General features: G+C 38.4%; 7 protein-coding genes across 25 annotated transcripts; 4 read left to right on the top strand and 3 right to left on the bottom strand.

Annotated features, from left to right (window-relative positions):
• Window positions 1-59,884: 59,884 nt before the first annotated feature.
• PRDM13 (PR/SET domain 13) lies at window positions 59,885-67,426 on the bottom strand. The gene is made up of 4 exons (XM_045865427.2): window positions 67,283-67,426; window positions 65,640-65,771; window positions 65,221-65,341; window positions 59,885-61,641 (listed from the first exon to the last, which is right to left on the bottom strand). Exons 1-4 carry the CDS (start codon window positions 67,424-67,426, stop codon window positions 59,885-59,887), a joined length of 2,154 nt encoding a protein of 717 aa, XP_045721383.2.
• A 33,297-nt stretch (window positions 67,427-100,723) lies between these two features.
• CCNC (cyclin C) lies at window positions 100,724-129,636 on the top strand. Of its 4 annotated transcripts, XM_064597916.1 has the most exons (13): window positions 100,724-101,014; window positions 109,013-109,119; window positions 109,989-110,073; window positions 110,238-110,307; window positions 113,429-113,480; window positions 120,858-120,913; window positions 121,823-121,858; window positions 122,539-122,630; window positions 123,256-123,323; window positions 125,478-125,557; window positions 126,829-126,947; window positions 127,768-127,862; window positions 128,401-129,636. In XM_064597916.1, the coding sequence occupies exons 1-12, from the start codon at window positions 100,983-100,985 to the stop codon at window positions 127,817-127,819; spliced, it is 849 nt and encodes a 282-aa protein (XP_064453986.1). In that variant the 5' UTR covers window positions 100,724-100,982; the 3' UTR covers window positions 127,820-127,862; window positions 128,401-129,636. The 4 variants fall into 4 exon arrangements, with proteins under 4 accessions (XP_064453986.1, XP_064453985.1, XP_064453984.1 ...); XM_064597915.1 differs by lacking the exon at window positions 128,401-129,636 and having other exon boundaries at window positions 127,768-128,229; XM_064597914.1 differs by lacking the exon at window positions 127,768-127,862 and having other exon boundaries at window positions 100,959-101,014.
• Window positions 129,637-133,815: 4,179 nt separating this feature from the next.
• Window positions 133,816-150,240, bottom strand: TSTD3 (thiosulfate sulfurtransferase like domain containing 3). Its single transcript, XM_045870349.3, has 4 exons — window positions 150,083-150,240; window positions 138,337-138,510; window positions 138,078-138,237; window positions 133,816-137,794 (listed from the first exon to the last, which is right to left on the bottom strand). The coding sequence occupies exons 1-4, from the start codon at window positions 150,153-150,155 to the stop codon at window positions 137,722-137,724; spliced, it is 480 nt and encodes a 159-aa protein (XP_045726305.1). The 5' UTR covers window positions 150,156-150,240; the 3' UTR covers window positions 133,816-137,721.
• Window positions 150,241-154,660: 4,420 nt separating this feature from the next.
• On the top strand, window positions 154,661-225,811 carry USP45 (ubiquitin specific peptidase 45). Of its 12 annotated transcripts, none has more exons than XM_064597903.1 (19): window positions 154,661-154,739; window positions 159,721-159,830; window positions 164,225-164,397; window positions 165,588-165,691; window positions 167,943-168,043; window positions 182,178-182,320; window positions 182,713-182,808; window positions 186,473-186,603; window positions 191,288-191,375; window positions 199,544-199,564; window positions 207,278-207,359; window positions 209,543-209,634; window positions 210,858-210,914; window positions 211,258-211,401; window positions 213,094-213,766; window positions 215,155-215,249; window positions 217,479-217,565; window positions 220,871-221,024; window positions 221,648-225,811. In XM_064597903.1, the coding sequence occupies exons 2-19, from the start codon at window positions 159,731-159,733 to the stop codon at window positions 221,776-221,778; spliced, it is 2,472 nt and encodes an 823-aa protein (XP_064453973.1). In that variant the 5' UTR covers window positions 154,661-154,739; window positions 159,721-159,730; the 3' UTR covers window positions 221,779-225,811. The 12 variants fall into 12 exon arrangements, 10 of the variants coding, with proteins under 10 accessions (XP_064453973.1, XP_064453976.1, XP_064453977.1 ...); XM_064597904.1 differs by lacking the exon at window positions 154,661-154,739 and adding an exon at window positions 154,749-154,893; XM_064597905.1 differs by lacking the exon at window positions 154,661-154,739 and adding an exon at window positions 155,021-156,004.
• A 4,008-nt stretch (window positions 225,812-229,819) lies between these two features.
• Window positions 229,820-254,587, top strand: PNISR (PNN interacting serine and arginine rich protein). Of its 5 annotated transcripts, none has more exons than XM_045867259.3 (13): window positions 229,826-229,969; window positions 239,662-239,741; window positions 241,401-241,519; window positions 242,933-243,121; window positions 244,491-244,714; window positions 246,180-246,351; window positions 247,464-247,654; window positions 249,167-249,304; window positions 249,739-249,838; window positions 250,571-250,624; window positions 251,690-251,860; window positions 252,916-254,002; window positions 254,245-254,587. In XM_045867259.3, exons 3-13 carry the CDS (start codon window positions 241,432-241,434, stop codon window positions 254,273-254,275), a joined length of 2,445 nt encoding a protein of 814 aa, XP_045723215.1. In that variant the 5' UTR covers window positions 229,826-229,969; window positions 239,662-239,741; window positions 241,401-241,431; the 3' UTR covers window positions 254,276-254,587. The 5 variants fall into 5 exon arrangements, with proteins under 5 accessions (XP_045723216.1, XP_064453982.1, XP_045723219.1 ...); XM_054505475.2 differs by having other exon boundaries at window positions 229,875-230,132; XM_045867260.3 differs by lacking the exon at window positions 239,662-239,741 and having other exon boundaries at window positions 229,820-229,969.
• On the bottom strand, window positions 235,298-235,894 carry LOC123837962 (transcription factor BTF3-like). The gene has a single exon (XM_064597913.1). The coding sequence runs from the start codon at window positions 235,853-235,855 to the stop codon at window positions 235,337-235,339; it is 519 nt and encodes a 172-aa protein (XP_064453983.1). The 5' UTR covers window positions 235,856-235,894; the 3' UTR covers window positions 235,298-235,336.
• Window positions 254,588-258,574: 3,987 nt separating the features above from the next.
• On the top strand, window positions 258,575-280,540 carry COQ3 (coenzyme Q3, methyltransferase). Its single transcript, XM_045867264.3, has 7 exons — window positions 258,575-258,733; window positions 264,501-264,618; window positions 266,813-266,962; window positions 268,662-268,761; window positions 269,609-269,851; window positions 277,687-277,846; window positions 279,759-280,540. The coding sequence occupies exons 1-7, from the start codon at window positions 258,625-258,627 to the stop codon at window positions 279,974-279,976; spliced, it is 1,098 nt and encodes a 365-aa protein (XP_045723220.2). The 5' UTR covers window positions 258,575-258,624; the 3' UTR covers window positions 279,977-280,540.
• The last annotated feature ends 7,818 nt before the right edge of the window (window positions 280,541-288,358 follow it).

Genomic DNA, 288,358 nt, shown 5'->3' with positions numbered 1-288,358 from the left:
AGAAATGAAAAAAACTAAACATAAGGGCAAATTGATTGTGCTAATGATCACTCAGGTAACTAGAATCACTTTTTCAATGGGATTTTGTCTGGAACAACAGACAAAAAAGAGAGAGCATCCATCATCCCAGGCTTTACCCAAGGAGCAGGGCTTTCAGAGCTTCAGAATGTGGACTGCATGACCCTCAAAATGCCTGGGTTCAAATACAGCTTCTGTTTCTGATGTCTTGGAGATGGAATATTAAACACTTTGAGAGCCCTAAAAATGATGACCAGCCCAGGAGCACAAGGAATCCAGGACCTGGAATCTCTTGTCCTCCCAGATAGAATAGAAGCTATTAAAGACTAATAGGTTCAGATGAATGGATAAAGAAGATGCAATAGAATATTACTCAGCCATCAAAAAGAATGAAATCTTGCCATGTGCAATGACATGGATGGCACCAGAGGGTTTTATGCTAAGCTAAATAAGTCAGAGAAAGACAAATACCATATGCTTTCACTCATATGTGGAATTTAAGAAACAAAACAGATGAACATAGGAGAAGGGTAGGAAAAATAAAATAAGATGAAAACAGAGAGGGAGGCAAACCATAAGAGACACTTAACTCTAGGAAACAAACAGGGTTGCTGGAGGGGAGGTGGGTGGGGGGATGGGGTAATTGGGTGATGAACATTAAGGATGGCACTTGATATAATAAGCACTGGGTGTTATATGCAACTGATGAATCACTAAATTCTACCCCTGAAACTAATAATACAGTATATGTTAACTAAATTTAATATAAATAAAAAATTTTTTTAAAAAAGACTTACAGGGTCATGTCAAGAGAACTCAGGACCCAACCTGAAATGACTCACTGGCCAAAGATGGGACAATTTGAACATCAATAAGAATAATAATTGTAGGGGCGCCTGAGTGGCTCAGTCGTTAAGCGTCTGCTTTCGGCTCAGGTCATGATCTCAGGGTCCTGGGATCGAGCCCCGCATCGGGCTCCCTGCTCAGCGGGAAGCCTGCTTCTCCTTCTCCCACTCCCCCGCTTGTGTTCCTGCTCTTGCTATCTCTCTGTCAAATAAATAAAATCTTAAAAAAAAAAAAAAGAAGAATTGTAATGGATTAAAACCTATCAAATGTATTTAGAATCACAAATTCCTAATGATACTTTAAATCAGTCATCTTTAGAAGATACTAGGATATGACTTTATTACTGTGAAAATTGATTGGAAAAGAATCAAACATTTATTCTCCCTTTCTTACACTAACTCCTTTACCACTGAGTACCAAATAGTAGATGAGGGGAAGTTCCTCTTTATAGAAACATTCCAGTTAATTCATTAAAAAGGACTCATAGGATTAGAATGTCCTACTTTGCAATCCCAATGAATTAATGATCTAGGCACTAATCATCCACAGCTGTTAACATTAAAAAAAAGAAAGATAACCAAACATCATGTACATCCTAATGGAAGACCAATTCTATGAAGTAATCTTGTCAAAAAGAAAAAGAATTGAAATGAAATCTGATCAAGCTACTAGGTTTAACTACAAAATTTACAAGAAATATGGAGGAAAAGAACATCCTATTACACTTAGAGACACAATCAGCAAAATATAGACCATGGGAAACTGTGCAGGACAAACATCCCAGATTCTTTAACCAACAAATTACAGGAAGGAAACATGTATATTAAAAATGACTTAAGAGATATATCCAATAATTGCAATGTGCAGATCTTATTTGTATTCTGATTCAACTAAACAAACTTTTTAAAAAATTGTTACATTCATGAGACAATTGAAATACATTTAAATGCTAATTAGATGTTTATAATATTAACTAATTGTTGTTTTAAAATGTTAGATGTTGATAATGATATCAGGGTTCTTTTTTTAAGTTCTTGTCTTTTGCAGACACATACTGAGATACCTGCAGAAGAAGAGGTACCATGTTTGGGATTTGCTTTAGGGTAGATTTAAAAAGGAAGAATGTGGGGGTGGATGGAGTAGATTGGCTGAGATTTGTGGGTTGTTGCATCTGCATAGTGAGTACATGGGGATTAATTATAATATTCTATCTACTTTTGTATATGGAATTTTCTACAATAAAACATTTTTAAGTGTTTTCCTAATTCAAAATATTAGTAAACTAAAAAACAAATTAGCTGTTCTGGTTCACTAAGGTAATAGAAACAAGACAAGACTGGGTAAGACAAGGCATTAAATGGAATTTGGCCAGCAGCCTATAAGGATACGACTCCTTTTCAAAGGTGGGTAAAAATCAACATAAGCTGTTCTATTCATTCGTTACGGCTGCCATAACAAAGTACCAAACTACATGGCTTAAACAACAGAAATTTATTTCATTACAATTCTAGAGGCAAGAAGACCAACATCAAGGCATCGGTCAGTTTGGTTTCCCCTTAGGTCTCTCTCCCTGGCTTGCAGATGACTTACTTCTTGCTTTGTCTTCACATGGTCTTACCTCTGTGCATGGTGTAACCCTGGTGTCTCTCCACGTGTCCAGATTTTTTTCTTCTAAGGACACCAATCAGATTGAATTAGAGCTCACCCTAACAACCTCATTTTAACTTAATCACCTCTTTAAAGGCCTTATCTCCAAATACTGTCACATTCTGAGATACTAGGGGTTAGGACTTCAACATATGAATTTGAAGGGGATACAGTTCAACTCAGAAGAGCTGCCATACTTAGCAATCCTACATCATGAGCTAACATTGTGAGAATTTGTCTGACAAGCCAAGCTTCCTCCACAGACCTGAAGAAAAGCCAGGAATTAGGTCAAGGTTGGTAGGGTGCTTCACTTCAGTTAGCTCCCAACAGATTCTAGGCCTCCAAGAAGTCAAACCAAGTCTAAAAGATATTCTGACTAGAAGAAAATAAGGATTTTCTATGGAGAAGGATTAAAAAGAAAAGTCCCACAAATTAGGGCATACAGTTTCCCATCCAAACCCAATGAACCTGTCAAAACTTGGATAACCAATGTCTTTCTGACTTTGCTTGAGGCACCTTATCCCATGCAGAGAAAGGATGTGTGCAGAGATAACATGTCTTTGCCTGCATACAAGGCTGCAAATAGACAACACGAACCCCTCTGTGTACCATCTGCATTAACAGAGAGAAAGACAGGAAACTTCCTGCCATAAGCAACAACAGAGCTTACCCTCTGGCGCCCCACAACCCCCAAAGAGCCACCACACATGTTCTCTCTACCTGGATTCCCTGCCAACATCTTGTTCAAGGGTTTGGCCAAAACAAGCAGGGCATTCTGTTCACAGGTGGCTTGGTTTATCCTGTTCCAAATATTCTAGGCACCTGAACAAATCACAGCACTCTTTCCTCTCGTTCTCTCTTCCATCAGTTTGCCAAATAGATACAAAATTGTGGTGGCTTAATTGGGTATTGTTTTGCCACCTTAAATTAGGTTACATTTCCAGGGATACACACACACCCCACACCTCCCCGCTTCCTTTTCCATTATGAGAGCTTACTTTACTCCAAGGTCTTATCTAATCAAATATATTGGCTAAGCTGGCACCATCATCAGCTCTAAACCAACCACTGAAGTCTGTCAGGCCCACCTGCGTTGTGCTTCACCTTCTCACAGCAGCTGAAATACAGAAGGATTTTTTTCTAAAACAGTTCTGCACAAGTTTGTACATTTATGTAAGGACTTGTGCAAGCTTGTACCAACCCTGCTTTCAGATACAAAAATTCCTTGATTTCTCCTTATTATCACTTACTGATACAAAGAGATCCTTGGTCCTTAATTCATCAGACTGACATAATAAATTACGTAAGTTACATATTCCCCTTTCATAAGACCCCTGGCATTCCTGCAGCTAACAACCCCCAATCATTCTGTATTCACCAAGTTCCCCCAAACTCCTAGTCCAAAATAATCCCACTAAGTAATATCTTGGGAAGGCCTATGTGTGATGGAAATATGCAAAATGCACTGGAAAAGGGATAGGGCAGGGCATAGCTGACAAAGCCATGGGAAAAGGGAAAAGACCTCAAGATTGCAGTATTGGAGAGAGCTATAGCCCAGTAGTATCAATGGAGGAAGCAGAAAAATGGTTGTGCAGGAGAGAACTAGGGGTGATGAACCTGAGGACCACCCCCAACAGAGGTGTGGCAGCAAGTCTCCTTGTCCCCAGTTTCCCCAACCACACTCTGCTAGAGACTTTCTCTCCAGAGAAAGTCCAGGTTGTGAGCCCACAGTCTTGGAAATCAGGAATCTGGGCTTTGATTTGGGCATCTGCCTGCTTGAGCAAAGGACACTATGAATAACTGTTACAAACCTGCCTCCTGGGTCAACAGAAGCATAGAAAGGACCTGCATTTTGGAGTCAGGCAAGCTTGGTTTCCAATCCAGACTCTTCTACAAGCTCTCTTTCTAGATTTGGGCAAATTACTTAACTTCCCTGAACCTCCATGTTCTTATATGTAAAATGGGAATAAGGCCATCCAAAGGTTATTTAGAGGATTCAATAAGATACTATAGGGTAGAGTGCCTCCCACGTTATATGGCTTGATAAATGTTTTCCCTTCCAGAAAAATTTCTGAGAGCCAAGACAAAAAGGGAATCATAATCATGACATCACTTTCATTCTCTAGTTAGAAGAACATATCAACACCTCGGAAAAGACAAACTTTTCCTTAGTATTAAAGTAATGTGTATTTGAAAGTTGCTAAGAGAGTAGATCTTAAAAGTTCTCATCACAAGAAAGGATTGGGGGAAATATAGCCATTTATCTTTTGCAGGCTTCATTAGGTTCTAAGTAGCAACACCATCAGAGTAATGTAATGCACAGGAGCTAAGATACAGCCAACTGTCCTATTTTCTTGCAGTAAGACCCTGGGTGACTCTCACAATAATCATCCATGGTTCTGAACCATGGCTGCACAGGCCACACCCCAGATCAAATAAGTCAGAATCTCTGGGGGTGGGACCTAGGCATCAGTCTATTTTAAATCTCCCTAAATAACTCTAATGTGCTGGCAGATTTGAGACCCTCTGGTCTACAATACCAGCAGGAAGATGATCATGGAGGTCCCTGGGAGGCAAAGAAGAATGTGCTGCCATCTGACATGGGAACTGCCAATTAAATGGGTTCTAAAACTGAAACCAAGTTCACAACAGAAAAAGTCTCAGAGGGACTTGAACAAAAAGAGATTTACTGAGAACTTAACTGATCTGCAAAAACACCTTTCTAATTTGATAACACTCTGCTTAATGCTAAAAGGCAAGATAAAGTAGCTAATGAAAAAATGGAAACAACCTAAATATCTTTCAATAAAAAATGGATAAATTACAGTGCTTTATAGCAGTTAAAAATGAATGAATTAGACCTGCATATGTTAACATGGATAGATCTTGAAAATATATGTTGAGTTAAAAGAAAACTGCTGAATGATACATACAGGACAATACCTCTTAAGTAAAATTGTAAACACAAAGTAATACATCTTATTTTAGATATAAAACATACATACCAAAAGTATAAAAATATAGACCTGACAGGTTAAAAAAGTAGGATAATGGTTACTTCTGGGGTGGAAAGGGACTGGAAAGATATAACAATTAATTAGAATGTATAAACTTTATTTGGACTCTTGTTTAGGGGGGAGGAAATAGCCTTAAAAGTCATTCTTGGAATAACTGGGGTAATTTTAACATGGACTCAGTACTATAATTTCATCAAGTTACTGTTCATTTTTTTAGAGATAATGTTAGTATGATTTATGTAGAAGTAAACTTTATTCTTAGGAGATACATACTAAAGTCTAATAATATCTACAACTTACTTTCAAATGATATAGCAAAATGCATGTTGTGTACACACACACACACACACGAAACAGATAAAATCACCATGGGGCTTGGTAAAGAGCAAGATCCCTAAGTGACCACCTGAGATACTATCACAGTGGTTGTTTCTAGGAGAATTGCAGATGAAGGTTGATGTTTCCAGGCCTAAAATCCCCAGTAGGAGAGTGAAGGCCAGAAACCACAGGCTTGTTTCTCTAGTCTAGCCTATGCATGGATGATTTCTACTACCTGCAGGACCAATCTGTCCTCTCAGCACACTCTGCTCTCTGCCATCATAGCTCCAATTAACACACAGAGCAATTTTCTGTTTATCTGTCTCTATCCCCCACCAGCCCATGAGCTTCATGAGGACATAAAGTGTCTGTCTTTTTGCTCTTGCCCTTCCAGCACCTAATACAATGCCTGGCACATACTAAGCACTTAATAAATATTTTTTTAGTTAGCAATTATGGCCATCTTCCAGGAAGAGGATGAACCATTTCCTCTCCCCGACCACCCATCCATGCCACAAGACACAACAGACCTCAAAAACATGCCCCTTGGAGTTGATTTCTGATCCACAAACATTTGTTAAAGCACTGTGTACATTGGAGTCACAGTTGAAGCTGTCATAATACCTGTGCCTGTCCAACAGTTACTTTAAAAAGTGTTTATTTGCACCCATAGAAAATGTTTGCGTGGTACAATTTGATGAACTTAAATATTCTTTACTTTCCTTCTCATCCAAAAGCATTTATACTCTCTCTGAAGCCCTAGAAACAGTGCTAGGCAGATAAAAAATCCCTGCTCATTTACACATTCAAATTAACTAGATTCAGGAACTCTTCATTCCCTAAGTCAGTTATAGATTCAATAACCAGAAATCTCCCCCCCCAAAAAAAAATCTCCCCCATGTTATAACATAATGCTTAGTGCTTGCATCCTCATTAAGTTTTCATAGACAAATAGACTTACTATATATATATATATATATGCACAACTTAAATACACATATTTCATTCAAAACATTACCTGGAATACTCACAGATGGGTAGCCAGGGGCATTCTCATTCCCTTATAGTGGCTAAGAGAGTGGCCAGAAAGATCAGTCTGGCTGACCAGAAAGGTGTTGCCAGGGAAGAAATGGTAGCATGAGGTGAAATCTGAGAGAAGAGGTTGATGAACTATAATGAATATACCAATATACCAATAATGAAACCACCCTTAAAAATTAACAGGTAAGGAAATATAAGAGGTATTTGCAACAAGCAAATATGATTCTCAAGAAATACGGAAAGACAAAGGACAAAGAGAAGAAACAAGAGAAAGAAGTAGAGAATGAAGGAGCAATAATAAGAAATTCTGTGAAAGATATGTCAACAGGTACAGGAGGTTGATAAGAGGTCTTCCTACCTAACTCAGACCTTCCTACTTAATGCAATCAATATGCAAATAGAATTTCTATTAATTGAATTATTTTTGAATGCATGAGAGGCGTTTGCCACTTTAAGTAGTCCTTTTGGTAAACTGTAGCTTTTTTAATGAATTACTCGGTAATTTATCTTTTGTGCTGACACAGAATTTCATCAATTCATTTTGTTGGAAATCTGGAACATCTGTAATTTTACTATTATTTCTGAATTTGTAACCAAAATTTCAAAATTCTTTTCTCCAGAAGTCCAAAAATTTCCTGAAATTTTATTTTGGTCATTGAGCATAAGGAAATCGACACTATCTAATCCATTTCTTAAACCACTAAATTGCAAACAAATCCTCTTAAAAGTTAGAAAGATGTAATGATCTCATTTAAAAATATAAATACTGTCTAATTAATATAAAACTGGATACAACCAATGATTTCCAATAAATCTTCATGGAAATACTTTTCCAGAACATTTACTAGCCCTGTCCTCTGAAAATACTTTAAATCTTTCATGTCAAATGTTTTTAATTAATATTGTGTTCTAGTTCCCTTAGGAAATAACTTTTGAAATACGAAATCAATTATATCACCTAGATTAAAGCAAGAACACATTTTTGTTTTATTTTAAAAACAGGCTTTTGAATATAAGCTACAGCTGCAGTAATCTTTTGCTTCCCCCTCACCAAAAAAAATCCTCATAGATATCAGCCTTCAGGAAAGTTCCTCTATAGCAACCTGTGGCCTGCCCACAAACCTTAATTAGTTTGAGAGATCATGACATAGACCCTCTTCAAACTGGATAGGAGTGGTAGCTCTCTGTGGAGAAATAGAGCTAGCTTTTGTACCAAGTAATTTAAGGAGCAGCAACAGGCTAATATGTAGACAAGAGAGGGTAGAGCATGTGGTGTGGTTCTCAGCAGAGCGGCAGGCCTCTAATGAGGCCTAGTAGTGGATAGCAGCTGGTAAACTTGGGGCTCAAAATAGGAGGATTTGAGGGCCTTTATTTGCTAACAAAAGACTGCAAATTGCTCAAAGGCCTGAGTAGGCAATGAGAACATGTTCATATGGTGAGCCAGTATATAAAATTTTCAAAACAAATATTACAATATATGAATTTACATTGCAATAAGAATCAGAAGGGTTCTATGATTGTAGACATTTTGGTAAGAATAGGTACAAAAGTTCACTATTAAATTTTGTGTAAGAAAATCACCACCTGCTCTCTGTCTGTTCTGGAATACCCAGACTGAAATGCACGCAGTGCGTGTTATAACCATTTGTTTAGCCATGTTATGCACTCTGTCTGCAAGCCCAGACAAATGGCAGTGAAAGCATGATATGTCTTATAGAGTATTACAAAATTAATGGAATTCATGCATCATGGAATTAATTCCTAGGTACCCAATAATAAATTAATAATATAACAATTGTATAAACCAGAAGAAAAAGCTCAAATCTCTTGGGGGTTTTTTTGGTTTGTTTTTTTTTTAAAGATTTTATTTATTTACTTGAGACAGAGAGAATGAGAGAGAGCGAGCACATGAGAGGGGGGAGGGTCAGAGGGAGAAGCAGGCTCCCCGCCAAGCAGGGAGCCCGATGCGGGATTCGATCCCGGGACTCCAGGATCATGACCTGAGCCGAAGGCAGTCGCCCAACCAATTGAGCCACCCAGGCGCCCTAAAAAGCTCAAATCTCTTGTGATAGGAGCTGGAAACAAAGACTGACCCAGATCTTAGGGATTGATCTAAATAGGTTCTTGTAGATCCTTTGCACAGTTTGTTTTTGAATAGCAAGCATTAATTTCAGTAGTTCTACTGGCCAGGAGGCACAACCAGGGATCCCCAAAGGACAACCATCCATATGAATACTAAATATACTATTTGGTTAAACAATGAACTTGTTCACTTGTCATTTCCTAGCACTGCTCTGAGAAATCTCAGAAGTTTGTTTCTACAATTCTCTATCTCTTGAGAAAAAATTTTTCAATTATAAGAAAAAGCACCCATATAAGTAGTAATCATTCTGTGTGTGATCTTTTAAGTAAAAGGAGGTTCTTCTTGCATCCATTACAGATCCAAAGTCAAAGAAAAACCCAGACTTGAAAACATATGTCACAGGCAATGCTTCTTCCATTCTCTTTTGATACTCTGAACCACTGGCTAATTGCAGAGAAACCCCCTAAGCAATTCCTAACATAGCTCGTAATTGCAGGACTTTATTATTCTGTTGACATTTCTGGACCATTCTAATTGTGACCCCATGGTTGCTAACTGGAGGTTATTTTTGACTCACATTTTTCCCCACATCTTCATCACCACGTTTTTCCAATCCTTCATCTGAAACATGTCTCACTTTATAGACATACTCCAGTTCAGACCACATCATCTCTGCTGTGGATCAGTGCTGAAAAGACAAACTCCTACCCGCCTGGAGTCCCCATCTTGTCGATGCTGTTCAGCCCTTGAGTGCCTCAAGCTCTATACTCTCTTGTCCAAGAGCCTACAGTAGCTCCTTATTTCCTGAAGAGCTGTCTAATGTTGAAGGCTTCCACCAACCATTCTCAAGTCCACACTTGGTATTTCCTGGCAAGCCCTACTCCCCCAGCAGCCCTCCACTCCCTAGGCCGTGCCTCATCCCTGCTCCATCTATCTCCATACCTTGCTCATGCCATCTCCCGGGCAATTGGTTTTCTCATGTTGCACATGTATCTTGGTAGACTGAAGGCAGGAAATTAATTTTCTGCTGACACTCAAGTAATTTAAAAAACATGTATTGAGGGCACCGAATGAATCAAATACGGTGTTTTTAATTCCTGGTAATCCAGATAATGCACATTGGAAATGCAGGTTACAACCCACGTCATATATCAGGTCTAATTTTTAAAGTTTCTTCCTCTGTTTGGGATGATTCATGCTACAGCCTCTGTCCATCAGAGAAGATAACTACATTATCCAAATAATGACAGAGTCTTTCACCTTACCCAATACACACACATTCACTCAACCACTCTCTGTCTCCCTTCCCCATCAACTATGCAATTCATTGAACCGTATTCATTGTTCACAATATTGCCTATAACAGCCTCACTAGAAATTGTCTCATCAGCCATTGGTGAATAGGGTAAGTATTCAATCAGCAGAAAATGTGAGCAATAATTAACTTAGGGGAAGAGGACAAAGACATGTAGGTTCACTTTTGCCTGTCCACACCATGTACTCCTTCCCTAGGCAGAGACTGTCTTCATTCCTGTTAAATCTTAGTGTCCATGACAGACAATGAAGAAGAATCCTGAGATCTAAAGACAGTTTACTTCAATAAAGGGTGTACACAGCAAGCTGATCTTTCCAGCTAGAATTTTTTTTTCCTGTTTTCATTCATCATTATTACTACAAACACAAATTTTTATTTATAATTCATGCCACAGTAAACTGATAAGACCCTTTGTTTCTGATTCGTTTCAGCAAATGGCTGCAGAAGCAGAGCATACAAGCCAGCAAGTGTGTCCTTTGGCTGCCATTTCAAACCCAGCCCCCCACCACCCACTCTCCCTCAACACAGCCCTCTTCAAATCCTGATGAGCTGAGCCCATCAAAATTCTCCAGTGTATGATGCTCATTCAATTACAAAGTCCATTCGATGTTATTATGGATCATAATGAAAATACCCGCCTCGGGCTAGAGGAGTGGTCTGGTCAGAAGTGAGAGAATAGGAGCCACTCGGCAGGGGCCAACCAGAGCACCAGGCAGCCAGGGTTGGTGGCCCTAGGGGTCAGTCATTTGTCACAACCTGCAGTCAGTGAGCTTCTGGCGACATTACCTAACCACCTACATGCCACACTACAGTTCCCCAACTGACAGATGGAGCCCTTGGTTAAAATATTCCTGGGCCTTTGGTAAAATAGCTGTGCTTCATTTTCATATCAGCAACTTGCTTTAACCCATAAAATGATCATTTCTAAGACTGATTTTGTTCAGTGACAATCTCCCTTTATATGCCAAATTTTACTAGGAAATCCCAAAACTAAGGAGTGTGACCAGAGTTACTAGCTTTTACTCCAGTGGTAAGGATAACACTCTTTGCAGACATCTTCTTATGTGTATGAATGCTTGGACAACCATTTATATTTGGAAATAAGATTACTAAGCATACTCTCTTTTTTTAAGATGTATTTATTTATTTATGGGGGAGGGGCAGAGGGAGAGGAAGAGAAAGAATCTCAAGCAGACTCCCTGCTGAATGTGGAGCCCAACACAGGGCCTATCTCACAACCTTGAGACCATGACCTGAACCAAAATCGAGAGTCGGATGCTTAACTGACTGAGCCACTCAGGCATACTCTTACTCACATGCTAGTTAGAATCCCCCATTGTGCACAACACAATTTTAATTACTTTTTCAATTTCTTTCTTCCCAACTGGATAAGAAACTCTGAGGAAGGGGACAGGAATCACCTCTGTTTTGTTCATCAACATATGCCCAGCCCCTAAGACAATGCCTGCCCATGAAAAAGAATATTTGTTGAATGAATAAACTGTGTAAGTGACATATTAACTTCGCTCCTCATTGCTTATCATCAGGACATATATGTCCAGCGTTTGAATATAGAATAATGACTTCCAGGTGTTGCTTAGCTTAGTATCTAGTAGGACCGATCATCACTAAAAACTATACCTTCTTCAAATAGAGAGTAGATAAAAACCAGGAAAATCCCAAGGGAATAAAGAAGCTCACCAATACCACCTTAGCCTTCTGTATTATGATCTTTTTAAATAACAGGATTGTTTTCCTCCATGCTGCCTTTGGGTCTTAGCAAAGGTAAATTGTTCCTGCCATCCTTTAGGAAGCTATCCAGCCTGAGTTGCGTCTATGTATGGACAGGATACAGAGGCATACCTCTGGCCTTTTTGGGCTTCAAAGTTCACACTTCAGCAATACTGAAGGTATTTGTAGTTCAGACCTCCATGCCTTTGTCCATAATCTTTCCTCTGCCTGGAAAACCCACCCTTAATACCATGCCCCTCTTCATTTGTTACTTCCCTCTTGTCCTTCAAGTCTCAGTTCAAGTCACTTCCTCCAGGAAGCCTTCTCTGACTACCCTATGCTGGGTATGGCAACCCTCCTTGTATTTCCCATAGAACACTGTGCTACCTTTATCATCACATACCACATTATATTGAAATTATCCATTTATTTCTCTGCATCCCCCTAGATCATTAACTCTGAAAGTGCAGAGATTGTGTCTTATTCTTCTAATTTCCTGAGCTCCTAACACAATGCTGGACAAAGAGTAAGCTCTTGATAAATGTGTAATGAATTGATCAGACCAACAGCCCTTGCTTAGGAAGGGCAAAGATAGGAAGGCAGGGGCACATCCGTGGACAATACGCTCACCTGGAGAAGCAGCAGGGCATGAGTTTAACAGTGAAACTGTGGTAAATCAGGGCAAGGCCAAAAAGTTTCTGAAGGCCCCATATGGGTCATGAGATTCTGAAGAGAGCAAGGAAGGGTGACAGAGGACAATGGTCCTGACCCTTTTATCCACTGAAGGTATGCATTCAGTCCAGCACATTAAGAAATTAAACAGACTAAAAATATAACAAGTTCAGAGAAACTCATGAATAATAATAAAATGTTAGTATGGGATAAAATGGTCACTCAGATTCCGTAAATAACTTGTCAAAAAGAACACATGTTCTTGCCAAGGAAGACCCCTGGGGTGGATGGACCACAATAAAACACTGTGAGACCTGAATCTTGAGGCACATTTTGCTGGCAACAGCACTTTCTGTTACTAACTGGGCAGCTTCCCTTTTGAAAGGTCTGGTTTATCAGGAGAGGTAAATTGTATCTCATTTTCAGCTTATCCACTACTACCTTTACTCACTGCCATAGTCACATTCTTGCTTCTGTATAACAAGGGCACAATAAAGTTTCAAAAGGGCTCAATGAATGGAGTATCAAGATCTCCATTAAGACAACGTAAATCAGATATAACATATAATTTACACTTCCCTAAACCTCCATGATCATGAGCAACTTTTGCTGACTAATTAGTACCCAGTACATGAGGCTCACCATAAAATAGAAAATCTGCTTTGCAAAATATATTTTAGATAGTCATTTTTATTTTTTTAAAGATTTTATTTACTTTTTATTTATTTATTTATTTATTTATTTGGGTGGTGGGGAGCCGAGGGGCAGGCACCCCTAAAGTCATTTTTAAATGTCATGGAAAGAAATAGCCTAAGCCAGAATTCCCAAAAAAGTATTCTTTTAAATACAAATCCCAGAAAATGTTAATAAATAAAGTGACTTGTAGGGTTCTGAAGCCAAATAACTTTCAGAAACACTGAATTAAATACAGACAAACAGCCTTCTTGGGGTCTGTAAGTTAATATACATTGTAAATCTCTAAGACAATAATGTCTTATGCAGCACTTTACGAGCATATTTGAAAACCCTTTTTCATGGCACATACTTTGGGATGCCTACACTAAATCTCTTGAAAGGTGACTGGATATTCTTGAAGCAGTTGGTCAGTAGCTCCTGGTCCATAATCGAAATAGATATTAGTTCCTTAAACTATCTGCTAGCTTCCCAGCTATCTGTCCCCATACAATACATGGTAACCCTGGGCAAGGTCTGCTCCCAGCTTCCCAGAAAGCCCACAAAGATGTGGCAGATGCCACGATGAATCAGCTGTACTTAAGCGACCTGCATCCTTGGGCAGGAGGAATGGGAAATTAAGTAATGCAAGTCGAACACACTGGCGTGTCAAAAAATCCCAAGGAAATCTTAACAAATATGTATTATCTGGTCACCCATTTTTTTGACCAGATTGAAATATCAAAGGAAGCAAGAGTGCACCAGAATTTTAAAAAGTTCATCTAGTTTTATTCCAAATGGAATTAAATTGGAATTATGGATCAAAAGTGCCCTTTGGAAAATTGAAAATTATGGGCATATAAATCAATCTGTAATGAAAAGAAGAAATAAGGAAGAGCAGCACTGGAAAAATCACAGCAAAGTTGCAGTGCAGGTTGGAAAGCCGGCCACCAGGAGCTGGAGGTAAAACTGGGAGACGCGAATTGCAGTGGACTGTCCTCGGTTTTCCAAGTCCTGCCTCATAAAGAACCCCCTTGTAAGAAAAGCAGCCACTGGTGACTGCACACAAACGGCGTCACACCATAGGGCAAGTGACACTACACACAGGCTACAGCTAACGGACTGGGATGGAGCTAAACCCAAAGACGGTCATCTACAGGCCAGACACAGAGCAGAGAGGCTAGGGGAGTAAAGGCCTCCTCCCCTTGGCTTCCTCATCTTTCAGATTGGAAATCCCATCTTCTTATGGAAATGCCTCTGACTTTGAGAGAAGCTACAGGAGCTGAAAGGATATAGGTACAAATGCAGAGATTTGCCTAATTGTTCTATTCTATTCTATCCTATTTCTCTTCAAAGTATAGAAATTCTCAAACACATTTATTTATTTCCTCCATTCAAAATGTTGGTAAAATTCAGGTAATGCTGTTTTCATAACTAAAGTCCCAGTTTACTCATTTTCCCTAATATGGGGTTTGTATCTTAAAAATGGGGGGTTTGTGGAAAGAGATATATTTAACAACTATTATCCTCAGGGGTGGAGGACATTCTTGCATCATATGGTTTCTCATTTATTCTAAAACCAAATAAAATTTTTAAACTCAGTTTCCCAAAAGTTTCAGATACAACCACTGATCTCAATCATCTATTCTTTATCAAGCTTGAAAATAGAAAGATGCTCTGCCCATTCTATGTTCAGAAGGAAGATGGATGAGCCAAAAGAAACAGAAGCCCTGGATAACCCAAAGCCATATATATATATTCCATTTTTCCTGAAACTTCCATTGTCATAAAGTTATTCTCCAGGGCCAATCTGGTCATTGATACACGAAGTAAGATGGTTACAACACTACATCAGTGGAAGCCAAACTCGATTCAGTGGAACTTAAAATAAAATGTTGTTTGTAAGACAACCTACATTTTTTCATATTCTATAAGGACCATGATAATATGCAGCCTAATATTCACCTTTTAAGTACTTCCTCCAAATTTATTAGAACTATTCATCAATTTTCAAATCACATTACATTTTTATACAGACCTGTATTAAAAAAAAATCAGTCATTTTCTCCAATGAGGCTCTTTTTTAATGCTAATACATTTTTAAAGATTACATAAAAATACCTATATTACTCAAAAAGTTATAAAATGTTGCCAATCTTCAGACAAGTGAAAGCACACACTTGCAGTTCTAATATGCCTTCTCCTGAACCAGTTTCTATTACTGGAAGTCAGCTCCAAGCAGCCTTTTGTTTGTTTGTTTGTTTGTATCTGCCAGAGGCAAGGCCAGAGGGCCCGGATGTATAAAAGTATCTCACATTCAGAAAGAAGCCCTCGGGCCTTTGTGCCTGTAGATGTGCAAAGAAGCTTAAGTAAGTGTGGGAAAACAGCAACTGTGGATCAGAATTTGCCATAAGGCAAGACCTAACACGGTTTTTTTCTGGTTTGCCACAGACAGATGGAATAACAGCATAATAGACTTGGGCAAAGGGTCTCCTGAGCTATTCTCTCCATTGTACACATACAACAGAGACAGTAAAGACACAAAGGGACTGTACTTAGGAAGGAAGTGTCTCCTTCACAGCAAAGCCCTCTATCGTTCATTATTTTCATCAAAACGTCTGAAAAGAGGATTGATGCAAAATGTTCCTACGCTTCATCCTTGAAGGTCCGTACATTTGTTTCTGAGGGTCAAATGTGCCGTATGTAGAGGTACCAGTCTTCACTCTCCGTGCATCAGGCAACTGGAGAAAGGACAGCCAAGATTTTCATAAGGCTGTGTCTTAGCTCAGCACTACCTTAAGACCTAACTCTCCCTCTTGAAAAACCAGCTGGACTTCAGCCCCTGGATATCACCAGGGCAAAGGACAACCAAAAGAGCCTCAGGCACTGAGGCAGCCACACCCACCCAGCTGAACCAAATCTTCCCAAGGCATAAAATTGAACTGCCGCTCGAAATAAATGGGAACAGCAAGGGCAGAAAAATTCCTAAATATTTTCTATCATTGTCTCACCAAGGACTTTTTTTAATCAGTTAAATTGTGACTGTTGAACAACTGAAGACAGAAAGGATAGCAGAAAAGAGACACTTTTCTCAAAATCACTTACACAGATGGAATAAGATTGGCCATGAATTTATCACTGTTGAAGCTAAGAGTGGTTGCCAGGGGCTTCATTATACAATTTTGTCTATTTTTTTGTGTATGTTTGAAATTTTCTATAATAAGTTTTTAATTATATTTGTATAATTTTTCAGTTTTTCAAACAAAATATGCATTGCTATAAAAAGTGTGATGCTCATTTTAAAGATTTTTTTTAAATCTGAAGTTAAGAAAATAGCCTGATGAAAATAAGAATCTGCTTCCAAATGCAATTTTTCCCATAAAATAAGTTGCCTGCAGACACCTAAGAGGGAAGAATGTAACTATATAATCCTTTTTTAGAGAGGTTTAAAAGTGATTTGGGGAGTTTTCCCAAAATTTTCTAAGTTTTCCTAAGGAATATGATCTTGAGTCAAAATTTGAGATATGGAAAGAAACTAAAAATCACTATATTACTACACACAAACTCTGTTCAAAATCAAATGTCCCTAAGAAAGTCACCCTGCTCTCTAGTGTCCACTAATACAGATTAATACATACCAAACACATTTCAGCATAATTTCAGTCTGTTCTCAGCATATGTTTAAATTCAAAAAGCTAAGCCTTCTCTTTTTCTCTTTTGCCAGCCTACCTCTATATGTATGTAAATACTCTGAGTGTAGCATATGTGATCCTTTTTTTAATTTAGGTTTTTTCTGGGGTGTGTGGCTCAGTCTCTTAAGCATCCGACTCTAGGTTTTGGCTCAGGTCAGGATCTCAGGGTCCTGAGATGGAGCCCCTGGTAAGGCTCCCCACTCAGTGGGGAGTCTGCTTGGGATTCTTCCTCTCCCTCTGTCCCTCCCCGCTCATGCATGCACACTCTCTCTCTAAATAAAATAAATAAATAAAATCTTAATAAATAAATAAACTACTGGAGTGGTGGGGGTGGGAGGGATGGGGTGGCTGGGTGATAGACATTGGGTAGGGTATGTGCTATGGTGAGCGCTGTGAATTGTGTAAGACTGTTGAATCACAGAACTATACCTCTGAAACAAATAATACATTATATGTTAAAAAAAAAAAAAAGATAGCAGGAAGGGAAAAATGAAGGGGGGGAAATCGTAGGAGGAGACGAACCTTGAGAGACTATGGACTCTGAGAAACAAACTGAGGGTTCTAGAGGGGAGGGGGGGTGAGGGGATGGGTTAGCCTGGTGATGGGTATTAAAGAGGGCACGTACTGAATGGAGCACTGGGTGTTATACACAAACAATGAATCATGGAACACTACATCAAAAACTAATGATGTAATGTATGGTGATTAACATAACATAATAAAATTAAAATAAATAAATAAATAAATTGGGCTTTTCCCCATCCTTATTGAGGGAAAATTGACAAAAATTGCAGGTATTTAAGGGGTACAACTTGATGTTTCAGTATAGGTGGACACTGTAAAATAATCACCACATTCAAAAGTAATTTTGAAGGTTATCCAGCAGTAATATTCATGCACAAAAGATTTATTTTAAAGACTTTGAATATTTTTTCAAGCAGGTCCCATTTATTTTATTCAATTGAAGAAAACTTCTATGATTTAATGCTACCAATATATAGTAACAATTTAGGGATAAGAATCAAAATAACATGGCTTTAAGTAAGACTAATAAGACAAGATTTCCAGTTAAGCCTAAAAGTGATATTTGGATAGAAGTACATCAAAGTTCAGAGAAATGGCTGGATTGGTTTAGCCTATATAATTGAAAGTAATTAAATAAATAAAATCTTCAAGAACAGGCTGTGGCAATTTCAGTACAACAACTTAAAATATAACAAAGAGAACACAACCTAACCTATACCTAAAGGAGCTGGCAAAAGAATAACAAATAAAGGGGTGTCTGGGTGGCTCAGTCGTTAAGCGTCTGCCTTCGGCTCGGGTCATGATCCCAGGGTCCTGGGATTGAGCCCCGCATCGGGCTCCCTGCTCAGCAGGAAGCCTGCTTCTCCCTCTCCCACTCCCCCTGCTTGTGTTCCCTCTCTCGCTGTGTCTCTCTCTGTCAAATAAATAAATAAAATATTTTAAAAAAATAACAAATAAAGCCTAAATGAAGCAGGAGAAGAGAAACAGTAATGATTAGAGGAGAAATCAATGATGATATAGAAATTAAAAAAAAAAACAGAACAGATCAACAAAACTAGGAGTTGGTTCTTTGAAAGAATTAACAAGATTGATAAACCCCTAGCCAGACTTACCGAAAAGAAAAGAGAAAGGATCCATATAAATAAAATCATGAATGAAAGAAGAGGGATCACAAATAACACCAAAGAAATATAAACAATTATAAGAGAATATTATGAGCAATTATATGCCAACAAATTAAATGCAATCTGGAAGAAATGGATAAATTCTTAGAAACATATAAACTATCAAAGCTGAAACAGGAAGAAATAGAAAACCTAAACAGACCCATAAGCAGCAAAGAAATTGAATCAGTAATCAAAAATCTCCCAACAAACAAGAGTCCAGGGCTGGATGGCTTCCCAGGGGAATTCTACCAAACATTTAAAGAAGAATTAATACTATTCTGAAACATTTTCAAAAAAAATAGAAATAGAAGGAAAACTTCCAAAAATCATTCTATGAGGCCAGCATTACGTTGACTGCAAAACCAGACAAAGACAAAACCTTTTAGTGGGCTAAAAAGGAGAATTACAGACCAATATCCCTGATGAACATGGAGGCAAAAATTTCAGCAAGAGTAGCCTGGGTGGCTCAGGCAATTGAACGTCTGCCTTTGGCTCAGTTCATGATCCCAGAGTCCCAGGACTGAGCCTAGAGTCAGGCTCTCTGCTCAGTGGGGAGTCTGCTTCTCCCTCTGCCCCTCACCCCACTCATGCTCTCTCTCTTTCACTCAAATAAATAAATAAAATCTTAAAAAAAAAAGAACTTACCAAACTCAACACCCAAACAACAAACAAATCTGTCAAGAAATGGGCAGAAGACGTGAACAGACGTTTCTCCAAAGAAGATATACAAATGGCCAACAGACACATGAAAAAATGCTCAACATCACTAGGCGTCAGGGAAATATAAATCAAAACCACAATGAGATACTACCTCAAACCAGTCAGAATGGCTATAATGAACAACTCAGGAAACAACAGTGTTGGCAAGGCTGTGGAGAAGGGGGAATCCCCTTACACTGTTGGTGGGACTGCAAGCTGATGCAGCCACTCTGGAAAACAGTATGGAGGTTCCTCAAAAAGTTAAAAATAAAAGAGCTACCCTACAACCCAGCAATTGCACTACTAGGTATTTATCCAAAGGATACAAGCATAATGATTCAAAGGGGTACATGCACCCCAATATTTATAGCAGTAATGTCCACAATGCCCAAAATATGCAAAGAACCCAGATGTCCATCAACAGATGGATAAAGAAGATGTGGTATACACACACACACACACACACACAGAATGGAACAATGGAATATTACTCAGCCATCAAAAGAATGAAACCTTGCCGTTTGCAAGGACATGGATGGAACCAGAGGGTATTATGCTAAGTAAAGTAAGTCAGTCAGAGAAAGACAAAAACCATATGATTTAACTCATATGTGGAATTTAGGAAACAAAATGAACAAAGGGGAAGGGAAGGACAAATAAAATTAGATGAAAACAGAGAGGGAGGCAAACCATAAGAAACTCTTAACTATAGGAAACAAACTGAGGGTTGCTGGAGGGTGGTAGATGGGATAAATGGGTGATAGGCATGAAGGAGGGCACTTGATGTAATGAGCACTGGGCATTACATGCAACTGATGAATCACTAAATTCTACCCCTGAAACTAATAATACAATCTGTGTTAACTAAATTGAATTTAAATTAAAGAATTTTTTAAGTAAATTTAAAAAAATAAAAGCTAATCTTTAAAGGAAAAAATGCAATAAAAAAATAACAAAGAGAGAATATCTTCTACTCTTGTAAGAGGAGATAAAAAAAAAATTACCATTGGGGGGAGGAGCAAGATGGCAGAGGAGTGGGAGACCTGGATTTCGTCTGGTCCCAGGAATTCAGCTGGATAGGGATCAAACCACTCTGTACACTTACGAACTCCACAGGAGATCGAAGAAAAGAAGAGCAGCAACTCTCTGAACAGAAAAGCGACCACTTTCTGGAAGTTAGGACATGCAGAGAAGTGAATCCAAGGCGATAATCAGGAAGATAGATGGCGGGGGCGGGGCCTCCATCGGCCGCTTCTGGCAAGTGATAGAGCAGCAGAGCACAAAATCAGAACTTGTAGAAGTGAACTCTGCTGAGGGACGTTGCTCCAGTGGCTAAGCGGGGAGTGGAATCCTCGCTGGAACAGTGTGGTCTCAGGGCTCTCGGGGTCACAGAAAGACCGGGGTGCCTGAGTGCGGCAGAGCTCCCGGGTACCAGAGCAGTGAAGCCAGTTGCGGAGACAGAGCCGAGGAGTGGGCTCTCAGCTTGGGGTTGCCATAAACACTGATCTGTGGCACAGTCGGGCCCCTGCGCTTCCAGCAGGGACCCAACAAGCGGCAGATCCGGGGAGACTCCTCTTCCTCCCCTGGGAGGAGTGGCGCGGGAGCACACTGCAGGGATCTACTGGGTTTGGAGACTCCACATGGGGTCGGGCGCCAGAGATAGAAACGCTCGGTCACAGGCCAGGTGAGCATGGAGTGTGGCCGGAGACTGGGGAGACGGGAGTGACTGACTGTTTTTCTCTGGGGGCTCACTGAGGAGTGGGGCCCCGAGTTCTCAGCTCCTCCGGGTGGAGATTGGGAAGCCGCCATTTTCACTCTCGGCCTCCAAAGCTGTATGGAAAGCTTGCAGGAAACAAAAGCTCCCGAGAGCAAACCCAAGCAGATTACTTAGCCCTACCCGGCAAGGGCCGGACAATTCCGCCTCCGGCAAAGACATTTGGGAACCATGGCAACAGGCCCCTCCCCTAGAAGATCAGCAAGAACAGCCAGCCAAGACCAAGTTTACCGATCAATGAGAATGGCAGAACTCCAGTGCTAGGGGAATACAACACATAGAATTCATGGCTTTTTCCCATGATTCTTTAGTCTTTCAAAGTTAATTTTTTTTTAACTGTCTTTTTTTTTTTTTGAATTTTTCTTTTTCCCTTTTTCAACCAACATCTTATCAATCCCTTTTTTAACAAAAATCTTTTTTATTTTTCATTTTTAGAGTCATATTCTATCCCTTCATAGTAGTTACCCTTATTTATATATATATATATAAGTTGTCCTCTCTTTAAAATTTTGGGATACAGTTTCTTTTAACAGATCAAAATATACCCTAAATCTCTAGTGTATGGCTTTGTTCTAGTCTCCTGCCTGATCACATTCTCTCCCTTTTTTTTTAATCCTCTTCTTTCTATTTTCATCCAACTTCTTATCAATTCCTTTTATAAAATCTTTTATACTTTTCATCTTTACAATCGTATTCCATCCCTTCATTGTATTAACCCTTATTTTTGTACATATATAAGTTTTTCTATCTTTAAAATTTTGGGAGGCACTTTCTTCAAACAGACCAAAATACTCCGAAAATCTAGTGTGTGGCACTGATCTATGCACCAGCCTGATCATATTTGATCATATTCTGTTTTCTTTGTTTTGTTTTTTGTTTGTTTGTTTTTATCTTTTTCTTTTTCTTTTTCTTTTTTCTTTCTTTCCCTTTCTTTTCCCCCAGTTACAGGTCTTTTCTGATTTGTTTAGTGTATATTTTCTGGGGACGTTGTTACCCTGTTAGCATTTTGTTCTCTCATTCATCTATTCTCCTCTGGACAAAATGACAAGACGGAAAAAATCACCTCAACAAAAAGAACAAGAGGCAGTACCGACTGCCAGGGACCTAATCAATATGGACATTAGTAAGATGTCAGAACTAGAGTTCAGAATGATGATTTTAAAGATACTAGCTGGGCTTGAAAAAAACATGGAAGTTATTAGAGAAACCCTTTCTGGAGAAATAAAAGAACTAAAATCTAACCAAGTCAAAATCAAAAAGGCTATTAATGAGGTGCAATCAAAAATGGAGGCTCTAACTGCTAGGATAAATGAGGCAGAAGAGAGAATTAGTGATATAGAAGACCAAATGATGGAAAATAAAGAAGCTGAGAAAAAGAGAGATAAACAACTACTGGATCACAAGGGCAGAATTCAAGAGATAAGTGATACTATAAGATGAAACAACATTAGAATAATTGGGATCCCAGAAGAAGAAGAAAGAGAGAGAGGGGCAGAAGGTATATTGGAGCAAATTATAGCAGAGAATAGGCATCAAAATCCAGGAGGCACAGAGAACCCCTCTCAAAATCAATAAAAATAGGTCAACACCCGACATCTAAAAGTAAAACTTACGAGTCTCAGAGACAAAGAGAAAATCCTGAAAGCAGCTCAGGAGAAGAGATCTGTAACCTACACAATGGTAGAAACATTAGATTGGCAACAGACCTATCCACAGAGACCTGGCAGGCCAGAAAGGACCGGCATGATATATTCAGAGCACTAAATGACAAAAATATGCAGCCAAGAATACTATATCCAGCTAGGCTGTCATTGAAAATAGAAGGAGAGATAAAAAGCTTCCAGGACAAACAAAAACTAAAGGAATTTGCAAACACAAAACCAGCCCTACAAGAAATATTGAAAGGGGTCCTGTAAGCAAAGAGAGAGCCTAAAAGTAACATAGACCAGAAAGGAACACAGACAATATACAGTAACAGTCACCTTACAGGGCTTACAATGGCACTAAATTCATATCTTTCAAGTTACCCTGAATGTAAATGGGCTAAATGCACCAATCAAAAGACACAGGCTATCAGATTGGAAAAAAAAACAAGACCCATCGATATGCTGTCTGCAAGAGACTCCTTTTAGACCCAAAGACACCCCCAGATTGAAAGTGGGGGGTGGAAAAACATTTACCATGCTAATGGACACCAAAAGAAAGCTGGGGTGGCAATCCTTATATCAGACAAATTAGATTTTAAACCAAAGACTGTACTAAGAGATGAGGAAAGACACTATATCCTTCTTAAAGGGTCTATCCAACAAGAAGATCTAACAATTGTAAATATCTATGCCCCTAACATGGGAGCAGCCCATTATATAAGCCAATTAATAACAAAAGCAAAGAAACACATTGACAACAATACAATAACAGTAGGGGACTTTAACGCCCCCCTCACTGAAGTGGACAGATGATCTAAGCAAAAGATCAACAAGGAAATAAAGACTTTAAATGACACACTGGACCAAATGGACTTCACAGATATATTCAGAACATTCATCCCAAAGCAACAGAATACACATTCTTCTCTAGTGCCCATGGAACATTCTCCAGAATAGATCACATCCTAGCTCACAAATCAGGTCTCAACTGGGACCAAAAGATTGGAATCATTCCCTGCATATTTTCAGACCACAGTGCTTTGAAACTAGAACTCAATCACAAGAGGAAAGTCGGAAAGAACTCAAATACATGGAGGCTAAAGAGCATCCTACTAAAGAATGAATGGGTCAACCAGGAAATTAAAGAAGAATTAAAAAAATTCATGGAAACAAATGAAAATGAAAGCACAACTGTTCAAAATCTTTGGGATGCAGCAAAGGTAGTCCTAAGAGGAAAGTATATCGCAATACAAGCCTTTGTCAAGAAACAAGAAAGGTCTCAAATACACAACCTAACCCTACACCTAAAGGAGCTGGACAAAGAACAGCAAATAAAGCCTAAAGCCAACAGGAGAAGAGAAATAATAAAGATCAGAGCAGAAATCAATGAAATAGAAACCAAAAGAACAGTAGAACAGATCAATGAAACTAGGAGCTGTTTCTTTGAAAGAATTAACAAGATTGATAAACCCCTGACCAGACTTATCAAAAAGAAAAATGACCCAAATAAATAAAATCATGAATGAAAGAGGAGAGATCACAACCAACACCAAAGAAATACAAACAATTATAAGAACATATTATGAGCAACTAAATGCCAGCAAATTAGATAACCTGGAAGAAATGGACACATTCTTAGAGATATATCAACTACCAAAACTGAACCAGGAAGAAATGGAAAACCTGAACAGATCTATAACCACTAAGGAAATTGAAGCAGTCATCAAAAATCTCCCAACAAACAAAAGCCCAGGGCCAGATGGCTTCCCAGGGGAATTCTACCAAACATTTAAAGAAGAATTAATACCTATTCTTCTGAAACTGTTCGAAAAAATAGAAATGGAAGGAAAACTTCCAAACTTGTTTGAGGCCACCATTACCTTGATCCCCAAACCAAAGACCCCATCAAAAAGGAAAATTACAGACCAATATCCCTGATGAACATGGATGCAAAAATTCTCACCAAAATACTAGCCAATAGGATGCAACAGTACATTAAAAGGATTATTCACCACAACCAAGTGGGATTTATCCCTGGGCTGCAAGGTTGGTTCAACAACCACAAATCAATCAATGTGATACAATACATTAATAAAAGAAAGAACAAGAACCATATGATCCTCTTGATAGATGCAGAAAAAGCATTTGACAAAGTACAGCATCCTTTCTTGATCAAAACTCTTCAGAGTATAGGGATAGATTGTACATACCTCAATACCATAAAAGCCATCTATGAAAAACCCACAGCAAATATCATTCTCAATGGGGAAAAACAGAGCTTTCCCACTAAGGTCAGGAACACGGCAGGGATGTCCACTATCACCACTGCTATTCAACATAGTATTAGAAGTCCTAGCCACAGCAATCAGACAACAAAAAGAAATCAAAGGCATCCGAATCAGCAAAGAAGAAGTCAAACTCTCACTCTGCAGATGATATGATACTTTACATGGAAAACCCAAAAGACTCCACCCCAAAACTGCTAGAACTCACACAGGAATTCAGTAAAGTGGCACAATATAAAATCAATGCACAGAAATCAGTGGCATTCCTATACACCAACAATAAGACAGAAGAGAGAGAAATTAAGGAGTCGATCCCATTTACAATTGCACCCAAAGACGATTAATTAAGGAGTCGATCCCATTTACAATTGCACCCATTTACAATTGCACCATAAGATACCTAGGAATAAATCTAACCAAAGAGGCAAAGAATCTGTACTCAGAAAACTATAAAATACTCATGAAAGAAATTGAAGAAGACACAAAGAAATGGAAAAACGTTCCATGCTCATGGATTGGAAGAACAAATATTGTGAAGATGTCAATCCTACCTAGAGCAATCTACACATTCAATGCAATCCCCATCAAAATACCATCCACTTTTTTCAAAGAAATGGAATAAATAATCCTAAAATTTGTATGGAACCAGAAAAGACCCTGAACAGCCAGAGGAATGTTGAAAAAGAAAAGCAAAGCTGGCGGCATCACAATTCCGGACTTTCAGCTCTATTACAAAGCTGTCATCATCAAGACAGTATGGTACTGCAACAAAAACAGACACATAGATCAATGGAACAGAATAGAGAGCCCAGAAATGGACCCTCAACTCTATGGCCAACTAATCTTCAACAAAGCAGGAAAGAATGTCCAATGGAAAAAAGACAGTCTCTTCAACAAATGGTGTTTGGGAAATTGGACAGCCACATGCAGAAGAATGAAACTGGACCATTTCCTTACACCACACACAAAAATAGACTCCAAATGGTTGAAAGACCTCAATGTGAGACAGGAATCCATCAAAATCCTAAAGGAGAACACAGGCAGCAACCTCTTCGACCTTAGCTGCAGCAACTTCTTCCTAGAAACATTGCCAAAGGCAAGGGAAACAAGGGCAAAAATGAACTATTGGGACTTCATCAAGATAAAAACCTTTTGCATAGCAAAAGAAACAGTCAACAAAACCAAAAGACAACCGACAGAATGGGAGAAGATATTTGCAAATGACATATCAGATAAAGGGCTAGTATCCAAAATCTATAAAGAACTTATGAAACTCAATACCCAAAGAACAAATGATCCAATCAAGAAATGGGCAGAAGACATGAACAGACATTTTTCCAAAGAAGACATCCAAATGACCAACAGACACATGAAAAAGTGCTCAACATCGCTCAGCATCAGGGAAATCCAAATCAAAACCTCAATGAGGTATCACCTCACACCAGTCAGAATGGCTAAAATTAACAAGTCAGGAAACAACAGATGTTGACGGGTATGCGGAGAAAGGGGAACCCTCCTACACTGTTGGTGGGAATGCAAGCTGGTGCAGCCACTCTGGAAAACAGTATGCAGGTTGCTCAAAAAGTTAAAAATAGAGCTACCATACAATCCAGCAATTGCACTACTGGGTATTTACCCCGAAGATACAAATGTAGGGATCCGAAGGGGTTCGTGCACCCCAATGTTTATAGCAGCAAAGTCCACAATAGCCAAACTGTGGAAAGAGCCAAGATGTCCACTGACAGATGAATGGATAAAGAAGATGTCATATACAATGGACTCTGAAAAACAAACTGAGGGTTCTAGAGGGGACGGGGGTGGGAGGATGGGTTAGCCTGGTGGTGGGTATTAAGGAGGGCACATTCTGCATGGAGCACTGGGTGTTATGCACAAACAATGAATCATGGAACACTACATCTAAAACTAATGATGTAATGTATGGGGATTAACATAAGAATAAAAAAATAAAATAAAATAAAAGCAGGATTTAAAAAAAAAAGATGTCGTATATATATATATACAATGGAATATTATGCAGCCATCAAAAGGAATGAAATCTTGCCATTTGCAATGACGTGGATGGAACTGGAGGGTGTTATGGTGAGCGAAATAAGTCAATCAGAGAAAGACATGTATCATATGACCTCACTGATATGAGGAATTCTTAATCTCAGGAAACAAACTGAGGGTTGCTGGAGTGGTAGGGGGTGGGAGGGATGGGGTGGCTGGGTGATAGACATTGGGGAGGGTATGTGCTATGGTGAGCACTGTGAATTGTGTAAGACTGTTGAATCACAGACCTATACCTCTGAAACAAATAATGCATTATACGCTAAAAAAAGAAGAAGAAGATAGCAGGAGGGGAAGAACGAAGGGGGTGGAAATCGGAGGGGGAGATGAACCATGAGAGACAATGGACTCTGAAAAACAAACTGAGGGTTCTAGAGGGGAGGATGGTGGGGGGATGGGTTAGCCTGGTGATGGGTATTAAAAGAGGGCACATTCTGCATGGAGCACTGGGTGTTATATGCAATGAATCATGGAACACCACATCAAAAACTAATGATGTAATGTATAGTGATTAACATAAAAAAAATACCATTTGAAATCTTACCAAAACATTATGAAAAAATGTTTACAATCATTGATACAATGAACACATTGTGTCCAGCAGGGTGCTAGATGTCAGACTGCCAGAAAATCTACAATGAGGGAAAGAAAATTCGCCATCTCTCAACAGAAATCAGAGAGATAAAAATGTACAGAGAGATAAAAGCCATGTTGTCTAAGCAAGTACATTTGACAGTAAGACATCTGTAACTGGCCAAAGTCTTCATTAAAAATAAAAAGTTGGGGGGTGGTGCCTGAGTGGCTCAGTCATTGGACATCTGCCTTCAGCTCAGGTCATGATCCCAGGGTCCTGGGATTGACCCCCGCATCAGGCTCCCTGCTGTCTCTTCCTCTCCCACTTCCCCTGCTTGTGTTCCCTCTCTCGCTGTGTCTCTCTCTCTGTCAAATAAATAAATAAAATCTTTAAAAAAATAAAATTAAATAAAAATTAAAAGTTGGGAGAAGATTGGAATGTGGTTTCCTTGACAAGCTCCTCATTCATTAATATGGAAATTAATATTTTAAAGTTCATATGCCAGAATTCTATGATTAATATCCAAATTCTAAGAATTAATAGAATTTTAATAGTAATATTTCTTATCTATTAATAACAATTCAAAATACATAATCTATTTGACTTCTTGATGTATTACCTATATTTCCTCATAAAACAAAACTGAAAAGTATGCACATCTGTTTTCATTATAATTGACATCCCTTATTCATATCATACTGAAAACATCTACACCTGAGTATCATTCTCAGTCTTCTTACATCTTGCAAAGAAGAAAGGAATAAAAAGTGGTCAGTCTAGTAGCTCCCTGCAAACAACAATAACGCCCCTTGGACCCAGGGGGAGTTTAAGGGAAAGAGTAATAGATGTACCACTTAGCCACACAGCATCACAAAAGTAGTAATTACCTACAAAACCTGCTGCTTCCCTCTCTTTTCTCTGTTTTCCTCTCCTGACATTCCAAGTGGTGTGGACGGTGAAATAAATAAGCCTCATGTGAGACACAGGAGAATTGAAACAGAGTCATGTACTGACATTTTAAAAAGAAAAGAAAAACAAAGTAACCTGAGAGGAAGTATTTCTGTTATTATTATAGGAAACATAAAAATAGATATAAATAAGTACATATGATTATTTAAGTTGAACATTAATTTCCATTAGTATATAGTCTGTGCTTCACTATGTTAGCCATGCTTACCAGGTCATCTGGTTCCACAGTCCCTCATTTAATGTAGTCATTTATTGCCTGCCTACTCTGTCCTCAACACTATAAAAGGCACAAAAGGGGAACCAAAGCAAATGTACAGCTCCAGAAAACTTAGAGTTTAATTAAAGAGGTGAACATTTATGAAAGACAATTTATAACCAAGTGCTAAACAGTCTCATCATCATAAATTACAAAGAGGTGAAGAGCTCGTACATAAGAAGTAAACATAAAGACAATAGAAGTTACCATAGAAATCCACTTATCTTCTGCTGGTACATCTAGTTTTATGAAAAAATTAATATGTTTCCCATATTCTATAACCCAGATTACAGGTACAGGAGAAATAAGAAAGGGGAACCAGTTTCTTTTAGTTTAGACTACAACAATAGGAAAGAGCTTTGTGAAAGGTAATATGTGACCTAAGACTTAAAGAAAGAACAGAAGACATTCCAGGAGTAGGAGACTGACAGAGCACGGCATGTGCAAGGGACATAGAAGATATTCACAGAGGTTCCATTTGGAGGATCCTGGAGACAACAATAAATGAGGCCAAATTAGGAAGAAGTGTACATAGAGGAGTGGGGGGTTGGGAATTGAGAGGCTACACAATTATAAATTCTTAATGATAAGTTCACAATCATTAAATCAGAGAACCACAGGGTTATAAAGGATCTCAGAAATCATCGAACAAAATTTTCAACTCAGTGCAAATAAGAATATCCACAAGTGATCATACAGACACTGCCAGAAAATCTACAATGAGGGAAAGAAAATTCGCCATCTCTCAAGAGAAAGAGAGCTCAAATTGTTAGCAATGTCTCCTTTATGAAGTTACCACTGTTTGCTGAAACTGATCTAGGGAGATATATAAATATTTTTAAATATGTCATCCCATTTTCACATGTGAGGCTGGAAGTGCCAAGAAAAAGTTTGTGTTTGTGGCACTGCTCAGCAGAGTACATGAGAAAGGATGGTGACTGTCAGTTCCAAGGAGGGATCTGTCCACAACCCCAGACATCCCTCTCAGTCCGAGACACCCCTAGAAATTGTCTACTTAAACAACTCTTTACTTTCATAAGATAAATTCATATCTGAACCCCTCTCCAAGTTACCATGAGTTAGACTGGGTTTGGGGTCATACAAGACCACATTTGGATTTTCCCCAAATGGAGTGTCATCTCAAGAAGGGAAAAATACAAGCAGCCTTTGACCAAAATATACCTGATTACATTCGTGAACCACATAATTTCTCCCTGCTGGTGAAAGAATGTGGTTCTATTAGGGAATTTGTTGATGACTCTGAAGTATGTCAGTTTAGCATATTGCCTCCATTACATTTCTGCAAAAGTAAAAAATAAACAAACTTCTACTTTAATTATAAGAGAGTGGGGTTTTTTTCCACTTTTATTCCTTATCTCTTGTCCATAAGGAGTCCCATAGCAGGCCATGGGAAATTCACCCTTTTTTGCATTCAGATTTTTCTATTGAATGAACTATTCCCCAAACCATATAAATAATCGGCTGTTGAGGAGGGAGAGGATCATGCCACAGTGGTCCTTTCATAATCATACGAAGCAGGGTTTCTCAACCTTGACACTATTGACATTTTGGACCAGACAATTCTTTATTGTGGAGGACTGTCCTATGCATTGTAGGATGTTTAGCAGCATCCCTGACCTCTGCTTACTAGATGCCAGTAGCATCATCCTGCTCCAATCATGAAAATCACAAATGTCACCAGATATTGCCAAATATCCCCTAAGAGTCAAAACTCTCCCTTGTTGAGAACCACTAATATAAAGATATGGTCTTGGTTAAAATCTACTCTGGGCTCTACATTCCAGGCACATCTTTAAAGTGGTGGTGGCTGCCATTTCTGGCTTACATCCACATAAAATCTGCTGTTTATTCCAATATCTTCAGAGAAAAGTGTGAACACCCCATTTCTTGACAAATGACTTTGATTATTAGATTGTACCACAATGTGCATCAAAGTACAAGGACAGAGCTTTAGCTCTGCTGTCAAGACAACCGCTGCCTCTTCAAGCAAAAGGAAAATCAAAGACTTGTAGGATGCCAGTTGAGTCAGAACCTGAAGCCAAAGACAAATGCTGTGGCCACGGCTGAGCACCTGGCACTTTCCTATGAGAGCTGAATACTCAAGAGAATTGAGACTTCAAATGAGCTTCCACCTAACAAGCTGCAATTTTGTTTCATTGCGGGGGGAGAGTAGGAGATGAGTTATGGGAAGAAACCAGAGGAAAATTCAACATGACAGTCCATTTGCTAATTCAGTGAGGAGGATTTCAAGACAATCTTCAGAATGCGGGAAGACAAAAGCATCATTATCCATAATTACTGCTTACCAGTAGCACGGATTGATAACAAGCTTCCTCCGCTAATCTTACCCCGCCATTATGAGAAGAGGCGATTAAACTAATTAACAAATCAACTTTTCTGTGCAACATTGAGCTCAGAAGCAAAAAATAATGAGAAAAAGCTAGTTATTCGATGAAATAACTAGGGACGAAATGAAAGAGAAATCTGAAGTTAACAACAATATGAATAGGGAGCTTGAATAATGGACAAATGCATACATTTTGACATTAGAAAATCTGACGGCACATTGGCAAATATTGGGCTACCACAGTTTAAGTAGAAAGTGCTTTATTGGATCATGAAAAGCATAGTAGTCCTGTATGCGTGACATCATGCGTAGTCCTGTATGTGTGACATATACAAATATAAAATAATGCCTCACTATTTTAACATCATGCGTAGTCCTGTGTGTGTGACATATATAAATATAAAATAATGCCTCACTATTGAGAAGTCAGACTGCCAGGAACCTCAGTCATCTTGGTCATGGATACTAACTCAAAAGGAATTTTTGAAAAGTCCTTTCAGCCAGGGTGCCCGGATCGCTTAGTCAGTCAAGCGTCTGCCTTCAGCTCAGGTCATAATCCTGGGGTCCTGGGATGGAGCCTCATGTCAGGCTCCCTCCCTCTCCCTCTGCCCCTCCCCCTTGCCCACCCCTCCCCAACGCCCCCACCCCCGCCCATACTCTCTCGTGCACTCTCAAATAAATAAATAAAATCTTTGGGAAAAAAAAGTCCTTTCAGCCGTAAATTCACATTCCTCTATAGGAAGAAGCAAACAACTATTCTCAGACCATTACTATACTCCTCTCAACAACCTTACTCTTGAGGAAAGGAAAGGGCACCATGTCTTGTAATCTATCTCTAGCCTAATGCCTTCATATACATCATAGGTCCTCAGTAAGCATCTTTAGCAACATTGACCAATGTGGTGGTCACAGCCACATGTGGCTACTGAGCCCCTGAAATGTGACCAGTGTGACTGAGGAACTGAATTTTTAGTTTTATTTAATTTTAATTTATTTTAATTTAAAATGGATATTCAATTTGTTTACTGGGAAACTTTTAAATATATTCGGAACAACTTGGATATGTCAATCTACATTTTCAACTGTAAACTTTATGAAATCTAAGTAAATAACAAGTATCTAATAAAAATTTAGCATTAGAATTGAGAAGTGCTAGGGCACCTGGGTGGCTCAGTCAGTTAAGCCGCTGCCTTGGGGCTCGGGTCGTGATCCCGGGGTCCTGGGATCAAGCCCCGCATCGGGCTCCCTGCTCAGGGGAGAGCCTGCTTCTCCCTTTCCCTCTGCCTGCCGCTCTGCCTACTTGTGCTCTCTGTCAAATAAATAAATTTTTTTAAAAAATTAAAGAAAAAAAAAGAATTGAGAAGTGCTATGGGGTACCTGGGTGGCTCAGTCGTTAAGCGTCTGCCTTCGGCTCAGGTCATGATCCCAGGGTCCTGGGATGGAGCCCCGCATCGGGCTCCCTGCTAGGAGGGAAGCCTGTTTCTCCCTCTCCTGCTCCCCCTGCTTGTGTTCCTTCTCTCGCTAACTCTCTCTCTGTCAAATAAATAAATAAAATCTTAAAAAAAAAAAAAAAGAATTGAGAAGTGCTGTAAGAGTAAGATATACACCAGATTCAAAGGTTTAGTATGACAAAATGAGTGTAAAATACATCATAATATTTGTATATTGATTACATGTTGACATGATATTTTCATAAATTGGATTAAATAAATTACTAAAGATCATTACACCTGACTCTTTTTGTCTTCCTTGATGTGACTATTAGAAAATTTTAAGTTACATATTCGGCTATTAGAAAGGACTGGTCTTTAAAGTGAATGATATGCAACATATAGCAGCATGTTGGAAGCAGCAGGATAAAACTGACTGATAGAAGCCAAAAACAATGTCCACAACTAGAGGGAGACCAAAAAAATCAACAATGCATAGTTACCTGAAACCATTTAAAGTATGAGTATACATTCTTACCTATTTCAGAGGCGACTAAGAGTATCAAAGTTATTTATGCATTTTAACTCTTAACCACAAAAAAAAGGAAAAAAATCTTTTCTGCCTACTGTGTTTAAAAAGACATGATAATGAATCTCATAATTTAATATTTAGCAATAACTTCCATTTGTCTCAATATTTCACTAATATTTAGCAACTCATTAATTCCTACAACTTTATGAGATAGATATTCTCATCACCTTTCCCATTTTGTAGGTAAGGAAACTGGGGCTGAGAGAAGTTCAGTAATTTGTCAAGGTTATGTATATTTACTAGGGTACTCTAGTATCTCTCCCAAAATTATTTTCCAATATTCACATATATATATATATATATATATATATATATATATATATGTGCTTGATCAAAGCACTGTTCTCCTCCATCTTTGAATACTGTCCTCTTTAACGGAGCCCTTGACCTGGAGAAATTTGGTCAAAGCCACCCTGGGGATGAAATTCTGCCAGATGTCACATGTAGACCTCCATAATTTTCTCAAACATTAGCAAATAAAATCCCGCTGATGGAGGGTCCATGAGGAGACTGATAAAGTCTTCCTCTTCATTTCTGGTTAAGAGTAGCTATAATTTCTAAAATTCTCTACAGTTCTTCTACGTGGTGAACAATATCCTAGCGAGGGCTTAACAATAATACATGAAACTGTGAACATGACAATATTTGTATTTCATTACCCATCATATACGAAAAGGAAATATAAATATTGTGATTTTTTTTTTTAGGTAAGTAGAAATTATCCTTAACCTCTGTGACTTCTGTCAATGTATAAAACGTTTCATGAGATAAAAGGTTAGGGAGAAGAGTAAGATGTGCTAGGACACCTAAAAAGATGAAAGGTTGATTGAGAGTAGAGGAAAAGGGTGAGAATTAAGAAGATTAAATAATTAAGCAAACAGATTGAATGAAGAGAATCAAGGGATCAAAAGGCAAAATGCTACCGAAAGATCAAAAGATTTAAACCCCATGTGAGATACAAGGGAAGCGAAACTGAGCAGCTTAATAAGGTATTCGTTTAGAGGACGAATAGCAGCATACATTTGAGAAAATGGAGCACTTTTTAAGCGTAAGCATTAACTAACATAGGAGAACAGAATGCTTGATGTGCAATGTATTCAGCAGCTTAGTTTCTCCATTTTTCATCCATTGCCTTGTTTTTTCCTCTCTGATGGTTGTTTAGTTTTTCTAAACAAAAACAAATTAATACACTCTAAGTCCAGGTATTACAATTTCAAGACATGGAAAAGTAAGTGTATAGAATCAGATTCTTAGTTTTCTTAAAAGGCAAATCAGAGCATCATCTCTTATTAAGCCATTATCTGCTTTTAACCTATTTGGTTAATATAAGGTGTGAGAACAGCTATTAAAAAGGCTTGTGGACTACAGAACGTCCAGGAGTCTGTAAACGGTGACCACTGTTCTGCTTTTTCTGTGAGTGCCTTGGAAAACAACAACCTATGGACTTTTAATTTCCTTCTGGTAGCTTCAGGATCACTTGTTCCTTTTAGGATCCAGGAATCAAGTTTTTCTTTAATCTCATTAGGTCCCCACAGTGCAGGCAGACTTTCCCAGAAGCTGTTCAGTGATTTTTATTTGCTGCATTTTTCCAAACAGGAAATGCAAAGGGAAGGAGTACTAGTGGCCTGTCAGTTCTGGACACTTTGCCAAAAGGTCTGGCTGTCACCACAAGGATTTACCCAGCTTGCGTGGCAGGGCACCTAACCTGACCAGAGTCACTAAAGAACTAATACCTGAGAGCCTACCAAACACAGTGGAACAAGACTGAATATGACCAACAGTGTGTTCTGTCACCAGAGACTTTGACACAAAAGGCTGGAGTCAGAAAGAATTACTTTATGGAAAATTTAATGTACAGTCTTCTTATCTTGCCATGATACCTTCCTCCAGATTCCTTTTATTAATTTTACAGATCTCCTTATGCTTTTGTCCCTTAGAAAATAACATGTATCTTTAATATGACATTATTTTTTCAAATCCATTATGTTGAAATCCCATCAAGTTATTAAAGAGTCATAATAGCAATTGCAATTCCAAACGACCTCAACAAACAAAATCCACATATAGAGATGTGTTTGCATATGACTTATTTTTTTAGTGCTTATAAATATTCTCACTCTTTTTCATCTTGCTTCTTTTAAATAAGCTTTTGGACCTTCGAAAAGAATATACTTTTTTTGCATTCATGTGAACATCTTTTCTGGTTTAGAACTTCTCTCAAGGGGAAACCTTGAAAGAAAATTAAAACTTCTTTTTTAAAGCCCACAGCAATTTATTAATATTTTACAGCTTTTCAATATAGTTGTATTCACAAATTGGATTTGCACTGTTTGATATAAAACAATTGTTTTATTCCACCTTCAAGTGCTCCACTGTTTTCAAGCTTGTTAATTAAATGTTTTATTTTTAAAAAATACTGCACAAGTTTCTCAAAACTTCATCTGCACCTGCTCCATAAATGAAAAGATGTCCTTGGAACAACTCCAGTTTATTAAGTAGAAACCCATTATTTTCACACAAGAATTCAGTCTTTTACCTGTAAGCTTTAACAGGAGTTACTGTGCATTGTATTCCTTCACCTTTTATCTGCTGTCAATTAATACAAGCATTTTTAGTGTGTAGAGTGGGGGAAAAAGACATGTCGTTTGGAATGTCACTTCCATTGCCTGATGTTCCCATGTGTGTGCTCAACTGACATCTCTGTAAAGCTATTTGGTGGTTTTATCTTTCAGCCTGGCCCTTTTGGTCTTTCCCCATCATCCTTTTTCCTAACAAGATTGTGCAGTGTGATCTGATGAGATATAGGGATTGTATAGAGCAGTAAAACAGCTACAACGTCTCAGAAATGTCCATAGCAGAGCCCAAATTAGTAAAATGCTTCCTAGCATAGAAAAGAAATTAAGACACTGAATCCTATAGGACCGCAAAGACCATATTCATCATTCCTGCCGGAAACGTCTGAAATTGGAAGATTAAACACCACAAAAAACAAGACTTCGGTGAATGAATTTTGATCACAGATCAATTTAAGATGTCCGAATGTCACAATTACAGGATCCATCTACCCTTGCTTAGGAAAAAAAGCTCATAGTTCCTGCTAAAAGAACAGCCAGGACTCAAAAATATCAATGATATTTTGTCAAGTGGAAAAAAAAAAAGGTAGATTACAAAATCATGTAAGGTAAAGTTTCATTTATATGAAAACCACATATGTCCATATACATGACAGGGCAGAGTCTGAAAGGTAATAGACCAAAGCATTGATATTGTTTTTCACCAGGTAAGTAATATTATGGGCATTTTTTTTTAAAAGATTTTATTTATTTGACAGAGAGAGACACAGCGAGAGAGGGAACACAAGCAGGGGGAGTGGGAGAGGGAGAAGCAGGCTTCCCGCTGAGCAGGGAACCCGATGCGGGGCTCGATCCCAGGACCCTGGGATCATGACCTGAGCCAAAGGCAGACGCTTAATGACTGAGCCACCCAGGCGCCCCTATTATGGGCATTTTTAAAGTGTCTTCTTTTTGCTAATTTGAACTTTCTGATATTTCTGCAATAAATAAGTACTTCTTTTCTGACTTAAAAGCGTGAGCTTTTTAGAAATATTTTTAAGGGGCACCTGGGTGGCTCAGTCGTTAGGCATCTGCCTTCGGCTCAGGTCATGGTCCCAGGGTTCTGGGATTGAGCCCCACATTGGGCTCCCTGCTCTGCAGGAAGCCTGCTTTTCCCTCCCCCACTCCCCCTGCTTGTGTTCCCACTCTCGCTGTGTCTCTCTCTGTCAAATAAATAAATAAAATCTTTAACAAAAAAAAAAAAAGAAAAGAAATATTTTTAAAAGATGTGTTAGATTGGGTTATATCAAATATAAGGAGTGAACAGCAGAAAAACAGTTCTTTAATCATCAACTGAATCAATAAAGTAAGTCAAGAAAATTCATTTTTAGAAGATATGCATATTATTTAATAAATAACTTTAAAGATATTTTGACAATCATAAGAAATTGTGTTATAAAATTTTTAAGAGTATGGGGCACCTGGGTGGCTCAGTGGGTTATGCATCTGACTTTGACCTAGGTCATGATCCCGCCCGCGGTCCTGGGATCAGAGCCCCTTCATTGTCTCGTGTAGGGCTCCCTGCTCATCAGGGAATCTGCTTCTCCCTCTCCCTCTGTGCCCCCCTCATGCTCATGCTCACATGCTCACACTGTCTCTCTCAAATAAATAAAATTTTTTTAAAAAATAAAGTTTTTAAGAGTATGACAATATCTATGTCTCATATACTTTCTTTTCTTTCTTGATGTCATAAGCAACTAATGTTGCTTTACAACTGGCTTTTTTGTTTAACCTGCTAATCCAGATATCTGAACCGACTGGACTCCCTAATATTTCTTCATTTCCTCTACCTCCATATAATCTAAACAAAATTGGGTTTTACTTCTTTTTCAATATTCCATCTCAAAGATAGATGTACCTTTAAAAAAAAAAAAAAAGACAGATGCATCTTTCCAATCAATAAAGGGAGAGATTTTCTTAAAGAAAAAGAAAAACTACACATGGTCCCCCTGAACTACAATTGATAATCTAGTATTCAAGGTGGTACTTAGTGTAAAGTGGGTCCATGTCCTAAGAACATACTGCCCACAGAGGGACAGGGGTTTTCACATTTTAAAAAATTTTTGGTGTTGTTGAAAAAAAGCCATTAAATTAAATCTATATAACCAGTTTTTAGTGAACTGTTCAGTAGGGTTAAGTATATCCTCATTGTTATGCAATAGATCCTCCAGAACCTTTCCATCATGCAAAGCAGAGCTCAAAACCCTTTAAACCACAGCTCCCTATTTTCCCTCCCCCAGCCACTGGAAACCACCACTTGTTTTTCTATGAGTTTGACTACTTTACCTACCACATATATGTGGAATCATGAAGTATTTTTCCTTTTGTGACTGGCTTATCTTACTTAACATATTGTTCTCGAGGTTCATCCATGTTGTCCCATGCGACAATATTTTATTTCCTTTAAAGACTGAATAATATTGAATAATATTCCATCATGTATATGTACCATATTTTGTTGATCCATTCACCTGAAGATCAACACTTGTTTACTCCCACCTCTTTGCTATTGTGAATAATGCTGCTATGAACGTAAGTTTGTAAATATCTCTTCGAGACACTACTTTCTATTACTTTGGCTATGTATCTAGAATTTAAATTACTAGATTAAATGGTAGTTCTATTTCCAATTTTTAGAAGAATGGCCATACTGATCCCATAATGGTTGCTCCATTTTGTAATCCCAGCAACAGTGCAACAAGGGTTTGAATTTCTGCACATCCTCACCAATGGTTGTTATTTTCTGAGGTTTCTGATAGCAGATATCTTAATGGGTACAAGACAATCACGTTATGTTGGTTCTGATTTGCATTTCTCTAAAGATTAGTAATGTCGAACATCCATTCATATGCTTGTTGGCCATTTGTATATCATCTTTAGAGAAATATCTCTGCAAGTCCTTCACTCATTTCTTAATAAATTTATTTGGGTTTTGTTATTATAAGAGTTCTTCATATATTCTAGATATCAGCAGAGATATGTGATATCATCAGATATGTGATTTGCAAATATTTTCTCCCATTCTACAGGTTATCTTTTCACACTGTTGTGTTTTTTGATGTCCAGCACTTTTTGTGTTTGACATAGTCTGATTGGTCTATTTTTGTTTTTGTTGCCCATACTTTTTGTGTCATATCTAAGAAATCATTGCCAAATCCAAAGTCAAGAAATTTTCACCTATGTTTTCCTCTAGTTTTATAGTTTTATGTCTTAAATTTAGGTCTTTAATACATTTTGAGTTAATTTCTGTATATGGTATAACGTAAGTATCCAACTTCTTTCTTTTGTATGTGGATATCCAATTGACCCAACACTATCTGTTGAAAGACAACACCATTTAACACTTGGTTGAAGAGACAGTCCTTTCACCATTCAGAGGTCTTAGCACCCTTGTTGAAAATCATTTGATCACATACACAATGGTTTATTTCTGAACTCTCTATTCTTCTCTATTGGTCTGTATGTCTGTCTTCATGCCATTCCCACACTGTTTTGATTAGTAATTTTTTGTAGTGTGTTTTGAAACCAGGAAATCTGAGACCTCCAACTTTGTTCCTTTTCAAGACTGTTTTGAGTAGTTAGGGTTCCCTTGAAGTTCCTTATGAATTTTAAAAGGCATTTTTCTATTTCTGCAAAAAATGTCATTGGGATTTGATAGGGATTTCATTGAATCTATACTTTGGGTAGTACTGACATAACATTATTAAGTCCTCCAGTCCATGAATAGAGCGGTCTTTCCATACATTTGTGTCTTTAATGTTTTTTATCAATGTTATCTAGTCTTCAGCGCACAAGTCTTTCACTTCTTTGGTTAGCTTTAATTCTCAGTGTTTGGGGGGTTTAATGGTATTGTAAATGGAATTACTTTCTTAATTTCCTTTACAGCTTGTTCATTTAACCTAAATTTTTGTTTATTTAAAAAGCTTCATTCTTAGTCCTGACATCAGCACATGCCCCAAGCTCTCCACCTCCCCTTGCCCACCAGCCCAAGGTCCCCGGAGCCCAGGGCATGGCCCCAGCAGCAGCACAGAGAGCAACCCAGTAGCAAGCAGCTCCACGGCCAGGTAGAACCGCTATATCAACACCCTCATGGGACCTGTCAGGATGGCCATCATGCGCTATAAAGACTCCCACTCCATCTGGGCCACCATCCTGGGGAAACCTTTGTCAGCATCATGCTAGCTGAGGTTGGTGTCCTGGTTGTCAAAGAGAGGTTGAGGTTTTTCATGAGTGGGTTGATGCCTGGGGGCCAGAAATGTTCTGTTATCCGGAACTTGCTGCTGCAGGATGGGAAATTTACCATGGATCTTCCTACCAAGAGCACCAGCAGAGCTCCCACTTTCAACATCACTGTTACCATGACTGCCAAGATGCTAATCCCGCTGATGGGCAAAGAAGGTGTCCACAGTGGTATGATCAACAAGAAATGTTATGAAATGGCCACCCACCTGTGGCGTTCCCAGTACTGACCTTGTCTGTCCCTTTCCTCCACCATTCCCCACTGCTTCTGCACCCCTCTCCTTCCCATACACACACATATACCATTTTTATTTGAGGAGGGACATTACCCCACATCCCTTACTGCTGCCAAAACTACATGGGCTGGTGGCTGGGGCTGGATGGGCAGACACTTCTCCCTACCCATACTTCTCCTGTGTGTGGTTGGAAACTTTTTTGTTTTTTTTTTTTTTTTTTTTTTTTCTGAATAAAAAGGATTCTACTAATAAAAAAATAAAATAAAAAATAAAAAGCTTCATTGTTTCATTAATTTATAGAATGCATCCACATTTCAGATCCTCCTATTTCATAGATAGTTCTGGAGGCTAGGAAGTCCCAGATCATGGCACCAGCAGATTTGGTGTTTGAAAGGGCTCACTTCATGGCACCATCTACACCTTCATATGGTTAAAGAAGAGAGATAGGTTTTGAGACACCTGTTTATACCACCCCACCTCCATTTTCTCCTTAGCCACAACTTACAGCAGCTGCCTCTGGAAACATCTCTCCTCTTGTTAAGAGCAGAAGCCAGAATAATACATTCTGTGGCCTTAATCCCACCACATTGCATGTGGACTCCTACCCCAGAAATACCATGAATGATAGAGATGTATGAATAGAATGAAAAAGGTCCATCTAAAGTTCTCTTTTTCCTCTTCAATGAAGGAAGTATTTTGGCATGCACAATTGATGATTGATTTGAATAAATAATAAAGTATATGCTTCTCTATCTGCCCAACAGAGCTTATTTGGATGATTTCTAGGATGTAAAATAAGGCATGTTATGTTATAAAGTTGATCATGATGATTGGTTATTGATCTGGCAATAGACAGGCAATATCATAAATTGATATTGCTCTATGATTGATTTTAATATAATTATTAAAATAGTTTTTATTTAAATGTCAATAGTTTAATAATTCTTCTTGTTTAATGTAATGTTGAAATAGTTTTCACTTTGATCACATCTTAAAATCCAGTCTGCAAATTTAAAGCATTTGTTTTATCTCTCAATTTAGAGATTTGCTTTCTCTCTCGCTGAATATAAAGAGATAGATTTTAATATAAAGAGATAAAAAGACATAGGTATTATAGATATATAGATATTGCTAAATCATTTGAGAGTCAAGTGCATACATTACAACACTTCACCCCTAAACACTTTACCATGCATCTCCTAAGGAAAAGGACATTCTCCTTTATAACCTTAATACAATGAACACATTTAGATAAATATTTATTCAATGCTATTGTCTTATATATAATCCATATTGAGATTTCCCTAGTCCTTTCAAAGTGGGTTTTAGGGATGTCTGTGGTATGTATGTTTGTTTCCAATCCAGGATCCAATCAAGGAGCACACATTGCATTTAATTGTTATCTCTTTAATGTCCTTTAATCTAAAACAGTTCTTCAGCTTTTTAGTCCTTTTTAGTCTTTCATGATATTGACATTGGGAAGAATCTAAGCCAATTATTTTGAAGAATACTCCCTCAGTTTAAATTGACTTGTTCAGGGCGCCTAAGTGGCTCAGTCAGTTAAAACGTCTGCGTTCAGCTCAGGTCCTAATCCCAGGGTCCTGGGATTGAACCCTTGGTTGGGCTCCCTGCTCAGCGGGGAGTCTGCGTCTCCCTCTGCCCCTCCCCCTGCTTGGGCTCTTGCTGTCTCTCATGCTCTCTCTCAAATAAATAAATAAAATATTTAAAAAAATAAATAAAATAAATTGACCTGTTCCTCATGATCAGATTTAGATTGAACATTTTGGGCAGGAGCACTATGTAGGTTGCTATTAGGTCATTCTAAGTGCATTTCATCAAGGAACACAAGTCAGTTTGTCCCATTACTCGTATATTAAATTGGATATATTGGTTACAATGCCCCTGATAGATTGAAAAGTTACCTAACAAGTAATCTGTGGTGTGGAATTAGGATTTTAATACTACCAAGTTGTAACAAACAAATTTGCCCCAAAGTTTTATTGTTTTATGCAGAAATTGTACAGCTCTTATTACTGCCCCAATTGCATCTCTCTAGTAATCTATCTTCTCCCCATCTTGTTCTGAACCCCTCCCTGCAGTCCTCTTCCCACTCCTCCAACCCCTAGCCCACACCTTATTCTGCTACCTTTCCTACATCTCAGTCTTTTCTATTTTTCCCTTTGAGCCCACATTCCTTCATCAGCAAGTCCTCCTGCACCTGAACCTTTCACAGAGTCCTCACTGTACCTTTAGAGTTAACTGAAACCTAGACTTCCCACCATCCTAGGACCCAGCACCCCTGCAGGCTCTCTCTAGTGAAGAACTATCCCTTCCCTTTTCCAAGGGATCCAGGGACAGTGTTCTCCCCTCTTCTTTTGCATCCAGACAACTCCACTTCTGCACAAGTCTTTAAAAGCCATGCTATGCTTCCATACTACCTTCTGTATCTCCTCATGAGTGTCATCTGCCAACCTCCAGATCTCTCCTCCCATGATCTTGGCATGTGGTTACTTTTTTTTCCTCTGTCTTGACTACTTTCATCCTTCTTTGGGATCCAATATCCCTTTTTTTTTAATTTTCCAAAAGTATCACATTTCTTTAACATTTTAAACCCTACAGATTTTACCTCCACTCTTCAGCTGTCCACATCCATGACTACATCTTGGATCTTATCATCACCCAGAAAAGTTTCACATCTAAAATCTCAAACTCCAATATCCCCTCCTCCTTCAAGCTTCTTCCCACCTGACTTGACTGTACATGCAATCTTTGACCACATCATGCTGAAGCATCTCAACTCTTTCTTCTCCTCCAAGTATAAACCTATACAAACTCCTTCCCTGTGCAATTGTAAGGCTGTCACCTCCTCAACTCCCTTTGCAACGACTAAACTAGAATGACCCACTCATTCACATTCTCTTACCTGTACTTTTGCTAAGCCCTTCAGGAAAAGTCAGAACCGTGACTGTCTCCCCATTTCCCCAACTGCTCCTCCCCAAGCCTCACCTCGGCCACAGTACTACCAGCCACCCCAGTTTGCACACCTTAAATCTGGAAAGTTAACAGTGATTCATCTCCTTCCTTAACCTCCAGCATGAAATCCATCTGCAAGTGCTTTAAGTCTTGTCTATAAAATAGATGCCAGCATCCACCCATTTGTCATCACCTTTGCTGGTAACACTAGAGTCCAAGCCACCATCATCTCTCCCTTGAAATGCCCCCATCACTTCCCAGATAGTGTACTAAATGCATTGGGAACAATTAGTACTGCAAGGAAAATCCAGGAAGTCTTCACCAAAAAGAGGACATTTGAGCTGGACCTTTCTTCCACACTGAGGAAAGAAACATCATTCTAAGCAGAGGTAACAGCAGTAGAAAACATCCATCCAGGCCTCAGTTCCCCTGTACGGCCACACCAGCCCCATTCATCTTCCCACCTGTAGACCCAGTCCTACCCATGCTCCAGTGATGAAGTGGCTCAGGGACATCCTGATGGGTCCAAGGTCACAAGAGACCAAGTGGAACTAAGGCTACTCTCTCTGGGCCACCTATTCATTTCATGCTGAATTAGGAGTATATGTGCCTTTCCTAGCTCCCAAGCACTGTCTACACAAGCATGCAAGATCTCTGGGATCCATTTGTCCTGCCACCTCACACACATGGAACAAATGGAAGCCTCCCCTATCTTACCTTGATAATAAATCAACATCATCACTGAGTTGTAAATTGGTTAGCCACTCCTTCTTTTGCACTCCCATGGGATATTTCTGAAATCCTTATTTACCTCCCTGGGTCCTCTCCCAAATTGTATACTCTTTAACAGCTCCCAGATAGCCTTTCTGATTCCACTCTTGCCTCATTCCATGATACCTTCTCCACTCAGCAGCTCATGTGATCTTTTGACCATCCACCTTTATAGCCTTCATGACTGCACAGTGCCTGGCTAATGTTATTGACATATACCAGTAATTATATAATGACTGCAGAAATCACCTTTTTAAGTAAAGGAAGAGGCTAATGTTTCAGGAATGAGTGAGTGACTAAATGAACAAAATAACCCACAAATGGATAAATGTTAAGACTTTATAATATAGGGCGCCTGGGTGGCTCAGTTGGTTAAGCAACTGCCTTCGGCTCAGGTCATGATCCTGGAGTCCCTGGATCGAGTCCCGCATCGGGCTCCCTGCTTGGCAGGGAGTCTGCTTCTCCCTCTGACCCTCCCCCCTCTCTATGTGCTCTCTCTCATTCTCTCTCTCTCTCAAATAAATAAACAAAATCTTTAAAAAAAAAAAAAGAAAAAAGAAAAAAAAGACTTTATAATATATATACACATCCCTTTTATTATAAGTAATATTGTATATAGGTTTGCAAAAATATTGCTGTCTATATATTATGCTACATATCAATATTATTTCATGTGAAACATTAGAAAATATTAGAAAGAATTTAATAGATACTATGGTATATGATATCTGAACATACTAAATACAAAAATAAAATGTTAGCTAGCTATAGATAGATAATAAATCTATGAAAGTAGAAAAAGCTAAATGTTTATTTTTAATTAAAAGAAAAAGTATTAGGGGCATCTGGGTGGCTCAGTCGTTAAGTGTCTGCCTTCCACTCAGGTCATGATCCCAGGGTCCTGGGATCGAGCCCCACATCGGGCTCCCTGCTCCGCAGGAAGCCAGCTTCTCCCTCTCCCGCTCCCCCTGCTTGTGTTCCTGCTCTCGCTGTGTCTCTCTCTGTCAAATAAATAAATAAAATTAAATTTTAAAAAATTTTTTAAAAAGGAAAAGTATTATTCTATTACTGCTCTTGCGACATATAGACAGAATGCTATCACTAAATGGGAAAGGAAGCTCTGTTTTATTTTGTTCTCTTCCATTTCCTGCCTTGTTTTTCAAAGGATGTTTCATAAAGGAGTAAATAACCACTAAAGCCAAAGTTAATGGGGAAAAAACATACATGTTTATGTATCGTGTGTTATTACCTACCAATCAGAAGAGTTGTAGGTAATGAGAAATTGTTGCCTAAAGTGACCATGTTTTTTGATCAAGGGCCACTTCTCCCTATACTGGCGGATTTCCACTTGTTTGCCTAAATTCTGTTTGCTTGCACTGGGTCTGACAGGCAAAGCACATAGCCAGCTGGTTTCCAGAGCAATTCACTCCCTGGTCTGAGGAAGGCCTGTGAGACATGTCATAAAACAGCTCTCTCTATCTCCCCAACCAGCGAGAAATAAGCCGAACAGAACAAAACCTTGAATAAAAAAAAAAAAAAAAAAACCTCGACTTTTCATGCAAGGACAAAAGGTGGTTATTAGGCATACCAGGGAGATTCTTTTATAGCTGATAATTACATATAAATTCAGGACATATAATAAGAAAAAATCATTTCCCTCTTCATTTACTTAAAAATGTGATTTCTGCAGTCATTATATAATTACTGGTATTTTTCAATAACATTATTAGGAATAAATGGGCTACTGTTTCTGAAATTATCATAAAGATAAAAATACTGAACTTCCTTGTTAGAACTGGTTGTTGAGTAGGTGGAAAAGGGAAAATGGTTTGTTTCTCTAAAATGCCAAACTGAACTTCTTCTATGGCAAAAGGGATCAATCTGCCATTTTTTACCTTTAAGAAGGTGATTCCTCCTATTTTCTCACATATTCTTTTATGCCTTTCATCTTGCTTCAATTCTGCCTTCAAACTTCTTTATTACTGCTGACCTGTAAGGAAAACTCCCCTAGAACCTAGAATCCCACTGTTTCATGCTTCCTGGCCAACATGGTACTGAGAAAAAGAACAGTAAGTAGAGTCCTGTTTTTAGTTTCTAAGCTACTTTTAGTTTCTAAGTTAAACTTTGAGGGTTTAACCAGAGTCAACCTCAATAGAAGTCTAAAGCAGTAATTTCTCACATCTTTCAACATTTTTCTTTCTCTGCCTTCTACACCCTCAACAGTCGTCCTTCTTAGAAATCCCCACATAAAAACCTGAACCAAGTCCCAAGTATGCACATTATCTGTACCAATGGAAACTTCCTTACTCATCCAAGCTAATGACCTCAAGTTCCATTCCCAGCTACAAGTTCCAGACCCAACTATAGAGTCAAGAGGTGGTAAGCAGCTAACAACAAGATAAACAAATTCCTACCAATATGATCATTCATGTGCTGGTCTTTGCTTCTGCCATTCTCATTCGCAGATAACATCATACCTTAACCTGGTTACAATTCACAAGTCTGCACAATATCCTTAAGGGAGAACACCACTGTTGGGGGTGTCATACACGATAGCCAGAAAAGAGGAAAATATTCTCATCAGGCCGACCTTTCAGCTATTCTCAAATCATACCACACAAGCATCAAAACTATGCCAGAGCATAAAACTGACACTGTTTATAATTGTCATTACCTCGAAAGTTTACAGCGGAGAAGGGACAAATCTCCCTCTGAAATCCTGGTTCCAGGCTATTTCTCAAAGCCGTGTCAGAATGAGAGCATGCAAGTTACAGTTGTACCAAGAACTTAGCCACAGCCCACTCCTAGGGAAAGTGTGAGTGAACTGGCTAATGCAACTAGCTACAGAGACCTAAAGTTTAAGAGGTAACAGAATAAATAACAAATGCAGAAGGAATGGTAGAATTAGAAAACCACCATTTTGCACCTCTAATAAAAGAATGGATTTAAGCAAGTTTTATCAATGGCTGCCAAAAGCATTTGTTGGAAAGATGATGACTATACCTGAATCCAATCATCAATCTTAGTATCTCTAAAAATGGGACACACACACATTATACACCTCCTGATGTGATACAATAAGAAGTTATGTAGCATCATCTATGAAGTATTTATTCTTGCCCCCTCCTCCACACAAAAACACTGAACCCTAATCTAATCAATTCTCTAGCTGTAACTACCAGTTTACAGAAAATAGAGAGGGTGGGGAGTAGAGGAATGTGTTAAATAACACTATGGGGAAACAATCAGGCAGAGTCAGAATGTTGGAAATTACAAAGGACAAATGACCTGGTTTCTTCAACAAATAAAAGTGGTGGTGGGTAGAGAGGGTGAAAGGAAGAGAAACACTATAAATGTGAAAGGACTTTAGAAACATAAATCAATGCAATTAGTGGACCTTGTTTAGATCTCAGTTCAAACAAATTCAACTGTAAAAAGACATTTTTTAACACAACTGGAGAAGTTCCAACAGGGGCTGGGTATTAGATGGTATTAAGGAGTAACTGTCAATTCTATCAAGTATTAAGAGAAGAACTAATAAAATGCTTGGAATTTAAAATACTGAAGCAAAAGCAAATGAAACAAGATTGGTAAAACACCAGGAGGTTCATTTTATCATTCTCTCTACCTTGGGGAACTTTAGAAAACTTCCACAGTAAAACTCTTTTGCTTGTTTTTTGTTTGTTCATTTGTTTGTTTGGGGGGTTTTGTTTTATTTTATAAAAGTTGCGGGTCAGACTTTATAACTTTATTAGGTAGTTATATCCTTCATCATCAATTTTTTTAAGGCCTGACTTAAGTCAGAAGATCCAGCTAGTCAAAAGAAAAGACAGTTCTTCGCACAAACCGTAAAGAAGGTAAACCGACGTCTCGGCCAGGTGTTTGGGAGCCGGCAGCACCAAGCAAAGTAGGGGAGGCTTGTGTGAAATCTTGGGACCTTCCACAACTGGCTTGACAAAGACAATGATCCAAAGTTCTTCACCCAAAGCGCAGACCTGCTGGCTGGTTTCCCACTCCTCTTTGCCAGCTGGCTCCAAGGGTCTAAAAGCCTATGCCCTCAGCTCCTGGCAGCAGAGCGCAGGAGAAAAGAAACAGCTCTACTTGCAGATGGCGCTGACCGTCTCTGAGCCAGCTGTCCTCCTCTAGGGCTCCATGCTGAGAGACCCAGAGGGCTGAGACTCACCGCCATGGCACCGGGGGCCTGAGATCCAGTCACTCCCAGCAGTGAACAATCCCACCAGGCTGAGCAGACTCAGCGAGCTATTTCCGTTTCGAAAGGAAAATGTAAATTGGGAAAATCTGACTGTGGACTGGGTACTAGATATTAAGGAATTGTTAACTTTGCTTGATTATATTATGGTTCTGAAGGACAATGTTCTTCACGCACACTAAATTATTAAAGGGTAATACGTCATGATAATTGTAACATACTTTAAAATACATAAGCAGTGAAAAATAACAAAATGTTAACAATCACTAAATAATGTCACAGAACTACATTTGCTAACGTAAAATCAAACAATGTAGTGCACATGAGAATATGTTTAAGCACTGCACAAGGACTTTCTTGCTCTGCATATTACTTTCCAGTCTTTACACAAATACATATTCTTCAGTAACTACAATCATAATGGACAGCCATTTTTATTCAGGTTTTCTCACTTAATATTTTCACAAAGCCTTTTTCATTGTTTTATCTTAGTAATTATTTTTAACATTGCTTCATAATATACCATAATATTGATGTTCCCTAAATAACCATGCCTTAATTGTGAGTGCTTAGGTTGCTCTGTTTTAATTTTCCTTTCTTTCTTTGCTGTAAGACTTGATACTGCAGTGAAAACCCATGTGCATATAGCTTTATGCTTTTGTTAAATTGTTTCTCTAGAATAAATCTTCAGAAATGTGAGTTCTGAGCATGAATTTATATAGATAGCCCTGGCAAATTTTGTCCACATTGCTGGACAAATGGCTTTCGTGGTATCAGCAAAATGTACTCGTACCAATTTCAGAATATTACTGGCATATTATCTTGAATTTATATCTAATTTTCTTATTTAAGGACATTTTAATGTGCTTATCTTTCATTTCTATGAGAAAGAACATGTTTGCACACCTTTGTTTACCAGCCACTTGGTTAATTCTTATTGTCTGCTACTTAGTTACTGGAATCATGAAGCCTCCCCATAAATTTTAATGAGCTACTTATTTTAATTTTATTTATTTTTTTAAGTAATCTCTACACCCAATGTGGGGCTCAAACTCACGACCATAGGATCAAGAGTCTCATGCTCTACTGACTGAGCCATCCAGGTGCCCTATGAGCTATTTATATATTGCTATTACTTTCTATTATTGGCAAAGTTAGTATTTTCCTTACATTATAATTATCTTTAGTTTTGTTTTTGTGAGGGGTTAACATAAGCTTTTGTTATTAATATACTTAAACATATCAGACTTTCTTTTATTTTTTAGGTTCTATTTCTCAACAAAACAGAACACCTCTAAGATCACCTGACCTGAAATGAAGTGCATTTGCCAATAGCCCATGGACACGGTATGATACTCCTGAACACTTTGTAACTGTCTTGTCATTAATACACTTGACTCTTTATTCTTGCTCACATTCCCCCACTCAGTCACAAAATCCTATGGATGTTACCTCATATTTAACTCTATCCTCTCCTATCCATCCCTACTACCACTGTCCCTTGCCATCTGTCATCTGAAATGTTAAATACCACTGCCTCCTAACTGGCCTCCCTGCCTCCAAAACAGTCCTCTTACCATACAAACTGCCTGTCAGTACCAGCTTAACCCTTCCAGGGGCCCTCCCTTTATGGCCTCTGCACAACTCTCCAGTCTCTCAAAAACAATTAGCCAACACACTTTGAATGTTTACCCTGTGCTATGCACTTTGCAAACATAACTTCAATTAACCCTCACAAGAACCCTTTAAATATAATGCTGTTGTTGTTCCCATTTTACAGATGAGTACATTAATGTATATAGAGGTTAAGTAATTCAGCCAAGTTTCCCTGGCTAAGAGGATGCAGAGCCAGGATGCAAACTTGGCTCTGCCTAATTCCCAAGCCCACATTCTCTCTTAACCACTGCACCACACCTCCTCACAGATGGATCCTCAACTCTCAGCCGTACTGCCTGCCTGCCACTCTGCCCACCAGCAACACTGCACGCCTAGAATTTCTCTCACTCTGCTGCTGCTCTCCTTCCGCTTGCTGCTTCTCTACTCAGTTTCGTCATTCATGCTATTCTGTCTCCTGGAAACGTCCTTCCATCTCTCTTTACCCTTGACCTAGATGATTCCTAGCCACCTTTTAAGACAGTGCAGGTATCACCTCCCTATTTAACTCCTTTAAGTCTTTCCCTATTTAACTCCTTCCCCACGCTCCCTCTCCTCTCTCTGATTCAGGAGGTGCCCTTCCTCTGTGCTTATCTCCATCATCATACCCAGCACATTATGCTATCAGTTTCTCTTTCGGTGTTTGCCTCTCTCACTGGACCATGAGCAGCTTGAGACTATTGTGATCATTTTAAAGGGGACTGAAAGATGAATAAAGCTCAGCAAGCAAAGCTACATATCAATCTTCAAGTCTAATGTGTAAGCAAATATCCAGGCTGGGGACCCACAGCTAGCAGTGGAAGGCAAAGCTGAGAAGTTGATGCTTCTTCTCTTCATCTTGAGCTCTATCAGATCAGCTGTGCCCTTATCTGAGTATAAGGTGCCAGATTCAAGTCTTATTGCAGAGCACTTAAGCTGTCAGTGATGAGCATCTCACCTTACCTCTGAGACCATTCCCAAGGACAGAAGATCATGGAAATGCTTCTAAATAAAAGCCTAAAGATGGTTAGATCATGAGATACACTAATAATGATAAAATGTCAGAAACATGTGCAACCCCATGTAATGAATTCAACAACTATCCTAAGGTCATGGAGGTCTTCCTGCAAAATACATGTCATTCTGTTTACATCAAACACAGAAAACTCATTTACAAGTGAATGTCATTTTCATCTTTGTTCCATTGCCAAGTGCATCTCATTTGCATTCGTTTGTTTCCCTACTGGAGTGCTTACCACTATTCTACAGCTGGTGTGGATTATGCTCTGTATACCATAGGCCCATACTCCAGTCATCCAGTTACAGGTCTGAATTATAATCCCAAAGATGGTTTTACAGAAAGTACTTTTAAATAATACACATCACAGGGAAATCAAAATTTGATGGTAATGTTCACAGGAGAGAACTTAAAAAGTTCAAATGCACGTGTACACAAACACACATTTTCCATGTTAACCTAACATTAGGATTTCCATGTTGTCTGACCTGGAGAAGTACAGTTCTATAGCTCAGATCTCCCAAGGATTCTCTGCCAAATTCCCAAGAGAACAAAAGAACGGATGGAGACCCCCAGTGTTTTGTCTCCCTATTGCAGAATATGGTCAAGAGCTAAGGGTGACTGAGCCTTGCAATCACAAAAAGAAAGAATTAGTTGAGCAGTCAGCCAATCATCCATTTCCCAGAGGTTGGTCTGGTTCTGACACTATGCTGGTCAGCTCAGAGTCTTCACTAACCTTCCCCACATGCACCCCACCTACAAAATACCTGCATCTCACCTACAAAATCACTTAGCACAAGCTATTCATTGAAGCATTCTTTATAGAAAATAACCCAACAGAAGAATTGGTTAAATAACCAAGTTTGTCTATATGATAGAATATTATGCAGCTGTAAAAGAAAAAAAGAATGAGGAAGCTCTTTTTTGGGCTGCTCTGCAAAGGCCTTCAGAGTATATGATTTAAAAAAAAAATGTTTTTAAAGATTTTATTTATTTATTTGACAGAGAGAGAGAGACAGTGAGAGAGGGAACACAAGCAAGGGGAGAGGGAGAAGCAGGCTCCCCGCTGAGCACAGAGCCCGATGCGGGGCTCAATCCCAGGACCCTGAGATCATGACCTGAGCCAAAGGCAGACACCCAACTGACTGAGCCACCCAGGCACCCCTATGATTTAAAAAAAAATTAAAACACAAGATACGGGAAAAAAATCTTCAGCTTAAGTATATCCATTCTTGAGTGTTTATACTTAACAAAAAGAAACTAAAATAACTGGTTACAAAGTACAGATCCAGATTTTGTAGGTTCTGAAACTCGTAGAATTTGGGAAAATCACTTTAAGAAAAACAAGACAAAATTAGGTGCAGATCCTGGAAGGAACTCATGACAGTGAGCTTCGCAATTAATCTACCCCCAGCAATTATCTCTGGGTGGACAAGAGTGTACGGAAATGAGAAATTAAGACTCCTAAACATAAACTTGTTTATAGTTACTATTTTTGAACATATGAGCATATTACCTATTAAAAAAAAACGAAATTAACTTATTAAAAAACGCCTATCTCCAGGCCCCCCTGTTGAAGGTCTCACTCCTTCTCTACCTCCTTCATTCTATCCCAAACTTCCTGTTCTAGGTTGATTTCATTCCTGCTACCTTGTAACTACTGGGATTCTGCCTCAGCCTGGCTCTTTCCGGAAGATAATGTGCCTGGCATTCTATTTTGATTTGGGTCCTGTATTTCTCTCTTTCTGATCACCCTCAGGTCCACCATCAGCAGAGCAGCTTCAGGCCAACCCAGCCCCACCCTGCACCTTGCCTGGCCCAGACTCCCAGGAATCCAGCCTGCTACATGAGAAAGGAGTTTGAAAACTGACAACTATATCACTGGTGATCAATCCCAAGGGGTGCTAGAAGCCTGGGAAATTTTTTAGGTCGTAACTGGGGAATAGTGGGCCCAGTAAGTCCTGAAGTTCTCAACAGAATCCAACTACCATACCTTTCTTCCTAGGGTCAGGAGGAACAAGGTGGACCACTCTAGACTAAGCCCTATACACACATCTTTGTGTTTTAATAAAACCAAGTCAGTTTTAATAAAACTAAGCCCTATACACACATCTTTGTGTTTTAATAAAACCAAGTCAGGCTACACTGAACTGAACCCAGCCTTACAGGAATTTACCAGAATTCAAATAATTTCAAGTACATACAAGCCGGGGCGCCTAGGTGTAGGCGTCTGCCTTCGGCTCAGGTCATGGTCCCAGGGTCCTGGGATCAAACCCCACATCGGGCTCCCTGCTCAGCAGGAAGCCTGCTTGTCCCTCTCCCACTTCCCCCTGCCTGTGTTCCCTCTCTCGCTGTGTCTCTCTCTGTCAAATAAATAAAAACCTTAAAAAAAAAAAAAAAAGTCATACAAGCCAAAGATGGTCTCTAATTTAACTCTGGTTCCAGCTGGAAGAGTCTGGGAACCCATTAATCTTTCAGCTCACCTCACCTTTGTCCTGTGAAACAGTCACTGGATCCAGTTACTGAATTTCTGGACACCGCCTATGTCAGTCAGATGACAGTGCTTTAAAGAGGACATACAGCATGTTGAGAATGAGGCTGTGAAGTCAACAGGTCTAGGGATGAATCCTGGGAATATTTCTAGCTAGCTGTGCAATACAAACCTCATTTCCCTTATCTGGAAAATAGGTTATTATAAAAATCAAGTGAGATAATGAAAGTTTAATGAAATGAGTGCTGTCCAGGAAACTTCAAGGCAAAGCTGTTTTTTTCTCACTTTATGAGGAAAATATTGGCCAATATGAATATCATGAAGTCCCAAACTACCAATTCAAGCCAAAAATACATAAATTGATTTGGGAAACAAAATGGGGCACAATATATGTACAAACACATATAAATGGCCAAAGCGGTACCTGAGACCACATTTCAGCAATTTAGCTTTAAATAATTCAGAAAGCCTATCCTATAAATCCCCTAATGGTTTTTTTTTTTTTTCCCCTCTATGTCTTCTTGGCTGCTAAGGCATTTCTTTCTCCAGCTTGCTGAAAAATCACAAACAAGCTTATAAAATGTGACATCCTACATTGACTCATTTCTTATTGGATTGACTTTCAGCATACCTGAAAGCATTTTGTTGCGCACAGATGTGTTCTGCTATGGTCCAATGCACTCAAGTGAGCTTAAACCTGACCTGGTCATGTCTCTATTTACCTTAAGGTGATAATTCAGGAATCAACTGCTCAGTGTTGCGCGTATAGAATCTTATCTTTCTGCCGGTTGTCAGGGATCTAAAAAAAAAAAAAAAATTAAAGAACTATCTTCACCCTTCACTGTGTTCTTATGTAAAGCCATCTGCTAGTGCATTTCTCTTCACTATATTTCCTGTCACATAAGACATTTCCACCTAAGGCTTTCTACACAAATTGCTGGAATTGAGTGTCTCCCATTCAAATAGAACTTGTCGTGGAACGTTGGATTTTAAATCATTCTCTACTTAAATTAACTCACAGAAACATTATGATACTGCCAACATTAAGAATAGGAAATGTGTATTTGTAGCCATTTCCTACAATACCAAAGTATGCAATGCATATGTGGATAGAAAAAAAAAAGGTAGACAATACTCATGATATTTGGATATCCAATATATTTCATTTTTAATAAAGTTTCCTCACTCTTCATGAAAATGTTCCTCAGTCTGTTTAATTCTAATTGCAAAAATCTGTCTTTTATGCTATCACGTTCATCTTTTTAATAAATTGTGCCTTAGTTTTTATCTACTTACATGAAATGCTGAAATTTAAACAATGAAAACATATTGCACTTGAAATAAAATCAGTGTCCTTAAAGGATTTACATGCATACATATAGTCCACCCAACCTCGGTCCCTTTTTTAAGGGCCCTGGGACGGTTCTCAAGCCAAAGGCTTTAACAAGTCGTCTGTCGTACAACTGGTTACACCTAATTTGAATTAAACTACAGTCGCAGATGACAGCAGCGCTCCTTTCATCTTTTGTAGGAAGGTCACCCAGCCCAGAGCGAGCGCCACGCTCCTTCTGGAACTAAACACGTTGGCCCCGCCGTCTGTTGAGTCCTCCCCTTCACAACTCACACCTGGGTGGCCAGGGGTCAAGTCTGACCTCCCGAAGGCGCCAGCGCCTATGCCCCCTTCCCTTTGGGGAGGCAGCAGATGGCGAGGGCGCCGCGGCGCTGGTGCCGCAGCTCCCCGCCACAGCAGGGCAGGGGCACTTAAACAAGGACTAGTTAGGCGCCAGGAACTCCCTCGGCCTCCTACTGGGCGCTGCAAGCGGGAGGGGGGAGGCGGGTACCGCTTTCCTCGCTCCTCCGGGGCTCCCAGATACTACACCTAAACGTAGCGAGACTCCCACACCTCTGCCCCAACCCAGAGCCCGAAACCCCCTGTTCCCAGGGAGAGCGAAGCCGTGAGCTGCAAGAGCGGCACACTCACTACCTGACGCCGCGGCACCCACTCAGGCCGCCACACCGCCAGTGGGCCGGGGCTTCCCGGGAGGCAAACCTTCGCGCGAGGCCAGCCTGCCACCAATAGCATCCCTGGCTCCAAGGAATGAGCCAATGGGAGCGTTCAGACTAAAGGAGAGCAGCCAATCACTGCCCTCACGTCCCTGGCTGCCCAGCACCGACACCACCAAACGCTCCTTCCGCTCCCCTGACGTGCAGTTCTAACCTGGAGCCCCGCGGCCACTCACCTCCTTCCCTCAGAGTCTAGACAGGAGATGAACTTTCCCCAGAGTAGAATGTTGAGGAATTGCAGCTCTTTCTGTGTGTTCCGCTCTCTGCTCGACTCAGGAGGAGAGACGTACTCGCGCTCACCTCCTCCGCAGGCTTCTGCTTAAACTCACCGCACGGACGTGCGTTTCAAAAATTAGTGAACACAGACGAAACGCATTCTTCCTGTTCACTTAACCGCTATGAGGCGCTTGAACAGGTTGATGTCTGAGCTTAAAAGGGAAAGATGACTTGATAAGGGGTCTGACGAAGTTTCTCTTTGGCAAAAGTGTGAAAGGCCTTTATTTACTGAAGTTAGGGCTAATTTGTCCGGGGCTAGAAGTGAGCCAAGGGGAGAACGAAATGCTAATGCTTATAAAAGGGCGTCAACCCTTGTCTCGTTGGTTGATGTCTTCAAAATGAAACCACAGAATTACTAAGGTTATTTTAATATTGTCTGAGAGCCTACAATGCATCAGGCTTTGTTCTAAGCAGTTTACCTGCATTAACTAATTCAATCCTCATAACCTCCTTATTGCTTATTTCAACCTGTTTAACAGATGAGGAAATTGAGGCAGTAGAGAGACTGGCCCAAAATACCAAGTAAGTAAGTGGTAGAGGCAAGCCTAGAACCCGTGTCTGATTTATTTAGGTTAGCATTTATTTAATGTCCAAATTAACTAAGGCCCAAAGAACCTAGATACTTTTACTTCTAAAATACATAAATCCTGCTACCATTTTTTTTAATCTCTTGGTACAAAATATTTAGTTAAAATCTTAGAAACTTCCAGTGGCTTTAGCATCACCCTCAAAGTTAGTTCATCTTTTTAATAAATTGTGCTTGATCCTTGAGAAGGATCAAGGATTGGAGTCTGGGAATGGGAGGCAAAAGGACTGGAGACGAAAAGAAGTCATCTGAGAAACACTAATTCAACTGACCCATTTAAATAAGTAGTGTTAATGTTACTGATTGTACATCACTGATTTAACTTCACTGTTAAAATAACCACATTCATTATATATGATAGTGTGCACATCCATGAACAAATATACAGGTTAATCGAGGCAACCTATGGAGAACTACAAATGGCCTGCTATTAAGAACCTTTTAAATCTACATTCAACTTTCATTTTTTATACTGAAATTTATTTTAATAACCTAGTCAATATCAATTTACAAAGGGGAAAAGAAGGCTAGGGGGTTGTTGTTTTATTAAATCTTTATCAATTTTAAATATATTTCCTTTGACCAAACTTTTTAATTTATTTCTTTAAAACAATAAGAGTTGTAAGACTTAATAGTGAGCTAGGTAATGAAAGAAGGAAACAAGACTTTTACAGTGGATAAAACTTTTCACGTTTTAAATCTGGGCAGACTTTCTCACTTTCCCTGAGGACTTACACAGTCTGATTGCAGGAAAGTTTTCCAATATTTATAAGGTTGGATTTTGTTTCAAGCAACAATTGCTTTGAAGGGCAGACTATGATACTATATAGGCAATGAGAAGTAAGTCCTGGGTGCTTAGAGCAAGCTGAACAGGAAGATGCTTGGGCTCACTTCCAGTTCTGTGTGTCAGGGCATCACAGAACCTAGTGGGCCAAGCCCATGGTCATCTTCTGCAGAGAGGAAAGAATTGCAAATAGCATGACGATTTGGCATAGAGTAGGCCCTCAATAAATGGTTTCACTGTCACCCATATATACATGTTAATACACACACACACACAAACCCATATATATATATATATATTTGGGCTTTCTTTCACAAAGCAAAACATTTTCTGGTCAGCTGATGCTAAAAACCTAAAATTGCCTCCATAAGTTTTCTCATAGGAAAAAGTCTTTTTGATGATCAGCCCCTATAGAAGTCAAGTGTCCTCTCCCTCCCTCCACCCATGCCTCTCGCTGTGATGGGTTAGAAAAAGTCCCTGCAGCCACCCAGTGACTGAGGCCGTGTTCCCAACTGGGAGACAGCAGGGTGGAGACTGCTGCAGTACTCAGGACTCAGAAAATAAAAGTCATTTTTAACTGAGTTAAATCATCAGGATCATATCCAGACCCTTTGGTGGCCTACAAGAATCTTCCCACCAAAAGGGCTATTCATAGAGTTTATAAATATATATGTATGGATAGAATAAAAACTTGGAATAGAAAAAAAAAAAAGAATCTTCCCACCAACCTCTGGGACAAGCACTACAGACCTGGGCTCTTAGGGTACCTGACCTTAGTGGAGGGGATAGCTAATGCTCTACTTCTAGGTAACTTCAGTGAAATCCTTCCCCAAATATGGGGTTGGGGGTGGCATAGGAAGGGGAGAGGGTGCTTTCCAATTTTAGCCCACAGAAATATATCCTTTATGAGTCTTCCATTAGCTAGCATTAATTTTTTATACCCATAAATAAAGTCATTGTTTCTAACTTTGTCCTTCTCATTATGGGCCTCCCAGTGACCTTAAAGTGTATATTTTCTTGTCCGTAAAATTGGACATTTACCAAAACCACAAGATCTTTGGAAAGAGTGCATGGAGAAAAGAAAGTTGCACAGACCAGTAGATCAGTACCTCCTTTAGCATTTGTTGAATGAATACTAAAGTGTATGAATCATAAAAAGCACTGCACAAGTTTCCCTTGTTTGCTTCCCAAGGAAAATCCTCCTGTCAAAATGGTACATAACAAGAAATAGTGATTCTACAGTTCTATAATTCTTTTTGATGAGGAATATGCATTTTTTTCTTGAAGGTCATCAGTTCTTTCCTAAACATGAAAACTCTTAGCATAATTAACAATTGTTTCAGAAAACAATTGCTTTGCCTGCTATCTGGGAGCCCGTGAATTGCACATATTGAAAATGGTATATTTCCCTATTAAAACACTACTTAACATTTATTTTATGAATAATCAAAGTTTTCAAATGTCCTAGGATTCATTTTATTATGGAGTCTCCTTGTAAATTGTTTTCAAATTAAACTCTTTTTTTTTTTTTAAGATTTTATTTATTTATTTGACAGAGAGAGAGAGAGCGAGAGCAGGAACACAAGCAGGGGGAGTGGGAGAGCGAGAAGCAGGACTCCTGCCGAGCAGGGAGCCCGATGCGGGACTCGATCCCAGGACCCTGGGACCATGACCCGAGCCGAAGGCAGACGCCTAACGACTGAGCCACCCAGGCGCCCCTAAACTCTTTCTTTAAAGGCTCTACTGAAATCGCTAAGTGAAGAAACTCATTTTTATTTTTATTTTTATTAAAGATTGCACAAACTGGAACCAAGACCAAAATACTGAATCAACTGTACATCATCCATTGTAAAACAACATACATCACATTTGTACTCTACCAAATAAGACATTTTCCTTAAAATTATATACTGCGTGCTTTTAGATTCATGCTTTAGATATTTTACATTTGTCATTACTCTCTTATAAATAATTGCAACTTGACCAATTCGTACACCTGCTACCACTATATAGCCAATGCGGGAAGGCGTAGCTTTGACCCGAGAACAGATGAAATGGAAACAAATGTATGGATGTCACATCTACCGAACTGTGACTACTGTTTTGCCTATTTCGTGAAATGCTAATGTAAAACACACACACACAAAAAACATCGTTTCAAAAGGCACAATTTCCTCCACAGAAAAGAACAATTTAAAAATACATGGCAGTTAAAATCGGCTCCCTCAAGGGCGCTGTGAAGTTCACACTAATGCAGTCTTAAACCTTGAGAGTGGACCTCCTGGGCGTTTCGTGGGAGGGCCTATCCGCGGAGTCCAAGGGCCGAGGACGCGCCGGGACCGGCCACCCTCGGGCTGCGCAGAAGGCCAGGTTTCTTTGAGCCACTTCTAAACCTTTGCTCCGAGTTTAAGCAGCGGACCTGGGACCTCTCACTCTTCCAAATCTGGCGCCCGACCAAAATACAAACGGTTTTGTCAACCGGATCCTTCTCATCTCGGGGAGCTTCTCTTCTCCCAAAACAGAACCACCCCCACCTTCTTCTCTCTGTCCACGCCCCCCAAGCCCACCCTCTCCCGGGACGACTCGTTACGAGTCGCACTCGCCACCGCCTCCAGCCTCCGGGTCGCTCTGGTCGTCCGTGAAGCAGACGTCCACATCGCTGTCGTTGTCGCTCTTGGGCTCCCCAGGCTCCGGGAGGAAGTCAGGCTCTGCGCCTGGGCCCTCGCCCGACCTGGCGAGCAGGTTTTGTCCGGGGTGGCGGGACTTGACGTGGCGTTCCAGGTCCCGGCGGCGCACCAGCACCTTGCCGCAGAACTCGCAGCGGTAGGGGGTGTTGCCCTCGGCATGCAGCCGGATGTGCTTGTTCAGATTGCTGGGGTCGCCGAAAGGCCGCAGGCACACTTTGCACTTGAGCGGCTTGTATCCCGTGTGCGTCCGCATGTGAATCTTGAGCCCGTACTTGCGCGAGTACAGCTTGCCGCAGTAGAGACACAGGTGGCCGGTCTTGGGCTTGCCGGTGCCGCCACCTCCGCTGCCGCCACCCCCAGGGCCACCCGCTGCCACGACGGCCGGTGGCAGCGTCCCTGCGTCCAGGCGGCCGCGGCTTTTCCCGGCCGCCATCTCCGACAGCTGCTGCGTGTGCATAGCGATCTCTCGGTCGATGCTAGCCAAGGAGCCCAGCTCCGCAGGGCTTAGAGCGGCCGCTGCCGCCGCTGCCGCCGCCGCCGCAGGCCCGCTGAAGTAGGAGATGGACTCTGGATACTTGAGCAGCCCGCCGAAGTGCAGTTTGAGCGGGTAATAAGCGGCGGCGGCCGGTGAGCCGTAGAGTAGCTCCCCGTTGTAGACGGTAAAAGCCGGCATGACGGCAGGCAGGTGGCTGCATTCGCCACCGGGGTAGGCTTTGAGCCCGCCCGCGTCGAGGGCCGGCAGCGCGCAGCGCTCGACGGGCAGCCCGGTCGCAGAGGGCAGCTGGGCGAAACGCGCTCCCGGCAGCGCAGCCGCGGCGGGGTGGGCGCGCTCCACCTGCTTGAAGGCTGACGCCTCTTCCGGGGGGCCAGGGAGCAGAGGGAAGCCGCGCAGGCCCCCGGAGCAGGGTAGGCCAGGCGGAGGAGGCGGCGGCGGCGGCTCCCTCGCGAGCAGGCATTTGGAGTGGTGATGGTGGTGGTGCGCGTGGTGGTGATGGTGGTGGCCCGTGCTGCCCGCTGCGGGGTTCTCCCCGCTTCCCGGGCGCCCGCCCGCCCGACCCCCGCCCAGCAGCCTGCCTAAGGCCAGGCCGGACCCCGGTTTGCCGCTGCCCTCCTCCCGGTAGGGGTCGCCGTGTGCGGCCACGGCCGCCCTGGCCAAGCCCGCAGGCTTGAAAGCCGAGCGCACTCCGGGGTAGAAGGCCAGGCCGCCGCCCCCCGCTGGGGAGCCGCCCACGATGCCGAGGAAGTGGCCGTGTCCCCGGGCGGCCCCGCTCATGTCTAGGGCGCGGTCCGGCTGCTCCTTGCCCTTCTTGGACTGCCCCCACTTGGCCTGGGGCGGCGATGCGGCGGAGCGCGCAGAGGAGGCCTCGCGCTTAATGCTCTCCCGCGCTCCGCAGGCCTGGAGGGGCGGCGGGGCCTGCGGGTGGGACCGCAGAGTGCCAGCGGGGGCGGCCGCGGCAAAGTCAGGCGCCGGGGGTTTCGGAGAGAAGTGAAGGCCATCCGCGGCCGGGGCAGCGCCTTGGCGAGCCCCGTGCTCGTGGTGCAGGTAGGCTCGGCCCCCGCCGCTGCTGAGCACGCAGTGGAAACGTAGGTGGGCCTTAAGGCTGTTGGGGTATCTAAACGTCCTCCAGCAGTACCAGCAAATGTAGCGCTCCTCCCCTGGGCGACAAAAAGTAAGAAAGCGACCCCGTGAGAGGCGAAAAAGCAAGAGAGAAAGAAAGCGCACCCAAGGCAGAGCCCAGATTTTGATAGCGGTATGAGGAGGAACAGTATTCTTGGGTCCAGCGAATAAGTGAGTTAGTTCGGTAGCCCCACTGCAGCACGGACCCTGAGAAGCCCCAAATGGCCAACTTTGTCACCATATCCATCCCTTGGGATTACTCAGAGGCCAAAGGGGTGACCTGTGCCTTTCCAACGAAGACTTCCTCCGGGCCATCCGAGCAAATCTTCGTTGGGAGGGCAGCGCTCAGGCAGACTGGCCGGGGAAGAGACCAGAACAGAGAGCAGCTGTTGCTTTAAATCAAGTGTTGAGGCTGTGCTGTGCCCAGGCCCATCTGTTGGCGTTTGCAGAATAGGTGGCGTATGTCAAGGAGTTTGGATAAACTGAACAAAGACCAATCTAATGGTCGTGAGTGCCTCATTACCAGGCGAGACAATATCTTGTATGTATGGGCCATATGTAATCATTCCTTTTCACAGAACAATGCCTTTTATGTCCACTACCCACCCTTCCCACCCCCTCCCAGCCTTAAACATTTTGCCTGAGGTTCTCCTGGAGCGTGACCAACTGAAGGACCACATAGGGACTATGATCTGCTATTCTTCAAAATTATTTGTATCTTTATTTCCTCTTTAACCCCATTTAATTTGATGAGAGGAAAGAAAAAGCCCTATGTCCTGATATTCTAAAAACTGAAGGATGATGTTGTGTTATCTTGTCAGTTGTTCTACCTGGAGTAATTAATTAACTCCTAGATAGCTACACAAATCCAGGCTTAATATAATAAAGTCCTTGGGAAAGATAGTTTATTTTTATGAAATACATGAATATATAGAGATATATGGAGATACTCAGCTTTTAATAAGTGTACAATTCTCTACCAGGAACTGTATACATGTTTTTGGTGTCAAGTCTTTTTCGTATTTAATATTATTGACATTAGTTTTTGGTTTTTTTTTTAATTTTGCCAGGGTCTGGGAACACAATCAAGAGACACATGTATGAAACAGATTTTGATCACATGGTGGAAGTTAATTTTCACTTAAAAAGGTCTTGTCATATCTGGTCACAGAACAGTGATCTTGCAGTGTGTTTCTTTTTTAATGTTACGGTTGATTGATAATACTGAAGGATGTCTGTGAGAAAGAAGTTAGTTAAGTACCCCAAATAGGTCTGTCTTATTAAATTTAGTGGAAAAGTTAAATTCCCTCCCCCCTTGTACACAAGCAGCTCAAACTTCTGAAACATCACTACAAAAACAACTGAAATAAATTCCACATCTTCTTCCCTTCATGTATTTTACTTTTGGCTTTGCATAAAGCAAGTAGTCCCCCTAGATAACTAAGATGGAAGTTCAAGTAAGTTTCTGTTTATTTCAGGTGAAGCCAAGGTAGAGAAGAAAGCAAAAAGGGGGTGGGGAAGAGGATTTGCCTCTGAGAACCTACCCTAATTGTTTATGGAAGACTTAGATAAAGTCATTTCAATATTTCTGTTACCTTGTAAAAAAAAAAAGAGAGAGAGAGAGGTTTCCTGGGTTCTCTTAGTGGGTATATTGATTTAATATCTTAAATAACCTCCTTTTCTCTGAACCTTCCTCTCATTACCCCCTTTTTAAAGGAGTTTTCAGAGGCTGCCCCAGAATGACTCTAGTCAATTGCAAAGCCAAGTAAGCTTTATCCCTAAAACAAAAGGTCCGTACTTTCCTTAAACTCATCATGGAATTTAAATCCACTGGAGTTAGTCAATATTGAAAGAATAGCAGCCATCCCTACTTCTTTCTCTTTTCAAGAGGTAAGCAAATGTGTTCTCTGTTTCAATATGCTCCTTTTTCAGTTTATCCTAACCAACTGACATGTTCTCTGGACTCTGAAATCCAGGCTATGCTACACACTTCATAAGTGACTTTGCCTCCTCTCCTTGGTGTAACCTTGAGGTTGCCAAGATTTCAAGCATATCAAAGGTGGGGAAGTCAGTGTTCGAAATAGCCCATACATTCCCAAAAGGAAAATGGTGTCTATTCTGACATCTGTTTATAAGCTCAGTTGGCTGAAATGAAAACACAAGGGCCACCACTCAAACAAGTTACTTTTGTACTATTTGAGAGTGCCTAAGGAGGGGTGTTCTGTGTAGAAATGTCTGGCCCCTAAAGGTCAGCAGCTGTTAGAAGTGTCCTGTAGTGGCAGATCTGAGAGTTCTCCACTATGGGGCTTTTATCATGTTTCTCTTTCACTGGAGGAAGTTGACAAGAGAATTTAATATAGTGTGATACAAGGAACAAACTACTTTAGGATAATGTTTTATGAATACTGTACATACAAATCTACCCACAAGATAGTGATACTTTGAAGTGAAGTGATTCATCGTTCTGAATAAACTTCATTCTGTCTTATTCATGAAGTGTTTCTTAATGCTTACATTGTATTAATTTATTTAACCCTATTTCTAAAAGGATGAGACTTGAGCAGGCAATTCAGGAGGAGAGCATGTTAAAATATTTCACAGCATTCATTGTGTTCACTTTAACTGTGTCTTTAGGAGAAATTGCAAACTAAAACAATTGTCAAGGAAAAAGTTCTTGGAAGCTTTATGAATTAAAAGGGAGGTCTCAAGATCTTAACTATTTTAGCACCTCCCAGCTTTCTTTCACAGAAAATGTTCTTCAGTGTTCTAGGGAAGGTTTGAAAATGTTCTCTTTAGTTCCTGCCCCTTAATTTGCATAAATCCACTCTTGGCTTTGGAAGAGATCAAATAAATCTGAGAAGAAACTGGGATACATCCCAGATTCAATTTAAGTAGGGAGGGGGAAATGAATAAATACCATTTAAATGGAAGGGCCTCAGTACCTGCCAACTGACCAGCTGTAAGTACCGTAATGCTTCTAAAATGCGGTAGAAATACATTAGTCTCCTTCAAACCAGTGAAGAGAAGCCCCTCCACCTTCTAAAACATTCCAGGTTTGAAGTATGCTTTTCGGAGCTCATGATATGATTAATAATATGTTAAGGCGTCTTTATTGATTCTTAATAGAGTAAATAATTGTCTCTGGGTATGTAATAGGAAAAGACCCCCATGAAATTCATAAAGAATTTTTTGGGGGCGCCTGGGTGGCTCAGTACGTTAAGCCCCAGTCTCTTGGTTTCGGCTCAGGTCAAGATCTCAAGGTGGTGAGATGGAGCCCCATGTGGGGCTCCACATTCAGCGGGGCGTCTGGTTGAGATTCTCTCTCTCCTCTCCCTCTGCCCCTCCCCCCACTTTCCCTCTCTCTCAATAAATAGATCTTTTATTTAAAAAAATGGTTTTTTTCCCCCTGCCATCACAAGGCAGGTTATTGTCGCTGTTATCCTTCACTGTTGATTTTAAGGAGGTAGTGGTGACATCGCCTCTGTGCCTACACAGACAGGGAGGGTAAATTCAGTTTTACACAGCTCGAGAGAAAGGCCCTGTCGCGTCCAAAGACCGGGGAAGGGCTGGACTCTCACCCACCCGCGCTGGCCCGGTGGCCCTCTCGGACGCGGTACCTTTCTCGTCGTGCGTCGGAGTTGCGATCGTGGGGATGTCGAACCACTGAGCTAAGGAGTTGGAATACCACACCGTCAGCTCCTCCCCTGGCTGGACATCTCGCAGCGCTCGGTAGAAAATCTGGGACACAAGGAACAGGACAGCTTGCTATCATTTCCTGGGTAATCGGTCTAAAAACAACTAAAAGGAAAGGTTGGAATGCTCGTTCTGATGCTGTGTGACCCTGGAAAATCTATTGGATCTCTCTGAACTTCATTTCCCTCATTCTTCAAATGGGGAAAATAATAGTATCTACTTTACAGGGTTTGGGGGATGTTTAAATGAGACCTCCAGCTAAAGCGCTTTGCTCTTGATATTGGTGGCCACCTCAGTAACGGTTAGGTAGGTAGAATTGGCAGTGGGGGGAGGCCCACAGTACCTGTCCTCCGGGTAAGTCTGCAATAGCTTCGAGAGTCTGTTCCTGGGGGTTCCTGGCTGCCCGGATTAACCCTATCCATTCCAGAGGAGAGCCCCCCGACTCGTCCACCAGCTCCCCTCTCACCATGCGCACCTGCAACACAAGTAGTGGTCGTTCTTCCCCGCGCCACGGCCAGGCCCACAACCCAGAGGAAAAGTTTATCCAACACCCCACCCGACTCAGGAAAATGGTTGTGTTCACTTTGGCCAGACCGCTGTGGGCTGCTGGGAGGAAGGTAATTCCTGGGACCCTTGCTTGAGGGAGGGAGAAGAGGTTGGCTGGTATAACAGTTCCCCCTCTCGCCCCACCTTGGCAATACCAAGGGCGAGAGCATCCTCCACGAGCGATTGCGGGCATCTGGTACCTAGACGTTCCCCATCCCCACCCCCACCCCAGTTCTCGCTCCTGCGGTCCTGAGAGCAGCCGGAATACTAGGGGAGAGACGTTTCGAAGTCAGCCCCAGAACCCGAGTTTCCTCCACCTCCCTCTCGTGTCTCGCGAAACTCGCTGCACAGCACCAAGGTGCGGAGGTGCAGGCAAGCCCGGCAGTGAAAGTGTGTGAACAAAGCGGCCGCAGGACTGCCGGCCATTTAAAAGCAATTAAAGCGCGTTTAAAGAAGAAGGCTCTAGACCGCGGGATGGGGGTGGGGGGGTGGGGAGGATGATTACGTGAGGAGCCAGATGCGGGTCCCACTGGCTGGCGCCTGAGCAATTTCTTACAAGAAAGCTCTCGGCAGCGACTAGGCAAAGCTCAGGTCCTCCCTCCGCCGCCCCCACCGGACTCCTGCCTTCTTTTCCCGGTCGCTGTGATTCGACCTTTGCCGGCTGGGACGCCTCAGAGCGGGCGGGGGGCCTTTAAAACCCCGCTGCGGTCAGTGGTCTGTCCGCTGTTCCGGGAGTCAGAGCTGGCGGGCTGGCCCCGACGCCTCCCAGTTGCGACCCTGGACTCTCAGAGCCAGGCTGCAGGCGCGCCGACCCGGTGCCCCACGCGGGTGGGCGCTCCTCGCCCTCGAAGCCCCAATCGGAGCCACCACCTGGCTCACCCTCTCTCCATTTACCCCAACCCTCCAGCAGACATCCGCGGGGGGCGGGGCGGGGGGACCGGGGAGGGGGTTATCTAGGAACTGAGGGTTTCCCAAGGATTGTTTTTTCCCCAACACATGAAATTAAATTAAGGTAAATGTAAGCCGTAAATTAGCGCGTTACAGGGAAGAAGGTAAGAGAAGTCTTCAACGCCCTGCGCGTTGTGTAACAGAGAAAAGGCGCGTTGGCAGAGAGGCCGGGGCCCGCCACGCCTCTGCGAACGAAACCCCAGAGCTCCAGGGAAACCGCGGGTTCCGAGTGGTCCCGGCGAGTAAAGAGTCCCATGCACCCCACCCGGGGGCTGTCCCCTCTGAGCCGCGTCCTTTCCCCTCAGCTCGGCCCCCGTCCAGCTCTCCCTTAACGCGACTTGTGGGGAATTACCGGAGTACCCCCCGGCCACCTGGCAGAATTGGCAGGTAACGACTCAATCACTCCTTTCCTCCACTTGCCCTATCTACCCCTGCCAGGGCCAGGGCAAAGGGAGGCGAAAGGCTGGAGGCGGAGGTCGGAATGGCTAATACCTTTTTCTTGGGCCCGGGTTCCCTGCGGTCTGACAGGTACTTGCCCAGCTTGAAGGTTCCGGGCACCGGCCCGAGGCGCAGGCCGGCCGGGATGCAGCAGTCGGCACTCACGCTGGTGGCCGGAGCGCGGGCTGTTGCGTGCATTGCTGCCGCCGCGGCCAGGCAGGCGCTCGGGTGCGCCGGGTCCTCCGCAGGGCGCGAGTGACAGAGCCCGAGCCGCGCGCGAGCCAGGGAGCCGCACCCCGACGTGCGTCCTCCGCCCGCGGAGTGACGCGGGCGGGCATGCACTGCGCCTTTTCAATCGGGTCCGGCGCCTTTTGGCACCGCGAGCGCAAGGGCGCGGAGTCTGGTGAGAGAGTTGCTCTGCGGAGCAGCTGCAGAGTCCCACCCGAGAGGGTCACATGGAGTGGTTCCCTCAGCCCTCTGCATAATCGAGGCCTCTGAATGGCTGGCGCACAATGGTCCAGGCGACCTTCCCATTCCTAAAAATCCAATTTGTCAAGGGCGAAGAAAAGGCGCTGGTGAATCAAAGGTCCGGCGGGACCATTAATCCTCAGCATGGGGTATTGTCCTCGAGACAGTTACGATATTTTAAGTGACAAATCCACTGTATAATTTCTCCATAAATTTTACTTCCTTTTATTGTTCGCCGACAAACCAGTTTTGGGAAATAAGTGACTACTTTAAGTCTACTTGGCTGATTCCTTTGAGCCTTGGTCTACTTCAAAGATTTTTAATTCTCTCCCCTTGGCTTTATTGTAAAGGAGATTAAACAAAGAGATGGGGACTGTTTGGAGGACTTGTTAACTTCTATTGATTTCTGGCGTGTGCCATACAGAAATTAGGCAGGTACTTGATGGGAAAACACCAGAAAATACCTACACTTTTTAAATAACGACCATATTACCATTTCAGGGGGTTAGGTCCAGGCCAGTTGTCTATTTAGAACCGCTTTTTCGGTCCTTCTGTCCAGTTTCGCCCCGAAATATGAAGCGTCTGGACTAGTTTTGGTAGACGTGGTCCGTTGTGCACCACTGCTCTCGGGTGCGCCCCGGAACCGCACCTTCTTTGGGAATGGGAAGCGGCCTCGAGGCCGCGGCTTTGCCGGCGAACCTGCGCCCTGTTCTTAGCAGAGGGTTGAAGAGGGGTGCTGCTGATTGGGTCTTTTTTTTATCAAGTCTCCCTCACTTGCCAACCGACCGACTCAAGCCCCGGTTTGCTTTTACGTTTTAAACCGAGAGGAAATCCTTGAAGCTAACTTTAAAGGCGGACTCTATCAAAGGTTACGGAAAAGAGGGTGAGGTGGGCATTAGCAACCCATACTTTCAGCCCAGTTCATGAACTATGAGAATGCGCGTACTTCGGAGTTTAAACCAGAGTGCTGCTCGTTCTCTTTTAAGGAAGACTCCGATTTGCGCGGAGACATTTCTTTTCATAAGATAGCTGAGTACTTGAGTTCATCAGATATTTGTGACAGTTCTGCCTGCACCTGCCACGCTATTCATCGTGGGCGCCGCTCCCCAAATCCTGTGGACCAGGATGCGGGCCCGACGCGGTATTCCGGGAGAGGCCTGAGAGGCTGTGGGTTTCTGGCCTGTGTTGGAGGCCCAAAGACTGTACACTTGGGCGGAGGACTCCTAGCAGCCACTACACCGAAGTCTCCACCGGACTCTGCCGCCGGAAGGTGTAGTTCTTAGGTCACGGGCAGAGGTGAATGTGATTAACAACAGTGGCCGGACGCAAGGTGGCGACACCTGTAACTCAGCAATTGGTCCCACGAGGCCCTCAAAGAAGCTCCGTAGCGCCCGTCGATGGAGACCTGCGTTCGCCATACTGGACACTGTCAGGAGAAGCGGGGTCATTTAGTCTGTGCTCTGTCATTCAAGACTCGGGGGAAACGTCTGTGAATTACTTCAGAGCCTCACTCTTCTAATCCGTAAAATGGGAACGATGATGTAAATTTAGGTTCCACTCCGCGGTTGCGAAGGTCAATAGTAATGATCTGTGTGTAGAGTGAATGGCGCTCCCAAACTCGAGGTTTGCGTAATGGGGGAATCCAGGTCAGGTCAAGGGTCTCAAGTCTAAGTGTCTCCAGTCAAACGGTGCGGTAACACAGGGATGGCGGGTCTCGGGTCTAACTCAAAGCCTGTATAGACGCGGCTGCTGAGGCGGAGAAGAGAGACACTTGTCGGTTCCGGGCGGCCACACGCTACGGCTCCTCTGACCTGGCAGCCACGCCATGCGCAGGGCTACTTTCTGAGGGAGCTGCCACTGATTTTTCCCTCCTAATCCTCCAACTGCCCCTCTTCGGGCCTCGAGAAGGCTGCGAGCGACGGAGTGGAGGAGCCTTTGATCCGTCAAACCCATGAATGGCAAAAGCCGGGGGAGGGGAGGAGGAGAGGAAGCCGCTCCGAAGAGTCGAGAGCAATAAATTTAAGCCATGAACATGTCCCTCTAACCTCTGGCCTGGCGACTCCGGGATGACACCCAGTTTAAATTACCAGCACTGCGAGCGGGAAGGGGCGAGCGCGGGGCCTGGGTTCGGGGCTCCTCCCCGACCCTCCTTAATGAGTGAAAAAGCGTGAACGACACGCGAACAATTTTATCAATAGGACCATGTAAAGGCCGACTGTGAGGAAAGTTATTTATTAATATAGCCAATTGTGGCTGGTTCCCAGCCCCTCGAGAAGAAAGGGACTGCGCCAGAGGCATTCACACCAGCTCGCCGAGTTTTATTCTGTCCTGTGGCTCCGAGTTGAAGTTCCCCAAGTGAAATAAATTGTCCACAAAGGAGGAAAGGAACACATTTTCTTTTATTTTTTCTCCCCTAAAAAGCAAGGGTGAAACCAATCTAATGTGCCCAGTGGAGCAAGATGGGCCGTGAAAGGCTGGGTGTTAAAAGTAAAAGCGGGCTGTGCAGCAAATGGGATGGAAAATTAAATGAAATTAAATAGCTTGAACGGCCGTATTGTCCCTTATTAAAAAGACACATTAATTACATGGTCTCAGCCTTATTCAAAGACAATGTTGAGACTCAATCAAAACATTCCACTCGGCTTTTTTATGGGCTTAAAATGGGCGTCCAGAGGCCCCGTTCAAGCGAAATCCCCTCTGTACGGAGGTGCGGGACGAGGCGGGTTTGGGGGCGGCCCTGCTCGCTGCCCACCGCGGCACTGCGCGGGCACCACTCCCGCCCCGTAACAGGTTGCCCCTAATGAGGCGCGGATGCTGAGAGCGGCAGCGAGCGGGAGGGGCAGGCTGCAGAGAGCTAGCTCTCCCCACTGCGTTGCTTCCAGACCCGGCTGCGTTGGCCTGGGGGGGGGGGCGGGGGGGGGCGGGGGGGGAACTGCGCGTAGCGGCCGAGAGCAGGGCTAGAAATGCTGCCTGCGCCGAGCACGTGTGACCCGGCTGGGCTCCGCCTAGAAAAGAGGCCCTACAGGACCTCAGTGCTGAGTTTAGCGGCTCCTTTCCGAACATCCTTCTGCAGAGCTGGGGGTGGCCAGGGCGCAAAGCCCTTGGGCTTCGGGTCCCCAGGGGGGCCGAGCTGGCTGCATCCTGAGGCCCACTGCCTTGAGGACCCGGGCGTTCGGAGAATCACCGCCCCCTACCCGCCCCCCCCCCCAACCCTGTCCGGCTCGCAGTCTCTAATCCCAGGATGGAGGGAGCTGCGCGGCGTCAGGGACCAATGGCGAGGACGCGGGGCAGATGGGGCCCCGGAGACTCCGCGGAGTTGGGGCCTGAGGTGACCGGGGCCGCGGCCCCCGAGGGTGTCTGCCCCGGCCGGGCTGGAGGGTCAGCGCGGACCAGCTGCGCGGCCCCCGAGGCGCGGGTGGGACATTAAAGCCGGGTCTGAATAAGGCGGCGGCGACGGGCTCTGGGAACGCCACCAGATGACACGCAGGCGACGGGGCCATTTTCCCCTTAATTGCGAGGCCGGTGGGTGCACCGCGGCGGGTAGGCTCCAAACGCACGGCCAGAACGCAGCCCGGACGCCGCTGGTGGGTTTTGTGGTGCCTTTTTTGTTGTTTTTTTAAGTCCTTCATTGGAAGCGGCTCAATAAAAGTATTCAGAGTGCCTCTCAAGTTGCCTTTTAACCGGAGTTCTCCAACTTATTTCTTGGTTCTTTCGGTTGACATGGTGCAAAGAAAAGTCAGCGAGCGTGTTGCTGAATTGCAATGTCTCAGGGCACCTCCACATTCAACGCTCCTCTGCCGGCCGCTGCCGAATGAGCCCGCACTCAATTCGATTTTCCTTGCTGTTGGGCACATTTAGGAGCGCCTCTATTTGTGAAGTTCATTTCTAGGCAAATGTATTCAAGAGCTGATGGGAATGAATAGGACCGTGTGTCAGCCGCCCCTAATTGGGATTAAAGCACTTAGGAGCATATGCAGAGAGTGACAGAAATTCTCAGATTGCATTGTGTTCAGACTTCCACCCGCTTGGACGCTCCTCCTCCAAGGGAGATTTATAAAGCTTGCAGGGAGAAACTGAGGAAAGAAAAGCGAAACGGAACAGAACCGGGCTAATGGCTCACGATGGGGCTGCCGTTCAGCAAGTGGTGGTGACAGCTTCTGAGAAAAGATGCTGGGGGATAATTGAAGGCGGGTGGGGGAGCGGGTCTGAACTCTTTAATCAGAAAGGCGGAGTGTTAAAAGGCGAAATAAAGATGTTCTTGAGATTCCCAGACGGTTTTTCCCCCCTTTCCTTTTTTTCTTCTTCCCCTTGAAGAGCTTGGCTTTCTTTCTTTTTATCTCTGCCTCCCATTCCCACCCCCAAAGAACATACCATCTCTTGGGGCAATAACAAGAACAATTTGGTATTTGAATTAGGAAAAGTCAAAAGAAACAGAAGTATGGGGGTTTTTTGTATGTTAAAGAGAATGTCACACTCAAATCAATGAAAATATTTCCTGATGTGTGGAAGTGTGTGCAAAATATACACACGCTCGGTTAAAAAACAAGCCGAATGATAAATATTCGTTAAAATTCAGACTGTGTATGTAGATACATAGTCTCTTGTACATGTTCACTCTGAAGTGGCTGCTGGCTTTCCCAGCTGAAGGTGACAAGGCCTTATCTATAAGAGATGCTAAAAATCAGCCTGGAGACAGTTGCCTAAGCAGAGAGCGGTGACCACCTCTTGGCCCCTGAGAGCAGAGGAGCCAGAAATGACAAAAGAACACTGAACAAAAGAATGGTGAGGGAGAGAGCAGATATTTCTAAAATTATCTAGATGTCCTTGTTTGTTTCTTGATTTGTTTAAATCCACCTGGAAACATTGGTTCCCCGGAGGGGTGGGAGACTCTGGGTGTCTAACCTTGAGGACAGGAGGGAGACTTCTCACTGTATCCTTTTTGGTGTCGTTTTGGATTTGGTACCATAAGAATGTATTTCCAATTAAAATTTACTTTTGAGATTTAAATTCTTTTCAAAAAATATGCATGGGGCAAAGGAAAAAGAGGGAAAGAAGAACAGGAAGGTGATGTGTGGATCTATAGAAAGGATAATAGCCAGTAGTTTTTATAATAAATCTCTACTCACAGTTAGGCACTCAAACCCAGTATCTCTAGAGACACCTGTTGACACCACCCAATCCAGCGCCCCGGCCCCTGCCTGAGCCCTAGTGGGAAGATGGGTTCTCCAACTTCTACAAAGGGGATTCTGAGCAGAGAAGATGATCATGGGACAAAGGCACAGTGATGAGCCAAACATTTTTTCTCTCTTTCAATTCCTCAAATTCCTGAAAACCTCCTTCCTCTTCAGGCTGTTCCACCTCATGAAGAAAGAACTTTTAAATCTGTATTTAGGAGGCACAGAATTTTCCTTTAACCCATGACCCAGTTTTCAACTCTTTGGAAAGTGGTGCATCATGGGAGGAAGCTGTCCTGGCAGGTACTATTACGGCTCCTAAGACAATCTGTGAGCGAAGGAAGTTCATTATATGGTTATTATGATAACAATAGGAAACAATAAAAATACCCAGCTAAGTCCCAACTAAAACCAAATTCAGGTTCATAACCAGCATCTCTGAATGACAATTAGTTAAGTTCACTAGTAGTATCCTGTGTATTCACCTAATGTCACCATTAATTATATATTCGTCTGATTTAAAATGCAATACCATCACTCGTGTTATTCCTGTTCATGTCATTCATGTCCATGACCAAATGCTGATACATTTTAGTTTCCTGAAAGTGTGTTTGGATTTTATATGTCCTTATTTTATAGTAGGGGTTCACATTCAGATAGCTTTTCAAATACGTACATAATCACAACATAAAATTAAATAAGATTACAAAAGATGAAATTTATGCACATACAAACTATTTTTCTTTGTTAAACAACTTTATTGAAATATAATTCATATACCATACAATTTACTCATTTAAAATGTACAGGGGTGCCTGGGTGGCTCAGTTGGTTAAGCATCAACTCTTGATCTCAGCTACTTTAAATAGATGATAGATAGATGATAGATGATAGATAGATGATAGATAGATAGATAGATAGATAGATAAAATATACAATTTAATTTCTTTAAGTATATTCACAGGGTTGTACAACCATCACCACAGTCTAATCTTAGAACATTTTCATCCCTCTCCCCAAAAGAAAGCCCACACTCATTAGCTATCATTCCCCATTTGTTCCCAAACTTCCCGGTTTTAGGCAAACACCAGTGTATTTTCTGTCTGCAAAGATTTGCTTTTTTTTTTTTTTTTTTTTTTTTTTTTTTTTTTTGAGGTGGGGCAGAGAGAGAATCAAGCAGGTGACACAGCCAGTGTGGAGCTGGTACAGGGCTCGATCTCACAACCCTGAGATCATGACCTGAGCCTAAATCAAGAGTCTGATGCTTAACGAACTGAGCCACCCAGGCACCCCAAGATTTGCTTATTTTGCACATTTCGTATAAATGGAATCATACAATATGTGGTCTTTTGTGACTGGATTCTTAGCATAATTTTCCAAGGTTCATGCATGTATCGGTATGTTGTTCCTTTTCATCATTGAATGATATTCCACTGCATAAATATTTCACATTTTACTTATCCACTCATCAGTTGATAGGCCTTTGGATTGTTTCTCCTTCTTTGCTATTATGTATAATGCCAATATGAACATTTGCATATAAACTTTTCTATGTATATGCCTTAGTTATTTTGTATTTTGTATGTATATGTATTAGTTCTTTTGGATATATACCCATGAGTGGAATTGCTTGGTCATATCATAACTACGTTTAATCTTTTAAATAACTGTCATACTGTTTCCAATTTTACAGTCCCACCAGGAGTGCATGGGTGTTCTAGTTTCTAGATAGATGTTCTAGATGTTCTAGATAATATGTTTTATTATCTGTCTTTTTAAATTATACCAGCCTGTTAGGGGTGAAGTGGTACCTCACTGTAGTTTTGATTTGCATTTCCCTAATGACTAACTGACTAGTGCTCAAGCATCCTTTTATGTGCTTCTTGCCATTTGTATATCTCCTATAGAGAAATGTTTATTCAAATTCCTTGCCCATTTTTTTTAATATATATTTTTTTAAGGTTTTTATTTATTTATTTGAGAGAGAGAGAATGAGAGAGAGCACATGAGAGGGGGGAGGGTCAGAGGGAGAAGCAGACTCCCCGCCGAGCAGGGAGCCCGATGCGGGACTCGATCCAGGGACTCCAGGATCATGACCTGAGCCGAAGGCAGTTGCTTAACCAACTGAGCCACCCAGGCGCCCCCTTGCCCATTTTTTAATTGGGTGATTTGTCTTCTTATTATTGAGCACCATACAATTTTTTATCATTTTTTAAATGACCAACACAAAACAGATTGTTAGGTTTAACCATCATAATGACACTAACAAGTAGATTTTATTATTTATCTTTTACCAATGAGGAAAGTTAAGAGAGGTTAAGAAGCTTGCTTAGGGTCACATGGTAAATAATAGATACATAATTCTTCTCACATTCTTCTGAGTTCAAAGCCCAGGCCATTTTTACTTGACCACACTGCATTCAGAAGGCTTAACTGACTTCACATATCTGCTGTCCTCTATGAGGATCATTGAGTTATCATGCAATGTCCCAGTGGTTGAGAGAGGTAGGCCCTGGAGTCAGACTGCCTGGATTCAAATCCTGCCTCTGAGACTTATTAGCCATATGACCTTGAGCAAGGGTAACCTTTCTATTCTTCAATATCTTCATCTGTAAAAATGAGTAATAAGAAGACCTACTTTGGGGTGCCTGGGTGGCCCTAGTTGGTTAAGCGTGGGACTTGGTTTTGGCTCATGTCATGATCTCAGGGTTGTGAGACCGAGCCCTGTGTCCAGCTCCGTACTGGATGTGAAGCCTGCTTACGCTTCTCTCTCCCCTCTCCTTCTGCCCCTCTCTCCCACCGCTTTCTCTCTCCCTCTTAAAAAAAAAAAAAAAAAAAAAAAAAAAGACCTACTTCACAGAGTTGTTGAGAAAATTATGAGATGTTGATACAAAGTGCTTGACATAGCACTCAGGACATGGGATATACTCAGTAATAATGTTAATTATTAACATTTTTATAAAGGTTTTATTTATTCATCTGAGAGAGACACACACACAGAGAGAGCACAAGCAGAGGAAGAGGCAGAGGGAGAGGGAGAAGCAGGCTCGATCCCAGGACCTGGAGATCATGACCTGAGCCGAAGGCAGATGCCTAACCATCTGAGACACCCAGGCGCCCCAGTTATTAATATTCTTATGATAATACTTATGCTTACCACTTTCCGAGCCTTATAAGGTACTGTACTCTTAGGCTGGAAATTGTACATAATAAATCAAATGCAGCAGGACTTCTTGACACCAGAAGGCACCTAGTGAGGCAGTCACATAAGATACAGGTGTGTGTACCTCAGGGCAACAAATAATTGATGAGGCAAGCCTTGCTTTATAGACATAATCCAGCTAATAAATGAAGACAGAGTTCAAAAATACAAATATTATTGTTCTGTAACACTTCATAAAATAATGGAGGAAGGTAGTGATCATCAATGATAACTAGAATCACAAAGAGCAAGTCAACTACATATTACATGCCTCTGAGTGGAAGTTGGCAACATGGGTCATGCTGAAACAAGCAAGCAAGCAAGCAAACAAACAAACAAAATTAAACCTGAATCTGATTGTTTTGATAGTAGGAAATAGAGAGACAGATGAACTTGACACAAATCCAGAGGCATACGGTCAGAAAAAAATAATAATAATTAACAGACTGTGGAACCCTCTACTGAACAAATGACCTTTTTTTATACTTTACAAATAGGTTGTGGGGAGGGGGGAGAAGAACAGGAACCAAAAGATTTAAAGATGCTTAAGGGATGTGGTGGTTTTCAAATATGTCCACAGATGCTTTAACAATCCTCTCTTCCAAAGGTGGAGCCTGTGTGGGGGTCAGATTTAGGGATTTGTTTGTAACAAATAGAATATGGCAGAAGTGACAGTGTACTATTTTTGAGACTAGACCATAAGAGGCATTGTAGATTTCTCCTTGATAGTTCTAGAACTGACTAGATGTTTAATGATATTAGGAATTAATATTAATTTTTAGTGGAATAATTATAACATGTTTATTTTTGTCCTTATTTTTCAAAGATACACACTAAAATATTAGCAGATTAAATGTAATGTCTAAGGATTTGCTTCAAATAATTCTAAGGTGAGGTGCAGTGGGTCCAGGTATAGATCAGGGTTTTTTTAACCTCAGCACTATTGACATTTTGGACTGGGTGATTCTTTGTTGTAGGAGGTGTCCTGTGCATAGCAAGATATTTTGCAGCATCCCTGGGCTCTATCCACTAGATGCCAGTAGTATCTCTCCTCTAATTATGACACCAGACATTGCCAAATGTTTCGGTGGGGGGGAGGTAAAATCATCCCCAGTTGAGAACCACTGGAAATAGATGAAACAAAATTGAGATTTGTTTAATTTAAGTGACAGGTACATGGGGGTTCATTATACTCTCCTCTCTACTTTTGTATGTGTTAGAAATTTTCCAAAATAAAATATTATTTAAAAATCCAGTAGGCGAGAAGAGATCTGGAGCAGGTGGTGAGTGTGTATACATTGTCGATATTCCACTGAAATCTGTGGGGAAAAAATAAATCCTTCAGTTCTGTGATCTTTCAGGAAGCTGCAGCAGAGATGAGCCAGAGAGAATGTGCTAAGTTGTAGAGTCTTCAACCTAAAAGGCCATCTGGAATTCTCAAAGCTACAGGGGTGCCCCACCAGACCTAAGGAACCCACAGGCACAGTGTCCAAAGCTGTCACGATCAAAAATGTTAATCCTGTGGCATTGAATAAAATTCCTCCTCCTCTTCTTAACTGGAACAGAGTCTACCAAATGTGGTCTGTGCTTAAGTCAATTTATACATGGACTAAATTCATTTTATTTATACAAATACCTTCCTTTAAAAAAATCAGTGAAGTTATTCTACATTCACCCTTGACCTTTGCAGTCTTGCATTTTTGTTTTTGAAACCAATAGGAAGGATGGAAGGCGGTGGGGAGGGAGTGAGTCCTCTGTATTACTACAGAGGGGATACAGTGCCCCTAATTTGATGTCCCAAGACATGTGTGCATCATTGGGAATTCTTATGTGTTATGAATTCCCTCCCCCAATTCATATGTTGAAATCCTAACACCCATTACCTCAGAATGTGACCTTATTTGGAGATAGAGACTTCCCTACCATAGCGATAATCAAGTTAAAATGAGGTCATTAGGATGGGCCCTAACCCAATATGACTGGTGTTCTTACACGAAGGGGAAATTTAGACATAGATACGAATGTAGGGAGAACATATGAACATGGGGATGGCCATCTACAAGCCAAAGAGAGTCCTAGAATGGATCCCTCCTTAGTCCAAGGTTGTTCAGAAGAAATCAACTCTGCCAACACATTGATTTTGACCTTCAGAACTGTGTGAGACAATACATTCTGTTGCTTAAGCCACCCAGTTTACGGTACTTTGTTATGGCACCCTAGCAAACTAATCCAGGTACAAACATCAGAAACCGTCTTTTAAAGATTGAATCAGAAAAAGATATTAGGTGGTTCTGATTCTAAGCAAATGGCAGAAAGACTGCCAAAATTAGACCACAGGTGGCTCCACTGGAAATAGCCACTGCACAGGACACAGACCCCATAAATGGCATTGCCAATTCTGAGCATGGACCTCTGCCATTACCGCCTCAGGGAATTTGATATCTCTATTACCCTCATAAAAATGGATTCCACACAAGTATTTGCTTTTTTTACATTACTTACTTCCAAATCAAAGTCCTGGATAGTAGCATCTGACTTAGAGAATAAGCCACATTGCTATGCCCTAGATGCAAAAAGAAACATGAGAAAGGGAGCTTCTAACTTACAAACAGGGGAAGGATGAAGCCACAAGGTAGGTAGTCAGTAGTTGAAGGTACAAAGCAGTTATAGTTGAAGGGTCTTCATAGATTCTCGTGGCCAAAAAAAAAAAAAGCATGATATAATTTCTCCACATTGTCTTAGTCACTGTAGCGAAGTCTTCTGTTTGCTTCCCATATATCGGTCTCCCCATCTTCTTTTTTTTTTTTTTTAAGATTTTATTTATTTATTTAACACAGAGAGAAAGAGCACAAGCAGGGGGAGCAGGAGAGGAAGAAGCAGGCTCCCCATTGAGCAGGGAGCCCCATGTGGGACTCGATCCCAGGACTCTGGAATCATGACCTGAGCTGAAGGCAGACACTTAACCGACTGAGCCACCCAGGCACCCCATTCTCCTCTTCTTCTAACAGAACCCTGACTACATTATATTATAACTGGTTACATTACTGTCTGGAACAAAGACTGTGTGTTCCAGACTCTTTGTAACTAGATGTGGTTGGGTAAGTTCTGGTTAATGTGACATAAACAGAATGTTTTCTGAGGCGAAGGAGACAACTTAGACCCCTTTTGCTTTTTCTCATGTCTGAATGCAGACGCAATGGCTGGTGCTACAGAAGCCATCTTGGTCCATGAAACACTTCCTGTATATGGAAACCACGTGCTTGGGATACACAAACAGAAAGATACAAGGAGGTAGGATACCAGATGACTTAATGGAACCACCATACCAACCCTGGATTACCTATGTCTGGACTTCTTTTAGGTGAAAATAAACCTGGTGTCTTTGGGCCATTTCTTTGAGTATGTAGGGAGAATGAGGAGGAAGGGAGAGAGTCTTATTAGTCGAAGTTAAAAGCAATTCCTAAGTGGTACTGCTAAAAAATGGAACATGTTGGTTTGTTTCCTTTTGGGCTTTGACCTTGTTTGTGTGTTATCAATAACCTGACTTTTAGATTTCCTTATAACTTGTTAGTTTTTATGTTTGGGAGGTTTATAAATAAATAAAACTTTGAAATTGAAATAACACTGGTTTTATTTTATCCAAAATACTTGGAGAATTAAAACGAAATTATAAGTTATTACTAAAACAGGAACCAGTCTCCTGAAAACTGCTATTTAATTTTTTTTTAAATAAAGACATCCTTTGAATCCAGTACAACACTGTTGTGCATTCATGGGTTTGTGGTCTGTGGTCTAAATTGTAGACATTATCAGTTGACCCAAAGTTTAAGTGTATTTTAGTAGTGTAGCTCTTAATAAAAGACATTATACTATTTGCATAGCATCTATCTTCTTCAGTATCTTATTTTTCATAACTGATTAACTTAGTCATTCCTAATATTAAACAGCTATGTGACATATTTTATTCTTCTCAGGAAAAAGTAACAAATGCAAAACTGTGTTAAGTGCAGGAAGAAAGAGCACCTGGGTGGCTCAGCCCCCCACTCACAGGTTCACACAAACACACACACACACACACACACACACGAGCCCTCTCTCCCTCTCTCTCTCAGACAAATAAACAAATAAAATATTTTGTAAAAATAAAAATTAATTAATTAAAGAAAGAAAGAAAGAAAAATACTGGGGCACCTGGGTGCCACAATCGGTTAAGTGTCTGACTCTGAAATGATAAACGGTATAAAAAAAAGATAAAAGCAAGGTAAATGGTAAAATACTGATGGAGTGGAGGAAGATGCTATTTTATATGGGATGGCTAGGAAAGGTTTCTCGGATAAGAGAACATTTGAGACTCAAAGGACGTGAAGGAGAAGGCCATATAAGATAGCTGGGGGAGGTGTGAAGGCCCTGAAGTAAAAGTGTGCCTAGTAAATTCCAGGTATAACAAGAAGGCCAATATGACTAGAAAAGATTGTGTGAGAGGAAGAGTGGTAGATGAGATTAGAGAGAAAATAATTGGGCCTATTCACGTAGGGCCTTCTGAGTCATGTTAAGAACTGTGGATTTTACTTCAGTGATATGGGAAACCATTACAGAGTTTTGAACATGTGTATAACACATTAGAATTTTAATTTAAAAGGATCACACTGGCTACAATATTGACAATAAGCTAAAAGGGACAAAAGTAGAAGCAAAGACTAATTAGGAGACTACAGCAATATCCAGGAGAGAGATGATGGTGGTTTGGATCAGGGTGGTGGTGTTGATGACAAGAGGTAAACTTCTGGAGATGTTTCTAAGGCGGAGCCTCCAATATTTCCTGATGGATTGAGTTGGAGTATGAAAGAAAGAGGAATCAAAGATGATGCCTAGGTTTTTGGAATGAACATATTGTTAGTATGGAGTTCTCATTTGCTAAGATGAAAAGCACTGAAGGAGCAGCAAACTTGGGGAGGAACACAAGAGTTCATGTTAAATTTGAACTGTTCATTCGACATTCAAGTGAAGAAGAAATAAAGTAGGAAGTTGGAATATGTAAATTTAGACTGGAGGAGTTGTCAGGCTGGAGATATAAACCAGGACATCATCAGTATAAAGTACTCAAAGTCATGATAATGGATGAGATTGTTAAAGGAATGAGTACAGATAGAGATGAAAAACCCAAAGACTGAGCCATGAGGCAATTCAACTTTTAGAAGTCAGGGGGGTGAGGAGGAACCAGCAGAGAGGACAGAAGGAACAACCAGTAAAGTAGAAGGAGAACTAAAGGAGTAGTGTCCTGGAAGTGAGGTTTCTAGGAAAAAAAAGGAATGACAATCTCTGTCAAATGCTGCTGAAAGGTCAAGTAACAGGAGGATTCAAGAGCTGATCATTAGAGGTGGTAACATGGTAGTCAATGCTGACGTTGGCAGAAGTTTCCATTGGACTAATGGGAATGAAAATCTGATAAGTGGGATTCAAAAGAGAATGGGAAAAGAGGAAGTAGGGACAGTGACCATAAGCTACCTTTTAAATGAGTTTTGCTATAAAGGAAACCAGATAATATAGGATGGTAACTTTAGAGGGATATGAGATCAAAGAGTTTTCAAAGGTTGGTTGATATTACAGCAGGCTTGTCTGATGATGGTAATGATTCACACAAGAGGAAAATATTGATGGCTCAGAGAGGAAGAGACAATTGCTGAGTTAATTGAGAGTTAAATCAGTATGGTTGATAGAAACATAGCCCTGAAAACATCTGACATTTTGGGAGACAGGCTAAACAATTCAATTCCTAGTCCTATCCGTCCTCATCTCTCATCAAATCACAAAACTGAGAAGTCCTTAACAGCCATCTAGTCTAACCCTCTCTATTTTAAAAAATATTTTAGTTTATTTTATTTAAATTCAAGTAATTAATATATAGTGTATTATTAGTTTCAGAGGTAGAGTTCAGTGATTCATTAGTTGCGTGTAACACCCAGTGCTCCTTACATCACATGTCCTCCTTAATGTCCATCACCCAGTTACTCCATCCCCCCAACCACCCCCGCCCCCAGCAACCCTCAGTTTATTTCCTACAGTTAAGAGTCTCTTTTGGTTTGTCTCCCCCTCTGGTTTCATCTTACTTTATTTTTCCCTCCCTTCCCCTATGATCCTCTATTTTATTTCTTAAATTCCACATATCAGTGAGATCTTATGATAACTGTCTTTCTCTGATTGACTTATTTCGCTTAGCCTAATACCCTCTGGTTCCATCCACATCGTTGCAAATGATAAGACTTCATTTTTTTGATGGCTGAGTAGTATTCCATTGTCTATATATAATATATATGAATATGACTGCAGGCAGGAAGGCTGACCTGCGTCACCCTCAACAGGGCCACCAGTTCTCATGTGAGCAGCAGTGGGGCCCCAGTCAATTTGAGTGAGCAGGATCTAAATGAGCTTTTAGGGACATTCATCTAAAGAGTTTTGATTCTGGGTTCTGAAACCAAGATAGTTTATAGTCTAATTTGAATTGATCACCTCCTCTGGGCAACCATTTTTTCTCCCGAGCCTGACTGAACTCCCACCTTTTAACACAGCCTTACCAAACACCACCATAACCTAGTTACTAGACAACTCTGAAAACTCATTTGTATTGCATCTCATGAAGCCAAGTATCTCAGAACCAAAGGACTATCAGGAGGCTCCAATGTGTAAGATATAGGTCAAATGAAATAAATATGACTCTTGTAAGTTGCTCAATTAAAATAAATTCCACAGGACATCTTAACTTGATACTTACTGATACTGCAACAGGTGAACATTTGAGAGATAAAGGTTCTTATTTCAGGTCTCCTCTTTACTCCTCTACTCTAGTCATATTTGAGCTTCCTTGGCCTTAACATTTTATGGTCCAATAAAGGAGAGATACTTCCTCTCTCATTATAACAAATAAATTATTCCAAAAAATGGGGGAAATCCCACAAAGTCACTTTAAAGTCATCAAAAAACAGGCATAAACTCAGGGCAAGTTATTATTTCCAACAATAGCCCTCTGTAGACACAGCCTATGGGTAAGCTCTCAAAATTTTTGGTGTGCTTAAGGACAAAACAATTTAAAGGCAACTGAGGGGTCCCTGGGTGGTGCAGTCAGCTAAGCACCCAACTCTTGGTTTTGGCTCAGGTCATGATCTCAGGGCCCTGATCTCAGGGTCCTGAGATAGAGCCCTGCATGGAGCCCTAAGTGGAGCACCCCCCCACCTCCTGCTCCACACTCAGCATGGAGTCTCCTTGAGATTCTCCCTCCCTCTCCCTCTGCCCCTCCAGCTCATGCTCCCTCTCTCTCTCTCTAAAATAAAAAATTAAATCTTAAAGGCAACTGAAATATTTAAAGAGGTGTAAAAAGTGACAAAATGTTTTTATAATAATGAGAATACTAAAGACACAGGCTCCACTTTATTGAGATTTATTCCATTTTAAGGAACCATAGCTATGCAGTCAAGGCTAAAGCTCCCAGATAGCCAATAAAGCAATTTTAAAAATTACTGATATTGTGTAAATGGTGGATAGCATTACTGATGAAGTTCTAATTTTGATTATTTTATATGATAAAGATGATGACAGTGGAGAATTAACTAGACTCCACACAATATTTACAAGGACAATAAAGTAAATTCAAAGTGTGGGTTGACCATGAAAAGCACTCCTACTTGGGGCGTCTGGGTGGCTCAGTCATTAAGCGTCTGCCTTCAGCTCGGGTCATGATCCCAGGGTCCTGAGATGGAGCCCCACATCGAGCCCCACATCGGGGCTCCCTGCTCTGTGGGAAGCCTGCTTCTCCTTCTCCCACTCCCCCTGCTGTGCTCCCCCTCTTGCTGTGTCTCTCTCTGTCAAATAAATAAATAAAATCTTTTAAAAAAAACCACTCCTACTTGTTTTCATACTGTCTATATAATGGAGAACTAATTCTCAAGCCTTCCTGTTATTAGGATGGAAGGCTGGGGCATAACACATGGAAAAGGAAAGTAAATATTGTTTGATCTCAGGAAGAAAGTTATATGCCCTTCTAAGTTGGAAAGAATTGAAGTAAGGATGGTTGTAATTTCTTCAAAGTCCTAACCTCTGGCATTTCATTCTTGGCACCCAAGGCGATAAACATGGGAGAAAGTTAAAATTAAGAATCTGTCCCTTTTCATATTACCAGATAAATCTAAGACTAAGGATATGGAAATCTGGTAAGCTGAAATATTCATTTTAAAACAAATACTTGTATAAAAATGGTATTAGTTGGAGGAGAAAAGAAGACCTTTTGCTCTCAGCAAACTTATTCCTTCCAAAACACACTCCAAATTAGGCAATACTTTCTACATTGTTTGGTAGAATTGTTCCATCTGAGAAGATCAAGGAAGGTTTAGCTTGCATATACAAATTGAAAGGAACCAGTGCTTTAACAACTGGGAAGTCCTGACCTAAAGAAAGTTTCGGCCCAACTTTTTAAGCCTAAGTAGTTAGATATCCACATCAAAGAAAAAAGAAACTTCGGGTGTTCATTTGAATAATTTGACAACAATATCTGTAATCTAAGTATAAGATGTGGGTATTTTGCTTTGCTTTTTCCTCTTGCAAAACTGGGGATTGAAATAGGAAGACAATTGCTGGAAGAGAATAAAAAAGAGGAACCAGTTTTCAATAGCTGTTTTCACTAATTTTTGTAACTACTATTTTCCCTCTTGTACTTAGAACTAATTTACTTTTCAGCATTGCTTGGCCTTTTAAAAACTGTTTGGAAATTTGTAATAATAGCATTAGAACTCTACCTCCTTTTTGGAAAATAAATTCCAACAAACTATTCTACATTCTAGAAATAACAAATGTTACAATGAATTCTGGATCTCAAAAAGATTCCTCTTTCTGGAGCAATGCAATTAGCCGAGTTTTCCAATGATTTAATGGGGTCATCTACAAAAAAATGATTGCTCAGGGCATAAGATTATACTTCCTTCCGTCAAAGTGACGATCTGGTGCAGAAAATTCCAAGCAAAGCTCCCTCTGACAAACACAGAAGTGAGAAAGGAATGAAGTGTGACTCCATCAGTTCCCCCATTTGCTTCTCCAGCCCCCTCGCAAAATTGTGTGACCTCGGACGTCGGCAGAAACGCCCAGATGCTGAGCAAGCATCGGCACTGAGAGGAACGCTGGGGATCTTTGCGTGTCTGGCCGAGACCCTCCCCTGCCGCCTAAGAGGGACGTCCCAATCCCTGGGCTAACTGGGGCGGCACCACTCCGGGAAGCCCGCTGCGGCGACCCAAGAGGCTCCATGGGACAGCCGGCCTCAGCGCTGGGCCTCGCCTCTGCGCCTACGCCCCACGCGCGGGGCGGAGGGGCGCCCAGGCCTCCTCCGGGGCTTGGAACCGACCGGGGCCGGGATCTCTCTCCCCTCCCTCCGCGGCTGGACCCCTCAGGCGGTCAGGCTGTTTTCCTAAGGAGGCGGAGAGGAAAGGGCAGCCCCAGATCTCCGCGCAAGACCTTTGCCTCTTCCCTGTGTACATTTCAGGCCGCTCCGATACCTTCTTAGTGGTCGGCTTGCGTCGCGGTGACCTTGGGACTACGCTACTCGTGGATAGCCACGCACGGCCACAGAAGCCCTCGCTGAAGTGAATGCACCCACGCGCCTCGGGGCGCGCTCCAGAAGCTGCTGGGAGGACGCAGGCGCCGCTGGGCGGCTCCTCTGTGGACCCTGTCGGTCCTCTGCCTGGCACTACTACCCGGGGTGCCGGGGTGCCGAAATCAGAGCGAGGCAGGTGCCCCCACGAGTGTACCAGGCTGCGTCAAATTGCCAAGGCAGGAAGCGTTTTAGTGATAAAGACATCAATGGAAATAAAAGAGAAGCAGGAACTCATAGTCGTCTGTTATTAAAATTTGAGTAACAGACCTCTCAGGGTGAGCACCCTGTATTAATTCATGCATCATTCATGCTTTCCATGAACACGTAATGGGCGCTTATTATGGAGCAGCTGTGCCCATGCTTGACAAGCATCATTCTAGGCCCTTCCAGGTCCTTCACATATGATCTTCCCCCACGTTTTCAGGAGCACTGCAAGGTAACTGTAAACAGTTTTCAAAAGGTCTGAGGAGCTTGTGCCCATTGCAAAGAAAGACAGGATCACCTGCAGGAAAAGTTTGTCCAGTTCATTTTCGCGGTCCCAGGCTCACATTTGGAATAGACCCAGATTTTGATGTTTGGGAGAAATTGGACCAAGGTCAAGGATTTGGTGCACGTCAGTCAGTTCCTGGAGCAAGACCAGGAAGACTCCAAAGACTATTTTCCCATCATAATTATTTACTTCTTTTAAAAAGAAAAAGGTCTGAATGTGTAAAATAATTCCCCTTAGTCAAAGGGTTAAAACCACAGCTGAATAAACCTGCAGCCAATTTAAGTATTCAATCCTAAGGATAAATACAGAAAACCAATGACTGTGACTGTAAAAGGTAGTGATTGGTTTCCTGTGTCCATGGTGGGCAATATAATTCTGTATATTATGAAACACAAACAAGAAAGCATGCTTATCGAGACGGAAGACTTTTTTCATGAGGAAACTTTTGTAGGTGGAAATGTTGAAAGTGTCAGTTGAAATATCTGGTGAAGTCTAACATTATCCTTAAGTAAGACACAAGCGACAGGAGGGTACAGAAGCAATAAACCTAGTGAGAAATTAATTTTTCCTTTGAGGTCCTAATTTTTCCTTTGCTAATCCCACCCCCACCTCCGAATTCGCCCCGCAACAATGTTAGCGTTGGTAGTGTTTGGAGATGTCAGGCAGAGTATGTAACAGGGCTTCAGAGCTCTTAACTTAAGTAAAAGATAGTATGTTCCCTGGGCTTCCGAGGCCGGGCAGGTTGGCAAAAGCTGGCCCAGAGAGGAGACACACACGCCCGGCTTGCGGCGCCCGCTGCTGCTGCTTCCCCTGGCGGCACCTACGCCGCAACCGCCGGCTCTCGCAGCTATTCGGGGTGCAAGATACGAGAACTTTAAGTTCTCCTTGGAATTCCGTCCGTGAGACTGGCCCCTGCGCACGGCCGGTTTCTCTGGCTCCAGCTAAAACCTGAGGCTTGGAGAGGAAGCACCACAGCCTGCGTTCGCCACTCCCGACCGAAGTGAAAGCACCTCCGGGAGGACGCTCCAGCACCCTGCGCGGGTATCCGCGGAAAGCAGCCCAGGGCTGCGCAGTACCCCAGCCGTCCTCTAGGCTGCGCTTCAGGCACTTCTTCGCCCTTCAAACCCGAGTCCACGCCTCATCCCCACAGCGAAGTGGGTGAGGTCGCGAGGAAGAACTTTGGGGGGGGGGTGCTATTTTTCTTTTTGTTGGGGGGATTTTTCCTTTAAGGCCCCGCTGCTATTCTGGTCCGCAGCCTGGAGGAGGCGGGGTAAGGGCATCGCTCCCTGGAGTCCTGCAGGACTGAGCCGCAGCTGGGCCGAGGCAGTCGACAGGTGTGTGTCGCCGAACCCTGGAGCACCTGGAGACGTCTGGAAGCTAGAGCGGAAGGCCGCAGGCGAGTCCGTCGGGAGGAATCATCTGGCGTTTAAGCCTCTCCCGGGTCCGCTACTGGCGCTGCAGATCGGTCCGCGCTGCGGGAGCCGGAGGAGCCTGAACCGGACCAACGGAGACCCGGCAGACGCGCACGCCACCCAGCGCCGCCCTGCTCTAGTTTCAGCCCGGAGGGAGTTCGCTCGGCTAGGCAGAGTACTTCGCGTCTGTTTTTGTTCCCTAGTGTCAGCCTCCAGAGGAAGCGCAATGTAGCCGTTACTTCCCTATTCTCAGCTCTTAGAGCTGTAAGCGGCACACAGAAACGCTCGGTAAAATAATGGTTCATTCATTTAACAAGTGTTTGTTGCGTGCTCATTATGTGCCAGGCACCAATACGGACTTGAACCACGCGGACCAGGCATCTGGCCTCAGCACGCTTATATTTACAGTTAGTTGAATGAATGAAGAAAGAATCAGGTATCAAGAACAGCTGTAGAAAAGAAGATGGCACCTCTGGGCCTTTCCACAGGTCACCTCAGAAAGGACAGGAAAGGAAAACAGGGTTAGGGAGATAGAACTAGAACCACCCCTCCCTCTTTTTGTGTTTCCAGGGAGAAGGGAATAAGGTAAAGGATGACGGGAGGGATCTCCTGCAGTGATGAGCTCTGCATTCTGTGGGCAAATTACCTACTTTCTTATGGTATTAAATGCTGTGGCCTGAATGTTTGTGTTCTCCCAAAATTAGTATTTTGAAACCTAACGTCCAGTGTGATGGTATTAGGAGGTGGGGCCTTAAGGAGGTGCTTAGGTCACGAGAATGGCCCCGTCATGAATGGGATTCGTGCTCTTTTAATAGACCCCAAAGGGATCCCTTCCCCTTCTGCCATGTGAGGACACAAGGAAAAGACAAGCTGCCCTCTGTGAACCAGGAAGTAGGATCTCACCAGACAGCTGTTCATATGTGTCAGGATCTTGGACATCCCAGCCTCCAAAACTGTGAGAAATAAATGTTTACTGTTATTAAGCCACCCCAGTGTATGGAAGTTTGTTATAACATTCTGAATGGACTAAAATGGTCAGGATATTATATATATACTAGGAAGAGAGGTCTGTCTTTAAGGTCTAAATGTAATCTGCCAGTCTACTCTCATGACATTAAGACAAAGACAATAAATAAGGGAATAAAGGAATAAATAAGGGACAATAAATAAGGGAATACGGGAATAAATAAGAAAGGGAATGAGGAGAAAGGAGTTCAATTCAAGGATTAAAAACAAAAAGAATGGTGGGGTTAACACTATGTCCCATGTTCCCTTCTTAGAAAGAAACTGTAAGTTTAAGTCATATGAATTCTTCACTGTTTTAACATAGATCAAGGACTGATAATTAAAGGAATTAGAATCACAAAATAAGTACGTCCTCACTCCGACCACCTCACCCTGAAGTGGAAGTCTTGATGATATTTGTTACTCCAAGGCACCTGGGTGGCTCAGTTGGTTAAACATCTGCTTTCAGCTCAAGTCATGACCCTGGGATTCTGGGATCCAGTCCCATATCCCTCTCCTCCCTGCTCACTATCTCTGTCTCTGTCTCTCTCAAATAAATAAATAAGATCTTTAAAAAAAAAAAGAAAGAAAAGAAAAAACACTAGTTTCTCCACTTTCTTTTAAGCTACTTTAGCCTCTGGCTTTGAAAAGATCTGCTGGGTCTGTGTTCTGTGCCTAGATCTTATTGTAAAGGTAACTAAGTAATGACACAGAGAGGTCAATGCCACTGAAAGAAAATTAATGTTCCTCACAGTTCCCCTGGAAACAAGAGGCACAGTTCACCACACAAGGCCACAGAAGAAGCACTAGGTTTTGGTCAGGAAGTAAAGGCAGGAGCAAGCAGTATGTTTAGGCGAGAATCTTTATTTGGGTTCCTGTGGGAAAGGTAAGACAGGGCAGGGTGAACAGTTTAAGATTGACTTAAACTGTTAATAATTTCCTTGGGTTTGGGGCTACATGTGGGTGGTCCCTAGTTGCCTGGCACTTGGCCCTGGGATGATGGATGCAGAGTAATATTGCCTCCTGGGGTATAAGGACCAGATAAAGGAGGTCTGGCTCTGGATTGGTTAGTTTGCATATCAAAGACATGCCGTGAGCTGGACCCTTCGCAATCTCTGTGAATTGGCTAGCCCTGATAAGGGCAGTCTCTCCCCAGTCAGAAGGATTTTTTAAGATGTCAAAACATGATAATATAGAGAAAATAAGAAATATGATTAACACAGCCTGGGGTAAGAAAAAGGGACAGAAATTTCTGTGTTCTTTGGACATAATGGCCCTGAGAGTCTAACCTCTGGGAAACATACTTTCTTCTCTTCAGCTCCAGCAAATGACTTTGGAAAAGCAGTTGATTAGTTTGGAGGGAGGGGTGATGGAATCAAGTGAAAAAGTCAGAAAAACAGGTTCAGAGAAGTAGGATCAAATGAAAGAATGAAGTCATCAGCCAGACTTGTGGTGGGATATTGAGGTAGGTTTACACCATCCCCTCAAGACTGTGTAGTAGGGTTGAGCTGGTTTTTCCAAAGGAGTGGTTCCCTAACTAATAGGCTTCTTTGAACTCAGAATTTGAGACTGTAAAGCCTTTCAGTTATTCAACAAATCACATTTTCCAAAGAACTTCTCTGTATATGGTCCCAACATTGGGAAGTAGGCCCAGCAAGTATCAGTTATTCTGGTTTTAAAACCGAGTCTCGGATAAATTAAGTAATTTGTCCAAGGCTCTGTGATTAGTTCATAGAAGAATAGGGAAGTTACCGTCTTGGCCTGATGCTTAGCTCAGTGCTCTGCATGCCATTCCTAAACAATATATTTATATTTCAGCAAGCACATTTTTAAAAAATGTAAATCAATACATATTTATTGAGGGGTTGCTAGTAATTAAGTGCCTCATACAGTGTGAGGGCCTTTGGGAGGTGATATTTACTCGTCCTTAATATGTTCAGTGCTGACACATAGCTGGTTTGTTCCTTCTTGGCAGTATTAATATGACACAGAAGTCATACACACCCTGGGCACACACACTGGTTTTCTTCTTGGCTCTGCCATATTATATATGTAGACCTGGCTCCTCACTTAACCTTTCAGTCCAAGTTTTGCCATCTATAAAAAGACCATAATATCTACTTAACAGACTTGTTAATAGGACCAAAAAAAATATGTACATGTAGCTATTGTTAACTATGATAATGTTTCAGGTGGCTGAATTTGATTTCACATAGATAGAAGGTCAAGAATTGATCCCCCAGCAACTAAATAAGGATTTCTGTAATCAATGATGTGAATTTAAAAGAGAACTCATAATAAAAGTGTTTCCAATCATTATTATATTTATCATTTGTAAGGAGAGAGAGCATCAGAGCAATAACTCACCAAAGTCAAGTATTTTCGATTATAGTTTGACTGAACTATGGCTTTCAAATTAAACTTTTTTTTTTAAGATTTTATTTATTTGTCAGAGAGTGAGAGAGAGAGCAAAGTAAGGGGCAGAGGGAGAGGCAGACTCTCCACTGAGCAGGGAGCCTGGTGCAGGACTTGACCCCAGGACCCTGGGATCATGACCTAATCTGAAGGCAGATGCTTAACTGACTGAGCCACCCAGGCATCCCTCAAATTCAACTTTTAAGTTAGTTTATCCAAGGCAATTCCCTTACTGACCATGGGTACCTGATTCTCTTGCCTCCAGTGTTGCCACTAATCACCTCTAGTTAAATAGTCCCATAAGACCATTTGAAGCCTTTCATTATGTGCTATATTCCTTGATATCTCTCCTCCTATCACATCAGAAAGAGAGAAAAGAAGAAAAGAAAAATATGATGTTTCTTAACCTTGGCACTACCGGGGCTGGATAATTCCCTGATGTGGGGGGATGTCTGTGCATTGTAGAATGTTTAGCAACATCCCCGGCCTCCACCCAATAGATGCCTACAGTGCCCTCCCCACAGCTGTGACAAGCAAAAATGTCTTCAGACAATCCCAAATGTTCCATGACAGTCAAAATAATCCCCAGTTAAGAACCGCTGACATACAGATACAATAATCAGCAGCAGCAGAAAAGGGACTGATTTTTTTTCCCTCCGAATGCTACAGTTTAAGACCAGTGAAGACCTTGCCCAGAAGCTCTCAGTGGGTTTTCCTCTGTTGCATTGGCCAGGACTGTCACATGCCCATGCCTCAACCAACCACATGCAAGGCAAACGGGAACCAGCACTGCCCTTAGATTCAGTCAAGTGAGATACTGCTCTAGTCTATGCCTCAGGGCCCTGTAATTTAGAGTATATATAATTTTTACAATAAACCTTTTTAGAATAAGTTTACAGAAAAATTGCAAAGATAGTACAGAAAATTTCTGTATATCCTTTACCTAGTTCTCTCTCACTAATATTAGCATCTCATATAACTAGGGCACATTTGTCAAAATTAAGAGGTTAATATTGGTACATTACTATTAACTAAATTCCACACTTTATTCAAATTTTTCCCACTAATACTCTTTTTCTGTTCCAGGATCCCACCCAAGATACCACATTACATTTAGTCATCGAATCTTCCTAGTTCTCTCTGGTCAATGACAGTTTATCAGTCTTTCCTTGTTTTTGAAGACCTTGACAGCTTGAAGAATGCTAGTCAAGTATTCCATAGAATGTCTCTCAATTTGGGTCTGTTGCTTTTTCTCATAACTATTTATGGGGGTAATGGGCCTTTGGAAGGAAGACCACAGAGGTAAAGTGCTCTTCTCATAACATTATGTCAGGAATATATACTATCAACATGACATGTCACTGCTCTTGTTAATTTTTATCATTTAAAGTTAAAGCAGTGTTTGCGGGGTATCTCCATTATAAAGTTACTATTTTTCTCTTCCATAATCCATTCTTTGGAAGCAAGCCACTAAGTTCTGCTCATACTCAAGGAGAGAGGGATAAGTTCCATCTTATGGTGGGGGCAATATTAACATATATTGTTTGGAATTCTTCAGTAAAAAAAGTTTTATCTCTTTTTATCCACTTATTTATTCAATTATATATCAGTATGGATTCAGATGTATGTATTTTGTTATATGGGTTATAATACTACATTATTTTGTTTTTGTTGCTCACATTGTTTTAGCTTAGGCTATTGGGGTCTCTTTCAGGTTGACTCCTGTGTTCTTCTGACATAGTCCCAATCTTTTGTTTTTGGAGTACTTCTTTCCTCCCTCATTGGTAGTATGAGTCAGGACCACCTTGTATTTTCTCTGCTCAGTCTTAGAATTAGCCATTTATCCAAGGATCCTGGGTTCCTTTTATTGGAGAGTCGTATTTATAAACCAAGATTTGGGTGTGAGTATGCTCATTACAACTGGGTATCAGTGCTTTCAACTCCTCTCAGCCAATGAAACTAAAATATATATATATGTTATATACATGCATATGAATACTACTGCATGTATACAAACTTATATATACCCTATTCCATACCTATCTATATCTATCTATCTATCTATATATATATATGAGCAGAGCTGATTCTGTAATCTCTCATTCTTTTTTTTTTTTAAGATTTTATTTATTTATTTGAGACAGAGAGAATGAGAGACAGAGAGCATGAGAGGGAGGAGGGTCAGAGGGAGAAGCAGACTCCCTGCCGAGCAGGGAGCCCGATGCAGGACTCTATCCCGGGACTCCAGGATCATGACCTGAGCCAAAAGCAGTCGCTTAACCAACTGAGCCACCCAGGCGCCCCTCTGTAATCTCTCATTCTAATCCATTACCATAGAGTTCATTCTTTCTTCCCTCAATGAATCATAACTTCCTTCTCTGACAGTGAGAAACCTGCCTCCCATTATGTACTATCCATTTACTTGTGTGTTCAACCTCAGCATGCATGTAAAACAAGTTCAGAATTATTAATCTATACTCCTGTGAGAAAGAAATTTACAAACCAGAGTACAGTGTTTATGTACAGTTCTTTTTGTTTTTAGCCTTACAGGTTCCGGTGGAGTACATTTTTTAATCAGAATGTTTATAGAGAAAGAGACCCCACAAAATTTTTTGCCCAAAGCCCCACACCCTAGCAATGGCCCTGCTCTCTTTCCCATTAATTCCATTATTATTTTAATGCCTTGATGCATATTCTCCCACATTTTTCTTCTTGATCAAATATAAATAAGCTCACAAGGATATAAATACTGTATAGATATATTTGTTCTAGAGAAGACATTTGGCCTGGGGTTAGAGTTTGAGAAATGGAATATTTTAGAAGCAACCTAAGCAATTCTTGGGGCACCTGAGTGGCTCAGTTGGTTAAGTGACTGCCTTCAGCTCAGGTCATGATCCTGGAGTCCTGGGATCGAGTCCCGCCGAGCGGGGAGTCTGCTTCTCCCTCTGACCCTCCCCCTCTCATGCTCTCTCAGTCTCATTCTTTCTCTCTCAAATAAATAAATAAAATCTTTAAGAAAAAAAAAGAAGAAACCTAAGCAATTCCAAGGTACAGTCATGGTTAAGGATCACCACTCTAAGCCAATCATGGTCATTCTAATCAAGGCTACCTCTAGACAATACTTTGTGTGTGTAACCTTTATCTATGCAGACAAACAAGCAAATAGAAGAAATAAGTAGAAAATGAAGTAAAGTAGAACTGAAGTGGAAAGTTTATGATGTAGACAAAAGCTGAAGAGCATACAGACTAAAGTTACACTGAGCAGAGATGATGAAGCAGACACAGTGGGGAGACTGTATGGGCCAGTTGGGAACAAGAAAACAGAAAACACACAGAGAGAAATAAGCCTCAATTCTGGAGTTTTCTAGGTACAATTCTAGTGTAAATCATGTTTCTTTATAGTGAACTGTAAATTTCTGGAAGTAACTTTAGCAACCAGAAGAGTCTAATTAAAATATATAGATTGAAATAAGAGTGAATGAAAAGAAGGAAGGGAATTGGCCAGTGTTGCAGGGATAAAGGATGTAACGGAAGAAGAGAACATTCAGTTCATAGCCAGATGGTAAGATCCATTCCAAGTTTGGGTTTGAAGAGAAAAGTATATTAAAGACATATTTCAATCATTTGGGACAAATGGACTTCCTCAGGGTTTGAGGATCTGACTTTCATTCTTGCAGACTTAGAAGCCTGAACTGCTAGCTTACCATATCTAGATCATCTCTTCAGTGTGGACACAATAATCTATCCCAGAAAAATCCATATATTAAAAACCCAATATAAATTTATTCATTTATATGGACAATAATAATTGCCAAATTGATCAGGTGTTTTTGTTTGCTGTTGAGAGCTTTATATTTATAAAGGCAAATCCATGTGAAAAGCCAAATTACTATTGGGAGATTGCTTGGTAAGTATACAATTTAGATCAATAGGAGTTCGTTGGAGTTAGTGCTATCAAGTTACAACACTCAGATGTATCCACGTCTATTCTAAGAACATACCTGCTAAAGAGCCTAGATACTTAAGTCTGTGAGCCAGAACCACTGAAGGTACTGCAGAATTCAGAATAATACACCCCCATCCAAATCTTTTTTTTTTTTTTTAAGATTTTATTTATTTATTCATGAGAGACAGAGACAGAGAGAGAGAGGCAGAGGGAGAAGCAGGCTCCCAAGGAGCAGGAAGCCCGATGCGGGACTCGATCCCAGGACCCTGAGATCATGACCTGAGCTGAAGGCAGACGCTTAACCATCTGAGCCACCCAGGCGCCCTACACCCCCATCCAAATCTTAATACCCAGAACCTGTGAATATGTTAGGTTAAATGGCAAAAGGGAATTAAGATTGCAGATGGAATTAAGGTTGCTAATTGTTTGAATTTAAAATAGATTATTCTAGATTATTCAGGTGGGTCCAGTGTAATAAGCACAAGCTTTAAGTATGGAAAAGAGGCAGAAGAGTCAATGTAAGAGTGATGGTTTGTGAGAGTTAATTGTCATTATTAGCTTTGAAAATGAAAGAGGCTATGAGCCAAGGAATGTGAGCAGCCTCTAGAAGTTGGAAAAGGCAAGAAAAATAGATTCTCCTCTAAAGCTTTTAGAAAGGAACACAGCCCTGCTGATGCCTTGATTTTAGCTCAGTGAGACCCACCCATTTAGGACTTCTGAGCTCTAGGATTATAAGATTAAAAAATTGTGTTGTTTTAAGCCACTATTTATAGTAATTTGTTATGGCAGCAATAGGAAACTCATACACTCTGCCAATTTGACCTTTCTGACTTCCATTTATATATTCCATAAATTTTTCTTTCTTACTTTCTTGTTTAAGCAAAATAACATAATCACTTGGTGTTAACTCTTAGTTGCCATATCCTGACAGGCTTCCCCAGGTGGATCACCTTGACCGGACTCAGGGTGTTTACCAATTATTTGGATTTTTTTTGTTCTGGGGAATCTTCTTAAAAATGGGCCATTTTTTGGTCCTGAGACTCTTCAGACAAAAGAATACTAGGCTCTGGCTCTCAGGTTTCTTCATGATATACATTGTGTTCTCTCAAAGACCATTCTAGACTACCTGAAACCAGAAAGCGAATTCTGGACTCCCTAAACTGTTTGGGGATTCCAGACCTAGAGGTATACAGAGCAGAACAAATGCCTAATGGCATAAATAAACTGGCACACTGTAAATCAACATACTTGATTATTATTCTCTGTGAAGTGCAGATGGATTCAAGTGTCAAGGACTAGAATTAAGAGGCAGAGTACATCTTTGTATCAAGGTAGCACTATTTTCCTTATCCCCAAAAACAGAGTTCTTTATAGTCCAGATTGTAGAACCTAAACTCCTTTTAAGTGTTAAATGTAAAAAAGCTAAAAGTAAAAAAAAGTAAAATGTAAGAGTTATTGAGCTCTTAACCATGTACTAGGCACTATTCCAATTTCACTTAAGGTTCATTTAAACCTCTCCAGAACTCTATGGCTTAGGAACTACGATTATCCCTATTTTACAAATGAAGACATTGAGGTTCAGTGTGATTAAGTAGTTTGACCAAGTTTACTGGTATAGACTGAATGGAATTCATATGTGGAAGTTCTGATACCCAGGGGTATTTAGAGGTGGGGCCTTTGGGAGACAATTAGGTTTAGATGAGATCATAAAGGTGAGGCCCTGATGATAGTATTAGTATCCTTATTGTCTCTCTGTCACGTGAGGACTTAATGAGATGGCACCCATCTGCAAGCCAGGAAGACAGTTCTCTCCAGGAATCAAATCTGCTGGCACCTTGATTTTGGACTTCCCAGCCTCCAGAACTGTGAGAAATAAATGTCTATTGTTTAGGCCACCCAGTGTGTGGTCTTCTGTTACAGCAGTCTGAGCTAAGACAGTTACACAACTAGTAAGTGGCAGAGCTGTTACCTGAACTTGATCAGTCTAATTTAGAGACTGAGGTCTTAACTAGTATGTTTACCATAAGTTTGAGGTTTACTCATCTTCCACAAATACATGTATCCAGAAATTAAAGGGACACATAGTGAATGACTAAATAGAGGAAAGGATATTTCCACAATAAAGACTATTAGTACCAAAGCAAATTACAATAATAATTTAATTAAAAGTGCAAAGATGGAAACACCTGGTTGGCTCAGTTGGTTAAGCGTCTGCCTTTGGCTCAGGTCATGATCCCAGGGTCCTGGGTCGAGTCCTACATGGGGCTCCTTGCGCTTCTCCCTCTGCCTGCCTCTCTCTCTGACAAAGAAATTTTTTTTTTTTAAGTGAGAAGATAGTCTCCAATAATAGTGTTTAAGAAGAGAAACTTCTACTACAAACCTGAAATAATGTGTTTATAGTTTAGTCATTATAGTTTTATAATGAAAAGCTCACTGGGGGCGCCTGGGTGGCTCAGTTGTTTAAGCGACTGCCTTCAGCTCAGGTCATGATCCCAGAGTCCTGGGATCGAGTCCCGCATCGGGCTCCCTGCTCTGCGGGGAGCCTGCTTCTCCCTCTCCCACTCCCCCTGCTTGTGTTCCCTCTCTCGCTGTGTCTCTCTCTGTCAAATAAATAAATAAAATCTTAAAAAAAAAAAAAAAGAAAAGCTCACTGTACTGGGAATCAGAAGAACTAGATTCTTGCTGTTTTGCCACTAACCAGCTAAGTAAGCTTGATAAAGCCACTACATTTCTAGGCTCTAGTTTCTGAGAATAGCATTCAGACTTCTGGAGCAGGCATCGTAGGAAAAAGATAAATATTTTTATTTTAATCACAGGAGAATCAATATTAGCATCAAGAATTTATTGATCATATCCCTATTTGAAAAGTACAAGGTAAGTAAAAAATTAGAAGGGACAAGACTGATTGATTCCAGTAAGTGATTAAGTTAAGTAGGTGACTGAGTAGTGAGGACTGAGAAACAATACTAAACTTATAAAGAAAAGTTTTAAAAAAAACTATCAGTACAAATAAGCAAACCTACATGACTCATCATCTTTTGCATCCAGATAAACTGGGATTTCTAGGCATTTTAAGAGCTTTTGTAAATTGCTCTATCCCATCAAAGATATCCTTAAATTAAGTTAGCTTTTGGTTCAAGTCAGTTCAATTCAACCTACATTTACAGGGTACCCTCAGAGATGATTTGCCCTGAAACTAATGAAGCTCAGGCTCCCTCCTTGGCATAGCCACTGGGACCACCAGAGCTTCTAGGAATGTGGAGTTCTGGTTGGGAAGCAGAAACCAGGTTGCGGACAGAAAGTATTTCTATATAACGTGTTTGGTAAATTGCCTAAAAGAGTTCACAGAAGAAAGGGACCTGATCTCCAAGGTCTTAGTCATTTGTTTGATTTCTATTTTGCAATCTAAATACTCACTTTTCCACCTAACTCTGTCCATAACATTACATTCTTTCTCTTTAAGCACCTTGCCCTCCGTTTATACATCAGTTTCAAATACCAGTATCTTCTGTGCCTACCATGTGTTATGCCTTGAACTAATAGAGATACAAAGATGAAGGAGCTCACAGTTTTGGAGGAAGAATGCAGCATTAGACATGAAACAATGGTAGTCTAGTGGTAGAAACAAAGTGTAATGGGACACATAGAACAAAACATTCAACAATACTAATTTGTTGCTGTGTCATTATCTTTTGAAAGATATCAAACTGCCAAAAACTTCTGAGTTGAAATTCTGAACCTCTGTGAAGTAGTCTATGGCCTGATGTTTCTTAAGCCACCACTTTAAAAAATTTTTTGACTGTGATCTGCATTGTAGCAGACGTAAGTGTTCATCAAACATACTACATGTTCCCCTACATTTCTCGGCCTCCCTTGCAGTTAATTTAGAGTCACATGCCTATTCTGGTCAATGGGTCATGAGAGGAAGTGATGGTATTGTTTCTGGTTCAAGTCTCTTAACACTGATCAAGAGCCAGTGAGAGTCCTTTGTGCTCTCTCTAGAAAGATTTTTAAGCCTAGAAGCAAAGAACCAAGATGCAATAGTTGAATGATGAAAATATGCTAGATCCTTGATGATCCGGAGGACAACCACCAAGGAGGTCAATCTAATCCACATCAGACTTTATGGTAGTGACATGTGACATATAAAATATTTTTATGTTAAGTCACTGACATGCATTTCACATCTGGACCTAATGCATGTGCGTGTGTATGAATCAAAATTTTAAAATAATACTTGCTGTTTCTGACATAGCTGATATTTTATTTCATTCAAGAAAATGCTTTTCGGGGCGCCTGGGTGGCTCAATCGGTTAAGCGTCTGCCTTCGGCTCAGGTCATGATCTCAGGATCCTGGGATGGAGCCCCGCATCGGGCTCCCTGCTCCGCGGGAAGCCTGCTTCTCCCTCTCCCACTCCCCCTGCTTGTGTTTCCTCTCTCGCTGTGTCTCTCTCTGTCAAATAAATAAATAAAATCTTAAAAAAAAAAAAGAAAATGCTTTTCAGATTCACAGTGTCATGACACCCTAACTGGTCTCTAACCACAATGTGAAAAATAATGTCTTTTTTAAAAAAAAAAAAGTTTTTCTCTAATTTTACCTTTGTTTTTTAATTCAAGTATAATTAACATACAGTGTTGTATTAGTTTCAGGTGTACAATAGAATGATTCAACAATTCCATACATTACTCAGTGCTGATCAGTGATCTATGTACTCTTAATCCTCTTCACTTTTTTTTTTTTAATATTTTATTAATTTATTTGACAGAGAGTGCCACAGCGAGAGAGGGAACACAAGCAGGGGGAGTGGGAGAGGGAGAAGCAGGCTTCCCGCGGAGCAGGGAGCCCGATGCGGGGCTCGATCCCAGGACCCTCGGATCGTGACCTGAGCCGAAGGCAGACGCTTAACAACTGAGCCACCCAGGCGCCCCCCTCTTCACCTTTTTAATCCATCCCCTCACTCACCTCCTCTCTGGCAACCACCAGTTCCCTATACTTAAAAGTATCTGGTTTTCTGGTCTCTTTTTTTTTTCTCCATTTGTTTTGTTTCTTAAAGTGCATATGAATGAATGAAATATGCTATTTTCTTTCTCTGACTTATTTCACTTAGCTGAAAAATAATGCAGTAAGCTGCTCAGAACATTGGTTTTCTATGAACAGCTTTCAGGTGTATCTAATTATTTAGAATAATAAGTTTTACAATAAAATGCAACATCACAATGATAATAAAAATGGGAAATACAGATTATTTCATCTTGTAAAATTAAATTATTGCATTTCTGGCTGTATCTTTCTATTTGGCACTTATGTGTGAATACACACACATCATATGTAATAAAGGAAAAATGTTTTTCACTGTTCTGCAAAACCGGTAGTCTCTGGCACGGAAAAGTATTGCTGCTCTAAAAATTTGCATTCCAGTCCAAAAGGACTCCATGAAGAACGTATTCGGCTTGGTGCAGGTAAATTTTGGTAGGTCCTTGAAGACAAAATAAGCTTTATACCTCTTTTCAATAGCAGGAGAAGGAACTGAAGTCACGAAACCTTACACTTTAACGAAGTGCCATAGTGGCGGCCTGTAAAATGAAGTAACAAAATCCAAACCTGCCCAGGTTTCCTCCCCACTCACTGAACGACGTAGCTCACAAAAAACAGCTCCCCAGCTCTAGGCCGGAACCGGTAAGAAACTCTCGCGACAGCCTCTCGACCGCCGGGAGCCTTCTGTGAGCACTAGTTCCCGCCCCCTCAGTGCGCCCACAGACTGTCTGCTCCCCGTCTGCTACCGCGGGGCTGGCCGGAACTTTTATCCATAGGAACGGGTTTACACTGTAGAGTGTTGCCGGCCGGCGTCAAGGAGACTAGAGTGCCATCCTCTTCCTCTCACCGTAGCCGCCGCGGAGCGGAGCCGAGCAGATCAGATCCAGGAGCGCGGTTACCGGGCGGGCTGGGTCTATGGTCGCTCCGCGGGCCGCTCCGCCGGCTGGTGCTTTTTTATCAGGGCAAGCTGTGTTCCATGGCAGGGAACTTTTGGCAGAGCTCCCATTAGTAAGTGATCTTCCGTCTTCTCGCCCGGGGCTTGTTCTTGGGAGTCGGTGAGGACGGGGCCTGCGACTCCCTTTGGCCTGGATCCCGGCCCCTGTCCCGAGCGCCGCGGGGTCTCCCGGGGGCGGCAGCGGCCGGAAGCGGGATGCACTTTCTCTGGCGACTCCCCTCTCCCCGCCCCCTGGCTGCGTTTCGCGGGTGGGGGGGAAAGATCTGTGAGCGGGCAAGGGCGGGGGCTAAAGAGGTTCGGTCTCCGAGGAAGGAAGGAGTTTAACTTCGGATTCCTGGATAAACTAGGCCTGGAAGCGGGGTGGGGTGGGGTGGGATGGGATGGGGTGGGATGGGATGGGCGCAGGTATGGAAAGTGTGGCACAGTTCCGGACTGTGAGGCCGGCTCTTTAGGACAGTTGGGGTTCGCTTTTGCCTGGGCTCTCTTCAGTTGTCGGCATTGTAGTCTTTTGTCATTGACCTTCTATCTTGAGTGGATTTAATACTATTCCGAGGAGAGAGTCCAGAGTCAGTCTTGTTTCTGCTGTCTGACCGCTTCCTGCCTTACCTTATGACTAGATGGAGTTGTATGTTGGTTAGGAATAGGGCAGGTGCTCTCAAAATGTATCCATTTCATTAGTCTGTGCCTTATATTTTGTTTTAAGCATGTATTTTCCAGTGACTTTGCCGATTTCTTTAACCTATTTCATGAGTAAGTTTTTGTTTTTGTTTTTGTTTTGACCGTGGAAGAACTAGAGTAATATTAAAAATATTTTTCCCTAAATACATTTGTTTAGGCCTAAAGGTGGGTGATGAGACTAATTGAACTTTGACTAGGCTTTCCGCTCTACGGTTGAAAGATGAACAGAACCTGATACTCTCTATTTTAGTGTAAATATATCTTAATGCCAAGAGACCATTAGTAATTGTAGTTTAAATTTTGATTCTGTGAAGAAGTTGGATTCCTATTCATTCTGTTTTTAGTCCTTTGTAAGAGAAGAAAAACCTATTTTCAGAAAAGCAGGCTTTCCTCTTGCTGTAAGTGATTCTGTGGAGATGAAATTCTGTAGAAGCCTTACCTCTGATTATATTTTTATTTTGCACTGTTTTGCTCAGTGTAATATTTGCTTGGGCAAAATTAAAATACAGAAAATTTAGTGGACAAGGGGTAGTATTTTAATAAAGTTTGAAAGAAGGTGAAAGAATTGACAGGTAGGGCGCCTGGGTGGCTCAGTTGGTTAAGCGACTGTCTTCGGCTCAGGTCATGATCCTGGAGTCCCGGGATCGAGTCCCGCATCGGGCTCCCTGCTCGGCGGGGGGCGGGGGGGGGGGCTCTGCTTCTCCCTCTGACCCTCTTCCCTCTTGTGCTGTCTCTCATTCTCTCTCTCAAATAAATAAATAAAATCTTAAAAAAAAAAAAAGAATTGACAGGTAGCTAGCTGTTGATTATCAGAAGTTAGAGCCATTTTTCAACTTAAAAAAAAAAAAGATACTACCTGCCTTTTGGTAAATGTTCTCATTATGCTTTCACTTATTGGCCAATAAGTGAAAGCATAATGAGAACATTTACCAAAGGGGGAGCAGGATCTATAATGTTTTTTCACTTTTGAAATATAAAATTGTTATAATGTTAAATGTACTTTTTTTGAAAGTGTCCTTCCCTCACAATTCAAATAGTCCTGGAGGAAGGGGCCACTGAGCTCTCTTCAGAATCATGAAGTGCCTTATCTGCAAAAGGTTGCAAGTGAGAAAGACAAGGCGATCAATTCTGGAAAAACAAACCAACAAAAAGATGACAAAAACCATCGTTTTAGGTGATTTTGGGAAAAGAGGAAAATTGACATGAACTATGTTTATCATGGCTTGAAGATGCACATTTTAACATTTCTGAAATGAGCATGACAGTTTTTTTCTTAGCACATGAAATAATGGTGAATTTTACAAACAATGTAATCTTAAATTTTATGAGATTTGCTATGTATAAGTGTTCTTGGTTTATCTTCCATACTATGTGCTGTGAGGAAAAACTTAAATATTTGTTTGTGAAATTTATCTTTTTAAGAACTTTAAGTGACTGTGAGGATGAAATTAATGATAATTCCAGAACATAGTGAATCACAGCATTTTCTAGAAAGTTGAAGTAGAGCACAACACATTCTTTGACCTTACTGCAGTAAAAGTAGAAGGGCACTAAATACTAGGTGGCTGACTGAATTAATGAAGAGGTAACAAATAAAAATGTACAAAATCAATTCTGGATATTTAATTGTATCAAAGAGGAAACTGAAAATACAGTTACATAATATCAAGGAAATAACCTGATGAGATCAATATATATCCATACCTATGGGATGTAGCCAAAGCCACAGTTATAAACTAACATCCAGAATAACTGAGAAAAAATAAAAATAAGTCAGAATAGTCTGAGAATATTAAAAAGGAAACAGTGAAATAAATCCGGGGGAGGGGGTAAAAAAAAGACTTAATAAAGGTAACACTGATATTAACATAGTAAAAGGAAAAATAGTCAGAAATTATAAGAGCTGGTTCTTTGGAAGGAAAAATCAAAATAGTAGACTAAACTGCTGCTAGTTGAATCAAAGAAAAGAGGGATGATACGAAGATACAAAATTAGGAATGAGAAAAGTCAATAAATCCAGATGTACTTTTGGGTTATCTCCATGGTAATAAATTTGAAAGCCAAAACAAATTAAGAAAGTTACCAAAGAGGGGCGCCTGGGTGGCTCAGTTGGTTAGGCGACTGCCTTCAGCTCAGGTCATGATCCCAGGGTGCTGGAATCGAGCCCCGCATCGGTCTCCCTGCTCCGTGGGAAGCCTGCTTCTCCCTCTCCCACTCCCCCTGCTTGTGTTCCCTCTCTCGCTGTCTCTCTCTCTCTGTCAATTAAATAAATAAACAAAATCTTTAAAAAAACAAAAAGAAAGTTACCAAAGAGCTACCCCTTAAAAAATGCTCTGGCTCACATTATTTCATGGGTAAATGTTTTCCCATTTTCAAGAGGATCTGCTACTGAAATTATTCCAGTTCACACAGAAAGAAAGCTTTCCAGTTCTCTCTTTGAAGCTACAAGAACATTGATAAAATCTAGCAAAGGTAGCACTAAAAACAGTCTGTTTTGAATATTAATACAAACATCATAAATTATTAACAAGTAGAGTCTAACATTATATTAGAAATAGAAAAAAATGATAGTGATTTTATTGTAGAAATATAGTCAGTGTTAGAAAATCTGTTAATAAACAGTGAAGGCATCAAAAGATGTCTATTAAAATTCAACATCTATTTTTGACTAAAAAGGATTCTTTCTTAACATGGTAAAAACATCAAAGCATGAATAAGAGATATTTAATGGTGAAACATTAGGAAAATTAGGGTGCCTGTTTAACATTGTTATGAATTGCTACTCAATACAGTTAATAGAATGAGATACTAAAAATGACAAAATTATCAGCCTGTGGAGATAAAATTAACTTGAAAATTCAGTTAATTGAAAAATTATTATAAATAATAAAGGTTTAATAAAGTGACCAGTTACAAAATGTAAAAATGGAAAGCTTTCTTTTTTTTTAAATTTTTTTATTCTTATGTTAATCCCCATACATTACATCATTAGTTTTAGATGTAGTGTTCCATGATTCATTTTTTGTGCATAACACCCAGTGCTCCATGCAGAATGTGCCCTCCTCAATACCCATCACCAGGCTAACCCATCCTCCCACCCCCCTCCCCTCTAGAACCCTCAGTTTGTTTTTCAGAGTCCATTGTCTCTCATGGTTCGTCTACCCCTCCAATTTCCCCCCCTTCATTCTTCCCCTCCTGTTACCTTCTTTTTTTTGTTGTTCTTAACATATATGGCATTATTTGTTTCAGAGGTACAGATCTGAGATTCAACAGTCTTGCACAATTCACAGCGCTTACCAGAGCACATACCCTCCCCAGTGTCTATCACCCAGTCACCCCATCCCTCCCACCCCACCCCCCACTCCAGCAACCCTCAGTTTGTTTCCTGCAATTAAGAATTCCTCATATCAGTGAGGTCATATGATACATGTCTTTCTCTGTTTGACTTATTTCGCTCAACATAATACCCTCCAGTTCCATCCACGTCGTTGCAAATGGCAAGATCTCATTCCTTTTGATGGCTGCATAATATTCCATTGTATATATATACACCACATCTTCTTTATCCATTCATCTGTCGATGGACATCTTGACTCTTTCCACAGTTTGTCTATTGTGGACATTGCTGCTATAAACATCAGGGTGCACGTACCCTTTCGGATCCCTACTTTTGTATCTTTGGGGTAAATACCCAGTAGTGCAATTGCTGGATCATAGGGTAGCTCTATTTTCAACTTTTTGAGGAACCTCCATACTGTTTTCCAGAGTGGCTGCACCAGCTTGCATTCCCACCAACAGTGTAGGAGGGTTCCCCTTTCTCCGCATCCCGGCCAACATCTGTCGTTTCCTGACTTGTTAATTTTAGCCATTCTGACTGGTGTGAGGTGATACCTCATTGAGGTTTTGATTTGGATTTCCCTGATGCCAAGCGATATTGAGCACTTTTTCATGTGTCTGTTGGCCATTTGGATGTCTTCTTTGGAAAAATGTCTGTTCATGTCTTCTGCCCATTTCTTGATTGGATTCTTTGTTCTTTGGGTGTTGAGTTTGATGAGTTCTTTATAGATTTTGGATACTAGCCCTTTATCTGATATGTCATTTGCAAATATCTTCTCCCATTCTGTCGGTTGTCTTTTGGTTTTGTTGACTGTTTCCTTTGCTTTGCAAAAGCTTTTTATCTTGATGAAGTCCCAATAGTTCATTTTTGCCCTTGCTTCCCTTGCCTTTGGCGATGTTTCTAGGAAGAAGTTGCTTCAGCTGAGGTTGAAGAGGTTGCTGCCTGTGTTCTCCTTTAGGATTTTGATGGACTCCTGTCTCACATTGAGGTCTTTCAACCATTTGGAGTCTATTTTTGTGTGTGGTGTAAGGAAATGGTCCAGTTTCATTCTTCTGCATGTGGCTATCCAATTTTTCCAACACCATTTGTTGAAGAGACTGTCTTTTTTCCATTGGACGTTCTTTCCTGCTTTGTCAAAGATTAGTTGACCATAGAGTTGAGGGTCCATTTCTGGGCTCTCTCTTCTGTTCCATTGATCTATGTGTCTGTTTTTGTTGCAGTACCATACTGTCTTGATGATGACAGCTTTGTAATAGAGCTGGAAGTCTGGAATTGTGATGCTGCCAGCTTTGCTTTTCTTTTTCAACATTCCTCTGGCTATGCGGGGTCTTTTCTGGTTCCATACAAATTTTAGGATTATTTGTTCCATTTCTTTGAAAAAAGTGGGTGGTATTTTGATGGGGATTGCATTGAATGTGTAGATTGCTCTAGGTAGGATTGACATCTTCACAATATTTGTTCTTCCACTCCATGAGCAGGGAACGTTTTTCCATTTCTTTGTGTCTTCCTCAATTTCTTTCATGAGTATTTTATAGTTTTCTGAGTACAGATCCTTTGCCTCTTTGGTTAGATTTATTCCTAGGTATCTTATGGTTTTGGGTGCAATTGTAAATGGGATCGACTCCTTAATTTCTCTTTCTTCTTTCTTGTTGTTGGTGTATAGGAATGCCACTGACTTCTGTGCATTCATTTTATATCCTGCCACTTTACTGAATTCCTGTATGAGTTCTAGCAGTTTTGGGGTGGAGTCTTTTGGGTTTTCCACATAAAGTATCATATCATCTGCAAAGAGTGAGAGTTTGACTTCTTCTTTACCAATTTGGATGCCTTTGATTTCTTTTTGTTGTCTGATTGCTGTGGCTAGGACTTCCAATACTATGTTGAATAGCAGTGGTGATAGTGGACATCCCTGCCGCGTTCCTGACCTTAGGGGGAAAGCTCTCAGTTTTTCCCCATTGAGAATGATATTCGCTGTAGGTTTTTCATAGATGGCTTTTATGATATTGAGGTATGTACCCTCTGTGCCTATACTCTGAAGAGTTTTGATCAAGAAAGGATGCTGTACTTTGTCAAATGTGGAAAGCTTTCTTTTAAATGAATGATGGAAAAATATAGTTACAAGTACCAATGGAAAATATGAAATACACAAGAATAAACTAAAGAAATGTGCAGGACCTATAGAAAGAAAATTTTTTAAATTCTGTGGTAGAACATAAAGATTTTAATAAATGGAGTTTGAATTCTAGCATTGTAAAGATAGCATTTCTCTCTATATTGATTTCTAAATTTAATGCAATTGGGACTTGACATAATACTTCTAAAGTTCAAGTCTTAGAATAATAATTGTAATAGAATATCGAGAAGTTTTTCTAAAGAATAGTAATTAGCAAGGGGAATATTTTCCATACCAGATTTTAATAATTTAATCTTATGTTTTAAAATAACATGGCATAGGAATAAGAAAAATTGAAAGAAAAAAGCCTTAAGTGTATTAGAAAATATAGGTGAATTTTTTTTCTTTTAATCATTTAGTGTCAGGGAAGGCCTTCCCACTTGTGACCAGCATAAAATCAAAGTAAAATATGGGTTGGTTTTAATAAGTGATTCATATTTCTGTGTTACAAATAATTGAATATTAAGAGATCATGCTAAACTCAGGAAATGTTTGCAGTTTATTTGACAAATGATTTATTATCCATAGTACACAAATTATATGAGAAGAATCTCTTAATTGTGAAAAAGACCATCCCATTAGAAAAATTGTCATTAAAATTACAGTGTACAAAAGAAGAACTGTATTTTTGGCCAGTAAGGCATGGAAAAATGTTTAATCTCAGAAGTAAACTAAAACACAAAACCCCGAAAACAGTAAGATACTACTTTGCCTTTAAGTTGTAAAGTATTTAAAAGATTGGCAGTAACCCATAGGGGGTTTAAATATTTTAAAACTCTCATGTACTGTTAATAGGAATGGAAATTGGTGTGACGAATGGAGTACAAACTGACAATGTAAAACAAAGTTATCAGCAAAACCAACCAATCACTTCTATTTCTAGGAAATTATTTTAAATATATTATTAACCAAATATGCAAGGGTGAATTACAAAGCTATTCATTAAAGCATTATTTTTAATAGTGAAAAATTATAAGCTACATGCCTATTAATAGGAATTAACTAAGTAACAATCCATCCATAATGCTGTGAAGCAGTTTAAAGGTATGCTGAATAACAAATTTGTTGACATAGAAAGACTTCCAGAACATAATGAGTGACAAAAGCAAGTTGCAGAATAGTGTTTTGGGTCATTTCGATTTCATATCTCTGGTTAAAAACAGTAGACTTGACTACTACTAGTAATAAATTCTGAAGCAGATTTTAACATGAGTGGAATTTGTAGAGAAATACTGCAGTTACTCATGAACAAATGAGAAAAGATAATTCAAATCTAAGGCATCATCATTTGATGCCAAATAACTATACCATTATTTTATGTATCACTAGGGAAAAATAAACATGCTGCAGATTAAAAGCTTAAGGCATCACTGATTGTAAGATCTTTCTTGATATCAGAGTCTTAAAACCAATGAAATAACAATATAAGGTAGTGAGAGAGAGAACAAAAAAGAGACAGAAGGGGCGCCTGGGTGGCTCAGTTGGTTAAGCGACTGCCTTGGGCTCAGGTCATGATCCTGGAGTCCCGGGATCGAGTCCCGCATCGGGCTCCCTGCTCAGCAGGGAGTCTGCTTCTCCCTCTGACCCTCCCCCCTCTCATACTCTATCTCATTCTCTCTCTCAAATAAATAAATAAAATCTTAAAAAAAAAAGAAAATTAGAGTGGAATTTTTTTTCAGGACATATTTACATTCATTAGATAATTCTCAGAGTTTCAAGAAATGTGAAAGATGCTATCTTCCAAGGTTACTTCTTGCACTTTGTATTTCTCAGAATGTTCATAACTTGTTCAGTATTAGTATATTTTTTGTGACTTTGTTAGTTGATTTTCTGTAACGTGTCTTAACATCTTCATTCTTCTAGTTTACAATGGATTTTGGATAAACAAGATCTGTTGAAGGAACGCCAGAAGGACTTAAAGTTTCTCTCAGAAGAAGAGTATTGGAAATTACAGATATTTTTTACAAATGGTAAACTTTAAAAAAAATTGACTGAAATGGTACAGTTGGTTACCTCTGAATTAAAACTTTTGTATAGTAATTTGTTATAAGCTGTTTTAGTCCCTACTTAATATTTTTATTCATGTATTCTTTTTATAACATATTCATTTATCTTTCTAAGTGATCTAAATACAGTCTTTTGTGAATCTTACATTGTAGAGACACTCAAGACAGTTTCAAAGTGTTCATTAATCTCCCTAAGCCTTTATAATGTGTTATTAAACCCAGTTTAAGATTGGCTAAAGCAAGTATTTTGAAGATGAATGGATTCTTTGGGCTGGCATCCTATTGATCATTCTTATCTTACAAGTTTGTGTAGATGATTTAGAGTCAAAAGATCCTTGCTCTCCCACATGGTAGCTTTGTTACATGATCTTTCTAACCTTCAGTTCACTCTTCTGCAAACTTACCTCTCTGTTGTTTGGAGAATTCATTATGGCCTTTTTAATAAACTTTATACAGTGGAAGTTGTAGTGCGTTTGATTACTGTCTAATATTTTCCTTTTATATTTATTCTAAAGATAATAAAAAACATTGAAAATACTTAGAAGGTAGAGGAAAATGCCTATCATTCAACCTTCTTAATATAAGAATAGTGTTTGCTATGGAACACTTTCTATTTTTCATTGCTGTTAATGCATACCTATATTTTTTTTAACAGATTTGCAAATCCTAGTCTTAGCCCAGTGTGATCCAAGTAGAGCTTTATAGCATATGTAGGTTTTTCTCTTTGTTAAAAATTAATACAGTCATGATTTAACCACATGAAAGTTATTTTTCAATGTCAATATTATAAAGATACCAGAAGAACATTTAAAACTTTATTATTTTTCTTTTAGTTATTCAAGCATTAGGTGAACATCTTAAATTAAGACAACAAGTTATTGCCACTGCTACAGTCTATTTCAAGAGATTCTATGCCAGGTAGGACTTTAATTTGGGGATTATGTTACACCTATTTGAAACTCTTACGTTATGTTGATGAACCTTAGTATAAATGAATCATGTGTTTGCCCTAGCGTTATCTTGGTTTTTTTCCCAGTGTTTTCTATATGAATGACATTTAATTTTGTTTTATCATATTTTAGGTATTCTCTCAAAAGTATAGATCCTGTATTAATGGCTCCTACATGTGTGTTTTTGGCATCCAAAGTAGAGGTATGAAATAGTTTTCTGTTCTTCATTGAAGTATAGTCAATGTACATTGATTAATCTGCCCTAGTTTTCATATTACCTATATAAAAATAATGACAGATGGTGATGTATGCAAAATTTTGAAATTCATACAAAATCAAAGATATACATGTCTTTATACATTCATTTAACAAACACTTACATAGCATTTACTATATACCAAGTGTTATTCTAAGTTCTTTTACAACTATAACTGACTCATAATATGACTTACAATCCTCATAACAAACAATGGGGTGTATGGTAGTAATATCCTCATTTCATAAAGGAGGAAACTGAGGTACACAGAGATTAAGAAACTTGCCTAAGATCATAGAGCTGGTAAGTGGCAGAGCCTGGGAGTCTGGCTACTAATTCCATGCTTTTAACTGCTTTGTTCTAGGTCCTCTAAGACATTTACTGTTTGGCACTAAGTAGTATTCCATAAGTGCCACAGCTTCGCTACTATAACCTGAGTTACAGTACCTCCTCCTGTGTCCCTCCTTCTCCATATGCATCCTATGTCCTACTGTCTTCCCTCCCTGCTTCCTGATAATGGCTGCCTGCCAGACTGTAGGGAAAGCAAGGACTGAGTGTGGCTCTAGTCAAATAGATTCTGATGAGGGTAGAGAAACTAGGTGAGGGAGAGAGAAGAGAGATGGGAACTTGGAGCTGAGACTAAATCTCTGCTCACATTTTCCTTTTCAGTATTTTTGAGAGAGTGCAGCTAAAATCCAGACAGTAATAGGAGATATTGACTGATGTTCATTATAATATATGCAGTCTTTAAAGTTCTGAACCCTTTGTATTATGTTTCTTAGATGTCTTTAGAATCGTAATTGTATTCTTAAAAATCGAATGTAATTTAAACCTAATAGGTTTATATTCCTTTTGGTACTCAATTTTGATTTAGTTTTGTTTTAGTCATTATTTAGGATTATTTAAGACATCTTTCCTAATTACTACCTAAAGTAATGAGAGTTGACCCTATTAGAAATAATATTAAGACAGACTTTCTAGAGGTTTATGGTTTTCTAATTATTTATAAGTGGTAGCTTAAAGGGACAGAACCAGCCCTGTTATTACTAAGTTCTTTAGTGGGAAAAGGAAGTGTTTATAAAAAACCCATATTATGGGGTGGTTTTTCCAAATATTACCATGTAATTTGATGTATCTGAAGCACAACCAGTATGGAAAATCTAGATAAAATCTTTATAAATTTCTACTCTTAAAGATTAATTTGGGGATTTTAATTTGTTTTGTTTGTTAAATATCTTTTGTTATGTGACGTACTGAGTGAAAGTTTTCACTCTAAGAATTTTGGATAAAGAATTCCTGGATTGGGATGCCTGGCTGGCTCCAGTTGGTAGAGCGTATGACTCTTGATCTCGGGGTCATGAGTTCAAGCCCCACATTGGGTGGAGAGGATACTTAAAAAAAAAAAGAATTATTCCTGAAAAAAAAATGTATCCCTTTATATTTGGTTATAGCGTTACTGTTTTTAATCATTAACTGTGACCAGATCTTTCTGTGTTTTGTCCAGTTGTGTGGGAATTATACAGAAATGACTTTTAAGATGTCTGAGGCATTTACTTTTTAGTTTCAGTTACTATGGTTTGAGGTTTAAATATAAATATAAATATATATACACACATACATACCTTCCCCATCCCCCAAAACAAGGATATAGGTTGAAGGTATTTATTTATTTATTTATTTATTTATTTATTTATTTATTTATTTATTTATTTATTAAGATTTTACTTATTTATTTGACAGAGAGAGACACAGCGAGAGAGGGAACACAGGCAGGGGGAGTGGGAGAGGGAGAAGCAGGCTTCCCGCCGAGCAGGCAGCCCGATGCGGGGCTCGATCCCAGGACCCTGGGATCATGACCTGAGCCGAAGGCAGACGCTTAACGACTGAGCCACCCAGGCGCCCCGGTTGAAGGTATTTATATAGATTAGGACTAGGTTTTGTTTTATTTCTTTTGTTGAATAAGGAACCGATTCTTGATTTTTCTGTTTTAAAATGAAGTGAAGGTTTTAGTAATCTTATGAGGTTAATCAAATTAAATGAGACAATATATGTAAGGTGGGTCACCTCATAAATTTTAGTTATTTTTACAATGTTGGCATATTAAATTCAAAGAGGAAATGGGAACTGACATTAAGAGTCTTGGGGCACCTGGGTGGCTCAGTCAGTTAAGGGTCGACTGTTGATTTCGGCTCAGGTCATGATGTCCGAGTCAAGGGATGGAGCCCTGCATTGAGTTTCCTGCTCATCACACAGTCTGCTTGAGATTCTGTCCCTCTCCCTCTGCCGTGCCCCTACCCCCATCCCCTCTTGCACTCTCTCTCTCTCAAAAAAGGAAAAAAAAAGCTTGCTTTATGGTAAGGCTGAAATTATTTAAAAAAATAAAAAATCTTATGGGGCACCTGGGTGGCTCAGTCAGTTAAGTGTCTGACTCTTGATCTCAGCTCAGGTCTTGCTCTCAGAGTTGTGAATTCAAGCCCTGTCTTGGGTTCCACACTGGGCATGGGTAGAGCCTACTTTAAAAAACAAAGAAAAAGAAAAGGAAGTTTTATAATATATCATTCTATCATTCTTGTCTTCCTCTTCCAAATAGAATAATAGTTTCTATGGTCTTTTAAATTCTTTTGGTGATACTAAAGTTTATCTTTAGAGATTCAACTGTTTTATTACTAAATAGCATGCAATACCTGTTCATTAGTCCAGGTTCAGTTGAATAGGAAGCATACTTAGTATTTTTATTGCAGTTAAGTATAGAATCTAAAAAATCTTTTTGGAAACTAATTGGGGTGTAGAAAACTGGCACTGTTGCTTTAGGGCTTGGTTTCTAATTTGGTATCTCTCAATGATGTTAAATGACAAAATTATTTAAACATTTGTCTTATTGCAGCCATTTTAAGGAAAAGTAATACGTTTAGAGATTTAAATACTTCATGCTTCAAGTAGGTAGAAGATGAAAACCAGACTATAAACATGGGGGGACATAGGAAATGCTTTGCTTTGAATAGACCCAGATACCCTTAGGTTCATTGGATTACTATGTACCTGATCTCATCTACTTTTATTTCTCTAGGAATTTGGAGTAGTCTCAAATACAAGATTGATTTCTGCTGCTACTTCTGTATGTAAGTGCAAAAAGTATATCCTGCTTTAAGGATGTAATTCTTTAAAAAAGCTCTATAGGACCTTAATGTTTTTCAGTTTATGAGACCTGTGAAATATTGGTTGGGTTTATTAAATCTCCTGGGGTCACATTTATGGCTAGTGTATTTGGCTAAAAATAAAGTCAAAATACTAAAAACCACTTAGAGTATTATGTCCAAGACATTACGTTTAATGCCAAAAATGACTGGTAACTATTGTCCAAAAACTTCAACTCAGTGGCTCTTAAATAATAAGGGTAAAGAAAAAACTTATTTCCCAGTTTTATTGTATTTTTTTTGCTTCATAATGACTAGCCATTGTGTCATTCTTGTGGGTAAAGTAAACTGTTTCTTTAGTAATTGTAGTGTATGTATTTGATAGGAATAATGTATTTTGCCTCCATATTGAAAAACACAGTGCAAGGAAAAAAATGCTGACGATAGTAGTCAGCCTCAGTTCTGTCTGAGCAACAGCTGTATAACCTTGAGCAAATTCCTTTATCTCTTGGCTTTAGTTCTTTTTCCAAAAAGATGGGGTTTAGCTGCCTTGGAGTCAGGACATTAAAGGAAATAACACTGTAGACTAGTGATTGTAAAATATTGTATACAAGGTATTAACATTATGCTATGCTCCATCTTCATAGGTTAAGCACAAAGCCAGCACCTAACAAAAGATGAAAGATAATGCAGAATTTTTTCTTTTTTTTACTTACCTGATCTTGCACAGAAGAGGCAGAAGGTTTTTGTGTTTTTAGGTTTGTGAACCAGACTAATTTTCATATTTTGGGGTCATTCCCTTTTCTGAGAAGAGTGTAATAATCTAATTCAGTCTTTTCCATGCCATATTTTACTCTTCTAAGAACAGCAGAGTAGTAACCAGTTTTTCCATAGAATTTAATATAGCAGATATATCACATTGATAAGTATTGGATTGCCCTCTGGAAAATTGAATTATTAAAAATTCAAAAACAACTGGAAGGAAATCCACCAGAAGGAAATCCACCAGAATGTTAGCAGTGCTCATATGTGAGTAGTGGATTCTAGGTGCCTTATTTTCTTCTTATGTTATTTTTTGTTTTCCAAATTTTTTAGAAAGTGTGTATTTTTAAAAATGTAAAATACTGGGGCACCTGGGTGGCTGAGTCAATTAAACATCCATCTCTTGATTTCAGCCCAGGGTCCTGAGATCAAGGGTCTCAGGGTCCTGAGGTTAAGCCCCGCATCGGGCTCTGTGCTGAGTGTGTAACCTGCTTGAGATTCTCTCTTTCTCTCCTCCTGCCCCTCCCCCTGCTCACATGTGTGTGTGCTCTCTCTCTCTCTCAAAAAAAAAAAAAGAAAAGAAAATGTAAAATACCTATTACTAAGGTTTATTTTTCATGCAGAGCCATAAAGGTATATTCATAACAGTATTTAGTTACCAATGAAGAAGAAATTGTTATAGTAGAATATTTTTGTTTATTTCATAAATGTTAATAGTGTATTATATAGGCTTATACAGCTTAGATTTCAAATTTCAGCTCCCTTGCCTTCTATGTGGCAAATCGAGCAAAATACAATCTCTGTGTCTCAGTTTCTCATTTTGCAGATGAGGATTAATAATATTTATGAAGAAGGGTTGTTGTGAGGATCAAATGAGTTAATATCAGTAAAACTCTTAGAACAGTGTCTTGCTCAATGTCTTAGTTTGCTAGGCCTGCCATACAAAGTGATAGAGACTAAGTGGTTTAAACAACAAAATTATTTTCTTACAGTCTGGAAGCTGAAGTCCAAGATTAAGGTGTCAACAAATTAGTTTCTCCGGGGCCTCTCTTCCTGGTTTTCAGAGGGCCACCTTTTTGCTATGTCCTCACATGGTCCTTTCTCTGTGGGTGTGTACCCTTAGTGTTTCTTCCTCTTTTAAGGACACCAGTCCTATAGAATTTGTGCCCCACCCTTATGGCCACATTTAACCATAAGTACCTCTTAATTACCTGTCTCCAAATCAGTCACATTGGGGGTTAGGTCTTCGACATTGGAATTTGGCAGGGGCAGGGGCAGAGAGCATGGTTCAGTCCATAATACTCAGTAAACTTCAGTGCCTACTCATCATCATCAATAACAGCATTGTCCTCACTGGAAACACCATATTGGTTGCAGTGGTGGATACAAAGATAAATACAAGGAATTTAAGGACAAGAACATAAGACATGCATATACAAATATAATACAAAAGAAAAAAATAAGTTGCATAAGAGAATTAGAGAATGCAGTGAATGTTTTGAGTGGTAAAAGGTTATTTGTTAGATTAATCCAGAAAGGCTTAAATTGAATTTGGTAAAGAAAGATAGACTTTGAACCTGGGAAATGTAGGGGAAAGATAGTCTAGGAACATCAAACAGTTTGGTCAAAAATAGAGAAACTAATGAGTTACATTCAGTGAATGGTTAGGAAGGAAATAGCTGGAAAAAGTCCTAGAGGGCCTTCAGTGAAGAATCTGCAGTTTGTTCTGTTGATGATGGTGGTACATTTGAAGGCTTTATTTCTCAACATGATGATAATGCTAGAATTGTGTGTTAGGAAGGTGAGTCTGGCAGAATAATGTAAGGTGAATTGGAGGAGAATGTGAGTTGAGGTAGACAGATTTTCAAGTTTTTCACATGCTACAACATGGATGAACCTGGCTGGCTCAGTCAGAGAGCATATGACTCTTGATCTCAAGGTTCTGAGTTTGATCCCCACACTGGATGTACAGATTACTTAAAAATGAAATCTTAAAAAAAAAAAAAAACCATGGATGAACCTTGAGTACATTAAAGTAAGTGAAATAGGCCAGTCAAAAAAGATGAATACTATATGATTCCATTAAATATTATGAATAATTAATAGAAATAGAAAGTAGACTAGAGGCTGTTAGGGGCTGGAGGGAGGGGAAAAAATGGGAAATTGTTGAATGAGTATGGAGTTTCAGTTTTGCAAGGTGAAAATTCAGGAGATGGATTGTGGTGATGGTTGCACAATTGTGAATGTACTTAATATTACTGAACTGCATACTTAAAAATGGCTAAAGATGATAAATTCTATATAATGTGTATTTTACCACAATTTAAAAACCACCCAAAAAATCCCTCTGAAATACATATAAAGCTGCAAATTGTAGTCAGTGCCGTCACCACAGGGTGCTGTGAGAAATAAAAGCTAACAAGTTTAAAGTAGAAAAATATTATTTGGAAGTTATTGAAGTGACCCAGGTGAGTACTAATGAAGGCTTAAAGTGATGTTTTGGCTCCCAGCAAGGAGAATAAGCAGGCTAGATTTGCATAATAGAGTCAGCAGGACTTTTGAAAAGCAAGGATTTAAGACAAGTCAAAAATGATTTTTGAGGTGTTTTTGCCTGGGCATTGGGAAGGTGAAGGTGGTACCAGACAAGGAGAATAAGTAGGTTCTGAAAAGAGTTAAATTTAATCTTGGACATTCTAAGTGTAAATGTATCAGTAGAACATCTTAGAAATGTGAGGCCAATGATGGAAATTTGGGACTTGGTAAATTTCAAGAGATAGAGTTGCCTAGTGTCATGTGCTACTTAGAAGATGAGTACCAAAGGAAAAAAAAAAAAAAACAGACCCTTTGGGTTTGTGGTCTTTGAGAGAGAATGTCTCTGTCATTGGACATTATGAGATAGGGGTTGAAGCCAGGTTTCAAAGAACTAAGAAGTGAGTAGGTGTGGAGAAAAGGAGACTCTAACTGTATTACAAATACATGAAATAACCTCAGTGAAGGGGATGAGGGGAAGTGCTGACCTAAGTAACTTTAGGAAGAAGTACAGTCTATAAGACTAAAGCCAAAAGGAACTGCATATAAGCACTATACTCTAGTTGATAGATTTGATACTTAATGTGGGTATAAGTTAATTCCAATACTACTATACTTGTATCTGGAATTGAACAGTTCCAGTAAATATATACATCCATGGTAAATGGATGGCAGATATTGAGAGCCAGGTTTCTCAATGCTGGAATGGGAATATACAAATAAGCAAGGAGGGGAGACCAGAAAGATCCATGTAGCGATCAATTAGAGTTACACATCAGTATGAGCTCATGTTTACCTTACCATAAATATACATAAATATTTATAGGTACATGAATTTGTGTGCGTGTGTGTGTGTGTGTGTGTAGGCTTTGTCAGTTAAGAGGGTCTACAAACAATGACATCGCAGTAACAATGAGTTTTCCTAGTGCCCAGATCTTTGTTTCTCATACCATTCTCCAATAATAAGGAACTGGGCCTCCTTGGAGAAATGACTGGGACAGGAAATATGCAAGACAGACCTGGAGCATAGTGCCAATAAATAAGGAAATGCTGAAAGAAAAAAAAAAAGCCAGAAAACAAAACACCTACCTTAATGGGGATATGTCAAAGGGACACATAACCCAACTGAAAGAGCTCTCAATGGCCAAAGCTAAAAGAATTTGTGTAACGGCAACAACAACAAAAAAGTAGTATTGGATTATACCCAAAGTATAAAAAAAATCCCTGAGTCCATACCAATATATATATATTATCGAATAAATGGGGGCGAAGAGACAAATCTCTAATACAGAAGAATTTCATATAATTTATGTAGCTAACTACACCCTCAAATAGGGAAAGCATAAATTTCCACTTCTTAAGTATTCATTGTGCATACTGATTTCCTTCTAATGTGTATATTATGAAAAGGGAAGGGGGAAATAATTTTACAGTAGAGAAACCCAACAAACACTACCTCAGCCAGGTGATTGAGGTCATTATCAACAGTGATAAATCACTAGTAGTGTGTACCTTTCATGTGATATGATGAAATGGTGCTTCTCTCATCCTTCCTTCCAAAATCCCACAACCCCAGTCTAAACATTAAATAAACATCAGACAAATTCCAGTAGAGGGTCAAGCAACAGAATAATACTTGAAAAAAAATTCAGTACTCTTAAAAACTGTCAGTCTTCAAAACATGGAAAGTCTGGAAAACTGTCACAGCCAAGTGGAATCTAAAGGAGACATGACAAGTAAATGTGAAGTGGTCTGGATGAGAGCCTGGAACAGAGAAAGGACATTAGGAAAAAACTAAGGAGATCTGAATAAACTATGGACTTTAGTTAATAATAATGTATTTATATTGGTTCATTAATTATAACAATGTACCATACTCATATCAGGTGTTAATAACAAGGGAAACTGGGTGGGGGGTTGTTTTAGTCTGTTCCAGCTGCTCTAACAAAATACCATAGACTGGGTGGCTTAAACAATAGGCATTTATTTCTCACAGTACTGGAAGCTGGGAAGTCCAGGATCAAACAAAGTGTCTGCCTTGATCAGTTCCATGATTGGCCATCTGTTTCCTGGCAAGCACACAGCCTCCTCCTCATTGTGCTCTCATGTGAGAGAGAGGTTGCTCTTCCTCTTACAAGAACACTGGTCTGTCCTGGGGACCCCACCCTCATGAACCCCCCCAAACCTAACTACCTAAATTTGGAGGAGGCTCCACATACCATCACACAGGGATTGCGGCTTCAACATACGAATTTGGGGGGAGACAAACATTCAGTCCATTACAAGGAGTATATGGGAACTCTATTATCTTTTCCGTTCTATAAATCTAAAAATGTTCTAAAAAATAGCCTACTTTTAAAAGCAGAGGAATATAATTTGGTAGAGGTTTTATGTGTTTTTGTTTTTAAGAGAAATTTGAGCATTTTAGTAAGTGATGGGACAGATTTATTGGAGGAGGAATGGTTAAGGGTGCAAAAAGAAGTATGAACTGTCAGTTGAGCAGATGAAAAATACATAAGTAACAGAGGTAGCAGTAGAGAGGAGGGAAGTACTTTCCTCCCAAGTTAGAAAAGGATTAGAAGATAGAAAATCAAAATGCAGAGCAATTTTATCATGGAGTAGGAGAGAGGTTAACAGTATCAGGTAAATCTCAGAGAAAGTTAGGTGTCAAGGTCTCAGAGTTAGGGGTGCATATCTGTTTTATGTACAGAGATAATGTTACCTTGTTGATTAGTTACCATTATGTAAGTACCTATTTTACTTGTACACTTTACATCTTGTTCACATCACAAGGATTTGTAAAACTCAGAAACCTTAATATTAGTATGTTTTCAAATAAAGGAGAAAGAAAAGGAAAGCTTAAGTATAAATTTCCTAATGTTGGGGCGCCTGGGTGGCTCAGTCGTTAAGCGTCTGCCTTTGGCTCAGGTCATGATCCCAGGGTCCTGGGATCGAGTCTCATGTCGGGCTCCCTGCTCGGCGGAAAGCCTGCTTCTCCCTCTCCCACTCCCCCTGCTTGTGTTCTTGCTCTCGCTCTCTGTCAAATAAATAAATAAAATCTTTAAAAAAAAACTTTTAAAAAAATAAATAAAATAAATTTCCTAATGTCAACTTTAAATGGTTTACGTTTCAAATCTTGGCAGATATTATCTATCTAAATTAGTTGTTAGGTTCCTCAGTTTACAAAATAAAACTTTTTGAAAATAAAGTACATAGAGTAAGTGAAAAAAAAAATTAAATCTCCGTGAGGTCTTAGGCTTTATGCAAATGGAAGGAATCACAGAGCAGATCCTCTAGAACATCACTTGATTTAATAAAATGCTGCATCATAATGACTTGAATACAATTTTCTCAAGTAGTAGTACTTAAAGGTGTACACTCATCATTTTGAAGAGAGCGGATTGATAGTTAACAGTTTTTTCATTTGTACTTAGTGACAAGGAAGAATGTAACTGTATGTATGCGTTTGTGTGTGGTATGAAAAAGTCCTAGAGAACTTTGCACATAATTTATGCTTTTATTAAAATACATCTTTTGATAAAGAGGTACCTATTTATTATAGAAAGTACAGATAAGTAAAAATCCTTAAATCTCAGATGACCACTATTAACATTCTTTGGTTGTATTATCTTTTCAATTTTCGTATATATATTTAGAAATATATACGTATATATTTGAGTACATGCACAACTTGTATTCCTTCTAAGCTAAATTACTGAGAAATAAAACCAATATCATTCTAGAGCTGGAAAGATTTTAGAGATGAAGAAAATCCAGGTGATTTTTTTTTCCCCAACCCCTTGATTTTTTTAAGCAGGAGAACCCTTTTTTAATACATTAAGTATATAATTAAAGCTCTCTAATTGTAATATAGATGGGGCCTAGGACTTCCTGCCACTTAGTTCTTTCCCTTGCCTGAAAACAAAAAAATCTGGGTCCCTAAGCATCTCTAAGAGCTCTTACTAAAAGTGATTTAGCCCTTCCTCCAGTATTCTACACTGTGTTAAAGAAATTTTGGTTTAATTTACTTTTTCACTTTCTTAGTTTAAGTCATTTTTTTGTTTTCTGCAGTAAAAACTAGATTTTCATATGCCTTTCCAAAGGAATTTCCTTATAGGATGAACCATGTAAGTATATTGTATAAAATAAAACTACTTGTCAAAGCTGTATATAAACTAGTTTGTTCCATTTTATGTTAGAATAAACTGAATAGTTTCCTATAAATGGTACTTTTAATACCATTGAATACAAGAATATAAACTTTAATTCTAAATTAAAGCTAAATTGCTTCTACCTTTAAAAAAAAAAAGTACTTAATAGCAATGGTTATCAACCCTGGGTGCCCATTAAATCACTTTGGGAACTTCTTAATGCTGATATCGGGGCCTCTCCAGACCAACTAAAACAGAATTTTTAGGCTTGAGGCCTAGGGACTGGTATTTTGTAAAAGCTCCCAGGTGATACTAGTGTATATAGCTAGGGCTGGAACTACTGTAATGGAACAGTATGAAAACCATATTTGAAACTTCACATTAATTTAGAAGGTGAGTTTCTATTAACATTTTTAATAGGCATGTCCTTTTTCTACCTTGTGAGGGATTTCATCATCCTGTATAAATTGTATATTTTTGTTTCATTTTCAGTATTCTTTTCTTTTATTGATTTGTAATACAATAAGAGTAACACATAAGTGGAGATAATTGCATTTTTGCATTTGTTGAGTAGAAAGTGTATTAGAAAATCTGAAGTTTACACAGGATATTTTAAATTAAAAAAGTAAGAATTCTTATATGAGGCTGACTTTTCTATAAGGATTAAATTCCTTTAAAGTTATAATTACATGTGTTGTATAATAGTAAGAAAGTAATTTTTATTGCACATGTTCATTGATAAACTACTATATATATTTTCTTGATTCAAAAAAATTTTAGTAAAAATTTGTGATACATTACTATAATGTATAAATTGTTATGTTAGACTGAGTAGACTCATCTAATTTGTTTCACATTGACATTTATAATCTTTTTTTTAAACAGATATTAGAATGTGAATTCTATCTTTTAGAACTAATGGTAAGTATATTACTTCCTTGTGATTAATAGAGTAAAACTTATTTTCAAATTTAGTGAAGTCAGAAATTCTTTAAAGAAATCTGTAGGGAGGTGCATTTTAAAACCATCCAAATGATACATGATGGTGAAATCAGAGTACCTTAGTAGCACCATCATCACCTATATCCTCTGAGAAGCCTGTAAAATAATTTGTATATCCCACTTAGGATGGGAAAATTTTTCTGTTCTATAGTAACTATAATAAAAGGATTACAAGCAAACCAGTCAGGACATGAAGCCACTGTAAATTATTTGCACAATTTGTGTATGTGTGTGGTGTTATTTAAAGATAGATTATGTCTTTGGCAGAATTCTGCTCCTCCAGTTGGGAATTACGGATTTATAGGCTAATAAGAGGTTTCAGTGTGTTGCAGATGTGACACTTTGAGTCTCTAAGGGAATGGATGCTGACTGACTGCCTACCGATTTACCAAGGTATATTCCAGAGAGAGCACTGCCTTCACTATTATAGTAGAGTTTAGGGCTGCCATACTGCTTGCTTAAGAGAATAAAAGGGAAGCAAGCATGAGTTAGAGAAATACATTTTGAAATACACAATTACAAATCAGTTGGGTAATGATAAGTTTTTGTGTTGTAATAAATCTGTTTTTATACATACACATTTTTTAAACTGTTTCTAGGATTGTTGCTTGATAGTGTATCATCCTTATAGACCTTTGCTCCAGTATGTGCAGGACATGGGCCAAGAAGACATGTTGCTTCCCCTTGCATGGTAATTAGAACAGAAGTTATTCATAGTGTAACATGTTATTAGCTAGGAAGGTTGACAACTGAATATGAAGTTTAATATTTTTAAAGTAATTAAACTAGTGCCCCAAGATATTGTATGTTGAGTGAAATATTTGCTTGTTGAATTTTAATTAACTATATTTATAAATGCTAAATTGATAAGGATCTTTATTTGATTAATATTTCCATTAGAATTTGATTCTTACCAAAAAAACAGACTGTTTACATAAAAATTAAAACAGATTATCTTTCAAATAGAATACTTTTTATTGGTATTCAATATACATATTAATTTATTGTATAATTTCTGGTTTCTTCTGATTTTCTAATTATTGAAAAATTGGAAAAATCCTTATTGTAATTTACTGTAGGGTTTTAAGTTTTAAAATCTGTTTAGCTATATTTTTATCTATTAAAATATGCTTATTCATTGTCATTTTCATGTATCCATCTTTTTCCCTTGATGTTTTCACCTTTATATTTATGCCTCAGTAATACAAAAGAAATATTTACAAAGATGGGAAATCTGACCCTCTCTGGGGGGAAATGTACAATCATACAAGGTAGTTCTGATTTCAGTAATAATATGATTTATATTTCTATAATAGGAGGATAGTGAATGATACCTACAGAACGGATCTTTGCCTACTGTATCCTCCTTTCATGATAGCTTTAGGTATGTAAGCATGGTATGCCTTTACTAGTTGAATTGTTATAAGTTTATTTAGGTCATCCCAAAAGAAATTTCACCCTATTATGCTTTAGATTCTTATCATGAAGTAATAGACTAATCCTTGCATGTGAACTTGTAATAATATGAAATGCAACTTTCAGAAGTCAGAGTTATTGTCCCTCTCACCCCCTTCTTTTGTTAAGTTTTCGTGTTTTGTTTTTTCTAAGTCACTTAAAATAATTTTGACCAGTGTTTGAATAGAACGTTTTTGTTTAGAAGGAAAAGTTCAGAATTAAGCCTGCTAATATTACTTGTAAATTATATAGAATAACTGGGCCTTTTATTCCCTGAGCCCAGTTAAGTGCTCAGAGGTTCAGTAAAGGAGCCTCTGTAGTCAGTGCCTTGCTGGAGGGAGAAGTTAGCTACCATTTTATTTATCTGTGGAAGGTAGCGTAATGGGTTAGAACACAGTCTTTGGAATCAGATAGTCCTAGGTTTAAACTTTGATTTCTTTATAATTGTGGGGAAAGTATTTAACCTTTCTGAGTTTGTTTCCCTAATTGTAAAATGTTGGGGATACTAACTCCATACACAATTGTTGCAGATATTAAATGAGATATCTTATAGAACACCAGTAATGCCTGCCACATATTAAGCACTTATTAGTTTCTTTTCCCTTTCTTTTTCCTATTGAGTTCCATGATTCTGTCCTCTTGATTTTCCCCCCATTCTTTTACCACTCAATTTCTGGATAAAATACACTTCTTTTAACCTGTACATACCATTCTCTGCTCCCATTCTCACCTTTTTTTTTAAGACTTGTCTTAGATACCACCTCTTTAGTGACACCCTTCCCATCCCCAAACTTCCTACATCACCTCAGTCCAGGTTTAGGATGTCTTCTCTGTTTCTAATTTACTCTGTGTATGCCCTGTTATGGCATTTTCCACTGTACTTTAATTACCTGTTACTATAATTTCAGTTATTTCGCCTCTCGTCCCTTCAGGGCCTACACCCTACTTTACAGCTTCATTTGACTTGGGTCAACCAGTATGTCAGTTCACATTTGAGTCACTGTTTGCCTAGAATGTCATCCTTCGCAAAATCACTTGGGTAACTAAACCAGGGAAAATAACTCTTAAGAAGCTGGTGTGGGCTCAAGGTAGCCAAGCTGCTGGTAGAAATTATATTAGGCAAAATTATGATGGAGATTGTTGTCTTTGAGTTCTTTTACTGTCTTTGTTAGTTTATATTGTGTGTAATGTGTATATAGTGGAGAAACATGGATTTGAATTGTGCAGGTCTAGCTATACACAGGTTTTTTATAATACTGTAAATGTATCTTCTCTTCCTTATGCTTGTCTTAATAATTTTTCTCTAGCTTACTTTACTGTAAGAATACAGTATATAGTACATACACAAAATTTGTGTTAATCAACTATTTATCAGTCAGGCTTCCAGTCAAAAGTAGGTTATTAATAGTTAAGTTTTGGGGGAGTCAAGTTACCCACAGATTTTTTTAACTGCAGAGGGGGTTGGTGCCCCTAAGACTAATGTTGTTCAGAGATCAACTGTAATTATATTGTATATAGTGCGTTATTTTTTTTTCTAAGCTCCATTTGATTATAACACTGAATTCGGTACCGGGATGCCCAGTGTTCACCTGACTTCATCATGGGCTAAAAAACTTAAAACAGAGGCAACACACTGCTTTTAATTGAAATATCAAAATATAATTAATTGTTGAAATTTATTAGCATATTATTGGCCTGTGTGTGTGTGTGTCAAACTGACTTCTGGGTGAATTTTGACCACTCCTTTGTGCCACTGTTGAGGATCATTTCTCTGCTCTAGTTTCCTCATTGGATTTTTTCCTAACATGCCTTGACTCTCAAAGCAACTAATACCATCCTTAGTATACAGTGAGGAGCAGGAGATGTCTAGAACCTTAAGATAGTCTAGTAATTTTTGTGTCTGTATTATATTAAGTTGATGGGATGGTTATTGGTAACTGTTAGATGAATCTATGTAATTTTTAAAAAGAATATTGGAAAATGTACATGAAAATTTTAAGTGAAAATCTTATCTTTAGTTCTAAGTCCCTACATTTCACACTTGCAGTTAAACATGGGCCTTTTTCTCTTGTTTTCTTTCCAGCTTGTCTACATGTAGCCTGTGTTGTACAGCAGAAAGATGCCAGACAGTGGTTTGCTGAGCTTTCTGTGGATATGGAGAAGGTATTCTTTTTTTTTTTTTTAAAGATTTTTTTTATTTATTTGAGAGAGAGCACATGAGAGGGGAGGGTCAGAAGGCGAAGCAGACTCCCCGCTGAGCAGGGAGCCTGATGCGGGACTCGATTCCGGGACTCCAGGATCATGACCTGAGCCAAAGGCAGTTGATTAAGCGTCTGACTCTTGATTTTGGCTCTGGTCATGATCTCAGGGTTGTGAGATTGAGCCCCATGTTGGGCTCTGCACTGAGTGTGGAGCCTGCTTAAGATTCTCTCTCCCTCTTGCCCTTACCCCGCTTGCACTCTGTTTCTCTCTAAAACAAAAATTTAAAAATTTAAAAAATGTATTAAGAAAATAAAACTCCCTTAGGTGAATATAAACTTGAACATTTTAAAGTTAATATGATGTTTACTTAACATGAGTCGAAAATCCTATGATGTCCACAAGGCTAAGAAGATTTTTGGTAAAAAAAAAAATATTAAGAAACATGTTTGGTGAGAAGAGTTGATGTTGACTATTTAGGTTATATTTCTCTTTTGGGTTTAGGCTTAAACAGAATGGTAAACTTTTGGTTTGCTGAGTTGCAAAGCTGCGTCTAATTTCCAGGATTATTTTAAAACCTACCTAGAGACCATTAAATACTACTATAAACTTTTGTAACACAGCCTGTCTCCTGACAAAAGGCTTTTGCCCTTTTTTTTTTTTTTTTACCTTTTCTGCTGAAGTATTTATAGTATTAGAATCAATCCAATGTGAGGTCTACTCAGATGAGAAGGAGGGCTGATTTGGAAACTGAATGTGACAGATGTATAGCTGCCAGGTTTTGAACACCTTAACTCATGTGTAGAGTAGTTAACAGAGAAACAAAACAATGTCTTTCATGCACCACCTCCCATTAAATTGTTTGAAACAGTTGGTATTAGAGGAGTGTACTGTGTAGTGTCCTACTCCTTCATGATTTAGACCTCTTCCCAGTACCTCACTGTTTTGTTTTGGTTTAGGATATTAGCAGATAGAAGGAAACCAACTGCAGAGATGGGTAAGGATGGATAAAGTATACATGTTAAAAGATGAGAGGGTAGAAGGAGAAGCCTACAGAGCAATGTGGTAAAAATACTGCTTTCAAGTTTATCAAGATTATCTAATATAACCTGAATACTTAAGGACAGAGACTCTATCTTTACACTGTTTTCTGAGGATGTGTGTGATGTGTGTTCTTTATATACTAAATGTTGCTTGGTATTGCCACTGAGAACTTTTCAAATATTTACTTCTAGATTTTGGAAATAATCAGGGTTATTTTAAAACTATATGAGCAGTGGAAGAATTTTGATGAGAGAAAAGAGATGGCAACTATTCTTAGTAAGATGCCAAAACCAAAACCTCCTCCAAACAGGTACTTTGTAGACTTTAATTATTGATTTCATTTAATTATATATTTCATATACATTATCATATTTTTCCATAGATTGTGTTGTATTATTTTCATGAAATTTCTTCCAAAACTTCATGATTTACGTAATTTTAAAATTTGACTTGGTAGATTGACAGTGTCTCATTTTAAAAAATACATTAATCTGACTATCTGTTAACTTTTCCTAATGCAATGGCAGGTCTCTTACAGGTATCCCTCAACATATGGCTATATACTGTACATAAATTTAAACAGAACAGAATTAGGCTAGTTCATCTGAAATTCAGGGATAAAGAATTCTGTAGTATCCCATGTCAGTTTGACTCTCTGTGACCTCCCCCCCGACACCCACACTACTGGCTTTTATCCTCTTCTATAAATTTCAGTAGCAGTTTTCAAAAACTTAGGTGATTGATCTGATATTATAAAGATAAATAATTTTGGCTTTTGAGCGACCTAAAGATCCATGGCACATAGTAACATAATTTTGCTAACTGTGAATCACTTGTGCTAAGAGGGTTTTCTTTGGTTGTTTTTTACAGGATCTTTTCATTTAGTTCAGTGGTTCTCAGCTCGCACTGTATATCAGATCATTTAGAGTAGGAAAAAAGGTCAGAAGGAAAATAAAAAAATGCTACCCATCTTAATGATCAAGAAAAATAATTAAATTATATAATATTAAGATAGATTTGTAGATCTGGTAAGTTAATGTTACCGTTTGGAAAAAATTAATACTTGATTTATACAAGGAGCTGTTTAAGGCAGTCATTCAAACAGCTACCTTTGGATGCATTTTTTGCAGAAATTCCCTGAGTGATTCTCCACTAGTGGCAGGGCCTGAAGCTGCAAGATGATGATGGACAAGATAAGACAATAATCCTATTGCCACAGTTACTGGTATTTTCAGTTTTAGTTATTTTTATTTTAAGTATTCAGCATTTTCCAGGAAATTGCCATTTTTCTTTCTGATTTATAAAAGTTTGCTGTATTTACATGTGATTTTATTATGCATTTGGACAATAATTTTTTGGGACGAACACTTCTTGATTTTCATATTTAGCAGGAATAAAATTTTATATGTAAGATTTAATTTTACAGGAAATTTGTGCAGAAGCTCTAATCTCTATGTTGAGTGATACCTGTAATGACAATGAAATCCCATACCCTTATTTAAATTTTTTGAGTGTATATGGACACTAACTACCAGAATGCTTGTTATGTGTGAGAGCACCAAGTTACATAAGAATAAAAATATAAAACCAAATGTTAGTCTTCGGTATTTTAATTTTCCACATCTTGTCTTACAATCAGGAATGCCTTTGTTTTGTAGAGTTGTACCACAGAGTAACTAACTTTAAAAATTAGTTGGCTTATTGGAGTATTGAAAATGAGTCTTTTAATTGGTATAAAATCTCTTTCTTCCCCACTTGAACAGTGAAGGAGAGCAGGGTCCAAATGGAAGTCAGAACTCTAGCTACAGCCAATCTTAAAACATTCTGAAGAATTCCATAGTGGACCAGTTGGAAATAAACCATTGGACAGATTTCAGTTATGTCTTCAATGGAACACAAATGAAAATGAATAGCTTGTTTCTGTCAAGCATATTGGGAAGTGATTTTATTTTTGCAAAATAAGTTTTCCTTACATAATTTGATTCTAGTACATAATTGATTAAAATCTTGATTATAAAAGCATGGAAAGGTTCTAAGGGGACCTACAGACAGACTTACATAGACATTTCAAAATTAATAGCTTTTGATTAGTATAATTTTTCTTAATTTGGATAATAGAAATTGTAGCTTTTTATTAAGCCAGGAAACATGAAGCATAATTTGTTTAAAATTCTCTTTGGTCATTGAAGGACCAAAAAGGGACATAAAAAGTCAAATATATGAGGGTTTTTTTCCCTCCTTAAGTTAAACTTTAAAACTGTATTTAAGGAATCAAATCTTACAAAATCCTGGGAGATTTTGGTAATGATGTTGATAATTTCAGGGAAATTAATCAAGTACCTATTGATTTAAAAATGTATTTTATTCAATAGTTTTAGTATCTTGCCATGGAAGATACTAGCCCAGCCTAGCAGAAAAGTGCAATATGTATAGCATACTTTGACATTTTAAAAGTTATATTAATTCCATAACCGTTTTGAAATGCTGGGCAAACTTTAAAAAAATCCTACATGATGTTATTTGTATTTGATTCACAGTTAATCAGGCATTTTGAAAACTAATTGGATAAGACACCATAATATGGTTAAAATTTGGTGACATTTTAATGTTAATTTTTACTCTACTGTGAAAAGTTTTTTATATGACATACACACCCTAGTTTATTTTTGTGTCTTAGTGTGGATTTACAAATTTACTACAGGTATCCTGAGCCAGGAACACAATCAGGTTTCAGGCCAGTTTGATACTGGCTATTCTTAATTCTCACGAGTGTAGGACTTCGGACTAAATGTTATGTCAGTGGGACTGTGCTGTCTGTGGAACTTAAAGTAATCATTTTCTTCAGATTTGAAGGAGAGTGATAAAATTTGGAGTCATAGGATATTGATGTACAATTTAAGGATTCAATTTTTTAATAAATTGTGAACAATGGCTTATTAAATTAAATGTTGACGTCCTAGTATAAAACTGCAAGAATAAAAAGTAAAGTTCTCCAGCTATATTGACTAGTGTCTTGAATTTATCTCTTTGAATCTGTCTTCTGTTTTCTGAGAGTCCTTCTTCCTTTAGATCAGTATTAAAGTCTTCTATAGTTTGTCAAGTGGGTAATTTCAAATGGCTTATAAACACACTCTAGAGTTCTGTTTCCTAATGGAGAGGATTAGACAAGTTGGAAAGGAAGATTATGTGTAAAGTCAGTATCAGTGATAAATATAGGTCTCGTAGGCTTATAGGGTAGGATAAGAAATGAGGAACAGGGCGCCTGGGTGGCTCAGTTGGTTAAGCGACTGCCTTCGGCTCAGGTCATGATCCTGGAGTCCCGGGATCGAGTCCCCCGTCGGGCTCCCTGCTGGGCAGGGAGTCTGCTTCTCCCTCTGACCCTCCTCTCTCTCATGCTCTCTGTCTCTCATTCTCTTTCTCGCAAATAAATAAAATCTTAAAAAAAAAAAAAAGAAAGAAATGAGGAACAAAGCTCTCCTCGGGTCTAAAAGAATTAAGGTTGGGTTTGGGTTGGAAGAGCAGACTGATTATATATCACAGTCATTGACTTGACCCTAATTTTTCATTTATTTTAAAATTTTTATTTTGAAAATGATGTTTTCAACCTTTTGTTATAGAAAATTTAAAACAACAGATACAAGAGTAAATAAACTAGTGTAACGAATCCCCGTGTGTCATTACCCAGTTTCAACAATGAACATTGTATGACCAATTTCATTTTATCTAAACTCCCATCTACTTCCCATATAATATGCATATTATTTTGAAGCAAATCCAAGATAACCATATTTCATCTATAATTATTTCAGTATGTATTCCTAAAGATGATGGCTCTTAAAAAACTAAGTTTTATACCTAAAAAATGAGTCAAAATGATGTACTATCAAATATTCATTGCCCAAATTTTCAGTTATAAATATCATGACAAGTTGTTAAATCTAGTGAGATCTAAATAAGGATAAATTATTGCAATTAATTGACAAATCTTTACATCTTTTTAAATTCATGGATTCCTCCTCCATCTTATTTTTTAAATTTCCCCTTTTGACTTGATTATCTAGTAAGAGTATCCCACCATATGGATCTTGCTAATTGTATCCTTGAAGTGCCATTTAACATGTTCCTTTTTCTGTATTTTCTATAAATTGGTCATTGAATCTAAAGGCTTGATCAAGTTCAGATTCAAAAAAAATTTTTTTTGGAGCAGGTAGGTTATTATATAAGGTGTCTTCCATCAGAGGGCATATCATAGCTGGTTGTCTCTTTCTGTGATTTATCAGCCATTGATGACGTGTATTGTTTTTAAAAAATCAAACACTGCTGTAGGTTGCACTGTCCAATGTGATAGCCACTAGCTACATGTGGCTATTGAACACTGAAAGTGTGGCTAGTTAGAATTGAGAGGTGCTGTAAATGTAAAAATACATGTTAGATTTCAATACTTAGTACAAAATGTAAAATATCTAATGTTTATAATGATTACACATTTTATTTTTTTTAAGATTTTATTTATTTGACGGAGAGAGAGACAGCAAGAGAGGGAACACAAGCAGGGGGAGTGGGAGAGGGAGAAGCAGGAACCCGATGCAGGGCTCGATCCCAGGACCTGGGATCATGACCTGAGCCGAAGGCAGACTCAACGACTGAGCTACCCAGGCGCCCCATGATTACACATTTTAAATGATGATAGGACCACATAAAACACTATTGAAGTTAATCTCACCTCTTTTTAAAATGTAAGACAATTAATAATTGATCACCTAAATGGCTTGCATTATAATTGTTGGACTGTGCTGCTGTAAGACAAGGAAGATGTTAAGACCCCTGACCCATTCTTCCTACTGCTCATTCCTCCTCCCCAGAGCAACTTTTAGTTATTTCTTGGCTGTTGTGTTACTTGCACATTTCCCAGTAACAACCGTTTAATTACAGCATTTATTGAGCACTTAGGTGACAAGAATTTTCTCAGCTTTCTACATTATGAAGTCATTGAATTCTCAGAGCAATTACTGTAGAGAGAAGGAAACTCAGGAACAGAAAGTTAACTTACCCAGTCACAGGTCAAGTAAGTGACAAGAGCTTGGATTAGGTTCTAATTAAAACCTGGGCAGCTGGGCTCTAGGGCCCATGCTCTTAATGACTTTACCTTACTGCCTCCTCTGTTTACCCTCCAGTTTTATATTTTGATTCTTTTTTCAATAGTAAAATTATCTAGTAACTTCTTACTCTGGAAGATGAAGATTTCACTTTCTCACACACCTCCCTCTATTCTCCTGCTTCCCCACCAACCCGATTCTATACTAAGACTTCTATTCCATCACCTTCCCAATTTAATTGTATAATTTTTGTTAAATTCATACTTAATATATATTAAGTATACATAGATAACATTGTGTTCTGTAGTGTACTGTGGTTACATTTCCTTTCTTTGAGAATATTTTTGTCTTTCTGAAAGGGGTAATTGCCTTGGTTGTAATTTGCTCATTTTACTTTGTATCTTTTATTAATTTATCACCAGAATCATTTATTATTCATTTACACTCTAAAGTCACTCACAAGGAGACATTCTTCCCCGAGTCCTTCATCTTTTTGTTTAGGTAACCAAGATATGGGGAATCCACTTACTTTTCTTCGCCTTTGTTTTAATGGGATACATCCTCTAATTGCTTCCGAAAAGGTGCTTTTTACATAGCACCTTGTTCTTGTCTGAGAATGCATTGTGTTATTCTACAGATAGTAATTTAGGTTTTTTTGGTCGTTTTAAAATTTTGCTTCCTGCATTAACACTTTTTCCTTGAAGTCCATTTTTTCTGTTTGGTCATAATTTTTCAAGTTAGAATCTTTAATTGCCTCAAGATCCTTCATTTTTGAGAGGCACAGGGAGATAATTGGGAGGTCTGTGTGCATGGGTAGGACTTTACAGTGGTGGGCCTCATTACACAACAAAACGTTTTCATTATTATCCCTCCCACCCCCAACATCATACTCTATTCTAAAGCTTTTTCTTTGCCAGTGGGTCAGTTTTTCTAGAAAGGAAGCTTCTGGCTTTATCTGTGGTGGTATGAGCTGGACTGTTCAGAGTTCTTAGAGACAAGATCAGAGGCCTAGGTATTTCATTGTTCCTTATTCAGAGTTTCATTTTATCTTCCCACCTGCAATAAGTATCTCACTTGCCATTCTTGCCCCCAGATATTTAGCTGGAAGTTTCACGAAACTCCCTTCTTTATTAATGCTAATTGAATGCAAACAGCAACCCAAAATATCAGCTGCCTATAAACAAGTACCATATTGTATGGATCACAAAGTAACATAACAGCATAGTATTAAATATTTGGCATACATTATCTGATGTAATCTTCAAAACGGTACTCTTATTCCCATGTGAATACACTTTAACCAGATTCTACTATAGTAATACTTATATTAACATTTCTCTCCTTTTTGGGGGGCGCCTGGGTGGCTCAGTCAGTTAAGCATCTGCCTTCGGCCCAGGTCATGATTTCAGGGCCCTGAGGTCGAGGCCCTCCCCCTGCATCGGGCTCCCTGATCAGCGGAGAGTCTGCTGTGCTCACTCACTCTCTCTAATAATCTTTTTTTTTTAAAAAGTTTCTCTCCTTTCTATCCTTGCTCCTGGAGACACCTGTGGCACTGAAAAGGTGACTTTTCTGTTAATCGCTGCCCTTTTAGACACTGAAAAATAACTATCACTGAAAGGTGGGAGCAGCATTCAGTTTTCCGCTTGTCAATAATACCAATTTCTCGCAGGTTAGCTACTGATCCTGCCTCTATCCAGGATTTCCACGGCAGATACATTAACTAGATAGCAAAAGGATGCATTATCGCAGAATGCAAGAGACCTCACTGGGATCATAAGGCAAGAAAGAGGGAATGTAAATGAAGGAAACCTGCGACACTTTAATTCAGGACTCTGAGCTGATATGTCCACTGTTGCCACTTTTTCTAGGACAGCTTCCTTCTATCCCATTAGGAGAACTATGAATAGTACATACAGTATTTTAAAATGTAATCTGGCTAGGGGCGCGTGGGTGGCTCAGTTGTTAGGCGTCTGCCTTCAGCTCAGGTCACGATCCCAGGGTCCTGGGATGGAGCCCCACATCGGGCTCCCTGCTCAGCGGGAAGCCTGCTTCTCCCTCTCCCACTCCCCCTGCTTGTGTTCCCTCTCTGTCTCTCTGTCAAAAAATAAAAAAAAAAATGTAATCTGGCTATTCTACATTTCTAAAACTTTTGATCTACTGTGGCATTAGCAGAGTAAAAGTGGTATTCTCCCATGACTGAAATAAAACAGCCACTTTTTAAATGATGTATTAAATCATATACTACATATATTTTAAGGCATCTGATACTATAGAACTTAGGAATGATTTTGCTCTTAAGACTTTCAGTGTACAGTTTGGTGCAACTTCAGATACCTTTTTTTTTTTTTTTAAGATTTATTTATTTATTTATTTGAGAGAGCGAATGAGAGAGAGAGAGAGCTTGAGACGGGGAAGGGTCAGAGGGAGAAGCAGACTCCCTGCCGAGCAGGGAGCCCGATGCGGGACTCGATCCTGGGACTCCAGGATCATGACCTGAGCCGAAGGCAGTTGCTTAACCAACTGAGCCACCCAGGCGCCCCTTCATTACATTTGTTAAATTTTTATTTCAGAATAACTGACAATGAAGCTTGTCTTTATAAATTTGAATATAGAAAACAAATTATTCTTTTTCTTTTTTTTAAAGATTCACCTATTTATTTATTCATGAGAGACAGAGAGAAAGAGAGGCAGAGGGAGAAGCAGGCTCCCAAGGAGCAGCGAACCCGATGTGGGACTCGATCCCAGGACCCTGGGATCATGACCTGAGCCGAAGGCAGACGCTTAACCATCTGAGCCACCCAGGCGCCCGAAAACAAATTATTCTAACATATGAACCCTTTGCTTCTTCAAAAATATACAAGTGCAGTTATATTTGGGTAAACAGAATACATTGTCATAAGTTTTCTTTAAAAAAGTACCAGGAATCCAAGGTATTATAATTGTAAAATCTGGTTAAATTTCCTCCAAGTTGGAGATACTAAGTCCCTATCCCATACTTAAAAGTCATGTTAATGTGTACCTTGGGTTTTTCATTTTTATTAATCCTCATCAGCTGTGTCTGTTTAGCCAATCCACCATCTGCTGGGTTTTTAATTTCAGTTATTGTATCTCTATTTGATACTTTTTTGTAGTTTTCATCACTTTAATAATTTTTGTCATTTAAGTCATTGAATATATAAATCAGTTATTTTATTTTATTTTTTAAAGATTTTATTTATTTGATAGAGAGAGACACAGTGAGAGAAGGAACACAAGCAGGGGGAGTGAGAGGGAGAAGCAGGCTTCCCGCCGAGCAGGGAGCCTGATGCGGGGCTCGATCCCAGGACCCTGGGATCATGACCTGAGCCGAAGGCAGACACTAACGACTGAGCCACCCAGGCGCCCCATAAATCAGTTATTTTAAAGTCTGTCTGAAAATTCCAACATGTAGATTATCTGTAGATTTGTTTCTATTATTTTTTTCTTCCTTTTCTTTTTTTTCCTTCTTTTTCAATCATGAGGTCTTATTTACTGCTATTTCTAATAAATTTTATAGAATTTATTAGAATACAATGAACATTGAATATGACGAACTGTAGGGGATGTTTGTGGTTCTGGCTCAGGGGTCTGTAAACTGTGCCCCATGGGCCAAATCTTACTTGCCATCTAGTTTTGCCTGGCCTTTGAGCTAAGAAGGTTTGCCATATTTTTAAATGGTTGAAAAATAATTAAAAGAAGAGTATGTGGCAACACATGAAATATAAAATTCAAACCTAAGTCGCCGTAGTTTGGTTGGGACCCAGCCACATTCATTTATGTACTTTGCCGTAGTTAGGCTGGGACCCAGCCACACTCATTCGTGTATGTACTGTGGTTGCTTTGTGCTACAGTAGCAGGCAGAGTGGGGCAGTTGCAACAGAGACCTTATGGCCCACAAACCTAAAATATTTATTGTTGCCAACCCCTTACTCTAGATAATGACATCTTTCTCCAAGAGAGGATTTACTGCTGGTAGGCCATTACGTTATCAGGAAGATCACCTTAATTCATTCAGGGATTTAGTTGATTCAAAGCCGGTCTTAACATTTTATGAGGGTCGGTCAATTTCTGGCTCACCTTTACTCCTAGGGTATAGTTTCCCAGGGGTTCCAACTAAACGTCCGGTGTATTTACCCAGGTTCTCATTCCTTGATGGGCCCCCAGTACTTCAACCACAACTCCCCTTCTCTCTGAGACTGTGGCTCTTCAAATCCCACCTTAGTATGTTCATACTAGTAACCTTTGTTTATATAGATACATAAAGATCAATTTAAAGGCATGAAGGAATTACTAAAGCAGCAAGGACCTGAAGAGCTATGGTCCAGAGAGCAGGAAAGCTGTAAAGGATGACCCAACACTGAGGAGCGTGCATGCATGCATGAGTGCGTGTGTGTTTACTTTCCAGCTTTTCTAGTTCTTATAGGGAGTTTGCTCTGCTAGAAACTAGACGGACATTATCAGAAATAGAGGTTCAAGGTGGTGACATCACTTCCCTACTCCAGATTCTCCAGTGGCTTTATAATACCATTTAGGACAAACCAAGTCCTGATAGTTACTTCCTAGGCCTTACACAATCTGAATGACTACTGAAATGAGATGAAACACATTTAGGCCTGAAGAGGCACAGAGGGAAGAAAGCACAGAGTTGTACCACTAGGGCACTAAGGCATATACTCATGCCAATGAGAGTTGTTTACATTTAAACTTTTTTTCCCTATTTTCTTTATTTTTAATTGAGATAATTACAGAAAATGTATGTTTTCAAGTGTTCAGTTTTGATAAATGTATTACCTATGTACCAACACCTTGTTCAAGATCTAAAGCATTTCCATCACCCTAGAAATTTCCCTCCTTGCTTATTCCAGTTAATCTTCTCTCTGCAGAAGCAATCACTTTGATATTTGTATCTTTATAGATCATATTAATTTTTTAGGTTGCAAATCATATCACTACCATGCTGGTTACAACACGGTCATAAGTCTTTGGATGGTGTTAATGTATTTTCATCATTCATATTTCACCTACTTTTCTGGATCTCAGATTCTTGGTGTTTTAAGACAAAGTCTGCTTTTTTTTTTTTTTTTAAGATTTTATTTATTTGACAGAGAGAAAGACAGCACAAGTAGGCAGAGCTGCAGGCAGAGGGAGAGGGAGAAGCAGGCTCCCCGCTGAGCAGGGAGCCAGACGTGGGGCTCGATCCCAGGACCCTGGGATGACGACCTGAGCCGAAGGCAGATGCTTAACCGACTGAGCCACCCAGGCGCCCCCAAAATCTGCTTTTTAAAATTTAACTTTTATAAACCTCTGCTAGAAATCAAACCTCTTCAAAGAAGAAGCGCATCTTTTTTATTCTCTTTTTAGCATTTGGAATATGTAGCATAGGATCTAAGCCAAATAAAAGTGTTCAAGAAATGCTTACTAGCTGTTTTTATTTTATTCAATATTCGCTAAATATTCATTATGGATGAAAGGTATATCAATCAGAAATATCTGTACTGCATATCATTACAGGAAAATATATTTTATGAATTTTCTAAAATGGGAAAATTTACAAATGTATTTTAATCATTAAAAAAAAATAACTTGTCTAGCTCATAGCCTCTTTAATGAATAGAAGCTAGGCTAACACAAATGGTTATATGTTATGATTGGGTAATACAAGTAACCTGGGCTTGGGAATACTATTGTACTATACTAAACTATTTAAAAATTAATTTCTAGAATCCCAACCCTTATATTTCCATGGCAAGTCACATACATTATTTCAATCCTCCATAGCCTTTGGGAATAGGCAAGGGTGCGTAGTATTCTCAACTTGCAGTTAAGGAAAAGATCCAACAAATAATCGAATTACACAAAATCCCCTTTCCATTAACCAGTGATGCCAGGGCTAGATTATTACTCTTTTGTTCATTTCACTATCCTAGGCTGCCACGTACACAAGGGACGTGCCAACTTGTATTCCAGAATTCAATTTCCGTGTTTCTTCTCTGAAAATTCATAGGTTACCCATTCCTTCCATCCTCCAGCATAGTGTTGAGCACTGAAAACATATAGCAAAGTTAGTGCTGTAAACATTTCCTCCTGCTTTATAACACAAGGTTGATAGGAACTTTAGAGATTAGAAGTGCAATGACTACTCTAGACTTTAAACCTACTTAAAAGACTGTTACTTTTGAGTAGGATGAAAATATAGTCTCTTAGTCTCTAACCTGCTATTACTAACACAGTAATTACAAATTTTTCAATCAACCAGTAAACATATAATACATATGAAACATTGCTATACACATTCTTGAATACATTTTTATAATTCATCTATGCACCTGTTAAAGCCCAGAGATATGGCCGTGTCCAAAGCCTTCTTGCTTCTCACTCCGGCTAAACAAGAAAACACTAGACTGTCAGATTTGGATGGTTTTACTTCATTGTACTTCTCTTTGAAGTCTTTTGGGTTCATCTGTAGAGCTTCACCTACCTCATCCACTGAAAGAAAATGTTAAGAATTTTAATTAAATTTTAGATACAGTAAATTACTGAATATATACTTTTGTGATGAAGCAATTCAAGTCACATGTCACTTACATGGTATATTGACAGACCCAGGAATTTTTCCGTACTCGACAATTTCCCATGTCTCTCTAACATCAATTAACATAATTTTTTTGGAATTCAAGAGGTTCTTAAGTTCCTTATAAGTGACATCTTTAAAAATAGCAGTACAAAAATTATGGCAGCTTCCTTTTATTGACTTCAAACCTGGAAAGAATAAAATAATTTAGGCACCTTCAAAGTAACATTGCTATTAACATCTGGAAAGCAGGTCAAAGGAATTTCCCCCTGGTTCCAGCCAGCTAGCTATAGTTGATCTTTTGACTTCACTGACCTGTGTATGTATTTTGTACACAGCCTGACAGAGCCACGGGGTGTACCCCTCCCCTCTTGCCCTGCATGCTTAAGGGCTGGCCTTGTGCCAGCTCCATATTCTACTCTCTCCAAGCCCTTAATTGGATGGACCTTGTAAATACACATTCAGCATTTGGTAACTGAATTCTGCAAATAATTTGTAAGTCTAACCATAATCCAAGTTACAATGTTAAGAAAGTTTTAATTTCCGGGGAGCCTGGGTGGCTCAGTCGTTAAGCGTCTGCCTTCGGCTTAGGTCATGATCCCAGAGTCCTGGGATCAAGCCCCGCATCGGGCTCCCTGCTGCGCGGGAAGCCTGCTTCTCCCTCTCCCACTCCCCCTGCTTGTGTTCCCTCTCTCGCTGTGTCTCTATCAAATAAATAAAATCTTAAAAAAAAAAAGAATTTTAATTTCCCCTTGCAAGCAAAGATAATAAGCCATATGTTAGATGTGGGAAACTTACATGTGAAACTACACTTGTAAGTACTTAAAGGCACTATTTCTATCTGTTAAATAATTGGTGAGGCGCCTGGCTGGCTCCATCAGAAGAGCATGGGGCTCTCGATCTTGGGGTTGTGAGTTCAGGCCCTATGTTGGGTGTAGAGATTACTTAAATAAAAGCTTAAATAATTGGTAACATAATACAGTACTGGGTAAGAACCTGTAAAATAGATTCATGGGTCCACACTGATATAAGGATATAATTGAATAAGTGGGGAGAAGGGATTATTTCAATTGATAAATGTAGAATGAATGATGAAAAGAGAAAATCACCATTAGGTTAACATCAAGTAATAATTATTTCAGCAAGAGCCATTGACAGATGCTAGAGTTAGTGGGTGAAATTTTTTTTTTTTTTTTAAAGATTTTATTTATTTGACAGAGCGGCAGTGAGAGAGGGAACACAAGCAGGGGAGTGGGAGAAGCAGGCTTCCCGTGGAGCAGGGAGCCTGATGTGGGGCTCGATCCCAGGACCCTGGGACCATGACCTGAGCCGAAGGCAGACGCTTAACGACTGAGCCACCCAGGCGCCCCAGTGGGTGAAATTTTGATGAGAAATAGGATAGTATCTCCCCAGGAGATACTTACTCCCCAGGAGATGCTTACTAAATAAGAAAAGGAAACACCTGAAACATACCACTTTAGCCAATTATTCAAAGATCACTTCCCTAAAAAAAAAAGATCACCTAGTAATGAGAAATGTCGACAACATGTACTCTCTGATATGATGCTCAAAGAAGAGCACATCACTTCCTTAGTATTTTTGCCAAAATGCATACCCTAAATCAAATCAGAGGAAAATCTCAAACTCAATCTACAAAATAATCAGTACTCTTAAAAAAGTGTCAACGTTATGAAAGAGACTGTGGAACTGTCACAGATTGAAGCAGACTGAGGAGCCATGACAATGTAATAACAACATAGAATCCTGGATTGGCTCTGGGACTATAAAGACCGCAGTAGGAAAACTGGTGAAATTCAAATAAGGCCTGTGGATTAGTTAACAGTATTATGTCGGTATTACTTTCCTGATTTCAATAATTGTACCATGTGAGATGCTTACATTAGGGGAAGTTGAGTAAGAATAAAGGGAACTCCATTTTACTTCTGCAACTTTTCTACAGGTCCAAATTGTTTTTTAAGCATGAAAGAAAACCCAAAAGATTTTTTAAATAAAATAAAAATTTTAAAAATTTAATAATCATATTTCACAACAAAATGACCACTATAAGGTAAATAATGCTTCAAATGTTTAAAATATTAAATATCTTATAAAGTAAAATTGGTTTAAACAGTATAAACTAGCATAGGAAAATGTTTAAAGATCTAAGTCCAGAAACACACACGCAATATACCATCTATGAGAATTCAGTATTTGGTAACAGTTATATTTCAGACTAATGGGGAAATTTTGTTCAACGAATATGTAGGGCAACTAGCTAGCCATCAGGAAGAAACTTTAAGCAGGCTATTGTCTCGTTCCTTACATGTAAATAAATTTAAATTTCAGTCTAAAAACTAGTATCTTAGAAGTACCAATAGAAAACATGAGCAGATAATTTAAACCTTGGGATAAGAAGACCATTCTAAACATGGCAAAATCAGAAGTCATAAAGTTTTGACCTCATAAAAATGCTAAATTTATATATGGGAAAAGAACAATGAATAATTAGAAGATAAGTGGCAGGCAGGAACAAAATATTTGTAACATAGAAAAGACAAAACATTAATAGAGCTCATACAAATAGGATAAGGACAAAATTACCAAAGAAAAATGGTCAAAACACGAACAGGGAATTGACCTGAAAAATACCAATGGTCAATAAAATGTAAAAAGATGCCCTATCTCACTACTTATTAAGGAAATGCAAGATATAAACAAAATTTTTCAAATTTTGTCAGATTTGTAAAAATTAAAAGGATTGATAACATCAAATATTGGTGAGGGTATGAGGAAATGGGTACTCTTACATTGTTGGGAGTGTGTAACATTAAAATCTTTTGAAAGGAAAATTTAGCAGGAATGACACTTTATGTAGGCATATCTTTTTTACCTCACAATTTTACTTTTAGGAACCTATCTTAGTACAGGAGTATTAGCATGAATACATACAAATGTATATATGTATAAATATATTCATTGGCAGCATTCTCTGTAATACTGAAAAGTGGCAAGAAGCTGGAAGTCTATCCATAAGGGAATGGTTATAAGTGGTACATTTATACAATGGCATATTAGTGTAAGTTCTCCAAAATATAGTACTAAATTTAAAAAACTAGTTGGAGAGCACAAGGTATAAACTAGGGGTTCCCAGACTTTCTTGGTTCATCCTTTCATGTCTTAGTAAATTTTCTGCAGTGCGCATAGGCCAAAAGAAATGCTTCACGGTCCTATCTATTAAGTAGTTAAGCAAAGCCAAAAGTGAGTTGTGAAAAACCAGCTTTTCTTGTAAAAACCAAACACTGTTCTATTTTTATTTGTCTTTCTCACTGATAGCAAAAGATGGAAAAATGGATAAATACAATAGTTAAAAAAATACAGATTTCCCTGCAATTCTACTCCAAGGTATGTACCCCAAAAATTTGAAAACAGGGTCTCAAATTCAGACACCAATGCTCATAGAAGCATTATTCACAATTACTCACGATAGCCAAAAGGTGGAAACAACCCAAGTGTTCATTCAACAGAGGAGTGGATAAACAAAATGTGGCTTATACATACAATGGAATATTATTCCGCCATAAAAAGTAATGAAGTTCTAACACATACTACAGCATGAAATTACAACATTGAAAAAACGCTCAGTGAAGTAAGCCAGACACAAAATGACAAGTATTTTATGATTCCACTTATATGAAATATATAGAATAGGTAAGTTCATAGGAAGTAGGTTAGAGGTTACCAGAAGTTGGAGGGAGGGCTGTTATTGCTCAATGGGTTTGAGTTTCTGTTTGGGGTGATGAAAATTTTTGGAAATACAGTGGTAATGACCCCACAATGTTGTGAATATAATTAATGCCACCGAACTGTACATTCAAAAATGGCTAAAATGGCAAATTTTATGTTACATATATTTTATCACAGTAAATACATTAAAAAAAATAAAAATACAGATTTTCCCATCCTCTTCAGATTTTGAAAAATTGGCCCATGTTATCTACAAGATTCGATCTTAAAATGCCTGGGATAAAATTTCTCACTCAACTTGCTGTTTTCTGAATTCCCAGAAGACAAAAAGTCAGCAGGCTGAGTTCACACTTGGTACTATCCCTCATTGTTAGGAACTGGAAAACTATGGTAATTTAAAAAATTGTTAAACTCGGGCTCCTGGGTGGCTCAGTTGGTTAAGCGACTGCCTTTGGCTCAGGTCATGATCCTGGAGTCCCGGGATCGAGTCCCGCATCGGGCTCCCTGCTCCTTGGGAGCCTGCTTCTCCCTCTGACCCTCCCCCCTCTCATGTGCTCTCTGTCTCTCTCATTCTCTCTGTCTCAAATAAATAAATAAAATCTTTAAAAAAAAAAAAAATTGTTAAACTCAAGACAGTGGTGGTACTTCACCACTGGGAAACAAAAATCATCTCGGCATGTAACCTGTGTAACTGAATCAAAGAAAGTTATGTTTTTCTTATATATTAGAGTCAAACTGACATTTAACTTTCTCTATACTCCTGTTCGGGGTTGTGGGGTGGGGGGGAGATGGAGAATAGGTGTATAACCAGTGAGGACTAGATTTCCTAGCTTTCCACTCTGAGCTAAAGCACAACTACTCCCTTAATGAGTCTCAACTGCCCCAAGCCTCTCATGGTATGAGGTCCAGTCCACACTAATTCTTTAGTTAAAGCTATAGTGTATTTTTTTGTACAGCAAGGCCTCTACTTGTAAATCAACCATTTCATCTATTGCTTGATCAAAGAAACAACAATCAGTTCCTACACTGAAGGAAAACTGGCTGTTGGGGATTTACTGAGATGATGTGGGGTTCTCTTGAGGGATTCTCAAGAGTAACACAGGTATATGTGATTTTCACATTTTTGAGCCTCATTTTTGAATAAACTCCAATTTTGCTGTTTCCACACTGGTAAATCTAGCCTCACCTGTGTATTACCTACAGCCTACATAATAAGATACAGTCCGAACTTCTTAGTATGCTCTATCACGTCCTTCAATCTACTTTACCAGCATAATTTACCAGACCTCCTCATCCCCACTCCTCCTCTCCCTCAATAACCCTACCCTCCAGCTACATTAAAAGTATACAAGTGCTCTGACTACATTTTTACAGTGGAAAGAGCAGGGATTTTAGAGTCAGATAAACCAGGTTCAAATCCTGGCTTGTTTGTCCACTTAGCTCTGTAATCCTGGGCAGATTACTTAAACTCCCTGGGACTTAGTTTCTTATTTATAAAACAGGAATAATATTTTAACCTTTCTGAGTTGCTGTGAGGTTTAAGTAATGTATTTGGTGCAATCTTTAAATATATATTTTTGCCTTCCTTCATGATTTATGCACACTGAAGGGAAAACCTTCCTTCCTCATCTCTATCTGGCACACTCCCTTGAAGACTCTGTTAAATGCCACTTGTCACTAACCCAACAGTTCTACTTCTAAGTATCTATTCTAGTGAACTTGTACATATAAACAAAGAGGTATGTACAATGGTAATTATTGAAGAAATTTTTATAACAGCAGAAAAAAGGAAACCAAAATGTCCATCTATAGGGGACTGGTTAAATAAACTGTGGTAATCCATACTATGGAATATATGCAGTGGTTAAAAGAGTTCTATGTACTGCCATGGAGAGCTTCTGAATACCTAAGTGAGGAAAAAATGCAGAAAAGTATGCACAATAGATCACATTATATATATGATCTACATATGATATGCAAAAACATAATGAGTGGAAGATCTAAATAAACATTTTTCCAAAGAAGACATCAAGATGGCCAACAGACACATGAAGAGATGTTCAACATCATTAATCATCAGGGAAATGCAGATTGAAACCAGAAAGAGATATCGCCTCACTCCTGTTAGAATGGCCATTATCAAAAAGATAAGAAATAACAAGTGTTGGTGAGGATGTAAGAAAAGGGAACCCTAATGCACTGTTGGCGGGTAAACTGGTGCAGCCACTGTGGAAAACAATATAGAGATTCCTCAAAAAAATTAAAAATAGAACTACCATATGATCCAGCAATTCCATTTCTGGTATTTATGTGAAGAAAATGAAGATGCTACCTTGAAAAGATACACATGCCCTCATGTTCACTGCAGCATTATTTATAACAAGCAAGATATGGAAACAACCTAAGTGTCCATTGATGGATAAATGGATAAAGAAATTGTGGTACATACACACACACACGAATTTTCAGCCATAAAAAAGAATGAACTCTTGTCATTTGAGACATGGACCTCAAGGGCATTACACTAAGACAGAGAAAGACAAATACCGTGTGATCATGTGGAACCAAAAACAAACAAACAAATAAACAAACCCTCAAACCCAAGTTCACAGATAGAGAACAGATTGGTGGTTGCCAGAGGCAGAGAGTGGCAGGGCAGGAGAAATGGATAAAGGTAAAAAAAGGTAAAAATTAAAAAAAATTTTTTTAATTAAAAAAATAAGAATTCTCATTTTCATAGGGAAAGGGGAGAGGGAATGTAGGCATCTCAGGGGAGAGTAAATGATTTTTAGGAAAGATGAACGGGCTCTTAGAAGAATAGATGGGAGGTATGACAGTTTGTGATAAAGTTGGGGTGTGGTGTTGAGTTCCAGTCTCCTTTCCTGTGATGAGTCAATTGCCCCTGGTTGATGAAACTCCCAGGAGGGGACTTATGAAACTGAGTTCCTTTTGGAGGATCTGTCTTTAGGTAGGTAAGAGGAGTTCAGTGAAAGCCTCTCTCTGCATTTGCTGTTTTTCAAATGCCTACAGCTCAAAAAAAAATCAACCTACCAACCCAAATTTCAGTGTGAGATAAATATGATGACCTAAAAATATTTAAAATCACATCATATTAGACAATGCAAATTGAAGATCTAGTATAATTCAGAATGGTCTGATTCACTGTATACATGTTTAGAGGTTTGTTTTTCTATTACAATTGTCAGGTCTTTTTAGTAAGGAGAAACCTATAGGAATAAGCATTTTTTTTTTTTTTTTTCAAACAGAAAGCTTAAGAAATTTAGGATTACTTCTAGGGGCGCCTGGGTGGCTCAGATGGTTAGGCATCTGCCTTCAGCTCAGGTCTTAATCCCAGGGTCCTGGGATTGAGTCCCATGTCAGGCTCCTAGCTCAGCGGGGAGTCTGCTTCTCCCTCTGCCTCTCTCACCTGTTCATGCTGTCTGTCTCTCTCAAGTGAATAAATAAAATCTTTAAAAAAAAGAAAGAAATTTAGGGTTACTTTTATATATCTCAAAGTTCTAGATTCAATTATTGTTTGAAAAAATTTTTTGAAGTTTTTATTTATGTAATATCTACACCCAACATGGGGCTTAAACCCATGACCCCAAGATCAAGAGTTGCATGCATGTTCTTCCAAGTGAGCCAGCCTGGCACTCCTATCTTTGAATTATTTAATTTCGATTAGCCTAATGCGATTTAATTAATTGTATGTTTAAAGAAACTATATATAGAAATCATATACATGATTTGGGTTCTAAATTTATTTTTTCATAAATTTAGCTTCTTTTCTATATTATAATATAGCATAGTTTTGTACTATGTTGTACTTTAAAAAACTAAGCTAAATTTCACTTAGAGGGGCGCCTTGGTGGCTCACTTGGTTAAGCGTCTGCCTTCAGCTCAGGTCTTAATCCCAGGGTCCTGGGACTGAGTCCCATGTCGGGCTCCTAGCTCAGTGGGGAGTCTGCTTCTCCCTCCGCCTCTCTCCCCTGTTCATTCTCTCTGTCTGTCTCTCTCAAATGAATAAAATCTTTAAAAAAAAAAAATTTAGGATTACTTTTATTTATCAAAAAGTTCTAGATTCAATTATTGTTTGAAAAAATTTTTTAAAGTTTATTTATTTATGTACTATCTACACCCAACATGGGGCTTAAACCCATGACCCCAAGATCAAGAGTTGCATGCATGTTCTTCCAACTGAGCCAGCCTGGCACTCCTATCTTTGAATTATTTAATTTCGATTAGCCTAATGCGATTTAATTAATTGTATGTTTGAAGAAACTATATATAGAAATCATATGCATGATTTGGGTTCTAAATTTATTTTTTCATAAATTTAGCTTATTTTCTTCTATTATAATATAGCATAGTTTTGTACTATGTTGTACTTTAAAAAACTAAGCTAAATTTCACTTAGAGGGGCGCCTTGGTGGCTCAGTTGGTTAAGCATCTGCCTTCAGCTCAGGTCATGATCTCAGGGTCCTGGGATCCAGCTCCGCATCAGGCTCCCTGTTCAATGGGGAGCTTGCTTCTCCCTCTCCATCTGTCCCACCCTCTGCTTGTGCTCTCTCTCTCTCAAATAAATAAAAATCTTTTAAAAAAAACTTTCACTTAGAAATAGTCTACCAATGGGCGCCTGGGTGGCTGAGTTGGTTAAGCGACTGCCTTCGGCTCAGGTCATGATCCTGGAGTCCCGGGATCGAGCCCCACATCGGGCTCCCTGCTCAGCAGGGAGTCTGCTTCTCCCTCTAACCCTCCTCCCTCTCATGCTCTCTGTCTCTCATTCTCTCTCTCGCAAATAAATAAAATCTGAGCAAAGAAAAAAAAAAAAAAAAAGAAATAGTCTACCATTACTTCCTACCAATTCAGTTTGGTATTCTTTTTATAATTTCAAATAAATAAAGTTTTGATGTGAAAAATGTAACTATTTGAAACATAAAAGTTTTTGCTTAATAATAATAACAATCAACATAATAACAAATCACTCTTGCCACAGCTATAAAATAAATTCTCTGGTTTATCTATACTCTTCTTTTGGATGTTGACACCTTAGAAACCCCACATCAATATCTGTTGAATACTGAAAATTATTTCTAGAGACCATGTAATGGTCAATATAAACAACACACAACCAAGAAAAAATATATTAGAAATAATGATTGTTACTCCAGAGAGAAAATATTAGGAAGAACATTTGGTGTGCTTCCTTCTCAAACGGGTACTTGGATTTAGTGTGAACATTTTATGACTTCTAATGTAATCACTTTAATAAATATTTTGACTTTTTGAGAACCACTCACAGCAAAATTTGAAAAGCAAGTGAACAACCATCCCAGTGAATAAAAGGTTAAAATGGAAATTTTAGATAAGGCAATGCATTTATTGCGTGAAGTGGTGAGTTTAGTATGAAAGGGGAATACCCTATACTAGCTTTCAGCTTCTCAAAGCTACTTGTCTTCTCAACCTCCATTACTACTTGATCACAGTACTTTCCCTTAAATAGCCCAGCGAGTCCCCAGGTCCTCTGAGCTGTCACCTTCCCCAACCTCCCTCCTTATTTAAAGCATCTTCTGTTGCTGGCAGCTGATTCATATTGACAAAGCACCTCCGTGTTTTCTGCTGTTCTTTGTAGGACTAGGATCAAGTAAAGGCCTTTACACAACCTGGCTGTTACCCAGAAAGCCACTTAGAATCTTAGAGAGGTCAGAACTCGGGAAAGAAAGGACAGGATGCGGTAGATGAAAGTTCACTCACTTTGTGCCACCACCAAGGTGTGTGAGTACAGCCCTCAGCTGCAGTGTACATGACTTAGTAGGTCGGGTTTGGGATCCCACTTCAAACCCGTGTAAGTCTAAACAGAAGCAAAGAGGAAGACAAGAACAACAATAAAGCTAGCAGAATAAGACTTGAGGGGATTCCTTCAGAGAATGAAAGTAGACAGCAAGTTTTTGTCCTCATGGAACTGTAGGAGACAAAGGACATTTTCAGTGTTATGGGGGGGTCACTGATTAAGTAACAAACACTCATGTTAGCAGCCTCAAGTCATGAAGAAGACAAGGATTGACAGTATTCTCTTTGGAAAGTCTTGGTTGAAAGATTAGAAACTCATCCTGGCAACTGGAAGCAACCTAAATGTTCATACAGGAAATGGTTAAATTAATTATGAAGCATACCATGCAGCATTTACAAGGAAGAGGCAGACATTTAGTGACTTGGAGAGATGTCCATATTGCTAAATGAAAAAGCTTCCCTTTGAGATCTATATACACATAAGATACAATACTTTCGTTTTATAAATGTCCAGAAAAACATCTAGAAGGAAATAGGAAACTATTCCTGGGGAGTGGGATTGCATGGACAAGAATTCTGGGGCATAGGGGCACCGGGGTGGCTCAATCTGTTAAGCGTCTGTCTTGGGCTCAGGTCATGATCCCAGGGTCCTGGGATGGAGTCCCACATCAGGCTCCCTGCTCAGCCGGGAGCCTGCTTCTCTCTCTTCCTCCGCTGCTCCCCCTGCTCGTGCTCTCATTTTCTCTCCCACTCTGTCAAGTAAATAAAATCTTAAAAAAAAAAAAAAAAAAAAAAAGGGCGCCTGGGTGGCTCAGTTGGTTAAGCGACTGCCTTCGGCTCAGGTCATGATCCTGGAGTCCCGGGATCGAGTCCCGCATCGGGCTCCCTGCTCGGCAGGGAGTCTGCTTCTCCCTCTGACCCTCCCCCCTCTCATGTGCTCTCTCTCATTCTCTCTCTCTCAAATAAATAAATAAAATCTTAAAAAAAAAAAAAGGAATTCTGGAGCATAAATTAAAAAACAGCAACACCTATATATATGTAGTATTTTTATGTATACATTTATGCATACTCATAAAAAAGTGTTTAGAAGGATGTGTACCAAACCACTTTTGGAGAGGAGGGTGGACTATGGGAGGGTGTATAGAGGGGATCATAAGCTGTTCTTTATCGTCAGTTTGAATATAATGGGAATACAATAATGTATCACTAGAATTTTTTTTTTAAGATTTTAAGTAATCTCTACACCCAACCTGGGGTTCCAGATTACAACTCTGAGATCAAGGGTTGCATGCTCAACCGAGCCAGCCAGGCCCCCCACTAGTAAACATTTTTTAAAATGAAAAGCACCTTTTCTCTAACACTTTCTCCAACTCGCGTAGAATAATTGCTTTTTCCATTGCAATCTCACGGGGCTGTGTGTGGTGACTGTTTACTTGTGTCTGTCTCTCCCCAAAATGGGGACGTGAACCGCGGAGGCTGTATGCCCAGCAAGAGGTCTGCATTTCTAGGTGCTCAATAAACAACAAACTTGCATAGAAAAAGCACATTTTAAACTACAGAGGATGTACCAAAAGTTCAAGTGGAGTAACTGGGAGGGAGAGTTGGGGACACCGTGTTAGGCCACAGTCTCTGCAGCTGCATCCACAAATGAAAATTCTGCTAAAGGAGAGGCAGCATGTAAAGCAAAAAGAAGGGACTGGAAGCCTGCTCTTGAGTAATCCCCCCAACGCCTCCACTAGCCGTTTCTCTGGCTTGTTTTGCCGTCCGTAAAATTAGCAGTGGTACTTTAATAGCTCGAACGTGTTATCATTCTAGGTGACTGTTGCCATCAAGCTCTGAGCGCGGCTCCCTAGTGGGTCACAGGTGTAACTCGCAAAGCTGGGCTCATCCTTAGTCTCTCTCGGGCAGACACTGGCCGTGTTGCTCGCTCCTCTGAGTCGCCAACTGACTTCACTGCCCAGTCAGGCACCAGTATCTTCATAAAAGCCTCCCCACGCGAGCTCCCTGGAGCAACGCTGGCCTCTCTCCCTGCGTCCCCCAAAAGCACCCCCAGACCCAAGTAGCCCGGAATCTGAAGGAAAGTAGGTGCTATCTTCCCAGGTGCCAAGAGTAATGAGTCTGATTTTTAACTGGAAGCCTCAAGAAGCGAGCACCCCCACCAATGCCATTCCTTCCCCGGGCCGGAGGTTAGGCACTCTCCCTTTCCCCAGGGACCGCCGAGCTCACCCCAGAGCGCAGCCTCCGCGGACCCCAGGATCGTCCGGCGCGCGCATCCGAACAGCCGCAGCGGCAGCGCCATCGCCGGGGTTGCGCCCACCGGGCCGCTGACTTCCTCCTCCGGCTCCTCCTCCTTGTTCTCCGCCGCCCAGCCACGCGCGCCGGGCTCTTGAGCGCCCCCGGGCCGGACGCCGGCCGGAAATGGGGAGTGCCGCAAGGAGGGATGGCTGAGGGAACAGTGCTCTACTCTTAACACTTTAAATTGGAAAGAAACTCGGGAGTTTTTAAATATTTTAAATATTTAAATATTTAAATAAAAATTTAAATATTTAAATAAAAATTTAAATATTTAAATTTCGACGCCTGGGTGGCTCAGGTCAGGGATCCCAGGCTCCTGGGATCGAGCCCCGCATCGGGCTCCCTGCTCAGCGGGAAGCCTGCTTCTCCCTCTGCCTCTCCCTGCCTGCCCCCCTGCTTGTGAGCGCTCGCTCTCTCTGTCAAGCAAACAAACAAACAAGTAAATAAATAAATAAATAAAATCTTGAACAAAGACACTGAGAGTTGAGCTTGCTTTTTCTTCTGGATTATTTTTTAAGGAGAGACAAAGCTTAAAAGTGGAAAGTAGAAAATATACCAAAGATGAAATTTAAAGATTTTTTTTTTTAAAGATTTTATTGATTTATTTTTGAGAGGGAGAAAATGACCGGGGGGCGGGGAGCGGGGGGTAGGGGCAGAGGCAGAAGCAGGCTCCCCATGGAACAGAGAGCCCCAGGCGCTGCTCCATCCCAGGACACTGGGATCACGACCTGAGCGGAAGGCAAACGCTTAACCGGCCTGAGCCACCCCGGTGCCGAAATTTAAATATTTAAAGTAAATAAATTTTTCCAACTTACTTTATAACAGGATTCTTGTAGATTAATTTAAAGCAAACTGCATAGACGCTTTTCTAAGAACTGCTCTTAACTCCAATAGCTGGTACAACTAATGTCAGTATTAAAATAATCTCATGCTGTCATCTTTCCCCCACAACTTTGCTATTTGACTATAACTGACCATAGCTTGTCATAGTTAGGCCCAACTATTTTATAAAATGTGTTAGTTTGCAACTGCTACTGTAACAAATTACCACAAATTTACTGGCTTCGAGCAATATAAATTTATTATGTACAGTTCTGCAGGCGTCAGCAAGCCTGTGTTCCTTCTGAAGGCTCGAGGGCAGAATTTCTTTTCTTGCCTTCTTCATCTACTAGAAGCTGCTGGCATTCCTTGCCCATCTTCAAAGCCAGCAGTTTAGCATCTTCAAATCTCTAACGCTGACTTCTGCTTCTGTTGTCACATCCCTTGCTCTTCCTCTGACCCTCTGCCTCCCTTTTATAAAGACCTTAGTGATAACTTGGGCTACTTGGATGATCCAGGATAATTTCCCTTGCTCAAGATCCTTAATTTAATCATATTTGCAAAGTCCTTTTGCCATGTAATTAATGTAACATGATCACAGGTTCCAGGAATTAGAACAACTTTGCGGGCGGGGAGTGTCATTCAGTTTACCACATAAAGTTTATTATTACTGTGGTTCATTTCCTTATTTTATTTTATTTATTTATTATTTTTAAAAGATTTTATTTATTTGTTTGACAGAGAGAGACACAGTGAGAGAGGGAACACAAAGCAGGGGGAGTAGCAGAGGAAGAAGCAGGCTTCCAACCGAGCAGGGAGCCCGGTGCAGGCTTGATCCCAGGACCCCGGGATCATGACCTGAGCCGAAGGCAGAACGCTTAACGACTAAGCCACCCAGGCGCCCCTCATTTCCTTATTTTAAATGTATTCTCAATTTGGTCCCCCAATATAATGAAAGCTATATTTAACTGCAAATTAATTTATAATGGAAAATTTTTAAATTAATTTCCAAATGATATTATTGAAGTGTGTGTCCAAGGAATAATTTAATTAAGCAGTTTAAAATTATTCAGTTTTCAAGAATTTATTTTATTTATTTATTTATTTTTAAAGATTTTATTTATTTGACAGACAGCACGAGCAGGGGGAGCTGCAGGCAGAGGGAGAGGGGGAAGCAGGGTCCCCGCTGAGCAGGGAGCCTGATGTGGTGCTGACCTGAGCTGAAGGCAAATGCTTAACCGACTGAGCCACCCAGGCGCCCCATTAGTTTTCAGTAATTTAATAATTAATAGCACCACTTCAAATTTCTATGCCAGTGGCATCACTTACAATTACATTTTTCCAAAATATTTGGAATTTTAGCTATAGTTTCTATATGATCTATTTTGTGGATTAACTTTGAATTAAAATGTCATTATATGTTGTAAATTCATGTACTCCCCATGGCATCCCAAGCTGTCCTGAATACATCAAAACCATAGGTAGTATGAACACAGGTATGGAAACAATGAAACAATGTGCTTGGCCTCGATAAATCATATTCAATTTGATTTATGCTTTTGCAAGAGCACATATTATGAAAGAATTCTTCTTCCAATGTTCGTGACTAAGTATTTGAGAAATATTTTTCTGCAGGATTTTTTATCTGAAAAGATGAATAGCTCCTCCCACAACTAGTACAGTGCCAGACTTGGTTTATTAGCAAAAAGTCTTGTCAAAAGAGAATCTTGATTATTGTTCCTTGGACAAGTGTCCAAGTTCTTCTTTCAGAGAGTCAGGAAGTCTTAAAGTGGGATGAAAGGGAGAAAAATAGTTTAAATCTTATGGGAAAGGTCTACTAGTGCTGAGTTGATATGAATCATTAATTCTCAAACAACTCATTTTATTTCTTGGCATAATGCAAGTGAAAGGCAACTGGAAAGGAGGAGACTTTCCCCATTTCTTTCTAAGTCCACATCAAGCCTCCATATATTTGACAAATCAAATGAAAAATTAGGAAATGTATTGTTTTTCATGCGGCTTTTTTTTTTTTTGAAAGAGTTTCTATCAAAACAAAATGAATATCTGTTAACTCAGGATTTCCACTGCTATCTACTAATGATATTTGTACAAGTAGGCAAAGATAAAGAGTACATCAACAGAAAACTGGGGAAAAAAATGATACACCCATTCACTGGAGTTTTAAGCAACTAGTCAAAAGAATGAGGCTAATCTAGAGTTATGTCCAAGATATTCTGTCAAGCAAAAATAAAAAAAAACCAAAACACACAAAACTAAGTTGTAAAATAGAATGTAGACTGCTAGAAATCAAGATAGTTTTGGAATTTTATCATTTCCAAGAAAAATTTTATGGTGTTTGCATAATTCCTAAATTTCTTTTTTTTAAAGATTTTATTTATTTACTTGAGAGAGAGCCAGCATGAACGGGGAGAGGGGTAGAGGGAGAGGGAGAAGCATACCCCCCCCCCCCCTGAGCAGGGAGCCTGAGGCAGGGCTTGATCCCAGGACTCTGGGATCCTGACCTGAGGGGAAGGTAGAGACTTAACCTACCTGAGCCCAGGTGCCCCTAATTCTTAAATTTCTATGTTCTAATTCAGTCTGTCTTTTTAGTCTTTTAATCCATATGATAGATTTTTAAAAATCCCATTTACAGCAATGCTATTTAGTATGGAAATTATTTAGATTTGTTCAGGTTTGCATATCTTTTTTTCCTCCACGTTCTGTTTTAAATCTGATGTTAAAATAAATGAAAACTTTTGATTTGTGATGTAAACAGTTTTGACTTAACAATTACACCACAATACGACCTATTCTTATTTGGGAAATTTTTTTTTTCCCTAAAGAAAAAAATAGGGAAAAAAATTTTTCCGTAAAGAAAAAATTTCACCTACTCCAAAACATTACTTATCCCTATATCTAGCACAGTAACTGGCATATTTGTACTTAGTTATGTTTGTTGAATGAATGGTTTCCATAAATACAATGTAAACACCTAATGACCTCCTTTGCCAAGTTCTGTACATAGAAATAATGCTAACTATTTCGCAAGAAATGAATTAGAGATTTTACTGGAAAATCAGAGTTTTTGGTTTATCTCTGATATCTTAGACTCTTAATCCAAGGTTCTATCATAAGGCCACCTGCCTCCTGCCTGAAGAGTTGTGAAAGATTACAAAGCTCGTAGGACTTACCCATAATTAGAGTTGATGTTTGCAATATCATTAAGATATTTTCAAACCAACTATTTTTACTAAACATATGAGTGTGCAGACCACTTTAACGGATAATCGAGCTTCGAAGAGGTATAGATCAAGAAATTTCCTGTCTAGTAAGTAAGCGAGGACAGGTAAGCCAATAATGAAAAAAATGCAAGATTACAGGACAAATGTCAGATGTGACTTTACTGCACAGAAGAGTGTGACAGAGGAAAGTCGGAAGCTATCCTTTCAGGCCCTCACCAACAAGTGGGACCTAAGCCCGACTCCGGGAAGATCTGAGTTGCGTACTCAGACAATAGCCTTGAGTCTGTTGCTATTATTCTAAGATTAGTCTGGCCTACCCGGCTCTGCAGACCTACAGAACGCAGGCGCGACGCGAGCTGGCCCCGCCCTGTCCACGCCCCACTCCGGTGCGCCACCGCCATTGGGACGGCCTCAAACCCCACCCCGGATGTGGGCGGGCACACGAGGCCTCGCCTCTGCCGACCGAGAGGTCGGCCGCACAGGCGCAGTCTCTTCTAGTTGTAGACGCTGCTGTTCTCCCCCGCGTGGTGAGTCCGGACTGCGGTGCCGGAGTGGCCGCAGTGTCTCGGTCTTCGCTTCCTCTACCCCAACCCCCTGTGGCAGGACGGGCCTGGAGAGAGGCCTGTTACGCGCCCCCGTCTTTCCGATCCCGGGGGGCTCCAGGCGGTCAACGGGGGCCGCGTGAGTGCGGACAGATTGGGCACCGGCGGCGGAACCGGGGTTGTTTGGGCGGGAGGGGTCCGCAGGGAGGGACCCGAGTCTCCGCTTTATGTGGAAGCAGGCGCTCCCCCCCCCCCCCCCCCCCCGCCGACACCCTTCCCGCCTCCCTCCCGCTCTCTTCTCACTACCCATTTTTTCTTGAGAAACTTGGGAAGCTATTGTTAGTGACTGGAGGGTAGTATTAGGAGCCCTGGAGAAGGGCTGCCGGGGTCCAAGTCTCCATCCACCACTTACTGGCTCCGGGACCTCCGCAAGTCACTTAATCTCTGTGTGTCTCAGTTTCAAGTGTAAAATGGGGGAAGTGATAGTAACCTGTCTCATAAGGCGGTTGTGAGAATTACGTGAGGTAGTATCTTTTAAGTGCTGAGAGCCGAGCGTGATGCACAGCAAAAGTATGTAAGTGCTGTTCATCTTTTTGAGTCTGGTACTAAAAGGAGAGTGTGTCCTTCCTCTCCCCACGCCGAAAATAATTGCCCAAGAGTCCAAGGGTAGGGAAAAAAAAATTTTTTTTTCTTTTTTGAGACTATGGGCTTTTGTTTGTATGGCATGTTTTTTAAAAAATCAAACATTAATAAACAACTTAGTTGTACATCCTACAGCAGAGAAAAGACAGATGTTAGAGTAATACTGAAGTTGAAAACTGAAAAGTTTTGTTTGGGAAACCACATGAAAAAAGGGCCAGAACTTATTTGTCCTGAAAAGAATTAACATATCAAGTCTGAGACTGCTATCCTTAGAAAGTTCTGCTGCAAGGCTACACCTTGTTTGGCATCTGGAAACAGTATAGTTTATGCTGTACACTATGGTTTATGCTGAAGTTACCAGCCTCCAGGAAAAACCTGGTCCTGTGAGTCTGTAATGAGCTTCCCTGGGCACAGACATTGCTGGATTTTCCTTATTGGGGGAAAGAGAGTGCTCTGTTTGACCCTGTCTGGCCGGAAGAGAACATAAAGAAGCCTGCACATGGATGCCTGCAAACTTCACTTGTGTCTTTTTCCATTACGCTCATGTATGTCCATACTGCATTGCTGTAATACAAGTTAGCCATGAGTACAACCACATGCTGAATCCTGTGAGTCCTTCCAGTGAATCTCCAAATATGTGGGTGGTCGTGGAACTCCCCAGACACAATACTGGTGATAGAAACTACTTGAAGCTCCAGTAATTAGATTTTGTCTCTTTTTGCTTAAAAAGGGAAAGAAAAAGAAAGCTATACAGATAAGTAATTGCTAAATAGTGGGTTACTGTCCAAAATTATTTCTATGTTTAGATATAGTGCATGTGTCAGAAAAATCACTGGAAATTGACTACATTGCCAAATTAAGTTTGAGTCTCTGTCTTTTACAGGCCTTTTATAGATTGTAGGTGAAATACCTGGGGTTTTTTGTTTTTTGTTTTTAATTCTGCAAGCACTATCTATGTGTTGATGTCTATCTTTATTAAGAGGTTATCTGTGAAGCTGGGGAAGGTATGGCCAGTTTCTCTTGGGCCATTTTTCCTGGATTCTTTTAGTTATGCCTGTATTTTCAGGACATCAAGTTGAAAGAGTTGGAGGTAAGTCTGTAAGTTTGGGGATGGAAAGATCAGATTTGCCTTCTGATTATATCTTTTTTCCCTCAGTAAAGTAGAAGACTAGATGCTATTTTGAGAAGTAGGGAGATGGAGGAGTTAGAGGTTTAGAAGAGTGAGAAAGGTTGCACATGGCTGTGTGTGTGAGTAGTAGGTAAGTACGTTTTCCGGGAAGTGTAGTAGATAATGGCAAGTCTTGATCCATTTGACGTTGGGATTGTGATTATGAATTTAGTGGACGCCATCTGCTTTCTTACAAGATTTTCTCCAGCCTGTTTGGATACAGACATGCAGAAAGTGGTTAATTGGGTTCATTTAGGTTTGGGGTTTTGTTAGGGAGATGATGTGGTAGTCGTTAAGGCTGTGCACACATATTTTGTTCTTTCAGTGTACATGGTAAGGTTGCACTCCTTTGTACACACGCCACATTCCATTCCCTTACCCCCATGTCTACTTGAGGTTAAATGTGTTATATGACTTGCTTGGACTGGTAAAATGACAGACATCATTTCCAAGTGAAGCTTTAAGAACCAGCACTCCATTTGCTACTTCCCTATCTCCCTGCCTTGCTATAGTGATCATGGAAGAACTTGGTGAGATGCAGCCTCTTGCCAGCCTGGGCACTAAAGGTGAATAGGAGTGGCTGTAGAGGCAAAGCTGGAAGAACTCGAATTTGTGATTAGGGAACAGAATTCTTGAATTAGTGATTTTGCAAGGTAGAACTATAGGGTAAGTGGGTGAGGAAGTTTGGAGAGAAAAGGCAGTCAGAAATGAAGTGTTCAAGGAACTCAGAGGCCTCATGCATCTCTAACCCTGAAGGCCATAATTTGTTGCTGCTCTGTTCAAGAGTGATGACCCCTGGAATTAAAGAAATGGCTCTTAAAATGGTAAATTAAAAAGCTTCCATATGTGGAATATAGTATAACTGAATCAAGATTCAGAATTTATTTATTCATTTTTAAAGATTTATTTATTTTAGAGAGAGAAAGCATGTACATGAGCACAGGGAGGGGCAGAGGAAGAGGGAGAGAATCTCAAACTGCTGAGCGTGGAGCCTGATACGGGGCTGGATCCCATGACCCTGAGATCATGACCTCAGCCAAAATCAAGAATCAGCCACTTAACCAACTGAGCCACCCAGGTGCCCCAAGATTCAGAATTTATTATTGAGTTGAAAGATTTCCACCTTGGTCAGTAAAAGCAAATAAACAAATAGCCATGAAAATTTCAGTGTAGCTTAGCCATAGAACAGATGATATTAGGTAGGATTTAAGCTAAACTTTAACAGTGGTTTCAAAAAAAAAGCTTAATTTTTTATTTAAAATCTTAACAATTAACTTTGGGTTTTTAAAAAAATATAAAGGACAGAGGTAAGTAACACCTTGAAGAAAGAGACAAATTAAGTGTGGGACATTATACAATGTTGCTATTGCAAGTGTGGTCTGGGGGCGCCTGGGTGGCTCAGTTGGTTAAGCGACTGCCTTCGGCTCAGGTCGTGATCCTGGAGTCCCCGGTTCGAGTCCCACATCAGGCTCCCTGCTCAGCGGGAGTCTGCTTCTCCCTCTGACCCTCCCCCTCTCATGCTCTCTCTCTCAAATAAATAAATAAAAAATCTTAAAAAAAAAAAACCTGCAGGAGAAAATTATTAAAAAAAAAAAAAAAAGAAAGTGTGGTCTGTGGGAGCACCTGGGTGGCTCATTTGGTTGAGCGTCCAATTCTTGGTTTCGGCTTGGGTCATGATCTCAGGGTCCTGAGATCGAGCCCCCTGTTGGGACTACACACTCTGCAGGGATTCTGCTTGAGATTCTCTCCCTCTCCCTCTACTTCTCCCCCTGCTCGTGTGTGCTCTCTCTCTAAAATAAATAAACCTAAATCTTAAAAAACAAAACAAAACAAAAAAAACATGTGGTCTATGGACTCACAGCAATGGCTTTCCAGTGGGAGCTTGGTAGACAGGCAGAACCTCAGGTCCTGTGCCAGACTTGCTGAATCGAAATCCACATTTTAACAAGATCTTTAAGGTGACTCAAATGTACTGTCCTGATCTTTTAAAAAAAGCCAGTGTCTTGGGCCGCCAGGGTGGCCCAGTCGTTAAGCGTTTGCCTTCGGCTCAGGTCATGATCCCAGGGTCCTGGGATCGAGCCCCGCATCGGGCTCCCTGCTCGGTGGGAAGCCTGCTTCTCCCTCTCCCACTCCCCCTGTTTGTGTTCCCTCTCTCTCTCTCTCTCTCTCTCTCGAGATAAATAAATAAATAAATAAATAAAATCTTAAAAAAAAAAAAAAAAGCCAGTAACTTAGGAAAGTATAAGATGGGAAGAACAGTTTCTGGATTAAAAGATGCTAACAATTAACGTGACATAACCAATACAAAGTGCAAACCTTGACTGAATCTTGATTTTTAAAAAAACAGTATGGAAGATAATTTTGGGTCAGCTGAAGAGGCTAGAATATGATGGAATATCAGAATAGGGAATTATTGTTAATTTTCTTAGATGTGATAATGATGTGATTATTCTTAAAAAAGATACAGGCTCTTTGCAACTTTGAAATAGTTCAGCAAAAACAAATATACTCACATACATGTATATATGTCTCTCTGTACACACTGATATTTAGATAAAACAAATAGGGCAAAATGTTCTAGATGTGGAATCTAGGTAGTAAGTATATGGTTGTTTATTATATGTTCTTTTAACTTTTGTGGAAGTTTAAATTTTTTCGTAATAAAAAAGTGGGGAAAATCCCCAGAAGAAATGCAGTAGCTTAAAACAATTTCTTTCTTTCTCAGTTGTTCAGTGCTAGGTCATACGGTGCGGGTAGGCTGGCTCTGCTGTGCTGGGCACATGGCTTCCATCCCTGGTCCATTGTGGCCTTTCCAGCTTCTACTGTTTCCTAGCTAGTGGGACGGGAGAAAGGGCAAGGGGAGCACATGACCCGGAAGCAGCACTTATTCCCTTGATCAAACCTTTCGTTTTTTCATCCACCTGGACATCATGTATCTAGGGAGTAGTTGGTAAAAGTCAAATGTAATGTGCATTTGTATATTGGTTTAACCAAGATTTCTTTGGTTTCACCTGATGTTCTCTTCTTCTGTTGATGTACTAGGGCCCAACTAAAATGGAAGTCATTTCTATTTTAATATACATTAAATAAAATACCTAAAATTTTAATTTTGAGGATTAAAGTGTATTCATTTCCCCCTACCCCCAACCTTTTCAGTAAATAACAGATGCGGGTGAAAGAACCTTCCAAAGCTTTGCCTGAGAAAGCCAAAAGGAGGAAAAGACCTGCTATACCTAGTGATGAAGACTCTTCAGACGACATTGCTGGTAAATTGTGATATCTGGCGTCCTGAATGGTGTTGTAGAAAATAACCATATATGTTTTTAATCAATAAGTCCTTTGCTTTTTATTTTCACTATTTTCTGCATGAACTTTAAAATCAGCTTGTCTAGTTCCAAAACATCCTGTTGATGTTTTTATTGAGATTTTGCTTAGTTTATAAAGTAACTTAGAATTGGCATCTTTTTGTTGTTTTCCATTTCTCATGACCTGTTAAAGCCAGGCCTTTAAGCCTGGAAGATGACTGGGGAGCTGGCCTCAGGCTTGCTTTTCTCTTGAACTTCATGCCTTCTGTTTCAGCTTTTCTGAGGATTTTCCTCCTTTCTCACCAGTTCAGCTCTCCATTTAAAAAGACATTTTTAATTTTTATTTCCATTTTTGAGTGTTTTTAACTTGGATAGTGTTTCAGAGTAGTTAGATTGTTGTATTGAAGGAGGTCTGAATTATATCTTTAAACATTTGTTCTTTGAAATTATTTTTTTCAGGGATTCTGATGATTTTTTTTTTTCTTAATTTTATTTATTTATTTGACAGAGAGAGACACAGCAAGAGAGGGAACACAAGCAGGGGGAGTGGGAGAGGGAGAAGCAGGCTTCCTGCCGAGCAGGGAGCCCGATGCGGGGCTCAATCCCAGGACCCTGGGATCATGACCTGAGCCGAAGACAGATGCTTAATGACTGAGCCACCCAGGCGCTCCGATTCTGATGATTCTTATGTTAGCTCTTCCTTGCCTATCTTCTAGTTATTTTTTCTCAAATTGTCTAAAACTCCTACTTCCTTTTCATTTTGCTTGGTCTTTTCCTTTTTATCGTTTACAGTGTTTTCTGCAGTGTCTTTTTCACCATATGCCCTTTTTAGTTTTGTCATCCTTTTTGTGGTTTTTATCTATTTTTTCCTCCATTTCTTTCCTGAGCTCTGCCAGTCACTTCCTCCTATTTTGCCACCTCATGCTGGAGCATTTGCTTCTCTTTTGTATTTTTATTTCATGGCAGTGATTTCTGTGCCATTTGTTTTTCCTTTTTCTTATATTGGATAGAATTTATGGCTTTGATTTTTCTTTGTTTTCTCATTCTTTAACGTAGGGTCACCTTTCTTGGACCAGTTAGTTTTAGAATATTTGTGTAAGAAGGAGGGCCAGAGCACTGTCAAGACCAGCTGGAGTTTTGAGTGTGAGCTCAGTTAGCCTTTACTTCTTTCCACCCAACAAGATTAGGCAGCCCTGGGGTTTTTTCAGAACCCGAAGGATCTTTTCTCGCTGCCTTAGAGACAAGACTGTTTCCGGCAAATTTGGCTTGTTTGTTTCTCACTTAGTGAATTAGAAATTGCCTTCTCTTGCTTCTTTTTTTTTTTTAATATATTTTTTCTATTTATTTATTTATTTGATGTAGTGTTCCATGATTCATTGTTTGCGTATAACACCCAGTGCTCCATTCAATACATGCCCTCTTTAATACCCATCACCAGGCTAAGCCATCCCTCCACCCCCCTCCCCTCTAGAACCCTCAGTTTGTTTCTCACAGTCTATAGTCTCTCATGGTTCATCTCCCCCTCTGCTCTCCCCCCTTCATTTTTCCCTTCCTACTATCTTGTTCTTTTTTTTTTTTTAACATATAATGTATTATTTGTTTCAGAGGTACAGGTCTGTGATTCATCAGTCTTACACAATTCACAGCACTCACCATAGCACATACCCTCCCCAATGTCTATCACCCAGCCACCCCATCCCTCCCACCCCCACCACTCCAGCAACCCTCAGTTTGTTTCCTGAGTAAGAAGTCCTCATATCAGTGAGATCATATGATACATGTCTTTCTCTGATTGACTTATTTCGCTTAGCATAATACTCTCTAATTCCATTCTAGTCTCCCACCTTCTTTTGCTTCTTAAAACAAAACTGGATATAGGGGAGCTCCTGCCAGGGTTGTTGCAGCACAGAGATTGAGGTTTCATTCTGTGTCTGCAAAGCATGCGGGGTTCTCTATGGGATCTACAGCTGCAGTATGCTCTCTGCTTCCTTCTGTATGCACCCCTATTGATCCCTGCTGCACTGAGGTGGGACTCTTCCACTGAATTTATGACTTGGGGCTTCAGTTGCCTCTTGGTTTTCCTGAAAATGAACTTGGTGTTTTTGTTTTCTATTCTTGTTGACATTGGACAGTTTCTGAGAGGAGAATGGGGAAGTGTTGATTTTAGACCATCATTTGCATACTGGAAGACCTCCTTGTAAAGTTTTTTAATATTTAAAGTGAAAACTGTGGAGACTTTAATAATTGTTTTGATTTGTTAATGTGAAACAACTATAGACTTTAATACATTTATATATTTTATTCAGGAATCCCTAGAGGACTTATTTGGCAGATGAAATTTAGACAATTGTATGATTAAACAAATTACAGAAAACTGAGGAAATCTTATTAGCACAGAATTTTTTTTTACATTCCCCCCCCACCAAAGATTGTGAATACTATTTAAACACTGGTTAACTCTTGTAAGAAAACATCAAATTTTCAAATTTACTTATAAAAAGTATATATGGTTGAGGCATTTAAAAGCTAATAGAGTTAAGTTAGACTCCTGGGACCTTTTTATCATGAATTCACTTATCTCTGAATTCATTAACAATTTCAGTTTTATATGTCTGAATTGTAGATTCAGAGAATAGCTAAGTTATACCCTGGCCAAATCCCACCCCAGAGATGATATAGAAGGTGTATGGAATAATTTTTCACCTTAGAATTTTAAAATATAAAAACTCAAAGCATTGATACCTAGTAACCCACTTCTAGGTCCTGTATTTATGTGGTCATCTTATCAGTCTTCCCCAGAACACCCCTTTCTTTAATGGCATGTGTCCTTGCTTTTCTTTTTTTTTTTTTTTTAAAGGTTTTATTTATTTATTTATTTGACAGAGAGAGATATAGCGAGAGAGGGAACACAAGCAGGGGGAGTGGCAGAGGGAGAAGCAGACTCCCCGCTGAGCAGGAAGCCCGATGCGGGGCTAGATCCCAGGACCCTGGGACCATGACCTGAGCCGAAGGCAGACGCTTAACGACTGAGCCACCCAGGTGCCCCACGTGTCCTTGCTTTTCAAATATAGGACTTTGGAATTACTCCTTTTGTGTCTATTTTTATACCTTGCTCTTGGTGTAAGATTAGAAGTCCTAATCTTTCCCCAGATTTACACATTACTTTTATTGAAATTATATTTTACAATAAGTCACTTGTCAGGACTCACATACTTAGGCTTCAGGATGAAAAGGAACGAATGCTTAGCCTCTCTCTAGTTAACTAATCGGTGAAAAGGAGTGCTGTGCATTTGGGAAGGGAAGTGGAGAAAGTTGAAATGTACATACTCGTGTTTCCCTCTTCAAGTTACTCAGTCTTTCCTTTGCTGTTTAATTTTGGTGGATAGTTGTAGTTTCGGTGTTTGAGATAGATGAGGTGGAGAAGTGGAAGTGTTCAGGTATTTGGCAGAAGTGGAAGTGTCATTGTGTCCTTGGGAGAAGAACACAGTTATCTGAAGAAATAAACATACTGGCCGATTTTGGCCAGTTGTCTCCACACAGTATACCCAGTGGGACTCTGTTATAAAGGATAATTAAGGACCACGCAGCGTCATTTGTTATTTGGAAACATTCATTAAGGAGAAATCTTGTTCCTGTAAATTATGCCATATTGTTTGTTCCTCTTTCTCCTTTCTCTCAATAATGATGAAAATAGCATCAGAGCAGAGGTGGGCTCTGTGGAAAGATTTTATGTGTGTATCTTAATGAGAAGAAAATATATTCAAAATGCTTGACACAATAGCTGCTCAGTAAATAATCTATTTATTAAACTTTTTATTTTTGAACTAATTTTGAATTAATAGGAAGGTTCAAAGAGATATACAAGGGGGTCCCATTCAGTCTTCACCCAACCTCTCCTGATTTAACATCTTGTATTTCTATAGTACAATATCAAAACCAGGAAAATGACATCAGTACAATCCTAGAGCTTACTCTGATTTCACCAGATATGCAAGGCCTCGTGTGTGGGTATAACTCTGTGTACTTTTATTACATGTGTAGTTTTGTATAACCATCACAACTGAGATACCCGACTGTCCCATCACCACCCCAGCGGTTACCTGTTTATAGCCACACTCCCTGTTCTCCATCCATAGTCCCTGGCAGCCACAAATCTGTTCTCCAACTCTCTAATTATGTTATTTCACGAATGCTTTATAAATGGAACCATGCAGTATGTATCCTTTTGAGTTGTTTTGTTTTCCAAATCTCTTTGCTTTTTAGTTACAGTATTTTAATGCTATTGACTTTGGCTTCTGGTGGTAGCACTTTGGCTTAGCAAAGAAAATGTTCACATTTTGTTTTGTCTTATTCAGTAGGTTTCACTTGCCAGCATGTAAGTCATGCTGTCAGTGTGAATCATGTGAAGAAAGCAATAGCTGAGAATGTGTGGTCAGTTTGCTCGGACTGTTTAAAAGAAAGAAAATTCTGTGATGGGCAGCCAGTACTTCCCTCTGACATATGGTTGTGCCTCAAGTGTGGTTTTCAGGTGAGAAGCGTGATTTTTATATGTGAGTTTGTCTTAAATATTTTTCTTAAATGCTTATTGTGAGTTGGACTGTTGGTAATGTTTAAAACTTAAAATAAATTTATTCCTGTTTAGATAGAACTCTCCAAGGCTCAACTTAGAAACATTAGTTAAGGTAAAATAAAAGGAATATTGTATTCAGAAAGTAACCACATGTGGTTTAGAAATACTTTGAAAGGGAATCCAACCTACTTGCAGTAGTTCTCACATCTGGACCTGCCTTTACCTATTTGTATTTACTTACGAAATGGATCCAAATTTTTTTACATCTTACTAGATTAATTTTTTTTTCTCTCTATGAAAGGATTCTTTTTTTTAAAATAATTTTTAACAGCTTAGAAGCTATTAATATCTGTAATATTTTTTGAAAAACATTTAAGATGTTTTAATTTTAATCAATTTTAATTGATGTCTACAATTTTTCTAAAATAAGAGGAATCCTTATTATTTCACATAGTTCGTAAGTAGGACCACATCAGGATTAGTTAATTCAATGAAAAGAACATTGAAAACTGAGCTTTCTTCCATTTTTCTTTTGTCCACCCTCAATTTCATGGCTTTTTATGGCCGAAGATATTTCATGCATTATATATCATACAGCCATCCCCAAGGCCAGAAAGAGGGCAAAAAGGACATCCCTTTCCTGTTTTTGTTTCAATTTTTAAGTATGTGAAACTTTTCCCAGAAACATCTAGCAGACTGCCCCTCATGTTGCATTGACCAGAACTGGATCTTATTTCTTTACTTACCTGTTGAGGGAAATTACTGTGATTGGTCTGAGTCTCATTAGTTGCCAGTGGGTTTGGGTGGAGGTTGGACAATTTTAGAAAATGTGTGCATAGGAGGAGGGCACTGGTCTGCGAAGATGCTCGGTGCCCCACAGTGTGCAAGGCAGAGAGTGTATACATTTTTAAATAATAGGGAAATGAACTCAGCTCATGATTGTTTTAGGCAAATACTATATAACAAAAAGCAAGTTAGCCTCTTTGCAAGAAATTAAATTTAATGAGAATCAATATTATTTTCTGAAACTTTTCCCTCCTGTTTGAAATTAAAAACCAAAACTTTTTTAATGAGTATGATTTAAGTTTTGATTAATTTGAAACAAACTTACATGTAAATTGTACAAATAGCATTCTGTTCATCTTTAGGGATGTGGTAGAAACTCAGAAAGCCAACATTCACTGAAGCACTACAAGAGTTGGAGAACAGAATCTCATTGTGTTACAATTAGTCTGAGCACATGGATTATATGGTAAGTTAGATTTTATTAGTACTTGTGTCCACTACAAAAAAATATCATTTTCTTTGAGCTTTACTAAGTAAGATATTTAAAGATGTTATACCCCCCTTACACTTTTTAGCCTGAACACAACCTGTGGAATACTTTAAGAAAAGTAACATTACCCATGAATATAAAATTTAAATAAGGAAAAATTTAGTCATCCCTCTACTTTTTTTTTTTTTAAACATTTTCTTCATAGGATAAAGAAACATTCTTCATAGTTGATTTTTCATAATGAATTTGCTAATGCAGAATTCCAGAGTTCTAGAGAAGGAAGGTACTTCAAGCAGTCAGGTGGTTTGGTGATTCCCTGGAGGGGAAAGGGTAAGCCTGGGCATATGCAGTGTGTAAAAACTGCTTGGGTGTTTCTACTACTTAATCCTGGCTGGGAACCAAGTCCAGTTCCCTCATTTTACATATAAAGACACTGGTTAGAAAGTAAACATCCAGTCACTAAAACAAGTCTTTTGATTCCCTAGTTTCTTAGGAGCTCAGTTGGTTATTTCTTTTTTTTTAAAGTTTTTTATTTTTTTTATTCATTTGAGACAGAGAGATACAGAGCGCGAGCAGGGGGAGGTTCAGAGGGAGAGGGAGAAGCCCACTCTGCTGAGCACGGAGCCGGGTGTGGGACTCGATCCCAGGACCCTGGGATCATGACCTGAGCCGAAGGCAGAGGCTTAACCATCTGAGCTACCCAGGTGCCCCTTTTTTGGTTATTTCTAATGGAAACAAGTAGAATTAATTTATGTTGAGCTGTCCTCTTTTCTCCAATTCACTGCCATTGTGTGGTTTTTATTCACATTTTCTTTTTGTACTCTTAAAGTTACAATACATTTTATAGCAAGTAAAAATTAAATTGCAGCATCAGTAAAAATTTCTTGACATTTCAATATTTTGCAAATGAGCAATTTTTATTATTTTTGGCAATAGTTATGTCAGTAAATTTTGAGGGTTTATAATAGTGTAAACCTGGTAATTCTACACTGTTTGAATTCTGTCATGGTCTATTAGAAAAGATGTTTTGGGAATGTTTTCTGTGACTTGTTTCCTTCACAGATTTATCTATGTATCTGTGTATTTCTGTATGCAAGTGGTAGAGTAATATTTGTATTTTGAGTATGAGTAAATATTTGACTGAATTTTGAGTGCTATTTAGAAAAAGAATCCAAACCTAGTTTATAGCCATTAATCTCAGGACCCCTATTAATTATAAGAAGATTGTGAATATGTAAGGTGGTATTGGTATAACACATTACACTTTCAGTATGTTCAAATACATGTTTTTATTTGACCATTGGATCTTATGAAGTTAAAGGAAGCAGGTAATGATAATACATAGAAGAAATCTTTATTAATACTATATGCACTAATGAGTAAACTTAGTGGAAGCTAATTTTCTCAAAAGTAATGTGCTTTGAAAATCTCTTTGGGAGCTCTCTCTTCCCAACTAAGCCCCAAATAAAACAAAACACTACCCAGTCTTCCCCGTCTCTATAAGTGGCACCTCCATCACTTAAGTATTCAGGCCAGAAACCTAGCACTTGCTTTCTTTCCCTTTTTATCTTAATTTTTAATCCTTTAACAAAAGTAGACAAAATGGTATAATGAAATCCTCCATACCCATCACCCAACTTTAAACATTCCCAACTTGCAGCAAGTCTTTCCTCTAGACCAGAATTTCTCAATCTCAGTACTGTCGTCATTTGAGCTGATAATTCTTTGTTGCAAAATTCCTCCTGTTTGAGAATCACTGACTTACCCTCATCCACTTCCCTCGTTCCATGGCAGTTATTTTTATACTTCTCTGTTTCTACCTGAAATTTCTGTAAAATAAATCTGTTCATTTTTCTCCAGATCTCCTGCTTCTACCCTGACCTTCTATTCCTGATTCCCTCCATCTGACATTAGTCCTAGTGATGTTTTTAAGATATAGATTGGATCACATCACTCCCCTCCTTAAAAAACTCCTCATGGCTTTCCATTACACTTAGGAAAAAGTACCAGAACTTTAATTTGAATGATAAGGCTCTGTATGAACTGTCTCCTGCTTATTTCTCTAGACTTACCTAATGCCTCACTCTACATGTATACTTTTTGCCCCACCCCACCCCAATTTAAAGACGAGACTGGATAAATATCAACTTTATTACTTTATTACCTGGTGTGCAACATTATTGAAGATGCTTTCATAATATCGGCTTACATATTTGTATTTTTTCAGGTGTTATGAATGTGATGAAAAATTATCAACACAGTGTAATAAGAAGGTTTTGGCCCAAACAGTTGATTTTCTCCAGAAGCATGTTTCTAAAACACAAACAAGTAAGTTAAGCAGTTGCCAAAGAAATTTGTATTAACGTATGATATTTTATATTTCATATAGAGAGTTTGTAAATTCATAAATAATACCTTAGATTTTGCTGAGACCTTTCTGCACAAGTGCCATGCATTCTTAGGTAGTAATCTTGTGATGTTATCTTGTGTTGTATTTACGTAACTAATATGAGAAGCTAGAGAGGATAGTGACTAGATCTTGGGCTTCTGAGTCAAACAGTGCTGAGTTTGAATTCAGGCTCCACTTAAATTACTTATTGTCTGTGTGTCTTTTACTTCTTAGTTTACTTACTTTAAAAATTAGGGTGATCATTCCAATGTGTGGGGTTATTGTGAGGCTTAGAGATAATGTGTTCTAAACATTTAGAAATAATGTATGTAAAAATGCTTGCGCGGTGCCCAACACGTATTTATGAAGTGGCATCTATTCTTTGTTACATAATCATAGAGCGGTTCTGACGCTAGCCACCCAGAGTTAGGCTAACCTTACAGATTAAGGGCTTGCTTACTCCCACACAAGATTGCTCTCACTTCAGACACCACCCTCAGGCTCCTGCATTTTCAGGCCGTCCACATTTCTGACAAACTGGCTATAAATTTAGGGGTTCCCACTACCCTTCTTAGGTTCAGTAATTTGCTAGAATGACTCAGAGAACTCAGGAAAGTCCTATAGTTAAAATTATAGTTTTACTATAGCAGAAAAAAGATACAAATCAGGACCAGCCAAAAGAATATACACATTGGGCAAGGACTAGAAAAGTCCCAAACATGAAGCTCCTGTATCTTCTTTTTGTGGGGTCAGGATACATCACCTTCCCGGCACATTGATGTTTATCATACACACAGAGTATTGTTAACCAGGAAAGCTATCTGGAGCTGTGGTGTCCAGAGTTTTTAATTGGTGTTTTATTGAATAGGCACCAGTGCTTGACTCATTGGCCATGTGGTTGAACTCAGTCTCCGGTACCTCAACCCTCTAATCACACATTGGTCTTTCTGGCATGGCTAGCTGCCATCCTGAGTAATCTTATTAGCATAAACTGTCTAGGGGCCCACCAAGAATCAGAAAGACACTCCTGACCCTCTGGAGATCCCAGGATTTAGGGGTTACTTCTCAGGAACCTGGTACAAAAGGCGGCCAAATCCGTTATTATTCAGTAGTAATGTATTATATGTTATATACTTCATTAACTATGTATGTTGTTACCTAACATATAAACAATATGTAATACATGTTGATCTAAATGAAGAGTATATAGGGAAGCAGTTTCTTCATTCAGAAATATTAAGTGCCTACCACATGCTGGGTTTTATACTTTATTCAATATTAGTGATAAAACAAAAGAACAGTTTTATATTGCTCTCTTGGGGTATACAGTATAGTGGGAGAGACAGACAAAAAAAAATTTATATATAAACTTCTGATATGTGCAAAGGAAAAGAAGAGATTGCAGGGATAGGTAATAATCTAGTGGTCACAGTGATCAAAAAAGGCCAGTATAGCTGGAGTATGGTTTGCTGGGAGAGGGTAGAATGAAATGAGGAAGTGAGTAGGGAAAAAAAAAGTGAGTGTGGGAGTTCATGAAGGATACTGTAAGGAATTCCATGGTAAAGAATTTTTATTTTATTGGAAGTGTAATGGAAGCTATTAAAGTGTTTTAAGCAGGGGAGTAACGTCATTTCATCTTTTTTAAATAACATTATTCTAATTGCTGTATGGACGGTTGGAGTTAAGAGTTGAGGTGAGGAGATCATTAAGGTCAGAGGACGTTGTTGTGGTAGGGCGGGTGAGAAACTAGCAAAGGCACTGGTGGAAAGTGGGTGGATTAGATGTAGTGAGTGAGGGAGAGTGGGAAGAATCCATACTCACCTTGGGGTTTTGGTACTAGGTGAAAGGGTGAATGGACATGATAATTTTGAAATGCCTTTGGTGCAGAATTGAACTGCTTAGCAGGTGGCATTCAGAAACTGAAAAATTACATTAAAATATACTAGTCGTCAGCTATATTTTCTTTTTTTTTTTAAGATTTTATTTATTTATTTGACACAGAGAGAGAAAGCACAAGTAGGCAGAGAGGCGGGCAGAGAGAGAGGGAGAAGCAGGCTCTCCACTGAGCAGGGAGCCGGACGTGGGGCTCCATCCCAGGACCCACGGATCATGACCTGAGCCGAAGGCAGCCGCTTAACCGACTGAGCCACCCAGGCGCCCCTATCAGCTATATTTTCTATAGCCCAATATACAAGAGTTTCTGTTAGCTATTGCTCGAGACAATGATAGCGGACAAATTGGCAAAGGAACTAGAGGAGGTCAACACAGGTTCCAGACAGAAGAAATGATTAATTTTTTTCACTCATTTATTTATTTAACAAACATGTATTAAAACCTTACTCTGTCCCAAGCATACTAGTCATAGCTCCAATTCTGCTCAAATAAAGAACCAGGAAAATATGGTGATGATAGACGTTTAACACTTCAGGAACAGCTGTTGGTCTTAATGCTGCCTCCTGAAAACTGCACTTTTTTTAAAGATTTTATTTATTTGTTTGTTTATTTACTTATTTATTTGAGAGAGAGAGAGAGTGAGAAACAGCATGAGAGGGGAGAGGGTCAGAGGGAGAAGCAGGCTCCCCGCTGAGCAGATAGCCCGATGTGGGGCTTGATCCCAGGACCCTGGGATCATGACCTGAGCCGAAGGCAGTCGCTTAACCAACTGAGTCCTAGGCGCCCCTGAAAACTGCACATTTAATGTGCTTTTTTGGCCACAATAAGATATGTAGGGGTATGATGCCAGGGGTGGCCAAAGTACAATTATAGGAAATATTTTATCTCGATTTTTTTTTCCATCTTAGAGGTTCCTTGAGGTTAAGGATAAAGACAGTCTGATTTCATTCCATTTTTACAGATTTCTTGAATTTATTATCATAAAGGATATAAGGTAGGGAGCATGGAACGATATGGTAGAAAGAACATGGGCTTTGTCACGGTGTGGGGTTGGGCATTCAAATTTGACTCTTTCAATCACTGGCTATTTGACCTGGGGCAGGTTACGGTTCATCTGACCCTCATTTTCCTCAGCAGTTCCTCCCTCTTTTCCGTGGTATTTCAGGGAGTAAAGACTGATAAGACAGTTTCTATCCTAAAGAATAATGGTAAGCAGAATAGAGTTGTATTCTGAGTGCTGTTCAAACAAAGTTCTTTAGGTACTCAGAAAGGGGGGCGCCTGGGTGGCTTAGTCGTTAAGCGTCTGCCTTCAGCTCAGGTCATGATCCCAGGGTCCTGGGATCGAGCCCCGCATCGGGCTCCCTGCTCGGCAGGAGGCCTGCTTCTCCCTCTCCCACTACCCCTGTTTGTATTCCTGCTTTACCCGTCTTTCTCTGTCAAATAAATAAAGTTTTCAAAAAAAAAAATAGATATTCAAAAAGGTTATAATGTTCAATTGAAAAGGACTTGAGAAAGAATCGTGAATGAGTTGGCTTTCAAGCTGACCCTTAAAGGAAGAATTTTGGATAGGTAGAGATGAGAAAAGCAATGATTTCAGGTAGTGGGAAGCACCGGTGTAACCCTTAATTGTGTTTATGGAACCATGGGTAGCACCTGGAATAATGGGAAACAGGTTCTTGAGGGAGTTTGAGTGTGTGTCGAGCCTTCAAAGTTAGGGAGAGACATAGCCCTGAATTCAAGGTTTCCAGAAGTTCCAGGTCAAAATGTCATTATCCTTGTGTTCCAAGCTACAATATCTCTCAGGCAAGTTTGATTTAAAATAAGATCCGTTGGCATTCTAGAAGTAAGTTTTTTTGGGATAGTAATCTGCAATATTCTTTCTTGCATGAGGCTTTATTTTTATAAAATACATTAAAAATCAGATATGAAAGTAGCTATTGAGGTTTGTAGGAATGCTGGATTATGATTATGCAGCTATTAAATGATAATTGTGAAGACTGTTGAAATATAAAAATGTCTGAATATGGCAATTCAAAAAGAGTATGAAACTATTGTGTTTTAGGCGGGAGGATAAGAATGGTTTTAAAGGATTCTTTTTATATTTTGCTCTAAGAAAACTGCTGAGAAAAGCCTGTACCTGTACCTTACACATGTCGTTAAGTTACGCAAAGCCTGAGCAGTTTCATGTCTAATACATCTAATTTAGCTACTCTGCACAGAGAATCTTGGCCAGTGTCCCATCCATTTGTAAATACCATCAGCTCAGTGAATCTCAGCTTTTGGTCTCAGTAGCCCTTTAGATTCTTAAAAAAATTAGTGAGGACGTAAAGAGTTTTGCTTAGGTGGGTTATACCTATCAATATTTATCATGTTAGAAATTAAAATAAAAAATTACAATATTTATTAAATCACTGAAAAATAGCAGTAATTTCCATGACATGTTAACACAATGTTTTTAGGAAAGATAACAATTTTGTAAAACAACACAAACTTAGTAAGTGGCATTTACATTTTTATAAATCTCTTTAGTGTCTAGCTTAATAAAAACAATAATTGTATTCTCTCTACTTCTGTATTCATCTATGATATGGTGTATAGTCTCTGGAAAATGCATTATATAACAGAATGAATGAAAGTAAAAGCAAATAATATCCTAGGCTTACTATGAAAATACGTTTGACCTTAAGGACCTGGGAAAGGAGGAGGGTGTCTTCAGATCCACTTTTAGAACTGCTGAACTAGCACATTTCTGTCTGTATTTTCTGTCTTCAACCTTATTTGCCCTAAGCACATCCTATTTCAAGGACACTGTCCCAGTCTTTTACCTTATCTTTTCTACTTATGTGCAGCATACCTTAGAATCTAAGAACACATGGTTTTGTGGTGTTTAGTTTTCTTGTATATATGTGCCTTTTTAAAAATATTTTTAAAATTTAAATTCAATTAATTAACATATAATGTATTATTGGTTTCAGAGGTAGAGGTCAGTGATTCATCAGTCTTAGATAATACCCAGTACTCCTTACGTCAGGTGCCCTCCTTAATGTTCATCACCCAGTATATGTCTTTTTATAAAACTGCACGTTCCTCGAGGATTATACCCTGGCTCATAGTCTCTTTGATTCTCAGTGTGGCTAAGCAGTAAATACTTGCTGAATTGAACTGAGCTAGCATGTGATGAGTTTTACTGAAGAAGTAGGAAAAGCGTTGCATTTTCACCAAAAAAGCCTTGAATGTTAATCTCAAAATTACTTTATTTATTCATTCAGCTTTTAATATACTTGAGCTTCTACCCTGTGCCAGATGCTGTGCTAGATACTGGAGATACAATAGTGAATGAAACAGATCTATTTCTATTTCTGCCATTTCAGTCTTCTGGTCAAGTGAGGGATAATTGACAAATCACACTTAATTGCTTAATAATTGCTTAGGGAGTGCTGTGATGGTGCAAGTGCAGGGGACTATGAGGATACTTTGGAGTAGTATCGAATGTAGACTGGCTATTTTTATTTAGAGCCAGAGCCTTTTTTTTGAGAGAGCATTCGCGAGTGCATGAGCAGGGGGAGGGGCAAAGGGAGAGGGAGAAGACTCCCCACTGAGCGGGGGCTTGATCCCAGGACCTGAGCTGAAGTCAGACACTTAACAGACTGAGCCACACAGGTGCCCCTAGAGCAAGAGCCTTCTGAGCCAAGAGCTGAAGGATATGTAGAAATTAGGTAGGCAAAGAGGAAAGGGGTGTATGTTCAGGTGGAGGAAATAGCTCATTGATGAAGGAGCTTGATCAGGGAATCCTATAGAGCTGTAGGTTAAGTTTTGTGATGTTGGGGGCTGGTGAGAGGGTGAGACTAGAGGTAAGTAGGAGTAGATATTGAAGGGCCTTGTAAGTTTAGAGTTTATCCTGTAGGCAGTTAGGAACCACTAATGGATTTTTTTTTTTTAAAGATTTTATTTAATTATTTGACAGAGAGAGACACAGCGAGAGAGGGAACACAAGCAGGGGGAGTGGGAGAGGGAGAAGCAGGCTTCTTGCTGAGCAGGCAGCCCGATGCGGGGCTCGATCCCAGGACCCTGGGATCATGACCTGAGCTGAAGGCAGATGCTTAACGACTGAGCCACCCAGGCGCCCGGATCTTCAAAATATTAAAAACGGAACTACCATATGACTTAAGAATTCCACTTCTGGGAATATATCCAAAGGAAGCAAAAACATATCTGCATCTTCATGGTCATAGCAGCATTATTTACACTCTGACATGAAAACAACCTAAGTGTCTATGAATGGATGAATGGATAAAGAAGTTGTGAGCTATAAATGTTATTCAGCCACAAAAAAATAAAGAAATCCTACCATTTGCGACAACACGAGTGAATTTTTTTTTAAGATTTTGTTTATTTATTTGACAGAGACACAGCGAGAGAGGGAACACAGGCAGGGAGAGTGGGAGAGGGAGAAGCAGGCTTCCCGCAGAGCAGGGAGCCCGATGCGGGGCTCGATCCCAGGATCCTGGGATCATGACCTGAGCCGAAGGCAGACGCTTAACGACTGAGCCACCCAGGCGCCCCGCCACTAATGGATTTTAAGTGGAGAAGTAGACAATCGGTTTTGTATTTTAGGAAGATCACTTAACTGTAACATGGAGATGGATAGAAATGCCTTTGTATATATACCTACTCATTCATGTGGCAGTATCAATTTATTATATGACTGAAGATTTTTTAAGGCTAATGGTTAACTAGGAGTTAGTGGAATTTGGAGGATAGACAGGTGAGGTAATTATTATTTGGTTCTAATGTACAGGAGTGCGGGGCCGGCAAGTTTTTTTCTTTTTACTCTTTAAAGATTAAACTTTTCAGCTGTAGAAATGGGCAAATTACATTAATGCTACATGACTGGCTTAAGTAATTGCATTAGGCAGTTGAGGAAATCCCAGTGCAGGTTCCCAGAGGAATGCTTACAGCTGTGTAGATTTCACATCTGATGCTAGGATTGCTTAAAAAAAAAAAATCCACACCTTCCCCTCAAATACCAGAAAACTAAAAGCAAGTAAAATCCCTGTATAATAAGGTCACCTATAACACAAGATATAAAAAAAGCAAGAAAACATTATTGTGAAAACCGAGAAATATGTATTTTTTTTTTTTAAACATAGCTCTTTTTCTTTTTTTTTTAAAGATTTTATCCATCTACCCGACAGAGAGAGACACAGCGAGAGAGGGAACACAAGCAGGGGGAGTGGGAGAGGGAGAAGCAGGCTCCCCGCAGAGCAGGGAGCCCAATGCGGGACTTGATCCCAGGACCCTGGGATCACGACCCGAGCCGAAGGCAGTCGCTCAACCAACTGAGCCACCCAGGCGCCCCCGAGAAATATGTATTATTAGAAAGTGGGTCGGGGCGCCTGTACATTTGGGGACAATTATCAGAGAAAATAATTGGGGATAATTGGGGACAATTATCAGAGAAAATAATTCTTTCAGACTCTTTCTTTAAATAAGCAAACAGCAAAATAAATTTATTTTCCCTGTGCCCATGGGAAACTCAGGAATCACCAGTGTTCCCCTTTTGGTTTAACCAAGGTAATTTACAAATATTTATAACTTTAAGAAAAGGTAAACATTTAATATTGCTTGGCAACAAATTTACTAGTCACTGTTTTCAGTTTTCTCCCATGAAAGCTGCATCTCTTTGTACTTGCTCTTTATTTCTGTAGGTTATTTATTTATTTTTTTTTGGAATTTTTGGACAGTTTAGAAACACACCTTAAATTTTGATTACTGTTGTTAAGCTGCCTTCCTGAAAGATTATACACAGGGTATAATTGACAAGAATACCCATTTTCCCATATTTAGCTTTGTTTATAGTTTTTAGGGGTTTTATTTTTTGGCAATAATGAAGTTTTTAATGTCCTCATTACCAGATCCATCAATCTTTTCTGTAAAGATTTTTTAGTCTTTTGGGCCATGCTTTGAAAACTTTTGTACTCTGCTATTATAAAGATATTCACCTACAATTTCTTTCTTTTTTTTTTTTTTTTTTTTAAGATTTTATTTATTTGACAGAGAGAGACACAGTGAGAGAAGGAACACAAGCAGGGGGAATGGGAGAGGGAGAAGCAGGCTTCCCACTGAGCATGGGGCTTGATCCCAGGACCCTGGGATCATGACCTGAGCCGAAGGCAGATGCCTAACAACTGAGCCACCCAGGCGCCTCTCACCTACAATTGCTTGTACATTACTTTTTAATATATGTCTGATTTGATATTTTTAAATTTGGTTTAAAAAAAAAAGATGATCATAGGATCTTTGTATTGGAGTCATTTTTATGGTAGGAAAATTTGAGCTGCTTAAGATTACTTTTTAGATAGCCTTAGTCTTAGCCAAGTTGTTGAAAAAAAATTTTTTTTTCTTTTCTGGTGCTGTGATCACCCAGTTTTCTGTCTTGCAAGACCTGAGGTATGTATAGAACCTATCAGGTCTATTCAGTTAACCAGCAACTCTTTGAGTACTCAGATTCTAGGCTTAAAGGGAAACGACAGAGATCTAAAAGAGCTTTAAAAATTTTATCTGGAATGCCTGAAGCTTTCTCTCAATGTTCTTTGATTTCTGGGTCTATGTCTGTTTTATTACGGAAGTACAATATCTGATGACAGTGTTGGTAATATAAAGAGATAAGGAAGGTGAGATAGAGTAAATCCCTTTTGATATAATAACCTTGTAGCCCTGAAAATCTTTGATGAATCTTTCTAATTATGGGCATTTTATGGGATCAGGTAAAAGTTGAGAACAAAGTAAATAATTGGTAATCAAATTTTATTAGTTTGTCTTTTTTGTTATTGCTGTAGCAGCCTTATCCTTCTAATTATACCGTACTTCAAAACATCTTGAAGTTCAGTCCTTAGTGCATTTGGTTCTGTATTTATAAAGGAAGAGTTCGTAAAGTGAATATGATCTAAAATCACTGCCAGACTGAGAAGTGTTGTTATCTCTATAAGCAAAATGATTAGTAATCATTCCTCATTAATAATACATTACTCTTTATTAAAACCCACACATCTGTTAGTATGTCAAATTATTGAGAGACTGATTCAGATACCCTTGTTTTATTTTTTATTTTTTTAAGATTTATTTATTTGAGAGGGGGAGGGGCAGAGCCAGATGCTTAAGACTGAGCCACCCAGGAGCCCCGGTACTCTTGTTTTAAACTAGAATCTTAAATTCTCAGCTGATAGTTTCTTAGTGAGCAAATGTACATATATACTTAGTTTCTAAAAGTTTTGCTGAGATGTTATTATGAATGTGAGGTTTAATATCTCTATGCTGCTTGCTGTATATCAGTCTTTATACTCCTAAATCATAAGCAATTAAATATAAACATTTACAGATAGTAGTTCATATAGTACCTGATAAAATGGAAATTTAATAAATCAATTGAATTTGAATTGTTACATTTTATAAATATTCTACTTAGTAAAACGAAAAACTTGCACTTAAAAACACACTTAGGGGTGCGTGGGTGGCTTAGTCATTTAAGTGTCCGACTCTTGATTTCCGCTCAGGTCATGACCTCAAGGTTGTGGGATCGAGCCCTGTGTCCTGCTCTGCGTTCAGCTGGGAGTCTGATTAAGATTCTCCCTCTCCCTCTGCCCACCGCCCTGCTCAGTACTCACACGCTCTCTCTTTCTCTCAAATAAATAAATCTTTTAAAAAAATTAAACACATTTAAATAGTTCTTAGAAAATGTCATTTTATTTTCTAGTTAAATTATCTGATCTATTTAATATTTAAGTCTAATAGCATAATTGTGAATATGTTCTCAGACTTACATGTAAAAGGCAATAAATAGACCCTTGCCACTTGTGTGAAGTGGCTATTTAACCATGAAATAAACTATTTTTATTGCCATTGCCCTGTGGTTATGTTCTTTCTGGCAGTGCTGTCCATATTTGGTGGCTCTGCATGGAGAGCCAGGTGGTGCTGAAAAGCATCGCACAGTGAAGCGTGGATATATCTAGGTTCAACATTTGTCATCCCTTACTGCTTAAGGGAAGGGTAAAATCTGTTTTTCCATATGTTTATGCTTTTTTTTTTTGCCCGCAGTTTTGTCCAGATGGTCTTATGAACATTGTTTACTTTAGGATGTTATCCCAGATGTCTTGAAAAACTGATGGGTAAATGTGGTACACAGATACATAATAATTTGCATGTTACAGTTTTAAAAAATGTTATTCTTGTAAGAATAAAATGTAATTTATTTCTGGAAATATTTTGTAAGTGAATGCTAAATGTATTAAAATACAAAAATATGAAAAATATGTTTTATATATATAATATGTATATTTATATATAATATAATATATATTTATATATATATAATATAAAATATGTTTTATAGATGTGTGTGTGTGTGTATGGTTAGTATAATCTGCATAGTTTATTTTCCCCAACATTTTTTCATGTTAATAAGCAAAAAAATATTCTGGCAATGTTAACTGAAGGAAATACTTTTGAGGAGTCATTTGATCAGGGTTGCATATACCTAGATATGTAAGACTCTTGCCTTCTTATCTTTTATAATTCTTCTTATTGTACCTAAATCACTGAAGAGAAATTAGGTGGTAAAATGGCAATAGATTTATAATCAAAAGATTGTCATTATGACTTTGGGCAAATCACTTAACCTGTTGGAGATTGAGTTTTGTAAATATAAAATCAGAGTAACAACTTTACCCAAAAAGATGGACTAATGCTTGGATTTAATTACTCTAGCGTCTGAAATCTCTTAAAAGTCGCTATGAAGCCATCTAGTGGCAACATCAATAATGAGAGCTGAAACCTGCCTATTCTAGGCTCTAGTTGGAATCTCAGATATAATTAAGAGGTGGACTGCTCTCATTTGCAAACCCAGCCAGGATCCATATGGGGCCTCCTCTTGTTTGTGAAATGCTTCTTGACCACTGACTGGCTTATTTCATTTGCTTTTACATCCACTTGCAGGTTTGAATACTGTCTTGCTTTTGCCTGCTTTTCCTTTTCTCCATGCCTGTTCTCTGCCCTTGAGTGACCTTTCCATTGATTGTACCAGCCTTTGCCCCCAAGCTCTAGTATGGGGTTTAATTCTTATTACTTGTTTTAATATATGGAAGACAGGAGAAGCGATCTATCTCTTGCTCCTTCTTTTCTGTGTTAACTCAGAACTCTAGGGTTGGGAGTAAAAAACAACTCCTCAGTATCTGGACAACACACATCCAGTAACAACCAATAATGTTTAAAGAAAAAGCCAGCAGGGGCACTTGGGTGGCTCAGTCAGTTAAGCAGTCTGACTCTGGATTTCATCTTAGGTCATGATCTCAGGTCCTGGAATCAAGCCCCATGTTGGGCTCCATGCTCAGCAGGGAGTCTGCTTGAGGATTCTCTCTTTGTCTGCCCCTGCGCCTGCTTGCGTGTGCATTTTCTCTCTGTCTCTCTCTCTCAAATAAATCTTAAAAAAAGAGAAAAGAATAAGCCAACAGGAATCAAGGGGGGGAAAAATGGGCAATAGGGTTTGTGGGAAAGTATTACATCATGGATAAAAGTTGCTAAGAGTTGAAAGAAAAATATTTTCCATGCGATAGATTTACTTAATGAAAAAAAACCTTAGAAACCACCAGTTCATTTTTCTCAATGAGGTAAGATGTTTCCACATGTTAGAAAGAAAAGCCAAGAAGATATGAAAACCACAAAGTCAATAAAAAGGCAAAACTCATATTAGCAATTCCGAAAATCAATTAGAAATAAGAGCTAAGCTTGAGGGCAAAAACCCAGGATGTTATAGGAAATGATTAAAGAGAAGAAAAAAGTGAGGGCAGATAAACAATGGCCATGAAGGATCACTTATGAAGGTATGGATTTTGGCACAAATAACAATTTTGGGGAGGCTCTCGGGCTGTTTTCACCCACTTACATGGTGCTTACCTTGCCAGGTGCTTTGCAGATAGTCGCTTTGCATTTAATCCTTATGAAAATCTTATAAGGAAATGTGTTAACCCCCCTTGATTGATACTTTTCTTTGGCAAAAGTCACAGTTGCCAAGTCACCCCTTATTTGAACCAACAGGATGCGTATGACATCAGTCTGCCCATACTTGAGATTACAGTTTCTCTTTATGGTCTTTTCTCTCTGCTTCTGTCCCTGAAAACAGGGCTACCTCCAGCCCTGTTCATCTCCCTTAATGTTGTTGCATAGAAGGGCAGGATGGGAGGGGATGTCTTTTTTTTTTTTTATTTGACAGAGACACAGCGAGAGAGGGAGCACAAGCAGGGGGAGTGGGAGAGGGAGAAGCAGGCTTCCTGCCGAGCAGGGAGCCCGATGCGGGGCTCGATCCCAGGACCCTGGGATCGTGGCCTGAGCCAAAGGCAGTCGCTTAACCAACTGAGCCACCCAGGCGCCCCTGGAGGGGATGTCTTATTTACTCTTAAAAACACATCAAAGCATGGAGGGCTAAGGTGCTACTGAATCTGCTGTTTAATCCGGTGTGTTTTCATTTATATTGAATTTTTATTATGTATGTTCTCCCCAACATTACACCCCTGTGGAAGAAAGAGCAGTACTAAGACATTTTCTGATCTCCATCAGTCTGATTGGGGAGACAGCCAAATATTTAAAAATTAATTAGCAATGCAAGGCAGTATGTCAGTATTAGATGAATAAAACATATAATTGCAAAGAACTACAAAATCTGAGGATTGAAAGAAATTTAAAAGAATTTTTTTTTTTTTAAGATTTTATTTATTTATTTATTTGACAGAGAGAGACACAGTGAGAGAGGGAACACAAGCAGGGGGGTTGGGAGATGGAGAAGCAGGCTCCCTGCGGAGCAAGGAGCCTGATGCGGGGCTCGATCCCAGGACCCTGGGATCATGACCTGAGCCGAAGGCAGACGTTTAACGACTGAGCCACCCAGGTGCCCCTAAAAGAGTATTTTGGTTAAAATAAAAGATTTGAGAACTTGGGAATTTCCTGTCAAACTTCAAATTATATATATATTTTTAATAGATTTTATTTATTTGAGAGAGTGAGAAAACATGAGTGGGGGGACGGGCAGAGGGAGAGGCAGAGAATCTCAAGCATACTCACACTGAGTACAGAGCCCATCGTGGTGCTTGATCTCATGATCCTGAGATCATGACCTAAGCTGAAATCAGGAGTTGGCTGCTTAATGGACTGAGCCACCCAGACGCCCCTCAAATTATATTTTGATTCAGAAAGTAATGTGCTGTTGAATAGATATGATGTCAGTTTGTAAATGTTAGAAATTGTTCATTTTCAGATTGTTTTGAAACATGATAAATTGATATAATTTTTAAATCTTCATTAATAATATAAACCAGTGAGCCCAAAACATGTACTTATGTACCATATATATAGGCATTTTCCTTTTTATATTATAATATAGTTCTAATTTTTTAAGCTTTTTATTTTGAAGTTTCAAACTTAGAGAAAAGTTGCAAGAACAATACAAAAAAAATTGCCATTATATGGTGATTTTACAATTCCATTATTTCTTCTGTGCATTAGTTGGCATTTTCTTGTAAGGAAGAGTTTTTCCCTTTTCCTCCAATTTAAAAAACCTATTATTGATTCTGACCCATTCTCATTTTGTTCAGTGAATAGTAAACTATTAATGACCCTTCTTTATATTGATACTCAGATTGTCCCAGAGTGGACCAGTGGGAACCTATTCAGGATGGTGCATGTGTATTTTGACCTACTCATCACTTTTTTTGAGCACTTCCTTATTTTCTGGCACAATAAAAATGTTATAGGCTTACTTTGTTTCTTTGCTGTCCTAGGTTTAGAATCAGCCTTTTCTTCAAGAAGTTTTCATTTCTTTTAGTGGGGAATAGTATTTAGGAACTGGGATCTGGATGTTTTCTTCTTGTTTTTTTACTTTATTCTTTTATACTTAACTATGTAATTCATCTGGAATTTATCCCTCAGTGTCGTACGTGGTATTAATACGTAACAGTAAGATACAAACTGGAGACATTTATTTGTGTTTGTATTCTTGCCCTTCAGGGATACCAATTCAGGGGAAAATCTTACTTAATTTTAATTAATGTATTTAAGTTATTTCAAATTTTATATATATATATACACACACATTTGATTTTACATCTTATGTCAGTTATGTTTTCTCTAACTTAGGTGCATTTTCTAGAATCCTAAAACTTTGTGAGGAAAAATGTGAAACAGGTGAAAAAAAGAAGGGAAGAAAAGGCAGCAGTGTACCGTCTGTGAAAGGAATTTCAAATTTAGGAAATACTTGCTTTTTTAATGCAGTCATGCAGGTAAGAGCCATCAGGAATCTTTGTAAAATGTAAAAGATAACTTTGTATTTATTGACACACCTGTAAACTAGCAATTGACTGCTAAACGTTCGCCTAGAAAGGCCTGTTTCCTTTTTGTTTTAGGCTATCGGTAGCCGTTGCTATGTACATACATACATATACACACCACCTTTTTGCACAGTGCTTCCAAAAGGCCTTCTCTGTGTTTTACCATGGTTCTGTCCATAATACTGACATTTATTAAATGTGAAATGTGCTCAGTCAAGTTTTTTAAAACTCAAAAATTTTTTTGCTCTGCTAGATGACATTTGAGAGTTGAAGAGACCATTTTTTCCATAGAATCAGAGGATATTACAACCGAATCAGAAGACTTTACATTTGCTTTCTTTTAGAACTTGGCACAATCTTACATTCTTATGGAACTGATGAATGAGAACAAAGAAAATGGGACAAAACTCAAGATTTTTCCTTCCCCAGACTCTCAGCTGGTAAGAAGAATGACTACTGGGATAATAGCTCTTTTTAGATGAGCCACTGATGGTGCCAAAATTGATCTTTTGTATTTCTCAGCACTGTTAACTGAGATGGTGTTTTGAAAAAATATTTTGAAAAAATAATTCAAAAGCATTTTGTGAAAATAATCCGATTTTAAAATTCTAACATTATACGTTCAAGATCTGTTATGGTTCAAACGTATCATGGGTCAAACAATACAAAGATATCAAGGCAACTTTTAAACAAAAGGGGTTTGGATTTAGTTGAGCAAAATGTCTAGGACTCCTGTTTTGTAGTTACTGGTAACATTTGCTTAAATATAGCATTTTAGTTCTTTAAAAGTAGATTTAATTTTAATAGTGAGCATCTAAAGATTTTTGGGGGCCTAGTCTAAAAATAGGCTATTAAGCTAGTGAGAAAAGAAATAAAGAAAAAGAGCAGCCCTTAACATTCAGAAGCTGGCTTGGCACCCACAGTTAGGCCATATTGTTCAAACAATCTCACAGAATGCCAACCTCAGGCCAGGTTGCTCTGAGACTGATAAAAATAAGACAAAGCAAGGCCACTTCATAATTTTATCTGAACTCAGACAAAAACAAGGTTAGTCTACCACTTAGAAAAATCTCAAGCACCCTATTTTGACCGAAGTGAGAGACTGCTACCCTCAAATAGTAGTAAATGAGCTTTAGCCTCATTCTTACCTCCCAAAGAGACTAGAATTTGGGTTACCCTAACTCAAAGATAAGATTTATCAAGATACCCAGGCTAAGAATTGCCTCCACTTTCTGACAGCATTCAATTGAGAGCAAACCTTTGCTTCCTTAGACTCTCCCCCAGATTACTCAGCCAAAGCCCAAATCCTGTATCCGTTCTTTCCAGTACCCCCTTATTGAGACACCCTGTGGTTTCCCATGGTGTGTGTTCTTCCTAAATGCAACAAGTAATAAACCCCTCTTGTTCAACTACCAGTGTGTTCCTGGTAGTCTTTGGCTGGAGGGCCCTGACAGTAGTAATTAGGTTTTTAGTTAGAAATTCATATGTGTGTGTGTGTGTGTGTGTGTGTGTGTGTTTTGGAGGAAGAGATGTATGTAATAGCTCATGGCTTTTGAAAATAAGAAAGGGGAGTTCTAAAAATTCTTAGCCCAATGTAGTAATATTAGATTTTTCTTCCACGGAGGCAGTTTTGAAAGACAGTATTGTTGTATTTCTTTGTTGAAAAGGCAACCTGTAAACTTATTGCCTGTTCAGCCCTTTAAAATTTTTATAGCAGAGCCCAGTGCCCTCTTCTAAAATGTAGTGAGGTAGTGAAAATTACTAAATTGGAGTTAATGCTTAGTCATTTGAAAAGATTTCCTATTAAATGTGATTGAATGTTAGGTGCTTTACATGTGGAACTGTATCTTGAGAGGACTATATGGCGATTAGATATTATAGCTGATCACTTTAGATTTGTGTTCTTCTAAGAGGAAAGTTTCAATCTTAGATCTTTGGTCTTTGGGACATAGATTTGACCTGAGCTGGAGGACTACCAGTGTAGATCACTACTCTTTGAATCACCAGTTTTACTTTGTCCTTTGCAATCTATATGCCTTTTGTTTCTTTTCCTTACCTTATTGTATTGGCTTGAACCTCTAGTAACATACTGAATAGAAATGATGAGAGAGCAGACATCCTTGCCTAAAATCCCCAGAGAAGGAGAAAAATATTCAGTCTTTCATTAACATCAGGAATGAAGTTAACTATAGGTTTTTCATAGGTGTTTTTTTTTTTTTTTTTTTCTTTTCATGTCTGGAAGTTTGTTTTGACCTCATTCACCAATTTACCCATCCCCTCACCCCCTGTTCTCTATGTCTATGAGCTGGTTTTTGGGTTTTTTGTTTTGTTTTGTTTTAAATTCCACGTGTGAAATCATATGGTATTTGTCTTTGTCTGACTTATTTCACTTGGCATAATGCCTACAAGGTCCATCCACATTGTTTCAAATGGTAAGATTTCATTCTTTTTTATGGCCGAATAATATTCCATTGTATATGTATACCACATCTTCTTTATCCATTCATCAACTGATGCATACTTGGGCTGCTTCTCTAATTTGGCTATTGTAAATAATGCTGCAATAAACATAGGGGTGCATGTATCCCTTTGAATTAGTGTTCTTGTATTCTTTAAGTAAATACCCAGCAGAGTGATTACTGGATCATATTATAGTTCTGTTTTTAATTTTTTGAGGAACCTCCAAACTGTCTTCCACAGTGGCTGCATCAGTTTGCATTTCCACTAACAGTGCATGAGGGTTCCTTTTATTCCACATCCTCACCAACACTTGTTGTTTCTTATGTTTTTTATTTTAGCTATTCTGATACATGAAGTGATACCTCATTGTAGTTTTGATTTGCATTTCCCTGATGATGAGTGATATTGAGCATCTTTTCATGTGTCTGTTGGCCATCTATATGTCTTCTTTGGAGAAATGTCTGTTCGTGTCTTCAACGTGGCAGAGAGCAGTTTTGATATTCAGAAGCTATGCAAAATTATAGCCTGTCCTTTCTGTGGTTTTAGTCAGATGGTAGATTTTTAAGGATAGTTGGTATGAAATATATATATAACATGTGTTTCATAAATACGTGAATGAGACAACCATATTTGATAGTTGTCTTAGAAAATAACATTCTGTAATGTCCCAAGATTATATTTGGGATCTGCTTTTTATTCATTATTTATAAGGAGAGAGGGTTACTGGTGAAGATAACATTTTATTTTATTTTTTTTTTTTTAAAAGATTTTATTTATTTGAGAGAGAGAGAGAGAATGAGAGAGAGAGAACAAGAGAGGGGGGAGGGTCAGAGGGAGAAGCAGACTCCCTGCCGAGCAGGGAGCCCGATGTGGGGCTTGATCCTGGGACTCCAGGATCGTGACCTGAGCCGAAGGCAGTCGTTTAACCAACTGAGCCACCCAGGCGCCCCGAAGATAACATTTTAGAAAACAAAACTTGGTAGGGGAGAAATTCTAGAATAAAGTGGGTTTCTCCTTCACACAATTTTAGCTGCTGTTGTCAAGCTTTATGTCTCTCCCTTGTAAAGAAGGAGAATGGTGTATCAATTTTGTGACATAATTTCCCATTCCTTATTTTATTAGTAAAATATTTGGGGAAAAGAAGGGTGTGGAGTTTTGCTAACAAATGTGATTTGTGATCATATATTAAGATGTATACATATCAAGTAGATAAGTAATTCTGCTTTTAGGAGAGCACATTTTTTAAGACTTTATTTTTTTAAGTAATCTCTACACCTAACGTGGGGCTCAAACTCACAATCCCGAGATGGAATTGCATGTTGGACTGACTCAGCCAGCCAGGCGCCCCTAGGAGAGCACATTAAGGGACAGTTATAAGCAACTAGAGGTTGGTGATTTTACTCTTAAGCTAATAGTTTTACTAAGTAAGGGGCAAATGTTAGGAGAATACCTGTGTTTTTCCAGGTAAGGCATTTAATTCCATTTTCCATTTTTTAATATTCATCTTATATATGTAGGAATAAAGTTTCTTAATACACTTAAGGCAATTTAGTTATCATTTAAGCAAAGTATAACTTAGATTTTTAATAATATTTAGTTTCAAAATTGCATATTTCTGACATAGAGTTGATCATGTTTTTAAAGGACCCATTAATAGTGGAACTTTCAAGCCCTGGAACATTGACCTCAGCCTTGTTGGTGTTTCTTCACAGCATGAAGGAGACTGAAAAAGGACCACTTTCTCCTAAAGTTCTTTTTAATCAGCTTTGTCAGAAGTGGGTGCATCTAAATTCTTGATATAAATAATTGAGTTATAAAATTCTAATGTATCACTTAATATGAGTAGTTTCACTCTTACTGTAACATCGCTATTATTGTCTAGACTCTCAAGAGAAAGGACTAATACTTATTTAGTTGCAACTCTGTGCTTTATGTAAATTTTATCTCATAGTACTCTGAAGAAGTGCTTGTTTATCCCCATTTTATAAATAAGGAAACTGAGACTCACAGAAGTTGAGTAGCTTACCTAGTTTTATAGTGACAAAGCCAGGATTCAAATAGAAGTCTGTCCTGATTCAGAAGCCCATGATGTAATAACAAAGGTAAGAACATTATAGAATTAAAAGGTGCTATTAATAGGTCATCTAAATCTAGTTTTCTTATTTTTACTTTTATTATTTTTTAAGTATACTCTACTCCCAATGTGGGGCTCAAACTCATGACCCCAAGATCAAGAGTTGCATGCTCTACCAACTGAGCCAGCCAGGTGCCTTCCTTAGTTTTAAAGATGAGCTTCGAGGCAAATAGAATTTAAGTGAATTTCTCAAGATAGTACTGTATGTTCAAAAACAAAATCCTTGTGTGCCCAGAAATACATACATACCATAAAGGACCTGACTTAACTTTAATTCTTTCATCTAAAAAACTGAGAGCTTATTTGTGTCAGGTACTTGCTAGAATCTAAGGGTACACAATGTATAATATATTAAAAATAGACCCTGTCATGGAGCTCATGAGCTAGTCCCAGTCCACAATTACTAAAATATATAGAAACAAAATTCTTTAAATGGGAACTTGCATTTTTGTATATCTCCAGGCTTTAAAATTTCATTTTAATTTAAGCTAGTTATTTGTGCCATGGTATTATATTTTATCTTCTAGAACTATACCAGTGTTAATTTTTTAAAAAAATTTTAATTGTGGAAAGGACACTTACCATGAGTTCTGCCTTCTTAAAAATTTTTAAGTGTACAATAGATTATTGTTGATTAAGGTGCAATGCTGAATAGCAGATCTCTGCAGCTTGTCCATCTTGCTTGAATGAAACTTTATGCCCATTGATTATGCCTGTATGTTCATTTCTCCTTCACTCCAGCCCTTGGTAGACACTGTTGCACTCTCTCTGATTCAATGAATTTGCCTATTTTAGATTCCTTATATAAGTGGAATCATGCTCTTTGTTTTTCTGTGACTGGCTTATTTCACTTAGCAAAATGTGCTATGGTATTTTGAATGTAGTACAAAATAAAGAGGGTTTATTATGTTTCATTTGGTTGGCAAATGCTGTTTTTTTTTTCAAAGCCCGAAGAACAAAAAAATCCTCAGATTTTTGTGACATTGGTGCCTCACGGAGTTGAAAAGTTTTTAGGATTCTATGTGCTTTCGAATTGTTTTTGGCTCTGCCAAAAATAATTGTTTGGTATCCTCTTTCTTTTTTTTTTTTTTTGGTTTTATAAAGTTTTTTTTAAAGATTTTAAAATCTTTTGAGAGAGAGAGAGAGAGAGAGAGAGTGCATGAAAGGGGAGGAGAGGGAGAAGCAGGCTCCCCGCAGAGCAGGGAGCCTGACGTGGGGCTTGATCCCAGGATTCTGGGATCATGACCTGAGGCTAAGGCAGGCGCTTAACCAACTGAGCCACCCAGGTGCTCCTGGTTTTATTGAAGATTTATACAATTTTTAAAATTGTTAAAATAATAGGTGCTCATGGATAAAAGTTCAAAATACTCTTTGTACCATATTTTTTTCAAAAGTGATTATGTAGGCACAGACATATATAAAATTGTTTGCTACTTGCTTGTTTTGCTTAATATGTTTTTTACATTTTTCCATATTAGTACATGTGGGTATGACTTATTTGATTTAATGTGTGTGTGTATCGCACTTGTGAAAGTACATCTGTAGGATAAATAGACTTACTGGATCAAACATTATTTGAAAACATTTAAAAATTGCATTTGTTTTATTATGTTTACTTTAAAAAGAGATTTCTTTAAGAAAAGTAATTTTTTAAAAATCTGGCAAAGATTTAAGCCATATATGTTGAGTCTATTTTTGGACTCTGTTCTGTTCCATTGATCTATATGTCTACCCTTACCCCAGTTCTGCACTGTCTCATTACTGTACCTTGATAGTAAGTCTTAGAATTGGATAGTGTGAGTGCTCAGACTTTTTTTTTTTTTTTTAGCTACTCCAGGTCCTTTGCTTTTTTATGTGAATTTTAGAATCAGTTTGTTAATTGGGATTGCATTTGGAGATCAGTTTGGAGAGGACATCTTAACAATGTTGAGTCTTCGAATGTATGATTATGAAATATCTTTTCAGTTATTTAGGTATTTGATTGTTCCCATCAATTTTTTGTGGTTTTCAGCTTACAAATCCTGCACTATCTTGTTAGATTTACCTTAAGAATTTCATATTTTTTAACACTATTTATTGTAAATTGGTACTTTAGAAAAAATTCAATATCCATTTGTACATTCCAAATATAAGGAAATATACTTGATTTTTGTATATTGATCTTATTTCTTGTTCCCTTGCTCAAGGGTTATGGTAGTTTTATGTAGATTCTTCAGGATTTCCTATGTAGACAATAATGCCATTGGTAAATAAAGACCATTTTATTTCTTCCTTTTCAATCTGTATCCTTTTATACTTTTTTCTTGTATAACTGGCAAGGACCTCCAGTACAATGTTGGAGTGGTAAAAAGTAGGCATCTTTGCTTTGTTTCTGATATTAGGGGCAGAACATTCAGTCTTTCACACATAAGTATGATAACAGCTGTAGGTTTTTCATAGATGCCTTTTATCAGGTTGAGGAAATTCCCATTCCTAGTTTTTTCTGCGAGTTTTCATCAAGAATAGAAACATTCAGTAAACTCCAGTACTCATTTTTTTCTTAAAAAACAACATATTATTTAACATATAACAACATATTATTTATTAACCATGAGATAATAAATGTTAGTTGTTTTTTTTTTAAGAAAAAAGAATGGGTATTGCATTTTATTAAATGCTTTTTCTGCATCTGTTGAAATATCATATGTTTTTTAATCTGTTGATACAAGAATTGTATTAATGGATATTCTGAATAGCTTTGGTAAAGTATATTTGACATGCAGTAAGCTGTACATATTTAAAGTATACCATTGGGTAAGTTTTGATGTATATATATTTTTGTTTGTTTGTTTTCTCTTTTTATATTTTGTCAATATGCCTGGAGTAGAGAGAGTTTTTGGATTAGCAACAGACTGATTCATCTTCATCCACAAGACATCTCCACGAATTCTCTCTTGTTCTGAATTTCTTTTTCTTGATAATCTATTCCTGTTTTATGAGTATGCATACATTTTCCTCTTACAACTTGAGATTTTTAAGTTTTCTCCTCTTTCCCACAGTAACACTTTCACTAAGGTACATTTCCTGTTTATATTTCATGTTCTCCTCATTTTGAATACATGAATCTCTTCATATGTTTGTTGATTTTTCTCTTTAAGTTTGAAGGTCTCTTTAGTATTGGTAGATCAGATAGGCTCCATTAGAGATTCTGTAAGTCATCATAGAATTTTTTACCCAGTCCTAGGTAGAAGAAGAAAGAAAAAATCTAGGTTTATTAAATTTTCTTGAATGGTTGAGAAGGCAGTACTGCATTGTGCATAGTTAAGATGGAGATATAGGCAGGGACATGGTAGAGACAGTTTCTCCTTTGTTCGGGAACAATTTCCATTCTGTGCATCTCCTTTGAAAGCCATAGACTGGTCCTCCTACCTGCCACCTGGCAGATGAGGATCTCTGAAGGATTCCCTGGTTTCCCCTTGCAGTCTTCTTCCATTTCATTGGCCTTCCTTGATGCCTCCAGCACAAGTGTCATGTCATCCAATTTCAGCCTTATATGGATTCCAGACATGGAAACCCAAATAGGGTTGGGATTTGTGTCCATCTTGGTTTCTGTCCTCAACTCTGATCTAGAAGGTGAACAATAGCTATCACATGTGGAAGGGGAAGCCCACAAGGGGAGTAAATCAGAGTCTTCTCAACATCCTATTGCTTTTGCTACTTCTTAACAAGAGTGAGTAACTGAAATTATGACTCCTGTTATAGGCTAGATTCACTACTATTTCAGATAGTTTTTTAGCACCCGGGACTCACAGTAGTGCATTACTGGGGTGAATATTTATTATGAGATGAGAAATAATGCTTAAAGTACTGGACTTAAGAATCAAAAGACCTGGATTTATGTCAGTGGCACTTAGCTTGTTCTTCAGTTTTCTCAAGTGTAAAACAGAGTTCATATTAATTATGAATTTCTTAACAGCACTGCTGTGCATATCAAATGAGATATGTTGCACATATCTTAATGAGACCATTGTGAACTTGTACTACCATAACATATTCTTGCTCTTTTATATTCCTTAGACAAAATTCTTTCTTCGTCTTAGAGCACTATCTAAATTTAGTACTTATTTTCATTTAAGGCAAAATGCTCATTTTAGTATTGGAGTTTATTGCAGAAAATACTACTTTTTAATACTGAAATCACCTAAATATCTGGTCTTTCTACTTAGTAGGAAAAGGACTAAATTGAATCTTTGACTATATGCTATGTAAAAATGATTTTAGATGGTAGTAATATATTGTTGATGAAATGATCTTTTTTTCTTTCCTGTTTTGTTTTTAAATCATAGGGCCCCCCGATTTAAAAGTTTCCAGCAACAGGACAGTCAGGAGCTTCTGCATTATTTGCTGGATGCAGTGAGGACAGAAGAAACAAAGGTCAGATTTTGTTAAGTTTATCACATATGCTCTTTAAGAGGAGGGTACAAAACTGAAGGAATTAATTTCTACCATCATTTTAATGTAGGTTAAGAAGTAATTTGATTTTTTTTCCTTTCTGTTTATTCCTTTATATATTTTTTTGCCTCTTCTTCTAAAAGAATATTTTCTCCTAGTCTTTGCAACCCTATTATCCTTTATTAGTTAATACCCTTTGTCTATAAATAAAAAATCAACTCAAGCTAGCTTAAAGAAAAGAGAATCTAAGAATCTAGGGACAGGAAGGTTCTCCGGAATCCAGAGAATATTCTCCTAATTTCCCTGGTTTCTCTGGCTCTGTAGATTTTCTTTATTCATCTCCCCACAGACTGAGTTGTTTCTGTGCTTCTCTCTCTGAATGGTAGCACATGATCTCCATATTTTGCATATGTTGCAGTTCTGCATATATAAAAACAAAACTGGCTGTTTGTGAATCCTAATTCTGAATTCCCAAGAGAGAAACTTTGTTACCCCATGTTGGATTAGGATCCACTCAGGGATTAGTCATTTGTAACAAGGGAAGAAGGATTCCAGCCTCCTGGATCCGGGAATGTTTCTGAGAAAGGAAGGAATGGCTCATGGTCTGGATAGATTTCCCTAGTGTTCATTGTAATCCTATCCCTTAATCGATTGGGTGGTAGGTGACTTTAATATTAAATGAGTGAAATTCATCTTTTTTTTGGTGGGGTCCTGCAAATGGCATACAATTTTTCAGAGAAAATGCAAGATATTAAAGATGTCAAGTACATAGTACATACCCTCATTCTCCCTTTTTCACTCATAGCAGACATTATTAATCCTTTATAACAGTTCTACTGAGTCTGGATTCAGCCTCAGAATCATTCTCAACTTAGCACTGCAGGCAGGCCCTGTCAATCACAATTGTCATAATAGGTGAAATCCAGTTTTCCATTCAAGGTAAATATACTTCTTAATCTATGTTAATATGTGGTAAAGCAACCATATGAAAATGAAGTACTCATATGCTTGTGGTAGCTGTTACCATGTTACTATGCAAGGTGGACCTTCCTCTTTTTTTTTTTTTAATCTTCAGTTGTAATGTAGTAGTCTAGCTTTCAGTGAAGAGAGAGTTAGGGTTCTGTAGATTGCTTTGGGTAGTATAGACATTTTAATAATATTTATTCTTCCAATCCATGAGGATGGAATGTCTTTCCATTTCTTTGTGTCATCTTCAGTTTCTTTCATCAGTGTGTTAAAATTTTCAGAATACAGGTCTTTCACCATTTCGGTTAGGTTTATTCCTCAGTATCTTATTTTTGATGCAATTATAAATGGGATTTTTTTTTTTTTTAAGATTTATTTATTTGAGAGAAAGCTCGCACATGCATGTGCGAGGTGGGGGAAGGGCAGAGGGAGAAGGAGAGAAGCAGACTCCTTGTTGAGCGGTGAGCCTGACACGGGGCTTGATCCTAGGACCCTGATTTCATGACCTGAACCGAAATTGAGTTGGTCACTTAAGTGACTGAGCTACCCAGGTGCCCCGAAATTATTTTCTTTATTCTGCTTCATTATTAGTGTATAGAAATGCAACAGATTTCTGTATACTGATTTGTGTCCTGCAACTTTACTCAATTCATTTATCAGTTCTAGCAGTTTTTTGGTGGGGTCTTTCAGATTTTCTATATATAGTATCATGTCGGCTGCAAATAGTGAATGACTGCTTCCTTACCAATTTGGATGCCTTTCATTTCTTTTTGTTGTCTGATTACTGTGGCTAGAACTTCAGTTGAATAAAATTGGTGAGAGTGGACATCCTTGTCTTGTTCCTGACCTCGGGGAAAAGCTCTATTTTTCCCCATTAGGGATGGTATTAGCTGTGGGTTTTTCATATTATGGCCTTCATTATGCTGAGGTATATCCCCTCTAAACCTACTTTGTTGAGAGTTTTTATCATGAATGGATGTTGTATTTTGTCAGATGCTTTTTCTGCATCTATTGAAATAATCATATGGTTCTTATCCTTTGCTTATTGACGTGATGTATCATGTTGCTTGATTTGCAAATATTGAACCACCCTTGCAATCCAGGAATAAATCCCTTTTGATCACAATGAATGATTTTTTTTTAATGTGTTGTTGATTTGGTTTGCTAGTATTTTGTTGAAGATTTTTGCTTCTATGTTCATCAGAGGTATTGGCCTGTAGTTCTCTTTTTTTATGGTGTCTTTATCTGGTTTTGGTATCAGGGTAATGCTGGCTTCATCGAATGAATTTGGAAATTTTCCTTCCTTTTCTATTTTTTGGGGATAGTTTGGAAAGAATAGATATTAACTCTTTAAATGTTTGGTTCAGTTCACCTGTGAACCCATCTGGTCCTGGACTTTTGTTTGTTGGGAGTCTTTTGATTACTGATTCAATTTCTTTGCTGGTTATCTGTTCAAATTTTCTATTTCTTCCTGTTTCAGTTTTGATAGTTTTTATGTTTCTAGGAATTCATCTATTTTTCTAGGTTGTCCAATTTGTTGGCATATAGTTTTACATACTAGTCTTCTATAATTGTTTGTATTTTTGTGGTGATGTTATTTCTCTCTCTTTTTTTTTTAAGATTTTATTTATTTATTTGACAGAGAGAGACAGCAAGAGAGGGAACACAGCAGGGAGAGTGGGAGAGGGAGAATCAGGCTTCCCACAGAGCAGGGAGCCCGATGCGGGGCTCGATCCCAGGACCCTGGGATCATGACCTGAGCCGAAGGCAGACGCTTAACGACTGAGCCACCCAGGTGCCTGTGGTGATGTTATTTCTCCTCTCTCCTTTGTAATTTTGAGTCCTTTTCTTTTTTTTCTTGATAAGTCTGGCTAGAGGTTTATCAATTGATTTTTTTTTTTTTTTTTTTTTTCCCCAGAGAACCAGCTCCAATTTCACTGAGCTGTTATATTGTTTTTTTTAGTTTCTCTATTATTTATATATGCTCCAATCTTTATTATTTATTTCCTTTGCTGGTTTTAGGTTTTATTTGTTGTTCTTTTTTCTAGCTCCTTATGTGTAAGGTTAGGTTTTTATTTGAGATTTTTTTTTGGCTTCTTGAGGTAGGCAAATATTGCTGCTATAAACTTCATTCTTAGAACTGCTTTTGCTGTATCCCAAAAGTTTTGGACTGTGGTGATTTTATTTTTATTTGTTTCTATGTATTTTTTTTTTTAATTTCTTCTTTTATTTACTGGTTGACCCATTCATTGTTTAGTAGCATGTTATTTGACCTCCATGTATTTGTGGTCTTTCCGGATTTTTCTTGTGGTTAATTTCTAGTTTCATAGAATTGTGGTCAGAAAAGATGCATGGTATGACTTTGATCTTCTTGAGTTTGTTTTGGCTTGTTTTGTGGCCTAATATATGATCTGTTCTGGAGAATGTTCCATATGCGCTTGAAAAGAATGTCTATTCTGCTGATTTAGGATGGAATGTTCTGCATATATCTGTTAAGTCCATCTGGTCCAGTGTGTCATCCAAAGCCATTGTTTCCTTGTTGATTTTTTTGTTTAGATAATCTGTCCATTGATGTAAGTGGGGGTGTTAAAGTCCCCTACCATTATTGTATTATTATTGATTAGTTCCTTTATGTTTGTTATACACTCTTTTATGTATGTGGGTGCTCCCATGTGGGTGCATAAATATTTACAATTATTATATCTTCTTGTTGGATTGTCCCCTTTATATAGTGTCCTTTTTTGTCTTTTGTTCTAGTCTCTGTTTTGGATTCTGTTTTGTCTGATATAAGTATTGCTACCCTGGCTTTCTTTTGACATCTCTATGGGTGATAAATGTTTCTCCATCCCTCACCTTCAATCTGCAGGTGTCTTTAGATCTGAAATGAGTCTCCTATAGCTAGCATTTGGATGGGTCTTGTTTTTTGTTTTTTTTTTAATCCATTCTGTCACTCTGTGTCTTTTGAAGTGATTAGTCTATTTACATTCAAAGTAATTATTGATATGTATTTATTGCTATTGTATTGTTTTGTAGTTGTTTCTGAAGATTTTCTCTGATCCTTTCTTTTTTTCGTGGTTTGCTGGTTTTTGGTAGTGATCTATTTCTCTAGTGATATATTTAGTGATATGATTTCTTTCTCCTTATTCTTTGCATATTTTTAGTGGTTTTTGACTTATGGTTACCATTAGGTTCGTATATAACATCTTCTGCGTGTAGCAGTCTATATGAAGTTGATGGTCATTTAAGTTGAACCCATTCATTACTCTTCTCCTTCCCACATTTTAGGTGTATGATACCATATTTTATATCTTTTTATTTTGTGAGCTCCTTGACTGATTTTTTTTTTACAGAAATACTAATTTTTACTGCTTTTGTGTTTCTTACCTTCATACTGTCACTTTTGGTCTCTCCTTTCCATTCAAAGAGTTCCCTTTAATATTTCCTACAGGGCTGGTTTAGTGGTCAGAAACTCCTTTATTTTTTTGTTTGTCTGGGAAACTTTTTTTTTTCCTCTCCTGTTTTGAATGATAGCCTTGCTGGATACAGTGTTCTTGGCTGCAGATTTTTCCCATTCAGCACTTTGAATGGATCATGTCTTGGAAAATGTCTGCTGAAAAATCCCCTAATAGCCTTATGGGGTTTCCCTTGTATGTAACTGTCTTTTTTTTGTCCTGCTCCTTTTCCATTTTTTTCTTTATCACTATATTTTGCCTGTTTAATTACAATATGTCTTGGTGTGGATCTCCTTTTGTTGATTTTCTTGGGCCTTCTATGTGCCTCTTGAATCTGGATATCTGTTTCCATCAGAGTAGGGAAGTTTTCAGCTATTATTTCTTCACATAAATATTCTGCCCCCTTTTCTCTCTCTTCTTCTTCTGGGATCCTATAAAATGAATGTTATTATGTTAGATGGAGTCAGAGTTCCCGAAGTCTATTCTTGTGTTGTATAATTCTTCTCTCTTTTGTTCAGCTTGATTAGTTTCCATTATTTTATCTTCTAGGTCATTAATTCGTTCCTCTGATTCTTCCAGCCTGCTGTTTGTTGCATCAGGTGTGTTTCTAATCTCATTTATTGCTCTCTTCATCTCTGATTGGCTCTTTTTAATCTCTGTGTTAACGTCTTACTGGTGTCTTCTACTCCTTACTCAAGTCCCGTGAATGCCCTTATGATCATTGCTTTAAATACTCCATCAGGCATGTTACTCTTATTTGTTTCAATTAGATCTCTGGCCATGGCCTTATCCTGTTCTTTCATTTGGGACAAACTTCTCTGTCTTCTCATTTTATCTAAGTCCCTGTGCCTGTTTCTGAGTGTTAAGAAGGTCAGCTCTGGGAGCACCTGGGTGGCTCAGTCGTTAAGCGCCTGCCTTCGGCTCAGGTCATGGTCTCAGGGTCCTGGGATCGAGCCCCGCATTGAGGCTCCCTGCTCCACAGGAAGCCTGCTTCTCCCTCTCCCACTCCCCCTGCTTCTTGTGTTCCCTCTCTCGCTGTGCCTCTCTCTGTCAAATAAATAAATAAAATCTTAAAAAAAAAAAAAAAAAAAGCTCTGTGTCCTGTTCTTGAGGGTAACAGCCTTATGAGGAGGTCCTGTAGTGCCTGTCATATAATGTCCCATTACCTAGGGCCTGGCACTTCAGGGAGTGTGTCCAGCGTGTGCTGTGTGCCATCTACTGTTATGTCCTGGCCATTTTATCCCTCAGGCCAGTCATCTGCAGATACGCTCCGTGTCTGTTGTGGGCAGTGTCTGGTCCCTGGTCTGAATGTGGCAAGATTTGTTTTGTTTTGTTTAAGTAATCTCTACACCCAACGTGTATAGAGATCTCAATTCCAAGATCAAGAGTCACATGTCCTTCCAACTGAGCCAGCCATTTGGAGAGCCATTTACCTCTCAAATGTGGCAAGTTTTAATTAGATATGCTCTGGTTGGTTTGTGCTGAAACCTGTTGCCACTGCTGCCACCATTGAGGCCCTGCAAAATTCCCATGTGGGGAGATGGGGTGTCGGCAGGGGGTTGGGCTGGTCTGGGGGAGGGGACCCACCACCCTGGGACTAAGGCAAATGTGAATTTAGAAGGGCAGTTCCGTGGGGGTGGGGGGGTGGGCGGTGAGTGTTGGTGTAAGAAAGTTAGGTAGTGAGTGGCTCCCGCAGGTGGCCTTGTGCTTATGCTATGGGGGGCGGGGAGGAAAATGGTGCCTACCAGTTCCTTTGTTCCCAGAGGGGTCTCTCCATGAATGCCGTCTTTCTGGGATGCACTCCAAGATGAGCAAATAACCTCCCTACTGTGTGCCTCAGGTGCTCTTCAGATTACTGTTTACACACTGTATGCCCATGTGCTCTTTGCCTGCCTTTTCTCCAACAGCAGTGCAGTAACCTCTGGGTTCTATCCCAGCCAAACCCCCTGGACCTTTAAAACTCCAGGTTTTAAGCCCTATTGGTTGCCAGAACACAAAATTTGGGCCCTCTTGCTTTCCAAGCCAGTTGCTATGGGGATTCATTTTCTTTTCTTTTTTTTTTTTAAGATTTTATTTATTTGAGAGTGAGAGAGCACATGAGAGGGGGGAGGGTCAGAGGGAGGAGCAGACTCCCTGCTGAGCAGGGAACCCGATGTGAGACTAGATCCTGGGACTCCAGGATCATGACCTGAGCTGAAGGCAGTCACTTAACCTGAGCCACCCAGGCGCCCAGGATTCATTTTCTCTTTGTACTCCCCTGTGCACTAGTCTCTCACCCTTCTCCAGGACTGCAGTTACCTCCCCACTTCAGTGGCCATGAGCTGTTTCTCTCCCAAACCAGGTCTCTGCACTTCCTAACTCCTTCAGTGTGTCCTCTTCTCTAACTTTAGTTGTTGGGTTTGTTCTGCCAGTCTTCCAGTTGATTTCTGGGGTATTTAGGATGATTGGTAATTATCTAGTTGTATTCATGGGACAAAGGGAGCCTAGGATCCTCGTACTCCACTGCCATTTTCCCTCCTGGATCTTTCCCTCCTGGATATACTCTATATATTTCAATTATGAACCCTGTCATCTTCTATTTAGAGTTATGTTTTTATCACCTCTCTTAGATTGTAATCTCACGGAATGACTCTCTGTATCCCATGTGCCTTGCACATAGTAGGTGCCTGGTGAATGTGTGTTGAGTAAGTTTTCTGTACTTAATTTTAAATGGACAATATCTGTTGAGAATTTGAATTGGAAAAAAGCAGTTTCTTAAATAAGTTATACGACCTAGTTTCTTGGGGATTTGCAATTATTTTGAATATGTTATAATTTGAATGAACTGATAAATTGACAGGATAATACTACATTATGTTTTACCTGTAATTTGTTTTAAAAAATCAGTTAAGGGATTTACAAGGCAGCAAGTTGGGGAGAGATATAACAAAACTTGTATCTTAAATGATAAATGTGTATTGATGCTTCTGAGCCTACAGACGACATAGGAGTTAGTTTAAGATTAATTCAGACTATCAATTTCTAGAATGATTGTTCTTCCACTATGGTTTGTAAGAATATGTTTACTACATGGTCCTGTATCATTGTAAATGGAATTAAAAATTACCTCTCTACATTGTTTTTCTCTGTCAATATTAAGATAAAACTATAAAATCTGTTTCTATTATTTTTTCCCCTATTTTACTTGATGGCATTCTTTGTTACAATTAAATTATTGTTTTGTCATAATGGTGCATTAAGATTCACAGTGTCTTAAAAACTCAGGCAGTACAGGGGGAAGCATGGCTTTTTGAAAGCTCTTAATCTTCCCCTATTTGAGGGCTTTAGACGGTGTGGCACAATTAAAATGTCAAGTCCGTGGATTTATTCAGTCTCGTAAGCAAGGACAGTGGTGCAGTCAGGTACAGTGAGTCCCCATGCAGGAGCTGCATTGTCTGGCCTGGGAAGCCCACAGCTGGTAACCGTGCTGCCATTGTAGTTTGTCACTGCCATGTGTGTTTTGATTGAAGAAAGGCTCCAGCGTTATGTCTGCCACCAGAACCTTGTCGTATGATTAAAAACTACTGACCCCCTTTCATAATGTTTCATTGAAGTTTTTTCCTGATAACTGTAAAGTTGAGGGCTATACCATGCTCTTGCCAAATAGAGTGCTAAAGGGATCATTTGTGCCAAAATTGTACATTTTTCGTGGACAAAATAAAATCAAATTTACTGTAAGAACTTCTTTTACAGGCCGTCTTTTCAGCTTACAAGGTATGTGCTTCTTCACTATCTTGCTTTTAATTTGAGCTCTCACCAAATTAACAATACTACAATTTTATTTCCAAAGATACATCACTGATGCATTATTGGTTAGGACTATTTTAAAGGCAGACTGTCTCAGCTGACTGTTAAGCCATGAGTGTTATGTATTCTTATTTTTGAAAGAAGTTTATGGTGGAGATTTGAAATAGTTGAACCTTGACACTGCTAACTGATTAATGTGCTGCAGTTGTTAGCAGCTTCCTGGCCAAAGTGTGTGTGTGTGTGTGTGTGTGTGTGTGTGCGCGTGTGCGTGCCGCGTGTCTCTTTTTTTTTTAACTTAAATGGTTCAAAGAATGACTCTCAACAATGAGAGGCTGTAGATAGACCTAAACTCATTTATTTTATTCAACTTGATGAATTACCTATTAATTAACTCCTTTAACAGTTTAGAGAATATAAATTTGTGGCTAAGATACAATAAAAAAGCAAATGTCTAATAGTTTAAAAGTTAATAATTTAAACAACTCCATTGTTTTTATTCCTTTTTAAGAGTTTGATATTATAGTTTACATTTCTGAAAATGGCAAAGACTCGTTAAATCATATTGAAAGTCATGTTTGAATTAGTAAAATATTCAAATTGTAAAATAAATTTATAGACTTATAACTTGGTTTAGAGTTCTTTATCTTTGCTGGCTGGAGAGACTTTTTACAGTTATACTAAATATTTACAGGTGAATATGGTATTTATTGGAATCTTTATTTAAGTCCATTCTCCTGCATGGAATTCATACCATTCTAATTTATTTTCATTCAATCAATTCTTTTTTAAAGGTATAAAAGTCAGCTTTAGCTCAGACAGTATCTGAATTATATCAATTTTCAAATTTATTGTGTCTGAATTGGAGATTATTTCACTATTTAATAGCTTTTGGGACATACTTTATGATTTTGATTTTCTTCACATATATTTCAAGATAGTATGACATGGCACAGATTGCTGTATGTTTACTTTTATACCCTACTTTGTATATATTTAAGTTTTTGAATCTTGCATCAACTTTCAAAATATACTTGAAGAGAATAGTGAGCAGTTCTAGGAAATATAGTGTGCTGATCTTAGGCCGGTTAATAAATGAAACTCAGTTTCACAACTATTGGGGGAAGGTATCAGACACTTACCATGAAATGTATCCTATATACAGAAGAATGTATGCAGATATATATACCGTTTAAAGCATAATATAAAGAAAAGTCATTTACCACTAGAAACCTTCCTCACCATCACACCCAGAGTTAAAAAAAATTGAATGTTTTAGTGCCATAGAAGCCACCTGTTCTTTCTTTTCAAACATGTGTTCCTCATCAGAGGGAACGACTTTTTTTTTTACTTTTACAGTAATCATTTCATTGTCTTATAGTTTTGAGAGCGATCTGTGTATGCTTAAACAATTAGATTGTTTAGTTTTGCATAACTGGTTAGCAAGCACAAACCTTTTGTCATTATTGGATGAAGGCTCCCAAAAGAAGAGGGACTGAGAGAATCTCTGGAACATAGTTTGGCTTTGGCGTCCCAGAATTTCTAAGAGTTCTTTCTGGGGGAAGTCAGTGGGCAAGGTCATGAATGTGTTCTGAGCCATGCTTCTCCAAGCAACTGACAGAGTTATAGGAGAGACCAGGTGCTAGCTCTCTGGTCCAAAAACGTTAAAGGCTGCTCCGTATTTTCTGCTTCTGAGTTCATCATGACCCACCTCTTTGCTCTCAGGAATAGGTCAGAGCAGAACGACTTTGGGTTAGGTAATGTGTATACTCTGATTGATCCACAGCAGAGCATGGGGAGGATAAGGACGGTAGCAGCTCATTCCCCATATATTCTGTTCTCAGATTTAAAACATGGTACAGTAGCAGAGGGGATCTTAGTGTTGACAGTGTGTCTGTCTCCTGGTCTCACTGCTTCAGTATGGGTTGGTTGCCTCCCACATTGGATGTACAGGTGTCGTTCTGGAGTTCCCACTAACTGTGCTTCTGGGAATTCTCTTGCCTCTCTTATGCATTGGCCCTGCTGTTGCCCGTAAACTATGTTGTCTTTCTTGTTTATGCTCTCCTTTGGTGGTGGTGGTGGTGGTGGTGGTGGTGGTGGTGGTGTGTGTGTGTGTGTGTGTGTGTGTATTTTTCTCCTTTCTTTATTCAGAAGGTGGCATATACTATATGAACACTTTCTGCAGTTTTGCAGTTTTGTCTTTTTTCACTTAATTGTAACAGTCTTTTCATATCAGAAGATAGGAAGCTTCTCTCTCTCTCTTTTTTTTTTTTACCTGAAGATATCAAACCAGTGTCTTAGTGATTCTCTCTTATATGTATGTTTCCAGTGTTTTTGCTTTTATGCATAATGCTGTGATGAATAAGGTATTTGTGTTATTTTGCATGTGTGTTAGTATATCTGCATACATATAGAAATGAGATTGCTGGATCAAATGATCTATCCATTTGTAATTTTGATATCCTCCATAGGCATACAATTTTCACTTCTGTTAGCTACATGCCATGTAAGGGAGTCTCTTTCCCCACAGCACCACCAAAAGACTGTTTTGTCAAACTTTCTAATTTTTACCAATCAGCTGGGTAGAAAAATGCATCTCAGGGTGGTTTTAGTATACATTTCTCCTTGAATGAAGCTGAATATCTTTTCCTCTGTGCCTATTTTTTACCCCTTTTTCTGCTGAGTTCTGATCCTTTGCTGATTTCTAAAAGCTTTTTGTATACTAGGGAGAGAATATATTTCCAAGTTTGTCATTTGTGTCTTGATTTTGCTTATAATTTGGCAGCATATTTTTTTTAGGTAAAAAAGTTTAAAAATTTTTTGGTTTTGAATTTAACAGTCTTTTATTTTAAAAGCCTTCTGGATATTGAGTCATGGTTAAAAAAGGCATTCCCACTCCTAGGTTATAAAAGAATTTCCCCATGTTTTCTCCTAGTACTTTATAATTCATTTTTAGATTTAAATCTTGATCTATTGAGGTTTATCCTGTTCCCAGAATATTTCCTTTTTTCCCATTTGACTATCCTACGGTTATCCACACTGTATAGTATGCTTTTCCCGCTAAATTGGTAACACCCTAATTATACTAATTTTTCATATGTATTTGGGCTTATTTCTCAACTTGCCCTTGATTCTGTTTGCTTATCTTTTTGATTATTAGGATCATACTTTAAATTATGAAGGTTTAAATGCATTTTTCTTTATATAATCAACCACATTTTATTAATTTCAAAATGAAAGTCTGGATCTCCATATTACCTATTTTGCCTTAAGCTCTGTTATTCTCTGTTTGGAATAGTAACTTGCAAAGGAAACTTTGGCATATTTTCTCTTCCTTTCATGCATCAGTCACAGACTTTCTCTACATATGAAATTTCTTCATTAGTGGCTGGTGGGACCTCCTTCTTGATACACTTTCTTCCCTTTGAAAAAGACTAAAAAAAAATCTAACATCATCGTCTTTATCATCTTACTCCACCCTATCCTTTCCAAGGGCAAAGAGTCTATAGAGCACATTCCAGAATTGCATCTCTCTTTCCCTCTCTCTTTTTTTATGCTGCAGTCTGTTTATTCATTTTATTGTTTTTTCCTCAATTTTTAATATTTTGAAGTATAATTGACATATTACTTTCAGGTGTACAACATTGATTTGGCAGTTGTATACATTACTCAGTGCTCACCATAAGTATAGTCACCATCTGTCACTATACAACATTATTACAATATTATTGAGTATATTCCCTATGCTGTACTTTTCATTTCCATGACTTATTTATTTTATAACTGGAAGTTTGTACCTCTTAATCCTCTTTATCTATTTTGCCCATCCTCTTACTCCCTCCCCTCTGGCAACCACCAGTTTGTTCTCTGAATTTAAGAATCTGTTTATTTGTTTGTTCATTTTGTTTTTTAGATTCCACATATAAGTGAAATCTTTTTTTAAATTAATATAATGAAGGCACTGAAGTTTTTTAATTTAAATTCAATTAGCCAACATATAGTACATCACTAGTTTCTGATGTAGTGTTCAATGATTCATTAGTTGCATACAACACCCAGTGCTCATTACATCATGTGCCCTCCTTAATGCCCATCATCTGGTTACCCCATCCTTCCACCCACCTCCCTTTCCACAACGCTCAGTTTGTTTCCAGGGTCAGGAGTCTCTCATAGTTTGTCTCCCTCTCTGATTTCTTCCCATTCAGATTTTCCTCCCTGTCCCTATGATCCTCCATGCTATTCCTTATATTCCACATATAAATGAAACCATATAATTGTCTTTCTCTGACTTATTTCACTCAGCATAATACCCTCCAGTTCCATCCATGTTGATGTAGAAGTTGGGTATTCATCCTTTCTGATGGCTGAGTAATATTCCATTGTATATATGGACTGCATCTTCTTTGTCCATTCATCTGTTGAGGGACATCTCGCTCCTTCCACAGTTTGGCTATTGTGGACATTGCTGCTATGAACATTGGGGTGCATGTGCCCCTTCTTTTCATTACATCTGTATCTTTGGGGTGAATACCCAGTAGTGCAATTGCTGGGTCGTAGGGTAGCTCTATTTTTAACTTCTTGAGGAACCTCCATACTGTTTTCCAGAGTGCTGTACCAGATTCCATATATAAGTGAGATCTTATGATATTTATCATTTTCTGTCTGACTTATCTCATTTATCATAATACTCTTCAGGTTCCTTCATGTTTTTGCAAATGGCAAGATTTCATTCTTTTTTATGGCCAAGTAATTATTGCATTGTATGTTCCATTAGAACATTTTCTTTATTCATTCATCTATTGATGGACACATGGCTGCTTCCATATCTTGTCTATTATAAATAACACTACAATAAACATAGGGGTGCATATATCTTTTCAAATTAGTGTTTTTGTTTTCTTTGGGTAAATACCCACTAGTGAGGGGCACCTGGGTAGCTCAGTCAGTTAAGCATCTGCCTTCGGCTCAGGTCATGATCCCAGGGTCCTGGGATCGAGCCCCACATCGGGCTCCCTGCTCGCGGGGAGCCTGCTCTCTCTCCTCTCTGCTCATACTCTCTCTTGCTATCTCTCTCTCAAATAAGTAAGTAAATAAATAAATCTTTAAAAAAATACCCACTAGTGGAACTACTGGATCATATGGTATTTCTATTTTTAATTTTTTGAGGAATCTCCATACTGTTTTCTACAGTGGCTGCACTAAACTTATGTTTCCACCAACAGTGCACAAGGGTTCCTTTTTCTCCACATCCTTACCAACACTTGTTATTTCTTGTCTTTTTGATATTAGCCATTCTGACTGGTGTGAGGTAATATCTCGTGGCAGGTTTGATTTGTATTTCCCTGATGACTACTGATATTGAACATCTTTTTATGTGTCTGTCTACCATCTGTATGGCTTCTTTGGAAAAACGCCTCTTTAGGTCCTCTGCCCATTTTTTAATGCATTTTAATAAATCTAGTGGGACCAGTCATTTGTCACTACACTTCCTGTTCTCCCCCACCGATTTTTCATTGCTATTCTTATTTATTCCTCCATATCTAGTTTAGGACTAATCTCCCCCTTCAATCTCTCACATTAAAAAAAAAAAAAAACCTATTGCTATTTTTACGGGAATTATGTTAAATTCATAAATTTAGGGGGCAAGATTGAAATGTTTATTTAGGACCCGTTGAAGAACATGGTGTGTCTTTCCATTTGATCAAGTTTTCTTTTGTGTCTTTCAGTAGTGTTTTTAAGTTTTCCTCATTTAGATCTTACACAACCCTTAAGTTTATTCGTTATTTTATCTTTTTAGTTGTTATTATAAATGGGGCATTTTCTTCCATTGCTTCTAACTGGTTTTTGTTTGTCTGTGTGAAGGCTATTGACTTCATTATATTTATATACCCCATATCAAATTCTTTTATTATTTATAGTAGTTTTTCATTTCAGTTTGTTCTTTTGGTTTTTCCAAGTAAAAAGTCATATCATCTGCAAATAATTTTATCTCCTTTATAATTTTTATACTCAGATTTATTTTTCTATCAAATGCATTGACTAGAACACTAATACAGTCCTACTAAATAATAGTAATAAATCAAGGAATTTAATCTTAAATAATGTTTTGCTTCTTATATCTATTAATATGATGGCTTGTATGAATAGATTTCCTAATATCCCTGCATTACTAGAACAAAAGTCTTAATGATAGTGTATTATTTTAATGTGCTTCTGTATTTTATTTAGAATTTTTTTCATACGTGATGTTGGTGTGTGTTGTATATGTTCTCTGTCAGCTTTGATACCAATATTATGCTTCATGAAAATAATTTGGAGGCTTCCCTTTTTTATGCTCTGGAACATATGTTTAGTGGCATTCCTCTGAAAAGTTAGGGCTTGGAACTTTTTGTACGGAGTTACTGTGTAACACCATTCTTCTCTTTCTGCCCATTCACCTACCCCATGAAAGCTGGAAGGTACTCTCTCTCTTCTGGAACTCATTTCCTGGAAAATTATCTAATTTTTTCTGAATTTTCAAATGTAATTACATGAGAGTGGAGCAAAGTAGTCTCTCATGATTACTTAAAATATCCTTAATTTTGTTAGTGGTTTCCTTTTTCTTAGGTGTGATGTTAATGCTTTTCATCCTTACTTTGATTAAGATTGACTAGTAAGTTTATTTATCCTCCACCCAAAAATCAGCTTTTGATTCATTTATTAGTCTCTTCAATTTATATACTTTTGTCTTCATTAACTCTTTTGTTGAGTTTTGTTATTTACTTTCGTTTAGCTTTGATATTCTTTTTCTAAATTTATGATGTGGCTGCTTAATTTGTTTTTATTCTATTCAATTGATTTAAATATTTAAGGCTGTGAATTTTCTGAACAGTGGAAAGTGTCTGTATTCTGATATGTAGTACTTTTATGATTCTCTGGCAAGTCTGCAGTTTGAGTTTCATTTTTCTTTAATATAATATTTTTTTAAGAACAGAATTAGGTATCATTTTCAGGAAGTCCAGGTCAAACAGCGGTCTCACCTATGAAAACCTGTGATTAAGACTTTACTTAATTATCCTCCAGAAGTTTTTTTTTTTTTTTAACAAGCTTTTCTCTCACTGCACTGTAAAAATGTGAATTTGAGAAGATTAAATTCATCCACTAAGGAGGGACATAATTAGTATAAAAGATGATAATTTATTAGCTCAAATGTCTTTATTCTTGGAATCTGATTTTATTTCATTCTGAAAGTTTTCTGTGATATTGGATCTTTCCTGAAATATAAAGAGCTATGGAAACATATAGATCTTGTCATTTCCTTAGAGCTGCTAAAGACTTTAATACTAGTAATCATTATTGACAACTGAATTCAAATAAAAGGATAACTGATCAAGATTTGGGGTATTCTTCTTGCTGTGGAAATTATTTGATGTTCTGGACTTTACTCATATAGGAATATATATAATCTAGGTGAAGATCATAGTGACCAGTTTAATAGCTTCTTATATAGTAAAATTTTTTCTTCAATAGATAAGAAGTTCCACATGGTCTCTGTGTTACTTTTTGTCCTGATTAAAATGACACATCATTTTAGGGACAGAGTGGTAGAGTGTGGGAGAGGAGGGAAAAGAGGGAGAACTTACTCTAAACCTATAAGAATACATTCAAATATGGATTCTTACGAAATTCTTATTTGTTTTATAGAGAATACAAGCTAGCATTCTAAAAGCATTTAACAACCCAACTACTAAAACTGCTGATGATGATACTAGAAAAAAAGTCAAAGGTATGTTGATTCATTCACTGTTAAAACTTTCTCCTAGAAGAAAATTGTACGTTTCTTTTCAGGGGAAAAAGAACTGAGCATTATGTGAACTAATTCTGTAAAGCAGTGGCCTTAAAAGGAGAGTGTACTTACTCCAGTGGCTGCCAAGATAGTCTACTGGGTCATAGAAAGATGTTAGAATGCGTCCATGTGAACTTTAAAAACTAAAACTAGTATCAACTATACAGACTGACACTGATAACCCTAATGTGAAGTATCCTAAGGGAGACTTGAAAGGTTGTGGAAAGCAGCAGCCTCGCTGGGAGTTCCGTTTCACCATATTGTGTCATTTTGCAGTTGACCTATGCTTGGATAAGTGGATTTATGGGTATTATACAGTTTTAACTAGTCAGAATGCTTAAGTGTTCCAAAGATTGGTTGGAGAGAGTACTAAATCAAACATACATGTCTACTTTACTTCTAGTGTCGACTCTTCATCAGCCAAAGTATGAGGCAAAACCAGTGATTATCTAATCAAAGCTGATTATTTATAATTATCAGTATTTAAGTGTGGGCTTACAGCTCATGATATGAGTGATTTACCTTGTCCTAACTGTATATTTTGTCTTCAGATATTAACTGATGCTGGTACAAAGTCATCATTTTTAAATGTTTAAAATATTTTTTGCATTTTATTTATTTTCTTTTCTAACTTCGATTTATTTGTGGTATTATATATACACACTACTTGTCTATAATTCATAAACAAACATACATATTGTGATTGTACATGACCAAACTATATGCAGTGAAAGGTTCAAGATTTTTTTTTTTTAATTAAAGTATAGTTGACACACAATGTTACATTAGTTTCATGTGAAGGGTTCAAGATGTTTTAAAATGTGGATTCTCAAGTATGCTTGGGGTTTTTTGTTTGTTTGTTTGTTTTGAGATAGTGCCATCTAGTGTATGTTTAGAATAACTGCCCAGTTTTTCTTTCCTTCCAGTTTTGTGTAATCTTTTCTATTTTCAATCCCTTGTACAATTTTCTTAATGAAACGTCTTAGTTTACATTAGTAACTTCTAAATAGTTATCATTATATTAAAAGATGTTTATTGATATGTCTATAAGTTGGCTGTGACATTCAATACTTCAAATAATGTTTTGAAATGACTTTAAATGTTGTTTGTATAAAATTTGAAGTTAGAGGGACGCCTGGGTGGCTCAGTTGGTTAAGCGTCTGCCTTCAGCTCAGGTCATGATCCCAGGGTCCTGGGATCGAGTCCCACATCGGGCTCCCTGCTCCATGGGGAGCCTGCTTCTCCCTCTGCCTCTGCCTCTCTCTCTCTATCTCTCATGAATAAATAAATAAAATCTTTAAAAAAATTAAAAAATAAAAAAAAAAAATAAAATAAAATTTGAAGTTAGAGATCCAAAAAGGATAGAAGTTTGAAAGAGGAGTGAGGTTTGTTAATATATATTTTTTGTCATAATTTACTGTGGAAAGTTTTAAACATCTATTGAAATGGAGAGAATAGTATGATAGAACCTCGTGTACTCCTCACCCCTCTTAAACTACATTGAATTCATGGTGTATTATGTTTTATCTATGTTCTCCTAACTCCTGATTATTTTGAAGCAAATCACAGGCATGATTTTCTTTGATTTATAAATATTTCCCAAACACAATAATTTTACCATTTTATACTGAACGCACACGTGTGTGTGTGTGTGTGTGTGTATGTAATGTTACTAATTGCCCAAATTAATTCTTTACGTTCTACTATGTTTACTTGTCTTTTACTACTCTGTTGTTTCCATAGTTATGGTCCAGGCATCTGTAGCCCTAAAAGCATAATCTTTTTCATCCCTCTGTCTACCTCTACGTTAGGTACAGAGGCTTTAAAGGGTTTAATGGGAGCAGTTGAGGTATGATCTGAACAGTGGTTATTGGTCTACCTATTTTGCCTCAAGTTTAAGAACTGTTCATTATTTCTTGGAGACTACTGTAGTTGATAATCAAATTTTCTCTACAGAATTGTAAAGGAGAAAAAGACGTTATAACATCATACGATAAAATGTATTAAATGTATTGGACATCTATCTTACTCAGATTTCCTTTGAATCAACAGAGAAAAAGCATGTTACATTGTTAGGTTGATGGTTGACATATTTTTTGCATTAAAAAGTATTATTTTTACAGCGTATGGAAGAGAAGGTGTGAAAATGAACTTCATAGATCGGATCTTTATTGGTGAATTAACTAGCACAGTCATGTGTGAAGAATGTGCAAATGTAGGTGCTTTGGAATTCACTTCAACATGGAATAGATTACAATCATCATTTGTTGTTTTCTTTCACATATAATCATCAGCATTTATTTTTATTAGTGACGGATGACTACGTAATAGATTTTAAAAGTCGTTAGATATATCCTTCACTCCCAGAGGAAGAACATAATTTATCATTTTTAAAGTGTTTTTTCCTCTCAACAAACCCGTGACGTTCTTTTAGCCTCCTCTAGTGTTCTGCAATGTGTTAGGTACTTGTTTGGATTGAAATGGAAGAGAAACTTCTGGGAAGGGAATAACTATGTCATATAACTATGCATTGCCCTAAAGTATGATTCTAATAACTTAGGGTGATCTACCACATTTTAGTTAAAGTTTACATTTATATAACTTGTTGAAGTTTTGTTTAAAGTAGACTCATCTTTGAATGAAATGATAATTTTTATTTTGAATGCCATCTGTACTTTAACAACAACTTAAAACACATAAACATTTTTATAGGTTTTTAATTATTTGGTAACGAATATTTCTGAAAATGTATGGCTTAGAGTATGATAGGTGTAAACTTCTGTTAGATTTTAATCATAAAATGGAGAGTCGTTATGTCCATTTTCCTGTCCCAGATTATCGAGTACCTTTCTTTTCTCTCTAGTCTTATAAAATCAGGATTATATGTTACATCTCCTTCTAGCCTGTCATGTTGAAGCACAGCATTTATCAACATGATATTACTTAAATTTCTAGTATTTTCAACATAGAAGTTGATTTCTGTCTCACAAGCTAGAGAGAATCTTTTTAAACAGAGCTCACCTAAGAAGCTACAAAACACAGTCAAGCGCTCTGGGTTGTTTTTGTTTTTGTTTTTTTTTTTAATACTTCTATTTGATTTATGTTGTGGCATAATTTCACCAAAAATATGTTTATATCTTTAGTTGATCGGTTTTATTAAACACAGTTAATTTAGAAGTTACTTTGAATATTATAAGTTAGTCGTATTGGCAATATTATAAAATTCAACTGGGTTGCATTTATTGAGGCTTTGGGATATTTTGTTTTGATTAACAATATGTGCTGCTCTACCCAATTAAAATCACTGTTTGTTCCAGGGATGTTTTTAAACTTGAAATTCTAAGTTGCCTGGGGAGTTTGATTTCTTTAAGACTTTACAAAACTACATTGTCTATATTAGAATTCTAACTGAATTTCTCAATATGTTTTCTTTTTAAGATCTCCTCTGTGAACGATCCCTTTATTGATATTTCACTTCCTATAATAGAAGAAAGGGTAAGGAGAAAAAAACTTCATAATGAGTCTTTTGTGAAGAGCATTTATTCATTCATATACTTAGACATTTGTTGAGCATGTTATCACATTATCTGAGAATCATTTTTTTATCTATGATAATGGAGTTCATAGAGTGTAAATGATACTGGGGTTTGTGTATATATGCATAAATTATGATATAGTTCTTACTCTCAGGGATTTCAAACCATTATGTTTTACAGTTTGAGAATTAATGTTAAGGAAATTATCTAATTTCACATGAGTTAGAAATTCAAAAAAGTAGGTGATATCCAGAATTCATTTCCTAAATAAGTTTTGTGTTATGTACATGGCATCTATATAGGTTTCAAAACCGGTACTTTTGGGAAGAATGAGTAAATATAGAAGTTCGCAGGCGACAGATAATGATCAGTACAGTGACACTGTTACTATAGAAAATACTTCTGAACCCAGAGCCACCAAGAACCAGTCTTCATCTAAAGATAAGGTAAGATTATATGCATTTGTGAGACATCTGTTTTAAAAAAACTTTTTAATAAGAAAAGTTTCAAAAATATACAAAAGTAGAGAGGTAGTGTTATAAACTCCCATGTACCTATTTCTCAGATTCACAGGTATCAGATCATGGCTAATCGTATTTTATCTGTAGCTATCCCACATTCTCCCCCTCCCCATCTCATATTATTTTGAAATAATTCTGATATAAAAGGTAAATACTATTTTAAAAGACATAACCACAGTGCATCATCATACCTAAAAATATTAATAACTTTTTAATAGTGCCAACATCCAGTCATTATTTAAATTTCTGTAGTTGTCTCATAAATACCTTTTTTGTTTTTGCTTTCTAAGGTGTGCTTGAATTTAGGATCTAAAAAAAGATCTATAGATTGCAGTTGATTGCCATCTCTTAATTGCATATCTCTTAGGTCTCGTTTAATCTACAGATTTCCCCCTCCCTTTCTCCCCTACTTTGCAATGTATTTGTTGAAGAGATTGGGTCATTTTTTTTCCCAGTAATTTCTCACATTCCCACATTCAATAGTAATTTATCTTGCTATTGCATTTCCATGGTGTTAACAGATTTCTTTGTTTCTTTTATTTCCTCTCTAAGGCAGTTCAATCTAAAGGCCTAATTAGGCTCAAGTTTTATTATTTGACTTTTGGCAAGAAAACATTTATTTAAAATTTTATTTATTTATTTTTTGAGGGTTGGGGAGGGACAGAGGGAAAGAGAGGGGGAGAGAGAGAATCTTAAGCACGCTCCACACCCAGTGTGGAGCCCAACATGGGGCTCGATCTCCCAACCCTGAGATCATGATCTGAGCGTAAATCAAGATTTGGATGCTTGGGTGCCTGGGTGGCTCAGTCGTTAAGCGTCTGCCTTTGCCTCAGGTCATGATCCCAGGGTCCTGGAATTGAGCCCTGCATTGGGCTCCCTGCTCAGTGGGAAGCCTGCTTCTCCCTCTCCTGCTCCCCCTGCTTGTGTACCCTCTCTCGCTGTCTCTCTCTCTCTATCAAATAAATAAAATCTTAAAACAAAAAAAAGAGTTGGATGCTCAACCAACTGAGACACCCAGGCGCCCCTTGGCAAGAAACCTTTTAACTGGCGGTGTATACTTCCACCAAGGAGATGCATGTAATATTTGGTGTCTAATCTTTGATGTTACCAGTCACTGATGACCATTGTCTAGACCCATTATTTCACTAGGGACATAGCCGGTTGTTGAATTGTCCCATAAAAATTTAAAGAAATCAATCTAAATTTGCACTTCATTTTTTCAAAAACTTTTTTTTATGTGATATGATTTGTACTAACTTAGCAAATTGATACGTTATCAGAATTAGCTTTTTCTGTTACAATGCTCTTGAAGTGGCAGGACTCCAGAGAGTATGTACAAAGGTTTATAATTAAAAAGCCTCCCTCAGCTCTGTTCTACAAAGACCTGCTTCTTTCTCCACAGATAAGTAACCGCTATTGTGAGTTTCTTGTATAAAGATTAATTTTAAATTAGAACTATTTGTTATTCTATCTTCTATTGATTGCAGTTTAGGTAGATTTAGGAAATGGATTTCAGAGGGTCTAGGAAAAGTATTTATTTAATAATTGTGGAACGTGTAAATAAGACTTGCATTTATTTTCAGTAAGGTCACAAGATTCTTTTCTCTGAAAACACAGAATCAACTAGTTCATGGCAGAAAATGTGTAAGAAAATTGTCATCTGGAGAAGATAGAGCAGTCGTCATATGCCAGAAAAATGAGCACCTTGAGATGAACGGGGATTCCCCAGCATTTGCAAGCATCACGAATACCGAGTCGGCTCTGACTGAAAGCCCCACCGATGGCAGTGAGAAAGAGGCCAGCCGTTCTGAAAGTAGCGCTGATGCAGACAGCGAGGCTTCAGAATCCGAAAGTGCTTCTGAGCAGGCTGTGTTGTTGAGGTCTAGCCGTGGGTGCTGTGTGCACCCGCATGCCCCCTCTCCCCAGCCGCCAGCAGCTGGACCACCCACCAGCGAGCCTGGCACTGGTGACAAGGGAGTGGCTGAAGCTATTTCCGAACTTCATCTGAGCAGCCCTGTAACTGGAGATAGAGATTTTGATAGAGAGAATAAGCCACCAAGTGTTCCAAATAGTTTATGTTCTTCAGAGGAGAAACATATGCTGTCTCCTCGCCCCCCAAATGCTTTTCAGACCCTTTCTCAGAGCTATGTAACTACTTCTAAAGAATGCTCACTTCAGTCCTGTCTCTACCAGTTTACATCTATGGAATTACTAATGGGGAATAACAAGCTTCTGTGTGAGAATTGTGCTGAAAAGAAGCAGAGGTACCAAAAGGAAACCGGTTCCCCAGGTAAACATTTAGGTTTTTGTTTTTCTTAGTATTCACAGGGTATTTGATAGTCAATGACTAGCGGGTTATAGATCCTAAATAGAGGAACCTGAGAACCTTGTGCCTACACGTAAGCTGCTTGGAAGCAGGAATTATCTTTTTCATCGTTGTACCTCAGCACTGTAGATGGTGACTGGACTTCTAAATCGATTTTTGATGAAGTAAATTGAACAGGAAGTACCCATCTCTGCCTTGAAAAATGCAAATCCACAGAATCTTGTTTCGGGGTACTAGCTGTCTGAAATCTTTCCAGAAGAAATTTCCCTGGTACATCTGTAGCCTTGATATGGAGAGAATACTCCGATTCTTAGCGACTAGTTGTTTCAAAATGCAGGCTTTATAATTATTCAATTGTGGTGAGGCCCATAGATCAGGAGATGGTTGCTGCTAGTTTGTTACATACAGTTCTGAAGAGGAGGGAGAACACTAAGCCATGCCATGCAGGGCCACATGGGGAAGGACCAGGGTTGGTCAGGAGGCAGAAGGAGTGAGGAGAAGACATGGACAAGAGCCTTTATTGTAGTTTCCAGGGAAGGAGTTAGAATCAACAAGGTTTAGGATTGACTAGTTTTGAATAATTTCAGTGGGCTCTGGGGCATGGGGGCTGTCTCTAGTTGTATAGTACCTGACCCTAGTGTGATGAGGGCAGATGGATAGTGGCCTAGTGTATCAGAGCCCAATAAAGGAGGTGGTTGAGTATAGGCTTTGGATTGGTTGGTTGCATATGAGAGGCACACTTACATTGTTTATTATATCTAGGAATTTGCTAGTTGTGGCTGAAGCCTTCCCTATAATGTCAGCAAGGCCCTAGGTATCAAAGTATCAGAATAAAGACATGTTTAATACACTAGTAATTAAAGAAATGTCTAGATGGGAGAAGGAAGAAATACCACCTTACATTAATCCAAGTTAAATATGCTGTTGGCCATATTCAAATCCCATCCCAACTATTTTCTAACAACCTCTTACTGAAATGCCCTGTGGTGATCTCCTTTCACTACAGTGAGTAATGACCCATTTTTTTCAACTACAGGTCTGTTTCTGGTGGTCTTTGGAGGGCATTGACATAAGTCGCTATAGTCCATCTGCTTCCCAGCTCCCAAAATTTTGTTGCAAGTTTCACCTCCCCTATTCTTTGTTCTTGTAAGTGTGTCCTTTTTAAAAAAATCCCTTTCATTTCAGTGGAGTTTGGAAAGTAGTATAGAGGCACCCTTGTCACCAGAGTCTAATTTCTTTTTTAACATTTTCAAAAATATGGTATGATGCTTCTTTATAAACGTTAACTCTGTTACGTGGTATATAATGTATAAAATGGAATTTTACAAAAAAATTATTATTATTTTATGCAGAAAAGAAAGCAGAAGTTTATACTAATGCCAGGAAGCAATTGCTCATTTCTGCTGTTCCAGCTATCCTAATTCTCCATCTTAAAAGATTCCATCAGGTAAAAGTCCCTTTAGTAGCACTGTAGTAATTTTGTCATATGTTTTGCAGAACCCTACATCTTGTAAAATGCTGTCAAAGGATTAGACAGTAACTTGTTTAATTTAAAAATTTGTCATAAAGGATTTACTGCTTTTTTTATCCATAATAGCTTACAAGACTTTTCTAAATAAAATGGTTTAATTCATGATACTGTATTTGGTGGTTTAGGTGGTAGGAACCTAAGGGGTGTGTGTGTGTGTGCGCGCGCGTGCGCGCGTGCACGCACGTGTATGGGAGAGAGAGAATGAAAAATAAAGTTTATTAAGAATCCTTAGAAGCAGGGAAATAACAAAGTGCACATAGCTTTCTGAGCTCTCAGGATCCCAGTGATAGGGGTAAGTGGGCTGGACATGGTTGGCTTGGACTAAATGCAAAAAGGGCTACAAAATGCAAATGTAGGGACTCTACAATGAGAGGGAACCTAAATGTTTTTAATGTGTCAGGTTTTCCTCTCAGCTTAGTTTTAATCCAATGCCTTGTCTGGTTTTTTTTTATGTGGGGTTTTTTTGTTTTATTTTTGCATTTGATGTAATGATTTTAAAGTTCCTCTGAAAGAGTAAATAAGTGAAATACTAAAACATTTTGGAAAAAGTTAGAATGGGTGATTTTTTTGACACCAGTTTAAAAATAAAACTGTATAATTAAAACAGTATGGTCAAGATTGTCAATAAATAAAACATGAGTATTATTTAAAGCTCTTATTATGATAAAGGAATAATCTCAAATCAGTTGGGAAAGTGGTAGATTATTTTGTTTTTAAGTTTATTTTTTTTTAATTTTTTTATTTTTTTTAAAGATTTTATTTATTTATTTGACAGAGAGAGACTCAGTGAGAGAGGGAACACAAGCAGGGGGAGTGGGAGAGGGAGAAGCAGGCTTCCTGCCAAGCAGGGAGCCCGATGCGGGACTCGATCCCAGGACCCTGGGATCATGACCTGAGCCGAAGGCAGTCGCTTAACCAACTGAGCCACCCAGGCGCCCTTAAGTTTATTTATTTTTAAGTAATCCCCACACCCAATGTGGGCTCAAACTCATGACTCCAAGATCAACCCCAAGATCAAGAGTCGCTTGCTCTTCCAGCTGAGCCAGCCAGACACCCCACGGGGTAGATTATTTGATAAAGGATTTAGGAAAAAGAGCTGAAATAAAAAATGTAAAGCTTCCCTCTATACCATGTATCAATACTATTTTCAGATAAATATTTTAACTGTATGAAACAAATCTTCAAAAGACTAGAAGAAAACTTAAATGAATATTAACCTGACCTCTGGGAGGAAGTTTTTTGTTTGTTTTTTTTTTGGTGGGCAGCAAAGCAAGGTTTATTGAGTGATAGCAAAGTGATAGTACAAAACTCCCAAGGAGGGAGGGGACCTGAGGGTGTTGCCTGGGGGAAGATTTTCTAAGTATAAAACCCATGAAAGAAATCTCAAGGAAAAGATTAGGAGTTTTGATTATATATCTGCAACATTTCAGGTGGGTCGTAGGTAGGTAGGAAGAGATTTTTCTCTATACATCCCCATCCATATCCACAAAAAAATTAGACTAAGTTCTTGATTTTTTTTTTTTTTTTTAAGATTTTATTTATCTATCTGACAGAGAGAGACAGCAAGAGAGGGAACACAAGCAGGGGGGCCGGGAGAGGGAGAAGCAGGCTTCCCGCCAAGCAGGGAGCCCAATGCAGGGCTTGATCCCAGGACCCTGGGACCATGACCTGAGCTGAAGGCAGATGCCCAATGGCTGAGCCACCCAGGTGCCCCTAAATTCTTGATTTGTGATAGCCAAGAATGTAGAAACTCAGTGGAAGTGAAATGGCTGTGGACAGCAGAAGCAGATGTCTTGTGTCTCATTACATGAGAATGCCTAGTGAAGGGTGTATATGTGCAGTTACTCTGAGCAAGATAGGGTCATGTCAGATCTGAGAAGCTGATTTCATGATGTACCACAGTTATTTTATATTTGGTACTACATCTCAATTTAGGAACTTACAGAAAGAATGCATGCCCTTAAAAGGAAATATTTACAGACTAATCAGTAGTCTCAAACTTACATGTCAGTTTTGGACTATTCGGTAGTCATGTTTTTATAGCTATTAAAAAAACTAACTTCTAGGATTCCTCTTTTGGTTTTATTAACAATGACGTAGATGAATTGTTTGTTGCATTAAAAATTATTTTTTGGTCTTTTTAAGGCTGGCTTGAGTCTTCGAAAAGTAAACAGACATGTAGATTTTCCACTTATACTTGATTTAGCACCATTCTGTTCTGCTACTTGTAAGGTATAGTATGTTATTAAGATGTTTAATTGACTTGTAAATACTATGCTTAAAAGTATTAGGTCATTCATTCATTCATTCAGCTTCTCTGAAAGGGAATTTTATAGTTGGTGAAGTTAAATCCGTAACGTGGAACATGTAACACACTGAATATGACTTTTGTCCTTTGGGAGACAGAATAAGGGACAGTTGAAAAGCTGTGTGAACCATTAGCGTGGTGGTCAGGAAAATCAATGCTGCTTGTCAGTGCTACTAGAAACAGATAGTTGCGGAGAGAAGTAAGCAGATTTTGTGCCCTCTCCTGTTCCTTGTGAATGACGTGCTTAATCGACAATAGTTTTAGCAGTTGTGGAGTTCATTCTCTTTTGTGAGTCAATATACTAGTGCATTGTTTTTCATGCTATATCATGCACACTACTGATAATAGTGTACTTGTTAGCTGAGTAGGATACTGTAAAATTGATAATACTTTAATAATTAGATATAGAAGCTGACTGGTTTATAATTGCTTGTATTTATATGTGAGAACTGTGTAGGTGAATTCAATGACTTTGTCTTCCCTCAGGGAACCACATATGTTATGGGGTAACATATTGTTCTGTTCATGATTATTGGTTAGCAGTCTAGGTTTTGTGGTATGTAATGGAATACTTATTGAACTTAATATTTTCCATACATTGATGAATCAAACAAAAATAGCTTAAAAGCAACTATTTGGTGAGTACAATTTATTTGCTGTAGAATACCAGCACTGTCTATCAAAATTATTAACACTCTGTATTCATAGAATTTGATAATGTGGTAAACAAAATGAAATTTAACAAGCTTTGTACTAAATTTATAAAAACACATTTTTAAAAGGTACTTTTTATGGAGAATTTCCAACATACACAGAAGTAGACAGAATAGTACAGTGAACCTATATAGCACACATCCCCTAGCTCTAAAACCTTAGGTACAGGGCCAGTCCTGCCATATCCACATGCTTACCTACTACTTCCCACATTATTTTGAAGGAAATATCAAGCATTATTTCATTCATAAATATTTTTCTGTGTATCTATAAAAGATAAGAATCACTTCCTCCTCCCTTTTAAGAACATAAAACCACAATACCACTTTCACACACACACACAAAAAAAATCGGCACTAATTCCTTCATATCATCTAATGTATATATTTCCAGTTGTCTCACAAATGATATTTTAAAAATGAATTAGTATCCAAGTAAGGGCTACACATTATGATTGGATAATGTCTTTTAGTCTCTTTTAATGTATAGTTCCCCTCTCCCATCCCTTTCCCTTTCTCTCCCTCACAATTTATTTAAGAAACTGAGTCATCTTTCTGGTAGTTTCCGTTTAGATTTTGATGGTTCTTCCCCTGTCTTCTTTATTTCCTCTGAATAGATAATTGGCTCTTAAGAGGCTTGAACAGATACAGGTTTGATGCTCTTTTGTTCCCCCCCCCCCCCCGCTAAGGCTATCTTACAGGGCGTGTTTTGTTTTGTTTTTTTATTAGGTGGCACATAATGCCACTTATCTTTCTTTCTGTGATATTAGCAAGCAGTGATGCTCAAATGCTAGATCCAGAAGTTCGTTAAGAATTACAGAATGGTGATATTTTAAATCTGTCATTCCTTCTTCATTGATTAGCTGGAGCAGTTCCCCCCCCTTTTTTTTTAAGATTTTATTTATTTATTTGAGAGAGACAGAGCACACAAGCAGGGGCAGTGGCAGGCAGAGAGAGAGGGAGAAGCAGGCTCCCCGCCGAGCAGGGAGCCCGATGTGGGACCCAATCCCAGGTCCCCAGGATCATGACCCGAGCCGAAGGCAGACACTTAACCAACTGAGCCACCCAGGCGCCCCAACTGGAGCACTTCTGTACAGAGAGAAATTCGTTTATCTATTTAGTTATCTTATAATATAGTTTTTATAGAAAAGGCTAGATAAATGTTTGATTCTTTACCTACTCCCCTTCCAAACCAGTTCAGAATAATGAATTAATTCAGTGGCATCCTTAAACTATGATCAATTAATTTACCATTATTAATTTATGGATTGAAACACATTAAATATGTTTCAGCTTACTACACTTTTCTTTTTATTCGTGGTCTAATATATTAATGGAATATAAATGGGTCCATAGTTGGCTACTGAAAGCCACTTCAAGCAGGCTTCTGGGTTCTTTTGACATGACCTTAGTGGAATGATTATGCTGCCAACTGGAATATATTATTCACCTGTTTAATTTTTATATTTTCATTTTAGGGATTGCTTTTTAAATTTAAATGTTTAAAATTTTACTAAATACATAAAATATTTATATAGTTCCAAAATCAAATGTATCAAATGTATAAAACAAGATAAATTTAAATAAGTATAGCTTTTCTTCTCCATGTCCATTCCACTTCTTTCCTCCCTTTATATATAAGCCATTTAAAAATCGTTTATTCTTCTGTAATTTTTAAAAATACAAGCAGATAGATATGCATATATGCATCTTCACTCTTAAATAATCACATCTTACAATATGTATCCTTTTTTTCTACCTTACTCTTAACATTATATCCTGGAGATTATTTCATAGCAGTATTTTGAGATAGTCTGCACTCTATTTTTCAAGCAAAAAACACTCAATGCATCATAATTTATTCAACCAGTCCCCAATTTAATGGGGACTGATTTTTGGGGGTTTATTCCATTTTCTTTTTAGTCAAAGTATAGTTGACATACAATATTATATTATTTTCAGGTATACAGTATAGTGATTCAACATTTATATACCTTACAAAGTGATCATGATATATCTAGCTACCATCTGTCACCATACAAAATTGTTATAGTGTTATTACCTATATCCCATGTACTGTACATTATATCCCCATGTCTCCAGTTTTTTGATATTACAAATATTCCTGCAGTTAAGAGCCAAAATAATAACTAATAGTATGTCTTTTTACATTTTGCAAATGTACCTGTAAGATAGAATCCTACAAATAGGATTGATAAACCCAAGAGTAATACCTGTGTAATTCAGCTAGATAACATGAAATACCTCTGCATAGGATTGTACCCCTTTGTGTTCCCACAGGCAATGTGTGTGAATACTCTTTTCCCCACAGCCCAGCCAACAGAGAATGTTGTCAGGCTTTTGCATTTTGCCAGGCTAATACATGTGGAAACACATTTCAGTGTTGTTTTAACAGTGCATTTTTTCTTAGTTTAAGCAGGACATATATTTGACTTAATTTTCCCTATTATAATATTTCACTAATTACTAATTCCAGTTTTTTCTTTGTCTAAAAGAATGTAAGTGTGGGAGATAAAGTTCTCTATGGTCTCTATGGCGTAGTGGAACATAGTGGCTCAATGAGGGGAGGTCACTACACGGCTTATGTGAAAGTGAGAACACCCTCCAGGAAATTATTGGAGCATATCACTGGAAAGACATATGTACCTGGTATGGCATCCTGAGTTTTTGTTATTCCTAAAAACAAATGAATGTATTCTTCCTTTTCTGGAAGAGGTAAGCTGTTTCATGGATATTGCAAGTGGATTCACTTTGTTAAAGTTAAGTGAAAAATACTTTTAAGAGTACTTAGATAATCTTAAAGAACCTTAAATATCATAAGACTGTACCCTTCTAGATGATGTGAAGTGACACACTTTTTCAGGGTGCTAAGTCATTGTGTATTGAGGTGGAGTGGCATTTTACTTAACACCAAAAGATTTTGAAGACCTATCAGGTCCTCAGAATAGAGTTGGGGTTGAAAATTTGCAGACTCTGCCAATGGATCAACAAGCTGACTTTGTTTTTTTTCTTTCTATTTCAGTGAAAATGATTCTTTTCCTTAAACAAATAAATATTTACAAGTCTATCTAATATTTCACTAGATACTTAAAGTGAAGTGATGCCAGTATTGCTTTGAAAGAGTTAGTTGATTTTGGAAGATGTTTAACACAAGAAACACACCAATAAGATCTAGCATTAGATAAATATAGTTTGTGATGAATGTGTTGTTATTTATAATGTAGAATAAGAACATACTTATTGTAAAATTATACTTCTTTTTGTCTTGTTAGGTTTGAAAGAACCTGACAGTGAATCAACAGGCCAGTGGGTCCATGTTAGTGACACTTACGTGCAGGTGGTTCCAGAATCAAGAGCACTTAGTGCACAAGCGTACCTTCTTTTTTATGAAAGAATATTATAATTGCCTGTTAATAATTAGTGATAATGATGATTTAGATCGCTTTTGTTTAAATGCTGCAACAATAACCATAATATGTAATGTGCCTTTGTAATCTTTTCTCTTCTGTAGGAATAGCATGTCCCTCAAATGCCCCTGAAGATTTTTACCATTTTGGTGAATCCTTTTAAAGTAAATTAAATTTACTCAATGCTTTCAAATTTATATTCTTAAAATAAATGTAAACACAAGTTTTTTTTTTTTTTTTGTAAAGATTTTATTTACCCGAGAGAGAGAGAATGAGAGAGAGCAAGCACATGAGGGGGGGAGGGTCAGAGGGAGAAGCAGACTCCCCGCTGAGCAGGGAGCCCGATGCGGGACTCGATCCAGGGACTCCAGGATCATGACCTGAGCCGAAGGCAGTCGCTTAACCAACTGAGCCACCCAGGCGCCCTAAACACAAGTTTTTAAGGAATATTTGTCCTAGAAAAAAAACAGAATTTGCAGCAGTAAGGAAAACCCCCTTATAATGTGGCTTATTACCATGAGCATTCAGAAATGATACTGGCTAATGAAATTGTTAAAACAGTGTTTACCAAATGTGAGTCGCATACCACCTTTCTGATTTCATATATACATAATCCTGTGCCATTGTTTAATTATTTTTAACCTTAGTTTTCAGCCTTATATTTTTAAACATAGCCTTGTTTTGAGCATATTCCACATTTTATGTACTAGTTATATTATTTCTAATAAACATTAAAGTAAATATATAACTATTAGAGAGAAATTGTTCATCCATGTAGCACTCCACTTAAAATCATCTCAGGGCTGTCTAGTGGTGTACATATACCACTGTGTGAGAAACATTGGTATAACATATACTTACACAGTGACCTCATCATATTTTCTGTGATTCAACCATATAAGAAGATACCACTGTAGCTTCAGTAATAGGATTCTACAAATAATTTATTGATTAGCTTATTGCTTTGAGGTTTTGAGAACTAGAACAATATTGAAATCTATCATTAACATTATTTGCAGCCTATTCATGATGGCGTTGAGGATAATTTGCATGTAATCAGCCAGGGTCAAAATATAATTATTGAAAATTGTAAAATGCAGAATTGGTAAATAGAAGTTGTTAATCCATATGGGACCATTGGATACTTTTAAATATAAATTACCAAATTATATTTGTAAGCGACAGAGAATCATATTCTTATTATACTAGACAGGGAAATATAATTTTCTAGTTCTGTAGGTCAGTAAACATTAATCATGGTTTTGGGGTTTGAGATCACTTTTCTTTGTCATCAACAAGCATCATTAATAAGTTCAAGTGGGTTTAGCTTGTATTTTAATGAGGTGTAAAGGCATTTCAGATTTTAAATAAATAAATGTGGTAGTTTACAGCCCCCCCTCCAGAATACAAATTATTAAGCTGTCAAAACTTGGCATGAAAATATTACTATTACTTAGGCTTAAAATTTAAAAAAATAATGGGTACTTGGGCCTGACATTACTGAATCAAAACACATACGTGCATGGTTCAAGCATCCTAATTATTAGTGCCAACACGTCATACTACGGGCAGCTACTGGCTAAGTGCCTAATCCCAGTTCATTTTCCTCTTGGGAAGGAAGGATAAGAATAGGGCCTGTAGATACCGTGTGGAAATATTTAACCAAGCCTCTGACCCTTCTTAACATTTAAGGTTGTATGACATTGTCAAGTTTACCAGTGCTGCCTTTTGATCTGTGGATGAGAGGAATTGTGATAATCAGTGTTAAAGATGGTAATAATATTTAAAACTCAGAGCTTAAAAATGTCAATGCAAAAATTCTATTTTTAAGGTATTGAAATTTGAAATAATAGTGTTTTCTTGATTTTAATGTGAAATGATGGAGAAATATACCTTTATAAATTAATCTGCAAACTCAGGTTGTGTCCTATAAAAAGTAGTTTAAACTGTTTAAACGGTGTTTTATGTTTATTTGTAATCCATTAACATTGAAGTTTTCAGTACCAGAGCAGTGAATTTTTGGGGGGGAAGTATTAGTTAAATCTCTCTATTCATGTTAGCCATATTGGTAATGACAATTACCAGCCTTTCCCCAAATGTAAATATTAAGTCACCTCATTTTTCTCCTAAAAAAGATACCATTATGAGGCACATATTTTTCATTGGGTGGTCACTTGCTTCTTGTTTCATTGACAGATGAACAAGAAAAACAAGAAAAAGAGTGAGAGAAAGAAGGAAAGAAAGGGAAAGGAAGGAAAAAGGGTAGCAAAGAAACAAGAGCATTCTTTTCTGTTGCCCCTTGGCTTTATCCCTTACACAGCTAAAGTGAGAGATGGTGAGATAGGTGAGGACAGGAATCAAGGGAAGTGCCTAGTCCTCTTTTCATTAATGGGATGCCAGGAAATGTGCCAGTGCTGTATTTACCAAAGAGGAGACCTTTTGAGCTTTATTTTGAGTGGCAGTTAGGACTGATTTTTCATTGAGTGATACATTGTAGCTTTAGAACATTACCTCTGTACTCAAGTACTACACTAGTTTTTATGCTTAACATTTATTCAGTAGGTATATATTTTTTGAACACCTGTTATGGGTCAGGCACTGTGCTGACACTCTTTTAACATGTTTTAAAATGGAGAGGCCTATATATGTTTTAGACATTATTCCAGAAGTAACATACAAAGAGATACTTTATTTTCATTTCATGGTAAAAGAGCAAAGTCTGAAATCTATTGTGGTTTTTTTTTTTTGGCCTACAGTTTATGAATATTTTTCAGGGTCTGCTGGTAATGGAATAAATTTGATTTTGATACCTAAGAATTTCCTAAAGATAGACTTGTAATTAGGGAGTATGTTAAGTTACACATGGGCCTACACTTAATTTTTTGTTTTTATTCTGAACATTTTGAAAGCACATTTGCAGGGGTACTAAATTGTGAAGCTGCTATAATAACAATAGTTTCTAGATGACCTCAGGAAACTATATAAATAAGTGAGAAATGTTTACAGATTCTCGAAACAACTACGATAGCGCTTGGCCAAATGAGTTTAAGAAGTAGAACAGAAGTTTCACTAGCTATTTAGAAACTGGTTTACAGGGAGGTCTAACCCCAGTTTCCTCTGGTTTTTCCTATTTAAAATGATAAAATTGTGATTATGTGTCAATTATGAGAATATTTTTGTCATAACCAAATACATATCTGTATTTAAGATTTTGTTATTTAGTGGTTTTATTTTTTTTTAAGATTTTATTTATTTATTTGACAGAGAGAGCGACAGCAAGAGAGGGAACACAGGCAGGGGGAGTGGGGGAGGGAGAAGCAGGCTTCCTGCTGAGCAGGGAGCCCGATGCGTGGCTCGATCCCAGGACCCTGGGATTATGACCTGAGCCGAAGGCAGACGCTTAACGACTGAGCCACCCAGGTGCCTCTGTTATTTAGTGTTTTTAAAACAGATGTGAAAACCACCTTTTTGGGTGGCAAGGCGAGTGGTAGTTGGTGTCAGTTCTAAGAGTGGTTGATTCCTGTTTTCTTATTTTAAATGCTCCAACAGAGCTATTTTACTATATATGATAGCTCTTAGCTCGCATGTGTGATGATTTTAGTGATTTTATACAATAGCTGAATAAAATTTTCTGAAGATTAAGCTGTTAAATGTATCATTCACCCAATTTTTGTAGTACAAAATAACACTCTGCCTTTTCCTAAATTCATAATTTGTCTGCATGTTACCTGATCAAATAAGCCTAAATCAAATACCTTATGTGCAATAAAATTGAGTCTTTATATATTATCCAGTGCATTAAGAAAGATGATTTTTAGATATTTAAAATGTTTTGGTTCATGTAGAAATCATCAATTTAAATCTGTTTAAAAGATGACTGTATTTTTAATTTTGAGTAGTGCTGGTTATATAGCATTCCTACTGTTTTATCTTTTTTTTGCAGTGTTTTTAGAAAACAGCTATGTAACTTATTGAGCATAATTTTGATGTTACTGTATAAAAATGCATAATAAATATTTTTCTTTGTTTCACAGTTGGTCCTGGAGTTTTTGCAATGCACATTACTGATAATATTTTATTTATCAACACTGCATTTGCTTACCTAGGTATATTCCAAATATCCTATTATTTCAGAACAAAATATCTTATTATAGGTCACTTTCACTCAAATTTCAGTATCTTACCAAGGGTGAATCTTCATCCTTTCAGATGTTTCTCAAAATATTTGGATTATTTAGACAGGATAATAGGAAATATTTTGTCTACCTGTTTGGATTTAAGCTCTTTTGGGTCATGAAGTTCTTTGAGATTATGATGAAAGTTACAGACCCTCTTTCATTTGTTCAGTAATTTAATAAGTATTTATCGAAGCTGTGAGTTGGGGGAAGAGGAGGGTTTTAATTCTGGGGCCCTCTCTTCACTCTTGCTAATGACAATGTAGAGTTTGGGAAGGGACATCTTGACAGTTATATAGTCTCAGAAAAATATATAACCCAGATTTTTGTATGTAATTTCAGAGGTTCATGGACCCCCCCAAGCCAATTTCATACATTTTTAAAGTTGCACTAAAGCAGAAATACCCAAAATGTTTGCATTACAGTATGTTTTAGACAGCCTAGTTTTTGCTGCAGTAACAAATAACTCCACATCCCATTGGTTTAACACCACAAAAGTTTATTTCTTCCTCACCCAAAGTCCCCTCGTGAATCAGGGCAATCTGCATAGCCAACTATTTTCCAATTGATGATTTTATAATCCAGGCTTTTATATGTGCTTCTATCATTTTAACACCAGGTCTCTCCACTGTAGCAAGGGAAGAGAGCACTAGTCTTGCACCAGCAATTAAATTCATCTTGGATGTGTCACTCACAACCCATTGGCCAGAAGTAGTCACATGGCCCTGCCTAATTGCAAAGTGGGATGGGTAGGATGAGTAAGAATAAAACAGAATAAGAATAAGTCTCCCATGGGCTGTCTTGTTTCATTAGCATAATCTTTCCAGAGTTCATCCATGTGGCAGCATGTATCAGAATTTCATTCCTTTTTAAGTCTAAATCTATTGTGTATATACCACAGCTTTAAATAATTTTATTTTTAAATATTAAGATGGATGTTATATGGAATTGACACTGTAAAGATCCATATCTTGAATGGTAGGAATACTTCCTAATTCTGTATCGTGCGCATCTCATTTAACTTTTTTTTTTCCCATTTAAACTTGAGGCTAACTTGATTCCACAATAATGCAAAATACTAACTTGAACATACCCTCCCTTTGGACTTTCTACTTCAAACACTGCAAACAGGGAAAGTTAATAAAAATTTAATTTACAAAGTCCGCTAATCTGTTAGTCATAAACAGATTGCCGAGACTGGCAAGATGGTGGCTGCTTCAGCACTTTCTGATCAAGGTGCAGGGTGACCAGACTGTAGCAGATAACGTACATGATCACTGTTCAGACACTTTAATACAAAAACATTCTGGGAAAGTTTGGTGTTGAAATACATATGTGTGTGAGGTTTCCTTCAGATCCTAACATTACAGGGAAATCCTAGATGATAGTAGTCAGGGAAAGGGAAATGGGACTATAAAACTCATTTCCTGGGGCTCCTGGGTGGCTCAGTCAGTTAAGTGTCTGCCTTCGGCTCAGGTCATGATCCCAGAGTCCTGGGATGAAGTTCCGCATGGAGCTCGCTGCTCAGAGGAGAGCCTGTTTCTCCCTCTCCCTCTCCTGCTCCCCCTGCTTATGCTCTCTCTGTCAAATAAATAAAATCTTTTAAAAAATTAAAACATTTCTTGATTTGGCAATCAGTGACCACTGAGAATGTCTTAAGTTGGCACAAGGAACAAAACATGAGTTATTTAATATCTCTATTTGGCAGTGGGTTTCCAAAATGATTGGCCTATATTGGTTGTTCAAAATAAGTCACTCATGTGACAAATGGAAAAATTCTTTTATGATAAGCAGTATGCTGACTGGTTGGAGAACAGAGATGGGGCGGGGATAACAGTACCAGAAAATTGCTTCAACTCTACTAGGGAAATGGCAAACAATTACAATATGATTATAGGAGATAGGAACATGTGAAAGTTTCAGTAGGGGAATCAGATTTCACAGAGCACTTTATCGGATTAGAATGTTTCTCAGAGGGGTACCTGGGTGGCTCAGTCAGTGAAGTGTCTGACTCTGGCTCAGGTCATGATTTTGGGGTCCATGGATCAGCCCCTAGTCGTGCTCTGTGGAGAGTTGGCTTGAGAGTCTCTCTCTCTGCCCCTCCCCCCCATGAACACACACGCTCTCTCCCAAATAAATAATCTTTTTAAAAAAAGAATTTCTCAGAGAAACAAATTGGAAAATCAGGCCCTGTGCAAAAAAATCTGGAAAATAAAATCACAGACCAAAATCAGAGATAACCACTGATAAATTGTGATATGTCCTATTTTTTTTTTCCACAAGTGATTTTAAAAATCTATTAGACTGTTGTGTGTCTTTTTGTTCTACGTGGAAATTAGGGAAAAGGGCTAAAAGAATGGAAATTTTGCATCCTGTAGTTAATATTCATGCACTCACATCATGGTGTTGCCAGGTGTAATTTGTAAGCGTTTCTCCCAAGATAAAATTTTATTTCTAAGGCCACGTGGATTTGAGGACCAGCACATCTTTAGCTATTGAGGACTTCTAATGCTCATCCAGGAGTATCAAGGTTTCAAGTGTTTTATTAAGGAAGACTGAATTTCATGCAAATGGCATCTATATTCTCACATCTATATTTATCTTCTTTATCCATCTAGAAGCACTTAACTTGGAGCGCCTGGGTGGCTCAGTCGTTAAGCATCTGCCTTCAGCTCAGGTCATGATCCCAGGATCCTGGGATCAAGCCCCGCATCGGGCTCCCTGCTCAGCCGGGAGCCTGCTTCTCCCTCTCCCGCTCCCCCTGCTTGTGTTCCCTCTCTAGCTGTGTCTGTCAAATAAATAAAATCCTTAAAAAAAAAAAAAAAAAATATATATATATATATATATAAATAGAAGCACTTAACTTTATTTCTACTGTATTTTGCTTTTTTTTTTTTTTTTTGCACAATTCCCAGTGAAATAACTTGGTTCACTCTTCAGTCACGCAAAAGTTTCATGTTACTTTCTAAAAAGGCACTTTCCAAGATTTAGTTGAGAAATAAATACCGTATCTTCGTAAAAATTTTGTTTTCCTTGTAACTTGTAGCTCCTAGCTTGGAAATAGATACTTTTGATATTTTAATGTTCATATTAAAACAGCGGGCAATCGAAGTATTCTATGCGAAGAATTGCATTGCATAAACCCTTTCGGGAGGCCATCTTGTAGTCGAGAGACAGGAGTAACAGGACAGAAACTGATTTCCCCACTTTCCCGTAAGGGTCACGGGTAAAGAACGAAATATCGGGACTAACTGGGTGACGTAGAGCTGAGCAAATATCGCCGGAAGGGGGCGCGATGTTTTGAGATTAACAAAGAGAGCAATCGCCGCGGGTTCCGTTAAGGTCTCTGCAGACGCTACCATCTAGCCTGGCCATTTCACTAACGTTCGCCGTAGCCGTCAGCAACGCTCTATAAGACCCAAGCCTGGAGTCCTCCAGAAGTTCCGACGAGAAAAATGCCGCTCTGGGCGTACCGAGCAGCCCGCCGGAGTTGGTTCAGTTTGACCCTCACGCCTCTCCGTAGTCTGAAAGTAGCGCCGCGAATTCAACCCCCCTTTTCCGAAGCGAAAACGTTCCTGGCGGGGAACATACTTCCCCTTGAAGGAGGATCACGTTGCTAAAGTAAAAAAAAAAAAATTGAGGGCGTTTTGTACCGAACACTTAAGCTCCTGGCTTTCTGGCTATTGTAAAGATGAAAACGGGTTCAGCATGACTCAAAAGGTATCCTACAGGAATGTTCAGACACTTGCACGGTGTTGACTACGAAGTGCCGGGGGCTTTGCCCAAAACAAAAATGGCATCGAGACAAGTTAACTGGGTATAGTCACGTGCTCAAAGACCAGGCTAGGGGACAATATGGCTTCAGATGACAAGCGGATGTTATTATTATTCACTTCCGGGTGCAACCAATCGGGCGCCATCTTGTCTTGTTCGTGAAGAAGTAGAAGCATCGAAAGGTTTGGAGAGGTATTGCAGGAACGGTGGCGACAACGGTGTTCCGGAACCAGAGTGGGTAAGTGGTGGAGAACAATTACGCGTGGGGACTTCGCAGGCCATTACAGACTTCTTGGTTTCTGTGGCGAAGCTAGCATAACTTAAACACGTAGGCTGCGTACGCTGCTTGGCGCGACCGCTGGAACCTCATCTCCTTAAAGCGGCGGTGTCCGCCCGACTTGGTGAGTCAGAGCTCTGCTCTCGGTGAAAAGGAAATGCTGTTATTAAAGAGAATGCTCACGACCCCTTCGTCTTAACTATGAGAGTTTTCTCTCGGGTGAGAAGGGACTAATTGTTGGGCTCCTGACCGGCCGTTAAGCACTGCGCGTGCGCAGTGGGAACCCCCTTATGGGGAGGGGGTGCTAGGGGGCCGAGGAGGCGGGGGCCGGACCTGGACCTTTTGCGCTGTGCAGTTCGACTACGCAGGCGCAGCCAAGGGCAAATGCGTCCTGTTAACTACAATTAGGTTCCCTAGGTTGTAATTTTGTTGTGTTTTTATCCAGTGATGGACATTATGTGTTAAGGTTCACGAGGGAAGAGTATATCCAACATTTCAGTTGTGTTATCTTGTGAATATTGTTATCTGAACATCATGGGCGTTCGACAGATTTTGATTGTTGATGGCTAATTCATAGAAGAGCAAAATAAACTTGGAATTTGTGACTTGAGTGCAGCTAAGCAAAAGTGAAAACAAACTTGAACACTAAAGAGTCACTTGTAGGACTATCGTGGGTCTATAGGGGTAGTAACAGTAAACCGGTTCTTTTAAGATGTTCATGAGACTTTATTTTTAAAACCGTTTTAGATTTACAGAAAAACTGAGCAGATGGTAGAGTTCCCATATAAACACCCCCGCCTTACACACACACACACAGTTTATTATTAGTATAGGTCAGTATGATATATCTGTTACACTTAATGACTAATATTGACAAATTATTATTAACTAAAGTCTGTAGTTTATTCATATATCCTGAGTTTTAACCTAATGTTTTTTTCTGTCCCAGGATTCCATTTAGGATAGATGTTAAGTTGTCATGTGTCCTTAGCTTTCTGTTGGTTGTGACAGTTTTCACGCTTTCTTAGTTTTTGATGACTGTTACAGGCTGAATTGTGTCCCTCCAAAATTCATATGTTGAAGTCAGTACCTCAGAAGTAGCCATATGTGGAGATGGGGTCTTTAAAGAAGTAAAATGAAGTCATTATGGTAGGCCCTAATCCCTTATGACTGGTGTCCTTATAAGAAGAGATTAGGACACAAGAGGGGAGACCATATAAAGATATAGAAGACAGCAATCTATAAGTCAAAGAGCGAGGCCTTCAAATGAAACCAACCCTGCTGTCCAAGTTCAATCTTGGACTTCTAGCCTCTAGAACTATGAGGAAATAAATTTCTGTTCTTTAAGCTACCCAGTGTGTGGTACTATGTTATGGCAGCCCTAGCAAACTTAATACAGTGACCTTGACAGTTTTGAGGATTACTGGTCAGGTATATTGTAGTGTGCCCTCCTACTGGAATTTGATGTTTTTCTCATGGTAAGACTGGCAGTAGGGGTTTTGGAGAGGAAGATTGCAGAGGAGCAGTGCCTTTTTCAGAATATCCTGTCAAGGGTATGTAATATGAATGTGATTTATCACATTGATATTGACCTTGATCACTTCCTTAAAGTAGTGTTTGTCAAGTTTCTCCACTGTAAGATTACTCTTTTCTATCCACCTCCTCCTTTCCATACTGTACTCATTGGAAGTCCTTTTGCACAGTCTACATTTGAGGATTAGAGAGTTATGTTCTCCCTCCTTTAGGGTGGAGTATCTACATACTTTATTTGGAATTCCTCTGCATGGGAGATTTGTCTGCCCTGCCAATTTACTTAATCATTTATTTATATCAGTATGAACACATGAGATATTTATGTATAATTTGTGTTATAAGCCAATGTTAACTTTATTTTGTTGCTCAAATTGTTCCAGCTTTGGACATTGGGAGCTCTTTCAGTTGTCTACAGTGAAATGCCCCCATCCTTTTAATTTTTTAATTAAAAAAAATTTTTTTTTAGCACTTCTTGGCACTATACGATACTCCAGACTTTCTGTATATTTTTTTATCTCAGTCTGAAGAATCAGTTATTTCTCTAAGGATTCTGATTCCTTTTATTGGAGAATGGTATTAGAACCAAGATATGTGTGCTTTCTGCCACTGGGGTGTTGTTTCCTTTAGGCTCACTTGCTCTCTGTACATTTATTTTTCAATTATCACTTTTTTTTGTATCTGTATCCAAACTATCCAATTCTCCAATGTTTTTTGAGTGCCTCTTCTGATCTACAAGCTGCAAAGTATTTAAATATATACTAAAATGTATGTCCCATCAAGTAGCAAACGTTTTTTGTTTTTTGTTTTTTGTTTTTTTACTACATTTCACATGATTATAAGGTTAGCCTTTACTGGGGCCATTTCCACCTAACCTGAAATTGAACAAATTAATTCCTTTTGACTTTGAGGTCAGTCAGCTGGTATGTAGGGTTGAAATAGCAGGGGAGAAGAAGTTTGTTGCATTTTGTGATGTGAGAAACATTTCACCATATGGATCAAAGTATAGATGTGTTTCTGTATCTCTGATTTTGCGGTTAATGCTTAAGTGCTTTATTTATTTATTTTTTTAGAGAGAGGGAGAGTGCGTGCACATGCGCACATGCCCCCCCCCCCCCCACACACACACAAGGAGAGGAGGGGCAGAGGAAGAGGGAGAGAATCTTAAGTAGGCTCCATGCCCTCCAGTGTGGACCCTGATGCGGGGCTCCATCTCACAACCCTGTGATCATGACCTAAGCTGAGATCAAGAGTTGATGCTTAACCGACTGAGCCACCCAAGTGCCCCTTATTTTTTTGATGCTAAATGCTTTAAAACAAAACACTACATTTTCATCCTCATTCATCTTTCTCAGTTTATGAGAGGACTTTTGCAAATATTTAATGATTGTCATTTAAACAAGTAATTTTAAGAACCCCAGAGCAGGGCGCCTGGGTGGCTTAGTTGGTTAAGCAACTGCCTTCGGCTCAGGTCTTGGAGTTCCAGGATCAAGTCCCGCATCAGGCTCCTCTCCCTCTGACCCTCCCCACTCTCATGCTCGCTCTCTCTCTCATTCTGTCTCCCAAATAAATAAAATCTTTAAAAAACCCAAAAAACCTCAGCAATATTTTAATACAGAGTCATCTAAGAAATGATAAGATAAATGATGATCATTTCTCATTGTGTTAGTTTCTTAGGGATACTATAACAAATTACCACAAACTGAGTGGCCTAAAACAACAGAAATTTATTCTTTCACAGTTCTCTGGGCTAGAAGTCTGAAATAAAGGTTTCTGCAGGGCCATGCTTGCTTCACTCCCAACTCCCCACCCCTGTTTTAGAGGAAGATCCTTCCTTGCCCCTTTGTCTCCTCCTAGCGCCTGGTGGTGCCCAGCAGTCCTTGGTTTTCCTTGGCTGTAGACACATCACTCCAGTCTCTGCTTCTGTGGTCATAATGGTGTTCTCCCTGTGTGTGTCTGTGTCTCTAATAAAAACACCAATCATTGGATTAGGACCTACATTAATCCAGTGTGACCTCACATCTTGAATACATCTGCAGAGACCCTATTTCCAGATAAGGTCACATTCATAGTTTATGGGAGTGTGGCTAGGACTTAAACATACCTTTTTTAAGGGGACACAGTTCAATCCATAACACTGGTCATAGTCAGAAACTAGATTTTCCAGCCATATGTGATAACTTGGATGATCTGATGTAAACCATGGTTATTGGTCTTTCAGTTTTTCCTAAATCCCAGTTGTTTCCAAGGAAATAGCAGTTAATTTAATCCCATAAAGGAAAAGGCTTCCAGCCTGGCTGATCTATAATCAAATTTTCCAAATTTGAGTTGAGCCTGAGATCTTTAAAATTAAGGCTAAAGGAAGGACAAATAACTTGGAGTTGATTTTTGATGTTATAAAATCAGAATAGCAGTAATAAATGTTACTTTCCTCATTGAATATTAGTGTACTTACTTGTTAATAAATTTTAGCGAAGAGTAAAGTTTTTTACTGCTTAATATGGACAAAGCACCATGGAGAATTCAAATAATTATAAGACTCTGCCCTAAAGAAGATCTTGTTTGGGGAAAGAAAAAAAATGAAAATTCATTGTAAGTCTCTATAACTGTATACTGCATCATCTTTAACTTATTATGGAAATTTTCAAACAGTGCAAAAGTAGAGTGTAGTGAACCCTAATGTACTTACCACTCACAGTTATCAGTATTTTCTAAGTCATTATTAAACCAATGTTTAAATGTCAGTTTTAAAGCTATAAGGCTGTTAGGATATAGGGCTGTTATTTCATTGAAAAATACTGAAATTACAAAATAAATTTTTTTATTATTGCTCTATGTGCCTTCATATTCCCTGTTTTCCAGATTTTGCAGTTATGTTTATTAGTAAAGAAGATTATATGGTGAAGATGAAGAAAGTGTGGGGTTTCTAAATCCTTTCTATCAAATCACGTATAATTAGTCATGTTCTTTAATCAAGAATTAATTGATGAAATCCTTTATCAAGCATTGTGCTAAATGCTGAAACATATAAAAGTTTATATTAAATATTTGAGTATACTAAGTCTTTTCTTAAAATCTGTCCCTTTACAAAATTCAGTATAACTCTATATTTTATTCTCATGACCAGAGATACCCTTTTTGGACTAGATTATAGAAATTTACTCCAAATCCTTCATAAGAAAATGAGACAGAGGTCAGCTAATTTGTCCAGAGTCTCATGGTTATATTACTTGTGTGATGTTTATTGCCTGTATCAATGACTGTGCTGATCAGCTTCCTTTGATTCTTTAAAGATCGATAGACTTATTTTTATTTATTTATTTATTTATTTGTATTTTTTAAAAAGATTTTATTTATTTACTTGACAGAGACACGGCGAGAGAGGGAACACAAGCAAGGGGAGTGGGCGAGGGAGAAGCTGGCTTCCTGCGGAGCAGGGAGCCCGATGTGGGGCTCGATCCCAGGACCCTGGGATCATGACCTGAGCCGAAGGCAGACGCTTAACGACTGAGCCACCTAGGCGCCCCTAGACTTTTTTTTTTCCCCTAGGCAAAGAACTTTATTAACCTTGTTTCAAACTTTATTCCTAGGCTTCTTCAGCTTAATTAGCTGCAAAGAATGAATTGTGTATTAGCAAAAACTGAAAAGAGCTGCAGTGTCCAAGGAGCTTGGGCTTAAAAATATTAGAGATCTAGATTTTATCAGATCCACGAACAAAATTTTAAAAAGCAGTCATAATGTAAAATAGTAGCGCCAGTAACTTCTTCAAGTTTTATGTTCTTCAGAAGTTGACTCAATTCAGTTTGCTTCATTCTTGGAAGCTTCATCAAAATTCTCCACAAGATCTGGAACTTCATCATCATCATCATCCTCTCTGGTAGCAAGTGGTGCTTTTCCATCCACAGATTGTTTGGGCAGAGCTTCAGCCAGTCTTCTTAAACTAGTCAGACTGTCTGCACCAAGTTGGTTTAAGATACTGGGTAGCATTTCTGTCAGCTGCTTTGTCTCAGCATGGCCTGTAATGGTGAAAGTGTTCGCTGCCAGTGATGCCTGAACTTTGGGGTTGTTAAAGTGGATCACTGTTCCTTGGTTTGTGAACATATTCACTTCTTCAATACCAGAGATATTGTTTACCCCTAACTTCTTTAAGAAGAACTGAAATTTTTTATCATCTGCTGTAGCCGTTCTATGAACCACCTTCTTCTTTCGGCGAGCAGTTCCTTTCCCACCAGTGCGCACTTGTGCTTGCAGTTTGGCGAGTTTCTCCTGGTTCATGATAGTTTCTTTCATCTTGTTGGAGCGGAAATGGGACCGCATGGGGGAATAGGGTTGGCGCTCGGGGTCTCGGGCGGACCAGCTGAGATTAGGTGCACACTGCCCCTAGACTTATTTTTTAAAAATACACACTTGGGACACCACCTGGGTGGCTCAGTCGGTTAAGCATCTGCCTTTGGCTTAGGTCATAATCCCAGGGTCCTGGGATCGAGTTCCACATTGGGCTCCTTGCTCACTGGGGATCTTGCTTCTCCCTTTGCCTGCCTCTCCACCTGCTTGTGTGCTCTCTCTCTCTCTGACAAATAAAAATCTTAAAAAAAAAAAAAAAATACACACTCATGGGGCATCTGGGTGGTTCAGTCAATTAAGCATCCAACTCTTGGTTTTGGCTGGTCATGGTCTCAGGCGTATGGGATTGAGCCCCACATCAGGTTCTGCCCTCAACGCAGAGTCTGCTTGTCCCGCTCCCTCTGTTCCTCTCCTGCTTGCTCTCGCTCTCTCTCTCAAAAAGATCTTTTAAAAAAAATAAAAATACTCATGGTAAAATCATTCAAAGAATACAAAGATATAAAATAATTAACATTTCCTTATCTCTGTTTTTACTTCCTAGAGCTTACCAGTTTTTAAACTTTTTTTGTAATTTTAGGAATTTTCTATACTAAATTGCATTCTTTTTTTTTTTTTAAGATTTATTTATTAGAGAGTGTGGGGGGGGGCAGGGAGGGGCAGATGGAGAGAGAATCTTAAGCAGACTGCACTGAGCATGGAGCCTCACATGGGGCTTGATCCTAGAACCCTGAGATCATGACCTGAGCAGAAACCAAGAGTCAGAAGTGACTGCGCCATCCAGGCACCCCTAAATTGCATTCTTTTCTTTTTTTTTTTAAAGATTTTATTTATTTATTAGAGAACAAACAGGGGGAGCAGTAGAGGGAGAGGGAGGCTCTCTGATGAGTAGGGAGCCTGACGCTGGGCTTGCTCCCAGGACCTTGCCAAAGGCAGACGCTTAACTGACTGAGCCATCCAGGCACTCCTAAATTGCATTTTTTTTTTTTTAAGATTTTATTTATTTATCTGACACAGAGAGGGAGAGCACAAGCAGGGGGAGAGGCAGAGGGAGAGGGAGAAGCAGGCTCCCCACTGAGCAGGGAGCCCAACGCGGGGCTGGATCCCAGGGTCCCGGGACCATGACCTGAGCCGAAAGCAGGTGCCCAACTGACTGAGCCACCCAGGTGCCCCTAAATTGCATTCCTAATAAGAAAAAACCTCAAATGTGATCATTATTCATAGTGTATCACACTTTTTTAAAAGATTTTATTTATTTATTTGACAGAGAGACACAGCGAGAGAGGGAACATGAGGGGGAGTGGGGGAGAGAGAAGCAGGCTTCCCGCCAAGCAGGGAGCCTGATGCGGGGCTTGATCCCAGGACCCTGGGATCCATGATCTGAGCTGAAGGCAGATGCTTAATGACTGAACCACGCAGGCGACCCAGTTTTTTTCACTTCTTAAAGCAGTTTATTTATCAGTATATGTCAGCATATAAAAGTCCATCTAACTCATTGTAATGGCTGAGTAACAATCGACTGTATGGTTCACTTTTATCTCTGCCTTAAAAGTGACCTTAAAAGCAGATGTTCCCAGTTATAAACATGTTGCAGGTTTTTGGGTAACCTGGTGAGTATACTCCTCTATGGTTTAAGTTCTTTAAGTAGAATTACTAGGTCAGAGGGATGTGCATTTACAATTTTGCTAAAATACGGTAACGCTAAATTGTCTCCACAAAAGACTATTGGGTATTTTACCTACTCCCTCATTCAACACTCATCCTCTGTGGCCACATCAAGTTTCTCAACTGCAGACTTAATTGAAGCATTTTATTAAATACTTCCTAACTTCTTCTTTGACTTTTACTGTCACCTTCTTTGCTATGTTTTTATTCCATTCTGCTTCTCACAATTTCGCATCTCTTTTCGTATTTTTCTCAGCCTAAGTGTATTAAACACTGTATATGAATAGTAGCTTCCATAAAAACTTGGGGTTAAGAAGCCTTGGAAAACATAGTAAAAGTAGAAGTGACTGGTTTCAACAAACAAAAATGGCTACAAGTAATACAGATCAATCTGTTGAAAATATGCAAGTAAAAACTTATTGAGCATAGGAAAACTTTTGAAGTTTCTTTTTTCTTTTTTTAAATAATAAAAGCTTCAATTTATGATCTTGTGAAAGGTAGGGACAGGAAGATATTTTTCCAAAGATAAAATGAAATCTGGTTAAGTCTCAAATTGCTTTTAAAGAAGAAAAGAGAGTTGAGTAAAAATGGCTTGGCTTGATTACCAACCCCACGCTCCCCACCCCACCCCAGCCCATTTGTAAACTTGAGGAGTGCTATCAAAAATGATACTGAGAAAGTCTTTGTGGTGATATTAAGCACTACTTTTTGAAGGCTCTTTTGCTGAGTTTTCATGTTTCTCATTTAATCCTCACAAGAACTCTATGAAGTAGACACTATGTCCTCTGTTTTACAGATGAGATAAAGGAGAATTAGAGAGTGGTTAATTTGCCCATGTTCATACAGCTAGTGAATGGTTTAGGTAGGCATCATGAACCAGAGCTTGTGCTCTGAAGTCCAGGTTACAGGTGATGGTCAGAAACTAAAAAGGAGAACTGAACAAGTTGTTCATGACAACCATTAAACATGAGTAAGTGAAAGTAACTTTGGAGTGATTTTTAGAGAAGTAAATCTGTATTGGAAATTATGGTAGGGAGTAAGTACACATAATTTTCTTTCCTTTTTTTTTTTTTTTTTTTAAGATTTTATTTATTTATTTGACACAGAGAGACACAGCGAGAGAGGGAACACAAGCACGGGGAGTGGGAGAGGGAGAAGCAGGCTTCCTGCAGACAGGGAGCCCGATGCGGGGCTCAATCCCAGGACCCTGGGATCATGACCTGAGCCGAAGGTAGATGCTTAATGACTGAGCCACCCAGGCGCCCCAGTACACATCATTTTCATCATTAACATGGTTTTACTGAATGCACATCTCTTCGCAACTCTAGGAGGCACTGTATAGAGCTAGTTATAATGCCTACGTTGTATGAGTTTATAACCTATGACAGAAAAATCCATACATTGAGTTCTGATATACCATTAGAGCTTTGGAAAACACAGCAAACCATGCTTACACCAGCTTTTTGGTTCTCATAAATACAACCATTTCCTTATCGATAACCTTTAAAAGTAAATAGAAGGAGCCAGAGAGTTCATTTTCTCAGTTGGTATTTAGTGACTGCTGTGTGCAAGAAGCTGGAAGATAAAAAGAATACATTTGTCTTTCTATCAACTTTTAAAAGCTGTTGATCTAATGGGAATAAAATGCAAACGTTCGAGGGACAAATTGTTTTCACCTTGCTGGTGTTAATTTTTAAAATTAGAATTTTATAGAAAAATTTAAATTAAAGCATTTTATTACTTCTTTGTGCCATTTAAGTTAATACCAGGTGGATGAGATCGTCTTTTCAAATGTTTGTTGTTCCTTTTTTCTCAGCATGTATGACAGTACCTAAATTGTTTGATAGTATTTTGTATTAATGAGTTGTTCCAGTAGATAAAAAGCTATTTTGAGAGGAAAAAAATGTTAAGTTTTGCTTTCTTATTTGTGATGTACCAATTTCCCTTAACTTTAAAATGGTAAATAGTTTCTCATTATAAAGTTAATGAAAGAAAAAGCTCCAGATTAATTTGGAGATGATCACACTTTGATGTTGCATCTCTAGAATTTATTTTTATTCTAGTAACTCTTCATAATCTAAGAGTAAACATATACTATTTTTCTTTCCCCCCCTCAGGGCATAAGTAATCTTGCTGCTATGCTTCCAAGCTGTAGTCTGAATCAACCTAAATTTTAAACAGAAGGTGAACCTCTGAGGTCAGTCAAAATAGCAGTTGGTATTTCTTCTGGGTGTTCCTCTTTTGTCAATTGTTACCTTTTAATTAAAGTTATGAAGGGTTCTAGTAAGTCATTTAGCTTTTAAAGTGTTTAAAGGCATAATTGAAAAAGAGGAGAGGGGAAAAAGGAGAGAAGAAAGAAAATCTGAAGAGAGATTAGAAGCAGCAGCATATGTAGCTTGGAACTGATACCCAGTCCAGTCATTGGTCTTATGTGTAGTGCTGCTTAGTTTCTATTTTGCCATATTCCAATGATGCCATTATAATAGACTGTATTCGTGTAACTAGAAGTCAAGTGCACTTGACTATTAAGAAAGTCAAGGTAACAAAGGAATGCATCTTTCCTAATTTACAGTGTTCTTCAGTTGAAAGGTCAGGATCTGCCATTGATAGAACTCTAACATTCTGTGAATGCTGCAAAGACTAGAGCTGCAAACTCTTAAGAGACTGAATTTAACAGCCAGTTGTCCTATTTGAGTGGGTATTTCTTACTTCCTTATTAATCTGGCTTTTTTATTTTTTGTGATCCTGCAATGTTGAGGCTTGCTTTTGTCTTGTTTTCAGAATAGAGGAAAGGGTCAGTCTAAAAAGATTCATTTAGTAAAAATTTATTTAATGCCTGCTCTATGCTAAAAATGAAGAAACATACCCTACTTACCATGTGTGTCATTGGTTCTTGAACAGGGTTGTATATCAGTGTTGGATAACGTACAAATATACTAGACTTGTAGGAATTTTAGACTTTTTATTATGAAAGTTTTCTAAGTAATTTAGAGAAAAGTAGACTAGTGTGATGAAACCCCTCCTCCACACCTATCACCTAGATTGAGTAGTTACTAACATATATTCTCTCTCCCTTTGTTTTCCGTGCTATTTACATGTTAAGAAACTTGGTCTTGTAGACTGTCTCACCTTCTGGATTTGTCTCATTGTTTCTTTTGATACAGTGTATGTCATTCTTTTGTTCATTGTAATTTCTTTATCCTTATCCTGGAAGTGAGATCCAAAAGCTCAAATGGATTCAGTTAGACATTTTTGGTGAAAATATTCATAGTGATTCTGGGGACATAATATATCCAAGAGGGGACTCCTGATAGTCTTGTAGGGGTGATATTTCAGCAACCTTTGAATTTGATTTCCTATCAACTTTTAAGATTTCCTGAATCAGTTGTTCATTATTTCATTCATCATCATCATTCTAATTCTATTCTACTTCTGCATTTGTTAGCTGTAATTATTTGTAAGGATGAGTTTTCCTTCCTCAGCTGGAACTGTTGTTTGGTTACCCTTTGTAGGGAGTCTTGGTTGGGGAGAGACTAAATCACTTTTTTCCTTATAATCTTTAAGATAACTATATTTTCAGAGATCTGTATTGGAAAAAAACAGATTTTTTTCCCCATCTTTTTGAGCTAAATTGATTAGAGCTATGCTTGCTATCAAGCTCTGACACCACCATTAACATGAAATTTTATACTCTTGCTTGCCAACCTAAACTTTTCAGTAGCCTCTGGCAGCCTGTTGACCAGAATTTTAGAGCTCTAATCACATAACTGTATCATCCTATGATAATTTTTGATGTGTGAGCTTTTAAAATTCAAGAACTCTCATTCTCATTTTTTAACTGTTTATTTTGTTAAAGGTAGAAAATCAAATATATTTTAAAAGGCAGGATGTGGGATCAAGGAGGACAGCCTTGGCAGCAATGGCCCTTGAACCAGCAACAGTGGATGCAGTCATTCCAGCACCAGCAGGATCCAAGTAAGGAAACAAATTCAATTTGGAAGTTGGGGAAGGGGAGATAGATGAGTGGGAGATAGGCGATGGGATTCAGGGAAATGGAATTGGGATTGATTTATTGGAGCATTTTATGAACAAAATTTTATCTTTTCTCATAAATAATATAGCTATAGGATACATATTAGGGAATGGATTTCTCTTTGGAGGACTTCCCCAAAGAGTAGAAAGCTTTATGAATATTTTACATTTTCAAAACTGATTTAGTTCTTGTTTTTCTAAAGAAAGAGAAAAATCTTCCTTAAATGTGTTGCTTAAGTAAAACATACTTCTGTTGTTAATTCCAAATCTTACAATTCTATGTAGCTCATAGTCAACTGATGGTATGCTATATATATCATTTGGAATATTTCAAGTGTATATGGAGGTAGAAAAGAATATAGGGAGCCCCCATTTATTATTTAGCTTTAATAGTTATAAACTCATGGCCAGTTTTGTTTCATTGATATGACCCTTCCACTGCCCTGCTTTTATTGGGTTAATCTGATTGTTTCTTTTTTTAATACCTACATAGATAGCATTCTTTTATAGGACTGTACTGTAATAAATCACTTTTGGATGATTGGGTGTAGCTTTTTACTTTTTAAAATAATTACCATAATTTTGTATACATGTCATTGCATCGTTACTTGTCCAGTTATTTGCTGAGGAAAAAAAAAATCCAGGAACTAGGTTTCTTACATCACTGTTGCACATTTGAAAAGTTTTAGATACACATTGCTTAAGTTCAGCTCCACCTGGGTTATGCCAGTTTATGTTTCCACCAAAATGTATGAGAATACCTGTTTAATCTTCATGAGATGTGAAAAAACATCTTATTCTACTTTGTTTCCTTTATTTATAATATTAGATTTTAAAATGTTATGTATAGATATTGGAGAAGGGAAGAGGACCTTTAAGATAGCAGGGCAATACATTTTGAGTAAAGAATGACTAAGGAGATGTGTTTTGACTAGAGAAGGGAGCCATAGTAAAGAAGGGTGATGGTGAGGAGGAACAGGGGTAGATAACTGTATTTCTCCTGTCTTAAGATCCATTGTAGGCCTGGGTAGGACCTGTGTGAAGAAGTGAGTTTGATCATTTGTCTTTACAGTAGTTAAAAAAAAGAAAAGACTTTTAAAAGACTAAACTAAGGTACAAGGGATAAATTTCTTATGAGTTAATATTAGAAATCATTAAGAGTGTTTTTGTGGAGTTGTTAAATTATTTTGTAGCCTGGATATGGGTTATTTTCTAAGCATCCTTCCAGCCATAACATTCTGTAATATTTAAAATCTCTAGTAAGGAATAACTGAGATGGTTGTTTTACATAGAGGCACTATTCCTTTTAGCTCTTAAATTCTGAATGCTAAATTCTGCTATGTTAAATTATGTTAGGCCAGATTGACTGGGCTGCATTGGCTCAAGCTTGGATTGCCCAAAGAGAAGCTTCAGGGCAGCAAAGTATGGTAGAACAACCACCAGGAATGATGCCAAATGGACAAGATATGTCTACAATGGAATCTGGTCCAAACAATCATGGGAATTTTCAAGGGGATTCAAACTTTAACAGAATGTGGCAACCAGGTTTGTTGTTTCATGTTATCCAGATTTTAGGACTATTTTTAAAATAAAATGTGGATTAAATTAAACTGTTTAATTTGCTTAGTTTTATGACTTCTTGAAATTAATGCTCCTTAAAGAATAGGCAGTTTCATTAATTTTGTGGTTAAAGTTATTCTGTACTCAATCTGCTAGCATTGTGGCACTCAGTTTGATTCTTTTCTTGGTTCTTCATTCCTAGGCTGACAGGGGCTGGGAACACTGGAAACCTCACTTGGCATCTAGGGAAGAGAGCATTCTATGTCTCTCTGTTGCAACCTCTGGCCTTTTCAGAAGCAGCACTGGCAGAGCAAAACATGTCTAGTCTCTAATTAAAGAAATACTGTGTCACTATGTGACAAATTACTCTGTCAAATATACTCTGCCCCTACCATCCACCCATCTTTTTCTTCCCTTTTTTTTCAGATAGTGAAGATCTTCCATAAGTTTTTATCTGTTTTACTTTTTTGTTTGTTTGTTTGCTTTTTTAATTCACAGTATGATTTAGATTTCTTGATGCTAGTTCAGTTTTCCATGTCTTGTGTTATTATTTTTAATAGTCACTTCAAAACATTTATGGAGGAATCTTACATTTGAGTATGCTGATGGTGAAGTTTTAATCTCCCTTTCCCTGTTGATACTTATTATTGTTTCTCAATGTAAGAGTGGAAAATTCAGGAGATAATCCTCTAATATCACTTTTAAAAGAATAATGAATATTCTAATCTTTGATACTCTGAGGTAGTTTATTTCTAGTTTTCTTGAAGCTACACCAAATTTCCCCAAGTTTGAAAATGTTTTGGTTCCCAAGTTCAAATTCATAAATGACTCACCCTGGCATTCCCACTCCCCAACTTTATTCTACTGGCTTTCTTTGTGACCTGGGCAAGTGATTTACCGCTGTGTGCCTCAGTTTCCCCTCCTTAAATTGGCAAAAATAATACCTGATTTCTCCCTACCTCACAGGGATGTTGTGAGGATAAATGTGTTCATGGAAGAAAAAATTATATATAAAATCTCAAGGTGTTATTTTTTATGGTGTTGTTATTGAACAGAAATAGAAAAATTCAACAAAAAAATTGCTTTGGATTTTGTTACATTTATTAAAAAAATAATTTCAGGCATTTGATTTCTATATGTTTAGGATATGAATTAGAGTGGAGTTAGCTCATTTGAATTATTTATTAGTTTAATTAATTGCTTATTTTTAAGATATACAAGAGGAATTTGACCAAGAAGTCATAAATTTTTAAATCTGTTTCTTTGCTGAAAAATCTTTCTTGAGATCTTAAAAATTCGTGTTGATTTTGTTATAACCCCCTGTTGAATGTTTTTATGCCTAAATCCTAAATAGAATGGGGAATGCATCAGCAGCCCCCACACCCCCCTCCAGATCAGCCATGGATGCCACCAACACCAGGCCCAATGGACATTGTTCCTCCTTCCGAAGACAGCAACAGTCAGGACAGTGGGGAATTTGCCCCTGACAACAGGCATATATTTAACCAGAACAATCACAACTTTGGTGGACCACCCGATAATTTTGCAGTGGGGCCAGTGAACCAGTTTGACTATCAGGTGAAAGATATTTTGTTGCTTTAATATTGTAGATGTGCACGTAATCCATTCTTTGGAAGTGTCTCATCAAGAGTACCTAAGATCTGTGTTTCACTTTTCAGTCTTGTACAGATAAGGGTATATTATGTCTTAGAAAAGTTATCAATTTTGGGGTATTAAAATCATTAGATTCTTATTTTCTGGTTTTTGATTTGCTTAGGAGAATGATATAAAGGATTGTTAGGGAAAAGTTTGGAGAAAATGAAAAATGTGTAAGTGCAATAGCTATATGATGTTTTGTTTTCTAATAATTTCAAAATGGTATATTTAAATGTTGAATAAAGTTTAGAAAATGCACAGTAGTTGAATACATTATTTGTCAATAATAGATTATGGATAAGACATAAATAAAATACATGAAGAACAGAATATCTTCCTAAATGCAGTTCCTTCTGCTATGTAGAATTACGACTTCTAGTGACGTCATTTTTTTTTTCCATTCTGACATGACATGTTAATGGAATTGTACATAATTTCCTTTGTAGCATCTAATTCATTCCTAGGGACATAGAACTCTATGGGGAATAGTAACATTATGTGGGGCTTTATTTTCTCTAACTACTCTGCCAAGGGTCCACCTTTAAACTGCAGTGCTAGGTATCATTTGAAATAACTGATTGCAGTTGTTACCTTATAAACTGAGCGATCATAATTCAAAATTTTGAAAAAACTCATACATTATTTCACTAATTAGATTAATAATGGACATAAATTTAACCAGTATTCACCTTGAGAGTAATCTTTATTCATACATATTCAGATAAGTGTGGTATACTCATACTTGGTGTACAGATATGACAGTTTTTGTTTGGTTTGGTTTTGAAGAAATGTAGTGGCAGGGAGCTTCTACTTACACCCTATTATCTTGATGGATCCCTATGCTAACAAGCCAGAGAGCTCTGTTGGCAGTGGGCTTAGAAAAGCCTCTGAAAATAGCAAAATTGCAAAAAATATTTAATGATTCAATAACTTTTATTTTGTTTAAAATAGATACTTATTGCAAGATTATAGAAACAAGTTCCCCTAAGAAATAACTTAGAATTGATTTAAAAATTTTTTTCTTGTATTTTCTAGTTACAGAAAAATTGACACTTAATTTCTTGGTAGTGGAAGGACTAGTTTATAAATGGATTCAGAATGAAAAAGGTCATATATATATATATCCTTTCCTATACTTCTTGTAAATAGTGTACTAGCTGAATTTTAGATGGCTCTTTGCATTTACATAGGCAGAAAATCTTTATCTTTCTTAAGAAGAGTAAGCCTAGGTTCTTGGGGCTACAGAAATATCGGTGGATATTAGAACCATGGAATTCTTGGATTTGCTGCACACATGGATTTCTACTGTCCCAGTTCATAACACACGTGTATCCCAGAGAGTATATTGTATTAATGTGAAGAAAAATAAACTGCAATACTCTTTCAGCATGGGGCTGCTTTTGGTCCACCGCAAGGTGGATTTCATCCTCCTTATTGGCAACCAGGACCTCCAGGACCTCCAGCACCTCCCCAGAATCGAAGAGAAAGGCCATCATCATTCAGGGATCGGCAGAGATCACCTATTGCACTTCCTGTGAAGCAGGAGCCTCCACAAATTGGTAGCTATTTAAATTTAGTGAACCACAGTTGGCATGATTTCTTGATCATGTATCTTAAATAGTTCTCACGCTTCTGATATGTTAGGAATTGATAGTTTAAAACCCTATCATTTTATAGGCATAACCCTTTAAGTTACAAAAAGGATACTGGTATAAAATATAAAAAGTTCTGAATAATTTTCTTTAAAAAATATTGTTACCTTAAACTCCAAATTTTGTGATAAACTGTAAATTTATCATGGCCATAGCATCTTGATATTTTTTCAATGTTGACAATTTGATATATTATACCAGTTTATGAACATTTCCCCCTTTTAAAACCTGTTAGTTGTTCTCTGTCTCTGGTCTCTTTCCACTCTCCATTCATCTGATACACTAATATCAGATTCATTTTCCTTTTATTATTTCAAATTTCCAGAAATATTTTGGCAGAAGATTTAAATTTTTAACATAACTAATTTAGGCCTAGTGACAAGTTACAAACTTATCCTACTTTATATCTAGAAATCCAAATCGAATACTTAATAGACCAGAATGTTCAAGTCTTAACTGTTTATTACAAAGTAGACATTTTAAGAAGATTCTAACTTTTTTAACTTAGGGAACCATACTTGTTCAGATGAATTCTCAGTGTGAAAATAGACTTGTGCTTTGGTTTGACTCTGTTCTGTTTTCGTATTTTAGGAAGCACCGTGTAGTGTAAGAGTTTGGCTTGGAATTAGCCCACATCACTACTACTGTCTCTTTAATTTTGAGCACATCACTTAATCTTTATGAGCCTCAGTTTTCTTATTTGTAAAAGAGATTGAGTAATAGTGATTTTTTTTTTTTTTAATTAAGCGAGATGATGGTTTAATGTGCTTTCATAGTGCCTGGCTTATTATAAGCATTAACACAGTATTCACTGCTGTCATTAAAAATGATCTTAAAGAGAAGCATAATGGTTAATGGGTTGCTTTACCACTGTCTTACTGGAGAATAATAGTTATAAGTACTCAAGTGGCACCAGGATTCTTTAATTTACTTAAAAGGTTTTAGAAATTCAAGAATAAGGAACTCATGCATTTATGATTTTTACTTAACTTAGAAATACATCTTTTCATGTGAAACAGATGCAGTAAAACGCAGGACTCTTCCAGCTTGGATTCGAGAAGGTCTTGAAAAAATGGAACGCGAAAAGCAGAAGAAGTTGGAGAAAGAAAGAATGGAGCAACAACGTTCACAATTGTCCAAAAAAGAAAAGAAGGCCACAGAAGATGCTGAAGGAGGAGATGGCCCTCGTTTACCTCAGAGAAGTAAATTTGTAAGTGTTAGAATCACTTAACATGAAAGTCCGTGTGATTTATATGTGAAAATTATTGAACTAAATTAATTTAGCCTATAGAAAAGTATTAGTATAATATTCTTGAGATTACTTTTAGTAAGTATTTTGAGGATTATGTTTTTATGTAGTTATTGAGGGTAGAGTAAGGAGAAAAGAGGCAGTAAGTTTATAAAACATTTCTTTCCAGAGAAATTATTCTGTGGGATGCTAGATAGGTCTTACCTTGAGAGACGAATCTATTTTCTTGTTTCAGTACAGCTGATTCCCTAGTGGCGGATTATAAGACAAAACTAAGTTAAAATGGCAAAAGAGGAGTAAATCTGCCTTTTTTGAACATTTAAATGTGTGTTTATACCAGATGATGTAATAACTTTAATAGTTTCTGACATGAGCACTAAAAGTAACAAAGTTAAATTTAACTTTAAAGCTTCATCACTTAGATGGTGTTGAGTGGGTTAGGAATTTTTTTATTTACCAGTAATGTGCTCTCAGATGACATGATAGCCACAGCACGGGCCAGTATGCAACTCTGGAAATAGGTCGGCCTCCCAAGGCCATTTTGTGCTTCAGAAATAAATCTCAGGGAGACAGCAGGGTAACTAGATTTAAACAGACATTAGTTTAGCTTAAATTTCACAAATGCCGTAAGTTACTTTTATCTCTTGACAAAAGAACCATGCCAAAGATGTGTTTTTGTTGAAGACAAAGAAGAACCAAAAGACTGCCACTATTAAAGTTCACTTTTTTTTTTTTGTAATTTTTAACTCTTTAGGTGAAATAGTGGATTTCCAGATTTAATAGGTTTAAGTGTCAAAGAATTGTTTGGAGATTATCTTCCCTCTCCTCCCAAATGCCTTTGGCCTTGTGTTCCATATAGTCTTTCCCTGATTCAAATAGGTCTTTCCAAACTAGTATTTCAGTGATCACCTTGTCTTTTACTTAGTAGGACTGAAAACCTACAGCCAGAAGCAAACTGCTGGCATTTCCTCCATCTGAAGTACATCTCATTTCTTATCTGTGCATTTCATAGCAAAAAAAGAAGCAAATTAAGTCATAAGATTTTAGGTAAATACCTTATAGTTTTAAAAGTTACACTGAATAATATAAATGTGGTCCACTTACCCAGAGTTTTACAAGCCGCTCATTTCAGGACCATCATGTATAATGGATATTAATTAAGTCAGTCTTGGCATGATATATTTCTAGTTATTTATAAAATAAAGTCAAAATTGACTAAGGAAAAAAATTTGAGACGTAATTAAAATAATTAAATATGATAAGCTATCTTGTAATCTTATATTTCCTTTCAGGTAACACTTTATACTACTAAATGAAGTCTGTAGTATAAAAGTGTAATTTAGAGAGAAATTTCATTTTTATATATCTGTTTCATAGTCTTTTTAATTTAGAGTTTTAAAATAGAGTGTGTAAAGTAATGATTTTACATTATAAGCCTGAATTTGGGCTACCCATACTATTACTTGTGTTTAGGATAGTGATGAGGAAGATGAAGACACTGAAAATGTTGAGGCTGCTAGTAGTGGAAAAGTCACCAGAAGTCCATCTCCAGTTCCTCAAGAAGAGCAAAGCGAACCAGAGATGACTGAAGAAGAGAAAGAGTATCAAATGGTAGAATGTTAAATTTCTTGCCACATATGTACAGGGTTTTAAAAAATTTGTTATTTTTATTTATTTATTTTTAGAGAGGGAAAGGGGGTGTCGAGGGGGAGAGAGAATCTTAAGTAGGGTCCATCCACGCCCAGCATGAAGCCCGACACGGGGCTTGATCTCACAACCCTGAGATCATGACCTGAGCTGAAATCAAGAGTCAGACACTTAACCAGCTGAGCCACCCAGGCACCCCAGTTTTTGTATTTTAGAATAATTTTCAAGATACTCAGTTCCTTGGAATGGTTGATACGATCTCTTCTTTAAAAATGTTTTATAAAATGGCTTTGCCCATTAAATTTTTTGAGAATATCAAACTGTATTAGTAACTATAATAATTAAATTAGAAATAATATACATAAATATATATAAACACATAAAATACCCTTTCATAGATGTTGCTGACAAAAATGCTTCTGACCGAAATTCTACTAGATGTCACAGATGAAGAAATTTATTATGTAGCCAAAGATGCACACCGGAAAGCAACGAAAGGTATATTGTGGGTGTTCTTGGTTTTGTTTTTCTGGGAGTATTTTGGTTTTGGTGGCTATTTTGGACTTTTTTTGGTTGTCCTTGCTGAATTCTAGCAGATATTTGAATATTTTCTTCTTGCATGTTTTAACTCTCCAGGAAAGGTTAGGTTTGTAGACACCATATTAAAACTATACAAATATTTTTCTTTTACCCAACTTGCCTGAGCACAAATTAGCAATTATGCTGTTGTTCTATAAAATGTATAGTGGAAAAATTCTTGATGTTCAATTTATTTCACCTGATTTTGTTTTTTTTATAGATACCATGGTATTGGTGTATAACTTCTAATACAGTTCAGTTTCACTAATGAATTATGAACCTTCAGTTTTCACAGTTTACCACTTGTAGTTCTTACAGAAGCAAGAAATTCACCCATCCCCCCCATTTTTAGTAACACTTACAAAATATATTGAAAGCAAAATTAAATTATGGACCATACCTCAAAAATAAAATACTTGATGTACTGGTCAACATTTTTCATCATTATAAACCAATTTCAGCTCACTTCAGGATTATAATTTCAAGGCCAGACATGCTACTGGTTTAAAGTGAATGTTATGTTTTTAATGTTTCTTCTCTCCCCAAAAAGCAGCAATAGTAGTAGATTTAACAATACCATAGACTCTCATGACTATGAAATCGTGGCTATTTGTGTTAACATGTTGTTCCTGTTGTTGATGTGATACAAAGCTCCTGCAAAACAGCTGGCACAGTCCAGTGCACTGGCTTCCCTCACTGGACTCGGTAAGTGTTTTCCTTATTTGTGAGAGGGCCTTAAAGGGAAACTCACACTTACCTTGTCTCTCTACATGTTCTGTTTTGAAACTGTACTATTCCTACTCAGTTTATAAAACCTAGGTCTTAGGGTTATATCAGTCTCTAAAAGGTTTGCCTATTTTTTTGACTAAAGCATTCACAGAGGGATTATTATAAATCATTATAAATGTGACTAATTCATAGTTTATTGGGGCAAGTTGTAATAGTTCATAATTTAGCTGTGATAATATTTAAGCTCACTTTCAAAACTATTGCATACATGCTTTAGGGAGGAACCTATCCACTAATGCTTTAAGCACCTTTATTTAGATTGTGTTGTAGTTAAGTCAAGTTTTAACACAGAGGAAAAGAGTTTATCTTATAGTATCATTGTATAATAGTAGTGATGTGTTCATAATTTGCTCTTTGCATGGTATATTCTCAGGTATATAAAAGCTTAAACATGCCTTTTCCACATCATATCAAATTGATCTTTGTGGGGATCAACAGAAATGGGTAGAACCAAATGCCCATGTGATTTTGTGATGATTACTATTTAGGTCACTTCAGGGTGGGGAGTAGTTTTAGCACCATACCATTTCTGATCAATGAGAATTACAGTATTCTAATTCTTTTAGGGAAAAAATACTTTGCATTCTACCTGGGATTTCTGAGCTTTGAACAATGAAATAATTTTAGAAATACTTTTAGGATCATTGGTAGTTGAATTGACTGTGCTTTAGTGAGGCTTTGTTATTGCCCTGTTAAATGGTTTTATTGGTTAGGGTGAACAGTAAAACAAAATCATTATCACGGTTCCTTTGTAGTGAGAAATATATGAAATACTCCAGAAAGAATGAGATTCTGTTAATTTTCAGGAGGGATTTATGAACACCTTAAAAATTGAAATTTATACTCCTCCCCACCCCGAATAAGCATATTCTTTCAAGAAAAGGCAATTAAAAAAGCAATTAGCTTTCTTCTCGGACCTTAAAAATTTTTTAGTGTATAGAATAACTTTTCCATATGATAGACTGGGCTTTATGCACACAGGTGGACTGGGTGGTTATGGATCAGGAGACAGTGAAGATGAGAGGAGTGACAGAGGCTCTGAGTCATCTGACACTGATGATGAGGAATTACGGCACCGAATCCGGCAAAAACAGGAAGCTTTTTGGAGAAAAGAAAAAGAACAGCAGCTGTTACATGATAAACAGATGGAAGGTATAGCTTTTAGACTCCCTTAATTTTTGTCTAGTTTTGATTGTGTTTCTTTTTATTTTTTTAACCAACCTAACAATATCAAGGATAGAATTAAGGTTAGAATATAGATAATATGTGATGTAACTGAGACTAAGAGTTTTGGCTTATTTGTAGTTTTTATCAAAATTAATTGTAGTATTCAAAATATGTAGTTTACAAAAGGTAAACTTTGTCTTGTTTTGTAAGATGTTAATTTCAGTAGCTGTAAATTAAGAAACAGTGTATTTTTATTTCTTTCTAAAGTCCTCAAAATGAAAAAAGGCTTTTGAAATTTGTAAAACTATTGAAAAGTAATTTGTTGCTAGAATATTTAATGTGTAGCTAGTATATTTGAGGAAATAAAAAGGGGACTTAATAGAAGCTTTTTTATGCAAAATACTATATATGACTGTAGTTCTTTAATGATATTAGGAATATTAGGAATACTGACTGAAAGAGTATTTTGAAGTTTTTGGAAAAATCCTACTTGGACAGTTGGGAAGGTAATTATTAAGAGTTAGCAGTTGAAAATTCCCTATAAATTACTTACTTACCTTTAAGTTGCCCTATTGGACAAAAGGAAATCTTTTCAAATGGCTTCAAATGTACTTTTACACTTTGGTACTCTGTTGCTGTATTGTCCAGGAGGAGCATGGCTAACTACATGTAGCTATTGAGCGTTTGAAATGTAGCTAACCCTAAATTGAAATATGCTGTAAGTATGTATAAAATACATAATAGATTTGAAAGATTTTATGAGGCAGAATATCTTAGTATTCTTTTAAATTTATTACATGTTGAAATGATAATATTTTTGATATATTGATATATGTAACAAACTATTGAAATTAAGTTCATCTCTGTTTTTTTAAAGTAGTCACTAGACAATTTTGAATTGCTTATGTGGCTTGTATCCTATTTCTGTTGAAGAATGCTGTTTTACTGTTACCATCTAATAGCTTGAAATTTGGTAATTTGGGAGTTTTTTTCTTTATACATTTGACTTTTCATAGTATTTTTGTCTTTTTCTGTTTCAGAAGAAAAGCAACAAACAGAAAGGGTTACTAAAGAGATGAATGAATTTATCCATAAAGAGCAAAATAGTTTATCACTACTAGAAGCAAGAGAAGCAGATGGTGATGTGGTTAATGAAAAGAAAAGAACTCCAAATGAAACTACGTCAGTTTTAGAACCAAAAAAAGAGCATAAAGAAAAAGAGAAACAAGGAAGGAGTAGATCAGGAAGTTCTAGTAGTGGTAGTTCCAGTAGCAATAGCAGAACTAGTAGTACTAGTAGTACTGTCTCTAGCTCTTCATACAGTTCTAGCTCAGGTAGTAGTCGTACTTCTTCTCGATCTTCTTCTCCTAAAAGGAAAAAAAGACATAGTAGGAGTAGATCTCCAACAATTAAAGCTAGACGGAGTAGAAGTAGAAGTTACTCTCGCAGAATTAAAATAGAGAGCAATAGGGCTAGAGTAAAGATTAGAGATAGGAGGAGATCTAATAGAAATAGCATTGAAAGAGAAAGACGAAGAAATCGGAGTCCTTCTCGAGAGAGACGTAGAAGTAGAAGTCGCTCAAGAGATAGGCGAACCAATCGGTCCAGTCGCAGTAGGAGTCGAGATAGGCGTAAAATTGATGATCAACGTGGAAATCTTAGTGGGAGCAGTCATAAGCATAAAGGTGAGGCTAAAGAACAAGAGAGAAAAAAGGAGAGGAGCCGAAGTATAGATAAAGATAGGAAAAAGAAAGACAAAGAAAGGGAACGTGAACAAGATAAAAGAAAAGAGAAACAAAAAAGGGAAGAAAAAGATTTTAAGTTCAGTAGTCAGGATGATAGGTTAAAAAGGAAACGAGAAAGTGAAAGAACATTCTCTAGGAGTGGTTCTATATCTGTTAAAATTATCAGACATGATTCTAGACAGGATAGTAAGAAAAGTACTACCAAAGATAGCAAAAAACATTCAGGCTCTGATTCTAGTGGAAGGAGCAGTTCTGAATCTCCAGGAAGTAGCAAAGAAAAGAAGGCTAAGAAGCCTAAACATAGTCGATCGCGATCCATGGAGAAATCTCAAAGGTCTGGTAAGAAGGCAAGCCGCAAACACAAGTCTAAGTCCCGATCAAGGTAGTATACTTTTTAAAGTATTTTGTCTGATTTTTAAAAAAAATTTGACTGAATTTATTCAAAGTTGAAAGTGTCCTTTCTCTCTCTCTCTTTAATAAACTCAGTTTGGTACTTGATAAATGATCATAGTCTTAAATAATTTTAGAAATCCTATATAATAATATTTATTTAAAAATTGCAGATTCTTTAGTGTAAAATACATTTTTATTTTTAAATTTGTCTTTTCCCTTTTTTTTTTTCAGATCAACAACCCCTCCCCGTCGTAAACGCTGAGGAATGATGTGGCAAGAATGCCATGATGTTTAAAAAATTCCATGAGTTTTAAGGGCTTGTCTCATTATAGAGGCACATTGTGGCTGTGTAGGTGAAACCAGAATCTTTTTTTTTTTTTAACCTGTAAATAGGTGTACTTTTTCCAAATGCTGCTCCAAGTTACTTAATAGGATTTCTTTGTATTACATTTTTTTCAAAAAATAGTGCTTAATAAGACTATAAACATGCCATTCTCTTTCAGCTGTAATGTTCTTAAAATTATTCTTGAATGTACTGTGATGTCAATAAAGCTCTTCAGTTCATTTTTGTTAACCTCTTGCACCTTAATTTTATGATTTTAATCTAAGGAACGTACTTTTATAAAAAGGCAGCTGGAATTTTGTATAACAGGTTTTAAAGGTACTTCCTCTCATCTTCCCCAAAGAAAATGGTTTTAACTTAATAGTTTGTCAAAGTTTGTAAATTGTACCCATGGATTTTTGTCAAATTCCAACTTTAAGGGTGTGGAAAAGAGCCAAAAATAGACCTTTACTTTTCATTTGGAAACATTTGACAGCTTTCTAAACTTTTCTTCCTATTTTGAGGATTTTCAAGTAATATATTCTCTGTATATAAAGTATGGTTTACTTCTGTACAATGAAATTGCTGGAATCAATCAAGCCAGTGCACCATTAGAGTCATTTATAAGGAATAATTGTGTTTGACACTAATAGTCAAGTCTGGAACTATATTCTGCAGTTATCCACTTCTGTTTTAGAAGCCTATTTCAAACACTGGGGGTATTACAAAAATAAGACTCAGAATTCAATATATTTATTTATATTTTTAAAGTATAATATGACCTCAGCTCAGTGGAGGAGTGCTGTATTATGCAGGTTTGTGTCAATTTCATGACATTAAAATGGTCTGGTTTTGTCACTTTCTTACAATTATGATCAGTGAGTGGTTTAGCTATTTAAGGCAGTCATAACTTACAAGTAAAATGAGGCTCTGCAGGCATTTAAATGCTCGACTGCTTTCAGGGTCTGTTTTTATGTGATTATTCACTTATGCCACAATAGATATATCTCTGAAAACAAATACTTCTAAATTTTAATTTGAAACGAGCAGGTGCAGGTCACGGAAAAGTTTTAAAGTATGCCTTCTTACCAGCAATAGTTCCGTTTTAAAATAAGCCAGATTTTTGCCAAGATCAGTGTTTCTTCAAAATGAAGGTAGAAATAGATTTGTTAAGTGTGCTCTTGTACCTCTACATAGGTTCTTAAATAATTTTGAGCAGTTATGCATTTATCTAGAGGAGATAAATCAACTGTGAATAAATGCATGTTTACCAAAATGGTTGTTTTACAGTGCATTTAGTTCTGATATTTATAAAGTTGATATTCACAGAATAACTTTAGTTTGGAATTCTATATAGTTTAGACATCAGTCACATGTGGAGACAAAATGAAAATGTGCAATATTTTTTATGTAGGTGAGCTAACACAATGTACCTAATTGCAGAATTATCAGATTAATTTGTAATAGATAAGTTGTATAACATTTTCATATCTTAATGTTTTTTAGATCAATCTTCAGGTGAAACTATTTTCAAAATAAAATTCTACAGAAAAGTTCTGTTGGCTATGATACGCACATTTTTGGGCAAGACAAATGACTAGAGCCAAAAATAATATTTGACAGTTTTATTTACTCTACCATAATATGCAAGCTTCTTATCATTTAAATCTGTATTTTTTAAAACACAGTCATGATATATGTGATTATTAGTAGATACATCAGTGTTATAATTAGATATTTGGGTTTTTTAGGTTTTATGGATAATTTAGAGAATTCATCATTTCACTGACATGTAATGAAGTATGTTTACCTTAGTGTAAGATTTTATAAAATAGGGCTTCCATGATTTGGGATGTGAATGCTAACACACATAAGTTAAATAGATACATAATTTGGTTATGAAATCTAAAATGACACCACCAGAAAATCAATAGATTCAATTTTTGAGACAATCATTGGTCTGAATTGGTTAATAACACTGTCTTGGGGGTCTCTTTTAAAATATTTCTAGTGTGTTAATCATACTTGTTTTTGTGCAATGGGGGTAAACCACACCATTAAGAGAATAAAATGTAATTTGGAAGAGGTAATTACAAGATTTGTTTCATGAAGGCCCCAAAATATAAATAAAGACTGGTGTGGAATCTCAGTGTATATGTTTTCTGCCATTGTAAAATGTCTTTTTTTAGCATCTGTTTCTAATGGTATAATACACAATAGGGGAACTTCCCAAACATAGTCTATTTTTTTTTTAATGTCTAAGTTACTGTTTCTTCAAAGAAACACACCAAGTATAATTAATTAGTAGGTGAGATTTTTTATTTTATGTGGGAATTTTTACATAGGAATTGTATAAGGTTCAAGTTCTGTAATACTGTCTTATGGAAACCTTTACATTTAAATGGAGTTTTTCTCTTATATACATTAAAGTCTATTTTCATTTATTGAAGTTTCTAAAATGTACTAATCATGGTTTAATGGAAATACTAGATCCCTTGGATTGTCCTGACTCCGCTGCTTAATATATTTTGGGCAAATCACATAAACACTATGAGCCTCAATTTCTTCAACTGTGGAAAGGGGGAATTAGGTTATTTCTAAGGTCTTGAATACTTGTAGCCCTTAAGTTTTTCAGTTTTAAGTAGAATTTGGCTGTGATGTCTAGCACTCTAAAGAAAATAGGCTTTTTTAGCCCTTAACATAACTCGTGTGATGAGTTACATTATATACCACAAAGGTTTATCAGGTATTATCTATAGAGTTTTCCTCTAAATACACAAAGGATTAAATCTGCCACAATCTGATTATGGTAGTATAAGTTGAAATTATCCTAAGTTACCAATTTACGTGGAATTCTGTAAATATGAAAATTTACCAGTTAAACTCTGAGTAGGTTTATATCATTTCAAAGGGATAAAACTGTTAGCTGTAAGGGAGCCCTTTACCCTTATTTGAATGAGAAAAATTTTTATAAGTTGTGAATTTCACAATACCAAATTTTTAGTTTTATAGTAAAATAAATTGTAGACGCTGATTTACAACACATGGGTGAGAACATAGCAATGGTCTTCTCCCAACAATGGCCATATACCACATTACAACTGCTAGTCTTACCAACACAACTCTGGGTTTAAGCATCATTGGAAGAGCCTTTGTTGATGTTTGTAGAGAAGACTATAATGAGCTAGTTTTGCTTATCTGGGCCAAACTAGTGGATATTAGAGAGGCTTTTGTTTCGTGTCAGTATTATGGCAAATCACTGATTGCTTTTGTTGAATTGAAAAGGTAATGGGAAGACTCTGAAGGGGTACATTCAAAGAAGGTACATTTAAATAACGCTTTTAAAACTTTATTTAATCATACTTGCACTCTTTTTCCTTGGATTTGTCATTCCAACAAATATAACACATGCTAAATGTTCTTTTGTGCCAGAGCTTTGTGCCTTCATTTGAAGAGATGGTCATGTGTCCTGAGAGAGGAATTCTGAAGAGGATATAAAAAAATCTTCAGCCACTTAGGAGGAGGTCAATATTTTACTAAGAAGCCATAAGCGAAATACAGTTACTGAGCATTAAATTTAACTAATTCAAAGAACCTTTTACCAATTTGACCCTGCCTGTTGAAAATGTACAATGGTTTTTTGCCTTTAATCTTGGAAATACATCATTGCTCTTACTCAAGGAAAGGCTTCTGTACATTTAGGTATTAACTGATCACCGTTTTAGTTTTCATTGAGGTTTGCCTAGCTTGAGTCCTACTACATGATGTATGCCCTATCGGGAATATTACCAGGTCACTTGGAGAAACTAAATTTTCAGTTTAGACTTTTAGCTCTCTGCCATTTGAGTGCCTTGAAAGGGGAAAAAAATCCTACCTTTAGAAAAGAAGTGCTTCCATGCATTTGGGATTCTAAGGGTCAGTGGCTTAAAGGAGTATAAATGTCTTTGGGACACCTGTGTTAAATATGAAATAATTAGAGCTACACAAGAACAAAAGCTAGTTTACATAGTACGAAGTAGCAGGATCCATGACTACTTTGGCCGTGAGGTTTGAGGTGGTCATATAAAAATAGGCATAATAGAGACTTTTGAAGTTCTCTTATGATAACATAGTTGCATGCGCAATTTGACGGAAGTTGAGCGTGAAGAGTAATTATAGTCCCACGTATGTAACACCCATTAATGCAACCATGGTTAGACTCGTTCCAGACAGTGCGAGAGTGGATCTCGGAACCTTTCTGTTGGGGATCTTTTGCGGGAGGGACCGGAAAGGAGGTGGATCCGTTCAAGATGTGGCGAGGCCGCAAGCTGAGCTCCTCCGGGAATCGGTTTTTAGGAGTGCTTAGATCTAGTTGTTGGGGTACACAGGCTGAGGGTGCTCGCTTAACCAGGTCGGCAGGTGAGTGTCGCTTAACCGGGTCGGCATGGTGAAGGTCCCTCACAAACCCACCGTGCGGGCCGCTGTTCTGCGCAGGCGCGGGAGAGGGCGGCGGGCTGTCGCTGAGCTCCGCGCAGGGTCAGCGCAAGACTTGACTACTTTCGGTCCGGTCCCTCGCTGTCGGCTGAACCCCCGGCCTGGGCTCTCGCCTTCCCCTTCCCGGAGACTGGGAAGAATAACAGGACTACTGGTCCTGGCCGAGGAGGGCACAGCCTCCCGGCCGCCGCCATGTATCCAGCGACCTGTGCCCTTTTTTGGTTGAGCCCTTGGCTCGGGAGCCGGCGACCACTCCATGCCTGCTGGAGTCTCAAGGTCATGTGCTTTCTTCCTTTGCAGCAGCGAGAAAAGACACCAGCTGCTGTCTCATAGTTCTTGATAGCGTTGTATTTGTGTTTTGTTTGCACGTATCTTGCCTTTTTTCAGAAAGAATTTAAGGCAGCCATACTGCTTTTTTTCTGGTTAATTCAACAAACCCTATTGGCAAATAAGATCAAGAAAATAACGCACTGAACCTGATGCTTGTAGAAGACAGTTTGATTATTTAACTTTCAATAGTAACCAGAAAGTTAAGTTTACCCTTTATATGAAACTCATTTAACAAATACTCTGTGCCAGGCACTGGGAGTTTGTTTGCTTTTAAGATTTATTTATTTTTAGAGAATAAGAGCCAGCCTCTAAGGGCGGGGGCGCAGAGGGAGAGAGAAACTCAAGCGGACTCCCCTCTGAGTCCGTGATGGGTAGAGCGTGATCCCTAGATCTGGAGATCATGACCGGAGTCTAAACCAAGAGTTGGACACCCAACCAGCTGAGCCACCCAGGCGTGGCAGGCACTGGGAATTTTTAAATGAACGATACCTCAGAGGTCTCTTCAAAAAATGTTAGAACTGAAATTAGGATCTAATGGGTCAAATGGGGAATTTATAGGCCCATGAATAGAGTTGGTAAGTTGGTGCTCTAATACAATGAAAAATAGTGCAGCCAATAAAAATGATTTAAATCAATGTGTGTCTACATGGAAAAATGATTCGGATATAGCGTTAAGAAAGTTACAAATCAGTATTATGATCTTAGATATATAAATGGAGCTATATGGAGAGAATAGAGATACATCGAAATTTTAGCAGTGATTATATGCGGTGGAGGTGGTTATCCATCATTTTATCATTATATATTTTCAGAATTTATTTTTTCAGCAAACATGTCTTTTATAATCAGAAATTTAGAAAAAAATATAAATATTTTCAGATTTGGGGACTGAGTATAGAAGGAGCATCTAATACATATCTGGGATCAGGGAAAGTTTTTGAACAAGGTATTTAGGAAGCTGTCTTGAGGGAGTTGGGCAATTTTGGAAGTTGTTGGAGTGGCCAAAGGACTAACTTGAGTATCTGTGAGATTTCTGGGAAAGTGCAAAGTGTTCCTTGAAAAGGAAGGCTGGAGGTGAGGGCAGAGACTGGCAAGGGATGAGAGAGACTTTTTAGGCCATGACAAGTCTATGAAAGGGTACGTATACCTCCTGAGATTGACTTTACCTTGAGGACAGTGGGAAATTACTGAATGAGCAATAAATATAATCAGACTTCTATTTAAGAAAGAACACTTGGCAACTGTGTAGAAAGTGGGATGGTGGCAGGCAAGACTAGGCTCAGGGAGACCTTAAGAGTAATCCAGACAATAAATGATGATTGCTGGAACTAAGGTATTGGCAGAGTAGAGGTTTTGTTCACTGTCGGCATGGCACATTATAGGCTCTGAATAAATGATGTTTTGAATGAATTAAATGAAGTTTTCCTCCATTTCTTAAAAATCTCAAATACCAAAATGATCACACATTCAAAGTAGAGAAGGAATCGGCAACATTCTATTTATTAATACAAACTCCGTTTCTGTCAGTTGTGGTGTGGTGGTTGTTAAAGCTCTTGAGAATTCTGGCAATACTGATAACTGAGAGGCTAATTTTACAGAAATAGGGGAGGAGAAGGGAAGGTAGGGGTCATCACTGAGTACAGAGCAGGGACTGTGTTAAAATCTCTGATGTGCAGTTTCATAATAGTAACAACATATATTTTTATCTATGTATCACAGTTTACATAATTCTCTATAATAACATTTCATTTATCTGCCTAAAGTCATAAAGAAGGTAGTATTTGAACTAGGTCTTAGAGGTAGTATAGATAGAAATGGTGGAAGAGAGAGTAACATGAGCAAAGGCCTAGAAGCACAAACTGTTTTTTTGTATGTGTGATAATGTTGAAATGGCCTTGGGCCAGACTGTGAAGATCCTACTAAAAAACAAAACAAAATTTAAAAAACAAAAAGCTTAAGAGAAAAATATTCAGACTGTGAAAAGACAAGTCATGAAATATAAATGACCATTTGTCTTAGTCCATTTGAAGACTATAACAAAATACCACAGACTGGTGGTTTATAAACAACAGAAATTTATTTCTCATAGTTCTGGAGACTGGGAAGTCCAAGATTCGGTGTCTGGTAAAAGCCCATTTCCTGGTTTATCGATGGAGCCTTCTTGCTGTATCCTCACGTGGTAGAAGAAGCAAACTTGCTCTCTGGGTTCTTTTATAAAGACACTAAACCAATCATGAGGGCTCTGCCCTCATGACCTCATCACCTCCCAAAGGCCCTACCTTCTAATATCATCACTTTAGGGGTTAGGATTTCAACGAATAAATTTGGGGAGGACACAGACATTCAGACCATAGCACCATTAAGTTAAGAAAGGATACTTAGCCTCATTTATGATAAACTCAGATAACACTGAGATACCATGTTCACCTATTGGGTTATCAAAGATAAAAAATTTTGATAATACATTGCATGAGTGACTATCAATGTATTATTGGTGTGGGTAAGCCAACACTAGAAACTGGTTTTACCCATGGGGTTGGGAACTGGTTCAACATCTATGAGTGGCAATTACAAATTTATAAATGCACATGCCATTTAACAGTAATTCTTGGGATTTCACCTACAAGTACTCTCTAAAATATATGAAATTACCTATGGAATTCAATCTTATGTTTTTGGAATAGCAAAAACTTGTGAATAACCTAAATAAATGTCCATTAATAGGAGACTGCTTAAATAAACTATGAGAGAGCCATATAATGAATTACTATGCAGCTCTAAAAAGAAAGAAAGGAAGTTCTTTATGCTTGGTTATGCAGAAATCTCTACAATACCTTGATAGGTAGAAAAAGCAAGGTAGGAGGGGTACTTTGTAGTATAACCTTTTGTGTTTTTTAATTTTTAAAAATTAATTTTTTATTTTGAAATAATTTAAGACTTATGAGAAGTTGCAAAAACAGTACAGAAATTTCCATGTGCCTTTCATCCTATTCTTCAGTGATATCTTACCTAACCATAATACATTGTAAAAGTCAGAAAATTGACATTAGTATGATACTATTACTAAACCTCAGACCTTATTTGGATTTTACCACCTTTCCATGCACTCATTTGTGTGTGTGTGTGTGTATTGTGTGTGTGTGTGCATGCACATGCGTGTTACCACATATATAGATTTGTGTAATAACTACTACAATCAGGATGTGGAACTGTTCATAATCACAAAGAAATTTCCTGGTACTACTCCTCTGTAGTCAGACCCTACCCTGACCTTAACCCTTGGTAATCATTGATTTGTTCTCCGTTACTATAATTTTACCATTGCAAGAATGTTATATAAATGGAATCGTACAGTATGTACCTCTCAAAATTGTCCCCCCCAGCATAAATACCCTTGAAATCTATCCAAGTTCTTGTATCAAAGGTCATTCCTTTTGATTTCTGATTAGTATATTTCACAGTTTGTTTAAGCCATTCACCTATTTGGGGATATTTTGGTATTTCTGGTTTTGGGCTATTACGAATAAAGCTACTATTGACATTTATGTACAGGTTTTTTGTGGACGTAAGTTTTCACTTCTCCAGGATAAGTGTCCAAGAATGCAATTGTTTTGTATGATGTGTATGTTTAACTTTTATAGAAACTGCTAAACCACTTCCCATAGTGTCTGTATCACTTTACATTTCCACTAGCAATGTATAGGAGATCTAGTTGCTTTCATATCCCAGTGCACCCTTGGTTGTACCAGGATGATTATATTTTAGCCAACTTGATAGGTATGTAGAGGCTTTCATTTGCATTCCCCTAATGGTTGTTGATATTTCACATCTCTTCATGTGTATATCCTCTTTGATGAATTGTCTGTTCATGTCTTTCTATACCCATTTTATTATAACCAGACCCATTGTATAATTGGGTTGCTTGGTTTGTTGTTGTTTGTTTTATGGGAGTTGGGTTTTACTGTTGAGTTTAAAGAATATCCTCATATACTCCAGATATAAGTCCTTTGTGGGGTATGTGTTTTGTAAATATTTCCTCCCTGTCTGTGATTTGTCTTTTCTTTTTCTTAACAGGGTCTTTTGCAGGGCAAAAGTTTTCAATTCTAAGTCCAATTTAATCAATATTTTCTATTTTGGATTATGCTTTTGGTGTCAGATGTAAGAAGAACTCTGTGCCTAACCCTAAATCATGAAGATCTGTGATAGTTTCTTCTAAAAGTATTAATGGTTTTGCATTTAGATCAATGATCTATTCTAAGTTTATTTTTATATAAGGTTTGAGATTTAGGTTTAAGTTTTCTTTTTTGGTCTATGGTATCCAATTGTTTCAACACCATTTATTGAAAAGACTATTTCTCCTTCACTGAACTGCTTTTCACCAGTGTCAAAAAATCAGTTGGGTGAACTTTACAATGTCCCTAGTAATTTTCTTTGCTCTAGGTCTACTTTGTCTAAATATTTATTGAACAATTGAATGTTCTGCAGTAGAGTAACTAGTTCATAAAGCAAGTCTCTATGTAAGTTTGACCATATAGACTGGATGAGTGATTCTGGATGATATGTATACACACACATATACATACAGATTTTTCTTTTGGAAAGGGTTTTGAGCCTATGTATAAATCCATTTCATGTAGCTAACATGTGACAGAATTTGAACTAGTTTTGACAAAGTAATCTCAGAATTAATATTATCTTAGTTTAAAAGGGCACATAGTTTTATTTTAAATATCATTTTTTATAATTATGCGGCATAATATTGGTGCAGAAACTAATGGTGTGAAAAACTTTTACATATACGTTACTTATTTTTGCCAATTAAAATTTCAGAAATTTCTGATTAGAGTTAAATGGCAGAATGCAAGATCTTTATTTTATTTTTATTTTTTAAAGATTTTATTTATTTATTTGACAGAGAGAGACACAGCAAGAGAGAGAACACAAGCAGGGGGAGCAGGAGAGGGAGAAGCAGGCTTCCCACTGAGCAGGGAACCTGATGCGGGGCTCAATCCCAGGACCCCAGGATCATGACCTGAGCCAAAGGCAGACGCTTAATGACTGAGCCACCCAGGCGCCCCTAGATCTTTATTTTATGTTTTAGAATAAAATCCAGAAGTAAGGGGAAAACCCTTTTGTTTATCAATTGTAATAAGAGATTGCCATGTAAAATAGTTTCTTCAATTACATGCATATTAGGGATTTATAGTGTGCAGAGCTTTCTCTAGACATTTAATTTTTATTTTCAGAGGCGCCTGGCTGGCTCAGTTGGTTAGAGCATGTGACTTTTGATCTTGGGGTCGTGAATTTGAGCCCCACGTTGGGCATGGAGATTACTTAATAATTTTGTTTTCAATTTATTCAGAGAATCAGTTCAGTTGGACTCCACAAAGTAAACCATGGGTTTTCAGTGACTACAAAATCATGTGGTTCAAATCCTACAGAATGACTTTTGCCTGCTTGAATAGAATGAAAATTTACAGGTAAGTTTATTCATTACTGTGGCAAATATTTACATAATTATGTACAGTAGTAGTTTGGTATTGATTATGTTTAATAAACACTGCTAGTATGAAATAGCTTATGTGGTTTGATTAAGGTATCTTTTATTTATCTAAATATTCTTTTTCTTCTAACAACTTTTACATCCGGAAAGTTTCAAACCTACAGAAAAGTTGTAATACAGTATACATGTAGTGCATACCCTTCATCTATATTCAAAGGTAGCTTTTATTTTTAAGGTAGGACTGTATTACCTGGAGAAATACTTTTTACTTCCTCACTTGTGACAAAACACAACTAATACAGTGCTTAAAATCATAAATGATTTGGGTACAACATAAATATGGTAAGGTAGATAGCTATACAATTCTAGGTGGTAAGATTGAATCAAAGTAATATCTTTCTGTAGTTGTATTTTATAAACCAATTTCTAACCTTGTGAAAAATACTGCATAGAGTTAAGGTATGAACTCTGTTTTCCAAGTGCATGCTCTACTTCTTGTAAATAAGCTAGCTCCTTTAAAATTAGGTGTATGTGAAATCATTGGTAGTCAACTGAGCAACCACCTACTGTTACCTGTTGTATGTTAGTCATTGATTATTGAGGCTTTGTATGAAGCACAGAAAAAGATGGTAATATTCATAAGGTAATATTAAAGAAGCATGATATTTAACTCTTAAAAGGATAATAAGTCATCAATGTAGAATGTACTCTATGTAGCTAAGAAAAACACAGTAAAAATTTGAATAGTATTACCTATTCTAATGTAACAACCTTATTCTTTTTTATCCAAGAACTTCTGGAGGATTTTCCTATCATATACTTTGACATGGAATTTGGTATAGTGTCTGATTTGTTTGGTCCCTGTTTGATCCCATTTGATTTTTAAAAAAAAATTAGGTGAATTATATACTTTTCTGGGCCTTCTTTATTAGACTATTTATTTGACATATGTTTCCCAAGTCCCAACTGTGTTCTAGGAACTGTGCTAGTCACTAGGAATAAAATGGTAAATGAGACAGTCCATACCTTGCCTTCATGATGTTTAGTGGGGAGACATGATCAAATTGTCACATAGCTCCCTGAAGAAATACAAAGTTATATGGGAGTTAAAATAGGGGAATATAACCCAGATTTGAGAGTCAGGAAAGACTTCTTAGATGGCATTCCATTTAAACTAAGATCTGAAGGAATTAATTAGGTATGCAGAGGAGGCAAGGGAATGTGAGAAGAATGGTCCAGGTAGAGGGAACAACCTGTACACAGTATCTGAGAAAGGGGCATGTGGGGTCAGTGCAAGGAAATGAAGGAAGGCCCGTGGGCCTGGAATGGGGAGGCTGAGGAGAGTAGTAGAGAGTGCATTTGGGAAAGGAAGAAATTGGGGACCAAATAATTCAGAGCATTGTAGGCCATTCTAAGGATTTTGAGTTGTTTTCCTAATATCACTGGGAAACCATGGAAGTATTTAAGTGGGAAAATGGCACAATCATATTTATATTTTGGAACACTCTGGATGCATTGTAGGGAACAGATTGAAGGGAGATGCGGTAGGAAGCAGGCGGACTAATTAGAAGGCTAGGGCAATAAATAGTTCAACCAAGAGATGATGGTAGCTTAGACTAGGATGATAGTAGTAGAAATGAAGAGAAGATGGGGCACTTGGGTTCAAATCCTGGCTGTACCATTTACTTAATCTCTCTAAGCCTCACTTTTCTTACCTGTGTAATAGGGATTATGATATGACCTACCTTACAGAGTTGCCAGAATAATTAAATAAGATGACATATGTCGTATATATAGTTCTTAAATAGTACCCACATTTAGTAAGTGCACAATAAATGGTTACTATTACTATTTCTACCTCTACTACTACTATTCCTATTATTATGTTATTATCATCATTACTATTAGATATGACCCAGAAGACCAAGTCTTGTAACTTTCCATTTCTGTTGTAATTTACTTTGAAAACAAATCAACTCTCTTCCATCTATGAATATATATATTTGCAGTGTGATTATGAGAAAACCTGGTTTTAAAGCATCAAAAATGAGCCATACATGTATTTAGAATCTAAGAAATTGTAAACTAGGATATCTTTCTGCATGAATAGATCCTACGTTATATTTTTTTAAATGTCTGTGTTTGCCTGGCTCTTCATTTTGACCTTGTAGATACCCTTGGACAAGACTGTACAGTTCTCAAAGCACTGTAGACAGCAGTGAGATAAAAACATTCCTGGCCCTGGCTCACAGGTGGTGGGATGAACAAGGAGTATATGCACTTCTTCATTCGATGAATGACCTGAGGGTGCCATTTATTAGGTAACATTCCAGAAACTCTAAGTCTTTTAAAATGCAACTCTTTTCAATAATTTATCTTCTTTTAAGTTTATTTTTCTCTTGGTTTATACCTAAGTTCAAAATGCTACATTTTAAGTTTGCTTTAGAAATTAGAGAGATTCTGGGGCAGCTGGCTGGCTCAGTCGGTAGAGCATGTGACTCTTAATCTCAGGGTCATGAGTTCAAGCCCCACATTGGGTGTGAAGTGTCCGTAAAAAAAAAAAAAAAAAGAAATTAGATCCTTTTCAATGTCCATTGTTTGAGCCAGCAATTTTTAAATAACATTACCCAAAATCTAGGCTGCTTTTATTAACTAACTTGAAGCATTTTTGGACAATTTTGGGTTAATTAGAATTAAATCTTTATGAGAAGGAACTAGGATACTATGGCATCGAGGTCATTTTATACTGACTTTGACCTTTAGGCAGTCTTGATAAAGGGGCACCTGGATGGTTCAGTCACCAGAGCATCTAGCTCTTAATCTCAGGGTCATAAGTTCAAGCCCCACATTGGGCGTGGAGCCTACTTAAAAAAAAAAAAAAAAGATATCCTAAGGTACCCTTATTATATATAACATTTTATTTATTTATTTTTTAAGATTTTATTTATTTATTTGAGAGAGAGATTGAGCATGAGCAAGGGGGAGGGGAAGAGGGAGAAGCAGGCTCCCTGATGCAGGGCTCAATTCTAGGACCCTGGGATCATGACCTGAGCTGAGGCAGATGCTTAACTGACTGAGCCACCCAAGTGCCCCAATATAACATTTATTTTAATATAAATATAATTCAAATTCATATATAGTCCAATTTAAAAGTATAGTTTACAATACTGTTAGGTCTATATATCTGGGTGTATATGTGTGTACTTGTGTTTGTTTATGTGGTAAAGTGTTACTATGATTATCTTAGAATTAAGTTAACTTGATTTGGATGCCTATTTACATGATCATGAAAACACCACTAACTTAGAAGATCAAGAGAATCCATTTAGAAGGGAACCTAGGCAAAATCTCAAAATATAGATCTCCAGGGCGCCTGGGTGGCTCAGTTGGTTAAGCAACTGCCTTCGGCTCAGGTCATGATCCTGGAGTCCCGGGATCGAGTCCCGCATCGGGCTCCCTGCTCGGCGGGGAGTCTGCTTTGCCCTCCGACCCTATCCCCTCTCATGTGTTCTCTCTCATTCTCTCTCTCTCAAATAAATAAATAAAATCTTTAAAAAACAAAAACAAAAACAAAACAAAACAAAACAAAAATATAGATCTCCAGTATGCTGCTTCTAAGCCCTGTAAAATAACCTATTTGTTGCTGACTTGAAATGGGTCTAGCAAGTACTGACAATGTAGCTAATAGATTCCTCCTTTGACATGCTATCTCAAGCAAATAAAATTAGGTGAATCTAAACTAGATTGTTTTTAAAGTTTTTCTTTAGATTATTAGTGAAGTAATAGTTAACGCAAAATTATTACTAGTTTATTTCAAGAGCTTTACTTGAAACCTCCTTCCTGCTTTTGATTATTAAAAAAAGTCTTTAATGCTGAAAATAAAAGGTCTGTTTACCCCCAAATATCAATAATCCATTTAAAATAAGAGTTTAATATATCCTTGAAAATTGTACACGTTTAAGATTTTACTGACAAAATTAACAATTTGTTTTTTTCTATGTTTTGGATTTTTAAAAAAAGAGACAATCTTTTAAAAACAGTTGCTCAGCACCAGCCAGGAAAACCTTTGTCTGGGATCAAGATTCTTGATGTTGGCTGTGGTGGTGGATTATTAACTGAAGTAAGTGGTTTACAAATTTCCTGCCATTTTTAACTGGGAAAAAAATTGAGAAAAAGTAGGCCTGTGATTCATTTATCCTTTTAACAAGTAGTATTGTTTATTTAAAAAAATGAATAATATTCTTAATATTTTTACCATCACAAAACTAATATATGCTTTTCACTTTCTTAAAAAATATATAAAAATTTCAGAAAATTATAGAGAGGATTTTTGCGGTGTTTTTTGTTTTTTTGTTTGTTTTGCACAAAATTGGACACTGGCCTTCCAAATAGCTCTGAAAATTTTGTTGTCTCTTCTAAGAGATTGGGCAATTTCCACTGGTTTAAATTGCAATGATAAGCCATTCTTTTGCACTTGCTTCAATATCAAAACCTAACAGAGTACTGCCTGCTCAGGGTGCCCTCCCCTTCTTAGGTGCTTTAGAGTGCTTGGAAGAATACTCATTCACCTTCTGTAAAAAATATTTGCCTCAACTTGTAGTATATTTATGCCCTGCAGCTCTATTTTGTAGTCTTCTATCAACACAATAACTTTCGTGCACTTTAAATATGTTAATACTCTATTATGTGTGTGTAAATGTACCTATAAAATACAGAACTCCCCTCTCAAACAGTTCTTCATAAGTTTTTTATTGTTATGATTATTGTTCCCTCTTAAGCTTTTTATTATGGTAATTGTCAAATGTGTACAAACTAGAGAAAATGATATAATGAACTTCCATGTACCCATAAATGATCTCCAATAATTATCCTCTCATGAGTAATCTTGTTTCCTTTTTGATAAGCTCTTTATGGCTAACATGTATTCTGTTTTCTTCTTGAGGATAACAGTTTTTTTATCCTATTAGCCTCTAGGGCGGCTCGGAGCTTCGGTTATTGGAATCGATCCTGTGGCTGAGAACATTAAGACAGCACAGCACCATAAATCATTTGATCCAGTCCTAGATAAGAGGATAGAGTACAGAGCATGTTCCCTGGAAGAGATTGTGGAAGAGACGGCAGAAGCATTTGATGCTGTTGTAGCTTCTGAAGTTGTAGAACATGTGATTGATCTAGAAACATTTATACAGTGCTGCTGTCAAGCGTTAAAAGTAAGACCTAACCGGTTTACTTGTCTGTTTTTTCTTTTGAGTGTGTGTAGGTATCCATAGCAATAAGTGTTTCATAATACTTGAAACCAGGAAGCTAGGATTAGGGGATAGCATCTCTGCTGGGGATTATTTCTGCTGCTCAGCTTGCACTCAGTACTAGGGTTTTTCAGATACAGTATCTTGATATCCAAGAATCTTGAAAAGTGTTGGTGCTGAACACAAATTACAAACAATAGATTCAAATTGGTTTTTTTCTCTTTGGTATACTCTGGATTAAATACCTAATAGATATTGAGTGGCAATCACTAAGAAATTGATTTGGATTGATACTTAAAAAACAATAAAAACCATTATTGATTTGTATAAACTGACTTAGGTAGCATTTTTTAAGTAACTTTGTATGTGATATATATAACAGTTTTCAGCTTATAAAGAAATATTTCATATATATGATCTCACTGATTTTCCCTACAACCAGATGAGGAAGTTAAGCAGGTACTGTTGTGACCAACTTGGACCAAAGGAGATCAGAATTTGAGAGAGGTCAGAGGTCACTTGGCCTTTTTGTTTTTTGGTGTTTTATGGTTTATGGTGTTAATGGTCTCATTATAGTTTTGATTTACATTTCTCTGATGATGAGCATTTTTTCATGTGTCTGGTGGTCATCTGTATGTTTTCTTCGGAAAATGTCTACCAGGTCCTCTGTCCATTTTTTAATCAGGTTGTCATTGTTGTTGTTTTTGGTATTGGTGAGTTGTAGGAGTTCTTCATATATATTTTGCAGATTAACTCCTTACAGATTTTTTTCCCATTTAGCATGTTGTCTTTTGGTTTTGTTGATGGTTTCCTTTGCTGTGCAAAAGGTTTTTGGTTTGATGTAGTCACAGTTGTTTATTTTTGCTTTCATTTCTCTTGTCTGAGGAAACAGATCCAGAGAAATACTGCTAAGGTTGATGCCCAAGGGATTGCTGCCTATGTTTTCTTTTAGGATTTTTATGGTTTCAGGTCTTAGATTTAGGTCTTTAATCCCTTTTGAGTTTATTTTTATGTATGGTGTAAAAAAGTGGTCCAGTTTCATTCTTTTACATGTAGCTGTCTAGTTTTCCCAACACCATTTTCCATTGTATATTCTTGCCTCCTTTGTTGTAGATTAATTGACCATGTAAGTGTGGGTTTATTTTTGGGTTCTCCATTCTGTTCTATTGATCTGTTTTTGTGCCAGTACATACTGTTTTAATTACTATAGTTTGTAGTACAGTTTGAAATCTTGGATTGTGATACTTCCAAATTGGTTCTTTTTCAATATTTGGGGTCTTTTGGGGTTCCATACAAATTTTAGAATTATTTCTTCTAGTTCTGTAACAAATACTATTGCAATTTGATAGAGATTGCATTGACTCTGTAGGTTGCTTTGGGTAGTGTAGACATTTTAACAATATTCTTCCCATCCATAAGCAAGGTGTATCTTTTCATTTATTTGTGTCGTCTTCGATTTCTTTCATCAGTGTCTTGTAGTTTTCAGAGTTTAGGTCTTTCACCTCCTTGGTTAATTTTATTCCTAGGTATTTAATTCTTCTTGTTATGATTGTAAATGGCAGTTTTCTTAATTTCTCTTTCTGCTAGTTCATTATTAGTATATAGAAATGCAACAGATTTCTGGATATTAATTTTGTATCCTGCACCTTTACTGACTTTATTTTGTTCCTGATCTTAGAGGAAAAGCTTTCAGCTTTTCACCATTGAGTATGATGTTAGCTGTGTGGGTTTTCATATATGGCCTTTATCCTGTTGAGGTATGCTCCCTCTATACCCACTTTGTTGAGAGTTTTTATCATGAACAGATGTTGAATTTTGTCAAATGCTTTTCCTGCATCTATTGAGATGGTCATATGATTTTCATCCTTCATTTCATTAATGTCTTGTATCACGTTTGTTCATTTGCAGATACTGAACTTTTCTTGCATCCCTGAAATAAATGCCACTTGATCCTGGTGAATGATCCTTTTAAAGTATTGTTGAATTTAGTTATTGGGATATTGGTCTGTAATTTTCTTCTCTTGCAGTGTTTTTGTCTGGTTTTGGTATCAAGGTAATGCTGCCCTTTGTCAAGGAATTTGGAAGCATTTATTACTCTTCTACTTTTAGAATAGGTTGAACAGGATAGGTTTTAACTTTTTAAATATTTGGTAGAATTCCCTTTGAAGCCATCTGATCCAGGACTTTCGTTTGTTGGGAGTTTTTTGATTACTGATTCAATTGTTACTAGTAATTGGTAACGTTCAGATTTTCTATTCCTGATTCGATCTTAGAAGATTGTGTGTTTTGGGGTATTTATCCATTTCTACTAGGTTGTCCAATTTGTTGGCATTTAATTTTTCATAGTGGTCTCTTACAATCCTTTGCATTTCTGTAGTGCTGGTTATAACTTTTCCTCTTTCATTTATTTGGGCCCTCTCTTTTTTCTTGATGAGTCTGGGTAAAGGTTTATCAATTTTGTTTGTCTTTTCAAAGAACCAGCTGTAAGTTTCATTGATCTTTTCTATTGTTTTTTAGTCTCAATTTATTTCTGGTCTGATCTTTATTATTTTCTTCCTTCTACTAACTTTGGGCTTTGTTTATTCTTTTCCTGTTTCCTTCAGGTATACAGTTAGGTTGTCTTATTGGAAATTTTTTTTGTTTCTTTGAAGTAAGCCACTGTCATAAACTTATCTCTTAGAACTGCTTTTGCTGCATCCCAAAGATTTTGAACCATTGTGTTTCCATTTTCATATGTCTCCAGGTATTTTTTAATTTGCTCTGATTTCTTTGTTGACCCATTGGTTGTTTAGCTGCATGTTGTTTAGCCTCCATGTGTTTGTATTTTTTCCAGTTTTTTTTTTTCTTGTAATTGATTTTTAGTTTCATTCTGTTGTGGTCAGAAAAGATGTTTGGTATGATTTCAATATTCTTAAATTTATTGGTTCTTGGGGCACCTGGGGGGCTTAGTTGGTTAAGTGTCTGCCTTCGGCTAAGGTCGTGATCCCGGGGTCCTGTGATCAAGCCCCGTGTGGGGCTCCCTGCTCAGCAGGGAGTCTACTTCTCCCCTGCCCTCTGCCCCTTCCTCTGCCCTGCTTGTGCACTCGTGCGCACGCTCTCTCTCTCAAATGAATAAATAGAATCTTAAAAAAAATTATTGATTCTTGTTTTGTGGGCATAACGAGATCCATCCTGAAGAATGTTCCATGTGCACTTGAAAAGAATGTGTATTCTGCTGTTTTTATATAAATGTTCTGTATCTCCCTGTTAAGTCTATTTGGTCTAATGTGTCAATCAAAGCAACTGTTTCCTTATTGATTTTCTGTCTGGATGATCTATCTATTGATAGATAGATAAGTGGGATGGGTGTTAAAGTCCCCTACTATTATTGTATTACTGGCAATTTCTCCATTTATGTTTGTTAATATTTGCTTTATGTGTTTAGGTGCTTTCATGTTCATTGCATGTAAATTTACAATTGTTATATTTTCTTGTTGGGTTGATTCCTTTATCATTATTAATATCCTTCTTTGTCTCTTGTTATAGGCTGTTCTGAAGTCTTTTATTTAAAGCTTTTTTTTCTTTGTTTCCATTTGCATGGACTATCTTTTTCTACCCCTTCACTTTCAGCCTGTATGCATCTTTAGGTCTGAAGCCAGTCTCTTATAGGCAGCATATATAGCTGTGTTTTTTGTTTTTTTTTTAATCCATTCAGTCACTCTGTGTCTTTTGATTGGAACATTTAGTTCATTTACATTTGAAGTAATTACTAATAGGTATAGAATTTTGTTAATTGTTTTCTGGTTGTCTTTGTAGTTCTCTGTTCTTTTCTTCTTCTCTTTCTCTCTTTCCTTGTGATTGATGACTTTCTTTAGTGTTATGCTTGGATTCCTTTCTCTTTATTTTTTGTGTGTCTATTATAGGTTTTTGGTTTGTGGTTACCATGAGGTTCACATATAATATCCTACTTGTATAGCCCTCTATTTTAAGTTGATGGTCACTTAAGTTCAAGCACATTGTAAAAGCACTATATTTTTACTACCCCCTCTACGTTTTTATGTATTTGACACCATATTTTACATATTTTTATTTTTTGTATCTCTTAACTCATTTTTGTGGATATAATTGATTTTAGTACTTTTGTCTTTTAACTTTCTTTTTTTTTTTTTTTAAAAGATTTTTATTTATTTATTTGACAGAGAGAGACACAGCGAGAGAGGGAACACAAGCAGGGGGTGTGGGAGAGGGAGAAGCAGGCTTCCCGCTGAGCAGGGAGCCCGATGCGGGGCTCGATCCCAGGACCCTGAGATCATGACCTGAGCCGAAGGCAGACACTTAACGACTGAGCCACCCAGGCGCCCCGTCTTTTAACTTTCATACTAGCTTTTATAAATGTTTGATCTTCTACCTCTACTGTATGTTTTCTTTTACCAGTGAAATTTTTTTTTCCTTTTATAATTTTCTTACTTTCAGTTATGGCCTTTTCTTTTCTGCTTAAAGAAGTCCCCTTAACATTTCTTGTAGGGCTAGTTTGGTGATGATGAACTTTTAATTTTTGTTTGTCTGGGAAACTCTTTATCTGTCCTTCAATTCTGAATGTTAACCTTTCCAGGTAGAGTATTCTTGGTTGTAGGTTTATTCTTTTCAGCTCTTTGAATATATCATGCCACTCCTATCTGGCCTGCAAAGTTTCTGTTGAAAATTAGTTGATAGCCTTATGGGGTTTCCCTTGCATGTAACTATTTGCTTTTCTTTTGATGCTTTTAAGATTTTCTATCCTTAATTTTTTACTTTTTATTGTGTATCTTGGTGTGGATTTCCTTGGATTTATCTTGTTTGGGGCCGCCTGTGCCTCCTGAACCCAGATGTTTGCTTCCTTCCTTAGGTTAGAGAAGTTTTCAGCTATTATTTTTTCCAATAAATTTTCTGCCCTTCTCTCCTTCCTCTCCTTCTGAGATCTAATGCAAATGCTAGTAGACTTGAGGTTGTCCCAGAGGTCCCTTAACCTATCTTCAGTTTTTTATTCTCTCTTTCCTTTTCTTTTCTTTTTCTTTCTTTTTTTCTTTCTTTCTTTCTTTCTTTCTTTCTTTCTTTCTTTCTTTCTTTCTTTCTTTCTTTCTTTCTTTCTTGCTTTCTTGCTTGCTTGCTTGCTTGCTTGCTTGCTTTCTTGCTTTTTCTTTCTTTCTTTCTTTTTTTTTGCTATTCAACTTAGGTGCTTTCTACTACCCTGTCTTCCAGATTGCTGACCTATTCTTCTGCATCTTCTAATCTGCTGTTGATTTCCTTGTGTATTTTTCATTTCAGTTATTGTATTCTTCATCTCTGATGGGTTCTTTTTTATGTTTTCTATCTCTTTCTTGATTTGAACTCTGAGTTCATCCACTCTTCTCAAATCTGGTGAGCATCTTTAGTACCATTACTTTGAGCTCCTTATCAGGTAGATTGCTTATCTCCATTTTGTTTAGTTTTTTTATTTGTTTGTTTGTTTTTGCTAAAGTTTTAGCTTGTTCTTTCATTTGAAACATATTCCTCTATCTCCTCATATTCTGTGTTTGTTTCCATGTATTAGGTATGTCAGCTATGTACCCTGGTCTTGAAAGTAGTGGCCTTGTGTTAGAAGGCATCATGTGGGGCCCTAGAGTGCCATCCTCCCAGTCACCAGAACCAGACATTCTGGGCTCTGTGTGTCCACCTGTGGTGACTGGGCTGTAACTTTGTGCAAGCAGTGGTAGGCAGGGCTGAGCCTCAGCCCAGCTATGCACAGTGACCAGCTGTGACTTCTGTGAGTATACTGGTATACAGGGTGGCTTCCCAGCCATGCTGTCAGAGTGGCTCAGCTGTAATTGCTGCCCACATGCTGGTGTGTGGGGCTGCCCATCCTTCCCGCAGGGAAGGAGTTGCTTTGGAGAGGCCCTGGTCCTGCCTGGGGCTGCCACTAGGTGTGGTGGGGCAGTCATTGCTTTGGGGGAATGCTGATCCTCACCAAGGCTGCCTGCTGGGTGTGGCAGGGCGGGGGTTAATTTAGAGGGGCACTTTCCAGGGCAGGTAGATCCACAGGGGAATGCCAGGGCAGGGTGAAGGAGACACTCAGGCTTAGGTGCCAACCCTGCATTTGCACACTCTGGAAAGTGAATGCTTCCTTCAGTTTTGTTCCTTAGGCATCTCACTTGCCTCACCATAGTCCTAGCCCTGTATGTAATCCATTGTACATTTCTCAAAACTGAGAAATTAACATTGACATTATACTATTAACTATACTACAGACCTTGTTAAATTTCATTAGTGTTTCCACTAATGTCATTTTTCTGTTTAGGATCTAACCCTGGATTCTACATTGCATTTAGTAGCCATGTCTCCTTAGTCTCCTTCATTCTGTAACAGTTTCTTGGTGTTTCCTCTTAAATGAGTTTTATCAGGCTTAGCTTCTATTTTCCAAGCAAAATTTAATTATTACTCTTTGTGTTGTGTGTCAGTCAGTATGTATGAATGGAAGTTCTTTCACACATATTAGGAATGCTGGCATTGTGGAATTTAAAACTAATTTTTGCATTAATGGAAAGCCTATTAAGAAAATAACCATTGCTCACCACTGTTTTCTTAGAGTAAGATTTTGTAGGACATAGATTAGATATTCATAAGTGATTTTTTTTCCCAGCTCTATTGAGATATAATTGACATGTAAGTGATTCTTAATAAGATATTTTAGAATACTAGAGTTTTAGAAAAGTTACAGTATGTAATGAAATAATACCTTATGTTTCAGTTTTTAATTTAAGGGCACATTGCAGTATTTCAGGATCTCATCTTTCTTTTTGGTTTTGGAGATATATTCTCTCTCTCCCTGCACACACACACACACACACACACAGGTAATTATTAGAATGAATCTTTGGCATTTTATCCCCATTAGTCTGATGAGAATATGTAGAAGATGGAAGTGACATTAATCTTTGCCATTTGTGGGAGTAAATTTAGGAAACACCATAAATACAGCCACTAAAAAATGGTAGACTAGGGGTGCCTGGGTGGCTCAGTTGGTTGAGTGTCTGACTCTTGGTTTCGGCTTGGGTCATGATCTCAGGGTCATGAGATAGAGCTCCATGACTGGCTCTGCACTTAGTGGGGAGTCTCTGGAAAATCTCTCCCTCTCCCTTCCCCTTACTTGTGCTAGCCCTCGTACATGTGTGCTTTGTCTCAAATAAATAAATAAATCCTGAAAAAAAAGAAATGGCAGACTAACTAGACCCATAAATGGTTTGTATTCATCTAAGTGCTTATCTTGATCTCTTCATATTCTTTATACTAATGAAATCAAAACAATATAAAAAAACATTCAAGCCTCAACCGTTAATGTCTTTGTCAGAGAACACTTACTGGCATTACTCACCTGCACAAGATGTGGCGCTGTATGCTGCACGAAACAAGTTAGACTCCGCACCCAAAGAGAAACCAGTGTTGACACACGTCAGACTGTAAATGTGGACATGTAACAAGGAAGAGTAGCTGCATCTCATTTCTGTATTTTTATTATAAAGTATCTGATATGTGCAAAAGCAAGTATATAATATGTCACAGTAGTATGATTTTAAGAGTTGTAAGCACTATTGCATAAACCCAGTGAATACATCTGTAGTAGACTGCCTTTAATAATGGATTTCCCAAAAGAAAAATACCATTTTGGTAAATTATACTTTATTTATATTCATGTATCTAATTACACATAAATTATTTGGAAGGAAGGAGGGTGGGGGAAGCCAAGCTTTACCCAACTGATACTCCTGACATCTAAAATGGTACTTCTGTCTATATATTTTTTTTAGCCTGGTGGTTCTTTATTCATTACTACAATCAACAAAACACAGCTGTCTTATGCCTTGGGAATTGTCTTTTCAGAGCAAATTACAGGTATTGTACCAAAAGGTACTCACACATGGGAGAAGTTTGTTTCACCTGAAAAGCTAGAGAGCATTCTGGAATCAAGTAAGTATTAAGAATGTTAACATTTTTCACAGCCTTACTGAACTTTTAATGTATCTATAAATATTAATCACACATCCTGGCACTTAATTAAATGGGCCACTATTCTTTGGATGTTGGTTTCATCTCTCAACTAGATCATAAACTCCTTGAAGTTAGGATTAGGTATTAGATACCATTCTCTCTCACCTGTGGCACCTAACCCAGGGCCAAGCAAATCACAGATGATCAATGAATACTTTTGGGCTGCTTAGTCCTTATTTGTTTAAGGATGAGGTACAAATATCTATTACTTACACATCCTCAGTTGGTCCTATTGAGGTCCTGCATATATCAGCTTATTTTACATATTATTTTTTCTTTTTTTTAAAGATTTTTATTTATTTATTTGAGAGAGAGAATGAGACAGAGAGAGCATGAGAGGGGGGAGGGTCAGAGGGAGAAGCAGACTTCCTGCTGAGCAGGGAGCCCGATGCGGGACTTGATCCCGGGACTCCAGGATCATGACCTGAGCCGAAGGCAGTCGCTTAACCAACTGAGCCACCCAGGCGCCCCGACATATTATTTTTTCTGATTCCTCCATACTCAGGTACACTTGAACTTCCTTGTCACTTTTTATGTATTTTATGCTACTTATAGCATGCCTTATATTATGGTTCTTTTAAGCCCCTATCTGGCCTGTCAGCTCTGTGGAGGCAAGACTGTCTCCTTTTTGTTCTCCCTGCAGTGCCTAGCCCTACTTTATACATTGTGAGCTCTTGATTTATATGGTGAATTCCTATCAAGTAATAACATTTAGTTGGTGTTTGGTATTCCTGCCGAGTACTTAACTCATGTATGTGTCAGGCTTTTTGTTCACGTAACAGTGTATCAGTAAACTTGATTTGGAATATTGGAATAGTATCAATCCAAGGCAATGGAGGAAGTTCTAAGGGCAAGAAAACTAAATTTGACAGTGATGATGAACATGATCAAAATGGTGCATCTGGACCAGTAAAAAGAGCAAGAGAAGAAACAGACAAAGTACTTGCAGTAACTCCGCAAGTAACATTGTTGAAAACAGAGTAGGAAAAATTATTGTAAGATGCTTTATAGGAACATTCACTTGTTGGCAGATATTTTCTAATAAAAGCTTATGTTTATTAAATACTTACCATTCTGAACATTGTGCTACTTTATATGCATATATCATCTAACAACTCTAGGACTATATGTTCTGTACATGTGAGAACATTGAGATTCAGAAAGGTTAAGTGACTTGATGTTGGTCACCATCTAATAAGTGCCAGCCTGGGATTTGAACCCAAGCAGTCTGCTTTAGAGTTTCTGTTCTATGCTATATATAGTAAAGCATGATCTGTACTTGGTTACACAGTATTTTTTCCTATTGAGTCAGGAATCCTTTTTTATTTTTATTTTTTTATTTTATTTTTTGTTTAAGATTTTATTTATTATTATGTCAGAGAGAGAGAGCACAGAAGCAGGGGGGCAGGCAGGGAGAGGCAGAGGGAGAAGCAGGCTTCCCGCTGAGCAAGGAGCTCCATGCGGGACTCGATCCAGGGACTCCAGGATCATGACCTGAGCCGAAGGCAGTCGCTTAACCTACTGAGCCACCCAGGCGCCCCCGGAATACACAAGATTTTTCTTTTTTTTTTTTTTTATTTGAGACAGAACGAGAGAGAGCACATGAGAGGGGGGAGGGTCAGAGGGAGAAGCAGGCTCCCCGCTGAGCAGGGAGCCCGATGCGGGACTCGATCCCGGGACTCCAGGATCATGACCTGAGCTGAAGGCAGACGATTAACCGACTGAGCCACCCAGGCGTCCCAGGAATCCTTTTTTAATATAGAGTCGCATTAGAATCTTGGCATTTGGAAAATTACATATTAAATCCACTCTTTCTGATTGTTTTTTTCAGACGGTCTGTCAGTTCAAACTGTGGCAGGAATGCTCTACAACCCCTTTTCAGGTTACTGGCATTGGAGTGAAAATACCAGCCTGAACTATGCAGCTCATGCTGTGAAGTCCACAGAACAGGAAGACCCAGTGCCTGAGTTTGTTTTCAAGGGGGAAACAGAAGAGCTCAGACATAAAGACTCTACCAACCCAGGTGTGCAGGAAGAGCTGAAGAAGTGAATTGTTTCTAAGGACTATGTATAATATGGCTTGAAAGTCTGATGTTTACATATGTGAAAAACATACACTTTGTCATTTGTGAGTGGATAGTGAAGAAAAGAAAGTCAACAAAAAGGGCTAAAACCTTGGATAAAAGTTTTGGTTGTTTCATCTAATAGCCACTTTCAAGGGATTATTCTGTGGATAAAAAGTTTTGGCAAGGTATTGTGTAATCTGGGCATTTAAATTCCTCAGCCTTTGTTTTATAAATAGGGTATGCATATTTGACTTCACTTTACAGATTATATATATTCATCCAGTATGTATGCACATACGTATATGCCAAAATGTGTTTTAATTTAAAGGAATCTGCATTATCTATGTTCTTTATCAGGTTTTAGCTAAAGGCAGTTATGCTTCTGACTTATGAAAACCAAATATAGTTTTATGCCACTTATATTTGGGAAGACAAAATGTATTTTTTCCTTTAAATTTTAGTATGTTGGAAAGCAAATGGATTGTTAAATCTATGCCGCGTTTGGATTCAAACATTAAAATCAAGAAGTTTGGATGATGTTGGACATACTTCTATACAGTTCCATAAATGTTTTATTGTGACTTTTTTTTTTAAGTAGAAAGGACTTTTTAAAACTCAATTAAAAATTCAGTTATGGAAATTTTCTTCTTTGGCTAACATTTTTATAATTGAAGGGACTGACTTGAAATGTATTTTTATGCTTCTTGAAGTATGTGAGTCCCTGGCTTTTTCTGAAAGTCCAGATGCTCTATATAAAGACATTCATAGAGGCTGTTAACCCAGTGTGACAAACATGGATTGAATGTGTGTGACCCAGGTGGAAGGTCAGCTTTTTAACTTCCTATCATTTTTCACTTTTACACTCATGTTTCCTGTATTCCTTTGTCAGTGTCTGTTAGAATTAGCTCCTCAGGCAAACACTTCCCAGCCACCTTAGCTTATCATTTGCTTGTTCTCAGCGGCATTATAGGGGAGGAAACTGAAATTTAAAGAATTAAAAGAGGAATTTTAACTTCAGTTGCTGTTGTGTAATTAAGGTGCTAAAAATTAGGAGCTAAAAATTGGTCTCCCTTTAAAAGTTAGATTCTTAGTCCGAATTCTAGTAGTTTTTTTTTTTTAATTTTATTATGTTATGTTAGTCACCATACAATACATCATTGGTTTTTGATGTGGTGATTCACGATCCATTGTTTTCGTATAACACCCAGTGCTCCATGCAGTACGTGCCCTCCTTAATACCCATCACTGGGCTAATCAATCCCCCCTCCCACCTCCCCTCTAAAACCCTGTTTGTTTCTCAGGTCCATAGTCTCTCATGGTTCATCTCTCCCTCCAATTCCCCCTCCCCATTTTTCCCTTCCTTCTCCTCATGTCCTCCATGTTATTCCTTATGTTCCACAAATAAGTGAAACCATATGATAATTGACTTTCTCTGCTTGACTTATTTCATTTAGCATAATCTCCTCCAGTCCCATCCATGTTGATGTAAAAGTTGGGTATTCATCTTTTCTGATGGCTGAGTAATATTCCATTGTATATATGGACCACATCTTTTTTTTTTTTAAGATTTTATTTATTTATTTGAGAGAGAGAGAATGAGAGACAGAGAGCATGAGAGGGAGGAAGGTCAGAGGGAGAAGCAGACTCCCTGCCAAGCAGGGAGCCCGATGCGGGACTCGATCCCGGGACTCCAGGATCATGACCTGAGCCGAAGGCAGTCGCTTAACCAACTGAGCCACCCAGGCGCCCCAGGACCACATCTTCTTTATCCATTCATCTGTTGAAGGGCATCTCGGCTCTTTCCACAGTTTGGCTATTGCGGACATTGCTGCTATGAACATTGGGGTGCATATGGCCCTTCTTTTCACTACATCTGTGTCTTTGGGGTAAATACCCAGGAGTGCAATTGCTGGGTCATAGGGTAGCTCTATTTTTAAATTTTTGAGGCACCTCCACACTGTTTTCCAAAGTGGCTGTACCAACTTGCATTCCCACCAACAGTGTAAGAGGGTTCCCCTTTCTCCACAACCTCTCCAACATTTGTTGTTTCTTTCCCTGTCCATTTTTGCCATTCTAACTGGTGTAAGGTGGTATCTCAATGTGGTTTTGATTTGGATTTCCCTGATGGCTAATGATGATGAACACTTTTTCATGTGTCTGTTAGCCATTTGTATGTCTTCTTCAGAGAAGTGTCTTTTCATCTCTTCTGCCCACTTTTTGACTTGATTATTTGTTTTTTGGGTGTTGAGTTTGAGAAGGTCTTTATAGATCTTGGATACCAGCCCTTTATCTGTAGTGTCATTTGCAAATATCTTCTCCCATTCTGTGGGTTGCCTCTTTGTTTTGTTGACTGTTTCCTTTGCTGTGCAGAAGCTTTTTATCTTGATGAAGTCCCAAAAGTTCATTTTTACTTTTGTTTCACTAGCTTTTGGAGATGTATCTTGAAAGAAGTTGCTGTGGGTGATGTCAAAGAAGTTACTGCCTATGTTCTCCTCTAGGATTTTGATGGATTCCTGTCTCACATTGAGGTCTTTCATCCACTTTGAGTTTATCTTTGTGAATGGTGTTAGAGAATGGTCGAGTTTCATTCTTCTGCATGTGGCTGTCCAATTTTCCCAGCACCATTTATTGAAGAGACTGTCTTTTTTCCATTGCGTGTTTTTTCCTGCTTTGTCAAAGATTATTTGACCATAGAGTTGAGGGTGCATACCTGGGTTCTCTCTTCTGTTCCATTGGTCTATATGTCTGTTTTTGTGCCAGTACCATGCTGTCTTGGTGATCACAGCTTTGTAATAGCTTGAAATCGGGCAACGTGATGCCCCCAGCTTTGTTTTTCTTTTTCAACATCTCCTTGGCGATTCGGGGTCTTTTCTGATTCCATACAAATTTTAGGATTGTTTGTTCCAGCACTTTGAAAAATGTCATTGGAATTTTAATCGGGATGGCATTGAAGGTATAGATTGCTCTGGGTAGCATAGACATTTTAACAACGTTTATTCTTCTGATCCATGAGCATGGAATATTTTTCCATCTTTTTGTCTTCTTCAATTTCTTTCATGAGTGTTTTGTAGTTCCTAGAGTATAGATCCTTTACCTCTTTGGTTAGGTTTATTCCGAGGTATCTTATGGTTTTGGTGCTATTGTAAATGGAATCATTTCTCTAATTTCTCTTTCTACAGTTGCGTTGTTAGTGTGTAAGAAAGCAACTTATTTCTGTGCATTGATTTTGTATCCTGCCACATTACTGAATTGCTGGATGAGTTCTAGTAATTTCAGGGTGGAGTCTTTTGGGTTTTCCACATAAAGTATCATGTCGTCTGCGAAAAGAGAGAGTTTGACTTCTTTGCCAATTTGAATACCTTTTATTTCTTTTTGTTGTCTGATTGTTGTTGCTAGGACTTCTAGTACTATGTTGAACAACAGTGGTGAGAGTGGGCACCCTTGACGTGTTCCTGATCTTAAGGGAAAGGCTCTCAGCTTATCCCCATTGAGGATGGTATTCGCTGTGGGTTTTTCATAGATGGATTTTATGAACTTGAGCAATGTTCCCTCTATCCCTATACTCTGGAGAGTTTTAATCAGGAAAGGATGTTGTATTTTGTCAAATGCTTTTTCTGCATCAATTGAGAGGACTATATGGTTCTTCTCCCTCCTCTTATTAATGTGTTCTATCACATTGATTGATTTGTGAATGTTGAACCACCCTTGTATCCTGGGGATAAATCCCACTTGGTCGTGGTGGATGATCCTTTTAATGTATTGTTGGATCCTATTAGCTAGGATTTTGTTGAGGATTTTGGAATCCATATTCATCAGGGATATCGGTCTGAAATTCTCCTTTTTGATGGGGTCTTAGCTTGATTTGGGGATTAAGGTAATGCTGGCCTCATAGAATGAGTTTGGAAGTTTTCCTTCTGTTTCTATTTTTTGAAACAGCTTCAGTAGAATAGGTATTATTTCTTCTTTGAATGTTTGGTAGAATTCCCCAGGGAATCCATCAGGCCCTGGACTCTTGTTTTTTGGGAGGTTTTTGATCACTGCTTCAATCTTGTTACTGGTTATTGGCCTATTCAGGTTGTCCATTTCTTCCTGTTTCAGTCTTGGCAGCTTATAGGTTTCCAGGAAGGCCTCCATTTCATCCAGATTGCTCAGTTTATTAGCATATAGTTGTTGATAATAATTTCTAATAATTGTTTCTATTTCCTTGGTGTTAGTCATGATCTCTCCCCTTTCATTCATAATTTTATTAATTTGGGTCCTTTCTCTTTTCTTTTGGATAAGTCTGGCCAGTGGTTTATCGATCTTATTAATTCTTTCAAAGAACCAACTTCTAGTTTCGTTGATCTGATCTACTGTGTTTCTGGTTTCTAATTCATTGATTTCTGCTCTAATTTTAATTATTTCTCTTCTAGTGCGTGGCTTAGGCGTCATTTGTTGCCTTTTCTCTAGTTCTTTTTTTTTTTTTTTTAAAGATTTTATTTATTTATTTCAGAGAGAGAATGAGAGAGAGCACATGAGAGGGGGGAGGGGCAGAGGGAGAAGCAGACTCCCTGCCGAGCAGGGAGCCCGATGCGGGACTCGATCCTGAGACTCCAGGATCATGACCTGAGCCGAAGGCAGTCGCTTAACCAACTGAGCCACCCAAGCACCCTCTAGTTCTTTAAGATGTAGAGTTAGTTGGTGAATTCGGGATTTTTCTATTGTTTTGAGGGAGGCTTGGATGGCTATGTATTTCCCCCTTAGGACCACCTTTGCAGTATCCCATAGGTTTTGGACCGATGTGTTTTCATTCTCATTGATTTCCATGAATTGTTTAAGTTCTTCTTTGATTTCCTGGTTGACCCAAACATTCTTGAGCAGAGTGGTCTTTAGCTTCCAAGTGTTTGAATTTCTGCCAATTTTTTCTTGTGATTGAGTTCCAGTTTTAGAGCATTGTGGTCTGAGAATATGCAGGGAATAATCTCAATCTTTTGGTATTGGTTGAGACTTGATTTGTGACCCAGTATGTGGTCTATTCTGGAGAAAGTTCCATGTGCGCTCAAGAAGAATGAGTATTCTGTTGTTTTAGTGTGGAATGTTCTGTAAATATCTATGAGGTCCATCTGGCCCAATATATCATTCAGAGCTCTTGTTTCTTTGTTGATTTTCTGCTTAGATGATCTGTCCATTGCTGAGAGTGGAGTATTGAGGTCTCCTACAATTAACGTATTGTTATCAATATGACTCTTTATTTTGGTTAACAGTTGGCTTATGTAGATGGCTGCTCCCATTTTGGGGGTGTAGATATTTACAATTGTTAGATCTTCTTGTTGGATAGACCCTTTAAGAATGATATAGTGTCCTTCTGTGTCTCTTATTACAGACTTTAGTTTAAAATCTAATTTGTCTGATATAAGAATTGCTACCCCAGCTTTCTTTTGAGGTCCGCTGGCATGGAAGATAGATCTCCATCCTTTCACTTTCAGTCTGGATGTATCTTTAGGTTCAAAATGAGTCTCTTGTAGACAGCATATGGATGGGTCCTGTCTTTTTATCCAATCTGCAACCCTGTTTATGGGACCGTTTAGGCCATCCACGTTGAGAGTGATTATTGAAAGATATGAATTAATTGTCACCATGTTGCCTGTGAAGATGTTGTTTTTATAGATTGTCCCTGTAAATTTCTGTAGTATATCACTCTTGGGGTCTTTCTCCTTTTATAGAACCACCCTTAATATTTCTTGCAGGGCCGGCTTAGTGGTCACATATTCTTTCAGCTTCTGCCTGTCGTGGAAGTTCTGCATCTCTCCATCCATTCTAAATGACAGCCTTGCCAGATAAAGTATTCTTGGCTGCATGTTCTTCTCATTTAGTACCCTGAATATGTCTTGCCAGGCCTTTCTGGCTTGCCAGGTCTCTGAGGATAGGTCTGACGTTATTCTGATGTTCCTCCCTCTGTAGGTAAGGAATCTCTTCCCCCTAACTGCCCTTAAGATGGTTTCCTTGGGGGCGCCTGGGTGGCTCAGTTGGTTAAGCGACTGCCTTTGGCTCGGGTCATGATCCTGGAGTCCCGGGATCGAGTCCCACATCGGGCTCCCTGCTCAGCAGGGAGTCTGCTTCTCCCTCTGACCCTCCCCCCTCTCATGCTCTCTCTATCTCATCTCTCTCTCAAATAAATAAATAAAATCTTTAAAAAAAAAAAAGATGGTTTCCTTGGTTCTAAGATTTGCAAGTTTTACTATTACATGCCGGGGTGTTGGCCTGTTTTCCTTAATCTTGGGAGGGGTCCTCTCTGCCTCTAGGACTCGAATGTTTGTTTCATTCCCCAGATTAGGGAAGTTCTCAGCTACGATTTGCTCAAATACATCTTCTAGTCCTCTCTCTCTCTCCACTCCCTCCGGGATTCCAATTATTCTGACACTGGAACGCTTCATGGTGTCACTTATTTCTCTGATTCTATTTTCATGGATTCTGAGTTGTTTTTCCCTGGCCTCCTCTTTTCCCTTTTTATCTATTATATTGTCTTCCAGGTCTAAATTGGCAGAAATTCAAACACTTGGAAGCTAAAGACCACTCTGCTCAAGAATGTTTGGGTCAACCAGGAAATCAAAGAACTTAAACAATTCATGGAAACCTATGAGAACGAAAACACATCGGTCCAAAACCTATGGGATACTGCAAAGGTGGTCCTAAGGGGGAAATACATAGCCATCCAAGCCTCCCTCAAAACAATAGAAAAATCCCGAATTCACCAACTAACTCTACATCTTAAAGAACTGGAGGGCGCCTGGGTGGCTCAGTTGGTTAATTCTCTCTTGGTTATTCGCTCTTCTGCCTCAGTTACCCTAGCTGTTAGATTATCTAGATTGGACTGGATCTCATTGATAGCATTTTTAAGTTCTGCCAATTCAGCTTTCATTTCTGCCCTTAGAGACTCTATGTTGCCATTAATTGATTTCTCCATTCTAGCTATTGTCTTCACAATTGCTAGCCTGAATTCCATCTCCAACATCTTGGTTATATCTGCATCTATTTGTAAATCTGCAGCATAAATCATAATCTCTGAGTCTTTTCTATTTTGGGGGCTCCTCCTCCTAGTCATTCTGCTGATGGGTGTTTGAGGGAATGTATAGAGTCCAAATTATTGACCAGAACCCCAGCAAGATGCACCTGTTTTCTTGGGACCTTAGGGTTGCTGGCCTCTTGTTTTCCCAGCCTGTCTTCTTGGGGAGGGGCCTGCCACGCTGTTACTCAGGCAACCCTGTTCTGGCGGAGTTGCCCTGCGCCCCTGTGGCGGGGGGGGGGGGGGGGTGGGCTCAATGGGAATCAGTTTTTGGGGCTTTTGTTCTCTGCAGCTTTCCCTGGTGGCTTTCTGCATCTCTTCCACGAGTCAGAGCAGAAGAGACCATTTCCAACCCTCTGCCTCCGAGCAGAGAGACCTCAGTCTGTTCTTCAGTGAGCTCTCCAGGCCACACCGTCTCCGTTTCTGTCTGTGCTGCTATAAACTGCAGTGGCCTGGGTTATGCGCCCCTCTGCAGTGCCCCCAGTCCTCCCTCCAGGTCCCAGCATGTCTCTGCCCTTTGTGCTTCTAAAACCGCCAGCCGCTCCCAGTTCCCGCGCGCACACACGCAAGACCCCGCTGCTCCAGGATTCCGCCTCTGGGGCTGCAGTTCGCAGGTGCGATCCCGCTGCTCCGGGTTTCTGCCCCGGGGGTTGCCCTAAAGTCCTTTCCTGATGCTACCGGTCTGTGAGTCTGTGCCCATCCGCAGCGTGCGAGGCTGTCACTCACCGGCGGTGTAGGATCCCCACGTCCAGGCACCCTCACACCGCCACTTATCCTCTGATATCTGCCCGTGGAATCATGGCTCTCCTCTTCCTACCTCAAAACCAACCGCCTGCGATATTCTGTTTGTAGAGATCCAGATCTTCTTACGTCTCAGGCTGGTTTCGTGGGTGCTCAGAGTGGTCTGGTAGATATCCAGCTCAATTCCGGGGACCGGTTGAAATAGGGTCCCCTACTCCTCCGCCATCTTTCCCCCCTGAATTCTAGTAGTTTTATTACCAAAACAAAGCTTCCTCATTCTGTTAGGAAAAAAAAAAGGTTGGTATAAAAGAGTAATGTAAGACCAATGTAATGGAATTGATTAAAAAGCAGTCCTCCAAACAAGTGTATTTATTTTAGAGAAAAAACACTAACTTTCAGTTATTAAAAATACATTCTTAAGTGCTGGAAGTTCAGGGTGATTCAGTAATAACTACTTGTTTCTCTTGACTTCCAATGGAATGAAAAGATGAAAATTTCGTGCCTCTCTGTATAATCTAATTTGATCTTTCAGGCCAATTTCAACCAAATTTCAGGAGAAATAGGTTCAAAAAGATACTACAAA

This window comes from Mirounga angustirostris, unplaced genomic scaffold, assembly GCF_029215605.1.
Source record: "Mirounga angustirostris isolate CCGP_5_RB_7025 unplaced genomic scaffold, mMirAng1.0.hap1 SCAF_8, whole genome shotgun sequence".
NCBI classification, from domain to species: Eukaryota; Metazoa; Chordata; class Mammalia; order Carnivora; family Phocidae; genus Mirounga; species Mirounga angustirostris.
This window is presented reverse-complemented; position numbering and strand designations above follow the sequence as displayed.

Bases quoted from the DNA above. Each gene is read 5' to 3' on its own strand.
- PRDM13 (XM_045865427.2), bottom strand. From the start codon at position 67,426: ATGCACGCAACAGCCCGCGCTCCGGCCACCAGCGTGAGTGCCGACTGC. The intron at 65,772-67,282 runs GTATTAGCCATT...CTTGTGTTGCAG, and splicing joins AACCCGGGCCCAAGAAAAAG to GTGCGCATGGTGAGAGGGGA. The intron at 65,342-65,639 runs GTACTGTGGGCC...CTTGTGTCCCAG, and splicing joins CAGACTTACCCGGAGGACAG to ATTTTCTACCGAGCGCTGCG.
- CCNC (XM_064597914.1), top strand. From the start codon at position 100,983: ATGGCAGGGAACTTTTGGCAGAGCTCCCATTA. The intron at 101,015-109,012 runs GTAAGTGATCTT...TCATTCTTCTAG, and splicing joins TTTTGGCAGAGCTCCCATTA to TTTACAATGGATTTTGGATA. The intron at 122,631-123,255 runs GTAATTAGAACA...TTTCTATAATAG, and splicing joins ATGTTGCTTCCCCTTGCATG to GAGGATAGTGAATGATACCT.
- TSTD3 (XM_045870349.3), bottom strand. From the start codon at position 150,155: ATGGCGCTGCCGCTGCGGCTGTTCGGATGCGCGCGCCGGACGATCCTG. The intron at 138,511-150,082 runs GTGAGCTCGGCG...TATTCTTTCCAG, and splicing joins CGCGGAGGCTGCGCTCTGGG to GTTTGAAGTCAATAAAAGGA. The intron at 137,795-138,077 runs GTGCATAGATGA...ATATGTTTTCAG, and splicing joins ATATCTCTGGGCTTTAACAG to TGCTCAACACTATGCTGGAG.
- USP45 (XM_064597903.1), top strand. From the start codon at position 159,731: ATGCGGGTGAAAGAACCTTCCAAAGCTTTGCCTGAGAAAGCCAAAAGG. The intron at 168,044-182,177 runs GTAAGTTAAGCA...TCTCTAACTTAG, and splicing joins TGTTTCTAAAACACAAACAA to GTGCATTTTCTAGAATCCTA. The intron at 207,360-209,542 runs GTATGTTGATTC...TTATTTTTACAG, and splicing joins TACTAGAAAAAAAGTCAAAG to CGTATGGAAGAGAAGGTGTG.
- LOC123837962 (XM_064597913.1), bottom strand. From the start codon at position 235,855: ATGCGGTCCCATTTCCGCTCCAACAAGATGAAAGAAACTATCATGAAC.
- PNISR (XM_045867260.3), top strand. From the start codon at position 241,432: ATGTGGGATCAAGGAGGACAGCCTTGGCAGCAATGGCCCTTGAACCAG. The intron at 241,520-242,932 runs GTAAGGAAACAA...AAATTATGTTAG, and splicing joins CCAGCACCAGCAGGATCCAA to GCCAGATTGACTGGGCTGCA. The intron at 244,715-246,179 runs GTGAAAGATATT...ATACTCTTTCAG, and splicing joins TGAACCAGTTTGACTATCAG to CATGGGGCTGCTTTTGGTCC.
- COQ3 (XM_045867264.3), top strand. From the start codon at position 258,625: ATGTGGCGAGGCCGCAAGCTGAGCTCCTCCGGGAATCGGTTTTTAGGA. The intron at 258,734-264,500 runs GTGAGTGTCGCT...CAATTTATTCAG, and splicing joins TCGCTTAACCAGGTCGGCAG to AGAATCAGTTCAGTTGGACT. The intron at 264,619-266,812 runs GTAAGTTTATTC...TTGACCTTGTAG, and splicing joins AATAGAATGAAAATTTACAG to ATACCCTTGGACAAGACTGT.